Source organism: Sebastes fasciatus, chromosome 2 (genome assembly GCF_043250625.1).
Source record: "Sebastes fasciatus isolate fSebFas1 chromosome 2, fSebFas1.pri, whole genome shotgun sequence".
NCBI lineage: Eukaryota > Metazoa > Chordata > Actinopteri > Perciformes > Sebastidae > Sebastes > Sebastes fasciatus.
Genome location: NC_133796.1, coordinates 3443767 through 3732124, shown reverse-complemented (window position 1 = coordinate 3732124; position 288358 = coordinate 3443767). Strand labels below are relative to the sequence as shown.

Sequence of the window (288358 nt, the reverse complement as noted above, 5' to 3'; positions counted from 1 at the left end):
AGGAGAAGGAGTTTACAACTTTGGAGAGCTGGTGGGTTTTAACACCGTGCTCATCATCATGTTAATCGGTGCTGGTTTACCTGACGCTTGTTGACATCTGCTTTTGTGTCTTTGCAGCTGATGCATCCGGTGCTGGAGTCCCTGAGGAACACAGACAAACAGTGGCTCATTGATACGCTATACGCCTTCAATGGAGGCAATGTGGAGAAATTCCAGGGCTTCAAGTCGGCCTGGGGCCAACAGGTGATTATCATTTATATAACAGCTCAACATTAACAACATTTAAAGATTAAACTGATCAGCATGTGAGGACCAAAAAGATGCTATCCAGAGAGGTCAAGTCTACAGTGTTAATTCATATATTTGACGGTTTAGCTTTAGAATAAAAACCTTTTTGACTGCTGACAGTTTGTTTTTTTGGGGGGATTTTTTGACACAGAGGTCACACAAAGTACATGCTGCTTTTTTTTCAAATCTGTACATGCAGTTTGAAGGTGCAGATGAGTAAAAAACAACTAATGTTGCGTTCACACTAAAAGCGAAGTGAATTTTTGCCTGCTTCACTCGCCGGGATCATTTGTGTTCATCTGTCATCTCTGTCATTTAAAAAACAACAATATACCTAATAATAGCCTAAGAATGAAGCTTATTAATATAGCACTAAAATCAGGATAAATTGAAAAGGCAATAAGTCAGGAATAATGTACAGCGAGCCGATCATTGTTGTGAAAGAATCCCCGACAGGCCCCTGACCTGCTAGCTGTACATTATCCCGCTTATTACACGGCTACTTACTGAAGAAATCAATAATTTGACACAAAAACGGTCCGCCAGAGTCCGACATCAGAGCTGCGCCCATAGCAACAGTCTGTTATACATAGCAACGGTCTGTTATACATGGCAATGGTCTGTTATACAGAAATTAAAGACAGCAGAACGCCGTGATGACCAATCAGTTAATTACACAGCCGTGTAATAATATTGCATATTGTGCTGTTGAGCAAACCATTATCACCACAGGGGAAGTTCCTTCACCGTCACAGGATTGTACATGACCACTGATATTTGTCAACGGTCTGATCTTTTTTTCCCTCTTGTTTCCAGCCGGACCTCGCAGCACACGAAGCTAAACTGATGCAGAAGATCCAGCTGCTCTGCGTGATGGAGGTGAAACTAAACGCCAGCGTCACACCAGCATTGAAAACACATTTTTGACATTTGCGGCATTTATACGTCACACCACTTGATAAAAGATTTCCGCTTAGGATATACACATTTCCTCGCTCTATGCTCCTCCAGAAGCGTCCTCGAGGTGCATTTAAGGGATTGGAATAATTTCACAGTCTCAATGTCACCGAGATGTCAGCAGCTGTTTTATAACGAACCTTATATGACTCTTGTAGCGCCACTTTCCTGTCTGACGGGGGAATAACGGCTTTCTAAAACAGTTTAAGAGCAACACAGATAATTAACACCATCAAACCAAATCTGTAGTTTGTTCAAAAGGAGTCTGACGTTTCCTCACACTTCACGGTGACATCATGTCTGTCACATACGAAGGTTAAAAAACAGGAATATTAAATCACTTGAAATGTGTCCTTTGTCTTCCAGATGACTTTCACTCGTCCTGCGAACCACAGACAGCTCACCTTCACTGAGATCGGCCAGAGCGCCAAAATCCCCGTCAATGAGGTCAGTCGGATGACAAGAACATTTAATCATCACCTCATCAATAAATGTCAATAAGACCTGTCTGACTGATCAGCATGATCGACTTTGATTACCAGACAGTTGTAACGTCTGCACAGAGCAGATCCTCTGTTGTTTTGTCACTAATGAACTGTGGCCGGTGTCCTGCAGGTGGAGCTGCTGGTGATGAAGGCTCTGTCTGTGGGTCTGATCAAAGGGAACATTGATGAGGTGGACCAGAAGGTGCAGATGACCTGGGTGCAGCCCAGAGTGCTGGACCTGCAGCAGGTTAGACCTCATTCTGTTTTATTTATATGTATATATATATATATCAGAGTTTCCAGCGGATCTTTAAATGAACAGTGTGTAGCATTTCAGAGGATCTTTTGGCAGAAATGGAATATAATATTCATAAGTATTTTTTCTTAAGTGTTTAATCACCTGATAATAAGAATTGTTGTGTTTTCGTTAGATTAGAATGAGCCGTTTATATCTACATAGGGAACGGGTCCTCTCTACAGAGTCCACCTTGTTGCTCCTCCATGTTTCTACAGTAGCCCAGAACCGACAAACCAAACACTGCCTCTAGAGAGAGACTTTCATGTTTTTACGTTACCTGAAGGCCACCTTAGTTCTCTGACACGCTTGCGAAACTGCGGTACCGTGAGCCGCAGAGTGTAAAACTGTTGTTTGACTTCCGTTGCTCCTTAAGTAGTGTTATTATGGTAAGGATGGCCTTTGAGCGAGGAGAACGCCGTTACAAGTTTGCACTCGCCAGCTCACATTACCACACCGCTAGATGTCGCCAAATCCTACTCATTATCTTTTTAAAAAGTCTTAAAAGGCATTAAATTCATTAATCTAAAAATAAGGCCTTAATTGGTATTAAAATGTCTTAAATTCATTTTTCCAAAGTATTAAAAATGCTAAGACATGGGAAGTAATATTTTATTTATCTTTTTTTCTGACGTTGCATTGAAAAATCTCAAAATAATTGGTTACATCTCTTTTAAAAATATTTACCAAATGCATCTTGCGTTAACGTCACGCAGATCCGGAGAGCGGAACCAAAAACATTAACATTTTGCTTCCGGTCAGGATGCTCAGAGGATCCACTGGCTAGCCAGCAGACGGTGGAAGTGCAAATACAACTAAAAAATTGGCTATTTAACCAAGATTTTCCAGCATGGCTGAAACCGGTATCAGGCAATGCATACGAGGCTCTGTGTAGTCTATACAAAAAGTTTTTCAAATTCTGCACTCGGTTATTATAAAATTGGTCCTAAATTTAATTTCAAAAATTGCATTAAAAAAAAGTCTTAAATCTCACTTTCCTTATTATAGCCATAGCAACAGATTATATTGGTACTGGAACAGATTTTCATCAGCCGGACCTGAATCCTGTTGATATCGCAGCCGAGGAAAATAAATAAAACAAAAAACTAAAGTTGATTCAACATATTTATAAAGACAATAAAGAGGAAGAACAAGATCTGCAGAAATAAGTATCACTGAATGGGATCAGAAGTGAAAGTTGAGACTGTACCTGCTGTGTTTGACGCTCACCTGTTGTTTACTGTTTCAGATTAAAGGTATGAAGGAGCGTCTGGACATCTGGTGCGGAGACGTTAAGGACATGGCCGTGCTGGTGGAGCAACAAGCCCACGACATCCTCACCTAAAGCTGCCTCCCTCCTCCAGTCCACTGAGGGAAACCTCTTCTCCTCACAACCGTTTCTGTTTTGTATCGTCTTTCTTTCTTTCTATCGGATGTTCATTACCAACCTGTAAAAATACACTGTGGTGTTTTACACATAAACAACTGGTTGTAACATTATTATCCTCACCATAGGGTCTAAAATATTGTTTAAAACTTGAATAAAAATGACCAGAAAAAAGTGATTGTCTTATTTCTTCTTTTATGTGCATCTTGGTTAAAGTCAGTCCGGCTTTGGGTTGTAAATTAAGATTTGTTATTTGTTTAAATTCTAGAAAATTAGTTGTTTTAATGTCTGTTAGGTTAACAATAATATTTGTTCCTCCAAACCACAAAAAAAAATTTAATTGGCAAATCTAAATGCTATTATCACATTATATACATTATATATTAAGTAACTTTTTGTTAGGTGCTGTCAGAGGGGCAAACTGTATGGCAGTGGTGGAAGAAGTATTCAGAGTAATACTACAGTGTAAAAATACTGTTGGATGTAAAAGTACAAAGGGTATTAGCATCAAAATATACTAAAGTAAAAGTACCACTGATTTATAATTATTGATGCATTAATGTGTTCATCACTTTTGCTGCAGCTGATAAAGGTGGAGCTCATTTCAATAACTGTATATACTGCTGGGTAGTTTAATCTACCAGGACGATTCTAAGGTCTTGTGACTGACAGGGACCTTAAAAATATGAGGACGTTAAGTAATTCTTTCAATTAAAAATTATTAACTTATCATTATTAATAGAATATGTTATAAACAATATAATAATAAAAGCTAACTGTTTATTTTTATTTTCTCGTTTTTGACAAAAAGTAAACATGCAGAAAGCCCTCCACCCCCTCTATTTACATAAAATGGTTTGATCCTGCTGCCCCCAAACCAGGCGTGAATGGTACCTGCTGCTAGCAGCACAGTGAGGTGTAGACTAGTCTGTGAGTGGTGGAAATGAACCTGTGTTAGCTTAGTCCGTAGTCAAATAATTAATATTTACACAGAAAATCGATGCAGGCAAACTTTTATCAAGCTGTTTATGCTACATCAGTTGTCCCTGCTGATGCCAGGCCCAGTTACAGCAGCCCCGTCTCCCCATTACCCCCCACCAATGACCCAGCCCTACTCCCAACTGAAGGAGGAGGTGAGCAGCACTGTGTTGAATCACATGTCAGTTACTATAAAATTATATTAAGACAAGAGCTGTCAATAAAATATTCAATTGCAAATTAATTGCATATTTTCTATCTGTCCAAGATGTACCTTAAAGGGAGATTTGTCAAGTATTTAATCCTGCTTTGTGCAAATATATGTATATATTTATTATTGTAAATCAATTAACAACACAAAACAATGATGAATATTGTCCAGAAACCCTCACAGGTACTGCATTTAGCATAAAACAATATGCTCAAATCATAACATGGCAAACTGCAGCCCAACAGGCAACAACAGCTGTCAGTGTGTCAGTGTGCTGACTTGACTATGACTTGCCCCAAACTGCATGTGATTATCATAAAGTGGGCATGTCTGTAAAGGGGAGACTCGTGGGTACCCATAGAACCCATTTACATTCACTGATCTGGAGGTCAGAGGTCAAGGGACCCCTTTGAAAATGGCCATGCCAGTTTTTCCTCGTCAATATATAGCGTTAAGTTTGGAGCGTTATTTAACCTCCTTGGTTGGTACATGGTTAAATGGTACATGGTTAAATGGTACATGGTTAAATGGTACATGGTTAAATGGTACATGGTTGGTACCGATGGATTCTTTAGTTTTTTTAGTTTCATATGACGCCAGTATCTACACTCTAGCTTTAAAACTACATTTAAGGGATAATGTACAGCGAGAGTGTCCAGAGTCCGACATCAGAACTGCGCTCATAGCAACGGTCTGTTATACATTTACATAGCAACGGCCTGTTATACATAGCAACGATTTGCTATCAAGAAATAACAGACTGTAGATCGCCGTGATTGACCAATCAGAATCGAGTATTCAACAAAGCCGTACAATAAAATAATTATAAACGGCTCAAATTACCCCACCCCCGCCATTTTAACAAACTGGTATCATCCAGCAGTTTAGAGCTAACGTCCTGCTAACAGTTCAGCCTCATATTATAACTTCTTAAAGCACAAATTCGTGTGACATTTTTTTCAAACTTGTCTGTAATTGTTCAGACACAAGAATCACGACTTCTGGAAAATAAAAAAAAATCACTTTGAACGGCAAAAATAATGTTTTATGAACCTAAACGTGTTTACCACTCGTCATATGGACCTCTCCATCACAGGGTCAGTAAAATCACATGGCACATTTTGTCAATGGTTGCCTAGAAACAAGGGGTGGCTCATCTTCAACCCCACTCTCCCCTACTGTAGTTATTTAAAGCTCTGAATGATCGGGTTCTGGAGGTGTGGTTAGGGTCCACCTGCGCTTTATTCACATTTTAAAGCTGTAGATTCAATAAGATTTATTTTCTGTCGCTCGACTAATCGATTTATTGACTAACAGTTTCAGCTCTAAAGTATATATTATTAAAAGGAGCATCTCAGGCCCACGAAGAAGACATTGATGTGTTGAAAGTCAATACCATGACAGACCTTCTGGTCATCGTCTCATCTTTAATGAGCTCCTGTGATGGATTTCTTCCAGTATGTTTAAAGCTCCAAATTGGCTGCTGTAAGAAGAAGCTCTTTGTTTCTGAGGATCTGACCCCAAAATATCATGTTTTTACTGTTGAGGTTGTTTTAGTTTAATGAAAACATTTAAGAAGATCTTGGTTTTTGGCCGTCGCCATCTTGGTTATTTGGCCATTGTCATCTTGGTTATTTGGCCATCGTCATCTTGGTTATTTGGCCATTGTCATCTTGGTTATTTGGCCATTGTCATCTTGGTTATTTGGCCATTGCCATCTTGGTTATTTGGCCATCGTCATCTTGGTTATTTGGCTGTCAGAAACGCATTAAGGAAGATTTCTTTTATAATCTTTGTCCTACTTTTATATATAACTTTGCATAAAGTCACATCTTTGCATTACATAAAACAAGATGCTGGAATCAAAGTTTCTGCAGTTGGACTTCTTTCTGTAAACGCTGACACAAAATGCAGCATCACAGCTGCACATCTTGTCTTAGTGGCTGAGAACAGATGGATCACCAGCTGCTCAGGAAACAGTCATCATTTTTTAAATAATTCAGGTTTGTTTGTGTTTCGTGGAACAAAAAGTATTTTTATTCATCAATGAATTTACAGATTTACTTTGAGAGGTCATCAAAAGCACGCGCTTCATTTCTAGACAGTGACCGTTGAGTTTGCTGCTCTTGTGTCATTGACGTTTGCTCCATTTCTGATTGACAGCTGCAGGTACTTTTCAGATTAAGATTTTAAATTAAAAGACGCCTATAAAATACAATGCATTGTTAAAGATTCAATTAGTGGTTCCAAGCCTTTTGCTTTTGTGGCTCCTTATCATGTTTCAGATGTTTATGAGACGTTTCCCCTCTAAATTTCTCACGTGGTTTCATATTATTCACTGTTTTTAGTTGTTGTAGAGGTCAAATTATCCAATGTTTCACAAAAAGATTAAAAAAAATGAAAGAAAACCCCAAAGAAAACTTAATTTCTTCTTCTTCTCTCCCATTAATCATCTCCGGACCCCTCAGATTTAGTAGTTAAAGTATCTCCACCTGGAGCAGCTACAACAGTAACATGCTGCTCTAACATTGATGCATCACTATTAACTATCTAATAATGTCACATATAATAATAATATATCAGTCACATCAGGAGACCTTTTACTGCAGAGCGAGTACTTTCACTTTGATACTTAAAGTAGATTTTACAGCTAATAGGTCTACTTCTGTACTTACTTTTTGTACTTTCTGTATTTTGAATGCACACATTGTGCTTTACTGGTATTTTTACATTTATGTATTCGTACTTTTACTTAAGTAACATATCTGAATACTTCCTCCACCACTGTGTAAATGACAGCACATTTGAGGTTTCATCTCAGGTGAAATCTAACGTTGAGTGTGAGTGTTTAAGCTTCATACTCCTTTCAGTAAAAGAGAAGTCAGTGAGGAGGAACAAAGGTGGTGACGGATGTCGTGCAGACAGCAGCTCATTAATCTGCTCCACAGCTTTCACTGTTATCACATGAACTCTCTGATTCACTTCAAGGTGCAACTGACACGACTGTGATGATTCACATGTGAGAAGTGCTCAAATGTAACTAAGTACATTTACTCAAATACTGCACTTACGTACAATTTTGAGGTCCTTATACTTTACTTGAGTATTTCCTTTTTATGCTACTTTATACTTCTACTCCACTACATCTCAGAGGTAAATATTTTACTTTTTACTCCTCCGCATTTATTATTGACAGCTTTAGTTACTTTACAGATTTAGATGATTAATACAAAATATAAATCCACTAATCAATTATTATTATTATAGATTCAGATAAAACTTCATGGATCACACATTGAACACACATTTATTAATAACAATCTGACAATAAATTAACAAAAACAACAAATCTTTAAAAAAAATAAAAACATTATAAATAAAATAAAAGAGTAAAGAATTAAATTAATAAAATAATATAATATAGAAATATGAAAAAACAATGACTTAAAACAAATAAAATAAAAACATTTTAATTTAATTTAAGTGATTTTTAAATAATTTAAATTGTTTTTTTAATGTTATGATATTTATTCTTGTATTTAAAGTTAAGTAATTTTAAGGTGTTATTATTTATTATTATTTTTGTATCTATTTTTCTTTATGTTTATTACATAATAAATAAATAAAGTAAAAAATAAAAATAGTAAAGAATTAAATAAATGATAAAGTAAAACATAATATAGAAATATTAAAAAATAAAATAATTTAAAACAAATAAATAAATACATTTGAAAATTAAAAAAATATATATATAATTTAAATAATTGTTTTTTATTTTATGATATGTATTCTTGTATTTAATGTATGTAAGTTTTTGTTTGTTTTTATATTTATCTACTTTTTCTCTCTCTATATATATATATATATACAGTACGTGTATGTATATACATTGCAAAAACTAAAATAAAAAATAATAATATAATAATAAAAAGAGTAAAGAATTAAATGAATAAATAATAAAGTAAAAAATAATACAGAAATATTAATAAATACAATTATTTAAAACAAATAAAATAAATGCATTTTAATTTTAGTATCTTTTAAATAATGATTTAAATATATATTTTTTTAATTTATTTATTCTATTATTTAACGTTATTAAGTAAGGTATTATTTATTTTGTGAATGTTTCCTCGTAAAAAGTGTGACACCTGACTTTAATCACCTATTTAAAAGAGGTTGGACTGTGACAATCATTGAGAAAATGTTTGTACTCTTCTGCATTACAAAAAAATAAAGAAACAGCAGATGTAAAAAAAAAAAAAAAAGAGACTATTTTACCAGTTTAACCAGTTTACACTGACACAGCCGGTGTCCGTCGGTCTTTGACACCATTTTCTGGTCACCATACGATCCAGCAGATGGTGTGTTCAATGACAGATAGATTTTCAATACCATCATGCTCCACTTATTGATTAGAAAAATATTTACCATGTGACCGCTGTGACAGTAAAGACGACTGTGTTGGGTGTCAGGTTGTGGTGAAGCTCCTGTATTAACTACACCGGCAGACAGACAGACGGTAGAAATGTATTTGTATGTTTAAAGGTCAGTCTGGGTCTAATAAAGTAAAGTGACAGATCCAGTCCATTGGCTTGCTTACAGTGAAAAAGACTAACAATTAGCTTTGGGAGAGAGTGGCACGGGATCAATGAGCTCACAAACGTCCAGTTATCAGGAAAACAGATTGCTGACTGACCAGATTTCCGTCTGGGAGGAGGAGGAGAGACTGAAATGAGGCTGGATAATTAGGAGAAGCAGGCTGTATCCCCAAAGGGAAAGAGCAGCGAGCTCCGTGCATGCAGCTATTCGCATCATCCCTCCGTCTCTATCTCTTTAAGAGCCCAGAGAAGGAGTGTGTGTTCAGTGTGTGTGAGTGTATGTGGGGGAGGGGTATTGGCTGGGGTGGAACAGTCCTGTAATGAGCAGATTTTAGAGAGAGAGAGGGAGAGAGAGAGGCCGAAAAACAAGAGAGGACAGATGACTTGGTGGAATTGGGATACAACAACAATCCAGATTTTTAGGCGAGCGCTGAAACGGATAGGACAAAGAGAAAAGGAGAGGAATAATTCATCTCTTCTTCTTCACATCCTCATCTCCAGGAGAGGCTCATCTTTACATCACAGCAGAGGAGGCAGAGGAGATATTCACTCTCCGTTATGTCTGTCGAGGTGTGTGTGCGAGGCTGAGGCTGTTTGGATGTGTGTCTCTGAGCCTTGTTTCCAGGCCATGCTATACAGAGCTCCAACTTCTCTCATTTTTTAATGGCGTACCAGAGCAGCAGCATCAGCATCCCCATCTCCTGTCTCCCCTCTCTGTGTGCCGGTGCGGCAGGGATGTGTGGATGCTGTAATGTCTGATTGAGCTGAGCTCGGTCGCTGCTGCTGCCGCCAGCCACCACCGCCGCCGCCGCCGCTCTGTGGGCCTCTGGGACTGCTGGAAAAGCCTAGGCCTCGCTTGTCTGGAGCGCCCCGCTGCACCGGCTGAGGCGACGGGCCGGCGAGCTCCCCGGCTGCGAGGCTGCGTGGAGCAGGAAGGTGGAGGAGGAAGTGGAGGAGGAGGAGGATGAGAAGCACTCTGAGCCTGCATGCCCATGGGAAGCAGCATGCACAGCAGCTGCGTTTGTCACTCCAGACCCGTCGCTGAGGCTTAGACTGCTTCTCCATCGTAAGGCGATGCTCTTCGGGCCACGTCCTGCCGCTTTTATAACCAGGAGCTGGTGTTTTGCATCCTAAACTAACAGGAGAGGGACGGTCGAGGCCCTGCACCTCCATGCTACCAGATTCAAACGAGGCCTCCTCCCTCTTTGCTCCTCCTGAGTGAAACCAGGCCCGTGTTTTTTCTGTTTCTTGACATTCTAAGGATTTGCCTAAACCTGTTTCATGCATGTCCACTGGAGGCAGGTTTGACTTTGATGACGGGGGGTCGTACTGCGGGGGGTGGGAGCAGGGTAAGGCCCATGGACGAGGGGTCTGCACGGGGCCCCAGGGTCAGGGCGAGTATGCGGGCGCCTGGAGCCACGGCTTCGAGGTCCTGGGCGTGTACACGTGGCCCAGCGGGAACAGCTACCAGGGCACCTGGGCGCAGGGCAAGCGGCATGGCATCGGGGTGGAGAGCAAGGGCCGCTGGGAGTACAGAGGGGAGTGGACGCAGGGGTTCAAAGGTCGCTACGGGCAGCTGGAGAGCACGGCGAGCGGCGCCCGGTACGAGGGGACGTGGAGCAACGGGCTGCAGGACGGATACGGCACTGAAACCTACTCTGATGGAGGTAAGGCGGCTGAAACTCATTTTCTTCAAAGGGAAGCTCACATGTCAGAACCACTTTGCCCTCCCCTTCATCTCCTCACAGACACCAGATCAGAGATCAGATTTAGTCCCGCTGGACTTCTCTGAATAAAACATCTCTACTCTCGTTCCACAAACTGATTTTCAGGGCTGCAAGTGGAGCGACATGCTAGCTTAGCCTGCTGCTAAAATCCACTGTAACACATCTCCGATGTAGGCTACATAAATAACATGTAGGTCACATCCACATGCTGGATTACTGAGCAGGCCTACCGGGCCCGTGCCCAGGGGCCTCAGGGTTTAGGGGGCCCATATTTTGTATAATATTTAGTATAATATCTGTGCAGAAGGGTGACAGTGTGGATCTGCTGTAGCAGGAAGGAAGCTTCAGGAAGCTTCATCTCCAGCATGAACTAAATATTCAGTATTATATCAAGTATATAAAGATCAGCTGCAGATTTTCCAACCAAAAGCACCTGAGAGTTTGACTCCACCTGCAGAATGTAATTGAAAGGGACACAAAACGACCACAAAGAGGCACAAAATGACTTCAAAGAGACGCAAAATGACTACAAGGAGATGCAAAATGACTTCAAAGAGACGCAAAATGACTACAAGGAGATGCAAAATGACTACAAAGAGATGCAAAATGACCACAAAGACACAAAATGACTACAAAGAGACAGAAGATGACTACAAAAGAGACGCAAAATGACTACAAAGAGACAAAAAGTGACTTCAAAGAGACGTAAAATAACTTCAAGGAGACACAAAATTACTACAAAGAGACAGAAGATGACTACAAGGAGACACAAAAGGACTGCAAAGAGACGTAAAATAACTACAAGGAGACACAAGATGACTGCAAAGAAACAAAATTACTACAAAGACACGCAAATTGGCAACAAGAGACACAAAACGACAAAACGGAGACGCAAGATGACCACAAAGAAACACAAAACGACTACAAAGAGACTCAAGATGATTAATGAGTAACAACGCAGCAGCGTCTCTTGCAGTCTGGGTGTCTTGCTCCAGTGTAGGAGGGGTTGGGGGCCTTGACATGTCGGTGTCCAGGGGCCCATTGCCTGATAATCCATCCATCCATCCATGTCCATATGAAGACATGAGGAGGTCTGGGGCCGACTGACCGTTCTTTATTATTATTAGATTATTATAAAACTGTGGATGTTGAAAGAGGACGCTTGTTTCTAATATTAGAAATTAAACCAAATCTCATCACTTCTTGTGTTTAGAGACGCAGATTTATAAAAACACACCTTCGCCCCTCTCCCCTCTGCATCACACCCTCTGTCGCCATGGTAACGCGAAGACAGCAGGTCAGCGTGTCACTAGAGACCAGCTCGCGGCTCCTCCGCTCCTCTCTGATTGGCTCTCTGCCTCCGTCAGTCTCATTTGTAAATCTAGGCCGTTTGATAAACCGATGCTGCCCGGCCCCGCACCGCCCGCCTCCCGAGCAAGGCGGCAGCGGGACCCGGATGATGGAAGCCAGGTCAATAAGTGATGCAGGTAGAATGAAAACACGGCGTGTGTGTGTGACTGTGTGTGTGTGTGTCGGTGCTGCATTGAAGGTGGAGGTTGTTTACCGGGAGGTGGAGGCTCCCAGCGTGAGCACCGAGGCTTACATCCTCATACCTGCTGTTTTAACACAAGACTGTAAGATATGAAACAAAGATGGTGAGGAGAGGAAACATAAAAAAAAGACTGCGTCACGCGACAGCTCTGCTCCTCTCTTCCGCTCACGTGGAAGACCGCCGACAGATGAATATAGCACGCACGAGCTGACACATTTTCCACAACCCAATAAATGTGCAGGACGCTGTTTTCCACTCACTCACTGACAGGTCTGTCAACACGGCAGGTGCTTATTAAAAAATAATAATAAAACCATATCAAAGGCCACATGCAGCCTCGTGCACCTGCAGACTCTTGAGTCCGGGTTTGGTTTCAGCACCACGGACAGCTCTGGATCAAGACTGAATCATGCTTTTAGTTCATCAGTTCAGTGTTTAGGAGCCTTAAAAAGCTTTAAAAGGGAAATAAATGCCAGTAAATAACATGATACTCAAAGGAAATAAGAGAAAATACATATTTAGTAAAAAAAAATACAGAGAATTACCTGGAAAAAAATGAATAATTTGAGGCTTCAGTTTGGTTCATGAGTATCCACAGGATTCATTTGTAAACAGCGTGTGCCCCAATTCCAGACTAATTATATACAATTTATATACTCATATGACAGGGAACATCAAGAAGTGATGCAATAGAAAGTAACTAAGTACATTTACTCAAGTACTGTACTTTAGTACAATTTTGAGGTACTTGTAGTTGAGTATTTCCATTTTAAACTACTTTATACTTCTGCTCCACTACATCTCAGACGGAAATTTTCTACTTTTTAGTCCACTACATTTATCCGATATAACTTTAGTTACTTTGCAGAGTTAGAGTATTTATACAAAATATAATTGCTTATTAAATTATGACGTATTATTATAGATTAAGCTAATTGAAAAAGTAATTGAAATTACCATCTTTACCAGCTGCAACATCTAAGTGATGAACACATTAATGCATCAATAATTATGATTCTGAATTCTGCAAAATTAGTACTTTTACTTTTGGTACTGTAAGTATATATTGACGCTAATACTTTTGTACTTGCTTAAAATTTTGAAAGTAAAAGATCTGAGTAGTTTTTCAAACCTCTGCTGGCAGACATCAATAAAACTAGATTTAAGGAAATCAATAAAACTTCACAAAGATAATAATAATGTTTAATCATCAACTTAGTTTCCAACGACAGCATACTCAAAAAACAAGCGTTATTTATTCTGCACACTGACTGTTTTGACTTTACTTAATTTAAAGGTAACACTACATACTACAATCAATGTATAGTATTGAGTACCGGACACAGCTACAGTATGTGACCTAGTTCCTGTCTACATACTAATTGTGTGTAGTTCTGTGTGTAGTGTGTATAGTGTGTATAGTGTGTACACTCAGCATGGATGGATTAACCCAGTGGGGGTCCAATAATATAAAGTGGAAGATTACATAATAATGATATGAATGCATCAATAATTATAATCCAATAGAGATTATTATTCTTATTCATTATTCTGAAATGGACCCTTCTGCATATTTAGTACCATTACTTTTGGTACTTCAAGTATAATTTGATGCTAATACTTTTGTACTTTTACTTAAGTAAAATTTGAAACACAGGACTTTTACTTCACAAGCTCAAGTAACAGCATCCTATATAATTACAGTACTACAGTACACATTGTTTATTATTCATATTTATTGAATTGGGACACAGCGATTGACTCATGTTCTAGATTTTGCGAAAATACAGAGAACAGCATGGAAAAAAGTAAAACCTCCATGTTTCTATGAGGATTTTATTTCAGCACCATGGACAGCTCCAACTCCACATTACGTATTAATACAACACAGTATCTGATAGTAAAAGTACTCCGTTTTCAGGGATAAGAACTCACTTTACTACTCTGAACTAACAGGAAATGATGCAAGACATGATGTCAACCAAAATGCTTATTTAGAAAGCTACTGCTGATAAACTTATCAAACAGAAACCAAAGTTTTTCCAAAGATTTGACTCTTAATTGTTTTCTTCTCACTGCACCTCCTCCCTTACTTGATCGTTTTCTTCTTCTAAACTATTCTGAGTTGTAAGATACTCGTCTGCATCTTGCGTGAAGAACAGCTCGCTATGAAACAAACAATAACACTGTTGTGTCGGTCATTTAGCAGCGTGATGGAGGAAACACCCAAACTTCTGTCATTTCCTAGAAAGTAATCACCGCGTTCAGAGCTGTAATTATGCCATTACGAAGCTGTGAGTGAGTTCCCTCCCACAGAACACAACGACCGTAAACATCAAGTAATGTCACTGACATTTAACCACATGTGCAGCATCATTACAAATCAGCAGGAGACGCCTCTCACCGTGACCTCGGTGCGGCGAAGCGCATGAAATATCTATCACTGAGGAACTACTGTATAGTAGAGAGGCTTCGTCACAATCAATCAGTTTGAGTTTAATTTGAAATGAAGTCGCGTGAGGATTCTTTCTAACAGATAGATATTTGCTTATTCTGATATTAATTTAATTTATAGCAAATAATGTCTGTTTTCTGTGCTGCTGCCATAATGCAAGCAAATGTTTTAGGGCTGCCAATCAATCAAAATATTTAATCAAAATTAATCACATGATTGTCCATAGTATTTAATACTCTTATCAACATGGGAGTGGACAAATATGCTGCTTTATGCAAACGTATATATATATTTATTATTGGAAATCAATTAACAACATAAAACAATGACAGATATTGTCCAGAAACCCTCACAGGTACTGCATTTAGCATAAAACAATATGCTCAAATCATAACATGGCAAACTGCAGCCCAACAGGCAACAACAGCTGTCAGTGTGTCAGTGTGCTGACTTAACTATGACCCGCCCCAAACTGCATGTGATTATCATAAAGTGGGCATGTCTGTAAAGGGGAGACTCGTGGGTACCCATAGAACCCATTTACATTCACACATCTTGAGGTCAGAGGTCAAGGGACCCCTTTGAAAATGGACATGACAGTTTTTCCTCGCCAAAATTGAGTGTAAGATTGGAGCGTTATTTAGCCTCCTTCCCGACGAGCTAGTATGACATGGTTGGTACCAATGGATTCATTATGTTTTCTAGTTTCATATGATGCAAGTATCTTCAGTCTAGCAACCTCCAAAAGATTGTTTCCGTTAATGCGTTAAAGAAATTAGTGGCGTTAAAATGAATTTGCGTTATCGCGTCATTATCTGTTTTCAAACCAGTATAACATTAATATCTTCTATGTGAACTTATAACATATAATGTCTGTTTTCTGGACCGCTGTCATATTTCAGACTCATTTTTAAATGATAAAACAAAACACTCGTAGTGACAAATGCAACGGAGAAATATAAGCCAACTGCAGTTTCCCTCGACGGTGGGTTTTAGCATCTTTTAGCTCATTGTTTTGGTTTTACAGCCCATTTATTGTTTCGGAGGTTAAATAACGCTCCAAACTTACCCTAAACTTTAGCGAAGAAAAACTGTCATGGCCATCTTCAAAGGGCTCCCTTGACCTCTGACCTCCAGTTCTATGGGTACCCACGAGTCTCCCCTTTACAGACATGTCCACTTTATGATAATCACATGCAGTTTGGGGCAAGTCATAGTCAAGTCAGCACACTGACACACTGACAGCTGTTGTTGCCTGTTGGGCTGCAGTTTGACATGTTATGATTTCAGCATATTGTTTTATGCTAAATGCAGTACCTGTGAGGGTTTCTGGACAATATCTGTTATTGTTTTGTGTTGTTAATTGATTTCTAATAATAAATATATACATATATTTGCATTAAAAGCAGCATATTTGTCCACTCCCATGTTGATAAGAGTATTAAATACTTGACAAATCTCCCTTTAAGGTACATTTTGAACAGATAAAAAATTGCACTTTTCAAACGAAAACACCAAAACCTTCTGTAGTTTCAGCTCCTCAGAGGTGGGACTCTGCTGCTTTTCTCTGTTGATATCTTTGTAAACTGAATATTGTTGAGTTTTGGACTGTGGGTCACTATTTTCTGACATTTTAGAGACAATTCATTGAGAAAATAATCGTTAGACGGAGCCCTAGTTTTGATCGATTACTTTTTAACTCTGGTTCAGTCGTATCAGGATCTCCTGAGGCTGACCCCAGGTTGCATGAAGGAAGTATAGACAGCTGTTAAAATAACTTTCATGACAGAAAGCTCTCTCAGCTTCGTCAGCGGGAGCTGCTGCTGCTGCTGTCGAGCGCTCCTGTAAATGAAACTGACGGGTGAACAGGAGGCTGTTGAGTTTCCTGCCCATAAATACGAAGCTGTGGATCTGCTTCACCTCTCGTTCTGAGCCCCTCTGAGGTTTTAAGGAGAGGAGCTGGAGGGTGTAAGATGTTGACCTCTCCTTGAAGCAGACCTGCTTTGTTTTTAAGTTTCTCCGAGGAGCTCTCCTCCTTCCAGGAGGTCTGGTTGTCGATTGACGTTTATGTTTTCGTTGGTGTAGATGGAGAGGAGGAAGATGGGGGAGAGGATGTGAGATGTGGGAAACTCTGTGGTTTAAACTAAGTTGATATTGAAATATCTATTTTTTATAAAGATATCAGATTCACTGAATAAATCCTAGCTCTTGGTCAGTTTTTAGAAAGTGCTTTCCTGCAGTCTAGGAAATGCCAGATATCTGGTGTTATTCTGGGTTTATTTGGTTCTCTTTCACAGCTTTAATGTTGAGCCAACAAGCCTTCGTTTGGCAGTGAATTATTTTACTCCTGGTGTCGAGTAACAACCACAGAAACCTTCACACACACACAAGAAGGATGAATGCAGAAATGGTCTATCTGTTGCCTTTCACAGTACATCTACCTTACACTATGGGAGATTATATATATATATTAACTGTATCAAGACATTGTTGGTGCTTTTACGTTGATTAGTACTTTTTAGTACTTTTTGATCGACCATTTTAGTTCAGACAGAAATATCTCAACAACTATCAGATGGATTGCCATAAGATTTTGTGAAAACAATCCCCAGAAGATGAATCCTGTTGACTGAAATTCACAGTTTTTAGTAAGCTACTACAACTACAACTAGACTGCATGAAATTTGGTTCAGCCATTCAAAACTAGAGAATGTTTTGCAGGTATTTGGTCATAAACCAAAGTATTGGATGAATTAATATTTTGATGATGGCGCTAGATGAAAAGTCAGAGGATCACCAAAGTGATTACAGTTCATCCTGAGGGGAACATGAATGTCTGAACCAAATTTCATGACAATCCTATTAATAGTTGTTGAGATATTTCACTCAATACTACAAATGTCAACCTCATAGTGAAGCTAGAGGAAAAGTCAAAGGATCCCCAAAGTCAATAGGATTCATCCTCTTGGGACCATGAATTTGGTACAAAATTTCATGGCAATCCATCCAATAGTAGTCCAGGAAAAGTAGGAGAAGTCAAAGGATCACTAAATTACGACACATCCTCTGACTTTGGTGGATTTTGAGACATTTTACATAACAAGTAAAACCGTTGATGTGATGTTGGCGCTGGAGAAAAGGTCAGGGAACCAACAAACTCATTAGGATTCATCTTCTGAGAACCATGAATGTTGGTACAAAGTTTTGTCTGTATGAGTTTTGTGACGATCCATTTGGTGGATGTTGAGATATTTTACACAGCAAATTGACTTGTTGTTAATGCTGGAGAAAAGACCAGGGAACCACCAAACTCGTTAGGATTCGTCTTCTGGGGACCATGAATGTCTGCAAAAAGTTTCATGGCAATCCATCCAATAATTGTTGAGATATTTCAGTCTGAGGACATAACTCTGACCGTCACTGTGTCTCTGTTTGTCTCTTAGGGACCTACCAAGGCCAGTGGCTGGGCGGGATGCGTCATGGCTATGGCGTGCGGCAGAGTGTACCGTACGGCATGGCGGCCATCATCCTCTTCCCTCTTCGAACATCCATAAACTCCCTCCGCTCCGAGCACAGCCACGGCCCTGCGGCTGTGCTGGAGGACGGCACTGCCACCACGCCCACGGACGGGGTGGTGGCCGGGCTGGCAGGGAGCCCTGTGGGCCGGGGCGGGTTCGCTCTAACGGCCCCGAGCGAAGCCGAGCGCCAGAGGAAGAGGAAAGGTCGTTTCCGGCAGTCCATCCTGAGCGGCCTGAAGCTGCGGCGCTCCGAGTCCAAAAGCTCGCTGGCCAGTCAGCTCAGCAAGCAGAGCTCCTTCTGCAGCGAGGCCGGTATGAGCACCGTCAGTTCTGCCGCGTCCGACATCCACTCCAACGCCAGCGAAAGCGAACAGGGTGCCCCCGTGGACGCCACCGTCACTGAGATGTACGCTGGAGAGTGGCGGAGCGACCAGAGGGCCGGCTGGGGTACGAGCCGGCGCTCGGACGGCCTGCATTATGAAGGCGAATGGTCGGGGAACAAGAGGCACGGATACGGATGCACTACCTTCCCTGACGGCACCAAGGAGGAAGGGAAGTACAAGCAGAACGCGTTGGTGAGCGGAAAACGCAAGAACCTGATCCCACTTAGGGCCAGTAAGATCAGGGAGAAGGTAGACCGGGCCGTGGAGGCGGCGGAGAAGGCTGCAGACATCTCCAAGCAGAAAGCAGAGATCGCCATGTCAAGGTAACATCTTCACGTCTCAACAGCAGAAGAAGTACTCAGATCCTTTACTGAAGTAAAAGCACTAATACCACATTATGAATATTACAATTGACGGAAAAAATCTCAAAACATATTTCTTCGTAGGGATGCACCGATACCACTTACAAGTACAAGTACTTACATTTGGGTACTCGCCGATAACGAGTACCGATACGAGTACTTCTCTGTGCCAAAAGACCCTCGTTAACAGCCAGCTGGACGGTGTGAGCGAGTACAGGTACATGAGCACAGTATCGGACCCGATACCGGATACTGGTATCGGTATCGGTGCATCCCTATTTCTTAGATGTGATTTTATGAAGGTAAAGCAGAGAGAATATAATGTCCTAAATGAGCTCAAACGATGCAGAACTTCATAAACGTCGATAACACGTCTATACTGTACTGTTTCCTCCCGTCCTGTTCAGGATGAGCCACGCTCGTGGGAAGGCGGAAGCAGCTGAAGGCGTGGCGCAGAAGGCCACGGAAGAGTGTCGACTGGCCCGGATCGCTGCCAAAGAGCTCTCTCCCTCCTTCCACATCTACGGGAACGGTGAGTGGACGACACAACGCACAAGTGTGTCCAGTGTTAATTCACACATGCTGCTCTGAATATCTCCGTTATTTCACTCATATGCTTGCGATGCAGAATTACATTAAGATTTTTGCGCATTTAATGGATTCTAAATTGCCTTATTCTTGTGTCAGCAGACAGATTAATTTATATTATACAGAGATAATTTACCACTGATGTGATTTGATCCATTTCGAGAATTATTTAACAACTGTATAGACTGTATATAAAGATGGCCGACAGGAGAGCTCCCCAAAAGTGAAGCCAAAACATCTCCATCGCCCCCTGGTGGCTGGCTGCAGGATAGGTCATAAATCCCGCCTCCTCCATGTTAGCAGATGGAACATGAGCCAAACTAAAAAGTCCTAAAGATGGTTTCTTTCATTTTAGGTAGTTCTTATCACGCTGATGTTTGTGCAAGTGTTCACTATTGGTTTTGGCGGGTGACCTCGATACCGCGGCTCCACCACCAGATCACTACCGCGCAGACTCTGGTTCCAAATGACTTCAAAATCTCAAGATGGCAGCTCCCGTATCTGGGATATTTTGGCTTCACTTCTGTACATTGGGAGGAAGTGGAGACGTATCGTCCATCTTTATATACACAGTCTACAGCCAACACTAGTGCTGGTGTATTTAGTGTGAAATTACTGGATATTAAAATATGGATTTGCTGATAATATACTGGTAATTTAATATCACCGTAACGATTGGTCAATTAATCGATTAGTTGACCAACAGAAAAATAATTTAGTGATTTAGTTTAGGTTTAGAGTTAGTAGTAGTAATTAGGGCTGCAACTAATGGTTATTTACATTTGTTTGTCAATTAATTGTTTCATTGATAAAAATATCATAAAATTGTTTTTAGCCAAATAACTAGAGCTAAAAAAGATCAACAGGATCTTCATCTGCAACTATTCTGATAATCAATTAATCGTTGAAGTAATTTTTCAAGCCAAAAAGGTCAAATATTTTCTGGTTCCGGCTTTTCAAATGTGAGAATTTGATGCTTTTATTTGTCCTATGTGACAGTGAACTGAATATCTTCTGGGGTTTGAACTGTTGGCAGAATAAAACAAACAATCTGAATACATCTCCTTATAACAGGCATTTTTGATAATGAAAATAATTGTTAGTTTTACCCCCGTTGACCTCTTCAACAGTAGAGTAACTTGTAGGTTACATTAAACCCTTAAATGTAAATCCATTTTCCAATTAAAGTTATTTAAAAAATAACTGAGTTAAATTAAAATTAAAATGTGCTCAATTTGCTGTTTTACACAGCAAACAAGTCCATGAATAATCTAAACTTAAAACTTATTGTTCATCATCAACAGATGTGGCAAAACATCAGTTTAATCATAATGATACTAAAATAATAATAATAATAATAATAATATAATAATAATAATAACAATTATAATAATAATGAGTGTGGTGGATTTTAACCTGTAAAGTTTGAATGTAAAGCTGCATTAACAGATTTTTTTATTATTTCCCACATTTGATTCATTAATATAAAAATATTGATTAGTGCAGCTTTAATTTTATCCACCATTATAGTGGTTAAGCACGTTTACTTTACCGTTCAGCTAAAATATGTGAAAATAAACAATCTAAATGATACAGTATAACTCTTTCCTTTACAGAGGTTATTGCTTTATATTATCACAATAATGTTTGTGTTGAAATATGATTGTCAAACGACACAGTATTATTTTTTCTTTTGGCTTCTTCTTCTTCTCTTTTATTCGGTTTTATTGCCAAATTTCTCTCCACTTTTATGTCGCTTCATTTCCCCTCCAGAGACCCGCGTTGTAACAATTAGTCATGAGTCGTGACTAAATTATGGAAACGATGGACTCGCACTCATTGTCCTCATTTAAAATTGACATAAAAAGTACCTGGATTTATTAAAACATATGTCGGAATATGAGGATTTACAGCCGGCTCAGTGTTTATGTTCATATGTTGATCTCATAATAAACTACAGAGGATTTAAAGCCGCTGAGAATTCAGACTAAATCAAAGTGTATTCACTTAGTTAATCCTCTCTAAGCCAACAGTGACTGAAAGCACCAGATCCAGTTTGAATGCAGCTTTTCTCTCCTTTTGTTACCCGTGCTGCTGCTGAACACACACACACACACACACACACACACAACACACACACAAACAAGGTGGATCGGTGCCAAATCACCTCACTGGTGTTGTTCTCCGACTGTTTTCGTAGGGCTCGAATGTCAGAGGCCCAAGCACCAGGACGCCAAGGACAAAGACCATGAGGTGATCTCCACGGGAACAGACAGTCCGGAGCTGTGCACGCCGGACACCACGCCGCCTGTGATAACACCTGATCTCAGCCCCGTTCTGAGCGTGCCCGCCTCGCCCCCCCACAGCCCGCCCAAGCACGGCCATCGCCCCAGAAATGCTTGCTTCATGCGCCAGAGCGCCGTGGACGATCACGGCGGGGCCGAGATCCAGGTGCTGGTGGAAGGGCGGGGCGTGGATCTGCCGAGGGGCGGGGCAGCTAACAATTGGACCGACGACATGTATCCGGACCGCGGGGGCAGCAGCCGCTCCACCACGCCCTCCCTTCTGGAGGAGCAGGAGGGCCAAATTAACGGCCACGAGCAAGCCCCTCTGTCCAACCACAAACCGCGGGAGAAATCCTCGTCCAATCACAAGTCGCACGCCTCCTCCTACCGAGCGTGGGAGCACTCCCTGTCCAACCAAAAGCCCTCCAAGCAAGCCTCTTCCAATCACAAGTCGAGGGAGTACTCGTCCTCCAATCACAAAACATGGGATCATTCTTCCACCAATCACAAGGCCTGCGAGCACGCCTCTTCCAACTACAAGCCGCAGGTGCACATTTTATCCAATCACAAGGCCTTGGAACATAACATGTCCAATCACAAGACTTCTGAGCATGCTTCTTCCAATCACAAGTCCCAAGATTATATCTCCTCCAATCACAATGCAAAGGACCACGTCTCTTCTAGTTACAACCCTCGAGAGCATGTCTACTCCAACCACCATCCAAAGCAGCACAACCCGTCCAACCACAAGCTTCACGAGCATGCTGTAATCGACCAAAGGCTCGACGGCCTCACCGGGGGCTGGACTGCTGAGAGCACCCTTAGGTGGAGTCCGGCCCACTCGCGCCTCACGGAGCAGGACGAGGAGCGGATGAATGACTATACGGTCGACATGAGGCTTCAGTGTCCGGACGCGCAGACGTCTCCTCGGGGGCTGGGCCCGGAGTCCCCGGCCCCCAAAAACAACAGGCTGCGGTCCCGAGGGCTTCGGCCGGTCAGAGAGGGATCCATGGACTCTGTACAGATGCTGGACAACCTGAATGTGGGGGCAGAGCTGGAGGAGTGGCCGCTGCACAGGGACCTCACCCTCTCCCCACCCCTCAAGTCTCAGCCCATCACTCTGGAGCAGGACGGAGAGCATCTCACCCTCAAATCAAACTCAGTGAGTCAGCACACTTACATACTGTTAGTACAGATCCACAGTTTCCCTTCAATGGCCAAGGGTTAATTATAACTGAATCATCAAAGGAATCATTTTATTTTAATTTATATATTGTTGGATAGGTTAATCTGTAGCACAGTATCTTATTTTATAAACTGATCACATGTTTTATTTGTAAAATCTTAATCTGTAAAGTACAGCTCTCAGAAAATGTAGTGAAGTAAAAACGTATAATATTTCTCTCGGTGGAGTAGAAGTATAAAATAGTATAAAATTGAAATACTCAAGTAAAGTACAAGTACCTCAAAATTGTACTTAAGTACAGTACTTGAGTAATTGTACTTTCCACCACTGGACAGCTGTAAATTAAGTTGAGGTGCAGAACTAAAAGTACATTATCAAAATAACATGTTAGTCTGTAAGGTTATTTGTCAACACAGAAAAAAAAAAATGAATCTATAGCAAGTATTAAGGTAATTATTACAACCAATACTTGATCACGATTGAACTGCCTTTTATTCTAATATGGTTTTAATCAGTTGTAACTGTGCAGTTTTTGTTTGTGTATGAAATTCCATCCTAACATTTACGCTAAAACAGTATGTGAGATATTTTAGTGCGTCTGAAACCTTAGTGTGAAACCAATAGTACACAAATTGCATACTATTTCCGGTGAAATATTACAGTATGCAACACTGGACACTACAGCGGCATAAATATCCCACAATGCAATGTGGCAGTGACGACAACGTTCATAACAGATGTTGACGGACGGCTCTGTAACAACAATAACGCTCCAGTTTAACTGTATAAGTATAAGATTTCACTTTGCTGGGGGTAATATAGTTTTTTAATTAATTCAGACTTTGATTCTCACAAATCATCGTTTGGTCACATGAGGTTGACACGGGTCACCATGGTTACACGTCTACAACTGGCAAGTAGTCTCTCAGGAAATGACATGGTAATGACTGTTCAGTGCGTCCGGAGAGATCCCTTCTGCTGTTTATTCACACAATAGTATGTTGAACAATAGTACACAAATTGAGTATATAGTGCATAGTATGAGAGTTCAGATGTATCATTTGTCTGTTTTCTATTTTCCAGCCTTCAGTTGAGTTTTTCTTTAATCTGTTTCTATTGAGAGAATTTGTGCATTAACTGAATTTCTTCTCCTCTCTGTCTTTCAGGGCTCCAGCTCTATTCTGGTGGTTATGGTCATTTTACTCAATATTGGAGTAGCCATTCTTTTCATTCACTTCTTTATTTAAGCTTATACAGGTATGATCTACTAAGACTTATTGATAACTACGGTATATTATATTATTACGTACTGAGACGGACATTCTGCCTATCGGACTGGAGCCCGCAGCCCGAGCGACGGACACACAGCAGAGCCTTTCTATTGTTGGTCTTTTCACCTCCGTTGAAGCCCGTTTCAGTTTCTACGAAAGCCCGTTTCCTTTTCAGAAAAATGCTTACTTTGAGCTTGCAAACCATAGAAAAAGAAAGTAAGAAAGTAAGTGCAGCTTTAAACTAGCGAGGTGTATATCGGGACACACGTGCATGGGTGTCCATCAGCTATGGACTGGAGATGGCACAGGCAGTTTTGCCCATTTTTCCATCACTTCTATAAGAATATAGCAACCCTTGTTTCCTGGTTATCATGAGAAACATGCTAACCAAGAGCACACACTCCATCCTGATCCCCTTTTGCCTTTTAACCCGCCCCCCCCTCTGTCGGCACCCCCCTCCCCCCCCATCCACCAGTCTCTATTCGCACTATGCGCTACATACAGAACTATGCTGCAAGAGTAGATCCATTTTAAAGGGCTCCGTCATTCTTCTTTTCTTTATTCCACTATGAACACACACAACCATTGCATGAGGCTGTGTGGGGTTTTAAAAAGTGCATTTTCTATCCCTTTAACATCACTGTTCTGTCCTCATTTGTACGCACTCCATCCTGGTTGTCACTTCCTGTCGGCAGAGATTTGGGGAAAAAAAAAAATCAGCCGCCACAATCAAAAATCACCGAATCTGACTGAGATTCATCAGCGACCAACACACACGAGTCTAAACCTCGAGGAACTTCCTGACTTTATTGTTAAGTGAAACACATTCGCACGCAACAAAAAAAAAGAAAAAAGATGAACATACACATTGAACTGCTGACATACTGAGGAGGGTTGCCCCTTTGTACAGCCTTGAGACTGTTATGTTATAACCACTAATTCTACTATATATGTGTATGTGTCATTATTATTCAAGTTTGTTACTTTTTTGCAGTTTGCAAGACAGAGAGAATGCTGAGTGCCTCGTATTTATTCATTTTCCGTCTCAAAACTTTATTTATAAAAAACCCCGACCCAAGATAATAGAGGCGAAGTCCTGCCTCTTCCGTTGGACCACCATGTGACATTATTTCAGAAAAAATATGAACGGTAGTCAACGGAGAGAGATAAATATCTTTTTGATCCCGTTTGAATCGCGCCATGAATCACACATGTGATGTTTGTCAATTTAAAACATAATCCACGTTCACGTCACCAACACTAGCCAGCTGGCTAACTTAGCTATGTTCCACGCACAGATGAACCGTTATCTGATCACAGACATCGTAGCTTCAGAGAGAGAGACGTCACTACCACACTTTTGGGTGGGTCGTCTATCTAATTACGTATTTTCACAGTCTGATACTTCAACAGTTTTACAACAAACTGAGACTTTCCTGACTTGCAAAATTATGTTTTAAATTGACAAACATCATATGTGTGATTCATCGTGCAATTCAAACAGGATCAACAAATGATTTGTCTCTCTCCGTTGACTACCGTTCATATTTTTTCTGACATAAAGTCCCATGGAGTCCACCAGAAGGGGCGAGACTTTGTCTCTCTGTTAAACACCCAGGCTAAGAGGAGACAAATAACCTTCAACATTAAGAAAGGTGACCCCTAACACACACACACACACACACACCTCCCTTTCACCCTGAAATGGCATGCACTGTTTTGTCTCTCTCCCATCCCCCTTTTGGACCAGTCAAAAAGGGAAAAATGGGGTTTCTACGGTGTCATTTCCAGACACTTTTTGGGCCGGATGAGATTTTTTTCAGCATGTTTGTTCAGCCTGCTCAATCTGGTGTCAGTTTGTGAGTTTCTCCCTCTCGTCTCTCTTTTAATCCAGCAAACACAAGGCTACGTGAGACTATGGAGAGCAGTGTGTAAAATAAACGCTAGCTTTTAAAAACTCTCAGTGGATTAACCGAAACGTCCAGAGTTTAAATGAATGATATTTAAAAAGAAACTCTCTGCTACTGTATGTTTTATACTTCGCACCCAGTGGCATCATCATGTTGTGACATCATTGCATGCCCGAGCATGCTCTTTCTTACTCTTTGGTTTATGAGGTTGTTTCGAAGTTAATGTGGAGAAAATAATGAAATGTTTGAAATTAATGAGTTTGGTGTGGTTTATTACTGCCGTCTCGACCGTTCAGTTCAGAGCCATGAAGGTGGTGAAGAACATTACAGAAGAACACATGAATAACAGCAAGGATTTATGGTTATATTAAATTTTATATGAGTTTTGACTTTTAATTTAATTTTCTGGATACACCAAAAACCATGAGTTGTTTTTTTTTATTATCTATAAACAGTTTCTCACTTGATTTTGCAGAAAATGTACTATATCACAATATATGTCATTATCATAATATAACATTACATACACTGTGAGAGAGGATTTTATCTGTATCGCACACAACAAACATCTCTGAAGGCAATATGCAGAATTTTCCAGTGATTAATACCACGGTTATTCAAGATTACAAACAGACCTACAAATACCTTCAATTTAATTTAATTATTATTAGTGCATGATTGTCTATAGTTAATTGCTATTAATCACAAATTAATCGCACATTTTTATCTGTTCAAAATGTACCTTAAAGGGAGATTTGTCAAGTATTTAATACTCTTATCAACATGGGAGTGGACAAATATGCTGCTTTATGCAAATGTATGTATATATTTATTATTGTAAATCAATTAACAACACAAAACTAACCACAATTATTTTTACTATAATACAGCATATTTAGAAAGTTTTCAAAGTCCCACAAATACTCACAAAATTAGCAACATAACTATTTTATTTTAAAATGCAGAAATGATTAAAATCCAGTGATGCTCTGATAAACCTTCTGTGGGACGTTTTACTTAATTTGATAGATGTTTAAAATCCATGTGCTGTGTAAGATTTTTAGTCTAAAATGAGAAGTATAGCATTTTGTGTTTTTAAAGTAAGGCTGTCAATCATTAATATATTTAATTGTGATTAATCGCATATTAATCGCACATTTTTTATCTGTTCAAAATGTACCTTAATGGAAGATTTTTTAGTATTTAATACTCTTATCATCATGGGAGTGGGCAAATATGCTGCTTTATACAAATGTATGTATATATATATTTATTATTGGAAATCAACTAACAACACAAAACAATGACAGATATTGTCCAGAAACCCTCACAGGTACTGCATTTAGCATAAAACAATATGCTCCAATCATAACATGCAAACTGCAGCCCAACAGGCAACAACAGCTGTCAGTGTGTCAGTGTGCTGACTTGACTATGACTTGCCCCAAACTGCATGTGATCATCATAAAGTGGGCATGTCTGTAAAGGGGAGACTCGTGGGTACCCATAGAACCCATTTACATTCACACATCTGGAGGGTCAGAGGTCAAGGGACCCCTTTGAAAATGGACATGACACATTTAACACTACACGAGGTAAGTGAAGGAAGCACGTTCACATTAATCACAACACTGATATTTGATATTCTGATCTTGTTTATATATCTGATATTGTTTACAATACAGCCACAACCCACCTGATTCAACTGTTACCGGGTCATTAAATAGGTGTTATTTGTCACTATAAGCACCATAGATGTGGGTCAATAGGGGCCTACTGCCTTGTAAAAGTGAAAGCATCGTGTTTATTTGATTTGGAAACATCTTATAGTATAAAATCTACTGAGACTTCTTCTTGGTTATATGCAGGGGATTTAATATGAGTTCTGTAACATATGAAATGTCTGATGAAACAAGCCTTACACTTTGTCAAACTATTCTTAATCCATTCAAATAGTATTAACAAACATTTTTTTTTTTAAATCTTGCTACTTTCATTCCACTTACATGTGTGTGACTGTTGAATATATGATAACAAATATTTAAAATACTACATTACAAGTAAAAGTTCTGCTCCTAAATATTATCAGCTAAAGGTTTGTGAAGTATGAAAAGTAGAAATACCTATTATGCAGAAAAATAGGCCCACCCCCCTGTGAGTGAAATATTACTTTATATTACAATATTAGATGATTATTACTGATGCATAAATATGTAATTGGAATTTTAATGTTGTAGCAGGTGCAGCTAATTTTAAGTATTTTGCATACTATTACACAACACACACATAAAAACAATTAATTATATTTCATTTTCTCATATGATTTTAAAATCTGAAAAATAAGTGGTAACTAAAGCTGTCAAATAAATCAAATATATATATATATATATATATTTATCGCTGAAAAATAGTACAGCAGACGAATAAACTACTCAAGTACAAGTACCTCAAAAACCGCACTTCTACGCTTTTATAAAACAACTATTCTAATATAAATTTACATATAATATAATTTACAGTAATATAATATAATATAACATAATATATAAATGTATTCCTCATCATGGGATTATTATGGACATTCTTCCTAACTGCATATTCATCCAAAAGCAATAAAATAAAATTAGATAAACTTTATTAATCACACGCAGGAGAAATGACAGATATGAAATGAGGAAATGTGAATACTGACTTTTAAAATCATAAAAATAAAAACGTGTCAGACAAACATGATAATCATTCCACCCTGAGGTTAAATACCAGGTTACATCAAAGGGAAGTGAAACTTCCCCTTTTTTTGTTTGCTAATTAGGTTGATACCTCAGAGGTCACTCAGTCAAATTGCTGCGCTTTATAATTATAATGAAGAGTTGACCTTTTACTTCAAAGTGTGTGAAGACTTCCACAACAAATACACACAACAGAATACACATTGAGCTGTTGTAACTCCAGAAATATGAGGTTTGTGAGTGCTTTTTTACACTGAGATTATACATTTAAGATATAATAACCTAATAAGTCAATAAAAGGTATTTCAGTAGAACCACTTCAACTTTGGCAGTGATTTTTAGTATTCAGTTTAGTATTCAGAAGTATTCAGATCCTTTACTTAAGTAAAAGTATAACAAATATTTAAAATACTACAGTACACATTATAATATTAGATTATCACTGATGCATTCATGTGTGAGAGGAATTTTAATGCTGTAGCAGGTGCAAGTATTTAGATATACTGTTGGGTAGTTTAATGTACTGAAAAACCATTATTTATTGTTTATTTTCTCATAATAGGTTTATATAATTATAATGAAGAGTTCAGCTTTTACTTCAAGGTGTGTGAAGACTTCCTAATACACTTTAAAAGGAGAATAGCAGTTGCAACTTTGTACTTTTTTGCACTGAGATGATGCATTCAAGATATAATAATGATATAATAAGGCTATAAAAGTTATTTTTGTTGATTCTTTATGGTAATGGTGTGCTTTTATCTGTAAATCTGTGAATAATTATTTAGAAAATTGCAGTAGAACTACTTCACTTCAACCACAACCACTTCGTTGGTTAGTTTAAAGCACTAAAAAACTATTATTTTTTTAGTTTATTTTCTCATTCCAGGTTTATTTAATTAGGATTAGGATTATATATACATGTCATATTTGACTTCAAGGTGTGTGAAGACTTCCTAATATATTTTAAAAGAACATGAGGTTTGTCAGTGTTTTTTTGCAATGAGATGATGCATTCAAGATATAATAGTATATAATAACCTAATTTAGTTGATTTTTTTATGGTAATGGTGTGGTTTTATTTGTAAAACGGTGAATAATTAAACTTCAACCACAACCACTTGTTGGTTAGTTTAATGCACTAAAAAAAATATTATTTTGTCCATTTTCTCATTATAGGTTTATATAATTATAACGAAGAGTTCACCTTTTACTTAAAGGTGTGTGAAGACTTCCCAATAGCAGCTGTAACTCAAAAAATATGAGGTCTGCGAGTACTTTTTTGCACTGAGATGATGCATTCAAGATATAAGATAAGATAAGATAAGATAAGATAAGATAAGATAAGATAAAATGAACCTTTATTAATCCCGGGGGGGAATTCTGGTGTCAAAGCAGCAAAGCGCAGGTATAGAGGTACAGGTGTACAAAAAGATTATAAAACAATAAATAGTAATACAGAATATACATAGTGAATGGACATAGTGAATGGACATAGTGAATGGACATAGTGAATGGACAGTGTGTACCGTCCGTCAATAAAAAAATTTTTGTGTACAATAAATAGATGTAATATGTGCAGTCTATAAAATGGTATATGGGATGTAGTGTAAAGTAAGTTTAAAGTGCATCAGTGGTTAGGAAAGGTGGTTGCAGGTAGTGCAGATAGATGCAGATAGTCTAGACTTATTAAATGAATAATATAATAAACGTATTTTGTTGATTTCTATGATAATGGTGTGGTTTTATGTGTAAATCAGTGACAGAATGACAGTTGAGACTCTTCAGTGTTTACATGTCCTGAAGGAGAGAAACACTGCCCCCTACTGTCCTACTGAAGAAATATATTTGCTAAAATCTTTTCGTGCTTGTATTGTGTTTGTGTGAATGCACTTCAAACTCACTCAGAGAGCAGTTTCTCTCCTCCTCGGCTTGTTGTTTTCAGGTTGAACCACCTCCACTTCCAGCATGGAGCAGCAGCAGCGGCTGTAGCAGCAGCAGCTCCGCGGCGGCAGCAGCTCCACTGCGCGGCGGCGGCGGTTTCCGGTGTCCGTCTCCGTCTCCGTCCGTCTGCAGGAGGATGGCGTCCGGCTTCACCCGCAGCCTCTCCACCGCCGGTTCTCCAAAGAGCTCTGAATGCACCGACGGTTCGTCGACCTCAGGCTGAAGACGGCTGTGCAAAACATCCATAAGCGGCTCCAGTAAGTCATCGTGATTTTAAATGGTGTTTTTGTTTCAGATGTGTTGCAGAGGCTCCGCTGGAGGAGGAGAGATTTCCCCCCGCAGCTCCGGGGAGAGGCCTAGACCCGTCCGGGAGTCCGTTAACCGGGTTATACCGGCCTTCCAGAGAGCCGCAAACGGGCTGTAGCTTCGGCCGCTTTTACCTGGTTGTAGCTACGTTATTATATTATAATAATAGCGCGACAAACAGCGGAATTAATGTGTTTTATACGGTGAAATAGTGGCTGATGATCTGAACGGAAGTCCGGTTGTTTAGTGACGTTAGCTCTGGAGCTAACTGTTAGCTTAGTGGTTAGCTTAGCTGTTAGCTTAGCTTGTTAGCTTAGCCGTTAGCTTCGACAAGCTAACGTCTGTTACATCCTGAAAACCGAAAGAATACCATTACATAACTATGTAGAAATTAACCCTTTATCTCCAGTGAAATAATATAGATGTATAATAAAGACATTAACAACGTTTAAAATACACATTTACTTTACATTTCTAGCTGTTAGCTGTTAGCTTAGCTGTTAGCTTAGCATGCCAGCTTCGGTGAGTTTTTCCCCCGCAGCCCCGGGGAGAGGCCTAGTCCGCTCCGGGGTCCGTTTACCCGGGTTATTGTGGCCTTTCAGAGAGCGTCTGTAGCTTCGGTCGGTAGATACGTTATTATATTATAATAATAGCGCGACAAAACCGTTGAATTAATACGTTTTATAAGGTGTAATAGTGGCTATTGATCTCAACGGAAGTCCGGTTGCTTAGTAACGTTAGCTCTGGAGCTAGCCGTTAGCTTAGCGGTTAGCTTAGCTGTTAGCTTCGACAAGCTAACGTCTGTTACATCCTGAAACTGGAAATAATACCATTAAAATAACAATATAGGAATTAACATTTCTCTCCAGTTAAATATATATAAATATGATAAAGATATTTACATTGTGTATTAACATTTAAGTTACACATTTAACTGCTAAATGCGTGTTTTTCTGCTCTCTGGAGGAGGTGAGCTCCGCGGAGAGGCCTAGTCCGATCCGGGGTCCCGTTTAGCAGCGACGGATCCCGGTCAAAACCCGGTTATTGTGGCCTTTCAAACGGCTGTAGCTTCGGTCGCTTGTGCCTGGTTGTAGCTAAGTTATTAACAACAAACACTGGAATTAATGCGTTTTATAATGTGAAATAGTGGCTGATAATATCAACGGAAGTCCGGTTGCTTAGTAACGTTAGTTAGCTGGAGCTAGCTGTTAGCCGTTAGTTTCGACAAGCTAACGTCTGTTACATCCTGAAACCGTTAAATAACCGTGTAGGAATTAACCTTTATCTCCAGATAAATATATATATACATATAATAAAGATATTTACATCATGTTTAAACGTTTAAAATACACATTTAACTGCTAAATTCGTGCCTGATTTCAGGAAATACACCAAGCCCAGCTTCTGGTGTAGCAGTTTATTCTGAGTGTTGTTAAAGCGGGGTTCCGTTAATAGATGTACATTTCACCGTGTTATGGGTCTAACAGATCATTATACTAACATAGGAATATTAGAGCTATTTCAGGAATACTAGAAGAACAAGTTTTAGGCCTTTCAAGCTAGAAGAGGTGGTTTGTTTCAGTTGTATTCTCATCACAGACTGGATGCAGGATGTTCACCTGCTGTCAATGTAAACATACCTTTTACATCATTTATAATGGCTCATGTTGGCAGCTCATCAGTCCTGCACTTTCATATTAATATCAATATCATGTGCAATACCACTTTTTACATTCTCATGTGCAATATCACTGTTCATTGTGTGCAATATTAATGTGCAATATTACTTATTTTTCAGTTTGTTAGCTTACTTTACCTTTTTTATTTATTTTATCTTATCTTATTTACTCATTTTACCTAATGTATCTTACTTAATGTTATTCTATTGGGCACTTGTGCTAGAAATAGTACTTTTTTATTTTATACACTTGAACTTATTGTAATTTTGTTGTATTTTTGAGCAATCTCTGGCACAAGAATTTCCTTCGGGATTAATAAAGTTCTATCTTATTTTATCTTATATTAACACCCTGCATTGTATGTACTCATTGCAATAAGATTTTATGACTTTAATTTGCTGTGTATGTTTTTCCCTTTAGGTTTACTCGCTTATCTGAAAGGACGTGAACACAGATAAAGCACTTAGCTACTCTCTGGTGCTGGCTATTATTTTTTAAATCCACCCTCTTCAGTCCAGCACTGAACCCCCCCTCATCCAACCGGAGCTGAATCCCTACATGCGAAGTGGAAGGATGACGGAGGCGTGGCAGCAGCAGCAGCAACATGCAGTGGCTCCACCCTCTGTTGTGCACACGCTCCCCCAGGGAGCCGACAACCCTCTGGGCTGCACAGTGTACGGAGTCGTCCTGCAGCCAGATGCATCCCTGCAGCAGCCCCAGCACGGCCAGCAGCTCACGGTTCAAGCCCAGCAGCCCTCCTTGCAGGTAGGGGGCGAGAGAGGGCACAAGTGCGGAGCCTGTGGTCATGACATATCTCACCTGGCCAACCCTCACGAGCACCAGTGCATGGTGAACCAAGACCGGTCCTTCCAGTGTACCCAGTGTATGAAGATCTTCAGCCAGGCGACGGACCTGCTGGAGCATCAGTGTGTGCAGGTGGAGCAGAAGCCGTTTGTGTGCGGTGTGTGTAAGATGGGCTTCTCTCTGCTCACCTCGTTGGCCCAGCATCACAACTCGCACGGCAATGGAAACAACCCGATGAAGTGCTCTATCTGTGAGAAAACATACCGGCCCGGTTCTGGAAACGTCACCCCGACCTCGTCAGCTGCCAACCCCCAGCAGCCCTCCACTGGTGAGACGTCCAGTGGCGGTGCAGCGATCAGTGCCTCGTCTCCACCTGCGTTTGAGGCCTCTTCACCCGACCGGCCATACAAGTGCTCAGTGTGCCATAAGTCCTTCCGGCATTTGTCAGAGCTGACCCGCCACGAGAGAGTACACACTGGTGAAAAGCCATACAAATGTGACACTTGTGATAAAAGCTTCAGCCAGTCTTCACATCTGGCGCACCACCAGCGCACGCACAGCTCCGAGCGGCCGTACAAATGCGCCGTGTGCGAGAAGAGCTTTAAGCACCGCTCTCACCTTGTGCGACACATGTACGCTCATTCGGGCGAGCACCTTTTCAAGTGCAATTTGTGTGAGATGCACTTTAAGGAGTCGTCCGAGCTCTTGCACCATCAGTGCCAGCCGGAAGGGGAGAGACCTTTCCGCTGCGGTTCTTGTGGGAAGAGCTTCAAGCGTCCGTCTGACCTGCGGCAGCACGAACGCACCCACTCAGAGGAGCGACCTTTCCAGTGCGAGGAGTGCCAGATGAGCTTCAAACAGCAGTACGCTCTCGTACGCCACCGCCGCACTCACAAAAACCCAGCTGATCGCCCTTTCAAGTGTAACCTCTGTGACAAGGGGTTCCTCCAGCCATCCCACCTGCTTTACCACCAGCAGGTTCACGGTATGGAAAGTCTCTTTAAGTGTGCGTCCTGCCAGAAGTCTTTCAGCCAATCAGGAGAACTGCTGAGGCACAAATGTGGCGGCGAGGTGGAGAAGCCCTACAAGTGCGACGTGTGTGGCAAGGGTTACAAAAAGAATTCGACGCTGCAGCGCCACCAGAACTCTCACTGTACAGAGAAGCCGCTGAAGTGCTCCCTGTGTGACAAGCGCTTTGTGTCGTCCTCTGAGTTCGTTCAGCACCGCTGCGATCCGACCCGCGAGAAGCCGCTGAAATGTCCCGACTGTGAAAAGCGCTTCAGGTACTCGTCCGAGTTGCAGCGCCACCGCCGAGTTCACACCGGGGAGAAGCCTTTCAAGTGCGCCAGCTGCGACAAGAGCTTCAAGCAACGAGAGCACCTGGCCAAGCACCAGAGCGTGCACTCGCGGGAGACGCAGTTTAAGTGTGTGTGGTGCGGGGAGCGTTTTGTTGACCTCACAGCTCTGCAGGAGCACACAGTCCAGCACACTGCGGAGGGGGAGAGTTTCCCTGAAGCTCAATGCATCCCATGAACTGAACTGCTCTTCAGTCCTGGGTAGCAAACATGACATTTACCCTCAAAGCAACGTGTGCCAGCCTCCGCTCTCCCATTTGTAGTTTATAACATGCACCCATTATGTTTAATGATTTTTAGACTGAATTCATCCTCACCCTTAGTTGAGTAAATGACAAAACACCCTGAGTCAATAGAGGCGACTAGGATCCCTCGTCTTATTTTGGAACACATGGAGAAAAAACTTGAACAGAATGAAAAGAGGCGTAAAATGTGGGAAGATCACGGTTTTGTTTAGTGCTGAGTGTGGGACCTTATTCTGTGGTTGCATGTGATCGTCTGTTTTGTAACTTCTGTTGTTGAGAAAGATGGAAAGAACTTCCAGACAGTTGTCAGATGTGTGTGCTCATGTGTAAGCTCCTCTAAAAATCCATGTGCCTTTTTTACCGATCACTTCACGTTGTGTTTTTGTTAATATCATGTCCAGTTTAGCCGAGAGAACCCTCCCATCCGTATACAGCGGCTGGCTTGTGCAGCAGTATCTTTTCACATACTTAGATCTTAGGTAGTATCATCTGTTTGTGCATGAATATTTATCACACTTTAATATCACTGTTGTATTATAGGTTTGGTTTATTTAGGAAAAACATCCTAAGAAGAAGGAAAAAAAAGTGGATTTGTGAAAATGTATAGCCCGTGTCCTATGAAATCTGTGTTGTTGCATCTTTGTATTAAAACAAATGACATGTAGGTAACTAACCCATACCTATCATGTCATACAAACACTTGACATGTGCAATAGAACATGCACAATGTAATATTTATGACTACTGATTCATGGCATAGTCTACTCTGTTATATTATAGATTGTGTGTATACGCTTATGTAAACATTGAAAACTGTATAGTGCTTATGTTACCTGCTTTTGTATTCACTATGAATGAGCTTGCAGTATTTTGCAAGCGCTTTTAGTTTCAGTTCCAGGAGGATTTATCATAACCCGACAAGACTTCAAAGCATTATATTGCTCACTTGCCACAAACTAGCTGCATTAGTTACTGTGCGATAGATCTAACAAAAAGTAATTATTTTTTATGTTTTTGAAGAATTGGCCTTGTAACATCCTCAACGGGATCCTAGCCTCGCCCTGGTCCGGACCGGACGCTCAGCAGATTAATAATCAGAGTAGCCTCAAAGTTCATATGTTTGGTTTATGTCGGGCATAAAGTAAAAACATTTGTGTACTTTAGTTTACTGTGTGGATTTCTATATTCACAATATTTGCAGTATATTTAAAAAGAAGGTTTTTGGAGTTTAAGAATCATGGGCAAAGGGAAGTACAGCGGGGTGGGACGGGATGGGGGGGGAGCTGTGTGGTTGTGCCATGGTTTTAAGTCCTGGTGAGTCTGCTTCAGAACCTCCTGTTGGAGGTGAACGAGTGTAATGAAGCGTTGGATTCACACATAATGGATATCAATATAGATTCCTGTTCATACTGTATACAGACAATTAAAATAAACCACCCTTATGAAAATAAAGGTGTACATTGTTTTCATCACAACGTAGTCTACTACATGAATTCATGTCTGTTAATTCAAATTAGAGCTGCAACTAAGGATTATTTTAATAATTAGGAATCATTTCAATTAATGTATTTGGGCCCGCAACTAAAATTCTTAATTTCATTTGATGACTGTTTGGCTGAAAGGGGAGTTTTTCTTATCATGGTATATCTAGTATTTGGGCACATGTGAACACTATTTTTGCATTAGACTGTTATATTTTAGGAAAAAAAACAGTAGTCCCCTGTACCCAAATACTAGATATAGTATGATAAGAAAATGGCTCTCAGAAACTACAAGAAGCACAATCAAGTATTTGGTATCTATGAACTCATAACAAGGTGAATATCAAAGATATGTACACATATGCAGTGTAAAAGAAAAAAAAAATTCATATGGAAAATACTTAATAAACACAATGTTAGTGTTTCTTTCTCATCACTTTGTCTGTTAAATGACAGAAATAGTGGCTGTTATTATTTACCAGAGTCCAGGATGACGTCTTCGGATGTCTTATTTTGTCCGACTGACAGTCCGAAACTCCAAAAATGTTCAGTTTACGATCCTGTAAATCAGAAAAACAGCAAGTTTTCTTTGAAAAATTACTAAAACGATTAATTGATAAAATACTTAAGGATTAATCATTTAATTAAAATGCCACTGCTTTGGTTGGTAAGTAAATGTAATATAGTGGTGGAAAGTAACTACACAAAGTAAGTACATTTACTCAAGTACTGTGCAATTTTAAGGTACTTGCATTTTATTTGAATATTTCCACCATGTTCTACTACTTCCTACTCCACTGCATCTCAGAGGTAAATATTTTACTTTTTACTCCACTACATTTATTTAATACCTGTAGTTACAGCTGATTCAGATTAATAATACAACATATAATCAACAAATAAATCATAATGTAATATTATAGGTTCAAATAAAACTTGATCCCCAGGGGGAAATTAATGCATCAATAATATATTATACATTATTATGAAATGGGCCATTCTGCTTTTACTTTTGGTACTTTTAAGTAAATGCTGACGCTAGAGTATCTAAAGACATTAATATTAATATTTTAGCCAAATCATTTTTAAGTGATTAACAGTTATTATTTTCAGGTCACTTTTTTCCCTCTTTATTGAACAAGAAACAAGGCAGGTTGAACACAGTATCAATAAATTATAAATTATTATGTGTCTGAGTAGTATATATATGTATATATATATATATATGTATATATATGTATGTGTATATATATATGTGTATATATATATATGTATATATATATATATGTATGTGTATATATATATAGTAAAACAAAAAATAAGAAAATAAATTTAAATAAATAGTAAATAATGGGAAAAAAATCAATCTAAACTTCAATATAAATTAGTATATAGGGCATTCAAACTAAGTTCTTTTACAGAATTTAAACTCATATTTCAGGGATTTATAATATAGGTGACATTCATTACAAAAAGCGTTAGAAATGGGAGGATTTCATAAATGTGGCTTCGTGTAGATAATATTTTGCCATGAGAATTGTGTTAATCAGCAGATTTTCAGTTCTACAGAAAAAATATTTGCGTCTAAACCATTCTTCCATTTGTTTACTTTAAGTCAAAATTTGAATGCAGGACTTTTATTTGTAATATTTATACTTGTAGTATTTTTTACACTGTGGTATTACTACTTTTACTTAAGTACATGATCTGACTACTTCTTCCACCAGTGGAAACTCAAAAATTAGTCAAATTAATATTGAAATTATAAAGTAATTGGCATAGTTGTTTTATATTTTAATACAGTAATAGTGTATATAAAGACATTTATACAAATATTTTAGCCAAATTATGTTCATATAGGTCACTTTTTTTCTACAAGGCAGGTTGAACACAGTATTAAAATCATTGTATCTGAGTAGTAAAAAAATAAATGAATATATACAGTAAATATAACAAATAAGAAAATATATATATATTTTTATACTTCATTTTTTTCCCATTTTTTCACGGTTGTTTCATATATGCAATTAACAGCTCGTAATTACAAAAGTTTATAAACCAATTTTTAAGTAATGAGCTTAGAGACAAACAAAATAAGTACACAAGAGAAAACAACATCAGCATTAGAAATGAAAATAATAAAAAATAAAATAAAATATTATTTAAAAAATAATTTTAAGTGCATAAATTGTAAATTATGAAAATAAAATATATGTGTATATAATAAATATAAAAGGTCTTCAATATAAATTAAAGGGTATTCAAACAAAAAATATTATCTCTCAAGTTTGTCCTGGCTTGTATATATATATTATATTATTTAATATTTATACATATAAAATAAAACAAGAAATAAGAAAATAAATTTAAGTGCATAATTGTAAATAATGAAAATTAAAAATTTATATATATAGTAAATATAAACGGTCTTCAATATAAATTAAAGGGCATTCAAACTCAGTTCTTTTGCAGATTTTAAACTCATATTTCAGGGATTATTAACAATATAGGCAACATTAATTACAAAAAGCATTAGAAATGGGACGATTTCATAAATTTGGCTTTGTGTATTTAATATTTTGCCATGAGAATTTTGCTAATCAGCAGATTTTCTAGTTTCTTAAATGTATATGCTATTTGAGTTCGACAGAAAAAAATATATTTTTGTTTAAACCATTCTTCCAGTTGCATTGGAAATTAAAATAATAAAAAAATTTAAATAAATAATTATTATAATAAATATTATTAAAAATTATACAATAAATATAAACGGTCTTCAATATATATTAAAGGGCATTCAAACTCAGTTCTTTTGCAGATTTTAAACTAGTATATTTCAGGGATTATTAACAATATAGGCAACATTAATTACAAAAAGCTTTAGAAATGGGAGAATTTCATAAATGTGGCTTTGTATACAGTAGTGGAGATATTTATTTTATATATTTTTTCAAGGTTGTTTTTTATATGCAATTTACAGTTCATAATTACAAAAGTTTATAAACCATTTTTTAGATAATGAGCTTAGAAACAAACAAAATAAGAGAAAACAACATCAGCGTTAGAAATAAAAATAACAATTATACAAATGATAAATAAATAATTATAATAATAATTTAAAAAATATATTATTACAAAAATAATTTTAAGTGCATAAATTGTAAATTATGAAAAAAAAAAAAAAAATATATATAATAAATATAAACGGTCTTCAATATAAATTAAAAGGCATTCAAACTCAGTTCTGTTGTAGAATTTAAACTCATATATTTCAGGGATTATTAACAATATAGGCAACATTAATTACAAAAAGCTTCAGAAATGGGAGAATTTCATAAATGTGGCTTTGTGTATTTAATATTTTGCCATGAGATTTTCTATTTTTGTTCGAACCATTCTTCATGAGTTTGTGATGTACAGTAGTTGGGATATTTCATTTGTGTTATTATCAGGTCACTGAGCCGCTGATTCACATCCGGGTGATGTTTACCGCAGACGGCAGAAGAGCATCCTGGTTCTGCTGCTAACGAACCGCTGCTAGAAGAACCTCCACCAACCATCTGATCACATCAATATCTCATCAATACCGCTCATAGATACTCACATAATCAATAACTTCTCACCTGGAGGCGCTGCAACCGGCTGAACGGAGACCAACGGGCCGCTAACGACGACGAGCTAACGGGGAGCTAACGAGAAGCTAACGGGAAGCTAATGAGAAGCTAACGAGAAGCTAACAGCTACCGTTGATGTCGGGCGGACTTCCTCTGATCTCTGCGACGAGGTTAGCCGGCTAACTTTAGCCTCTATTATTGATTTCACACTTTTACAAAATATCCACACTAATAGACAGTTTAAATCCTATACATATTAACTATATAATAACACACAAATATAGGATCTGAGTGGATCTGTGCGGCTGCGTTTCAACGGTTAAGATTTGTGCTATTTCATGTTATGCTAAGCTAGCTAGCTAGATGGTGTTCTCACTGACGGTGCTGGTAATCACACATCAGTTTATTACAACTACGCGATTAACCAGCTGGATTAGTGTTACCTATGCTCTTATTGAGGTGTAACTAGTAGCTGTGTGGCCGGTGGTAAAGGCCCCGGAGAGCCCGGTGTCGTGACGGTTTAGTTCACACAGTGTTTTAGGGGTTTACAGTTTATTAGAGGGGTTTGTGGGTAACTAGATTTGACAGACAGGGGGACGAAATCAGACATAACACCACCAGAGCCTCCGTGTTAATCCAGTGCTGGTTGATGAGCTCTAAATGTAGTGTTTTTTTTAACTAGGTCTGGTGTAAAGTGGATCATTATTTTTGGTGTTTTTCACAGAGATATAAAATATTATTTTGTTTGAGCTAAAAAATGTTTTACAAACCTGAAACTGGGTTTTAAACAGTCTTCAGAGTCTCCATGTTAATCTAGTCCAGGTTTGAGGAGTCTAAATTCAGTGTGTTTTTAACTAGGTCTGGTGTAGTGTGGTCTGGATAGAGAAAATGCAGTGAGATCAATATTTTGTGTGTTTTGTTTAAGATGTCAAATGTTTTACAAACCTTTTAAACAGTCTTTAGTGTATTTATGTTAATCTAGTCCAGGTTTGACGAGCTCTAAATGTAGTGTTTTTTTAAAACTAAGCCTGGTGCAGTGTGGTCCGGATTGAGAAAATGCAGTGAGATCACAATTTACAGAGATATTACATGTTCTACAAACCTGAAACTAGGTTTTAAACAGTCTTTAGTGTATTTATGTTAATCTAATCCAGGTTTGATGCGTCTAAATTCAGTGTTTTTTTAACTAGGTCTGGTGTAGTGTGGACTGGGTTGAGAAAATGCAGTGAGATCAGTATTTTGTCTGTTTTGTTTGAGATATAAAATGTTTTATAACCTGAAACTGTTTTTTTTTGGTCCAGATTTGACAAGAAAAAGCGTTTCCTTCCACAAGTAGAATACATGTATCACAAATCTGAAACTTGGTATACAGTTCTGCAATAATCTAGTCCAGGTTTGACGAGTCTAAATTCAGTGTTTTTTGAACCAGGTCTGGTGTAGTAGTGTGGTCCAGATGGAGATTTGTGTCTGTTTTGTTTAAGATGTAAACATTTCACAAACCTGAAACTGTTTGTTTTTTTGTCCAGATTTGACAAGAAAAAGCTGTGAAATTGTCCTTTTGTCTCCTTCCACAAGTAGAATAAATGTATCACAAATCTGAAACTTGGTATACATTTCTGCAATAATGTGGTCCAGGTTTGAAGAGTCTATAGTCAGTGTTTTTTTAACTAGGTCTGGTGTAAAGTGGTCCGGAATAGAGAAAATGCAGTTGGATCATTATTTTGTGTGTTTTGTTTGAGATATAAAATGTTTTATAACCTGAAACTGGGTTTTAAACAGTCTTTAGTGTATTTATGTTAATCTAATCCTGGTTTGATGCGTCTAAATTCAGTGTTTTTTTTTAACTAGGTCTGGTGTAGTGTGGTCCGGATAGAGAAAATGCAGTGAGATCAGTATTTTGTGTGTTTTGTTTGAGATATAAAATGTTTTATAACCTGAAACTGGGTTTTAAACAGTCTTCAGAGTCTCCATGTTAATCTAGTCCAGATTTGACTGGTCTAAATTCAGTGTTTTTTTAACTAGGTCTGTTGTTGTGAGGTCCAGATTGAGAAAATGCAGTGAGATCAGTATTTTGTCTGTTTTTCACAGAGATATAAAATGTTTCACAAACCTGAAACTGGGTTTTAATCAGTCTTCAGTGTCTCCATGTTATCCCAGTCAGGGTTGACGAGTCTAAATTCAGTGATTTTAGAACTAGGTCTGGTGTAGTGTGGTCCAGATAGAGAAAATGCGGTGAAATCACTATTTCATCTGTTTTTACAGAGATAATTAAAGTATCACAAACACAAAACTGGGTTTTAAACAGTCTTAAGTGTATTTATGTTAACCTTTTCCAGATTTGACGAGTCTAAATGTAGTGTTTTTTTGACTAGGTCTGGTCTGAAGTGGTCCCGATTGAGAAAATGCAGTTGGATCATTATTTTGTGTGTTTTGTTTGAGATATAAAATGTTTTACAAACCTTTTAAACAGTCTTCAGAGTCTCCATGTTAACCTAGTCCAGGTTTGACGAGTCTAAATACAGTGTTTTTTTAACTAGGTCTGGTCTAAAGTGGTCCCGATTGACGAAATGCAGTTGGATCATTATTTTGTGTGTTTTGTTTGAGATATAAAATGTTTTATCTACCTGAAATTGGGGTTTAAACCGTCTTTAGAGTCTCCATGTTATCCCAGTCCAGGTTTGATGAGTCTAAATACAGTGTTTTTTTAACTAGGTCTGGTGTAGTGCGGTCTGGATTGAGAAAATGCGGTGAAATCACTATTTTGTCTGTTTTGTTTAAGGTATAAAATGTGTTACAAACCTTTTAAACAGTCTTCACAGTCTCCATGTTAATCTAGTCCAGGTTTGACGAGCTGTAATTGAGTGTTTTTTTTAACTAGGTCTGGTGTAGTGTGGTCCAGATAGAGAAAATGCTGTGAGATCACCATTTTGTGGGTTTTGTTTGAGATACAAAATGTTTACAAATCTGAAACTAGGTTTTAGGCAGTCGTCACAGGGTCATGTTAATCCTGTCCAGGTTTGAGGAGTCTAAATTCAGTGTTTTTTTTAACTAGGTCTGGTCTTAAGTGGTCCCGATTGAGAAAATGCAGTGAGATCACAATTTTGTCAGTTTTTCACAGATCTATAAAATGTTTTACAAATCTGAAACTATTTTTTTTTTGTCCAGATTTGACAAGAAACAGCTGTGAAATTGTCCTTTTGTCTCCTCCAAGTAGAATAAATGTATCACAAATATGAAACTCGGTATACAGTTCTGCAATAATCTAGTCCAGATTTGACGTTTCTAAGTACCGTGTGTTTTTTAACTAGGTCTGGTGTAAAGTGGTCCGGAATGAGAAATTGCAGTGAGATCACAATTTTGTCTGTTTTTCACAGATCTATAAAATGTTTTACGGACCTGAAACTGGGTTTTAAACAGTCTTCAGAGTCTCCATGTTATCCCAGTCCAGGTTTGACGAGACTAAATTCAGTGTTTTTTGAGCTAGCTATCTGTTGTGGTCTGGAAGCAGAAAATGCAGTGAAATGTCCTGAAAAGGAGACTTTAAACACTCTGTGGACTCTTAATTGTTAACCGTGTCCAGATTTGACAAGAAGCTGTGTTCTCACAGGGATACAACATTTGACAGGACACTGTTTAACAAAACTGGTTTGTTCTGTGTCGCAACACAAGGTATTTTTCAGAGGGTTTAAATTTTCCATGCTTATGTCCTTTAGGTCTGACAAGTTTAAGTTCAGTGGTTTTTCAGGCTGATCTGGTCTAATGTCGGCCTGATGGATTAAAAAGCAAAAAAAAAGGACAGTGTAGGGTCTCCATGTAAATCTAGTCCAGGTTTAACAAGTCTAATATCAGTAGTTTTTGGTCTCTGATGTAGTGAAATCTCCCTTTTTTCTTGTGTTAATATATCCAAAACTAAGTTTTTTTTAAAAACAGATTTAACGTGTTAGTCTAATGCCCATTTTTACAATATTTTACATTTGACAACAGATAATTATACAAGTACAGCTGCAACAATTAGTTGATTAATTGATAGAAATTGAATCAGCAATTAATCGATTTAATAGTTTGTAATTTTTTTTAAAGCAAAAATGCCAACGTTTCTCCTGTTTCTGCTTCACAAATGTGAGGATTTCGTGCTTTTCTTTCTGTATTTTGGACTGGTGGTGGAATATAACAAGCATTTTGAACACATCATATCGGGCTGAGGAAAATAATATATATTTTCATTATTTTAACATTTTATAGACCAAAGGATTCACGGAGAAAATAATAATTAAATTGATCATTTGTTGCAGCCCTACATACAAGAAATATTATCACTCAAGTTTGACTTATTTCTTTCTTATTTTTTTATTGTTTTATTTTAGATATGTTTCATTTATATTATATTATTTTATATTATATATATATATATATATATATATATATATATATATATATATAATAAAAACAAATAAGAAAATAAATTTAAGTGCATACATTTTAAATTATGAAAATTAAAAAATATATAATAATTAAAAATACGAACGGCTGTCAATATAAATTAAAGGGCATTCAAACTCAGTTCTTTAGCAGAATTTAAACTTATATTTCAAGGATTTACAATACATTTTCATAAATTTGTCTTTGTGTATATAATATTTGCCATGAAAATTGTCAAATAGCTCCCAAATCAGAAGTCAACTTCAGCCTTATTGTTACCTTGCTGTCATTCCTTTGACTCAGCCTCTTCTTCGTCTTTCTGCAGCTGGCGGGTCTTCATTTCATCCTGCCAAACATCCTGCTCAGGGGCTTCACTCACTCGGTCATCGTAGCTCTGTCCGTCTGCACCACTGCTGCGTCAGACCGGCCTGACGCCTGTCATCAGAGGGCGCAAGCTGCCAACGCCGATGCTAAGAACAGCACAGGGGTCTTCGTAGAGCCACGTTCTCTGGAGAGTCGCTGCGCCGCCTTCCAGTATCGAGCCAAGAAGTATTCAGAGGGAGCCGAAGGTCCTCGACACGGAGCCGCGAAGCTAGCGATGCCCGGATCCACGCCGGCCAGCAGCAAGGCTCGGGTGTACACCGATGTCAACACACAGAAGAACAGAGAGTACTGGGACTATGATGCACATGTGCCAAACTGGAGGTACACTTACATGTTTTTATTTTTCTCCAAAAAAGTTCTCAACACAAAATGTTAGACAGAACACAACATAAAAATATCTGTATTAAATTAGGTCACACATCAAGCAGGAAGTTTATCAGAGCATCACATTGTGTATGTATTTAAAATATGATTTTCATTTTGAAAAAAGGCTTTCAAATGACCGAGTATGTATCAGTACAGTAATTCCCCAAGACTACACAAATAGCATTGAGCCATTTATACAGAAATTTGTATTGTAATTAGAATAATGTAGAATAAAAATGACTTGAATATATTTTATAATGTAAATAAAGATAATGAATTACGACTTACACTGATACCAGGCAAAATGATGATTATACCTTATTTATTTTACGATTTTCCGCTCTATTTCAACCGCAAACTTTAGATTTTAACATGACTTGTAGGTTTAATAAGTTAAAATACAGAAATCAACTGTAACGCTGGAGATCATATAGAATTAAGCCATAATTTAAATTACATTATGTTGCAATGAGTCTCAGCAGGTTAAAAAATATTTGTAGACTCGTGTCTGACAGAAAATAAATCGGTGACAATTTTGATTAACCATTAAAGTAATTTATTAAAGAATTATCTGCTGATTTGAGCTCCTCAACTTTGAGGATTTGTTGTTTTTCTGTTTTATATTATCAGACAAAACAAGTAATTTAAAGAGAGATTCGTGCTGTGGGAACCTGTGATTATCTGACATTTTACCAATTAAAGAATTAATAGATTAATTGAGGAACTAATTGAGATTAATAGATGATAAATAATAATTAGTTACAGCATTGTTATGTGTAAAGGCCGTTACACACACCGGGGGCGTGACGAATAGAAGACACGAAAATGCGAAATATTTGCCTGTGAATATTATATGTCTAGGGCTTTTATTGTGAAAGGAGTAGTAAGGTTTGCTGTCCTAGTTCCACTCCGAAAATCAACCTTCTTCGCTTTTTTGACGTGTAATATTCGTGTTCTCTGTGAATTATTCATGACAAAAACAACAGTTCGAAAAAATCTATCGATTTGCAAATAAATCGCACAAAAAGGCGTGTAAAGGCCTTTAGGCATAAAATTCCCAAAGGTAATTTTCTTTAGAGCTGCAACTAATGATTATTTTAATTATTCATTTATGTTTTGATTATTGTTTAGATTAAATTATTAATTGTTTAGTCTATAAAATGTCAGAAGATATAAAAAAATGCCCGTTATGATTTCCCAGAGTCAAAGGTGACGTCTTATAATGTCTTGTTTTGTCCGACACACTTAAAGATATTCAGTTTACAATGATATTAAACATAGAAGAAACAAAGCAAATCCTCATATTGGATGTTTGGTGTTTTTTGCTTCATAAATATGGAAGACCTCAACAGTCACGGAAATAGTAATAAAGCATTTAATTGATTAACAATGAACTATACAATCAATATAGGCATTAATAAATTTACAAATGTATTTATTAATCTATGAATAAATGGATTCAATTACAAGGTTATTAATTATTCAACATTTTAATGGACAGTAAAATAAAAATAATTTACAAATTAAATATTAATCAATCAATGGATAATTTAAAATTAAAAAGGGATTTACAAAAACACCATAAAACAGCCAATGATAATAATTAAAAAATGCATTTCTAAATTAATAAAATTTAAAAATGCATTTTAAAAAGAGAAATAAATAACTGGATTCACAAATTGAATTAAAAAATACTGGTTTTAATCAGGCATTTAAAAGGGCAACTTCTTCTGCCATTTGCATTAGCATTTCCAAGATTAAGTGTATCTGCTATTTTTATTATTTTGTGGTCCTCCATACTTAAATGAGTGATTAATGAATCGACTAATTGTTTTAGCTCTTCTTATTGATGATCTGGAAGAGAAGATAGTTGTTTTGTGGTAGGGGTGGGCGATACATCGAATATAGTCGATGAATCGCGGCTTGTCCCACGCGCGGTTTATAAAATGACTGTATCGCGAACATCTACTACAAATTGTCATGTAATGTTTTTAAGCCATCCGCCGGCATGAGACTCGCTTTGTCATTTCCTTCACTCCCTCTTCTCTCCTCCGGCTCCCTCTCACACAGACACATGTGTTACAGACTCCGTCCCCATCCAGACTCTCTCCTGGGCGAGTGTGTGCAGCGTTTTACCTGCACAGAGAGTTACGAGGCGGCCGCCTCCGTTAAATTCCGCCTCCAGCTCTCGACAAAACTCTGACGGGTGTCTTCATGGAAAACACTATTTTCTAACAAGCATTGCACTTGATGGATTTTTGTCATTACGCCGCTGTGTTGGCGCTGTAACAAACAGCACAGTGAACCAGATACGCCGCTGAGAGGAAGAAACAAGCCGTCTGTTTGGTTTTCGGCCGGATTGCTGCAAAGCGGGAGCAGCAGTGTTACCGCTACTAACGTTTTCACCACCACAGCAAAAAAAAACACTAAAGTAAACAAAACTCCTTTCCCCTCCCGTTTGATGTTTTAATATAGTTTTATATCGCCAGTTGGTGTTTATAAATGCTGTTGCAAGCGGCAGTCTGCGTTTGTGAAAGCTGCTCCATCCTCCTCTTTACATGTGTGCCATGAACAGTTTCATAATGAACAGAAAATACTTTTACACTTCTCTCGCTGCGGGGAGGGGCGGTCCCCTGCTCCGTACAGTACAGTACTTGAGTAGCCTACAGTCCAGAGCACGAGATTAAAATTGTTCCAAAAGAAACCACTAATAAATATAAACAAGAATGTTTTAATGCAGACATACAGTGTGCTGCAGTGACTACAACAATCATCATATTGGTGTGATTGTATGCATCAAAGGGTTAAATTGAGCATTTATGAAGCGCTTAGAGGATATTTGAAAATATTGCGATATATATGGTGTATCGCGATATAGCCTAAAAATATCACAATATTATTTTTAGGCCATAACGCCCAGCCCTATTTTGTGGTCTAATTCCTGCTAAATGTTTTTACTCTTTCTCAGCAATCAAGACAACTATCAGCTGGTGCGTAAACTGGGTCGAGGGAAGTACAGTGAAGTATTTGAGGCCATAAATGTGACCAACAACGAGAAAGTGGTGGTGAAAATCCTCAAGGTGAGCCCTATACTACCTTCTTTATTTGTTCCTTTATTATGCTTTTCTACATTTAAATGTTCTCTAAGAACTGGTTGAACTGGAGATTGTAAACTCTGTCGTTAAAAGTGCAGCGTTGCATTTATTATTGGGGTTTGTTTGCACCGAGATGATCTCAGCAGGTGCTGCTCCCACTCACAGCAGATGACTTCTGTTGGAGAATAATTACAGCCGTCCATCCAAATCGTGTCAGAATATTTCTCCAGTATAAATGTCTTTGTTTGCAGCACTGTTTCATAAATGATAAGTACAGATGGATGGTGTCAAAGACAAGCTGCTGTCATTAATGCTCTGATATCCTCACATCACACTGTGGCGACATCTGCTGGTCAAATGTTGCTGAATGCAAACAGTGATTTAACTGATTCACACAGATCTGTGTGTATAAAACAGAAATGTTTTGTTATTAATTTCACACTTAACACTACTACTACTACTAAATTATTGTTATTAATAATATAATAATAAAAATAAGAAGAAGAATGTCTGAGATGGTTATCTTATTTATTTATTATATTATAAGAGCGGCTTTCGAAAAGTTTCAAAGCATTTTTAAATTACAAATTCGAACCAGGTTGTCACTTTATTAAAATTTATATTAATGCAAAAGAGTTAATTAATCCAACTTTCATGAAATTTATAAAGTTCAGTTTTTGCTGAAATTGTGAGGTGGGAAAAAAAAAGATTTTTGTGTGTTTAGGTATTAAAAGATTAGTTCTCACTGCACTACTTTATTTAATTTATATTGAATGCGCGTCTTGTTTTTCTGTCGCAGCCCGTTAAGAAGAAGAAGATCAAACGGGAAATCAAAATTCTTGAAAACTTGCGCGGAGGAACCAACATCATCCGCCTGGTGGACACGGTCAAAGACCCGGTGGTGAGTTCAGATTCCTGCCGTCACTTTGCTGCATGTCGGCACGCCAGCAGTGGTAATCCAGTCATGCGTGTAACTGTGTGAGTGTGAGTGTGTGTGTGTGTGCGTGTGTGTGATGGTGATCTCCACCTACCTGCTGCTCTCCTCAGTTAAGCCTTGTGTTGTCCTCTCTTTGCAGTCCAGAACACCAGCGCTTGTCTTTGAGTGCATCAATAACACAGATTTTAAGGTACTTAAGTTTGGCCGACATCATACATGCAGCACTACCATTGATATCCATTATTAATAACATGCATAATAACCCTCCAGTTAATGTTGTACGTGTACAGAAGCTGCTTATTAATGATTTGTTTTCTAAACATTTGATAAACTTCATGTTGTTCCACAGGAGCTTTACCAGAAGCTGACAGACTATGATATCCGTTACTACATGTATGAGCTGCTCAAGGTAAAACAAACACATTAACTCATCTTGTGTCAACTTATTTATTTATTTAACCATGGTTATTTATCACTTTTAAAATGATTCAATAAATAAATCTGTGAATGTAAATTTGTGGGGTGATGTTGTTTTAGGAGTTATCTTCAGTAGGGGTGTAAGAAAATATCAAATATCGCGATATCATGTTTTGTGATACTGTATCGATTCTCAAAAACACTGCATGGATTTTTAATTAATAGTAGCACTTCTGGAGTTATTTAAACCCAAACCACGATCTTTTCTTAAAGCTAACGAAGTAGTTCTGTTGCCTAACCCTAACCAAGTCGATCTATTCTTAAACCTAACTAAGTAGTTTTATTTTGAAAAGACTGGAGCGGAAATTGACACGTGCGTCACCTGTTGCTGGACATTCGTAGGAAAACTTGCAAGAAATACATTGTTGAAAGTCGTGTGGAGCGTCACGAAGAAAAGGGGAGATTTGTGTCTATGTACACAAATCAAATAGATTAAATTTCATCACAAACTGCCGTGAGACTGTGTTGGAATAGTTTGCCGTAGAGGAAGAAGCTGCAGTGCAGAACAGAAGACGGTTGTGGACCGGCCTCGGTGTTGAATATGTGTCTCTGTCTCTTGTTGAAGGCTCTGGACTACTGTCACAGTATGGGGATCATGCACCGGGACGTGAAGCCGCACAACGTGATGATCGACCACCAGATGAGAAAGGTACTGATGACTGTCCTTAACTTCATTTTTACACGACATGAATCCCCAAATAGATCCTACAATAAAGATTCTTTGTTTCTACTTATTATTTAGATCATCATAGATATTAAGTCAATCAATAACAGTAAAGTAATATATCATCACACCAGGCTGTGGCTGAAACAATGACATATGAATGTTACATGTTGTTGTATTTTATGGTCATTTTCAAGCTTAATACATCGTGGTAATAAGTGAGCAAGTTTAATACGTATATACGGAGTACTTTGGCAAGGAAATAGTTCACCAACAATGGGTCCATTGACTGTGAACGATTCTGCTGTTCCTCTGAGCTTTATGGAACGTTTTACAATAATAATGATTAAAAAATACCTTCAACAATACTTTAAATACCTGAGGAATCCTGCATTAGCCTGTAGTTTGACCCTGCGTTGTAAACCAGATGAATGAATGTTTCCTCTCTGTGTCACAGCTGCGTCTTATAGATTGGGGTTTGGCAGAATTTTACCATCCCGCTCAGGAATACAACGTCAGGGTGGCCTCCCGCTATTTCAAAGGCCCTGAGCTGCTAGTGGACTATCAGGTACCGGCTGTTACAGCGATATACTCTGACTTTATTTGAGGGGGAAACACAACTATTGGTGTGTGAATTACTCTCTTTTATAATCCCTCCAGATGTATGACTATAGTTTGGACATGTGGAGTCTAGGCTGCATGTTGGCCAGCATGATCTTTTTGAAGGAACCGTTTTTTCATGGCCAGGACAACTACGACCAGGTAACGCATCAGAGTCATATCCCGCATAAAACAAAGCACCTGACAAATTAGAAAGTCACATCTGGGTGAAATCAAGAACCACAGATTGGGACAGAAATATACTTGACATATTATACTTTTATACTTATTGTAACGAATGTATTAAATGTTGTTTTGCAGCTGGTCCGCATTGCTAAAGTTCTCGGCACCGATGAGCTCTTCGGCTACCTGCACAAATATCACATAGAACTGGACACTCGCTTCAAAGACCTGCTGGGACAGTGAGTACCAAACAGTTAATCAGCAGAAACGCATTCAGATGTATACAAAACAACCGTCTCTCTCTTTCTCCGACTGGCGTGCGTTGTTAGCTGTTACATTTTGGACGTTACAACGCTCTTGAGTTATGGAAAATGTTTAGATCACACGAGTCTGAAACAATCCTACGCAGCCACCACAGGAATGTAACTCTACAACTAGTATAATACTAATAATATTATTGTAGCCTGATCTTTATCTGCAACTATGCAAAAACTAATACCGGCTTTAAACCGAATGAATAGACATAAAGATGCCATTGTTATGAATGAAGCTTTGAAACTATTGGGTACAGCCCTACAGCTCCTTTCACATTCTACTCATTTGATCTACTGTCAATATAATGATACTGATTAGTTTAGCCCTAATTCATACTTTAGTTTTTTATAGACTGTATTTTATTGATTTATTTTTGTACAGCTGCTCTGTAAAGACAGACACTGATGCATTCATTAAATATTTTGTAGAAAAAGGTTTACACTTCTCAAAGTGAGAAAGCATTGTTTTTGTAGTTATTCAAATATTGTTGTATTGGCATACGTCGGATTAAATGAGTTAGTCTTACTTCATTAAATCAACTTTCTTTAATGAAGATAACTCGTCAGTGTGTGTCTCCCTTTTGTGTGCGGCGAACGGGAGAGCAAACTGTTTTTTTAACGCAGTGGAAATGTTATGTTTGAAAGGCTAAACGCCAACGAATATGGATTGAAGCAGAATATTACGTTGTAATCCGATATTGTTGTATTAGCATATGTCTCTGAAAAATCCCTCAAAACAATATCCAGTATTACTAAGAGGTTTAACTGAGGGAACATCAACATGAACAATTGACGTTTTAATCCGTCGCAGTAGGAAGAGCTCGGCTCAGGTGTAAATAATCAAATGAATGATGGCTGAATGAATTCCTTTTAGCTGCTTCAGTTTCAGGGTCCTGGTTTTGTTCGTGCTGTTGCGACTTACTGTGACGTTTGAATAGAACAGAGCCTTCGTTAATGTTATTGGTAACACCTGTGTTAATGTTTTGGTAAATAATTTGTTTTGTAAATAATAATAAATAGTATTCGCGAGCAGCTAAAAGACGGTCGTCTCGTATGATTTCAACAAACATGCAGGAATATTCTACTTGTGTCCAACCTGCTTTGACTGTCAGATTGTCGCTATAAACAGAGCTCAGCACCGTCTCCACGCTCGTATAATTCACATTAAATAAAGAGGAACTTCAGTCATATTAAATGTTTGTGTGTGTCCAGGCAAACAAGGAAGCGTTGGGAGCAGTTCATCCAGTCAGAGAACCAGCACCTGGTGAGTCCGGAGGCTCTGGACCTGCTGGACAAGCTGCTGCGCTACGACCACCAGCAGAGGCTGACGGCGGCCGAGGCCATGCAGCACCCATACTTCTGTTAGTACACACACCTACACACACACATACACACACCTACACACACCTACACACACCTACACACCGTCTGCCTGCCTGGCTGTCAGAGCCACTGCTAACAATGAGGAGTAACTTATTAAATAGAGGGCAGGTTAGTGTTGCGCTGGAACCAGCGGGTCGCGTGGTTTGGGTGACGAATTGATAAAGCAACATTCCGAGTAAAAGTGTTGGCCCCCCCAAGTCTGTATTTTTCCGAGTTTTTTTAATCCGCCAGCTGATAAAAAACGTTACGCACAGAAACCTTGCATACTGAGTCCGATGCGTTTTATTGTTATATTCGTTCCAAAAATTCTCAATACGAGACAAAACTGAATTAAATACGTGGGTGCGAAGGACAGCGCTAGTCCCAAACACGGCCTATGTATGAATGACATTAGTAAGAAGCTATCTTCTTTATCTATCAACTTTGTTTTGTTATTAATTTGCACGTTAATATTTTTTGGTACTGTTGTTTTTGGTGTATTTAACGTGAATATTACGCAGCGAAAAAGCCTCACTTTTTCAGAACGAGGCAGATTTTTCGGAGCTTTCGCACTGCGATTAAAGGCATCAACCAATCACGTTGTTCAGAGCGGGTTGAGTTACGTCTGTATTTCTGAAACAACAACACGGAGGCTCCGAAGTCCAAACCAAGACGGCAAACTTTATTGATTCTTTCAACGTCAACAAAGGAAGCCAGACCCACTCCTTTTGTTCTTACCTTTCACAATAAAAGACCCTAGACATATAATATTCGCAGGCAAGTATTTTGCATTTTCGTGTTGTTTATTCGTCACCCCCCCGGTGTGTAAAGGACCTTAATACCAACTTTACGACTAGTTAGGTAGTCCCTATTATTACCAATACATTTATCTTCATATTTTTTTGTACGTTTTCTTCTTATTTTTATGGACGGTGCATGAAATTTATAAAAACAAAGTATAAAGACTTATTTTAACTGAAGTTAACTTCAGACACCAGGACAAAGACACACCTGTATATATGCTTCATTTACCTGAGAACTGACCTGAAGTAAAAGTGAGTATTTGTCCCTCAGATGCTGTGGTGAAGGAACAGGCAAACGCCAATACAGACGGCACAAAGGCCATAAGCAGCTCCAATGCAACATGATAACCAGAGAGCAGGTAATGCACACAGCATACATACCTATACATACCTAGCTAAAGCTAATGCAGTCTAATACAACAGTCGTGCAGTAAATCAGTTTAAACTGTTTGAGAGGTGTCAATTCGATTTGAATTGTGTTCTACTGACTGACAGATGTTTCTATTATTTCTGTCAACGAGGGTAGCCAAACAGAAACACCTGTTAACGTAATCCGCGCCTAACATTTCTACAGTCCTGTAATCCATCAGATGATCATTGTTTGACCTCTGATTGGTCTGTTTTTTTTGTTCCCCTTTCGTCCAATCAGGAAGAATCTTTGTTACCTCAACTTGTGACCTTTTCGTGGCAGAAACTTCTGCCTCCACATCAACAGCCATACTGGATGCAAGATGTCAATTTTGCAGCATACACAAACACGCACGGATTAAACTTCTCCCAACAAAACCCGGGGGGGGGGGGGGGATCTGCGCTGCTTGGTCCGAGTCACAGATAATCTGTTCAGAACCCCCCCCCCCCCCCCCCCAACCCAACCCAACCCAACCCAACCCAACCCAACCCAACCCAACCCAACCCACACCCTCCTCTTCCTCTTCCTCCTCCTCCTCCTGCCTCCCAACACCCCCGCCCCCCCCCCCCCCTCAACCTGTTTTTAAAATGAGCAAAGTGACTGTTGTTGGATCAGTATCAAGCCGGTGTTGTGCTGTAAAGACGTTTGTCCGTCATTACGATGCTGTGGTGACCTGAGATCCAGTTTTAGCACTGAGTGGCATGGAGGCTCTTTTCTGCTACGGATAGAACAAAAGCTATATTGAAAGAGAATAAACCATTTTTATTTAAAGACGCACGTGTCGGATTTTTATTGACTCTAAACTGTTGAAATTCTGCCTTTTGTTGTTGTTGTTGTTGTTGTTGTTGGCCGTCCCGACAGTCCAGATAGCGGCGGTTAAGTACTACACTTAAATACAAATCTGAGGTACTTGTACTTGAGTCTTCTATTCATACCACTTTCTACTTCTACTCAACTACATTAATCTGACAGCTTTATGTACTTTACTAACTGTGTTTTAATGTGTTTTGAACACAAAACACATTAAAAGTTTGTTTTTTATGAATTCAACAACAATTTATAGTACATTACACCTACAGCTGAAATTGTCAACTTTTTTAGATTTTAATAATCGTTTAGTCATTGTTCATGTAAAAACATTTAATGATTTGCTGCTTTTTCTTTTAATAATGTTAACATTAATATATTAGTAATAATGTTGAGGTTTGGACTGTTGGTTGGACTAAACAAACACGGTGAAGGTGTCACTTTGGGCTCTGGCTCATTGTTTTCACTATTTTTACAAACCAAACAATCAATAAATTAATGGAGAAAATAATCAGATTAATGGTGCAGTGGTTAGCACTGGCGCCTCACAGCTAGAGGGTTGCAGGTTCGAATCCGGCTTGGGACCCTTCTGTGTGGAGTTTGCATGTTCTCCCCGTGTTAGCGTGGGTTTTCTCCGGGTACTCCGGTTTCCTCCCACAGTCCAAAGACATGCAGGTTAGGTTAATTGTGGACTCTAAAATTGCCCGTAGGTGTGAATGTGAGCGTGAATGGTTGTATGTCTCTATGTGTCAGCCCTGCGATGAACTGGCGACCTGGCCAGGGTGTACTCTGCCTTCGCCCAATGTCGGCTGGGATCGGCTCCAGCCCCCCCGCGACCCCTAACGGGATAAGCGGTTGCAGATGGATGGATGGATCCATAATGAAAATAATCTTTAGTTAATAAATCAAAAGTTGAGCTCCAGCTCAACCAACGACACATTAATGCATGAGTAATAATAATCTAATGAGCTCACAAGGTCCTGGAAGACGATTTTTTTCTTAACATTTCCGCTTTAAAATGTCTAAAAACGATTAACTTATGTTCTATATTTTGTTGAGTTGTGTACTTATCATCTCAAATGTTTCCAACAAAGCTCAAACCCAGAGAAATCTGTAATTTTAATCAAGTAACAAGGGCATTCATTTATTGATATTTCAGCATCGATCCAGCTCACAGAGCGGAGTGCTCCAGGGATGTATGTTTGTAGGCCAACCAGGAAGTTAGCGTCGCCCCGGTTCCCTCCACAAAAAGCCAATAGGATTTTGGATTATTGCAGAAAATAAGCTCTGTGGCAAACACACGTTTATGATACTTAATCTTCACAAATAAAGACCACTTTTATGATGTTTGAAGAGTGAATAAAATCGCCAATGGTGGTTGTTTAACAACGAAGACAACAACTCCCATAATCCCACGCTGCTTCTCAACGTCATCAAAGTCCGTCTTGTTATTGTTTTGATTGAGAGACCCGTAGCAGCAGAACATCCCCATTCTGAGCGTTTTAAGTTTGTCAGCAGTGTTTGTGTGGGTGCTTCATGAAAACAGACCAGAGAGCTCATTACGTGTGTACTTTTTAATAAATAAACTGGAACTTCAAGTTGATTTCCAGAACATAAAACACTTGTGCAACATCCGTGCGTTACAAACAGGTGCATTCGTTTAGGCGAATCCAGGCCGAAAGGTTTGGTGAAGTCAGCAGACGACCACCTGCTCAAATTTAAAAACGTACATCTGCTTACCAAATGGCTGAAATTGTAAACACAGCAGAATTAATTTCATATTAATCTTCAAATCCAACGTATTTAAAATGCATCACAGAATTCACATTTTGGTCAAGTGTTGTTTCTTTGTTAAGTTTAAAAACTGGAACTACTGATGATGTTCAGCCCAACATCCTGGTTTTAGTTCTGCTCACAGACGGCTTGGCCCAAAATGAACGCCCCGACTGACATCCCAAGTTTTAAGTGTCAAACACAGTAAAAAGCAGCCTACAGACACACGGCTAGCTACAGCAGATGAGCTGTTCACCCATCGAAGGCACGCCCACAACACCCCGCTTCCCACTCAGCCAGCGACCACTGGCTGCTTCTCAAGAAGACCAACAGTCAATTAAAAATGCCACTTTGTCTACGTTTAAAGGAACAGTTCTACATTTTTGGAACTTTGCTTTGTTGCACAGAGTTAGATGAGAAGACTGATACCACTCTCTAAATATCTATGAAGCTGCAGCCGCTTAGCTGAGCTTAGTTTAAAGACTGGAAATGGAACAGCTAGCTCTAAAATGCTAAAATAAAAAAATGCTTTACGTTAGCTTTACGTTCTCGCACAAGGCAACGAGAACATGTTGCTAATAGTTTAGCTTCTGTTAACCGCGACTGCTGCTATGGTTAGCGAAAGGCTAAACTTTTAGCATAATTTTCTCTGTCTAATAATTTAGCCTATTAGCAACATTATCTTTCCATCTCTCTAATAGTTTAGCCTGTTAACATTTTCTCTCCATCTCTCTAATAGTTTAGCCTGTTAACATTTTCTATCCGTCTCTCTAATAGTTTAGCCTGTTAACATCTTCTCTCCATCTCGCTAATAGTTTAGCCTGTTAACAACACTTTCTCTCCATCTCTCTAATAGTTTAGCCTGTTAACATTTTTTCTGCATCTCTCTAATAGTTTAGCCTGTTAACAAAAAAATTTCTGCATCTATCTAATAGTTTAGCCTGTTAACAAAAAAATTCTGCATCTATCTAATAGTTTAGCCCGTTAACATTTTTTCTGCATCTCTCTAATAGTTTAGCCTGTTAACATTTTCTCTCCAACTCTCTAATAGTTTAGCCTGTTAACATTTTCTCTCCATCTCTCTAATAGTTTAGCCTGTTAACATTTTTTCTGCATCTCTCTAATAGTTTAGCCTGTTATCATTTTCTCTCCGTCCCTATAATAGTTTAGCCTGTTAGCAACATTTTCTCTCCAACTCTCTAATAGTTTAGCCTGTTAACAACATTTTCTCTCCATCTCTCTAATAGTTTAGCCTGTTAACAAAATTTTTTCTCCATCTCTCTAATAGTTTAGCCTGTTAGCATCATTTTCTCTCCGTCCCTATAATAGTTTAGCCTGTTAACATTTTCTCTCCGTCTCTCTAATAGTTTAGCCTGTTAACAACATCTTCTCTGCATCTCTCTAATAGTTTAGCCTGTTAACATTTTCTCTCCATCTCTCTAATAGTTTAGCCTGTTAACAACATCTTCTCTTCGTCTCTCTAATAGTTTAGCCTGTTAACAACATTTTCTCTCCATCTCTTTAATAGTTTAGTCTATTATCATCATTTTCTCTCCATCAGTTTAGCCTATCAACAACAGTTTCTCTTCGTCTCTCTAATAGTTTAGCCTGTTAGCATAATTTTCTCTCTGTCCCTATAATTGTTTAGCCTGTTAGCATAATTTTAGTCAGAATGATTTTATAGATATATTGAATAACAAATTCTGACTAGTTACAACATAATTACGACTAGTCAAAATGCCTTTGTTGATATCTATAATGTTATAGATATTAGAAAGTCAAGCGTAGCTAATTGCTAAGCTACAGCTACATATTGAACAGATAGACATGAGGATGTCAATCTTCTCATCTAGCAAGAATAATGTCCTTTAACGTAGAAAGTTTGTCTTCTGCAGAAGGGGGGAGCTCGGGGACGGGGTCACATCACAGTAGCATATTGATATGAAAAGACCACCAAGGACACGGTTAAGACAGTACCAACGCAGCTGATTATCTTCTTAATAACACTGATATTTAAAAAGAAAAAACACCCCGGGGAATGTTTGAAAACTTGACCGAGTCCACTGGCACTTGATATCTTAAAGATTCACGGTCTCAGCTACAACTTCCCCGGGGTTTTTGAAATGACGTGTCCTTGGTGTCCTTTTTTTTAAAATGCAAACAATCTAAGGCATAAAAACAACATTGTCTAAAATAAAAAAGATATAAAGCTAATACCAGAGACATTCAGTTTGTTCTCTCAAAGTAAAAAAAAACTTAAATAATTGCATAAATAAAGCATGTTTAAATCTGTATGCCACACGTTACCAGTGTCTTGTACAGATGCAGTGATTATGTATGAGTCTACATAGATAATGTTGGTTACATCGTAGAGTTGCATTATTGAGGTAACTTCATAGTAGGAGTAAAGGCGAGGAGGGGACATGCATTGGACAAAACGTGATAATGTAGATAGAGGTGTTAGTTTGTACGTCCCTTTTTGCTCGTATCATTCAAGTTTTAAAAAAAGAAATCGCTCAAATAAAGCATCGATAATACTGGATGGTTTTAAGTGATATTAAACGCACCACATGTTACAGTCTGTGTACCTCCACTTCTTCTTCTTGAGTTTAGGTGGTGCAGGGAGGGACGGGACGGGACGGGGGACGGGGGGGTTAGGGCAGCAGGTGTTGCAGCGATGAATCATCAAGGTCGTTGACGGCGACGATGTGATCCAGGTGTTGCAGGTAACGCTCCTGGTCTCGCATGAAGTGCGGGATTCTGGTCCGTGGGAGGACCGCCAGATGTCGCAGCCTCTCCACGTCTTCGAAAGACACCTGAAGAGGTGAAAAAGAAAGTTCATCAGTGGAGAGGAAACACCAGACAGAAGTTTACCATCTACCTGTGCAGAGGTGGAATGTAAATACTGGGGCTGTCAAAGTTAACACAATGATAACACGTTAACGCAAATTTGTTTTAACGCCACTAATTTCTTTAACGCAACTTGGCTCAGTTTTAAAGATACAGGCATTATATGAAACTAGAAAACCGGTACCAACCATGTCATGCAAGCTTGTTGTGAAGGAGGTTAAATAACGCTCAAAACATACACTAAATTTTAGCGAGGAAAAACTGTCATGTCCATTTTCAAAGGGGTCCCTTGACCTCTGACCTCCAGATCAGTGAATGTAAATGGGTTCTATGGGTACCCACGAGTCTCCCCTTTACAGACATGCCCACTTTATGATAATCACATGCAGTTTGGGGCAAGTCATAGTCAAGTCAGCACACTGACACACTGACAGCTGTTGTTGCCTGTTGAGCTGCAGTTTGCCATGTTATGATTTGAGCATATTGTTTTATGCTAAATGCAGTACCTGTGAGGGTTTCTGGATCAATATCTGTCATTGTTTTGTGTTGTTAATTGATTTCCAATAATAAATATATACATACATTTGAATAAAGCAGCATATTTGTCCACTCCCATGTTGATAAGAGTATTAAATACTTGACAAATCTCCCTTTAAGATACATTTTGAACACATACAAAATGTGCAATTAATTTGCGATTAACTATTTTCAACTATTGACAGCCTTACTTTAAAACACAAAATGTTATACTTGTATATAATGTATATACTAAAATCTTACACAGTACATTAATTTTAAACATCTATCAAATTAGGCAAAATGCCCACAGAAGGTTTATCAGAGCATCACTGGATTTTAATAATTTTTGCATTTTAAAATAAAATAATTATGTTGCTAATTTTGTGAGTATTTGTGGGACTTTAAAAACTTTCTAAATATGCTGTATTATAGTAAAAATAATGAGTCTGTATCATCTTATTCAAGACATCTTAGATATTTCAATCACAGTTTAATCATCTCAGCTGTTTTTGACATTAATCAAAAGGTAAGAAAATAGATTTGTTTTCTCTCCTATGATTGAAATAAATCAAAAATATTAACATACATTTAAATATTTCCCTCCTAAATTGTTTTATTAAAAACCGTCTACATCTCTGAGTTTTCAGAGTCGACAGATCAGGAGGTTTTCGTGCCGTCAGAACCAGAATCAGGATTTTCTTTCTGTACCTAAAGCGTCCTGCAGAGGGCAGACGCTGCACATGACCTCACTGAGCTCAGGCTCCTGGATCTACTTCCTTTTTTATCTGCATTTCGTTCATAATACTAAATATATACTAATAAAGCATTAAAGAAACGGGTTGTAGAAATGTTTCATCATCTTATTTTGTTATATTTCTCTATACATCTATCAATATCTTATATGTTTGATTATTCCCAGAAATTCTTGTTGCATTGTTAAAATGATTGTATCTTGTTATATTTAATGTTTTGGATTTTATTTACTTTTATTATTGTTTTTACTGTAAAGCACTTTGTAACTTTGTCTTAAATAAAGTTATTATTTTCATTATTATTTCATGTAACCTGTGAAACAACTCTGGGTTTTAAAAGGTGGTGTAGAAATAAAGTTTACTTCCTTACCTGTTAACAGTATTTATTTATTTTGTATTGGTAATAAACATTGTTATTATTTGAAGGTATTGACACTGACCTTGCCCAAAGAAGTCAACATCTTGAAGTCGATATTCCTTCGGTGTCGGAGGATTCGGAGGATCCCGTCCAGATAAACCTGATCTTTACTGAAGCAACCTGAGAAACACACCAATTACACCAATACACACAATTTAGTGTATTAATAACATTAATAATATCACCATTTAAACACCATTTCTTATTTGTATTTATCAGATGAACATTGATTTGGAAATACGGAGACCAATTTCATAATAATGTATCATAAAAGTCCATTTTATGTCAGAAAAGTTGTATTATATTGGAACAGGGCTGTTACAGGTGTACCTAATAAAATGGCCACTGAGTATGTAGGGGTTCATGTATATTTCCGTGTGTGTTCACCTGGCTGCGAGGTGTCCGTCTGTCCCCTCTTGGCTCTCAGGCAGTACTCCCAGCGGACGTCGGGGTCCTGGACGAAGCGAGCGATGTGGCTGAAGAGCCGGCTGAAGCTCATGCTGGTGGCGTGGTACACCGTGTAGTACAGCAGGGCCGCGCGCCACAGGTAGGGCTGTTTCCGTAGCAACACGCTGTGCAGGCTGGCCAGGCCCTCCTCCGTGGGATTGGCCGGCTTGAGGCCGTACTGCTTCCTGCCCTCGGTGGTGGACCACGGCTGCAGGTTGTTGTTCACCCCTCGCAGGTAATGTGTACCTGAGGAGACAATTAATAACAACTAGAGTCATTTCATTTATTCATTTTCCTTCTGTTTTATCTGATCATTATTATATATCTATGTTCATTCTTTTTTTTATTACACTACTGTTTTTGTCGGTTTGCTTTGTGAGTCAGACAGTAGATTCTCTATATATATATATATTCTCTCTATATATATATATATATATATACACATACATATATATATATATTTAGAAATCAAAATTAAATCTTATGAAAAAAAGAAAAAGATTTCCCTTAAATGTCAGCAGGAAAAACAGCCCCAAAGGTACAAACTTCCCTCTCGGGTGTCTTCGTCTTTAGTTTTTATAGAGTAAGAACACACAAAGGAGGATCTGAGGAAACGAGCCGTCCCACCCTCAGAGGTCAGGTGCCTTCGGCTGCACAGCCGGGTCGCGAGTCAATAAACTGTGGTATCGTATGAGGAGTCGTATGATGAGTCTTTGAGGTGATGTCATGTTCAAGCAACGAGGGTGCACAATTACCACAAAGACCTTTATCCATCTTATTGTTCGGCTTTCTTTACAATGAGCATTAAACAACCGCAGACGCTCAGCCTGGCTTACTTATATATTCCACACAATACATCCGTGGAGTTTTTATTTTAAATAAATATTAACTCAAGTTGAATCACATCACTGTAAAATCCTGTTTGAGTTCTGACGGCCGGATCTGTTTAATTCCCTTTTATTGTTAAAATACAGCTGAGTTTATCTGGTTATTTGTTCTCTCTGTTCTCAGCTAGATAAACATCGCTCTGTAACGTCGCTGAGAGTGTTTCTGTAGTTCAACACGGCCGAAAGAGAGAACAGAGGAAGACTCATCACAACTAGCTGGTTTGAACCAGTGATTCACTAAATCATTATCAAATCACTGAATCAGGTTGCACCGTTAAAACTCAAGAAATGTCTCAGCTGGTGAAGACGTCAGTAAATCTGTTGCTAGGTAACTAGGACTGACCCCCTCTGTCGTTCTGGTCTTTAGTCGACTAAGATTTCTTTAAGCTTTGTTTATACTCGGTTCATTGTTGACTCTAGATGTGTCATAGGTGTGCATGTGGGTGTGAATGGTTGTCTGTCTCTATGTGTCAGCCGTGGTAGTAAGTAAGTAAAGCTTTATTTATATAGCACCTTTTAAAACACACTGTTACAAAGTGCTTCACACACAAATGAAACACCGTGACGACCTGCCCAGGTGTACCCCGCCTTCACCCAATGTCAGCTGGGATCGGCTCCGACCTTTTTTATTTAGCTTTTACTAAACAATCTCTAATATTCTTACATAGACTGCAGCACAAAACCTCTTCTTTCCCCAGTGGGTTGCCTGTTGCTCTCCAAGTATTTAATGTCATGTGACTGTCCCTGTGGTCATGTGACTGTGATTGTCCCTGTGGTCATGTGACTGCCCTGTGGTCATGTGACTGTCCCTGGTCCCTGTGGTCTTGTGACTGTCCCTGTGGTCATGTGACTGTCCGTGTGGTCATGTGACTGCCCTGTGGTCATGTGACTGTCCCTGTGGTCTCTCAATGAACAGCTGTCCAGATGTCTGTACAGGCCAACCTGCTCGGACAGTCTTCCCTCGAAAGCATCCATGTTGAAATGAAAAGCACAGCGCACGCAGTCGGCGCAGAAATGTAATTTAAAATGTAAAGATTTACGTCATTATTAAACAACATTTATCAAGTTTTAGGTCAGATGTGTCGATCGTACAACGAGGTGAACATGTTTAGCAATAGTAACTCATTTCTATGTAAGAACGAGTTTGTGAGGCACAACCAGTTTTAAACTTTAGCTTGATAAGCTGATGACCTAAATGATTCAGATCTAATAAAACGCTCCTGGAATCAGTGTGTGAGCTGCAGCGTATACCGATCTCATGTCGCAGCATCCCCTCCAGCCAGTGCTGTCGAGCTCCGGCCAGGTTGATGGTCAGAGTGGGACGGCAGCTCTCCACCACCATCACCGCCTGAGACAGCAGCTCGTCAGACAGACGCACCACCACCTGGAGACACAGACGCACCATCATCATCACCATCACCATCATCATCCACAACATCTCCTTCATCCTCTTGTGTGCTGGTTGACGTTTTGCCAAGTCATACTTTGTTCAGTCAGTGTTTTTAGTCTACTTTGAAACTTGTTCTTTGCTTGGCTGTGTTTGTGTGCACAAACTGTACTGCGGGAAGGTTAGTATGTGACCTCTGCAGACGCCTGTGCCTGCGGCGGCGGGGCGGGGCAGGAGGAAGGTAAACAGTGAACAAAATCAACTACCTCTCAAAGTTAATTTGAAAGTCAAGTGCTGTTTGAAGTGCTGAATTACGACATTCATATTGATGATTGAAGAGGCAACTGCCAATTTTAAAACAAATGTATTTACTTACTAGTAGAGGTGTTCCTAATGACTAATTTCTCTGATGTTTAAACGGAGGTTTCAACTGTCAACTAGTCTAAAAGTAAGAAAACACTCAGAATTGAGCACAATTTAATCTACAAAGTTAAACAACCGAAAAAATATTAAGTATAAGAGCCATTTGAAATTGTTAATCACAATTTTCAATAACCAAAACATGTTTTAAATGCTGCTGAAATCAATATGTCCCCAGTGTCCACTCCGGTTGCCCGGTTAGTAATGCGCCTCACGACCTGGTGCTGTTTGATGAAACGCCAGCAGGGACTGTGATCTAATGGTACGTGTCCACAGGCTCCGTCATTTCCACGCTTCCCATTCTTGTCTATGTAAGCAGCCGTGCATCAATGCATTCTGGTAGTGTGGCCGCTCCTCATTTGCATAAAGTTGAGGTCTATGCTACTTTACGTAAATCATGGGCGTCCGGCGCGATTCACCGCCTCTGGAAACTCCTGAGAAACTTTTAAACAAGTTCAGATCAGAGCGGAGAGGAGCAGAGAGGAGCGGCGGCTCTCCACAGGAACAGCTGAGGCAGCATGTCCATATATCATTTAAATGTGTACATTAATAAAATAATAAGTTTAACCGACTAGTATTTCGGTTGCAGACACTCTTTGTTGTTTTGAAGTCTGCATCAGACATTTTGACATGTCACAACAGGATAATCACAGGTGTAAATAATAAAATGACTTCATTGAGCTGCTTCAGTTTCAGGGTCCTGGTATGCGGCTCACTGGACACTAGAACGGAGCCATCGCTAATGTCATTAGTAACACCTGCGCTTTTCCTGCAAAAACACGTCATATTGTCTGCTGTGGTTTTACAGTCGCTTCATATGGAGGACGGAACCTACCAAAATAAAAAATAAATCAATAAATCAATAAATGACTCGATAAATAAATAAATATGTCATTAAATGTAGCAAAATAATATAAAAAATAAATATAGCCGTTAATTATTTGATAAAATATGACATAAATTGATATTTCTGTTTTAATTTGCTTTTTTATTTATTTATCTTTGTATTTATTCCCTTATTAACTATTTAATTTATTTTCTCCTTTTATTTATTTATGTAGTTATTTTCTATATATCTATTTATTTTTGCATTTATTTTAGTTTTTTTTATTATTTTATATTTATTTTTAAATGTATGTATTTATTTATGTATTTATTTATTTCTGCACGATTTTCCATTTGCATTTCACCTCTTATTTATTTCCCCAAAGTTATTTATTTCTGTATTCTTTTCTTTATACATTTCATAAATAAATAAGGGGTGATATGCAAAGGGGAAGTTGTGCAAAAATAAATAAATGCATGAATACATAAATAAACACATACATTTAAAAGTAAATATAAATGCAAAAATAAATAAGTAAAAAATAAATGCAAAAATAAATAAATACAAATAAATAAATTTAAAAATAAATACATAAATAAATAAAAGAAAAAATTAAACAGAAGAATAAATAAATAAGGGAATTAATACAAAGATAAATAAAGAAGCAAATTAAAACAGAAATATCAATTTATGTCACATTTTATCAATTAATTAATGGCTACATTTATTTCTAATATTATATTTGCAACATTTAATGACATATATTTATTTATTGATTGATTATTTTTTTTTATCTTAACAGGTTCCGGCTGGTTCCTAGCTTCACAGGTGTGTTGCCTCCGTATGTGCTGCGTGTCACTCACCTCTCCAACGCAGCCTTCTTTCTGCAGATATTTGCGTACGGCAGCCCAGACTTGACTTTTAGGGAGGACGCTGCCGCCCGTCACCTCCTCAAAGTTCTCATAGGAGCTAAACTTCCTCAGGACGCACTCCATGATTCCAACCGCCTGCAGTTAGACAGAAAACTCATCATCATCATCATCATCATCATCATCATCATCATCGTGTGAACTCACAGGTGATTGGTAGATGTTTGGTAGCGTACCTGTTCGAGGAAGAGGCCCGAGCCCTCTCGGTACTTCTCCAACACGCTCCTCGGCTCCGGCTGTGCGTACTCAAACTGAGGCTCGTACTTGTAGTCGGACTGGAAGAAGGTCTGCTTCTCCTGCTCCAGGTTCAGAGGCCTGAGGGCGACCAGCAGACAGGGCCTGGAGCCTGTCGGCAGCGACCTGTCGCCCACCCCCTTAGCTATGTGTGGCAGGGAGGTGGCAGGACGCAGTTGCCCCTTGGTGGCCCGGAACCCCAGGGGGTAATTGACGGAGCAGGTGCTCTCGCTGCGGCGCATCCAGCCGCCTGCGCCCAGGCTTGGGCTGGTCAGGCTGCGAGTCGGGGGCGAGGGGGCGGCCGAACCGCTGCGCCAAGGAGGCTGCACGATCCGCCTGTCCGCCATCTGCTCCTGAGACCCTCGCAGGCGCTGGGGCGTTATCTCCAGGCTGAGAGGGCGGCGGAGCGGCGGTCTAGGCGTGCCCAAGCCTTTTGATGACGATGATGATGATGGCCTCCTCTGCGCTACCTGGCTGCTGTTCGTCTGGGCCGGAAGTCCATTGAGGGACACCTTCTCCTTCTTGGCAACATTACACCTTTTGGCCGGCGATCTGGACATCGCTGCGGTTTTGGGTGCTCGGACATCCGGCTCCAACAGGTCCCTGCTGCTCCCAACGCTTTCACCCTTAACCTGATCCATGAAGACTCCACCCGAGTCCAACACCATCACCACGGCCGCTACGCCTCGACCTTCCCTCCAGCCCCACCGCTGTGGACAGGACAGACAGACTCATGTATAAACTGCTGCTCATTGTTGTTGGTGGCGTGTTTGTGTGAAAGAGGAGTGTTTGGTTTGTCCGTTCTGGGCTACTGTAGAAACATGGCGGTGCAACATGGCGGACTCCGTGAAGAGGACCCACTCCCAAGGCCTATGGAAAGGAGACTGGGTCACGGGCGGACACGGGTCTTGGGGTACGGGGTATAACACATGTTTCGGTGAGTGTGTTGTACCCCCAAAGACATGACGTGTTGACGTGTGACCCGGCCTCCTCTCCCTAGGCCTTACCCGCTCCCTATGGAGATATGAAGGGCTCATTCTAAGCTAACGGAAACACTCAATCCAGCGCTGTCCGCTGTTGGGCACATTTTCTGGAGCATGGTGGAATTAGCATGGTAGCTAGCTAACTAGCCAGTCGCTAAATGAGTAAAATTTAACAACGGAACATTCAGCGTCATCCACACGCTCTGGTCACAGCGTAGGATTCATCCTCACGCTCTGGTCACAGCGTAGGATTCATCCTCACGCTCTGGTCACAGCGTAGGATTCATCCTCACGCTCTGGTCACAGCGTAGGATTCATCCTCACGCTCTGGTCACAGCGTAGGATTCATCCACACGCTCTGGTCACAGCGTAGGATTCATCCACACGCTCTGGTCACAGCGTAGGATTCATCCACACGCTCTGGTCACAGCGTAGGATTCATCCACACACTCTGGTCACAGCGTAGGATTCATCCACACGCTCTGGTCACAGCGTAGGATTCATCCACACGCTCTGGTCACAGCGTAGGATTCATCCACACGCTCTGGTCACAGCGTAGGATTCATCCACACGCTCTGGTCACAGCGTAGGATTCATCCACACGCTCTGGTCACAGCGTAGGATTCATCCTCATGCTCTGGTCACAGCGTAGGATTCATCCACACACTCTGGTCACAGCGTAGGATTCATCCTCACGCTCTGGTCACAGCGTAGGATTCATCCACACGCTCTGGTCACAGCGTAGGAAAGCACAGTGCTATCGCCAGATGACTGACAACTTTGTTCACCTCATTTTCTGTGTTGCATGACAGCATGGAGGAATTAGCGAGCTAAGTAGCCAGCCGTCCGACCAGCCAACGGCTGTAAAGATAAATTGAGGGCGTATAAATCTCTGGATTTCTATAGTTAACTATCCTTCAGTAAAGTCAGTCAGAAAGAGAGTCGTACAATATCGCTGAAGTGTTTCAGAGATGGAGAGAAAGGGTTGCTAATAGTTTATCCTTCTGTTAACGGCAGCCAACGGCTGAAAACTAGGATCAACATCGGCCGGTCCTTCCATTTATAAAGGGAGGTTTATTCGGTTTTTGATTCTTACAGAGTTCCTTTAATGTTGATCATTTTGCTCTCAAAGTGCACCAGATTGATGCATTTAACTTTAAAATGTAGCTAACAAAAGGGTAGCGTGAATACTCCTGTATCTTTTTCATATTGCAATATATATATATATATAGCAGAAAAAAATAGTTTTGTCCAACATCGTGCCGCCCTAATTCGGACATTAGCAGGTATTTAGCATGGAAGTGAAAACAGTGCTCGGTTTATTATCATTTATGTTATTTGATAAATAATCGTGATTATCATTTCGGCCATAATTGTGCAGCCCTACAATATTTACCTCTGAGATGTACCAGAGGACAAGTATTAAGTTACATAAGATGGTGAAGTAAATTACAAGTACCTCATCTAGTACTCGAGTTCATATTGTACTTAGTTACTTTCCACCAGTGGTTCTACTTCTACTTCCTGTTGCTGGTGGCTGTGACAGAGGAGGATCATGTTGGTGATGTCAGTCACTGCTGCTGCTTTAATTAGATTACAGCAGAGAAAATGAATGGCAGCAGGTCAGTGACACGTCAGGAGACTCAGATTAACAGACAGGAACAGACAGGAACATGTCAGTAGACAGTCAGTCAGTGTTTATGTCAGGAGACTCAGATTAACAGACAGGAACAGACAGGAACATGTCAGTAGACAGTCAGTCAGTGTTTATGTCAGGAGACTCAGATTAACAGACAGGAACAGACAGGAACATGTCAGTAGACAGTCAGTCAGTGTTTATGTCAGGAGACTCAGATTAACAGACAATAGACAGTAACAGACAGTAACATGAGGTCTGTAGTGGAGCTCCAGAGGAACAAAGGTCTCATTAAGTGATCAGCCTTCATCATTACCTACTGAGAGCACATGTAATAAAGAACCATGACTCAACAGTTTGATGTTTAACTAAATAAGTAAACAACGGAAACACTGATTCATCTCTTTAACTCACTAACTACAAACTACAGACACAAACTCACCGAGCAGCAGAGTCCCGGGGCTTCTTAACGACTTCAGTTCATTCGCTCAAACTCTCCGTGACCGGGAGCGGGGACCGGAGGAAGCGGAGTGTCCTCCCCGCTGGATGATGCTGCTGAGCGGATAACGGTTCAGAGTAACGGGCCCTGAGGCTGGAGGCTCCGGCCGGCCAGGAAGCGGCGGTTGTGTTGGAAGATATGACGCGTTACGTCGGGAACGCCACGCGTTACGTTACCCTTTGCGTCATTACGTAATGCCCGGAAACATGGACAGGAGCCCGTGAGGACCATTTATGCACAAAGATGCAGCGCCTAAATCAAGACACAGGTTATTTACAGAATACTATATATACATGTCTGTATATAGATATTTATCTATATACAGACATTTAATACAGTAGACTGTATATAGATATCTATCTATATACAGTCTACTGTATATAGCCTAATTTATCATTTATAATAATTTAAATATATAATATATATGGACTATTAAAGATTTGTTTATAAAATTAACTATAAATACAATCAAAATAAAATGTTTAATTTATTTAATAATAATGATAGTGGAAAAATACAATATCCGCAATTCTAAATAAACAAATATAAAAACCAGTGGTAGAAGAAGTATCTTTTCTTTTGTACTGTGTAAAAATGCCCTGTTACAAGTAAAAGTCCTGCATTCAAAATTTTACTTAAAAGTACAAAATCAACAGCATCAAAATGTACTTAAAATACCAAAAGTACTCATTATGCAGAATGGCTCATGTCAGAATAATATATATTATATTACTGGATTATAATTTTTCATTAATGTATTCATCACTTAAATATTGCAGCTGGTAAGAGTGGAGCTGATTTTAATTACTTTTTATACTGCTGGGTAGCTTATGATAATACAGCGTACATTATTTGTGTATTATATTTTATATTAATACTCTAAATCTTCATAACTAAAGTTATCAAATACATTTAGTGTGAGTAAAAATGTACAATATTTGTAGTGGTGTAGAAGTAGAAACATTCGAATGTAAATACTGAAGTAAAGTACTTCAAACTTGTCCTTAAGTACAGCACTTGAGTAATTGTACTTAGTCCACTAAGTACAATTAGTAGTTACATTACATTACCCCACTGTTTTAAACTCTTAAATTGATTACTCGTTAATGAAATTAAAGAGTACATTGACAAAATCTCCTCTCCTCCAAACAATATGAAAGGCGGCGACCGCCTATAGGTGGCGCCCGTCCGCCAATAGGTTGCGACCGCCTATAGGTGGCCTATACCTTAAGCCGGCCCTGCATATAGGCCTAAAGAAATTTGAAAGTGATTTCAGTCTTCGGGGACAAAAGACCTTGTTTTGTGCATTAATGTCTTCTAAACTTCTGAGTTAGACGAGTTAAAAGGATATCATCCAGAGCAGGGCTCAGCAACCTTTACTATCTAAAGAGCCATTTTAGGCAAAAAAAAAAAAAAAAAAAGAAATCTGTCTGGAGCTGCAAAACATGTGAGCATTGTGATGAAGGAAACACAGCTTATAGTCTAAGTATATAGTATATAAGTCTAATGCAGTGAGGGCCAAAGAGACAATGTACTACGGAGTATTAGGGCCACATTGAGGGAAAAAACATCTGAGATTTACAGAATAAAGTCGTTATATTACGAGAAAAAAGTCATAATTTTAAGAGAAAAAAAGTCGTAATATTACGAGAATAAAGTCATAACTTAACAAGAAAAAAAGAAAATAACACGTAAAATTACTACTTAATAATATTATGACTTTATTCTCATAATACTACGACTTTTTCTCTCTTAAACCTTTGACTTTATTTTCATAATATTATGACTTTATTCTCGAAATCTCAGATTTTTTTTTTTTCCCTCAATGTGGCCCTAATACTCCGTTCTACCGTCGTACCATAGACCTACAACAATGATAAATAAAAATGAAAATGTAAACAAAAAAGTTATTCATTTCCATTTTTATAAATCCCCAGGGAGCCACTGGAGAGGAGCTGAAGAGCCGCATGTGGCTCCGAAGCCGCAGGTTACGGACCCCTGATCCAGAGTTACAGTCTTCTTGGTACATAATTCCTGCTTTTTCCTCAGCAAGCAAACACAACACACCATGAAAGTGCAAAATAAAAAGACCGGATTTGTTTCACTCAGATCGCAGAAGCCACGTACGAACTTAATTTGAAATTTCTATTTTGTCTCACTGGATCTGTCAACAAACACCAACCATTCATGGGTGTCAGTATTGTGTTAAGATACACACTGCCGGCCTCCACCCATCGTTGTCATCACGTCAGATCTGCAAACACACACAACCTGGTTAAACACACAACAGCACACAAACCTGCTGGACTTCATCTCTGCTCTGATTTGTTTTTAGTAAAATACAATAATCCTTTATGTGTACCGCAGCAGAGAAATTTGCATCGAATTAAGAAATGGATTAAGTAATGGATGCAGACAGTGGTTCTCTAAGTGAGCGTCCCTGGCGCTCTGCAAGGGAGTCTGTGAAAAGATTTCAGATTCATTCATTTAAATTACACTTTTAGTTCCATTTTTTTTTTTTCTTACAAAAATGACTTCAACGAATATTTAAATTTTTAAATCTAAAATAGTTCATAGATTATGTTTTAATCTGACAAATTCAGAATAATTTTAAAAGGAACAGTGTGTAATAATTAGGGGGATCTATTGGCAGAAATGTAATATAATATATGTAATATAATATTAATAACTATGGGTGAGGACGAGGACCTCTGGAATAGGCCGCCAGAAGAGCTGAGGACATCACAATCTATAAATACCTTTAAAAGAAATCTTAAAACATATCTTTTTAGTTTAGCAATCTCTTAATCTTTAATCTATTAAAAACATTTATATATTTTAAGCTTTTTATCTACCCTCTCCTAATGTGTTATGTTCATTGTATTGTTGTATTTTCATTGTATTCTTGTGTTTTTATTGTATTGTTGTATTTATTATATTGTTGTATTTTTTTACCATTGTATTGTTGTATTTTATTGTATTTTCATTATATTGTTGTATTTTCATTATTGTTGTATTTTATTGTATTGTCATTGTATTGTTTTATTTGTATTGTATTGTTGTATTTTATTGTATTGTATTGTATTGTTTTAATTTATTGTATTGTTGTATTTTATTATATTGTTGTATTGTCATTGCATTGCTGTGTTTTCATGACCTGCTCCATCATTCTGAACAAAAGGCAGGGAGGGGAACCAAGTACAAAACAACAAATAGAAACAAACAACAAAAACCAAACAGAGGACCAAAACCAAAAATCACATACCAGGGAAAACACGAGGAACACCAGGATTAGAGCAGGAGGAAACAAGGAACACGGAGGACAAGGTAGACGGGGCTGGAGAGACAAACGAACCGACAAGGACAGATGGGAAACACACAGGCTTAAATACCATACATGACTACACACAGGTGAAACAAATCAGGGCGGGGCAGACAATCAACAAAAGGCGGGAAAACAAACAAAGGAGGGAAGTAAAACCAGACAAGACACAGGAGGCGTGAATTACCAAATTAAAACAGGAAACACCGGAATAATCTAAAAATACACCAAATCCAAAATCACAAAAGTAAATAATAAGAGGCTGGCACAGCCAGAACATGACATAGCCTCCCCCTCAAGGGACGGATCCCAGACGTTCCACAAACAGAACCGGGTGGGCGGAGGGGGGTCCGGAGGAGGGACTCCAGGAACAGTGGGCACCGATTATCTCAGGCGGACGGCCCGAGGGTAAAACCGGGACAGAGTCAGGGAACTCGGGCGGACGGCCTGAGGGCAGGGCAGAGACGGAAAACTCCGGTGGATGACCCGGGGGCAGAACCGGGACAGAGTCTGGGAACTCGGGCGGACGGCCCGGGGGCAGGGCAGAGTCAGATCCGGGAAACTCAGGCGGACGGCCCGGGGGCATGGCAGAGACAGAGCCGGGAAACTCCGGTGGATGACCCGGGGGCAGAACCGGGACAGAGTCTGGGAACTCAGGCGGACGACCCGGGGACAGAACCGGGACAGAGTCTGGGAACTCGGGTGGACGGCCTGGAGGCAGGGCAGAGTCCGAGCCGAGAAACTCCGGCAGATGACCCGGGGGCAAGGCAGTCAGAGCCGGGAAACTCGGGGTCTTGGAACTGTGGCCCAGCAGTCACAGGAACAAGGTTTTTGGGCTGAAACCCAGGCGAAACAGGAGGTGACGGTTGCGGCCCAACCGGCGAACCGGACGGAGCAGGAGGTGACGGTTGCGGCCCAACCGGAACAGCAGGTGGCGGTTGCGGCCCAACCGGAACAGGGCACTTGGAACAGGAGTCGGCCGGGCCCCCGACAGGGCACTTGGAACAGGAGTCGGCCGGGCCCCCGACAGGGCACTTGGAACAGGAGTCGGCCGGGCCCCCGACAGGGCACTTGGAACAGGAGTCGGCCGGGCCCCCGACAGGGCACTTGGAACAGGAGTCGGCCGGGCCCCCGACAGGGCACTTGGAACAGGAGTCGGCCGGACCCCCGACAGGGCACTTGGAACAGAAGTCGGCCGGACCCCCGACAGGGCACTTGGAACAGAAGTCGGCCGGACCCCCGACAGGGCACTTGGAACAGAAGTCGGCCGGGCCCCCGACAGGGCACTTGGAACAGGAGTCGGCCGGACCCCCGACAGGGCACTTGGAACAGAAGTCGGCCGGACCCCCGACAGGGCACTTGGAGCAGAGGCCGGCCGGACCCCCGACAGGACGCTTGGAACAGAGGTCGGCCGGACCTCCGACAGGACACTTGGAGCAGAGGCCGGCCGGACCCCCGACAGGACGCTTGGAACAGAGGTCGGCCGGACCTCCGACAGGACACTTGGAGCAGAGGTCGGCCAGACCCCCGACAGGACGCTTGGAGCAGGGGTCGGCCGGACCCCCGACAGGACGCTTGGAGCAGAGGTCGACCGGACCGCCGACAGGACACCTGGAGCAGGGGTCAGCCGGACCTCCGACACAGAAGCAGGCCCGAATTTGGATGGAACACTGAGCAACTTAGGAGAACGCCGCCTCTGAGACCCACGCTTCCTTCTGGGAGATCCAACCCCTAGCATGACATCTGGCTCGAAGCTAGTGTCCTGGATGCCAGCATGGCGAGGAGCAGACTGGAAACCCAGTGGGCCTCCCAGGGCAAGGCGGGTTCCCAAGAACAGATCCGGGGCTGATGCTAGCCTAGAGCTAGCTGACTGCTGGGGCATGGGCCGAAAGCTCAGGAAGCCAACGCCAACAGCCTGGAGTGGAGAATGGTGACCCGTAGGCAGGGAGACCTGATGGGTGTGCATGAACTGGTCCAGTCTCTTTGTTACAATGTCCAAGTGGGGCACAAAATGGCTCACCCATGGCTTCTCCTTAAAATATAGCCTCTGCACAGCAAGCTGTTCCAAGATGGGACTCCAGGCATCAGAATCAGCAGAAAAGAGTCTTTCCACAGTCCTTTCAAAATTACCAACCTTCAAAAAAAACATTTGCAGCTCTGCTGGGTCCATTTTACTGGTCGGTTCGTTCTGTCGTAAGAAGAGTTTTCAGAGGGAACCCAAACGCAGAGTGACAGGCAGGACAGGTAGTTTTGAAAATAAAGCGAGCTTTAATAGAGCTGAACAAATCCAAAACACAAAAGGCAGGGAGGGGAACCAAGTACAAAACAACAAATAGAAACAAACAACAAAAACCAAACAGAGGACCAAAACCAAAAATCACATACCAGGGAAAACACGAGGAACACCAGGATTAGAGCAGGAGGAAACAAGGAACACGGAGGACAAGGTAGACGGGGCTGGAGAGACAAACGAACCGACAAGGACAGAGGGGAAACACACAGGCTTAAATACCATACATGACTACACACAGGTGAAACAAATCAGGGCGGGGCAGACAATCAACAAAAGGCGGGAAAACAAACAAAGGAGGGAAGTAAAACCAGACAAGACACAGGAGGAGTGAATTACCAAATTAAAACAGGAAACACCGGAATAATCTAAAAATACACCAAATCCAAAATCACAAAAGTAAATAATAAGAGGCTGGCACAGCCAGAACATGACAGATACTTTCGTTCTTTTACTTCAGTAAAATGAATAGAAGACATTTACATGTATATTTACTTTCCACCTGGATTTGTTTTTACTGATATGTAAATGTTCATATTTGCATAGAAAGTCAGCACACAGGTTCTGTTTAAGACCTATTCCCTTCAAGCACAATACCTGTCTTGTCCCTGTGTGAGCACTTTGATGGTCACTCAGTGGCTCCTTGTAACCAGGTTAGTCAATGATTTCAGATCCGCAGCGAGCATGACCACGTCAGCTGATATGATCGTGAGAGTGAGAACACTTGTTGATAAAAACATGACTGAGTTCTTAACTTAAACCAACACACCTGCCCGCCTGCACCAGTTTGACTTTGTACCTGGAGGCTGGATGGATGGGGGTTGGTGTTGGCTCTCTGTTTAGGTTCATATATCTCATAACAGCTGCTTTCTGGTGTTAGTGTGCCAGGCAGGTTGAACCAGAAGTACTCCGACACTACTGTAGTGAGTCTCTTTGTCACGTTATTGGACAGGCTGGTGGTTTAAGAGGCTTCCTATTGGATGGACAAGTGTGGGGCTATTGAGCAGATAATTTATAGATAGATCATAAAGGCTAATTTGGGATAATAAAATAGGCTTCACTTCCTCCTTTCCTTCCCTGTAGAGACAACTGTGTTTTTTAGGCTGCGTTCGGATTCGAAAGTAGCTTTAGAAGGGTTTACACCAAACGTTCCCAGGACTTTTAGTTCCCGGAACTAATCTTCAAGGATCTAAAAGGTTCCTTCAGCTCACTGTTGTCTGCGTTTCCACCGCGGTCTAAAGCATGGATGTATAAAGAGAACTGGATGCAGCTGTTGGAGGCGGAGCCCCGTTCATTGCAACGGTCTGCTTTACATAGAAACGGTCTGCTTTACATAGCAACGGTCTGCTTTACATAGCAACGGTCTGTTATACATAGCAACGGTCTGTTATACATAGCAACGGTCTTCTATACATAGCAATGGTCTGCCATACATAGCAACGGTCTGCTATAAATAGCAACGGTCTGTTATAAAGAAATTACAGACCGCAGAACGCCGTGATTAACCAATCAGAATCAAGTATTTATTTTGTGTAATAACAAAAAATAAAATTATTGCTTCTGTGACAAATTTCCAGAGTTGTAAAATCATAACACAATACGATTTGGCGTGTGATGAACCTTCAAATTCAAAGATCTGTTACTCAAACCCGACTATTTCATGTCTCACCGGCACCTGAAACAAACACTCCGACCAACACGAGTCTTTTGCATTTTTTGAATACCAGCGGGTTTCTGTCTGAGCACCTAAACAAGCCCTCAAGGTGTGAAAAACAAAATGGGTATGAACACAGCCTGAGGCCGCTTGTAAAGTCAGTCAGTTTTGGCTTGACAGTAGTACATGAGACAGGTAATCTGAAATAGATCATGTGCCTCTGTGTCCTCCGGTGCTCCTAACGGCATCTGCAAGATTTCACAGACTGGAGGAAACAACCAATCAGAGCTGATCTGAAGTCTGCCGTCTCTGAGCAGCTGTCAATCACTCACAAACTCCGATCAAATGGTCAAACGGAGGCAGCGCTGATCAAATATGAATAACTATTCTGTTACTGTAATGCCTATTTCTCTCCTCAGATGTTGTCAGAAACATCTTGTAGTGTGCCACGCCCGAGAAGTTATCTGATACGATACTTCCTCATTTCACAACAAAAACCTAGATAAGGAGGCAGCTGGCTGGAGGGAGATGCCTGAAAGTTTACTGAGGCTACTATTGGCTGTACTGTTTGTCATTTTCAGTAAATATCGCAGTATCAAACATGTGTTTTCTGTTTAAAACACACAAAAGTTAGAAGAGAGCAAGTACTACTCACCCATCAAGTGGTTACGTCTCCAGTCGGATCTGGAGCTCACAGCTGATTGGTACATGGTTTGTTTACAGTGCATATTTAACAGAGTGTTGGAGAGAGATGTTATTAGACTGTAAGTAAATAAAAAGACTACAAGGTCAATATTATTCATCATTATAATAAATTATTAGTTCTGCGTTATTATAAATAAAGTATAAGATCCTTTTCTAGAGGCAGTAATTGTTCACTTTACCAGATAAAACTGCGAGAAAGGGGAAGTAGGCAGAACGTTTTTGGCATCATTGAGCAAAAATCTCATAATATTATTATATTGTAATTCAAGTGTTCTGGAAGTAAACTAGACTTCTGCACCTCCTCATGGCTCTGTTTTCAGAATAGAGAATCGGTTCTCGTTAAGAATGAGTTCTTAGTTGTCCGATTCCTTGGCATCTCATGCCTCCGTGACTATCGTTTCCTCTTATTGATACTTTCCAACAGTTCCACATGCACAATGACGCATACTCACGCTGTATCATGTTTCAGTTTGTTTGGGACCGGAGCCAACGTGACGCTACTAAACCTGAGGGGAAGCACTCTATTTTTTCCCTGATAAAGCGACACTGTGAACAACAAATCTGTGTTGAAATCAGCGGGAGGGAGTTAGTAACGTTAGCTGTTAGCAGCCGTTAGCAGCACAGTCCTGACTGGATAAATACCGGAGATACCAACGTTAACGGAGGTGCCATTGAGTTATTATTATGAGACGTTCAAAGTCGGCTCAGGAAAAATGACTATTTGGGAAAGGTAAATTACAACGATATCATGATGTGTTCAAATGTAATCTTGTAAAATTAAGTTTTTTGGTGAGAAACTTGAATAAATCCAGTTGTTTGAAGGAGATGTTTTCACAGCAATATAAAATAGATATTTGAGAGAGAATTATGACCTGTTGAACTTCCCAACACTAGCTCTAAGCAGCTTACCAATATTTCTTCTAATCAAAGTAAAGATTTAAATATTCATAATAATTTGTATTGTGTGTTTTTATGCAAATAACCACTATAGATGACATTAACAAAGTACAGCACAGCACGGTACTGTGTACCGCACCATCCCTCCCCCTTAAATAGCGCTCCCCAGAAGCTACGGTGTAATTCGAACACTATAATTTTTTTAATGTAAAATATATCAAACATTGAATGACATCAGATCTAAAATGTTATTCCTTCATTTAGCGCAGAGATTTAAAATGTGGCAGAAAAAAAACAACTTGCCTACCACAGTGGCAGGAAGTGAATAAAGTTTATTTCAGACCGTGCTGCCGGGTCACAAACTTTCTCATTTTACAGCTAAACCGTGCACTACAAGATGTTTCTGAGAACATTTGATGAGAGAAGTAGGCAGAATATTGATTCATATTTGATCAGCGCTGCCTAGTTTGACCGCGTGGTCGGAGTTGGCGAGTGATTGACAGCTGCTCAGAGACGGCAGACTCCAGCTCGGCTCTGACTGCTTGTTTTCCTCTGGTCTGGGAAATCTTGCAGTTGTCATTAGGAGCACCGGAGGACAGCGGAGGCACATGATTTTTTTCAGATTACCTGTCTCATGCACCACTGTCAGGATATAGTGACCATTTTATAAAAATATGTTTTTTTTAAATCATATTTGCTCCAAACAATCTGAATACTTCCTCACCTCTAATTATGAACAAACATACGCAGCAAATATTTCACCACTCAAACAAAATAACAAAAGGTAAGTAATCCTGTAAAGCACCTCGTTATAAAAACAACCAAATCATAAATATTTCACACGTCACACCCTCCTCCTTCACACACACACACACACACACACACACACACACACACACACACACACACACACACACAAACACACACACACACACACACACACATACACGCACACAACCAGGTGTGAGCTCAGAGGAGCTGTTCCTGAAGCCTCTGGAGGGACTTTACATCAGCTCTGAGGGAAAAAAAAAAAACACTGGTGAAGTCAAAGGGGTGGAGCAAACAAAGGTGTGGCTACCTGCAGGTAGAAAAAAAAAATAGGGGACACAGTTCCATGGTTACTTATTGAGAAACCCTGTGGCTGGCTGCCAAGGAGCTCAGTGTTTCACAGAGATGGCAGTGGATAAGCAGGCGTTTTGACATATGATTTGAATGTTGGTGGCTGATACAGTTTTATCTCACAGGTAGGAGTCAACTGAACGCCTCAAAGTGGAGTCATGAATTTTTCAGTGTAACGTTTCTTCTGTTATCTAAAAGGAAGACAGCCCTCATCTATAGACGGTCGAGAGTCAACATGCTGCAGGGAGGTTTTGCTGAGTGACACAACGGTAGGTGAGCTTTTTTAAAATATCATCTGTTCTCATGAAGCGGTTCGTGTCTGACGAGGAAGCAGAGAAGAAGAGGAAGAAAAAGGAGGTTAATGATTAGTTAGGAGTTTTTATCATGAAAATGTGTAAAGCTGTAAAACTATTCTTAAGAGTGATGGTTTAAACAGTGTTATAACTAGTAATTTATCAAATATTTAAATATTGTTCATTTGAAAGTAAAAACACTGATAATACATTTACTCCTAGTACTCATATCTTTTACTTAAGTAAAGGTATCAATACTGTAGCAGTAGAACAAGTACTCATATCTTTTACTTAAGTAAGGGTATCAATACCGCAGCAGTAGAACGAGTACTCATATCTTTTACTGAAGTAAACGTATCAATACCGCAGCAGTAGAACAAGTACTCATATCTTTTACTGAAGTAAATGTAACAATACCGCAGCAGTAGAACGAGTACTCATATCTTTTACTGAAGTAAACGTATCAATACCGCAGCAGTAGAACAAGTACTCATATCTTTTACTGAAGTAAATGTAACAATACTGTAGCAGTAGAACAAATACTCAGATTTTTACTGAAGTAAATGTAACAATACTACATCAGTAGAACAAGTACTCAGATATTTACTGAAGTAAAAGTAACAATACTGCAGCAGTAGAACAAGTACTCAGATCTTTACTGAAGTAAAAGTAGCAATACTGCAGTGTAAAAATACTCCCTTTTTTACAAGTAAAAAACAAGTTGACAAGTTTAAAAGTTTCATACTTAAGTAAAAGTACCAAAGTATTAGCATCATAATATACTTAAAGGTACCAAAAGTAAAAGTACTCATTGTTGCAGAATGGACAATTTCAGAATCATACATTACCGGATTATAATTACTCATGACTTTAATGTTGCAGCTGGTAAAGGTGGTTTAATTACTTTGTGTACTACTGGGTAGTATAATAATATATTATTATTTATTAGTTGGTTTATATTAAGTATTCATAATCTGAATCTTTAAAGTAACTAAAGCTGTCAGATAAATGTGGTGGAGTAAATATTTTCCTCAGAAATGTAGTAGAAAAAGCATAAAATGGAAATAGTACTCAAGTAGACTACTTTAGTAAATGTACTACATGTCTGTCTCACTGTGCGATCTGTGCTGTCAGCCAGGGGCCGGAGATGGAGCCAGAAAGCAGGAGATGCTGTAGTTGGTCACGACGCCAGGGTTTCCTCCTCATCCTGGTGTTGGCAGCAGTTTTGTTTTTCTACACCACCGACAAAACGGCGATAACGTTGAACTGGAGCCCAATAAAATGGTGGATTCCATTTAAAAGTCTGAGACAAAATGTCATCTCTGGTTTCAACACCAGCACACCTGCACTTCCTCATACTGAGAATATCATGACAACCAATATGACTGATCTGACTGGACAGACAACAAATGGTTCTGCGGCGCTGACTCAACAGATACAGGCACCAACTGACCCGGCAAAACCGCCTCCTTATAAATCTCCGGGCCCGTACTTTGTGGAGTACCCCAACGAGTACCACTTCATTATAAACGAGCAAAACAAATGTGAGCAGCAGAAGCCTTTCCTGGTTCTGATGGTTCCTGTGGCGCCCAGCAACAGGGCGCATCGCGACGTCGTCCGCAGCACCTGGGGAGGCGAGAGTCAGGTTCTGGGCAAAGTGGTGCAGCTGTTCTTCCTGCTGGGGCGGCACGCCGGAGAAAGAGCGCAGCAGCTCCACGAGCAGCTGATGGAGGAGAGCCGAGAGCATCGGGACCTGATCCAGAGCGACTTCCTGGACTGCTACAAGAACCTGACCATCAAGACCATGGTGATGCTGGAGTGGCTGGACTCCCACTGCTCCAACGCCGCTTATGCCATGAAGATTGACTCGGACATGTTTCTGAATGTGCCCAAACTCATCGAGATGTTGTCAACGGCTCCAAAGACAAACTACATGACCGGAGAAGTGGCGAGAGGAGCTGCAGTCCGGAGAGATAAACCATCCAAGTGGTTTGTACCTGTGGAGGTTTACTCTCGGGCCTATTACCCAGTTTACACTTTGGGTCTGGGCTACGTCTTGTCTCTCGACCTCCCTAAAAAGCTTGTGGAGGCATCCAGACATGTTAAAGCTTTTTACATTGAAGACGTGTATTTGGGGATGTGCATGCAGCACTTGGGCATCCCTTACACCCAAGGCGGGGGTTTTTTCCACGTGTTTCCTGTGTCATACAGTCGCTGTGCGTACGCCAGGCTAATAGCCACCACTAGATTTGAAAACACTGATGGAGTGGAGGTTTGGAAAGACTTTAAAAGACCGGGTCCACAATGTCCATAAACAGGATTTATTCTATTTTTACCTCCACCAAGGCCGAAGGCCAAGGAAGGAGGTTATGTTTTCACCGGCGTTGGTTTGTTGGTTTGTTGGTTTGTTGGTTTGTTGGTTTGTTGATTTGTTTGTTTGTCCGTTAGCAGGATTACTCCAAAAGTCTGTGATGGATTTGAATGAAATGTTTTGGAGGGGTGGGGTGTGGCACAATGAACAATCCATTAGATTTTGGTGGCGATCCGGATCATGATCCGGCTTCGGGAATTTTTTGTAATAACTCCGCTCAGCCTGTGCACTAGCACCAAAAGGCTTTAAGACATGCGCAGTGTAACTGATGACATGTTCATGACGCGTCACCCTGCCTCTTTCCTTCTGCCAGCTTTCCTCATCAAACACGGTGACGTTACAGTTTACTTCGACCAAGGCACAATGTGGGTCGTTGCGGGCTTACTACGTTGTAAAAGTGAAAGTGAAACTTAAAGCAACATGTCTAACATGTAAAACTGAATGAAACGTACAAACAAAAAGGCTCCTTTAGGTTTAGGCAACAAAAACAGTCAGATTTAGGTAATAAAACTACAACTACTTTAGGTTTGAGCAATAAAACTACAACTTCTTTGGGTTTAGGCAATAAAACTACAACGTCTTTAGGTTTAGGCAATAAAACAACAACTTCTTTAGGTTTAAGCAACAAAAACAGTTAGGTTTAGGCAACAAAACTACAACTTCTTCAGGTTTTTATACGTGCACATATGAAGGAAACAGACAGCCGTTGGCTGAACAGCGATATTACAGAGAAAGGCTTTGGAAGATGTTTGAAATTTTCACCACTGTTTACATAACAAGGGATTAAGTAAAGGGGTAACAGTAAAAGTAGTAACCACAGAGGTAATAATGGCCAAGGTGGATGAAGCTGTTTGCTTAAAAGAAATGAAACCTCAAGTGTGTTAGTAGTCCTAGTCAGAGGTCTGGTATGTACTGCCACCACTAATACGTCACAACCTTGAACAAATACTGTGGCACTGTCCCATCCATTTATCCCAAAACAGGTTTTATTTTACCCTTCAGCTGTTTTTTTAGCACTGGCAACTGAAAAAAAAGCTCCTCTTTCTTCTGCACAAAACGTGTTGAGACACGTCACAACATTCAGTGCCCTGCCCCGGGGGAGATATTTAGTCCTGATGTTATCTGAGACCATTGGGCTGCAGCAGCTGCAGACTGCATGAGGAAGTCTGAGGAGGTCAAAACTGCAGCTACATCTGCAGTATAAACAACAGCTTTTGGTTTGTGACCTTGCTGCTGCACACAGTAGTGCCACATTTGATTTATTCCAGGGTCTAAACCAGGGTGTAAACATTTAAAGGGGATATCCATAGTCAGTGTATTACCTACAGTAGATGGAGTTTATATTTAGAATAATTTAACTGCTTTACCTCGCCGTCAGGCAGCCCTTTCTGACGGGGAACTGAAGCCGTTATCTATGCTCTCTTCAAAGCCACCAGACTCCACTGACAAAAACAGTAATTTTACCTTTCTACCGCTAATGTGTGACTTTGGTGTTTTAATGGGTTAGTTTGGATTCACCAGAGTCACACAATAACACAAACTAACCGATCAAGGCAGCGGTAGACCCATGGATGTATTAAGAGAACTGGATACAGAGTTGGAGGCGGGGCCCCGTTCATTCCTATGAGAGCTGCTCAGTGGCGCGTGAAGCCAAAATGGCTCGACTTCCGAGTGGAAAAGTACCCGGATCTTCCGGCGATCTTCCGCATCCATCGGGCACATGGAACGTGCACAGTAGCGTCCGCTCGGTCACATAGTTCGGTCATGGACTAAAAGTCTTTTTGGGCCCAATGGCATCCCGTGACGGATATGGAAGTTGTAGTACCGCCGTTTGGCCACTACGAGAATTGGGATCAACGACTGGCGCTCTTTTTGGGGCTTGGGTAGACCAGCAACTCCCGTGTTCTACGAGGTAAAATTACTGTTTTTGTCAAAGGAGTCTGGTGGCTTTGAAGAGTACATAGATAACGGCTTCAGTTCCCCGTCAAAAAAAGCTGTCTGACGGCGAGGTAAAGTAGTGAAAATATTCTAAACATAGCGTACACAAGAAGGTGTGTAATTTAAGTACGGAAGTTATGTGACATAAATCAACATTGACTTCTGGTTTCACACGGGACACGGACAGCGGTCTTGTCCTCCTACGTGGCGTTTGCCGCGCTCTATACTTCCCGGTTCACAATTACGTGGATTACATACGAATTGATTCCGACCATCACGAAAGAAAATGAGAAATTTGTGTCTATGTACACAAATCAATACATTACATTTCGTGACTATCTATGACCTGCTGTGTGACTCAGCTGGTCTAAAACACGTTTTGTTGCTGCCTCCGTCCGCAGCACTACATCGCTTTGCTCCCGGACTGGTACTCCTCACATAATCCCCACTTTTACGTTACATGAGTTGTTTACAATATCCAGTAATAACTCAATAATTTATTACTTTTGTTTATTTGTATTTATGACGCTTTATAATAAGGATAGAAAACACATGGTTAAATAATGAGTGTTGTGCAGTAGTGTAAAGAATTACATTTGAAACCCAGTAATCACCCGGTAGCACGCAGTCACTGACACTTTTGTTGTCGTCTTGTTTGCTGATAAAATCTGTTTGTGGGCTGAGTGGACAAACTGGTCCGTCTCTGAGGGAAGTTGACTAATCAGGGCAGGATGACCAGACGTGTGTCAACACTTTATATAGTTGTGAAGTGAGAAAGAAAAACAGAACTGTGAATCTCACTAGTTGTAGAGATTGCTTCTGCTTCTGCTGGATTCCAGCTAATTTGGTGCCGGGGTGAGTTGCCGTAAAGTGGGACACCTAAGATCCGGTAGGTGTAGGTCTTCCTCAAACAAATAAAAGTCAATAAAACATAGATATTTTATGTCTTTCTAATACGCCTAAATGCTTCAAAAATATTATAGTCTTTATTCTTTCTTTCTTTATTATTATTTATAGTCTTATTGTTTGTTTGATGTTTGATTCTCCATGTTACATCCACACATAAGCCTCGGTTTTGTAAAATAGAATAAAAAATAATAAATAAATAAATGAATAAATAAATACAATTATGAATAGAAACAAATACATCTAACATCCACACACAAGCCTTGGTTTTGTAAAATAGAATAAAAAATAATAAATAAATGAATAAATCAATAAATACCTCGGTTTTGTAACAGCAATAACACTGTAAGTGGTAAAATTATTGAACGTGGGAATGCAATTTTTCAAAATGGGCACCAAATAGGCGCTAAATATTCCTAAAATGTTGCAGAAAAAAAAGGACTTTATGAGTCTTGATGGTTTTTAAGGTGTGTTCAAGCTGATCAGATCATTTCTCTTTTCATTAGGAGAAAAACCGACAAAGATATCGCTGGTTCCATTTCTGGGTCACCAGTAGCCTCTAATCACACTTAAAGGCCGGGTTGACGATGTTCTCCAGTCTCCACTATCTGTTCTATTGGTTGAAATGGTCTTTACACCCCGACAGCGATCCATTACTGATGAGCTCTGAAAAAGGACCGGAAAAGAGCCGTCATCTGTAGCTGCTGTAATCCTGTAAAAACCTCTACCAATCACTGCCTCGCGGTCCGCTTGGAAAGAACCAATCAGATGCCAACATCGTCCACCCTATCTTTAAAGCGATACTGAACTTTGGTAGAACTTTCTAACTAACTAGTCATGATATTCGCCAGCTGAAGGGAAGAACTGTCATCAATCGCTCCGGTGAGCAGTTTGTTCTCTCTCTCCATTCACTCCCGTTGCTTAGCGATACAGGTCGCTAAAGTAGCTTTGACACATAACCCGTTTGGTTCGGAGGGAAAAAACTCTGTCTGTGATCTTCTGACATCTGATCTAATCAGTTTGAACACACCTTGGAAATCATCAAGAGTCATAAAATCAGTTTTCTGCAATATTTAGGAATATTTTGCTTGTATTTGGCGGGCATTTTGCCAAATTGTCAGCGCCCCGATATCTATATCTTTTCATAACATATTAACCTACATGTGTGCCAAATGTGTTGCTTTTATCACAAACTGCACAATTGTTACAAATATTTCAGCTTAAGTTGCTCCACAAAAAAGTGGATCTGGTTTTATTTGAACTTTAAAACCTTTGAAAAGAATGAAAATATTGCAACCCAAAAATCTTGTATATTTTAGCTATGAAGTAAATCTGCCTCTGCTCGGTCACACTTCTCTCTATTGGTGACATTTCTGGGAAGATTTTATGTAGCTTTACTTTAGAGTAATGTTACCTGTAGATGACATTCAAAGAACAGATATGAACGTAATTCAGGATCTTGTCCCAGATGTCCTCGGTGGGACATCTTTATCCCAACAGAGTGTCTTTTAACAGACTTTTCAGTGTCCCACATTTTGGACATGACTGTCCCACATTAGGAAATCAAGATTTGTCTTGGCAGTAGAGTACTTATATATCTACCATTGCTTTTATGAGTGTGACATCTGCATTTTCATTTTTTTGGTTTGATAAGGACACTACCATCACTTTTTTCAGACCGAGTACAAGTACAAGTACTTACATTTGGGTACTCGTAGATACCGAGTACCGATAGGAGTACTTCTCTGTGCCAAAAGACCCTCGTTAACAGCCAACTGGAGGGTGTGAGCGACACACGGCAGGCCGGGGAGTCCCGCATACGAGGCGGTGTGCCGCGACCGGCTCTAGGTCGGCTTGGAAAAGGCTCGGGGCGAAGGTGCTTCCGTGGGCCGTGGCCAAAGTGTCACCGGGGCGGACTGTCCTTAGTGCGCCCCAACCGCGTCATCATGCCCCCAGGGCGGGGCTCAGCCCACGTAAAAAGGCGCCAGGGGTCTGTGGCGATGTCTGCAACCCAACCGACCCGTCTTGAAACACGGACCAAGGAGTCTAACGCATGCGCGAGTCAGAGGGTGCAAGCAAAACCCTGTGGTGCAATGAAAGTGAGGGTCGGGCGCACCACCGGCCCGTCTCGCCCGCACCGTCGGGGAGGTGGAGCGTGAGCGTGTGCGATAGGACCTGAAAGATGCTGACGAGAGGTTAACGTCACGTTGCCGTAAAGTGGTATCGGTGCCGTTGTATTGGAGCCGTTTTGCGAGTACGAGTACATGAGCACAGTATCGGACCCTAGTTTGGTTTTAATGTTTGGTTTTAATGTTTTGGCTTCATATCACAATATATTCCAGAAATCTGAAATGCATAAAAAATGTCCCACATGAGGCTAATTCACCCTTTAAAGAGTATGACAGATATTAACATTTCATAAAGGTTGAATTCATGTCACTACTCGTGCATTAGTTATGCTTTAACTAAAACGTGTGTTTTGAACCCTTATTATATAGTTTCTATAATTTTTGCGGTTTATAATAAGTTTGTGTTTTTACTATATTTATCACTAGTCTTCATGTCTCTGCTCATTCTCCGGTGGTTTAACGACTTTATCCGTCTTTTTAAGCACTTTATAACGCTGGTAAGGAAGGCGCTGTATAAATGAAGTATATATTTTATTCCTATGATGAAGACATGTCATCTAACACGCCATCCACCACACAGTGTTTCTATATCATACAAACATGTTTAAAACTGATATAAATCTCTGCTGACCACATGGTAATATCTCCTGTGTGACTTCAGTTCTAATCACTACAACAACAAAGAAATCAGTTTATTATGTGTATGAATGAATGAATGTGGATTTGCTTGACTTTCTGTACAGGTTATTACACTCAGGTGAAATGTGACAAATGTAACAGAGAATAAACCCTCAGGGCTGTAAGGCGAATGTGCAGCTTCATGCATATGGAGGACGGAAACCTGCCAAAATAAAAAATAAATGAATAAATAAATAAATGACCTGATAAATGTGTCATTAAATGTAGCAAAAATAGTATTAAAAAATATATGTAGCCATTAAGTAGTTGATAAAATGTGACATAAATTGATATTTTCTGTTTTAATTTGCCCTTTTATTTATTTAGTCATGCACCTTGACCCTATGATGACACACATTGAGTGACAGCCCCCTCATTTGCATAATGAGACAGAATTACATAAAGAAATGTAAAAAGAAAAGAATACAGAAATAAATAAGTTTGGGGAAATAAATAAAAGATTAAATGCAAAGGGAGAATCATGCATGCATAAATAAATAAATAAATTTAATACATTTAGTTAATTTAAAAATAAATATAAAATAAATCAAAAGTTCCTCAAACAAATAAAAGTCAATAAAACTAGTCTACTGAAATTTAATGTATTTCTAATATGCCTTAATACTTCAAAACTATTATAGTCTTTATTTATTATTCTTTATTTATTTATTATTATTTATTGTCTTATTATTTGTTTGATGTAGTTCGATTATCCATGTAACATCCACACATAAGCCTAGGTTTTGTAAAATAAAATAAATAATAATAAATAAATACATATATTTAAAAAGAATATAAAATAAATAAATAAATACAAATGCAAAAATACCAAGAAAATGAATGAAAAAAATAAATGCAAAAATAAATAAATACATTTAATTATTAATAGAAACAAATACATAAATAAAAGGGAAAATTAAACAGAGGAGTAACTAAATAAGGGAATTAATACAAAGATAAATAAATAAAGAAGCAAATTAAAACAGACAATTTATGTCACATTTTTTCAATTAATTAATGGCTATGGTTATTTTTAATGTAATTTTGCCACATTTAATGACCTAATTATTTATTTATCAAATCAGTTATTCATTTACTTTTTGATTTTGACAGGTTCAGTCCTCCATACATGCAGAGGGAGATTTAGTGAACCCATATTTTTTTTGCTTCCTGTTGTCATGCAGAGACACTAAGTGGACATTTAGGACACTGCAACTGAACAATGTGACCAAACCATTGTTTGTTATTCATGTATGTGGAATAAATGGTTCAGAAAATGTATCTTTGTTTGTTTATTTATTAGCAATGATGTGTTCATTGAGCTATTATTATTGGTAAAGATAAGGCTTAAGTTGACTAATATGGGCCAGTACCTAAAAGTTTTTTTTTCAATTTCAACTTTTTTTTTTATTTGAAAGAGCCTCAAAACGTTGCTCCTAAACATTTTGCTTTATTTGTAAGCGTACTTATAATTGATCATTTATTGTGCTAATTCATAATATAATCTACCATGGAGTATTAGGGCCACTTTGAGGAAAAATAAATAAATCTGAGATTTAGAGAATAAAGTCAGAAGTTTACAGGAAAAAAACCTGGGGGAAATTACCTCTTTTGTGGAGGAAGAAAATTGCTTTTTATCTTGTAAAGTTATGTGTTTATTCTCGGAATATTACGACTTTTTCCTCATAAAGTTATGACTATTCTCATAATATTATGACTTTATTCTCGTAATATTTCAAAAATAAATTCTGAAAATAGTATGAATTTATTCTCATAATATTATGATTTTTTTTCTTGATAAGTTATGACTTTATCCTCATAATATTACGACTTTTTTTCGTAAACTTATGGCTTTATTCTCGTAATATTATGATTTTTTTTCGTAAAGTTATGACATTTGACTTTATTCAAATTAAGCCTTTTCCTCACCTCATCAAATCTATGTATAACGCTTTAGACTTGTAAACATGAGTGAGTGGTACCAGACCGTAGATTAACGGAATATATGTTATAACCTTAATCCATGACTGCATTTAATTTAGGAATTGCTTAAAAATAATATTTCTTAACATAAGGAAAATCTGCCATGGTGGCAGGTGACCTAAAATTTGTACCTGCCACAGCCAATATTCAGCCTGCATTTGGCAGATGGCAGGAGCTAATTTCATTCCCTGGACATTTTGTGTCTCTTTGTAGACCTTTTTGTCCATTTGTGACTTCACAATAAGAAATGTTAGCAGTGAGGTCAAACACAGGACTTTCTGTGTTTTTTTCCGGCAATTATCCGTCCGTTACTTTAATTAATATATTAATATATATGCTTGTGCTGTTTGAGAAAACTAATAACAAAATTAGTGTATATTAGCACATGTCAACAACAACTCAAAGTGCTTTACATGAGATATGTATATGTAAAGACACGCAAAACGACGACAAAGAGACTCAAAAACTACTACAAAGAGACACAAAACGACTACATAGAGACGCAAAACGACGACAAAGAGATGCAAAATGACGACAAAGAGATGCAAAAACGACTACAAAGAGACGCAAAACGACAACAAAGAGATGCAAAAACGACTACATAGAGACGCAAAACGACGATAAAGAGATGCAAAAACAACTACAAAGAGACGCAAAACAACTACAAAGAGACGCAAAAAGAACACAGAGACGCAAAACGACTACAAAGAGATACAAAACGACTACAAAGAGACGCACAACAACGACAAAGACACGCAAAACGACGACAAAGAGACTCAAAAACGACGACAAAGAGACTCAAAACGACTAGAAAGAGGCGCAAAAACTACGACAAAGAGACACAAAACAACGACAGAGATACAGGACGACGACAAAGACCCGCAAAGTGACGACAAAGAGACACAAAACAACGACAGAGAGATGCAAAAATGACGACAAACAGATGGTTTCTGGTTTCTGATGGCTTCTTGATTTCTCGCCTCAGTATTGTAGCTGTGAGCTTTGATTAACGCTCAGCTATTTGAGTGCAAACTGTGTCATAGTAATTGTGCAAGTTACTTTTACTACTTTCTGTACAGTTTAAAATGCAAGGCAGTTTATGGCACGGAGTGCAGGGCAGTGTGTAGAAAACAAAACCTTGTTACTGTGGAAGTACTGATCCGTCTCAGAGCTTTTCAGATTGTTCATCTCTTCACCGCCTGAAGCAACGGAGTCAATAAGTAGCTAAATATGCTGGTGTAGGTTATCTGAGGCCACTTCTTCAGGTCGTCCTCCATCTCTCCGTAGTAGAAGGCAGAGCTATGATCACATTATCCCGTCTGAGCTGTAATAGGTGGTGTTCACACATGTTTTATAATCTCTCTAAGAGAGAGGATTAGCGTAGCGTTACCATGGAAAACACCGGTTGTGGTTCAGTGACACGACGCGCCATAAATTGCGCCCATAATTCACGCAAGGCATCATGGGAGCTATAGGAATGAGGTGGATATGTGCCAGCATCTAATCTCATCATTTGAATTCTATATAGTGTTTGGGGCTCATGTCGTAGCCCACAGGGGACACCGATCCTGCAATGATTTATATATGTAAGAAGTTACAAACGGTACCTTTTAAGAATTTGATTAAGTGTAAGTAAGAGAAAATACAAGATCTATTAATAATAACTTTCTGGAGATTATCTATCTATGACTACAAATTATAGATCACATTCATTTCTGATTGTATTTTTACATGAAAGATAATGAAATTATAAGTGTAATTTATAGATGCAAATGAGGAGATACAAAAAGTACAAATGACTCAAAGAAAACCTTTTATTTGTTTTGGTAAATGGTAAAGTTCAAATGAAAGAGAACATGGACAGAGTTGAATAAACATTTCAGATGAGACGAAGCAGCAGCACATGTTGTCAATGAGGCTCGTTTGTGCTTTCATAATGCATAAAACTCAACTACTTCACAGGACCAATGAAGGGTATTACTCAACATTTGACCGGCTCATCCTCTCCTGAGTTTGTGTCTCAGGATCAACGGGTTACAAATACATCATACAATGTGCAATAATAATAATAATAAATCTAAACTAGTAGATTAATAGTCACATTTTGACCTCCAGGGGCGTCTTACACCCTTTATCCAGTAGAGGCCGACAGCTTTAAAACAACTCAAATCACCGGCCTCTTCACAGCGATCAAATCTACATTTGATAACAATATAAAAAAAAACACACTGTATAAATAAAAAATATATTTTCTATAAAAGTCATGTTTAAAATCCTCTCATTTAGCTAATAAGGTTTTACTTCACATGAAACACACAGCACATAACTTCAATGAGGAGTTTGATGCTTTACAGTGTTTTAAAAGTCATAAATCAAAGTGTGCTTTTAAAGTGTGCATGTGCCTAATAATAATAATATATTTGTTTAAAGGAATAGCTTGTCATTTTGAGAAATGTGAGTAAGATGAGACTGACAGTTAGCTTAGCTTAGCATAAAGAATGGAAACAGGTGGAAACAGCTAGCCTGGTTTCGGTTTAAGGTTTTTGAAATGGGGTTATGTGCCAGAACTAATGCCAATTAAAGGTACAGTGTATAGGATTTATACTGTAACTGGTTACTGGTTAAAAAAATGCGCTTGGGAACACTTCCGCGTAGCAACGGTGCCGCTCTCGCTTCAGAATGTTTTTGGCATCATGGTTGGTTTTTCCTCCGGTCTGTGATATCTGGCAGATGCCGTTAGGAGCACCGGAGGACACAGAAGAACATGATTTTTTTTTTTCAGATTACCAGGTAATTTTTTCAGATTACCTGTTTTTTTCAGATTACCTGTCTATTGTCACGATATAGTGACCATTTTATAAAAATAATTTTTTTTTTAATCATATTTGCTCCGTTTCTACCCGCTGCTGCTTTAAATGCGCCTGTCATGCGTCCACATTGACAACAATGGATTTGAGCGTGCAAAAGATGCAGCATGTGTATCATCTCAGGACCCCTCAGATTTATCTGGTGACCCTTTGGAGGGCCCGACCCCTAGGTTGGGAACCACTGGACTAAAGTAACTGTATAGTTAAAAGTAGCTCCACCTGAAGCAGCTTCAACAGCAACATGCTGCTCTAACAGGGATGGGACATCGCAGACGTTCCTCTCCCACAAGCATAAAACTGGAATAAATAACTCTAACTAATGACATCTTTATAAATTAATTGAACCCTAAGCTACGAGATGGATTGATAAAGAATCAGCACCGATGTGATTACGATAGTTTCTTTGATCCCTAAGCGTACTTGGGCACAACACAAGTGCAGGCCACGGGGACGTTGATAACATCCTTCTTGGCCTTGTATTTGTTTGGGTCTCGTTTGCACGGAGTCTTCCTCATGACCATCAGCGAAGCAAACACAGGCACCGAGTTGTAGTCCATGACTTCACGCTGGTTGATGATGCAGCCGAGATGAAGACACTTGGCGAAGGGGATCTCATAAGGAGACCTGTCGACTTCTCTGTCGAAGCTGATAGGAGACGAGACAAAAGACAAAAGAACAGACGTCAACAATCTGAATGATTTCTGTTCGTATTCGTTCTCTGTTGTGAATTGTGGAGAGTTTATTATTCGTATTTCAAGTCAAATTACCTCGATGTGATTGTAAAACACTTACAGTACTTTTCCTCAACTAAAACATCTGAGTACTTCTTCCATCACTGCAGTATTGTTACTTTTACTTCAGTTAAGATCTGAATACTTCTTCCACCACTGCAGTATAGTAACCTTTACTTAAGTAAAACCTCTGAGTACTTCTTCACTGCAGTATTGTTACTCTTACTCAAGTAAAACATTTGAGTGCTTCTTCCACCACTGCAGTATTGTTACTTTTACTTCAGTAAAGATCAGAGTACTCCTTCAACCGCTGCAGTATTGTTACTTTTACATCAGTAAACATGTGAGTACTTCTTCCACCACTGCAGTAATGTTACTCTTACTTCAAGGGAGTACTTCTTCCACTACTGCAGTATTAGTACTTTTACTCAAGTAAAACATCTGATTACTTCTTCACTGCAGTATTGTTACTTTTACTTCAGTAAAGATCAGAGTACTCCTTCCACCACTGCAGTATTATTACTTTTACATCAGTAAAGATTAGAGTACTTCTACCACCACTGCAGTATTGTTACTTCTACTTCAGTAAAGATCAGAGTACTCCTTCAACCACTGCAGTATTATTACTTCTACTTCAGTAAAGATCAGAGTACTCCTTCAACCACTGCAGTATTATTACTTTTACTTCAGTAAAGATCAGAGTACTCCTTCAACCACTGCAGTATTATTACTTTTACTTCAGTAAAGATCATAGTACTTCTTCATCCACTGCAGTATTGTTACTTCTACTTCAGTAAAGATCAGAGTACTTCATGGTATCAGCAGTAGTATGTTGGTACTCACGTGTAGTTCCATGGAGACAGGGAACGGTTGTTCAGCTCTCTGTTCGTCCTTGTGTCTTGCAGGACCTTAAAGAACCTCTGTTTATCCGAGTAGCTCCTCTGGAACCGGTTCAGACTGATGTTAACCAGTTGCCCACTGACACAGCCGGAGGAGCTGCCAGCAGCAGCTGAGAGGAGGTGATCGGTGAAGATCAGCAGAGAGATCTAGAAACATTTAGAGATAAAAACACATTCAAACCGCTGGAGACGTTTACAACTCCAAAACTGAGTCTGTGCGTAAAAGCTTGGTCCCTCTGGATCACTGACTCACCATCTGCAGGCTGACTAATCTGCTCATCTTGAACCTGGAGGTGTTTGACTGTGGCTGGCTGCTCCATTGATCCCAGTTTATATACACACAGTATCTGTGTCTAAAGGCTGCTTGTTTGACAAGGAAAGACCTTTAAATCTGAGTTTTTCCCTTTAAGTGATTCACTACCTCCAGAGACAGAAAAAGAGAAATATCAGCATCATGACTCAGACCTGGGCGGTGTAAGACATTTTCAAATCAATTGACTCTAGTTTTAAGCTCTGTGTATATAGCGACTCCCAGTCAGCTGGCTCACTGCCTGAAACATTACGACAAGCTACCATATCACTAATTCTGCAAAAAGGCAAAAATCAACAGGAATGTGGGGGACGAGACAGGGGTGTTCTCTGTCCCCCCTTCTTTTTGCGATTAGGATTGAGCTGTTGGCTACAGCTTTGCGTAGCAATAAGGATATTAAAGGTATTACAAGGGCAGGGTTGGAACATAACGTCTCGCTATACGCAGACGATATGCTACTCTATCTGTCTGACCCACCCTCCTCTCTTCCTGTAGCTTTTAATTTCTTAATTGAATTTGGCAAAGTTTCTGGCTATAAAGTAAATACACAAAAAAGTGAATTGATGCCCATAAATTTGGCAGCAAGAGACTCCCTGTTTATTCGTACAGTGCCGTTTAAAGTGTGGACGGACAAAATGAAATATCTTGGTGTGTGGGTCACATACAATTTTAAAGACCTCTTCTCAGTAAATTTCCCTCCTTTCCTGTCCTCTCTAAAGGAGGATATTAATCGTTGGGATCTGCTACCCTTATCTCTGGCAGGTAGAATTAACGCTATAAAGATGAACTTATTGCCCAAACTTCTTTATATGTTTCAGTCTATACCAGTCTTCTTAACTAAACATTTTTAATTTCCCTGGATAGAAAGCTTTCTTCTGTTTGATGTATGTGTGTGTAGGTATGTATGTATATATGTATGTGTATATGTATATATATATGTATGTGTGTACATATGTATGTGTATGTACAGGTGCAGCTCAAAAAATTTGAATATTGCGAAAAAGTTCAATATTCTACGTCAGTTATTTAAGAAAGTGAAAATTGTATATATTCTAGACTCATTACACATAAACTAAAAATTTTCAAGCATTTTTTCATTTTAATTTTGATAATTACAGCCTACAGCTCAAAAAAGAAAGAAAAAGGTATCTCGTAATGTTAGAATATTTCATAAGATCAACCAAAAAAAGGATTTACAATAAAGAAAAGTCCAACTTCTGAAAAGTATGTGTATTTATTCACTCAATACTTGGTATTGAGTGAATAATACCAAGACCCAGAGCCAGAGCATCTTACACAAGCGTGACGACACACAGTTCTTCTTTAGTATCTCCTCCCATTCTCAAGAGAAGGATAAAGAGAGATATAAAAGTCCTGCAGCCTGTTTTTAGAAACACAGAACAAGCTTAGTCACTTACAGATTTACAGGCTCTCTCATGTTCATAACTTATTTAACTACATTACGTCAGTGTACAATACTGCTATTAGTCACACCACCGTGCAATTGTTGTTGTGTTGTCTAATTTTATTCTATTCTTTTACTTTTCATTTCTGTCCTTGTGCTGCTGCAACGACCTAATTCCCTAATCACGGTGGCGCTAGATGTAAACATGAAGTTCAAGTTTCTTTATTCGTCATATGCACAACACTTACGGTACGTGTCCACGGCCTCTGTTCTTTCCACGCTGTGTAAGCATGCTGTGCATTATTTTCTGGTATAGCGTGGCGGGCCAATTCGAGAGACAGGACGTCACGTTGTATACTTTTCTGTATACTTTTCTGTATACTTGCTGCTCCTCATTTGCATACAGTTGAGGTCTAGGCTACGTTATGAAAATCAGGGACGTCTACCGCGACTCGCCACCTCTGGAAACTACTGAGAAACATTTAAACTAACCGTCGTCGATCCAAAATAAAGACAGATTCAGCAACTGCATCAGTATGTGTCAAGTAGACTTAGACTTTTCTGTATACTTGTCAGTATGCGTCAAGTATACTTAGACTTTTCTGTATACTTGTCAGTATGCGTCAAGTATACTTAGACTTTTCTGTATACTTGTCATTATGCACCAAGTATACTTAGACTTTTCTGTATACTTGTCAGTATGCGTCAAGTATACTTAGACTTTTCTGTATACTTGTCAGTATGCGTCAAGTATACTTAGACTTTTCAGTATACTTGTCATTATGCATCAAGTATACTTTTCTGTATACTTAGACTTTTCTGTATACTTAGACTTTTCTGTATACTTGTCAGTATGAGCCAAGTATAGTTAGACTTTTCTGTATACTTGTCAGTATGAGCCAAGTATAGTTAGACTTTTCTGTATACTTGTCAGTATGAGCCAAGTATACTTTTGTTAAGTATATCGCTGATAAGTACATAAAAAGTAAACTGAAAGTATATGCTCTTATTTTAAGTTTAAAAGAAGTATACTAATAGTACACTTGAATAAACTTCTTTTTGGTAAGGATTTTCTTCAGCCATTGTTAAAAAACAACAGTACTTGTTAGCCAGCATTAACTAACGTGTTCAGAGAATTTTTCTGCTTTCACATAACGCTCCGCTCACAAAATACGTCACGCTGTTTACTAACAGAAATATATTCTCTATATTGCCCTAAACAGAGACATGCTGCTAACATGGCTAATACAAAAAAAACCCACTCACAGGTAGATTTCAGACCCGTCTTACAGCACCTTCGCATGAAGCCAGACAGATAAATGCTGGGTAGTGGCTGGGATTCCCCACAGTTACATCACCATCTTGTACTGCTGTTACAGCTCAGAAATTAAACTATAGCACATTGTAGGGCTGGACTGGGACCAAAAATTAGCCCTGGCATTTTGAGGAAACACCACCAACGCTTTTGTCCACAGGGACTGCCAAAATCAACACAAAACGAAAGTTTCTTGTAGTAGCTTATATACAGATATATATACGGTATATATATACATATATACCGTATATATACCGTATATATACCGTATATATACTGTGACGGTTAGACAGCTTGGAAACAGGTGATAAAATGTGCGGAGATGTACAACAATGAGTAAAAGTAGTATAAAAGTAATACAAATATAATTTTCTTCATATACATTTATATAATCTAGCAAAGAATAAATTATAATTTAACTGGTTATCATGCTTTCCATGATAATGTTAGTATACAAAAACCAAATTGCTGCATAAAATAATCTTTTTGATAAATTATATTTTGTGTAAAAAAAATGTATTTCTATCTTTACGACACAGAGCTCTGTCTTTTACTGCATTTTATTTGATTGATGATCAGTTTAAGCGTCTTTTTAGGGGAATTATTTGTAAATGAAAACATGTAAATGATTGTTTTTTATCAATGCTGAGGAGTTGAGGGGTAAGAGGACACAGTTTAGTGTAAATGAATGACTGAAACTCCATTATCCATTATCCATCTGCAACCGCTTATCCCGTTATCCTGTAAAAGTAAAAACAAATCTTAACCCCAACACTTCCTGGACGGTGATCCGGGTCACATAGCAGACATTCCTCCAGGTGGCAGAAACAATCCATCATGTCAGTGGGGTGATGCATCGTCACGGCGATCTCCTCCTCCTCACTATAAATGAGTGCCGCCTATATTTAGACTGCCAGGATGAGCTCAGTGACTCAACATGTCACCACCTGATGCAACTCAGGTGAAACACGCAGCTGTAACTAAGTCCATTTACTCAAGTGCTGTACTTTAATACACATTTCTGACAGCTTTAGTTCTCTAGATGTGTTTGTGATGAACTGAAGGATGAAGTGTTTCCTTTATGTGTTGAGGAAATCCTTCTGAAGCTAAATAAACTCTTAAAATGCAACATACACATTAATGCAGCAGTAAAATATTAATCCAGAAACAAGTTCATTTTTTATAAAACGTTCACTATATCCTGACAGTAGTACATGAGACAGGTAAACTGAAAGAAATCATGTTCCTCTGTGTCCTCCGGTGTCCTCCGCTGCTCCTAACGACATCTGCAATGATAAATGGCTCGACTTCCGTCTGGAAAAGTACCTGGCTCTTGGCGGAGTAGCGTCCGCTCTCGGTCACGGGGTCCTAACGTCACGCCGTCATCACGGCTTTAGCGCTCCAGCCTCGGTCTGGGTCTCATTCACATGAACGGAGGAAGGGAAATAACTCTGGATTCAGCTGTTAGTGCGTTTTACAACTTTAAAAACGTATTTTTTTTAAATAGGGGCTATTATAGTGTTCATATTGGGAAGTTGATTCACCTCAAAAATAAATTATCCGCTGAGTTACAGACGTCTCTTTCCCAATGTGTCTTTGGGAAAAAGTCTTTTTGGGCCCAATGGCATCACGTGACGGACAAGGAAGTTGCAGTACGGCCGTTTGGCCACTACAAAAGTCGGGATCGACGACCGGCGCACTTCCTTTGGGCTTGGGAAATACCAAGCACCGCCCACCAGCCGGAGCACAGCCAATAGGAACGCTCTCTCTCAATGAAATGACCTGTGATTTGTTAAAGTCTCCCGTCACGGGCTAGATGTTCTAAAGCCTGAAAACAGAGTCATCAGGAGGAGCAGAAGTCTAGTTTTCTCTCATAAACACTTGAATTACAATATGCTGAAAGGTTATTATGGAATTTTTCCCCACTTTTCCCACTAACCTTCACTTAAACATCCACTTTATTATTTTTTTTTCCAGAGAAAAAAGACCTCAGAAGTCGTGTACACAATATGCTTGGCGTTCAAGTGGTTAAGTTGTGAGAACAACGCTGCCGTACAGATGGTTTTAAGAATAAACAGTGTGTGTGAGTTGGTGTTTATATTCCCCGAGTTTAAAATATCTGTTGTCAAAAGACTTTCAGATCAGCTATCGGAAAATACAGCAGAAATAGTGCCAACCATTATTGCATTACAGCGGGTTGAAGAGGTGAGACCTGACAGAGTGGTGATGTGCACAGATTCAAAAGCTGTTCTGGAAAGCAAACAGTCAACAAACGCTGTTAGGGAAGATCTACTCATTATTAGGAGTATTAGGGCCACACTGAGGGAAAAAATAAATCTTAATATTATGAAAATAAAGTCATAGGTTTTCAAGAAAAAAGGTCGTAGTATTATGAGAATAAAGTGATAATATTATAAAGTAGTAATTTTACGTGTTATTTTCTTTTTTTCTCGTAAAGTTATGACTTTATTCTCATAATAATGTGAATTTTTTCACATTATGACTTTATTCTCATAATATCATGACTTTATTCTTGTAACATTACTACTTTTTTCTCGTAAATCTAAGACTTTATTCTAGTAATATTACGACTTTTTTCTCGTAATATGATTTTTTTTCTCGCAAAGTTATGACTTTATTCTTGTAATATCACAACTTTTTTTCTCGCAAAGTTATGACTTTATTCTCGAAATATTACGACTTTTTTTCTCGCAAAGTTATGACTTTATTCTCGAAATATTACGACTTTTTTTCTCGCAAAGTTATGACTTTATTCTCGAAATATTACGACTTTTTTTCTCGCAAAGTTATGACTTTATTCTCGAAATATTACGACTTTTTTTCTCGCAAAGTTATGACTTTATTCTCGAAATATTACGACTTTTTTTCTCGCAAAGTTATGACTTTATTCTCGAAATATTACGACTTTTTTTCTCGCAAAGTTATGACTTTATTCTAGAAATATTACGACTTTTTTTCTCGCAAAGTTTTGACTTTATTCTCGAAATATTACGACTTTTTTTCTCGTAATATTATGACTTTATTCTATAAATCTCAGATGTGTTTCCCCTCAATGTGGCCCTAATACTCCGTAGTACATTGTCTCTTTGGCCCTCACTGCATTAGACTTATATACTATATACCTAGACTATAAACTGTGTTACCTTTATCACAATGATCAAATGTTTTGCAGCTCCAGACAGATTTTCTTTTTTTTTTGCCTAAAATGACTCTTTTGATAGTAAAGGTTGCCAACCCCACTGATAAACTAAAAGTTCATTCCAAAGGGAAATACCAGTTCCACTTGGGAAAGGAGAGGGGAAAGGAGATTAGGAGGAAAGGAGTGGAGATCCTGTATGGCAGAAACCACGTGAGGGAGAGCAGAAAGGAAGGGGATACTTCCGAATACAAACATCGGTCATAATAAAGAAACATAAATAGACAGCAGAAGGGAGGAAAATCACCATAACAAGACTCTGACTGGACACCTGGGCTTTAATAGGGAAAAGGAAATGAGTCAGAGAGAGAGACGGGATTGAGATTTACCTAATTTTACGTCATCTTATCTTAATAAAAAGTAATAAAATGTAAAGGATTATCTTGTGTTATTTGATCTTATTAATAATAATAATAATAACGGGGTGGTGTTTACCGTGTTCTCGAGAAGAGTTTTCATATAAACTCTTCTCAAGAACACCGTAAACTCATTTCCTCATTTGAAGGCACCATAATTACGTGTAAGTTCGAGTTTGTTTATGCTTGTCTTGGTGTTTCTTTTTTTCCAGACCTTTTTTTTGTTGCACAGAAACAAAAACTGGAGAACACCGGAGCTTCCGTATGTTAGTCACCTCGTTAACATTTCTCAGCTTTAGCTCTTATCCGTGCAGTTCAGCTGCAGATCAAGAAGTAATCACGAGTAAACAATGAAACATAACCTTTAATATAAAATATGGAAATGACAACAGATGCAGTCATACATTATTGACACCGTGACTCACAGAGTCCAGACCTATTGGATGAATCCTGACATGTTCCTGTTTTTTTACGGTGAACTGTGGTTTAGTTAACCACACCTTTGAATTCTCCATCACTGAGACGCTTCAAGTAAAGGTCATTTATTACACAGCTTTTTCATTTCAACCCATCAAACATTACAACTGTTTTCATTGAGGTTTTATATTGACTCCTCTACATCTCAGAGCTAAATATTGTACTTTTTAATTTACTACATTAAAGGGGTGGGGAAAAGAATCGATTCACCTACGTATCGCGATGCCAGAATCGATATATATGTTCATTTGAGTCTATGTGGAGGTAGAAGGAAGTTACCGCTTTTATTGTTATAGTCTGAGTAACGTGACGTCATATTTGTTCCGTATTCGTCAACCAAAACAAACCACAGCGAGCCGAAACGTTAAAGTAGAAAACGGCGAAAATTAGTCCACGTGGATACGACCTGCAGCCTCACATGTTAAATCCAGCGTGGTAAACACTACACATCCAGTAAAGGATGGAAACACTTTGGGTTTCACACATTGACAGGAAAAGCAGAGCTAGACATCACGGCTAAAGCTGCATGCTAACATCAAAAAAGGCCAAAATATGTCCAAAAAATAAGTCAGAACAAAGGCCGAAAAAAGTCAGAAATGTCCAAAAATATCCCAAAAAAGGGCCGTAATATGTCTGAAAAAGGCCAAAAAAGGCCCAAATCTGATCAAACAGAAGGCCGATATACGTCTGAATAAAAGTCTGAAAAATGTCTGAAATATGTCAGAAAAAAAGTCAGAAACAGTTAGCAGGAAACGTTATCGTATTGCGGTAACGTGGCGCTAGTCGGCCGTCGCTCTCCTCTCCGTGGTCGAATGGGCCGACGCTACGACTGTAGAGCACCCAGATACTGACATTTATGTTAAATGCATTCAAACAGCCTTGAAGCTTGAAGTATGCATTATTATAATCTGCTTAGAGCTAGTGTAAGGAAGTTAAACACGTCATCATTTCTTCTCTTTTTTATATTGCTGTGAAAACATCTCCTTCAATCAACTGGATTTATTCAAGTTTCTCTCCAAAAACTACATTTTACAAGATTACATTTGAGCACACCATTATAGCGTCATAATTTACTTTTGTCTAATTTTTACTGAGCACAGATTGAATGCACCATAATGTAACCCAATGGAACATCCGCTAACGCTAGTTGTTTTGGCGCCTTACGGCTTGTCCAGACTGCCTGCGTGAAAAGCGCGTGGCGGCTGCGTAACCTGTTGTTTTTATGTCGGCGTCCGTGTTAACAGGTTAGAGCAGCCACACTGCCGGCTATTTTTTCAGCTGCGTCTCCTCTAGAGATTCCAGGTGTCGCCTATTTTTAACGCAAGCCGCGCGGTTCACAGCAACAACAGACAGTGAAAGTGATCTTTTGACAGCATATTGAAATCATACCAGCAACATTACTACGCTTTCGATGTCTTTATCTGTAGAATATGTTTCGGATATCAAAAAAAGTAAAGATTTATTTTTAAATCAACACTTCCTGCTTTCTTTTCAAAATAAAAACCCTCAAGCGTTTATTTCCTGTGGACAGAATTCCTTAATTTGTTAACACGAGGCTTTTATTCTGAAATAATAGTGCAGGACAGTGTTGTAGAACATGCAGTGACTTGGAGAGCTCCATGAATGAATATAGTACGGGGTTTTAATGGTGGATTATTACTATTATTCACAAATTATCACACGTTTCTTAACCTTTCTCTGTCTAAAATAAATTAAAATGATATTTATAATGAAATTAAATAGCCATTATGAAAGGCAAACTCTATGTAGAAAGAAAGGGCTGACCGCAGCAGACACGCAGCAGAAACGCAGCTGGCGTGAATCACGCAGCCATTCAGCGAGGCGGCTGCCACGCGCTCCTCACGTTCCCTGTGTGGATAAAGCTTTATTTATATAAGAGAAGTTTGCTTTCAGTGATTTCTGACAGAAAGCCCCTTCTAACAGGTTTAAGAAAAAAAAACTACTTGGTTAGGTTTAGGAAAAGATCGTGGTTTGTGTTAAAATAATCCCGTCTTCCGTGTGCGGACTGCGCTGCCTACCGGCTGCTAACAGCTAACAGCTAACATTAACTAGCTGCCGATTTCAACACAGATTTGTAGTTCACAACGTAGCTTCACGCTATCGGAGCGCTCGTAAAAAGTCACTCGGAGCAGCAACGGCACAAACTGGACCGTTGGTAAATTCGGAGCGCTGTTGGAGCGTAACGTTATCGTTCAGTTATTCAGAGTGCCTCTCTCTCGTACTCTGATCACTCCAACAAAAGCATTAATGCCGATCTCCCGATCCCATATTTTTTACAGAATATCAGGGCATCCCTAATAAAGATCACGTTTATTTTTTCACTTGCCCGATTGGACAAGTGCATGAGGCATTCCACTTGTCCGGAGTTTACTTGCCACGGGCAAGCGTTAAAGCCCTGCTTAACGCCATTCGATAGATACCATAGAGAGCCTATACATGTATAGGGAGGAGAGCACTATATACAATTTATATTGTTAGATAACTTCCCTTATCTAAGCGACCCTTTTCAACTCTAATGCAGATGTTATTCGTGCACTAGGTGACAGAGATCCAGAATAAAACACACCAACTGTGACAGCGGCTCAGTTTTCACTTTGAATAAGAGTTTATGAGGGAAACAATGACGTTGGAGTGAAATAATGAGATCCAGGAACACGGCGGGATCAGACTTTCTGCTGCGTACTCTCAGCGTGTCTCTCTCTCTGAAAAGGCTCGCTGAAAAACAAAACTGTCACAACCGAGGTGCATGAACCGGAAACAGGCAGGAAGGACGCACATGTTCAGCCTCAGGAAAACAGCTTCATCTGCACATAATTAATCCTGAGTGAGTGCAGGCGACGACAGGAAACAATCAGGTGACTAATGAGATTAGATAAAACTTTATTGATCTCTGGAAGGGAAATGCAGTTGAAAATAAATACACATAGATAATGTACTTTTTAGCCCACTACATTTATTTGATTTTAGTTACTAAATACTTTGCGGCATCACCGTGAAGGGGATTCTTTCACAACAATAACCTGCTGGCTGTACATTATCCCGCTTATTACACGGCTACTTACTGAAGAAATCAATAATTTGACACAAAAACGGCCCTCCAGAGTCCGACATCAGAGCTGCGCCCATAGCAATGGTCTGCTATACATAGCAACGGTCTGCTATACATAGCAACGGTCTTTTACACATAGCAACGGTTTTTTACACATAGCAACGGTCTGTTATACATGGCAACGGTCTTTTACACATAGCAACGGTCTGCTATACATAGCAACGGTCTTTTACACATAGCAACGGTCTGTTATACATAGCAACGGTCTTTTACACATAGCAACGGTCTGTTATACATAGCAACGGTCTTTTACACATAGCAACGGTCTGTTATACATGATAGCATGTCAGCTGCTGCTGTTTGAACACACGTTTTAATTTATTTATTATAAAGTAAATATAAGCTATGTTAAAAATGTACCTGCAGAGCTTCAATCAATTAAACACACACATGCTGCATATTATGTTATTATTATATATGCAAATTTTCTGCCTCACGTTTCAGAAAGCCTGAAACAGAAAAAAATTATGAAGCGATTAAGACGTTATGATAGAGTGAAAAGAATAAATCAGCAAATGTATTAAAAATAATATTAAAAATAATGTAATGTATTTATTTTAAATAATATTTTTGCTATATTTAATGACATTCATTTATTTATCTAGTCATTTATTTATTTAATTTTTATTTTGGCAGGCTCCCTGCACAGTCCACTAGGTGACACTGTGACATTGAGGTTGTTGCTAGTTGAGAGGCACATTATCTTAGAGGAACATAAACAGTTCATGCTGCAGTAATGCAGAGAAATGCTGTAACCTTGTCATCAAGAAGCCTCCCGTGAGTTACTACAATAAGTTTATAAAATAAAATGCCTTGTTAAAGATCAAATCTGTGGCTACTTGTCACATTTCAGATGTCTGTCTGACTTGTTATCAGTTCCACAAAGAGTGAATTACCCTCTAAACCTCAATATTTCACATAAAAGCAAAGAAAAGGAATCAATCTGAGTCTTTTCTCTCTTATTGTCACGACAGCCTCCTCACTTGTTTTTATTTCACTCCTCCAGCTCTAAGCATTCCACAGGAACTCTCCAGACTTGTCATTCTCCATCCATCCACCAGATGGACTCAGACTCTTACATCCACCTGATCACCTGTTCCTCATTCTCCATTTAGCCCTCTTTACCTTTTAGCCTCTTCGACCTGAACCTGAGTCCTTCAGGTCCGTACCTACCTACCTGCCCCATTAACGCAATCAGTCTTTCGTGGTTTTAAAGCTAGATTGAAGACACTGATATCATATGAAACTAGAAAACCTAAGGAATCCATCAGTACCAACCATGTCATACTAGCTTGTCGTGAAGGAGGTTAAATAACGCTCCAAAGTTCCGCTAAATTTTGACGAGGAAAAACTGTCATGGCCATTTTCAAAGGGGTCCCTTGACCTCTGACCTCCAGATGTGTGAATGTAAATGGGTTCTCTGGGTACCCACGAGTCTCCCCTTTACAGACATGCCCACTTTATGATAATCACATGCAGTTTGGGGCAAGTCATAGTCAAGTCAGCACACTGACACACTGACAGCTGTTGTTGCCTGTTGGGCTGCAGTTTGACATGTTATGATTGGAGCATATTGTTTTATGCTAAATGCAGTACCTGTGAGGGTTTCTGGACAATATCTGTCATTGTTTTGTGTTGTTAATTGATTTACAATAATAAATATATACATACATTTACATAAAGCAGCATATTTGTCAACTCCCATGTTGATAAGAGTATTAAATACTTGACAAATCTCCCTTTAAGGTACATTTAGAACAGATAAAAAATGTGTGATTAATCGTTTAATTAATAAACGACTGTATCGTAACACCTGTATCATGATACGTATTGTATTACCAGATTCTTGCTAATACACAGCCCTAGTATTTTTACATTAGTGCATTGGTACTTTTACTTAGTAAAGGAACTAGATACTTCTTCCGCTACTGCCTGTATAAATACAGTTGCCTCACTTGGTCTGTTGATGCACACAGTTACATACAGTAGTGACCTCGGACCTGTAGGCAGAGCATCTGAAGCAATTCCCTTCAGGCAGGTAATCTGAGCATGTCTCTGGTCTGAGGCTCAGTCAAGCGATCAGCAGGTGACAGAAAGTGTTCAGGTAACATTCCTGTCACATTCCGGTCTGTCGTGTCTGAAACGCTGCAGGCGTGTCTGATCCACCGCCGGATATCAGACTGAGAGCACGTCAGCTGCAGTTTGGACACATACTGTATTTTAATTTATTTCTTATTGAAAGTAAATATAAGCTGTGTTCAAAATGTACCTGCAGGGCTTTAATCAATTAAACCCACACATGCTGCATATTTAGAAACCTAAATGCACTTCAGATTCTCTGCCTCACGTTTCAGACAGCCTGAAACAGAAAACACGTTATGATAGAGTGAAAAGAATAAATCAGCAAATGTAGCAAAAATAATATTAAAAATAAATGTAAACATAAATGAATTGATAAAATGTGACATAAATCGATTTTTTTAATTTGCTACTTTATTAATTTATCTTTGCATTAATCCCCTTTTATTTAGTCTTCTGTTTAATTTCCTTTTTTATTTATTTATGTGTTTAATTTTATGATTTTTTACATTTATTTATTTATTTTTGCATTTATTATTTATTTATTTTTGCATTTATTATTTATTTATTTTTGCTTCCATTTTTTACTTATTCATTTATTTTTTTATTTTTTTATTATTTATTTTTATAGTATAAAATAAATAAAAAAAATGAATGCAAAAAATACATAAATAAATAATACATTTAAAAATTGATAAATATATATTAATATAACAATATTAAGCAGAAGTACAAAGATAAATAATAATAATAATTAATTAAACTGCTTTTAATCGCTCTTTTATGCTTAAATATTTATGAGTAAAAGTGGAGTTTCTCCTCCTCAAAATATTACCATTATTGTATTATATTATATTTTATTATATTATTTGTATTAACACCCTTATTTATTTACTCCTCTGTTTAATTTTTCTTTTTATTTAGTAATTCATTTATTTTTATGAATTTTTACATTTATTATTTTTGCATTTGTTATTTATTTTTTAAATTATTTATTTATTTATTTTTGCTTTCTTTTTTACTTATTCATTTATTTTTTATTTATTTTTATTTCTTTTCATAGTATAAAAAATAAATAAATAAAGTATAATGCGAAAAATAAATAATTAAATTCAAAAACTGATAAAAAAATAATACATAAATCAATAAAAGGGAATATTAAACAGAGGTGCAAATATAAATAATAATAATTAATTAAACTGCTTTTAATCACTCTTTGATGTTTAAATATTTGTGAGTAAAAGTGGAGTTTACATTATATTATATTATATTATATTATTTGTATTAATTCCCTGATTTATTAACTCTTCTGTTTAATTTTCCCTTTTATATATTTGTGTATTTATATTATATAAAGTATATAATATAATAATATGTATTATATTATATAATTATGACCACTGTAAAGTGTGTCAAAGGTCTTCCCTCCTACTCTGCCAGCTTTTGTCGCCCAGTCAGTCATAACAGGCTGTTGGGTGACATGAAACACGGGGACGAGACCGAGCAGCTCAGGCTTTACTAAACCGACGCCTTCCTCCACTTCTCCTCTTCTAACGAGGTGAAATTAAGTCGGATTAAAGAGTTTATTAAGCCACATGACCTCGCCGGATAATCCCTTGAAAGTGACCAAAACATTCTCTTCCAGGCCAAATGAAACCAATCTTATCACTAGTGAGTCCACACACACACACACACACACACACACACACACACACACACACACTCCTCCCTTTCAAAACACTCCACTAAACCGGTCCTACAGTTTGACAGCAGACATTTTTTTCTCTCTTAGTCTCCTGTGTGGAGTCAGTCGTGACTCTTGAGACACATTTTGCTTCATCTGATATCGAAACATGTTTCTCACGCAAAGAAAGCCCCAGGGTCTATAAGAGCCGCCAGGAACCAGCAGACACACACAGGAACCAGGTCTACGGTGCAGACGGATCCAGCAGACACACACAGCAACACAGCATGGGTAAGAGAAGACTGGTTCTCTGCTGCTGCTCTCACACTCATCTCTCTCTCTCTCTCTCTCTGGACAAACCAAACTCTGGGCAAATTTTGTGCATTTTTTATTTATTTTTATGTGTCAATGTAGGAATACATATTTTTTTTAATTAATAATTTGGTACACTGTCTCATAATAATAATAATAATAATAATAATAATAAATTCAGATTTACTGTTTTCACTTCCTATAAATCTAGAAATTCTCTCTGGACAAACCAAACTCTGGGCATTTGTGCATTTTTTATTTATTTCTATGTGTCAATGTAGGAATACATAATTTTTTTAAATCTATAATTTGGCATACTGTCTCATGATAATAACAATAATAATAATAATAGTGTTGCACTTGTTTCTGATTCTCTCTGGACAAACCAAACTCTGGGCAAATGTTGCACTATTTTTGGAGCCTTGTAAATTGGTAAACAAATAGCACAAATTTAGATTTTGTAGATGCTTATCTACAAGAAAGATGTGTCATTGTATATAATATTATGAATATATAATATGGCACACTGTAATATCTAATAATAATGACAATAGTGTTGCACTTGTTTCTGATTCACTTCCTTTAAATCTAGAAATTCTCTCAGACAAACCAAACTCTGGGCAAATTTTGCTGCGTTTTGGAGTCTTGTAATTTCACATTGTTGGCAAATAAATAGTATAAATTTTTATTTCGTAGATCAAAGTTTGACTGTTTTTATTTTTTTATAATATGGCACACTGTAATATCTCATAATAATAATAATAATAATAATAGTGTTGCACTCAAATTTACTGTTTTCACATCCTATAAATCTATAAATTCTCTCGGACAAACCAAACTCTGGGCAAATTTTGCACTATTTTTGGAGCCTTGTAAATTGGTAAACAAATAGCACAAATTTAGATTTTGTAGATGTTTAATGTGTCATTGTAAGAATATTTAACGTTTATGTATATATAATATGGCACACTGTAATATCTCATAATAATAATAATAATTTTGTATATCTAAGTTTGACTGTTTTTAATTTTTTTACAATGTGTCAGTGTAGAAATACATAACTTTTTTAAAATCTATAATATGGCACACTGTCTCATAATAATATTAATATTATTATTAATAATAATAATAATAATAATAATAATAATAATAATAATAATAATGTGTTGCACCTTTTCTGATTTACTATTTTCACTTCCTATAAATCTAGAAATTCTCTCTGGACAAACCAAACTCAGTTCACATAGTTAATAAACAATTACAAATACAAGCACAAATCCGGAGCCAAGCACCTTGGTTTGATCATTAGTGTGAAGACAATTAATCATTTCAAAATTAAGGGCTAAATTTATATATATTTTTTTAATTCTATAATATTATATACTAGATAGAAATGTGTTTCTCTGCTGCTTTCTCTGCATTCAACTCACTGTGGACACCAAACTCTGGGCAGATTTTGCTCCGTTTTAGGAGTCTTGTAAGTTCACATCTTTGGTTAACAAATAGCACAGATTTTGTAGATCTTAGTATCTTTATTTTTTTTAATGGCACACTGTAATATCTGTAGATTAGATTAGATTTTTTGAATATGTATGAGTATAGTGATATAATATATAACAATAATCTGCAGCTGACGCCCAGCGAGTGGCCTCGTCAGACACGTTTCACGGCTCTGTATCATTTGATATTGAGCTCTGCGTCAGGTGGAGCATCCACACAGTAACACTATTGTTCCCGCTGCTCTATTATTGTCCTTCATGGTAAAAAAGATCACAGCGTTGATTATCTTCCGGTGACGCCGGCTGTCTGGAAGCTTATTTGGAGACATCACAGCTTGTTTTCTCCCTTTAAAAGATGACATGTTGTTACTGTTATGATGTAATAATAAACAGATTTAACAGAACAGAAGTTAATTTCAGGCTTTATTTCTCCCTAATGACTTTCTAATAAAGGAACTCTTTATAAGTAACAAATGTCTTTACGAGTGGTTAGTAAATTATTTAATGACACGTGTAGATTAATCATAAACTTTTCACAGGATTCAGGTCAGTTAAGTCAAGTACATTTTATTTATGGAGCCCAATATCACAAATCACAAGTTTGCCTCAAAGAGCTTTACAACCTGACACCCTCTGACCTTTGACCCTTGATTCAGATCATGAAAAACAGCAGAGAAGGGATCCCTCTCCAACAACAGACAGACGTGCAATAGATTACGTGTGTTTTCATAATGAAAACATACAGTATATTAATAAAATGGATCCATATCTGCAGCTAAATATAATTCATTAACAATTTAAGCTTCAAAGTTCACTTTATTGTCTCCATATAAATACTCACACACTACTGTGTACTTTTTATTTTATTAACATTTACAACGGTAGATTTTTTGTGTATTTTTGTAAAAACACTTCAACACATTTGATTAAACTTGAAACTGGAGAATTTATCATTTATTAGAGATTTTCAGCTCCTTACACTTTATTAATGACTTACTAAAGGCCCAGACGCATCAACCAGACGTCACAGAACTAGTAGTGACGAAGGCCGACCGTTGAGTGCCCTCACATCGCCTCACGTCGCCTCACGTCGCCTCACGTCGCCTACGAACGTAAATCGCAGGTTAGCGGTTTTGGAAAGCGTAAGTAAACAGCACGGACAATAACAAACCTCCGCTACTTTACATTACAAAAATGTTCACACCACTCTCACTCACCACTTAGCTTCATTCCAGATGTTCATGTCGCTGTGAAAATATCTGTAATGATCAGATGACAAATGAGAAGAGCCATCTGTGTGTGTCCTCTTGACTTAACTCGTTGGTTTGCTTTCCACACGTCCGTTTCTCTTTTCGTGCACTGATTCGTTTAAGCTGAACAGTCAATCAGAGTGATTTCTCTCACCGACGGGCAGCGCCGGCGATTCAACATGCTGAATCGGCCGAAAAACCTCCGAAAGACTAGAGCCGATGATGCGAGACACACTGTAAAAACTAGACCGACAGACGCTCACAGACGGCCCCAAACTGTCCAACGGCAGACCGTTGGCTTGGTGTGTCAGGGCCTTAAAGTACAAGTTGAGGTGTAGTAATATTATTTTGTACATTTTAAGGGGTTTTACACTTTAAAATCATCTTTCCATTAAGGCGAAAGTTGTAAGGTTTCAGATTGTTTTCCATTAAAATGTACATAATTTAACTGAAAACACGCAGATGATCCATTAAAAGCCTTAATAAGGCAGATTTATTGTATAATATACTGTAATAAGCATCTTTTAATATATTGTAAACCATTTATTTATCCATTAATTAACCTAAAAACCTGGGGTGAACCCCAACAAATGTGAAGAAACCCCTTGAATTTGCACATTAAATTAAAAATGAAGGTTCTTTTAGTACAAATGAAGGTGTAACTGCTAACATTAATAAAGCTGTTACTTTGGACTGTTAATAAAAGATGATTTATTAGAAAATGGTATCGTAAATGTTGTCTTTTAATATATATCTTACTGTGCGTGTGCGTGTGTGTGTGTGTGTGTGTGTGTCAGCTCAGAAGACGGCCCTGATCGTGTACGCCCACCAGAGTCCGGGTTCGTTCAACGCGGCGGTGCGTGACGTGGCGACGGAGGAGCTGGTGGCGCAGGGCTACAAGGTCCTCGTGTCCGACCTGTACGCCATGAACTTCAGAGCCAACTGCACGCAGGACGACATCATCGGTGACCTCACTATGATCCACTACAGGGTTAAAGCTTAAAGTTTATTTCCTGTTGCAGTGTATGTGAATGACATCAGCTCACAGGAAGTAAACATGAACCCAAACTGTTGCCTAGCAACGCAATTCCGTTGAAATGCACTAAAACGGAGCGTTTCAGACAGAGCGTGAATACAGGTATATTCAGACAGACAGTACGAGGAAAATAACGTGTTGTTTGAACATTAAAGCATGTCAACATGTTCTAGTAGAAACCCAAATTACAAGTATGAACCTGGAGATGAGCATGATATGGGACCTTTAAACCTGCTTAGTACAAGTACAAAAATCTCACTTTTTACAAATATGGGACCTTTAAGTTCTGACAGAGCGTGTTGTGTTCAGGTGAATTGAAGAATCCAGAGCTTTTCCAGTACGGAGAGGAGACGATGCACGCCTGGATGGAGGAACGCCTCAGTGAAGACATCGTAGCCGAGCAGCGCAAAGTAGAGGAGGCCGAGTTCATCATCTTCCAGGTCAGAGGTCACTCACATCGCTGTAGTTTCTCCTTTGTGTCGAGACTTTGAGCAAAACAATATCAGATTGGCGGTTATCCAGACATTAACAACCTCAGTGAACTTGGCTTCCAACAACCAATCAGATGTGTTTCTTACTTTTTATCGAAGGATTAGGGTGAAAATAATTTTCTTATTGTTGTCAAATCCCATTAAAATACCAAAAAAACAACATTGAATGTATTAACTAACAAGTACTTTATCAGAGCCTGATATCTCTTCTTCCACTGAGCTCTTTGTCATCCACCGTCCTGCTGCCCCAAATACTCACTATCAATCAATCAATCAATCAATCAATCAATCAATCAATCAATCAATCAATCAATCAATCAATCAATCAATCAAACTTTATTTATATAGCACCTTTTCAAACAATAATTCAAAGTGCTGGAAAGACGATTGACAAAAATATAGTGTTAATAATGGATTTAGAGACTAATGCACACCGAAACAACCAATATAAAAGTTAATTGAATAAGAAAGCAATAAAAGATAGGTACTTAACAGAATTAAAGATATATAATATAGAGTACCTGGGAGGGTTCCTGGACAATATCTGTCATTGTTTTGTGTTGTTAATTGATTTACAATAATAAATATATACATACATTTGCATAAAGCAGCATGTTTGCACACTCCCATGTTGATAAGAGTATTAAATACTTGACAAGTCTCCCTTTAAGGTACATTTTGAACAGATAAAAAATTTGATTAATTTTGAGATTAATCATGATTAACTATGGACAATCATGCGATTAATTAAGATTAAATGTTTTAATCGATTGCCCTAGTATTTTTTATTTGAAGTTCAGCCTAAAAGATTTTTGATGCTATTTATTTATTTATTTATTTATTTATTTATTTATTTATTTATTTATTTATTTATTTATTTATTTATTTATTTATTTATTTATGTATTAATTAATTAATTAATTAATTTATTTATTTATTTATTTATTTTACAATGCCTTCTTCTAATTATACTCTTCTAAATTGATGAAAATTTGCATTGCTAGACCAACTCAGACTTTTTGTCTTTACAAATGATTACATTCAAATAAATAAAATGAATTGGTTTGAGGGTTAGAATTAAAAACACAGATTCAATTTGAGTGTATGATGCAAAGAAAGAAAGAAATTGAGAGAAAATAAAACAATAAAGTATAAAAAGTATAAAAAATGTTCTGTGTCTCCTCCCAGTTTCCGTTGTACTGGTTCAGTGTGCCGGCCATCATGAAGGGCTGGATGGACCGAGTGCTCACACAAGGCTTCGCTTTCTCCCTGGAGAAGATGTACAATAACGGTGTGTTCAAGGTCAGTCTCTCTCAGCTGGACAACACAGCTCTTTAGGATTATAATTCAATAAAGTTAGCATGATGATAAAGCAAAAGGAATCCTTAACGTCAGGTCTATTTATCCTGATTTTAACATATTGAAAATATGAAAAACTCTGGTGATGTTTTCTTTTATGAAGGAAATACAGTAAATATGATTCAGACATGAATATATTGATTCAATTGATTTTAATTAAGTTTATTAATTAAACATAGACATTCCCATTTTATTTAGCATTCTTCATACATTTCAGTCATTTATTTAATTATTCATCTATTTGTGATTTTGGCAGGTTTTGTCCTCCATATATTATCACTCATTATCTGTTTATACAGCAGACTCCACTTTGATGTTGAATAAAAAGAGTATTTCTTTGTGTCCTTGAAGGATAAGAAAGCGATGTTGTCTTTCACTACTGGAGCAACACAGACGATGTTCCAGCCGGATGGCATCAATGGAGACATCAACATCGCGCTGTGGCCTCTACAGGTGAGCCACACAGACTCATATACTCCTATACTATACTCATATATATATATACATACATACATACATACATATGTATGTATGTATGTATGTATGTATGTATATATATATATACTGTATATAGGATATAGGATTATCCTGGTGCTCAGGTTCCTCCCACAAAATATATATTAAAATAAATAAAAAATAAATAAAATAAAACTTAATTAAAAATCAAATAAACAGTCAAATAAAATTTCAATATGTCTGCCTCTCTGAATAAACGTATACAGTTTAAATACAACGTTATGACATTAGGGTGGCTATAAAGTAGAAGTAATGGTATCTGTTTAATTTGTGATTTCAACAACACTGAAGCTGATCAATAAAATGATCAATGTTACGTAATAAAAGATGCTCCAAACAGTATTTTAGATGCTGGTTAACAACATGTGCCGGTTCTGTAATGATCAATGATATTTTGCAGTAAAAACCATGTTACTTTCATGACTGACTGGCTCATGATTATTTTTAATATTTGCATTATTTACCGGTAATTATTAAGCTGTCACTTCATTATTATTATTAACAGACAGTTGTAAACTACTCAAAGTACTAAGTAGTGATTTTGGGCCATACAAATAAAATTGACTTGACTTGTTTGTGAATGGTTGTTAACTCGTCTCTCTCTCATGTATTCGTCTCTTGTTTCTTTCAGAACGGCACGCTGCACTTCTGTGGATTTCAGGTTCTTGCTCCTCAGATCTTCTGGAGTCCGGCTCACTGTCCCGCCGCCGTGCGAACCATGATGCTAGACGGGTGGCGAGCCCGAGTAAAAGAACTGTTAGCAGAAAAGTCTTTGACCTTTGCCCCCTGTGAGCTCTTTGACCTCAGCTTTAAGGGGGGGTTCATGCTTTGGCCCAAAGTGAGGGAGGAGCGAGAGTCGCAGCCGTACGGCATCACCACTGGACACCATCTGGGGAAACCGCTGCCGCCGGACAACCAGATCAGAGCTCAGCCCACCGACGACAGTAAACCAGACTGCACGAACTAGAACTTCTCTGTTAGTATCAATATATGGGATTTTATAAATGCTTCATGTTTACTGAAGCTGAAATAAACAATTTAAATAACAATGACTTGAATTTATTTCTACTTAGATGCAAAAAAATATCTTTTAATTTGCATACACACTGACGACTGAAGGCTAAACTATATTAGTACCAGTTGTCGAAAGTATAAGTATGTGCAAGTGCTTAAGTACAATTTTGAGCTACTTGTACTCGTAATTGTACTCAAGTTGAGTATGTTTGGCTGATAATGCTTACACCTTAAATTGTACTATAAAAGGACCTTCATTTTCCATTTAAAGTGCAGATTCAGGGGGTTGCTCCACAAGATTCCGGGTTTTGATTTTTCATCTCCTCCATTTAAGTTTTTTTTTTTTTTTGCAGATATGTCAAAGGTCATCTTATCAAATGTAGAACATAACTCAGTGTCACTTCAGCGACATGAAATAAAAACAGGAAAAGGACCACCTTTTCTTCTCCACCCCACCCCATGTTGGTCTTGGTCACACGAAATTATTATTATTATTATTATTATTATTATTATTATTATTATTATAAAACAATTTAAGAAAATAATAATAAAATAAAATAAAATAAATAAAATAAAATATTTTTTATTATTTTATTTTTATATTATTTTATTTATGTTTGTGTTTTTTTAATTTTTAACAAAAGTAACAATTTGGAAAAGTAACCTAGGGCTCTTGGATTTTTTTCCCAAATGTTCTGATATTTTATAAACATTTTTTAATTGAATGATCAGAAAAATAACCAACAGATTAATCGATAATTAAAATAACCGTTAGACGCAGCCTGCTACTGTAGATAATATGGTTATGTTTATGTTGCTGCACTGTGGGTGGGACCAAATATAACTAACAGGGTAACTCAGTTAAAAGTTTGCCATGTAAAAGACACAGATACAAGTGAATGTTAACATTAAACATTAAAACGTATTAGTTCTTGATAGAGGAAATGAATGTATTTGATTTTAATTATTTAAGTGTCAAAAAGTCGGAGCGTCTAATTGTCTCTCCTGTCTGTCACCCCCTCCTGTGTGCGTCGGAATGGAACAGCCCGGTGTGACGTCACCGTTGGGGCAGCAGGCTGATATTGAAGAGCAGATTGTTGATTGTTGTAATAATAATAATAATAACAATAATAATAATAATAATTATTATTATTACTATTATTATAAAACAAATTAAGAAAATAATTTTAAAAAATAGAAAATAAAATAAAATGTTTTTTATTATTTTATTTTAATATTATTTTATTTATCTTTTTGTTTTTTTGTTTCTTGTTAAACAAAACTAACAATTTGGAGAAGTAACCTAGGGCTCTTGGATTTTTTTTCCAAATTTTCTTATATTTTATAAACATTTTTTAATTGAATAATCACAAAATTGCATTAATTTGTAATCTATTAATCGACAATTAAAATAACCATTAGACGCAGCCTGCTACTGTAGATATATGGTTATGTTTATGTTTCTGCACTGTGGGTGGGACCAAATTCAACTAACAGGGTAACTCTGTTAAAAGGTCGCCATGTAAAAGACACAGATACAATGTGAATGTTGATATTAAAGAATAAAACATTATAGTTATCTAGAGAAGAAATTAATGTATTTAATTTTAATTATTTAAGTGTACAAAAAGTCGGAGCGTCTAATTGTCTCTCCTGTCTGCCTCCCCTCCCCTCCCCTCGGAATGGACCAGCCCGGGTGTGACGTCACCGCTGGGCAGCAGCAGCTCTGCTAGAGAAGAAGAGCAGCAGATTGTTGTTTGTTGTTTTGCTTCTGAAGAGTTGAGATCTGAGCTGTTCTCTCGTCTCCTTCCTCCACTTTAACACTCACTATTTAAAGGTTACAGTTACAGGAATATATTCAGAAAGATCTTATACATCGTGTTGGTTATAATCTTCATCTGCATCGAGCTGAAAAAGAGCCTCAGGAAACCATGAAATGGATGTTCAAAGAGGATCACTCCCTGGGTAAGAGCAGAGGAGGAGGAGAGGAGAGAGGGGGTTTAATGATGGATAACAAACAACATGTACACGCAGTTACATTTATTAAAGTGTAAGCATGTATTTAAGAGGTGGATGAGATAAATGAGTGTTTAATAGTTTAGTAAATCCCTTTAGAATAAGGTTAATTACACACTGTGGCCTGTTCCTGCAGGCTGCTGTTGAGAGAGGAGGCTCTGAGCTAGCCTGTGGTTGAGTTAGATGCTAGATAATTACTAGTCTGTTTTATACAGATACATATTATAGTTTCATTTCATTACACTTGTTGTAAACTGGAGGCCTGATAGTTGTCACCAAAGTTGTTTTGGTGAGGACAGGTGCAGGCCTGCAGAGCTGGTTTACATCCAGCTTTTAGCCTTTTAAATTATTCATCCAGATTTCTGTCAATAAATCGACTAATTGTTTATAAAAGAAAGAAAGAAAATGTCCCTGTCATGTTATCAGAGACTCAAGTTATTCCTTAAAACAGCTTACTATGATAAAACATAAGAAAGCAAATCTGAATCTGAAACAGTCATGTTGTAAAACAGAGAAGGACAGCACTAAATGTTTGACATTTTACTTTGATAAATTACTTGAATAATTATTTAATTAATGGGATTTTTAGCTATTATTTTTCTGTCATCCAACTAATCTTTAAGTTGAAGTATAAAGTGAAACTAAGTATTATTTTTTTAATCAAAAACTGGAGGCCTGATAGTTGTCACTAAAGTTGTTCTGGGAGGACAGGTGCAGGCCTGCAGAGCTGGTTTACATCCAACTATTAGCCTTTTAAATTATTCATCCAGATTTCTGTCAATAAATTGACAAATTGTTTACAAAAAAGAAAGAAAGAAAATGTCCCTCATGTTATTCCTTAAAACAGCTTACTATGATAAAACAGCAGGAAGCCAACAACTCATTTATACATGTATTAATCTGAAACCAAAACATATCTGGTATTTTTTTTACTGTCATGTTGTAAAACAGAGAAAGGCATCAATTTCTCACAGTAAATGTTTAACATTTCACTTTTATAAATTACTTAAATAATTATTTGATTAATGGAATTGCTGGCTACTATTTTTCTGTTATTCAACTAATTGTTTAAGTTGAACTATAAAGTGAAACTCAGTATTATTTTTTTATTAAAACTGGAGGCCTGATAGTTGTCACTAAAGTTGTTTTGGGAGGACAGGTGCAGGTCTGCAGAGCTGGTTTACATCCAACTATTAGCCTTTTAAATAATTCATCCAGATTTCTGTCAATAAATCGACTAAATGTTTACACAAAAAAGAAAGAAAATGTCCCTCACATGTTATCAGAGGCTAAAGTTATTCCTTAAAACAGCTTACTATATCAAAAGGATACTAAAATGAATTATGATAAAACATCAGAAAGCAAACAACTCATTTGTACCTTTTATTAATCTGAAACCAAAACATAGCTGGTATTTTAATTCCTTAAACTTCATGATCTGAATGAACTTCCTGTTGACAGGCTAGCTGGTGGTACCAAAGTGTTTATCAGACTTTAAAAAGAGGCTTTAATACTCAGTTTATATGTTAATTAATGAGCACAGTTTACATGTTGTTGGTGAGAAATAACATGGGATTTAAATTGTCTCTGTTTTAAATGTTAAATGTGTAAAACTAATGAGAATATGGCAGTTGGCTTCTTTCCAACACAGTGTTATTGTTGGTGTCAGTCTTGAGACTACATTACCCATAAACCCCTCTGCTTCCTGTGAAAAAGAGGATGTTCCTTATCAAGTACAAGATCTTTAGTTATCATACGCACAACATTTACAAAGAAGCTTCGTCCAACGATGCTCATTAAATGTGTGTAAAAAGAAAAATTAGATCACACAAGTAAAAACAACAGAAAGTCTTAATATAAGAAAGTCCAAGATAAAATAAGGGATAAAATATAACATAAATAAAGTAATAAACATTAAACAGTAGTTGCAAATTAACTAATTGAATCTAAGCAGCAATGTAGTAAATGTATCTGCATAATGGTAAGTATAAACATATTTATACAGTAAACAGCTGTAAAACAGTAAGTAAAAGATAAAGTGACAACAGATATCCAGTTTCATACTGAACACTAACTGTATAAAGTTTTGTCCTCCTACAAGACTACAACCAATGATTATTTTCACTATCGAATAATCTGTTGATTATTTTTTAATTAATTGTTTAGCAATAAAAAGACAACAAATAGTGAAAAATCAGAGGCAGATTTATTGCCAAGTTTTCTCATAAAAGGAATTTCTATTGTTGTTTTTGGTGGATAACACTAAACAGAGTAAAAGCAAGTACTGAAAAAGTCAAGAAATAAAAATAAAATAGAAACATTTACAATAAAAATATGAAAAAATATTAAATTGCTCATCATACATACATACACTTTCCCCCATTTTCCCCAATTAAAGTAGCTTTAAGCAATGGAAATAATAACATTGAAAGTAATCGTTAGTTGCAGCCCGAGAAGAAAGAAACTAAATACAAACTTTTTTTATTTTATGTTTTATGTTTTTGTTGTGATGTATTTTAGGATGCCTACAAAAGATGAAAAATAACCTTTTGGTTAATTATGGCATTTTTTATACCATGTGTATTTATTAATTTGTACAGTCCCCTCTCAAATAGACTAAACTAAATGTTGATATAATTATTATTTGGTAGTGATTCACTCACTTTTGAGCAAATTTTGCTGTAAAAATAATCATTAATAATAGGTTTCAGCAGGAATGGTGTTATAGAGGCTGTCAGTACAATAATTACACAAAGAGCTAATGTGTTGATGATTTATTGATGATGCACTTTCACCGTTTAAGTGTCTGGATTGATTGATTGATTGATTAGGTTTTGTGGTCTCAGTGTGTCTTTGATCCACAGCAGCTGCCTGTAAATGTCTCACCTGAGCTGTTAAATATTGATCTCTGTCCATCACTGGTTTGTCTCTCGTGTCTGAACAGAAGAGGACGTTTTACCTTCGAAACGTGTGTTTCTGTCATCGTGTAAAAGATTAAAATAATTAACATTAATGTTTCTGTTTGTCCTCCAGAACATCGATGCATAGAGTCAGCCAAAATCCGCAACAAGTACCCTGACAGGGTCCCGGTGAGTGAACCCTCTCCAGCTGATTCAGTCCTCTTCGTGATGTGTGTTGTGTTACTGATCTGTAATCAATACCTCCGTGTGTGTGTTTGTTTCGTCAGGTGATTGTGGAGAAAGTGTCGGGATCACAGATAGTGGACATCGACAAGAGGAAGTACCTGGTCCCCTCCGACATCACAGTGGCTCAGTTCATGTGGATCATCAGGAAACGCATCCAGCTGCCCTCAGAGAAGGCCATCTTCCTGTTCGTGGACAAGACGGTGCCTCAGTCCAGGTCAGGGCCGGGACGCTGGGGGGGGGGTTTAGTCCTTTTAAGAGGTTCCTAATACCCGGGTCGAGTACCGGTACCGGGCCTCAGAATGTTTGCTTCATGGGAACAAATAAATGACAGGATTCAGAATAATAATTATATGATTTCATAGGTAATTATTGCAGTAATAACCTTGACATGGTGTAGTTAATTCCCTCTCACATCCACAACAACAATAACATTATTAATTAAAGTACGTAATTGTCATTTTTTAACTCGTATAATTTGTGTTTTGAGAGTATAAATAGAAAGAGATCAGAAAATTAATTGGTAACTATTTTTGATAATTGATGAATTGTTGAAGTTTTGGTGAAGTTTTTTCAGCAAAAATACAGGTTTATTTACTGCTTTTAAGCTGAATATCTTTGGGTTTTGTACTGTGAATACACCTCATTGGGGTGTGAGAAGTTATGGCGGCATTTTTCACTAATTTCTGGTATTTTCTAAGATTAAAATAAAAAAATAAATAATCAGCAGATTAACCGATAATAATCATTAGTTGCAGCCCTAGTGAAGATTATAACGCACGGCAATTACATCATCAATTTATAAAACTACTTGGTTTATTTGATTTAATCATGAGGTTTTCTCTCTAAACAGTGACACCAAGTTTGTCTAAAAGTTCAGCATCTTTCTCTGGTTGTCAACATTTTAATTTGGTCTGTATTGCAAATATTCCGACAACTTTAATTTTAAAGTTAATAAGAAAAAAAAGTACAACTATCTGGTATGTTTATGAAATGCATGCAGTTAATATCCATTTAAATATAAACAGAAACACAATTCTTCTACGATCTGAATTTTTAAGAGTAACAGCAGTCACACATAACGCAATATTAACATTCCCGTTCACTTTCTTTCTATGCAAGCAAAATAAATTAAAAATATATAAATGCATTTTAAAATTAATTAAAATAAATACGTAAAAAAATAAATAAAAGGGAGAATTAAACAGGGGAGTAAATTATTAGAAGATAATTAATACGAAATACTAATTTATGTCATATTTGAATTAATTGCTACATTTATGTTTAATATTATTTTTGCTATATGTAATGACTTATTTATTTATTGAGTTATTTATTCATTTATTTTTGGCGGGTTCTGTCCTCCATAGAGTTCAACTTCGAACTTTCAGGCCAATATCGCCTCAACATCCATCACAACTTCACAGAGCTCAAAGTGGCGTCTTATTTTGTCCAAAACCCAAATATGTTTTAATTAGTATGATATGTGAGAAAGAAAAGCTGTGAATCATCACATTTCAGAAGCTTCAACCAGTAAATATTTGGCATTTTTGATGAGAAAACGACTCAATTAGCAATTAATTGATTTATCAAAATAGTTGCAGATACATTTCCTTCAAATGGACTGATCGTTGCAGCTCTAGAATGATTTCAGGTGAAACAGCAGGACTGAGGAGGTTCACTGGTTCACAGATGATTCATTCAGTCATAAAAGGTAGTTGAGATAAAACTGGAGTCAAATCACATTTATGACTTTTATCAACAGGAACTCTGTTTAATTCAGACGCCGTCACAGTCTGGATAAAGTGACTCTTTTTAATTTCCTGTGGGGCTTCTTATCTCAGTTATTTCATTTTCATGGTTGAGTGTCTTTATAAGGTACATTTAAGAAAAGATGATTAAATAAACTGATCAAAGAAGCTGAAGTTGGAAGAAGCAAAGCAGGTAGAGGGATTATTTCTTTGAGTACACCTGGAAAACATTAACACCGTGAGTTAATGTGTGATTAGGACTGGGTGTTCAGGCTGATTCAACAATTACCACATCCAGAGTGAGCTGTTGTTACACCCATCATCACTCCTCTCTGACCAGCCGATCATGACTCAGCACTTTCACTCTGTACTTTTAACCCGTCACACAGAGAGAAATATATACGGCCTCTGGGACCAACAAGCAGAGCTTTTACACTTCTACACTTGTTTCTTGCTGTAGAGAACCACATCTGGTGACATAATAATCCAGTTACAGTTTCACATTAAACTATCCGAGCTTTTAATCTTTTACAGTTTAAACCTCACTAACCTGTCTGTTGTTTCAAACTGATGTTGTGCAGCCAAACAAACAGGGAATGCTATCAACACCTGCCACCTGCCAAATACCGGGTAAATGTTGGCTGTTGCATGTAGAAATTTCAGGTAACCTGCTACCATGGCAGATAGATTATCCTTATATAAAGAAATATTATTCTTAAAAAGTTAAAAATAGTCAGGGGTTAAGGTTTCATGATATTTTCTATATTCCAACTGTCTAACTCCACTGACTCAGTGTAAAATAAATAATAAAAAAATAAATGTTCGGTGACCTGCCGGAGTGGGAGGTGAGAAAAATACTAAGGCTGTCAATCAATTAGAATATATATATTTAATCGTGATTAAAACATTTTTTATCTGTTCAAAATGTACCTTAAAGGGAGACTTGTCGAGTATTTAATACTCTTATCAACATGGGAATGCAAATGTATGTATATATTTATTATTGGAAATCAATTAACAACACAAAACAATGACAAATATTGGATTATATATATATACAATTTTGCAGCTGCAACATTACAGTGATGAACACGTTAATGCATCAATAGTTCGGATCCAATAATGTAATATATATTATTTTGAAAAGGATCATTGTGCAAAATTTGTACTTTTACTTCTGTTACTTTAAGTATATTTTGATGCTAATTAGGGCTGTCAGTCGATTAAGATAGTTAAATGTGCGATTAATCGCACATTTTTTACCTGTTCAAAATGAACCTTAAAGGGAGATTTGTCAAGTATTTAATCCTCTTATCAACATGGGAGTTGACAAATATGCTGCTTTATGCTAATGTATGTATATATTTATTATTGTAAATCAATTAACAACACAAAACAATGACAGATATTGTCCAGAAACCCTCACAGGTACTGCATTTAGCATAAAACAATATGCTCAAATCATAACATGGCAAACTGCAGCCCAACAGGCAACAACAGCTGTCAGTGTGTCAGTGTGCTGACTTGACTATGACTTGCCCCAAACTGCATGTGATTATCATAAAGTGGGCATGTCTGTAAAGGGGAGACTCGTGGGTCTAGCCTCCTTCTTGACATGCAAGTATAACATGGTTGGTACCGATGGATTCTTAAAGTATTTTCACTTTAGCTTTAAAACTGAAAACGCTACAACCTAAAAATCGCAATTTGCGTTAATGCGTCATCGCGTTAACTTTGACAGACCTAGAAGGAACATGTGACACTGTGAGGCTCATTTATGTGTTTTAATGGAGCTCTGTGGCTCAGAGGAAGAAGAGATATCAGGTTGTGATACACACAATACTAGTCATTGATCAGCTGTCCTCCTGATCAATAATGACCCTGTGTGTCTTCTTCCTGTTTCAGCATCACGATGGGGCAGCTGTACGAGAAAGAGAAGGACGAAGACGGCTTTTTATACGTGGCGTACAGCGGCGAGAACACCTTTGGTTTTTAAAAAGCGGAAGCCACCATCGTGACCGGCCTTACCTGCGCGACGCCCCCTCTTCCCCCCCACATCTAATCACAGCCCTCACGCGGCCCCTGGAGAGACCGCGGGGAAACCCCAGAGAGATTCAGAGACATGAATGTAACAGGACGACGAACCGACTGCTCAGCTGACTGGATGAACATAAAGGAGTGCACCGGTGTGTTTGTTCTGGCCCATGTTGCACCACTTCTTAAGATTCATAGATTCAGTTGTGTATAGTGTGTTTCATTGCAATTATTATTGTTTGATGTTGTTGTGATTTGAGTGTTTTTAGGAGGAACTTTTTGATTTTTTTTTTTTTTTTCACATTTTAAATGATATGCGTGAATGGGTTTTTGCTTTTAGTTATGCTTTCCTCTTTGAAGACGATATTTAAAAAGAACATTTAATTTAATTATTTGAAATTAAATTAGGATGACCTAACCAATAAAAACATTAAAATTAAACCTTGTTGAGGTTTTTTTATCTCAAAATGTCAGCACTATAATCATGAGCTTCAACGTGTGTAACTTATTTTATAAAAAACATTTAACTGGGAACGGCTAATTTGATGCGAATGTCTAAAAATACATTATAATGTCCACATACTTTTGTCTACAATAGGGGATACAGGGATACATGAACAGTATATACTGTATGTATATTTACAGTTTCTACGGTCACTTTTGACTCTCCCAAATAAAAATAAAAAAATCAATCTCTATGAATTTTAACCATCAGAGTATGTAATACATATAAACAGGTACACAAAATTACTTATAGTATAATTTCTAAGACTTTATTCTGTAACATGTTTATTTTTTCTGTTTTCCATCACTTGTCCTTATTCTAAATGTCCTTACCGCAATATTACAATAACGTTCATTTATAGATTTTGCTTTTATTAATTTCTATTGATATAATTTATTTTTTTAAATACACTATATGTGTTAATTCCATCTAAATACAACTGTTTTGAAAAATCAATCAATCAGATACATATATACATGTTCCCACTCAAATAAAGCCATAACCCATCATTGTCTGTATGGACACCTCATGCCTGTGTTGTAGTACCATAATGCCTCCACTAGATGGAGACGGCGTGTTTTCACATGGAAGGCCAGTAGAGTTAAATCAAAGAGTATGAAAGCAAAGAGATGAAGCTGCTGCCACTTTAAACGGAAAACGCTTATTATATTTATAATATTGTAGTGTTCAACACAGGCTATTTCAGTAGAATATGACAACAGAAGAGAAATGATTTAGTTTTATTGTTGTACGGCACTTTTTAGGCGGACGTTTAACTGTCGTCCATTAGTTACTTTCATTCAAAATGGCGGTAGTGTAGCTTTGCTGCTGGCCACCGATGTTGAAATGGAACGAACACTTGACTTTACCTTCTTGGTAATATACGATCTTTGGTTAGATTACAGCCGCGGGGGCCGTGTGCAAAATACCCGCGCAAATGAATACAAACGGCTGGAATCCACTCACAACCGCCATTAGAGCAGCCGTTATCAGCCGTTAGTAGCAGTTAGTAGCAGTTAGTAGCCGTTATCAGCCGTTAGTAACCGCTAAAAGCCGTTAGCAGCTTTAATATGACCTCAAACACTACTTTTAATCACATAACAACAAAGGTAAGACAAATGAATAAACAGATAAAGTGAAGTTTAGTTCTCATCTTGGCTGCTGGTTCAGTGAGTTTACATCGTTTGTGTGGGTAACATTAGCATGAAGTAATGTTAGCGAGCATCGTTAGCTGTTTTTGCTGTGTGCTCATTTAGTTAGTCGGGGTCTTTCCCATTAGTGCTTTTATACGGCTTGACTCCTCGACTCGCGTCTTAGTCCCGCCCACGGGAGATGCGAGCGGAGGAGGCGAGGAAACGACTCGAGGAGAGAGGAAACGAGTAAATATGTTTTTAGAGACATGAGACGTCGTTTCCTTTTAAGCGTCACGTGGAGCGACGTCCGATTCTGATGACAGCAGCAGCTGATCACATCTGGATCAGCTGTCAGGCGGCTTCAACAGCTGTTTATGTCTGAACTGATCTAATACTAATAAAGAAACAGAGTTATCAGAGCAGCAGTGTTTCCTCTCTGTAGCCTGTTACCCGTTTAACACATGAATAACAGCTGCAGTCTGTATTATACTGAGGACTGAGTCCTGCTTAGAGGACCAGGAACCATCTCTACTGTGGACTGAGTCCTGCTTAGAGAACCAGGAACCATCTCTACTGTGGACTGAGTCCTGCTTAGAGGACCAGGAACCATCTCTACTGTGGACTGAGTCCTGCTTAGAGGACCAGGAACCATCTCTACTGTGGACTGAGTCCTGCTTAGAGGACCAGGAACCATCTCTACTGTGGACTGAGTCCTGCTTAGAGGACCAGGAACCATCTCTACTGTGGACTGAGTCCTGCTTAGAGGACCAGGAACCATCTCTACTGTGGACTGAGTCCTGCTTAGAGAACCAGGAACCATCTCTACTGGATCAATATCTTTATATTATGTATTCATTATTAGCGTCTGTATTTATTTATATTCTGACAGTAGAAGTTATGTATTAGTCTGAATGTTTGAGGGAAAAGTGAAATGGTATAACTCATATCAAACCCGACGCTCAGGAATTATCAGCCTCATGTGACTGAATGGAAATGAGGATAAATGATGCAAAAGGTGTAAAAGAGAGACCCTCCTTCTCTCTCTGACTTTAACTGTATCTTTAATAAAAGTTAACGGGGGAAATAACATGATCAAAAGAAAACTCTTTATAATAAATGAAGAAAGTTATAAATGTGTATGTCAGGTTTTATAAACCCCTCTAAGTGTCAGACTCCTTCAGTGACGGTGTGTGAAGCAGAGCTCCTGCAGGTCCTTCTGCTGCTGTTCACACTTCACCATCAACATGATCCGTCTGCTGTTCACACCTACAGTTAACACCGATTATAACTAGACGGTGAATCAGAAGACAACTAAAATATAAATCTGTTAATCTGTGATCTGTCTTCACTCCGGTATGAAACTCTAGTGATGTTGATGTATCTGATCAGTCTGATCGGCGCAGCGTCCAATCAATAACTGATATCCAATAAGGGGGCGTGTCGGTCGGTGATAAACTTCCGTGCAGGAAACACTGGAGGATGCACTGGTGTATCCTCAGTCATAGCTCCTCCAGCAAGCCTCCTCGCTCCTCGATCCTCGCTCCTCGATCCTCGATCCTCGATCCTCGATCCTCGATCCTCGATCCTCGATCCTCGCTCCTCGATCCTCGATCCTCGATCCTCGATCCTCGCTCCTCGCTCCTCGATCCTCGCTCCTCGATGCGCATTTTATGAATTGGGACGTCCTTCAAGATGGAGGACTGAGATCGATTTCCGGGTCACAGCCGGGGGATCGAGGAGCGAGGAGGCGAGGAGGCGAAAAATGCTGAAATGAGATGGACCTTCGGTGTTGGAATTGTGTTTGGTTTAGTCCAGGGGTCAGAGGTCAGGGGTCAGCAACCTGCGTCTCTTTAGCTCCTCTCCAGTGGCTCCCTGTGGATTTTTAAAAATGGAAATGAATAACTGTTCTTTGTTTACATTTTCATTTTTATTTATCATTGTTGTAGGTCTATGGTACGACGGTACGACGGAGTATTAGGGCCACATTGAGGGAAAAAAATAATCTGAGATGTAGAGAATAAAGTTGTAATATTACGAGAAAAAAATTCGTAGTATTATGAAAATAAAGTCATACGACTTTTTTTCTCGTAAAGTTATGACTTTATTCTCATAATATTACGACTTCTTTGCTCGTAATGTTATGACTTGTCAACTTCCTTGCATTAATGATATGATATGATTGTCCATAGTTAATCGTGATTAATTACACATTTTGTTATTCTGTTCAAAATGTATCTTAACCCCTTACCATCCGCCCTGTTTTAGAGGGGTAGGGAGCTACAGGGGGTCTTTAGAGGGAGATAGCAGGTCAACAGTAGATGTCACATAGAAGAGATCATCATCTGAAAGCTGGAACCTGAAGATTCATTTGAGATGCAGCTCAGCACTGTGTGTCAAGCTATACTAGTCATAAATAATAAATTGTGAAAGTGTATAAGAGCATAGAACACGATGATATACTTTTGTAAAGGTCATTCCCATGCTCTATTATGACTCATAAGTTGTTGCAGCAATTTTGGGTTTTTTTCCACAGATTTGGTGCTAAGTTTAACCATTTGTTATCACTGGAGAATTGATAAAAATGATCAATAATCCTTCCAAAATAACACTATTATTCTATAATTGACAATTCTGCATAATGAATGAATACTTTTGGTACTTAAAGTATATTTTGATGCTGATACATTTGTACTTTTATTGGAGTAAGATTTTGAATGCAAGACTTTTACTTGTAACAGAGTATTTCTACCCTGTAGTTTTGCTACTTTGGTAACACTTATAACCATCATTTATAAATGGTAAATGATAGTTAATTAAACTTAGTTAATAGTTATTTTACTGTTAGCAAACAATGAAATAATAATTAATAATGTACATACCTAACTACATACCTACCTACCTACCTACATAGATGCATGATTTCCAGGCTACTTAAAGCTACTTTAATATGGGAAAGTGTATGGTAAATGGTTAATTTATAACAAATAATTACAAAGTAAACGTAATACCAATAACGTCACAGTAAAATTGTCTAGCTCAGTAGTTTTCTTTTCCTACTTTCACTTCCTCGTCTGTCCTCGTCAGTCTTTCTACGAACACGTTGCATACTTAGTATTAAACAAGCAGAACCTCGATGGTTTATAATTCAGAGGAAGAAGAAAGGAAGTTAGCTTTTGCTTTCAACCACACTTTCATCGTCATCCTCATAATTGCGTCAGATTTCTTTGACATTACTACTTTAACATCTCTAACAGATGTTTAAGCAATAAGTGTTGATGTGTTGACATCAACTTCTTCTGGATAAATCTTAGTCATTCAAATGTTCCCTTTTTATTTTAAAGATGTTCTCTTCATATTTCTCTACTATTTCCTAATTAGACTCCCCAGGTTGTACAATAAAAGTCCTGCATTCAAAATTCTGCTTAAAAGTACACAAGTATTACCAGCTAAATGTTCTTAAAGTATCAAAAGTAAAAGTACTCATTATGCAAAATTGTCCCTTTCAAAAATTATAACCTGAACGTTTTTTAGCCATGTTGCATGCTATCAGCGTGGCTCTATGGGATAGCAATGTTGGTCCAGACTGAAATAACTTGACCACTATTACATGGATTCCCATATAATTCACTACAGATATTCAAGTTACTTTGAGGTTGAATCATACTGACATTAGTGATCCTCAGACTTTTCCTCTAGCGACACCACATCAACTATTTGATGAATTGCCGTGAAACTTGGTTCACACATTCATGTTCCCCTCAACCTTTGGTAATCTTCTGACTCTTCACCTAGTGCCATCATCAGGTCAACATTTTAATGTGTCCAGTACTTTGGTTTATCACCAAATTCCTGCAAAAATAATGACATTCCCATCAGCCTCCGCTGGACTTTTTGCTGCAATTCCAATCTCATGAGAAGGCGTATAAATGGCATGACATCACAAGGATATTCTGTGCGTCATGAGAACGCATATTAGTGTAAGGCAGGCTTCTTGCTGCCTTAACTATAAACTTACTTGTCACTTAATTAAACTACTGTAGGGCTGTGGGTAAAGCAAGAGCAAGGGGAGAGCTTGGTCTGTGCAACAGGATCCACTTTAATATCTCAACTCAAGCGTAGGACAATTGAACACCAATAACTTAAATGTCACTTCTTACATCATATCACTCCGCCAATCTTAATCATCACTCACCTTACAAGCACGTAAGGTGCGCCAAATTATATAGTTCCATAAAATAACTTAAAGAGCAGAATATAAAATGTATGCTGTATAAAATAAATCTTTACAAAAATAAATCTAATCTTACATTAGTCTTTTGGCGTGTCATTTTTACGCCATGCAACTACGGTAACGGCTGCAGTTAGGTTTAGGCAACAAAACGCTTAGTTTAGGAAAAACATCATAGTTTGGTTTAATATAAGAACGTAAACTAAGAAAAATACATACGTAAAGAACGTAACAGAAATATCGAAACACATCACAAATGTCACTAATGTCACTTCAAAATAACTCAACGACACTTTGAGACTTGAACACTAGGGCTGGGAAAAAATTTGATTCAGCTATGTATCACGATTTGTTTTTTACGATTTTGAAATCGATTTTTTAATGCCAGAATCGATATATTTACTTTGAAATTTGAGTTTATGCAGAGGTAGAAGGAAGTTAGTGCTATCTGTTCCGTGTCCGTCAATAAAAACAAACAGCAGCCGGCCGCCACAAGCCGAAACAAGACAGTAGAAAATGTTGGAGGGTCAGCGTGGATACGACCTGCACCCTCACATGTTAAATCCAGCGTGGTAAACACTAAAAATCCAGTAAAGGATGGAAACACTTTGGGTTTCACACATTGCAGGAAAAGCAGAGCTAGACATCACGGCTAAAGCTGCATGCTAACTCTTTCATGGACAGGAAACGTTATCGTATCGCGGTAACGTTGCGGTCGAGCCGGCCGTCGCTCTCATCTCCGTGGTCAAATGGGCCGACGCTACGACTGTAGAGCACCCAGATACTGACATTTATGTTCTCTGCATTCAAACGGCCCCGATGGAGCTGACCATGGATGGATAAAGAGAACGGAGCTGACGGGAGAGCTAGAGACGGACTTGGAGAAGTTAGAGGAAGTAGACACGTGGGACTGCGTCCGGTTTTCAAAATAAGGTGTTATTTGTATTTACAAAATACATCTATGGAAATAAGATTGATTGGATTATATTCACCAGACGTATAAAACATTACATGTCCCTTATAAATTAAAAAGAAAATACTTCTAATCTGTGAGGGAAATGTCTTCATTCTTTGATTTTTGGGTTGCTGGATAATAAATAATGTCTGACGATGACTGATATATTTGACTTCAGGACAAGTCTGACTACATACATGCTGAAAATCAAACATTTTTTCTGTATTAATTTAGATATTTTCCCAAGTAAAAGTCCCTAGAAGTGTATGGTTCAACTTTTTCTCCATGGTCTAGTGGTAAAAAAGTTAACAAAAATCACAATAAATCGCAATATCGAATGGAAATACATATCGAATCGGCACCCAAGTATCGTGATAGTATCGAATCGGGAGATAGGTGAATCGTCCCAGCCCTAATATTTAGTGCTAATTACAAAAGTGACTCACAGAAGTGAGCATTAGGGATGCTTCTTCTACTATCAGTGTTAAATCGAGCATGCATTAACACATCTAATAATGTTAAAGATTACAGGAATAAGGAAAGAGGGCTGAATTCAGAAAAAGAGAGTGATGTAGTTTCACTTCACTTTGTTTCCTCATTAAATGTTTTTTATCTTATAGCCAGAATAATGAAGTACAAACATGTTTATTGTGAATGACTTCTTCTGTGTGAAAACCGTCAGTTTGTTCTCAGAAACGCTGAATCGTCTGTTTCTGGTGGAAACAGATGAAGTGAAAATGTCAACCAAATGTCAACTCACAACGTTACACTACCGATGTGACTACTACTACTATTTATGCTGCTAATATTACTAGTAATGCTACAACCATTACTACTGGTTTTAATCTCAATGTGACTTCCTAGTTAATTAAAGGTTATGATGATGTACAAATATGGCTACTCAGTGGTAGAAGAAGTCAAATCAGTTACTGAAGTAAAAGCAGCAATATCAAAGTATGAAAATATTCCATTATAAGTAAAAATCCTGCATTCAAAATGTCACTAAGTAAAGTACAGAAGTATTAACAACAACATGTATCAAAGTAAAGCATCAAAAGTTAAAGTACTCATGGTGCAGAGTGGCTACTGTCAGTGTTATATTACTGGGTAATTATTATTGAGGCATTAACATGTATATATGCAATACTTTTAATATTGTAGTTCGTGTTAATTTGTATGGAGGAAATCAAAAACAAATGAATAAATAAATAAATGACTCGATAAATGAATAAATATGTCATTAAATGTAGCAAAAATAACATTAAAAATAAATGTAGCCATTAATTAATTGATCAAATGTGACATAAATTCATATTTCTGTTTTCATTTTGTATTAATTCCCTTATTTATTTACTCTTCTGTTTAATTTTCCCTTTTATTTATTTATGTATTTATTTTTATTAATTTTTAAATGTATTTATTTATTTTTGCATTTATTATTTATTTATTAATGGATGTTTGCATTTATTTATTTATGCACGACTTTGCGTTTCACCACATATTTATTTCCCTAAACTTATTTATTTCTGTATTCTTTTCTTTATACATTTCTTTACACATTTCTGCCTAAATGGCTACGTTTATTTTCGATATTAATTTTGCTACATTTAATGACATTATATTTATTAATTTATCGAGTCATTTATTTATTAATTTGTGTATTTTTGGCAGGTTCTGTCCTCCATATACATGTGCTACTACCTCTAAAACTAACAGGTACAATTACTACTACTACTATTACTTCTTCTCTAGTCAACTAAATCAATTAAACAGAGCATTGCTAAATACAAAAACTTGAATCTGAGGTTCTGATTTTGTAGTGTGTAGTATACTCAACACAGTACACTGAGTACACACTGAAAAATACTTGATTTTTTTGAGTGTGCACACTATTGTCCCAGAATGCAATGCACAAAATGATCAGAGAGATCTGAGATAATAAAAAAAGTATTCATATTTGGAAAAACATTTGTGTTTTTTATGCATCCGCGCCCGTGACAGCTGTAGCCGGAGGCGTTATGTTTTCAGGTTGTCCGTACGTATGTCCTGATATCTCAGGAACACCTGGAGGGAATTTCGTTAAATTTGACACAAATATCCACTTGGACTCAAGGATGAACATAGGTCAAAGTTTGGAGAAGTTAGGGGAGGAATAATCTCACAGAAATCTGACTCAGTTATGAGGAAGAAGAAGAAAATGCGGTTCAACGCAAAAACTAACTTCCTTTCTTCTTCCTCTGAATTTTAAATGAGGGAGTTTCTGCCTCTGAAGTATGCAGCGTGTTCGTAGAAAGACTGATGAAGAGAGACGAGGAAGTGAAAGTAGGAAAAGAAAACTGCCGAGGCTCGTGGTGTGTTTGTGTGTGTGTGTGCACAGAAATACATGAAATGACCACAACCTCTTGACAGCACATTACTACTTGTGATGGTGTTAAAATGACGTAACGCCATCACGGCTGGTGTGTGTTTGAGAGAGAGACAGAGAGACGAGAAGAGAAGGTGGATTATTGCACACAATGATTCTGATTAACCTGATCTGAACGCTGCTTTTTCACTTTTTGACCTGCGATATTTTCTTGTAAGCTCACCTGAACCCGCCTTACCCTCAAAGACGGGATACTTGAGAAGACGCCATTGGCATTAACGTGACGGTTGATTGAGTCAAGTGATTCACATGTTTTGTTATTTATTTTTTGGCATAGGTTTATATTATAAACAATTAAATATTTTTTGGGGATAAGACCTGGGATTGAAAACATGCTCCTCCTTAAAATAACCATGTTTATTTTCATTGAATAAAAGTGCATTTATTTTTCTAGTAAAACGACACATCAACCATCATAGTGGCATGTCTTGATAAACCTTACAGTGAAGGTGTCAATAAATAAGAATCATTCGACATAATTTATTATTTTTTAATTACAAAAGTTCAGATCAGTCAGGAATAGGCTGGTTTTAAATATTAACAGCTATTTACAGACTGGTGTCTAAAACACACAAGAAGACTCACTGCATGTTTACAACCAGGCAGGCAAACTCGTTAAAATAGGCAATAATTACACAATCAGTTTATATGATGGAGTAGTGGCATTAAAATCTGCCAGATTCTAGTTCTCTTATTTATTTACTCTTCTGTTTAATTTTCCCTTTTATTTATTTATGTATTTATTTTTGTTAAATTTTAAATGTATTTATTTATTCTTGCATTTATCTGTATTTTTTAGTTATTTATTTTTGCATTTATTTATTTAATATTTATTTTTAAATGTATTTATTTATTTATTTCGGCACAATTTTCCCTTGTTTATTTTCCCAAACTTATTTATTTCTGTATTCTTTTCTTTATACATTCAGATTTCTTTTTACATTTATTCATGCATTTCTGCCTGAATGGCTACATTTATTTTTAATATTATTTTTTGCTACATTTAATGACATATTTATTCATTTATCGATTCTCCTTTACAAATAATTCACTACATGTTTACAATCAGGCAATCAAACACTTTGCATTTATTATTTATTTATTTATTGTTGCATTTATTTATTTATTTTTTTGCATTTATTCATTTATTTATTTCTGCACGATTTTCCCTTTGCATTGCATCCCTTATTTATTTCCCCAAACTTATTTATTTACAGTATGTATTCTTTTCTTTATACATTTCTTTACAAATTACGAACAGTGTATATGATGGAATAGTGGCATGAAAATGTGCCAGATTCTAGTTCTTTATGAAGTTCAGAGCCGTTCGATCTCTGAGTATCATTTCCTCAAAGTACTTCAATTCAGCAGTCATTTCAGTGCTTACTAAACAGTGCTTATTTTGCTGATTTTATTCTAAATAAAGAAAAATGTTAAGTTTGTAATGTGGAATATAGAAGACATACTTTTGGACTAATTAAGACAGACTGTGACTTATATTATATTCTGTGGTTGCAGCTAAAAATCCTTTCTTTAGTGTTGGTAGTTATATCCTGAGTAATCTCAAAAGAAAGCTATAGTGGAAAACCCCCACATTATATTCTGTGTAAGGCCTTTTTGCAGAACTGTTTTACATATTATTATTATTATTATTATTATTATTATTACCTTCATGTTTTCTCTGTAGTGCAGAAAATAGCCGACGAGGCAAGTGCCAGAGAAAAGAGAAGAAGAGGAAACAACCGTCTGTTTTCTGAGAACACAACGCACTATGAATCAGAGGAAAGCGTTCCGAGTATGGAGGCATGAGCTGTATAAAAAGGGAGGACGGAGCAGGTTTCTAACACAGATCAAACCTGGAAGATTAAAGGCTTTTCATCCAAACAGAAGCTCCTCTGTCTCTGAACCATGAAGACTGCGGTGACTCTCGTACTTCTGATCTGCTTCCTGCATGACAGCTGCACCGGTCAGTAACTCTGCTTGATTTCACTCTAAACCGTCACTCTAAACTGTATTCAGTATTATAAATGAATAATATCATAACTGTATTCAGTATTATAAATGTGTGTCTGTGTTCACAGGTCCGGTGGCACAATCAGCAGTAAACTCTAAATGCTGTCCAGGCCACACACGGAAACGTATTCCTCAGGCATGTGTGAGACACGTTGGGATGACTGGGAGGAACTGTGCATCCAGAGCAATTGTGTAAGTATTCACATGTGTTCATGTTACTCACATCTATCCCTGTTATGTGTACTGTTACTGCATGTTGCCTGCAATTTTGTAGTTTTCTCGTAGCAATATTACAAGGTTCAAAGGTCAGGAATGTGTGTTAAATGAAATCTAACTACTTTATATTATGGGGTTATTTAATCTCTAACAATGCTAAATATTTGATGAGGTTTCGTATGTTTTGTATATAAATATGTAGGCAATATATTGATTATGACTGGAACGATACACCTATCTCCCGATTCGACATGTATTGCGATTCCATATTACGATTTATTGCAATTTTTTAAAACTTTTTTAACAGTAGCGTTGGGAAATAGTTTAATCATACACATAGGGACTTTTACTTTGGAAAATATCTAAATGAATCCAGTAAAAATGTTTGATTTTCAGCCTGTACTGTATGTAGTCAGAGATGTCCTGAAAAATATGTTTAATTTTTTCCGTATCGCCGAGTCCTAGTACAACGTATATACATCACATTAATGTGAAAGAGTTTAAATTACAATATTTCCCTTCAGTGAAACACGACGTTGCTGAAAATGGAAGTACTCAATTAAAGTACCTCAAAATGCAGTTAAATATTTAGAAAAATGTAAAACCTTTAAAAAACCTTTGTAAAACCACATAATTTACTTATGTAAAAGGAGCAATATCACAATATACAAATACTCTGATAAAGTACACTTTATCAGCATAGTATTAGCAGCAACATGGCAGTTTCTCCACAAGAGGGAGCTGTTGAGTTATGTTAAGATTGTCCATAGTTAATTGCAATTAATTAATTAATTAGTTTTTTACCTGTTCATGTACCTTAAAGGGAGATTAGTCAAGTATTTAATACTCTTATCAACATGGGATTGGACAAATATGTTGCTTTATGCAAATATATGTATATATGTATTATTGTAAATCAACTAACAACACAAAACTGACAGATATTGTCCAGAAACCCTCACAGGTACTGCATTTAGCATAAAACAATATGCTCAAATCAAAGTCCAACAGGCAACATTATTTAATATGCACTCAGTTGCCAGTTTATTAGGTACACCTAGCTAAAACTAATGTAGTCTAGTACAACAGTCCTGCAGTAAATCCTCCTTCATGAAGGTTTTAATGTTCAGTTTGTGTTGATTCAATTGTACGATGATGTAGTTTGTGGTGCTGCTGTTTCTATTATTTTGTCCACCCCATTTATATCAATGAAGGAAGGCTAAATAACAGAAACACCTCTCTATAAAACACCACCATACTATAAAAGTATTGAGTATAACACTGTAAATACAAGTACATGACCTGAATACTTATTTTACCGCTGCTGGTTTTCAGCTGCTTTGCATCAATGAAACTGTGTCAGTGTGTTTCTAACAATGTACAATATGTGTGTTTCTTACAGATTCACAACCGTGTGTAACCTGGCTCATTGTATTGATCCAGATTGGGACTGGGCCAAGGATCAGTTGAAGAAATTCAACGAGTCATCGGGTCCGCCTTTCAATACCAAACCGTGTACTAGAAGAAACTGAGGTTTTAAAAATGTGAGAAAGCTGTTCCTTTAAATACATGTTCTCTACGTACACGCCTGTCACCGACCTTCAACTGATTAATTAATCATGATTATACAGAAGATTACCTGCAGATTAAAACTGCTGCCTTTAACTGACATTGTTGGAAAGTTTAATATTAAATTTAGTTTAAAACACATCTTAAAAATGTCTTCTAATATATCAAACACAGCAGCAGAGTGTCCTCTGAGTGGTGCCACTGCACATGAATGAAATCTGTATGCATGTATGTCTTGATACTTGTGTCCTAGTTATTGGAGAATATTTAAAATGTATTTTTTTATTATTGTTACAAAAGGTCCAGCCGCTTTCTGAATAAAAGCTTTATTTTTGTATTTATTGTTCTGCTCTCTTTATTTTATTTTGGAGGCCACGAGTCAAAAGAACAAACTGAGCGAGACACCGAGTGACCTTCAGTCTGCTCACTAACGCTCTTTAATATTTATACTAAATAAGAATATATATATAGTTTAAAAGGGAAAAGACCACTGCAGCTTCTGTGTGAATACACCAATGATGGAAAGTAATATTTACTCAAGTACTGTATAAGTACAATTTTGAGGTACTTTACTTGAGTGTTTTGGTTTTCTGCTATTTTATACTTCTACTCTACATTTCAGAGGTAAATATAGTACTTTTTACTTCAGTACATTTATTCAATACCTTTAGTTACCAGCTATTTTGCAGATTCAGATTAATAAAACTAAATATAATACATTATAATGTATTATTATAGATTAAACTACCCAGCAGTATTAAGTAATTGCTGCAACATTAAAGTGATATAATAATATAATGTACATTATTCTGAATATTCTGCATTATGAGTACTCTTGGTACTTTAAGTATATTTTGATGCTAATACTTTCATTCTTTTACTTAAGCAAGTACAATTTTGCGGTACTTCATTTGAGTATTTTTCGTTTTCTGCTACTGTACCTCTACTCCACTATACTTCAGAGAGTAATTGTACTTTTTACTTCACTACATTTATTCAAGAGTTAGTTACTTTTACAACATTAAGATGAACTACAACATTAAAGTAGTGCATCAAACATGTTAATGCATCAATAATAATGATCCAGTAATATAATATTAGCCACTCTGCAGTACTTTTACTTTTGATACTTTAAAGGGACTGTTTGTAAGAATCAGAAATGTCTTGTTAACAGCGACACCTGTGGCCGTTAAGTCAACTAAAGTCAGCGTCCTGTTGCTCGCACTTGTGCTCGCTCTACATAGACATGAAGGAGCATCGCTCAACACAGTGAGGAGACACACGTCAGCTAAAAGCACAATATCACTCTATATCTCAGCTGCTTGGCAGTAATGTTAACTGACCAGACGAAGGTCTCTCCATGAATCACTGCTGATCCTAGTGTTGGCTTTTCCTGCCTCAGCCTCCCGACCGCGGCCGGAGGGAACAGGGGAGAAACCGGAGTTTTGGTCGGAGACGATAACGTTTCTCTCTGCGGAGCTCCGTCACTTCACAAGACACGGGAAACCTCTGTTGGTCTGGAGGAGCTGCAGCAGTTATTTCTGCACAAACGTCCTCTGAACATTCACTAGATATTCTCAGAGCTACTAACTGTTCTGCAGTGAGCGCGCATGAACGTGAGGTGAAGCGAGCTGTGAGTGAAGGCAAGCAGGCAGAGGAGCGGTCTGAACAGCGTAGCCACACGCGAGCGAGCATGGGTCACCGACCCAGTAGATTTATACGTGTAAAAAGTTACAAACAGTCCCTTTAAGTACATTTATGCTAATACTTTTTTACTTTTACTTAAGTGAAATGTTGAATGCAGGACTTTTTCTTGTAACAGAGTATTTCTACACTGTGGTACTGCTGTTTTTACTCCATTAAAAGATCTGAGTACTTCTTCCACCGCTGGAATACAGACGCTGTGGTTTGGTTGCAAATGTGTGAATAGAAATTTCCATAATTCTGTAAACATTGTATTTAAATATACTGTGAGGGTTTCTGGACAATATCTGTTATTGTTTTGTGTTGTTAATCGATTTACAATAATAAATATATACATGCATTTGCATAAAGCAGCATATTTGTCCACTCCCATGTTGATAAGAGTATTAAATACTTGACAAATCTCCCTTTAAGGTGCATTTTGAACAGATAAAAAATGTGTGAGAAATGTGTGATTAATCAGATTAACTGTGGACAATCATGCGATTTATGACGATTCAATATTTTATCGATTGACAGCCTGAATAATAATAATTTTTTTGTTATTTATATTTTGCATTTTAATCTGAATCTGTAAAGTAACTAAAGCTTTAGTGGAGTAAAAAGTACAATATTTCCCTCTGAGATGTTGTGAAGTAGAAGTATAAAGTTGCAGGAAATGGAAATACTCAAGTGAAGTACAAGTACCTCAAAATTGTACTTAAGTCTAGTACTTGAATAAATGTTTAAATATCACATGGTGACATCTGGTGACAGTAAACGGTACATTTTAAACAAAATGATGTGCTGAATTAATTCTCTTTACGATGTAGAGGCTGTTGTTTACAATATGTGATTTGATGCTACTCATTGATGAGTTTATGAAGGACACATTACAATGTAGTTTCCTTCCTGCGTCTGCGTCCTCCTCTGTGAGGACAGCAGGTTGCAGGAAGAAGAAGAAGAAGAAGAAGAGGTGGTGTCGGACCACAACAAGTGACTGCTGGTGACTTTTCAAAGCCTCCATTGTTTGTGGTCTGAGTGGAAGTAAACGGTGCCAGGAAACAGTGTTGGAAGAAGTTGTGTGTGGAGACAGAAAGTGGCTCTTCAAAAACACTCCATCTGTCTCCGCAAACACCAACAACAGATGTCAGTGTGAGGACGAGAGTTTCTAACGCATCAGTGGAAAAACTGATAAATGTTCAGTTTGGCATTCATTAAAATAATAATTCTGTGAGAAAGAAAAATGTTGTCTTTAATTGTCAAAGAGCAGACTAATAACTGATGACAGAATAAAAATACTATAATATCCCATAAGCTGAAACTGTTTGAAGTCCAAACATGAAAGCCATTTTGACTGTTAAAGCAGAAGTTATATGTCAAAATACATCCTCACATGTATGCATTAAATGTACTTTGTGGAGTTTTTTAGTAGCGCTATGGAGTGGTATTTTTAAGAGTGGGTCCATGTATGACATGTTTCACTCTTTCATTTATCTACAGGTGGCGGTAAAGTGCCAAGAAATGCAGCAAAGCTGGTGAAGAAGAAGACTGAAGGCTAAGAAAAATCAGCATTGCAAATGTTTTATGAGGAAGGAAACAGGTTTGTTGGACCTCAAGGATGCACACACTGGTGAGTAACACTGAATAGAAACACAACTTTTGTATCCAGTAAACAAGTATTGTGTTTTCTGTGAAGCTAAGAAACCACATTACCCGTAACACCATCTAACCCAGCACCTCTTTATCTGCAGTCTCATTAGTTATCTTTCTTCCTGTGAGGCTCTTTAATAGTTAAACTAATGCTCTAAAGTCACAGTTTCCTTTGTCGAGAACAACTTTCATGCAGCGTGAACAAACCAGTCATCCTCTAAGGCAGTTAAAAATAAAAGCAAAAGAGTTTATTGTAATTTCAAAAGTGCCTGGAAGTGAGACAAACAGCGAGACAAGACGAGCTACAAGATGTAGGCATTAATCTGTACATTAAAGGGCCTTTAAATACACGTCTAGCAGCATACTGTACGTTATTAAATCACTTTTATTACCTTCCCGGCAGCAAACTGATTCCCTCTTGAAAACTCAGCTCACAGAGACGTGACACTTGTGCTGTTTAATCTATCACAGTGAAGATTTTGTGCATTTATGGAGACTTCCAACATCCAAAATGTGAGAGTCGGTGACGTGAGAGCATCACATTCATGAGACGTGGGATTGAAATATAATGAAGTCATGAACAGGATCAAGTGAATTGTGTTGTCTGTGCTTGTGTTAGTAGTTTCTCTCTGTTGTTGGCTGGACAGAGGGACAGCTCTACACGAATGTTTCCTCGTTGGCCGTTGTTCTTTCAAAATGAAAAGACGAGAACAGCCCTTTATGCAAACGAGCCCAGGCTCACAAAACGTGGACCAAGCTGTGAAACCAGGCGATCTGGTTCTAAAATGAAACCAGATTCAGCAGCGGCACAGCAATTTCTCTCTTAAAATGTTTTCAGAAGTAGATTTTGGTGGATTGTTTAGACGGATTAACAGAAAGTTTACGAGCAGGCGAGATAAGATAATGAAAGAGAAGAAGAAGAAAAAGAAGAACAAGAAGAACTGGATTTCTGTTTGAAACGCTGAGCAGAAAACCAGGGACCAATCAGGTGCGTTCCACGATTGGCTACGTCACCGCTTGAACGGCCAGCTGAGTGGAGCAGTGTCCCCTAGTGTCCTCGCCAGACCTGGTGGACATGTACGGTTGGATTTAACATTACACACATGGCCACTGACTATTAGTGGAACAATTTAGCCACAAATTCACAGACTGACCAACACGGTCCAGACATATACTCAGGTTTGACCGAGTCTTGTTGCCTTTCTGATTACGTTTTTTGTATTTATCAACCTTCATGGTTTACCAGATTCCTAATTTAATCCTTAAACTACATCAAAATGTAAAAAAAAAAAATCTAATTAATCTTTTTTCCTTTAAAGATGCAGTCGGCAACTTTGAGCAAATATGATAAAAAGATATTTTTATAAAACTGTCAGTATATCCTGACAGAAATCTGGTTCCTCTGCATCCTTTTATGCCTCCTAATGGCATTTGCAAGATTTCACCGCGCCCGAAGGAAAACACCCAACCAGAGCCGAGCTGTCTTTAACGCAACTGTCAATTACTGCTCATGAAACTCGTGAACTTGGCTCAAACGGTCAGACTAAGCAGCGCTGATCAAATATGAGTTGAAAACAGTCGAGTCAAAACCAAGCACCGCCCAACGACCGGGTCCGGAGGATGACCGACTTCTGGCGTCATTTGACTGGTGTAATATCTGTTGGCGGGTACGAATAATAGTTCACTATAGGGAAGTTCACCGGCTGGGTTTCAACATTTATTATTAATTTTTTCCCCCGTTAAAGGGGTTTGTTTGGAGAGATTTTCCTTATCAGGAGCGAGGGTGGAAAAGGACAGAGGGTGTCGTATAAGGTGCAGATTGTTAAGGCTCTGACACATCAAGCCAGCTGTCGGCCATCGGACAGTTTGGGGCCGTCAGTGAGCGTCTGTAGATCTAGCTTTTTGATTCTAGTCTGCCCGTGTCGGAAGTTTTTTGGCAGATTCAGCATGTTGAATCGGCGGCACCGCCCGTCGGTGAGAGAAATCACTCTGATTGGCTGTTCAGCTTAAACGAATCAGTGCACGAAAAGAGAAACGGACGAGAGGAAAGCAAGCCAACGAGTTAAGTCAAGAGGAAAAACACAGAAGGCTCTTCTCATTTGTTATCTTCATCTCATCTGATCATTCCAACACACGGATATTTTCACAGCGACATGAACATCTGGAATGAAGCTAAGTGGTGAGTGAGTGGTGTGAAAATGGTCATCAGGCGCCACTTTGTTTCATGTACGTATCATAACGGCTTGTATATCCTCCGTCCTCGGTCTTCCTGTTTCCCTTTTTGAATGATGAATACAGACTACCGCCGCCTGCTGGTGTGGAGAGTTATTTCCTCTCATGCAGATGCAGAACATACGTGCTAATTGGACGTCGGCTGTCGTCTTTGCGGTGTGTTCAAGTGCAACTTTTTGGCCAAGACAAAGGCGAAGTGAGACGGCTCGACTGTCGGCATTCGTCGCCGCTAGTTCGTCGGGTTGGTGTGTCCTGGCCTTAAAGCCCCCTGAGGTTAATCTGTGATATTGGGCTATATGAATAGAATTGACTTGACTTGTTACCTGTTGCTTTGCCTCGTCTGTGGTTTGAGGATTCCTGACGTTACTCCGTGTTGAGTACTTGTTGCTGTGTGTCATCACCACAACTGGACCAACGAAAGAGAGACGGCTAACGCTAGCTAGAACCCCAGTTTGAATGAAACACAAACGTAACGGCACGAAACTCCAAACGTCGGATGTTTTAAAGGGAAACGTGTCTGAGATTGCTAACAGCTGACAGCTAACGCTATGTGAAAAAGCCTTGTAACAACATCTGGAGGCTATACAGCATGATGTGTCTCCTAGCAACACTGGGAAACGACCCTATATTATATTACTCTATATATACTATATCTTCTTGAAAATGGAAAAGATGTGCACAATAGTCGCTGTAAGATTATAGTTTCTATTTTCTTACACAAAAAGCGAGGATAATTCAGATTTCAGTTCTACTTTAAGTAGGCTAAAGGTTTAGTAAGGGATGTATTTGCTGACATGAAAACAAGCTCAATATAACCTGATAAGTACTAGATAGTTTGTTGGAAGCTTAATGTATTAAAGCACGAACAGACGAGAACTCAAAGTGTAATATAGTATCTATAATATAACAGTCCTTTAGAGTCTAAATGTGCTTATATAGGATAGAGTATGTGGTCAAGTGTCACTATTTTAACACGTGATTATTGACTGAGTGTCTGACGGCTCTCTTCCTGCTCCGTTAGAAAGCTGTCGATGGAATAGCGGTTTGATGACTCTTGTTTGATATCAGCCCGTCGTTATCTTCCTTCGACACAGACGTGAACTCATTTGGTGACAGATCGACTTTGGACCAACTCTCCTCCGACTCGGCGGCTATTTCCTCGCCTCGCTCCTCCTTCCACAGCCGCTCGTACTCCTGCTTCAGCTCCTGGTACGAGCGGGAGAAGGTGTGGAAGATGGAGGTGGCGGGGAACGCCATGATGAGGATGCCGCTCAGGATGCTGGTGAGCGCGACTACCTGTCCGGGGATGCTGCGCGGCACCATGTCGCCGTATCCCACCGTGGTCATAGAGATGATGGCCCACCAGTAGGAGGCTGGGATGCTGCTGAAGCTGTGGTGGGGGTGCGTGGCGGCAAACGGCGCCAGCTCGCTCTCCGCTAGATGGACCAGAGGTGAGAAGAGGGTCACGGCCACGCAGACGAACAACAGCAGCAGGCCGAACTCCCTCATGCTGCGCTGCATGGTCAGCCCTAACGTCTGCAGGCCCAGAGAGTGGCGAGCCAGCCGCATCACATACAGGATCCGCAGGGCCCGCAGCAGGCGCAGGATCAGACTCAGTTTGTCCAGGTAGCCTCTGCCGGCGCCCATGATGACTTCCTCCCGCGACTCATCTCTGACGTCGACGACCAGGGACACGTAGAACGGCAGGATGGCGATGACGTCGATGATGTTGAGGGGGCCACGAGCGAAGGCCAGCTTGCTCTGAGCGTTGACGAATCGCAGCACAAACTCCAGAGTGAACCACGCCACACAGATGGACTCCACCACGAACATGCTGCGACACTTCTGGGAGCACTCGCCCTGCAGACACAGAGACGGACTGTGAGGAGAAGACACTGGGCAACTGTAAAAGGGTCACGCCGCCAATTTCACACACACGGATCAGGTTACTCGTCGTGGTTAGCACAACGCAGCCGGTGAACACTCGTCTTCTGTGGCTGTGGAGAGGTCTGAGAAAATAACCTGAGGCCTCTAATTAAGTTGGCGTGGCACTGAGGCAGAGGAGCTTGATGTAAGAGGCCATTGGGTTGCATTATGGGAAATGTAGGACCCAGAGGGACTACAGTAAAACTCAGAATATCTCAGCCACCACCCATGTTCTTTTTATTTGAATTGCCATTAAGCACCGAATGGTAGAAATTCAGGATCAAATTTATATGAAACCCAGAAAATGTATTAGATTATTAAATTTGAAAAATAATAAAAAATAATTTAAAGTGGATAAATTGAAGGTTATGGAGTAAAGTATTCATATGTAGTCAAACTAAAGTGACAACCTTTCTACATAAGGGACAATCAATTTAATTTTTAAAAAGATAATCGATGTTTTGCTGCGCCAATTTGAACCATTCTTTTTAAACCTGTCTCTTTACTAAATCATTTAAATGTAAAGCTAAATTACTGCTCTCTCGTGTTTTTCATTTAAACGTGCTGCATTTTTGTAGACCAACCAGGGAGTTAGCATCATCCTGGTTCCTTCAACAAAAAGCCAACGGGATTTTTGAAGCGTGAATGCAATCGCCAGAAGTAAAAAGCTAACGTTAGGCTATAAACAAACTACACCACAGTCACATGACTTCACGTCACCACCACTGAGCTAAAGGTGGACTAGTGTTTGGCGTAATGATGTTTAGAAGTCTCGTTCAGCCACGTGTTAGCATTTTAGCACTTCCTGTTCCCTCGTCTGGACATCAATGTGTTTTTATTTAGATGCCTGAAATAAGTTCTATGGTTAACACAAGCTGAAGAGATTTTAACATCTTGTTCTACGATATAAAATACACCAATAAATACCCCACGTGTGAAATTTAAGGCCTTTCAGTGTGTTCCAATCCGCGTACTTCTGTACTTACACTTACTATTTTGAGTGCATAAGTGCGTTCACACTGGGAAGTACGAAAAAATGCAGTGCACTCAAAGTACCCGGATGTTGTACTCAAAACAGTCAGATCGTTGAGTGTGGAACGCTGGACACTTTCCACACTCAATTGTCGTCATCTTGGCTACGTAGCGGAAGGTACGGAGCCACGACCACTATTCAAACATACGTAGATAACAGAATAAAACACAACAGTACGTAAACATACCGGTGCATTTTCAGCCAACAGGAGGACACATCGTAGGCGACGACATTAGAAACCTAATTTCCACTCTGCTTTAATTTTTTTCTTCAACAAAGCAGGCAGATATGTTGGCGGTAGTTGACGGGTAAAACCTGAAGGAGGCAGCAGCGCAACACAAAGGATGCCAGCTGCCGTAAAACCCCGAAGAAGAAAAGATATTTTGGCGGGTAGCGAGCCGCCATCAAATGTTGCGATCGTCATTTCCAGTCAGTGCGCCACAGAGTATTCGATTTGAGACGACCCTACCCCGTTGAAATTTACGCACTACTCAAGTGAGTACAGAGTGCACAAAGTGCACTACATTGAAGTGTACTTCTGGAAGTACGTATATTGGAACACACTCTGTGTCTTAAAAAAGGCAGTTGCTAAAAAGTGGCTAAATGAGACGTCTAGTCATCTTGCGACTCGTCCTCCTTTACAGCCTCGTTGTGTTTATACTCACGCTCATGTGACCGTGGTGTTTATAGCCTAACGTTAGCTTTATACTTCTGCCGATTACATTCACACTTCAAAACTCATAAAAGTGGTGTTCATTTGTGGAGATTATCTTGCTGAACAAAAGGTGTTAGTATCATAAACGTCTGTTTGCCACAGAGCTGATTTTCTGCAATAATCCAAAACCCAATGGAGCAATCCCGTTGGCTTTACGTCCTGGTTGGCCTACAAAAAATGCACTCTATTTCAGCTATCGAACTAAAAACCCATTAAAAAAAACATTGATTTCTAGACGAGGGAACTGGAACTGGAAGAGATGTAGGACTCATTCCTGAACCACTCTATTATGCCGTATAACTGCGCCTTTGAGAACAACATATTTTGGTTGCAGCACATATTTTCACAGCAAATCAATGAACCTTTTTGTCAGAAGACAACAAATACACAGATGAAGAAAGCATTAAATTTAACAAACAAAGATGCGATAGACAAATAACTTTCACATGTAGCGTATTATTAATTGTCACACCTGCTCAATTTTTCACAACATCATTTCAATGTTGTGTGTCTCTGCAAAGTAAAAAGCACTTAAATTGATTTTATACACAAGCTTATACGACATTCCTTCGACACTGGATGTTAAAAAAGTAAGTCTGTTGTAATATCGATTATCAGACATTTAAGTGGTAAAAAAAATCAATTTCCATTTCAGGGTGGCTTTGAAAGCCGACTGAATGACAGCAGCAAAACAAGACCTTCTAATGAGGAACATTTGTCAGAAATACTAAAATTATAACGTTGTAAAACACGTTTCTAGCTGCACATAATGAGCCTCGTTATGTTTACTGACAAGAAAAGGCTGGGAGGGGGGGGTCTGGCTTCATCGAGCTTTTAAATCAATACTTCTAATCTAGAGTTCTGTACGCTGTGTCACCAGAGGAATACAACTCCTAGAAATAAAGTGAATTATTTGTGAAGGAAGTAATATTCAAGAAATGAGGGTGAACTTGATCTGAACTTTCTGCCTGCCAACATGTTGACAGCTTACTACATCATTTACTGTATATACTTTATCTGGCTATTAGCTTCTAAAGCTAATGTCTCGACATCCAGGCAGCTAAAGAAACGCTGGTGGAACATAATAATTACATTTACTCAACCGTAGAACACAATATTGCACTTGGCTTGCTGATGGTTTACTTGGGTAATTGCATTTTGAAGGATATTTAACTTTCACTTGAATATTGACCGTTCGCTAACCTCAACCCCCAAACACAGATTAATCATAGCCTAGCATTAGCAACTGTCTCTAGGTACAGCAGACTTTGTCGTGTCTTTTTTAGCACCTTTCCAACACCAAATAATCAGTAAGTTAGAATCTATGGCCCCGACCACGGCTCTGAAATATCAGTACGTTAGAATCTATGGCCCCGACCACGGCTCTGATATATCAATAAGTTAGAATCTTTGGCCCCGACCACGGCTCTGAAATATCAGTAAGTTAGAATCTATGGCCCCGACCACGACTCTGAAATATCAGTAAGTTAGAATCTATGGCCCCGACCACGGCTCTGAAATATCAGTAAGTTAGAATCTATGGCCCCGACCACGGCTCTGAAATATCAGTAAGTTAGAATCTATGGCCCCGACCACGGCTCTGAAATATCAGTAAGTTAGAATCTATGGCCCCGACCACGGCTCTGAAATATCAGTAAGTTAGAATCTATGGCCCCGACCACGGCTCTGAAATATCAGTAAGTTAGAATCTATGGCCCCGACCACGGCTCTGAAATATCAGTAAGTTAGAATCTATGGCCCCGACCACGACTCTGAAATATCAGTAAGTTAGAATCTATGGCCCCGACCACGGCTCTGAAATATCAGTAAGTTAGAATCTATGGCCCCGACCACGACTCTGAAATATCAGTAAGTTAGAATCTATGGCCCCGACCACGGCTCTGATATATCAATAAGTTAGAATCTATGGCCCCGACCACGGCTCTGAAATATCAGTAAGTTAGAATCTATGGCCCCGACCACGGCTCTGATATATCAATAAGTTAGAATCTATGGCCCCGACCACGGCTCTGATATATCAATAAGTTAGAATCTATGGCCCCGACCACGACTCTGAAATATCAGTAAGTTAGAATCTATGGCCCCGACCACGGCTCTGATATATCATAAGTTAAAATCTATTCTCTGTACTTTGCCAAACTCTGGCTATTCATCCTCAAATCCTAATATTGTTTAACAATAAAACATAAATCTAACTTTTGCGTTGTTAGTAACTCATTAACATTGTTATGTTAAAAATAAATAACAGTGTGATCTCAGATTATCTTGTAAAATGTTGTATAATACTAAGGCCAACTCGCTACCCCAAAATACAAGAACAGTATGCTGCTCTTTATATCCTCATTATTTCATTACGTAGCACTGAACTAGCATCATGTAGTCAAATGCATATTTAACATTTTACGAGTCATCAGGGACATTAAGTCATTAGCTACTAACAGCTGATGAAATCTGATAGCGACAGTTTCAATGAAAAGCTGCAAGAACCTATTGTTTTATAAATTACTTCAAATTTTAGTACATTTTCTTTGACAAGCCAACATTGAGCTCATTTTTATCGGCATTATTTGCCTGTCAAACTGAGTAAAAGCAAGTTAAACCAGGTGGCCAACACACAACTAAAGATGTCAGTCAGACTCCAAACTAAAAACAAAACTGGTTTCCAGAAATTAAAAGGAATCTTGGCTTTGTTTTAGAAACACAACTCCAGATGTTTGTTTCAGTCCAACTCTCATCAATTACAAAAGATATGAAAAACCACTTTATGAGTCTCATCTTCTGAACGGAACACACAAAAGTCTTGATTAGAGTGATTGACTGAACATCCATCAGGGAGAAATCAATCCACCGTCTCTGGCTTTGAAACATAATCACATGGCCTAATTCAGGCACTTTACACTGACAGCTAGTTATACAATCAATTCTTCAGCCTGTCTGCTTCTGTTGACTCAGACAAGAGCAGAAATCTATGATTTAACAGTCACATTGGCAAAAGCAATTCCAACTCCTCATCCCACACTTAAAGGCATACTATGTATTAACTGTCACTGTTTGAAAACAACGTTAAAGTTGGTGCACGACCCCTGACTGCAGATCGTGTCTAGAAGGTAACCCCCGAGTTGGGAAACTCTTGCTAGATGGTTAAGGTTAGGCATCGACCTTGAATAGTTGAAGTTAGGCATTGACCTTGAATAGTTTAGGTTAGACATTGACCTTGAATAGTTGAAGTTAGGCATTGAGCTTGAAAAGTTGAAGTTAGGCATTGACCTTGAATAGTTGAAGTTAAGCATTGACCTCTAATAGTTAAGGTTAGGCATTGACCTCTAATAGTTAAGGTTAGACATTGACCTTGAATAGTTGAAGTTAGGCATTGAGCTTGAAAGGTTGAAGTTAGGCATTGACCTTGAATAGTTGAAGTTAGGCATTGATCTTGAAAAGTTGAAGTTAGGCATTGACCTTGAATAGTTAAGGTTAGGCAATGACCTCTAATAGTTAAGGTTAGGCATTGACCTCTAATAGTTGAAGTTGGGCATTGATCTTGAATAGTTGAAGTTAAGCATTGATCTTGAATAGTTAAGGTTAGACATTGATCTTGAATAGTTGAAGTTAGGCATTGACCTCTAATAGTTAAGGAAAGGCATTGATCTTGAATAGTTGAAGTTAGGCATTGACCTCTAATAGTTAAGGTTAGGTATTGACCTCTAATAGTTACGGTTAGGCATTGATCTTGAATAGTTGAAGTTAGGCATTGACCTTGAATAGTTGAAGTTAGGCATTGAGCTTGAAAAGTTGAAGTTAGGCATTGACCTTGAATAGTTGAAGTTAGGCATTGATCTTGAAAAGTTGAAGTTAGGCATTGACCTTGAATAGTTAAGGTTAGGCAATGACCTCTAATAGTTAAGGTTAGGCATTGACCTCTAATAGTTGAAGTTGGGCATTGATCTTGAATAGTTGAAGTTAAGCATTGATCTTGAATAGTTAAGGTTAGACATTGATCTTGAATAGTTGAAGTTAGGCATTGACCTCTAATAGTTAAGGAAAGGCATTGATCTTGAATAGTTGAAGTTAGGCATTGACCTCTAATAGTTAAGGAAAGGCATTGATCTTGAATAGTTGAAGTTAGGCATTGACCTCTAATAGTTACGGTTAGGCATTGATCTTGAATAGTTGAAGTTAGGCATTGACCTCTAATAGTTAAGGTTAGGCATTGACCTCTAATAGTTAAGGTTAGGCATTGATCTTGAATAGTTGAAGTTAGGCATTGATCTTGAATAGTTGAAGTTAGGCATTGATCTTGAATAGTTGAAGTTAGGAATTTATCTTGAATAGTTAAGGTTAGGCATTGATCTTGAATAGTTGAAGTTAGGCATTGACCTCTAATAGTTAAGGTTAGGCATTGATCTTGAATAGTTGAAGTTAGGTATTGACCTCTAATAGTTAAGGAAAGGCATTGATCTTGAATAGTTGAAGTTAGGCATTGACCTCTAATAGTTAAGGTTAGGCATTGACCTCTAATAGTTAAAGTTAGGCATTGATCTTGAATAGTTGAAGTTAGGCATTGATCTTGAATAGTTGAAGTTAGGCATTGATCTTGAATAGTTGAAGTTAGGAATTTATCTTGAATAGTTAAGGTTAGGCATTGATCTTGAATAGTTGAAGTTAGGCATTGATCTTGACTAGTTGAAATTAGGCATTGATCTTGAATAGTTGAAGTTAGGCATTGATCTTGAATAGTTGAAGTTAGGCATTGATCTTGAATAGTTGAAGTTAGGAATTTATCTTGAATAGTTAAGGTTAGGCATTGATCTTGAATAGTTGAAGTTAGGCATTGACCTCTAATAGTTAAGGTTAGGCATTGATCTTGAATAGTTGAAGTTAGGCATTGACCTCTAATAGTTAAGGTTAGGTATTGACCTCTAATAGTTAAGGTTGGGCATTGATCTTGAATAGTTGAAGTTAGGCATTGACCTCTAATAGTTAAGGTTAGGCATTGACCTCTAATAGTTAAGGTTAGGCATTGATCTTGAATAGTTGAAGTTAGGCATTGATCTTGAATAGTTGAAGTTAGGCATTGACCTCTAATAGTTAAGGAAAGGCATTGATCTTGAATAGTTGAAGTTAGGCATTGACCTCTAATAGTTAAGGTTAGGTATTGACCTCTAATAGTTAAGGTTGGGCATTGATCTTGAATAGTTGAAGTTAGGCATTGACCTCTAATAGTTAAGGTTAGGCATTGACCTCTAATAGTTAAGGTTAGGCATTGATCTTGAATAGTTGAAGTTAGGCATTGATCTTGAATAGTTGAAGTTAGGCATTGATCTTGAATAGTTGAAGTTAGGCATTGATCTTGAATAGTTGAAGTTAGGAATTTATCTTGAATAGTTAAGGTTAGGCATTGATCTTGAATAGTTGAAGTTAGGCATTGATCTTGACTAGTTGAAGTTAGGAATTGATCTTGAATAGTTGAAGTTAGGCATTGATCTTGAATAGTTGAAGTTAGGAGTTGATCTTGAATAGTTAAGGTTAGGCATTGACCTTGAATAGTTGAAGTTAGGCATTGATCTTAACTAGTTGAAGTTAGGCATTGATCTTGAATAGTTGAAGTTAGGCATTGATCTTGAATAGTTGAAGTTAGGCATTGATCTTGAATAGTTGAAGTTAGGAATTGATCTTGAATAGTTAAGGTTAGACATTGATCTTGACTAGTTGAAGTTAGGCATTGATCTTGAATAGTTAAAGTTAGGCATTGACCTTGAATAATTGAAGTTAGGCATTGATCTTGAATAGTTGAAGTTAGGAATTGATCTTGAATAGTTACGGTTAGGCATTGATCTTGAATAGTTGAAGTTAGGCATTGACCTCTAATAGTTAAGGTTAGGCATTGACCTCTAATAGTTAAAGTTAGGCATTGATCTTGAATAGTTGAAGTTAGGCATTGATCTTGAATAGTTGAAGTTAGGCATTGATCTTGAATAGTTGAAGTTAGGAATTTATCTTGAATAGTTAAGGTTAGGCATTGATCTTGAATAGTTGAAGTTAGGCATTGATCTTGACTAGTTGAAATTAGGCATTGATCTTGAATAGTTGAAGTTAGGCATTGATCTTGAATAGTTGAAGTTAGGCATTGATCTTGAATAGTTGAAGTTAGGAATTTATCTTGAATAGTTAAGGTTAGGCATTGATCTTGAATAGTTGAAGTTAGGCATTGACCTCTAATAGTTAAGGTTAGGCATTGATCTTGAATAGTTGAAGTTAGGTATTGACCTCTAATAGTTAAGGAAAGGCATTGATCTTGAATAGTTGAAGTTAGGCATTGACCTCTAATAGTTAAGGTTAGGTATTGACCTCTAATAGTTAAGGTTAGGCATTGATCTTGAATAGTTGAAGTTAGGCATTGACCTCTAATAGTTAAGGTTAGGCATTGATCTTGAATAGTTGAAGTTAGGAATTTATCTTGAATAGTTAAGGTTAGGCATTGATCTTGAATAGTTGAAGTTAGGCATTGATCTTGACTAGTTGAAGTTAGGAATTGATCTTGAATAGTTGAAGTTAGGCATTGATCTTGAATAGTTGAAGTTAGGAGTTGATCTTGAATAGTTAAGGTTAGGCATTGACCTTGAATAGTTGAAGTTAGGCATTGATCTTAACTAGTTGAAGTTAGGCATTGATCTTGAATAGTTGAAGTTAGGCATTGATCTTGAATAGTTGAAGTTAGGAATTGATCTTGAATAGTTAAGGTTAGACATTGATCTTGACTAGTTGAAGTTAGGCATTGATCTTGAATAGTTAAAGTTAGGCATTGACCTTGAATAATTGAAGTTAGGCATTGACCTCTAATAGTTAAGGTTAGGCATTGATCTTGAATATTTGAAGTTAGGAATTGATCTTGAATAGTTGAAGTTAGGAATTGATCTTGAATAGTTGAAGTTAAGCATTGATCTTGAATAGTTGAAGTTAGGCATTGATCTTGAATAGTTGAAGTTAGGAATTGATCTTGAATAGTTACGGTTAGGCATTGATCTTGAATAGTTGAAGTTAGGCATTGATCTTGAATAGTTGAAGTTAATCAATGATCTTGAATAGTTGAAGTTGGGCATTGATCTTGAATAGTTAAGTTTAGCTTTGTTCTTGGTGTGAATGCACCATAACAGGATGTTGTGTGGCTGTCAGCTTTTCGTCGGCTTCATACGCACCCTGGTCTCTTCATCTCTGAGGTCTGGCATGGTGCTGATGCACAGGCTGATGACGGTGACCATCACCATGACCACCGAGAGGCAGGCAAATATCTTCCCCATCAGCCCCGACTGAGGGTTTTCCACCACTTCACGCAGCATCCAGGTCATTTTGTGATAGCCCTTTTTTGTCTCTGTGGTGGTTTGCTTCATCATCACCCTCTTCTGCCTCCACTCCTCTTCTTTGCGCTCGCGCTCGGCCACCTCCTCCACACGGGTGATCATGCGGCGACGGCAACAACGCTCCATATGGCCCGGGTCCACGCCCCAGTAATCAAGCTCATCATGCAGCGACACAGCGCACAGTTCCCGAAGCAGACGCAGTTTCCCTGCGGCCAGGAAGTTGAGGATGACCCTGAAGGCTGTCGGGTTTCGGTCGAAGAAGTACTCCTGGCATGTCTCGTCATAGTCGTCGCAGAGTCGTGCGATCTCCTCAGGGGTGGTGCAGAAGCGCAGACGACCCAGTCGACTCTGGGGGAACTGCTCCAAAGTGCTCCAGGGGAAGGTGTAGCGGTTGCCCCCGACGTTGATGAGAACCTGCAGGGTGTGGTCGACCACGTATGAAGCCTTGCGGTCACGAAGCAGCTGGGCGCGCTGGAAGTAGACGCCCTTGATGGTCTCAGTCTCCGGGATCTCGGTGAAGAAGCGGTCGAGGCTGCTGTCGTCGCTGCTGATGGAGTAGGTGCTGAAGTCGTGGTTGGCATTGCTGATGATGGGCATGCTGGCTTCAGGATGTGTGACGGGATGGAAGAGGTGCTTGTATGTCCGGTTGACGGGAGGTTAGGAGGAAGCTGTAATAACAAAACAAATTAATAAAAAGTCAGTCTTTTGTACATCAAGTCCTTATGAAACTATTTTTCTATTAATGCAAACTTTTTTGTCTCAGTTTAAAGCCTCTTTACAAAACCAACATTTCATATGGAGTCCCACAAGGCTCTGTCCTGGGTCCCCTTCTTTACATTACGTTACCAGTAGAGGTCATCATTCATTGAGTTTAGTTGCTATGCAGATGACACTCAACTCTATATAGCTGTTGATCCTGATGACCTGATCCAACCTTCAATTTATGTTTAATCCAAAATGTCCACGAGCTAATTCAGGACAAAACAAAAGTCCTTGTTGTCGACCAAAAGAGCAACAGTTTACTGCACATATTTGTGATTAAAAAATGTATAATACAAAGGGTAATAACTGAACTTTTTTACAGTTTGATGTGACGTTTTACAGACGCCTCTTTTATAATAGAGGTCTATGGGGAAACAGCTTATCCAGATCCGTTAATACACAACAGAGTCTCACAGCAGTTGGTGAAACAGTCACAAAATGTAATCTATTTGATTTGTGTACATGGACACAAATTACCCTTTTTTTTCATGACGTTCAGCACGACTTTCAAAAAACATATTTTTAGTGCGTTTCCTATGAATGTCCAACAACAATTTCCGCTCCAGTCTTTTCAAAATAAAACTACTCATTTAGGTTTAGGCAGAGATCGACTTAGTTACATTTAGGAAAAGATCGCGGTTTAAGTTTAAATAACACTGGAAGTGGCGTAACTTACAGTATAAGTACCCAAGTTACTTGACAAAAACTACTTAGTTTGATGTTTTAAGTACATTTTTACAATACTTTTGTACTTCTATTTTAGTAAAAGTATGAATACAGGACTTCAACCAATGAGTGAAACAGCAACACAGTCTCGCGGCAGTTCGTTCAATATTCACGAAATGTAATCTTTTTGATTCGTGTACATAGACACGAGTTTCCCTTTTTTTTGTGACGCTCAACACGATTTTCAACAACGTATTTTTCGTGCATTTTCCAACGAATGTTCAGCAACATGTGACACACGTGTCAATTTCTGTCTTTTCAAAATAAAACTACTTAGTTAGGTTTAGGAAAAGATTGTGGTTTGGGTTAAAATATCTCCTTAAGTGCCATAACTTAAGTACAGAAGTTATGTGACAAATCAGTTTTGACTTCTGACTTCACACGGGACACGAACAGCTCCAGTCTCCTGGGTGTAAGTCCGGTGTTTTGTGATCCACCCATCCACCCCGACCTCCTCCCTACACGGCATTTGCTGCTCTTTATACTTCCCGGTTCACAAATAGGTTCATTACAATTGATTTCGTGCTGACCATCATGAAAAAAAATTTAAATTCATGTCTATGTACAGGAATCAATACATTAAATTTTGCGACTGGGCTGTAATACATCCATACTCTGTTGATTGACTTATTTATTAATTGACTAATCATTTAAGAAATAATAGATTAAGCCACATTACGTCCATTGTGCAATTGCATTGTGCACGTGCATTGTGCAATAATGTAAAAAAAAAAGATCTTAGCACCCCACTTTTAGTCCTGACACCCTTCTGAGTTGACTTCACACCAATTCACGCCTCGATTCACGCGACTCGGTCGACTCTGCTGAGTGACCTTAAAACTGTCAGCGGCTCAGGTGTGACGTCGTGGTGTGAACGAGCCAGAGAGGTTAAAATGTCTCTGAGATCGACCAGTCGGCGAAAACTGAAGAAGCTCCTTTTAACTACAACTTCTATTTCGACCTGACGTCCTGAAACTAGTTTTTAATGGTAACAGATATCTGCTTAACAAGGACCACCGTGGGCATAAGTCCTGTGATGTTCTTTTAAATGTGCCGGTACATTAGTCTAATAACCATGTAAGTATCTTGTCAAATAAACAAAGCAAGCGGCTCCACTGAGAGGTTCAGGACGTCTTTTGTTCCTGCAGCAGACACCGTGTCCTTTCACTATTTATTCACTATTTATTCATTCACATGATGCACTCAGCTCTCACTGACCTCTTATCGTTGTTGGAACTATCTGCTTCCCTTCAGTGAACTGCGTGATGCTATCTTGGGTAGTTGACGTATTTTGTTGTGTCTACGTCTTTGTTTTGTTTTTGTTTTTGTGCACGGTGATAAACCAGTTTCCCCTTTGGGGATTAATAAAGTTCATCTCATCCTAACAAAAACATGCAAAACACACTGTGAGCTTAAAGGGCAGATTAATTTACATAAAAAACACATTTTCTCACTGACCTCTGCTGGTATCTCTCCACACGGATAGTTTTTATTTGACCTTCCTGTCAGCACAGGTTTTATTGGGACTACTTTCTACCAAAGACATTTATTTATTTACATTTAAAGCTAAAAAAAATTTTAGATTCTGAAAAATTGCCACCTATAATGTGGTGATGAATTGACATCAAACCAGCGTGTACAAATAGTTAAAATAAGTGCAATTCAGATCATCGATACTATACAGTATTAAACATGCCCAGAAAGAGATGATGCTGTTGAATATCAATGCTGTGAACACACAAAATAAAGGGGCAGAAATCTCAGAGAAGGATATCTGAGAACATGGACAAATAAAAATAAATAATCTACTGGCTGTTTTTTGCTGAAATTACCCATTAATTCAAAAATCTGGACTGGATGCATGCACATATGCTCTATTTTACTGCTTGTATGTTTCTACTTTTAGTGTTTTTTTAAGAAAACTTTGGAATTAAATAATAATAAAAGTGCACTATTTGAACATTTTGCTATTTTTCATTTCACTGCAACGCCACCATGTGGTGTTTACTGTCATCAATCTACATTTTGGAGAGGGAAAAACTGTCATGTCCATTTTCAAAGAGGTCCCTTGACCTCTGACCTCCAGATCAGTGAATGTAAATGGGTTCTATGGGTACCCACGAGTCTCCCCTTTACAGACATGCCCACTTTATGATAATCACATGCAGTTTGGGTCAAGTCATAGTCAAGTCAGCACACTGACACACTGACAGCTGTTGTTGCCTGTTGGGCTGCAGTTTGCCATGTTATGATTGGAGCATATTGTTTTATGCTAAATGCAGTACCTGTGAGGGTTTCTGGACAATATCTGTCATTGTTTTGTGTTGTTCATTGATTTACAATAATAAATATATACATACATTTGCATAAAGCAGCATATTTGTCCACTCCCATGATGATAAGAGGATTAAATACTTGACTAATCTCCCTTTAAGGTACATTTTGAACAGATAAAAAATGTGTGATTAACTATTTTAATCGATTGACAGCACTAATATTATATCATTACATTATTATTACTCATGCATTAATGTAAAAGCAGGATTTTACTGTTGTAGCTGGTCGAGCTGGAGCTCATTTTGAACTATTAGCTAATGATTATTTTCATTAAGGGTAAATCATGCTGATTATTTTCTCCTTTAATCGATTGATTGGTTTGCAAAAATCCCAATAACCCAGGGCCAAAAGTGACACCTTCACCATGTTTGTTTAGTCCAAACATTCCTCATTATTAATAATACATTAACATTATTAACAGGAAAAAAAGCAGTAAATCTTCATATTTATGAAGCTGGAACCATTAGTTGTTCCAGTAATATTAATCAGGATGAGATCTAATAGAGAAACTATCAGCACAGGAGAATAAAGTCTTTACCTCTTAATTAGAAACAGAAATTAGAGCAGCAGCTAATTAAAGAGAAAACTAATTTAATTAACGGCTTGTTGAAGTTAAATTATATTTTATTCTGATGATAGGAGGCTTTATTGTGTCCTAATGGCAGTAGAAGTGATAATAAAACAGTATAATAATATAGTAACTCACCTTCCAGGTCGCAGGTTTGCCTCCTCAGCTCTCCGTTATTAGTCCCGAACATGTTCTCATCTGTTGCTGTGATGAAGACTCCTCATCATTAAGACATCATTATAATGTCTGTTATTATTATAATAATAATAATAAGCTGCAGCTCTCAGTGTTCTAACAGTTGATGGATCCTGTGTGAAGTTGTGAAGTCTGTCTGAGCAGCATCACCGGTCTGAACACGTCGCAGCTCTCCGGACTGGTCTCTCGGTGTTCGGATCGCTCCTCTCCGGTTCGAGGACAGAATGAACGAGATGATCTAACAGAGAAACCTGCTGCTGGATCCTCTTCATCATCTGAGTCTGACAGCAAGAAACTCCTCCTCCTCCTCCTCTTCGTCCTCTTCGTCCTCCTCCTCCTCCTCTTCCTCTTCTTCCTCCTCCCTCCTCTTCCTCCTCTTCCTCTTCTTCCTCCTCCCTCCTCTTCCTCCCTCTTCCTCCTTCTCCTCCTCCTCCTCCTCTTCCTCCCTCCTCCTTCTCCTCCTCCTCCTCCTCTTCCTCCCTCCTCCTCTTCCTTCCTCCTCCTCCTCTTCCTCTTCCTCCTCCTCCCTCCTCTTCTTCCTCCTCCTCTTCCTCCTCTTCCTCCCTCCTCTTCCCTCTTCCTCCTCTTCCTCCTTCCTCCTCCTCCTCTTCCTCTTCCTCTTCCTCCTCCTTCTTCCTCCTCCCTCCTCTTCCTCCTCCTCCTCTCCCTCCTCTTCCTCCCTCCTCCTCTTCCTTCCTCCTCCTGCTCTTCCTCCTCTTCCTCCCTCCTCCTCCTCCTCTTCCTCCTCTTCCTCCCTCCACCTCTTCCTTCCTCCTCCTCCTCCTCTTCCTCCCTCCTCCTCCTCTTCCTCCTTCCTCTTCCTCCATCCTCCTCCTCTTCCTCCTCTTCCTTCCTCCTCTTCCTCCTCCTCTTCCTCTTCCTCCTCGTCTTCCTCGTCCTCCTCTTCCTCCCTCCTCCTCCTCTTCCTCCCTCCTCCTCATCCTCTTCCTCCTCCTTCCTCCCATCTCCATCTCTCTTCTTCTACACTGTAAAAAATGACGTTACGGTAATTCAACTGGTGGATTCAGTACTCTGATATTTCTATATGTAATAGTTGGAGTCTGTATATTCAAAGGATCAGTCTGTAACATTTTGGGGGATCTAGGGCAGAAATAATAATATAATGGTTAAAGCTGCAGTAGGCAGTATATTTTTTTGGCATCATTGGGCTAAAAGTCCCATAATAACCTTTCATCATATTGTAATTCAAGTGTTCTGAGAGAAAACTAGACTTCTGCTCTCCTCATGGCTCTGTTTACAGGCTTTAGAACATCTAGCCCGTGACGGGAGACTTTGACCAATCACAGGTCATTTCAGAGAGAGAGAGAGTGTTCCTATTGGCTGTGCTCCGGCTGGTGGGCGGTGCTTGGTATTTCCTCAACTGATTTCCAACATGGCTGCGGCGTCACAAACGTTCTCATTTTACAGCTAAACCGTGCACTACAAGATGATTCTGAAAACATGTGAGGAGAGAAATAGGCATTAACGTAACAGAATATTGATTCATATTTGATCAGCGCTGCCTAGTTTCATCGTTTGGTCGGAGTTCAGAGTGATTAACAGCCGGCTCTCATAGACGGCAGCTGGACAGCAGACCTCAGATCAGCTCTTACTGCTTGTTTTCCTCCAGTCTGTGAAATCTTGCAGATGCCGTTAGGAGCACCGGAGGACACAGAGGAACATGATTTTTTTCAGGTTACCTGTTTCTACTGTCACGATATAGCGCCCGTTTTATAAAAATAACTTTTATTTAATCATATTTGGTCCAATCTCACCTACTGATGCTTTAAGGTTAGGATAGGTCGTTGGGCAAGACTTTCAACCAGGAGACTGCTGTTGGTGTCCTGTTAACGTTGACTTATTTTGTCACATCAGTCGTCACCTGAATCGCTAGTCACAGAAGTCGAGTCACTGAAGTTAACATCAACCACAACCGTTTCCTAAATCTAACTAAGTGGTTGTGTTGCCTAAACTTCCTGTGAAAACAGAAGTTTATTTTGAAAGGACACTATGCATGTAACGAGCGTATATTGACACGCCGTCCCTGATCCGTCCAAAAGTATCGTAAGAGGGGAACCACGTGCGTCGGTCTCTGATGCCTCCACTAACCAAGCGGCGGTATTTGAAGAGTTGGGAGTGAGAATGTGATCTAAAATCCTAATCTCCAAAGTAACAATTATAGCTGTCAAATAAATATATTGGAGGTAAAAAGTACAATATTTTCCTCTGAATTATAGTAAAATAGAGGAGTATAAAATGGAAATACTACCTCAAAACTATATTTATTATAAGTACAGTGTTTGAGTAAATGTACTTAGTTATATTCGACAGCTGGTGAGATGTAATGTGTGTAATATAAATTAAAATAGACGGTAGACGTGGTCTATACGTGAGTCTGTATTTTATAACAGAGGAAACTTTATTATGGTGAACATGTCAGTTGTATCTCAGCTGTCGTCGTCTTGTCTTCTTATTAAATAGAAAGCAGAGACAACGAGCCGTCCAGGTTTTCACAAACCAAACAGAGATGTTGTATCGTCCTGAAGGTCTCTGGAGATCTGTGTTCAGCTCGCCATCGATAAACTTCTGTTCACTTCACCTTCAGATTAAAAGAGAAACAGATTAGAGAGGAATTGTTGCCGTAAAAGCCTTCAGATGATGTTGTGGTGGATGGATGTGGAGACTCTTCACCTCCTTTTTCCTACTAATAGAGTCAACATTGGTTTCTTAGACACATTCAGGCAAAAACATGTGTTTTCATGCACTGGTTGGAGATTTTGAGTTACTTTGCTTCCATAACATGTTTTCTATCAGACTAGAGAAAAGAAAACATCCTAAATACACATTCAGGTGTTTATTTGACTACAGTGGTGTGAGCAGAGGGCTACTCAGTTGGTTGCAATCTGCAACCAGACCACTAGATATCACTGAATCCTACAGACTGTACCTTTAATAACATCAACAAGAAATCTCTAGCAAAAAGAAAAGATGCTCTTTACCAGATCTGTAATACATCAATAGAATAAACAAAGAGTTGTTTTTTTACAGTGCAGCTGCTTGTCTACTCCATCAGGACTCTTCAGTATAAACTGGACTCGGCTGTAAAGCCTTTGTTTAAATGCAGCTAAAGCCTGATTGACAAAGTTTGTACAGGCAGACGTCCAAACACACAGAGAGGATTAATAAAACAGGACAGAAGATAAAACACAGAGCCTCACACACACACACACACACGCACACAGTGTTATGTCACTCATGATTTGCATTGCCGCTTTACAAGAAGCAGGTGGTTGTGTTTGGTGCAGATCTAATAACCAATACGTGAGCCGCTGTGACGGTGACATCCTCGCTCTGATGAATGTGACCTCTGGTAAATAAACGTCTGGTGGCTTTCTTCTTCTGAGGGTTTTATTTCCTGTTTTATATTCCGTACCGCGGAGAGAGAGAGAGAGTGGATTACACACAACTTTACTATGTGTTTGTGTCTGTTGTGTCTTGTTTGACTAATCGGGGTCACGTTGCCGTGGTAACTGATTGGGGCCTCAAGAGGAGAGCCTCGAGACTTCGCTCTTCAGAATCAGATGATTTTTTAGATTACAGTTGGTTTGTTTTTTAAACTTCAGAGAAAAACCTCTTTGTCCTTTTTCCATGTATCGACCTCACAAAGTCTCTTATGAGCTTCAAAAATATGGTCCTGCATTCAAAGTAAAAGTACATAAGTATTATCAGCAAAATGTACTTTAAGTATCAAAAGCAAAAGTACTTATTCTGCAGATTATTTTATTATAAATTAACACTGATGCATCACTGTTAGATCAGCATGTTACTGTTGTAGCTGCTCTAACATGTGGAGCTTGTTTTAACTACTTTATATACATTTTTAGTTTAGTCCAGTGGTTCCCAACGTAGGGATCGGGGCCCACCAAAGGGTCTCTAGATAAATCTGAGGGGTCGTGAGATGAGAGAGGAGAAGAAACTGAGTTCTGATACACAAATTTTATGCGTTCACCTACTGACGTGCATTTGAACGCCGATGTGTTCACTTACTGGCGAACATACTGACGTGCCTTCAGTGTTAATTTCGTTAACGAAAACTATGACTAAATATGTTCGTCAACGACCTTTTTTTCCATAACTAAGATGAGACGATGACGAGATGGCACCGACGCCGTTAACACTAACTGGCAAACATATCGAAGTGCATTTTAAACTGTGATGCGTTCCCTTACTTACATGCATTTCAACGCCGATGCGTTCACTTACTGACATGCATTTCAACGCCGATGCGTTCACTTACTGACGTGCATTTCAACGCCGATGCGTTCACTTACTGACGTGCATTTCAACGGCGATGCGTTCACTTACTGACGTGCATTTCAACGGCGATGCGTTCACTTACTGACGTGCATTTCAACGCCGATGCGTTCACTTACTGACATGCATTTCAACGCCGATGCGTTCACTTACTGACGTGCATTTCAACGCCGATGCGTTCACTTACTGACTGAAGTGCCTTCAGTAACAATTTCGTTAATGAAAACTATGACTAAATATGTTTGTCAACAACCTTTTTTTCCATAACTAAGACGGGACGATGACGAGACGGCACCGACGCCATTAAACACTAACTGTGGTGATGTCAACATGCAATGTTGTTGACGATAAAAGACGAGACTAAAATTTAGTTTAGGACTCAGAGTAACTTACTTAAGTTAAAGTAAACAATGACAACAACAGGGAGAAAGAAACCAGGTGGTATTTTGGCTCGGTTAGATTGACTGAATCTGATGACTAAAACAGTTTTAATTGACTTGTTTAGTCAACTAAAACTTGTCTAAACAAAACAGGATGAGGTTGAGTGAATATGATAAAAACTAATAAGGACAGTTGACACAAGACTAAATATAAATGAATAAATAAAAGTAGCTGTCAAAATGAACACTCTGCCCCCTTTGAGTTTAGAGGAGGAAGATGAACAAAGAGTTCTTCATCATGTTGAACTCTTTAACCCCGCAAACCAGCACAACGAGAGCGATGTTGTAATAAGACGATCTCTGACCTCCAGGGCTGATGAATATCAGGGATTACATGATAATCCACAAGCAGGAGGGACGCGGAGGGAAACCAGAGAGCATGCTGGGACTCCACGAGGCTGCAGGATCATGCTTGGAGTATATTAAGTAGTATTTATAATAGTATATTGGGATTGTATAGAAGTCTATAAGAAAATGAGCCTACTTCTCTCTTGATTTATTACCTCAGTAAACATTATAAACATGAGTTTATGGTCTCAATCGCTAGTTTCAAGTCTTCTTCAATACAGCATGATGTTCATTTAGTAAATTATGGTCCCATTTAGAGTCACATAGACCATAAAGCAGGGGATGCTTTAGGGCGGGGCTACCTTGTGATTGACAGATCGCCAACACGACGTTGTCCGGTCTAGGAGTTGTCCGTGTTTTTGTCTTACAACTTTAACTCTTTCACAGCGTGGTTTCACTTCATCAAAGTTAATCGGAACATTTTGGTCGCCTAAAAATGTCTTATTCAGCATTCGGTTGTACTTAGCTCCACCCTCTCGTAAATACCAAGATGGAGACGGACGAAAACGAAAATGGCGACAAACGACAACCAAGATTGTGACGGCCAAATACCAAGATAGCGACGGACAAAAACCAAGATGGAGACGGACAAAAACCAAGATAGTAACAGACGAAAAACGAAATGGCGACGAACGAATACCAAGATGACGACAGAAAAAAAACAAGGTGGCGACGGACGAAAACCAAGATGGTGACAGCCAAAATGCCGAACTCAAGGCTTCACGTCCTCTTCTTATAAACAGTCTTTGGCTCCAGGTGACACCTTTACATACAAATATTCACGTGATTCATCGTTAATATGAAAATACTAATTAAAGCCGCTTTAAACCAGATATCTGAATGTTCTTTTTAGATATGAAGTAATTGATATAAACTTTCCTTTTGTGTGGTGGAGTTATATAATTAATAAATCATACTCTCAGAGTCTAAGAAAACACATTGTCCTTGTTTGTCAGCATCTTATTTACATTTTGAACTATTGTTCTCACTCCACAGAGTTTGCGGGCGGCCGGCTGATGAAGATTACAGCCGCAGCCTTTCATTTCATTTTGTTTGGAAACCTTAAGCCTCTTTTTGCAACTTAATTTCCTGACGGTGCCGCGGGGTTAACACGGTTCACTGGAATCTCTCCCTCAGAAGAAATTAAACCAAACTCCTGGGGAATTGCTCTGCTCTCTCAATTTGCTCCGGATCACCAGGGGACCGGTGCAGCGGGGCAACTGATAAGTCGCCCTTGATTCAGCACAAACACTCGTTAATTAACCTCCAGCCCAGAATCAGGTCCCCGCCAAAACTTTCAGGATGAACTGTATTTCATTAGCATGGCATGTTGATGCGGGCGCCATTAAGAATTCAGGCTTTGTTTGAGCCGGTCCGGTCCGTCTCCAGTTTCTACATAATGAAAAGAAGAAAGACAGGAAGTCCGTGGAGCGTATAGATTGAGAGGAAACCCTCAGAAAGGAATCAGATTATATAGGCCAAGTGTCCTTTTACAGTTATTGACTATCTGCCCTCTGAGCCGCCCGACTTGGCTTACAAGCTGCCTGACGGATCCGAGATAGACGGCGTCTTAAAGCAAGTGCATCCTGCCGTAAACAACGCCACAGGCTGCTTGTTAAATGTCTTTTAAAGTTCACACAGATTACGAGAAGAAACAAACTGTTTTCTCATTTATGTCTTGTCCTTTCTCTTCCTGCAGGTCGTTTTGTTTTTAATTGTCAAGGTTTTGAAAGTAACTATTGCTCAAGTACAGTTTGAGGTACCTGTTTACTTCAGTATTTCCATTACTGCACTACATTTCAGAGAGATATATTGTACTTTCTACCTCACAGTGGTCTGACGGCTGTAGTTACCGTCCAATGAATATTTTATGTGATCTCATGGGAAGGGGTTAGGGATACGGGGCGGCGGTGGCTCGGGGGGTTCACCGTAGAGCGGGTCAACCTTTAGTCCCCGCCTCCTACTATCCTCATGTCGAAGTGTCCTTGAACATTTTTGTCCGTCACCATTTTGGTTTTTGGCCGTCACCATCTTGGTTTTTGTCTGTCGCCATCTTGGTTTTTGTCCGTCGCCATCTTGGTTTATAGCCGTTGCCATCTTGGTTTTTGGCCGTCACCATCTTGGTTTTTGGCCGTCACCATCTTGGTTTTTGTCCGTCGCCATCTTGGTTTATAGCCGTTGCCATCTTGGTTTTTGGCCGTCACCATCTTGGTTTTTAGCCGTCGCCATCTTGGTTTTTGGCCGTCACCATCTTGGTTGTTAGCCGTCGCCATCTTGGTTTTTGTCTGTCGCCATCTTGGTTTTTGGCCGTCGCCATCTTGGTTTTGGCAGTCGCCATCTTGGTTTATAGCCGTTGCCATCTTGGTTTTTGGCCGTCACCATCTTGGTTTTTGGCTGTTGCCATCTTGGTTTTTAGCCGTCGCCATCTTGGTTTTTGGCTGTCGCCATCTTGGTTTTTGGCCGTCGCCATCTTGGTTTTGGCAGTCGCCATCTTGGTTTATAGCCGTTGCCATCTTGGTTTTTGGCCGTCACCACCTTGGTTTTTGGCTGTTGCCATCTTGGTTTTTGGCCGTCACCATCTTGGTTTTTAGCCGTCGCCATCTTGGTTTTTGGCCGTCACCATCTTGGTTTTTGTCTGTCGCCATCTTGGTTTTTGGCCGTCACCATCTTGGTTTTTGGCTGTTGCCATCTTGGTTTTTAGCCGTCGCCATCTTGGTTTTTGGCCGTCACCATCTTGGTTGTTAGCTGTCGCCATCTTGGTTTTTGTCTGTCGCCATCTTGGTTTTTGGCCGTCGCCATCTTGGTTTTGGCCGTCACCATCTTGGTTTTTGGCTGTTGCCATCTTGGTTTTTGGCCGTCACCATCTTGGTTTTTAGCCGTCGCCATCTTGGTTTTTGGCCGTCACCATCTTGGTTTTTAGCCGTCGCCATCTTGGTTTTTGTCTGTCGCCATCTTGGTTTTTGGCAGTCGCCATTTTGGTTTATAGCCGTTGCCATCTTGGTTTTTGGCAGTCGCCATTTTGGTTTATAGCCGTTGCCATCTTGGTTTTTGGCCGTCACCATCTTGGTTTTTAGCCGTCGCCATCTTGGTTTTTGGCCGTCACCATCTTGGTTGTTAGCCGTCGCCATCTTGGTTTTTGTCTGTCGCCATCTTGGTTTTTGGCCGTCGCCATCTTGGTTTTGGCCGTTGCCATCTTAATTTTTGGCCGTCGCCATCTTGGCTTTTGGCCGTCACCATTTTGTTTTTTTGCCGTCGCCATCTTGGCTTTTGGCCGTCACCATTTTGGTTTTTCGCCGTCGCCATCTGTCTTTTGCAACCAAAAGTGACACGAGAGGGTGGAGCTAAGAACAACCGAATGCTAAATAAGACATTTGTAGGCGAGCAAAATGTTATAATTAACTTTGATGAACTGTAAACACACTGTGAAAGAGTTAAAGTTGTAAGACGAAAACACGGACAACTCCCAGACCGGGCAACGCCGTGGTAGCGACCTGTCAATCACAAGGTAGCCCCGCCCTAAAGCATCCCCTGCTTTATGGTCTATTTGACTCGGACCATCATTTACTAAATGAACATCATGCTGTATTGAAGAAGACTTGAAACTAGCGACTGAAACCATAAACTCATGATTAGAATGTTTACTGAGGTAATAAATCAAGTGAGAAGTAGACTCATTTTCTAATAGTCTAACATCCTGACGTCAAACGCCTTCCACTCCTCCGCTGTGTTCGTATTATAGATTCAGTCCATGAAAACAGAGGAGCAGCCTCGTTCGAACCATTAGATGTGCTTTACTGGACAACACTGTTATCTTTGGGGAAGAGATGCATGATGGGATAAAAGTCATCTTCTGGGACAGCAGTGATTTGAAATTTCCCCGAGCTGTCAGAGATTAATGGAGCCGAGTCTCCAGAACCAGGACACACTGTTTTAAAGGAATAATGCAGCTCTCTTTTAGAGTTAATACATGAACTCTGTCAATATACTGTTTACTTTTCATCAGTCATAGCTGTGGAGTTGGCGCTGGCGTCCTGTTTTCTACCTGAACAAGTCAACAGAGAGTGAAACCATCCGCCAACATGGAAAACAAACAGATCAACAAACCAAACAGCATCATGTCTTTGTGTCTATTTCTGGTTTTTGCCACAACATATTTCCAGTTTCTCTTAGTCATCTTTGTCTCTATTTTCATGACTTGATCTGGTGTAAAGTTGAAGTGAAGTTTTTTTCTAAGAAATCATCATATAGATCCTCATGATTATGAAAATGTATTAATATTTCTGCCATGATGGCATTAGTTCCATCTTATGCTACTTTCTACTTCTACTCAAATATTGTACTTTTTACTCCACTACATTTATTCAATTACTTTAGTTACATTGCAAAATCAGATTAAAGGTCCAGTGTGTAGGTTTTTGGCGCCATCTAGCGGCAAGGTTGCAGATTGCAACTGACTCAGACTTCAGGAGAACTACGGTGGCAGACGCGAAAATGTGAAAGTCTCTCTCTGGAGCCAATGTTTGGTTTGTCTGTTCTGAGCTGAGTAGAAACATGGCAAGCACTTCTGTTGTGTAAACTGCTCAGAAACCCCCTTATTGTCAGTCTAGCTAGGAAAGCCATCCATCCTCTGAATGCTGTAGGTCTGTAGTCTGATCCATCCATCCTCTGAATGCTCTAGGTCTGTAGTTTGATCCATCCATCCTCTGAATGCTCTAGGTCTGTAGTTTGATCCATCCATCCTCTGAATGCTCTAGGTCTCTAGTTTGATCCATCCATCCTCTGAATGCTAGGTCTGTAGTCTGATCCATACATCCTCTGAATGCTCTAGGTCTCTAGTCTGATCCATCCATCCTCTGAATGCTCTAGGTCTCTAGTTTGATCCATCCATCCTCTGAATGCTCTAGGTCTCTAGTCTGATCCATCCATCCTCTGAATGCTCTAGGTCTCTAATTTGATCCATCCATCCTCTGAATGCTCTAGGTCTGTAGTTTGATCCATCCATCCTCTGAATGCTCTAGGTCTGTAGTTTGATCCATCCATCCTCTGAATGCTCTAGGTCTGTAGTTTGATCCATCCATCCTCTGAATGCTCTAGGTCTCTAGTCTGATCCATCCATCCTCTGAATGCTCTAGGTCTGTAGTTTGATCCATCCATCCTCTGAATGCTCTAGGTCTCTAGTCTGATCCATCCATCCTCTGAATGCTCTAGGTCTCTAGTTTGATCCATCCATCCTCTGAATGCTCTAGGTCTCTAGTTTGTGGCTATAAAGTTTCATGAGGCTGTGATTATCCTAGAGGTCAACACAGGTCGTTTTATACAGTGAGGTCAAGTTTCAAAAAATGGTCTCTCACTACAATGAAATGTCTCCTATGGGGACTAACCCACAGAACCTATTTTCATTCACATATCTTGAGGTTAGAGGTCAAGAGACCGCTTTGAAAATGGTCATGACAGTTTTTTGTTTTTTAGTTAGATGCCTTATTGAGACGGCAAAATTTACGTCATCACGCCGACCGTTAGCCTAACGTTACCTTTTTACTAGATTACATTCACGCTTCAAAGATCATAGAAGTGGTGTTCATTTGTGGAGATTATCTTGCTGAACAAAACGTGTAAGTATCATAAATATTTGTTTGCCACAAAGTTTATTTTCTGCAATAATCCAAAACCCAATGGAAAAAAAAACCCATTGTGTTTTTGTCGATGGAAACAGGACGACGCTAACTTCCTGGTTGGCCTACAAGAATACGTCATCCCTGCAGCACTCGGTGGATTCTTTAGGTTTTCTGGTCTCACATGATATCTGTCGCTTCACTGTAGCTCTAAAACTGAACCTTTTACAGCCTCTGATGGACATAAACGTCTATCATACTTTTGTACTTTACTTTTGCTCGTACCAGTATTTCTATGCCGTGGTATTACTGCTTTTACTTCAGTAAAAGATCTGCGTACTTCTTCCAGCACTAAATGAAGTAAAGTTGCCTCATTGACTTCCTTCTTTAAAACCCATCATCATGAGTCTGAATCAGCTGCTATTGATGAGCTTTCAGATGTTTATCGATACTCACAAACCACGAGGGGCAACGAATCCAAACACAATATTTCCTCTTCTTTTGAATCCATTTAAGCTGCTTGTTTAGTATTTAGCCTTTATTCCCCTGACTGGAAAAATCGATGGAGGAAATTGTAGAGCAGAGAAGAAGAAGAAGAAGAAGAAGAAGGAGCTGCTGATTGGAAAACACAAGGAAAAGGTCAAGTAGGAGGAAGAGATGGAGAGAGAGAGAGAGAGAGAGAGAGAGCAGCTCTGCTGAAATCAAATCATTCCCTCGAGTTCAACAAATGAGCTGTCGGACTGTGTGACTGTGTGTGTGCTGTCAACATTGTCTTCGATGGTTCTTGCCTCGGGCTCACAGTTTGTTTATGCAGAAATAACAGCTGGCACTTAGCCTCCACACTGTATTATCCATGCACACACATGCACACAAACATGCACACACACATGCACACAAACAATGGAAATGTAACTCGCTGCAGGAATGAAACTGGACCCCGTCGTCTCTCATGTTGGTGTAACGTGACGTTAACTGAACTGAACGTGTTACAAAGCAGCTCGTTCACACATTAAAATACATGAAATAATTAGTATTAGAGTGATTATTCCTAATTATAATGTCAAAGATCCATTACTGCTGCTACGGATATCATTTATTACCACCATTGGAAATAGAAATATTCACAATAAATCATTATTATTCATTATGTTCTTTTGGCAGACAAAGACAAAACTTATTATCTTCATTTTCCCTCCCTTATTCTCTCCATCGCTGTCATTATTCATATTGAACCCTGCAAAACAAAAACATAAAGCAAACCTGATGAACAACAAAAATGAAATATAATATCCAGCGTAACAGAAAAATAAAACATATCTTATCTGTTTCCAACACAAAAAGAGGCATTTAAAATAAAGATTTAAAGGGCTTTAAAAACTGATACCATTTCATGAAAAGGATTATTCAGACGTGACATTTCCTCTAAACGTCGAGGATCCTCTGAAGATACAGATAAATCTTTCCTTTCATAATGTGAGCTGTGAAATGTCTGACTATCTTCTGACAGATTTTCATGATGCATATTAAACAGCACAACAGTGATGATCTCTGCTTCTCACCCACTTACTCCCTCTTGTGTTCTGTTGCTATTCCTGTAGAGCAGCGCTGAGTCAAAACAACAAAAAAAAGAAGAAGAAGTCCTGCAGGAATCAAACAGAAAACGCTGTTTTTTACATGAAACTGCACAAACTGTGCTGATGATACAGCTGACAGCAGCCTGGAGACACCTGCAGTCATATCAGTGGTGGAGGAAATATTCAGATGTACTAAATACCACACTGGGAAAATACTCTCCTGCAAGGAAAAGTCCTGCATTGAAAATGTTACTTCAGTAAAAGTATACAAGTATAATCAGGGAAATGTATTTAAAACATTAACCTTCTTATTGTCTTATGTCTCATAAGTTGTTGCAGCATTTTTAGGTTGTTACACAGATTTGGTGCTAAATTTAACCATCTTTTACTGCTGGAAAATTGAAAAAAAATGAACAACAATCCCTTCAAAATACCACATTAAGACACCAAGACCTTGAGGAACACCATAGAAAAAGCCATGCTGTGATTTGGGGTCAAAAACTTTTGACATTTCTGCAAGAGTTGCATGTTTTGGTGATTGGATGGCGAGCACTTCTGTTGTGTAAACTGTTCAGAAACCCCCTTATTGTCAATCTAACTAGGAAAGCCATCCATCCTCTGAATGCTCTAGGTCTGTAGTTTGATCCATCCATCCTCTGAATGCTCTTGGTCTCTAGTTTGATCCATCCATCCTCTGAATGCTCTAGGTCTCTAGTTTGATCCATCCATCCTCTGAATGCTCTAGATCTCTAGTTTGATCCATCCATCCTCTGAATGCTCTAGGTCTCTAGTTTGATCCATCCATCCTCTGAATGCTCTAGGTCTCTAGTTTGATCCATCCATCCTCTGAATGCTCTAGGTCTGTAGTTTGATCCATCCATCCTCTGAATGCTCTAGGTCTCTAGTTTGATCCATCCATCCTCTGAATGCTCTAGATCTCTAGTTTGAGGCTGTAAAGTTTCATGAGGCTGTGATCATCCTAGAGGTCACCTCAGGTAATTTTATACAGTGAGGTCAATTTAAAAAAATGGTCTCACTGCAATGAAATGTCTCCTATGGGGACTGACATCATCATACATGAATACAGTTGAGCTCATTGAATTCACAAGAGTCTCAGCTTTACAGTGATACCCAATTTACGTAATTCAAAGACTGTTTAGGGACCCCAGTATGCAGAAATATTCAAACACAGGTACTGCATTTAGCATAAAACAATATGCTCCAATCATAACATGGCAAACTGCAGCCCAACAGGCAACAACAGCTGTCAGTGTGTCAGTGTGCTGACTTGACTATGACTTGCCCCAAACTGCATGTGATTATCATAAAGTGGGCATGTCTGTAAAGGGGAGACTTGTGGGTACCCATAGAACCCATTTACATTCACATATTTGTAGGTCAGAGCCTCCTTCCTGACAATATACTATGACCTGGTTATGGTTGCCAGTGGATTCTTTACGTTTTCTAGTTTTATTTGATATCTGTAGCTTCTCTCTAGCTCTAAAACTGAACCTGCTAGAGCCTCTGAAAGACGTTGGGGAACTCAAATATTGAGTAAATGTACTTAGTTACATCCCACCACTGTAATACTGACATAATACTTTTATATCACTCAACAGCTTCAGGCCCATTATCCTGTTTCATCCACTCAGCTCCCACATGCAGCACTTTGTTCTCCTCTGAGATCACGAACCAGCTCACAAAATAACTTTACACCACCGACAGAACCCTAAAAAACACAACCACAGTATGTTACTCATATCACTATATAATAATACCACTATATTGTTATTGTGGTATTTTATTGTTTTGTGAATCATACAGCAAATACACAAATTAAACTTGTGATAAATTATGTTAATTTTTTTTTTTTTTGGGAGTGATAATAGATTATAAATTATGCTGGAAACCACATATAGATGATATTGAGGATTTTCTAAATAAAGCCTCATTATTTACCTCATACTGGTCCGTTATAGCTCCAAACATAACTTACTGTGTGCAGACTAAATATATATAAAACTCATTTTCATACCGCAAAATAAACACATAAGAATTGTAAACAAAAATGGCTCAACATGACCCAACATACTCATTGTTTATTAGATTAAAGACTCTAAAACAACTCTAAAAAATAAATAAAAGAAATTATGAGTTGTTTTATTTCAGTTAAAAGAATGAATTTATGGAGCAGCCGTGGTGAGGAACTGAAAACATGTAGATAACTTAGGAGTATAATAGTATTCTCTTCCGTTTCTATAATTCATAGCATTGTATTATTACTGTGTATGTATAATACTGATAGTGTATGTAACACTCTATATTTTATATATTACTATATTGTACTTATCATTCATACCTCATATATATATATTTACTTACTGGTGCTACCTGTATTATATATAATTCTCACATCATGGCTGCCTGATAATAATTCCATAGATTTATTAAATAAAGTGTTGAATGCAGGAGTTTTACTCGTAGTGGAGTATTTTCACAGTGTGGTATTATTACTTTTACTAAAGTAAATGATCGGAATACTTCCACCACTACTGTTTAATAATAAATAAAAATGTATAAAACATAAAACCTGCCTTTTTATATTTACCTATTAATTAATTAATTAATTAATTATTCATTCATCCATTCATTTATTTACTTATTTATTTATTTAAACAGGGCAACATTTATTCATTTATTTATCTACTTAAACAGGGCAACATTTATTTATTTATTTATTTATTCATTCATTCATTTAATTATTTATTTATTTATTGAATTATTTATTTATTTACTTATTTATTTATTTATTTAAACGGCAACATTTATTTATTTATTTATTTGTTTATTTATTTAAACAGGGCAACATTTATTTATTTATATATTTATTTATTTATGTTTTAACACTTCTTTATTGCAAGAGTGCCAATACAAACAAAACATATACAAAGAAATGAGTCATTAATACAGACAAACAATGTCAGAGCCAGGGGAACTCTTTTGAATAAAAACATTAAACAAAAAGCAAAAATAAATTGTTTTCGCAGCTTTGGGTTAAAAATAGTTTTAATATACTGTTTGGTTTCATTTTCAAATCTTATAAATAAAGGTTTAGAGGGGCTAAATTTGTATTTATGAATATGAAATTTTGCTAATATTATGATTATATTTATTATATGTAATTCTTTAAATGTTGTACTATTGTTATTGTAGAAAACAAACATTATGCCAGTACAACAAAAAATCAGAGTCGCTATTATCAGAAACATAAGACACAAGCTGCCTTTATAATACACCCCACCCATCTATGGTAATGACGTCACATGAACGGGATCCCAACATCTCGCGATACTTGTGGGAGCTATAAAAGCCTCGACGGGCCGGTACTCGGTCTTTCTCTCTTTCTCCCGTTAGCCGGTGAAGGTGCAACAGTAATCGGTCGTCCCGAGCCCGGGTTCATCCGACACCCTCACCAACCTACACAGCTGAACTGAGCTCTACAACTACTGCAGCAACATGCCGCCCAAATTCGACCCCAACGAGATTAAAGTTGGTATGTTTTCAGAGTCCACTGGGTAAATAAAGCTGAGGTTGTTCACAGCTTGAACAGCCGAGATGCCTCCGTGTCTGCCGGCCTCTGAACGGCCTGGCAGCGGCCTGAGAGGAGTAGAGAACACGGTAAAGAAACGGCACGAAACGCCACGAAGAGAGGGGGAAATCTGTCTGAGTTAATGACTGCATGCTTAACTGTGTTTATCAGGTGGAACGTGAATGATTTGTGAAGGTTTGATTGATTGTAATACTGGTGTCTGGAGGCGGACTAGTAGTGATCCACGTGGAGAACCAGCTAGCTAGGTGAGCTAATGTTAGCCTCGTGGATGTGAAGAGATCAGTGTGTTGTCTTGAAATTCTGCTGTTTAGGTTGTAATCCGTTTAGTTATTGATAGTTAAATATATATAAACTAATTTAATTTTACCTCTATTGATTTAATTATTGCAATAATCCTTTTTATCGATTATCCAAGTAATTATTATTGATTCCCATGGATTAACAGTCACTTATATAAACTTTATAGTCTTATCAAATTACATTGTATTTTGACTGCTTTGTGACATGAGTCCTACAGTCCTGAATGATTGATCCAATGATTTAACTAAATCAAAAAAAATGTAATGTTAATAGACCTGTTGGTTTTCAGTCCTGCTCATGGAGACCACGTGCTGCATTTTCCATCACTACCTGCTCTAAACATATCTGAACACTTTTTATGGTTTATTAGTATTTTTGTACATAACATATCATAAATTAATGAATTCTAATTCATATGTATTTTCCCCCCTTTTTTTGCATGCATTTGTCAGCGATGTGTCAATATTGTGGTATTGCTTTCAGCCATGTTGCTCAGTCCTGACTAGTGTATTCACCAGCTCTTGATGGGCTGAAAACATCTGATTTTAGTGAACTAGGAGTAGGGACACTGTGCTCTGGATGTCCAGGAGCAGGACTGAGGACCAGTTAACTGTAAATGTTTTTAATATTGATGGGTGTTAAGATATTACCTTTTAGTTTAAGATGAGACCATTGTGAAATTAAGCTTCAGAAACTGTCTCCTGAATCTAAAGGTTTTGATTTATCATCTTTAAACCTCCTTTAAAACTAAACAATCTTAGTTTGTTCCTCATGAACACAAGAGGATTTTGTCTGAAGGATCAAACCAAAACTGCACACATAAAATAAATCATCTATCTGATAGAGCCTCAACATGATTGAGCTCAATTACCTTGGTGTCAATGGGTTGAATGACAATTAGCATAATTGTTCAGCTAAATATAGCTCGTAACAAACATGGCCAACAGTTTTAAAGCAGCTGAATGATCTGAACACAAACGGCAGGTACATTGGTCTAAAATATGCTCAATTTAAAGTATCAAAGTTTATTTATGGGATTAATTCATAGTTTAATATCACATTTCTGTAGCAATGATGGAGGTGTTTGGAGTTAAATTCCTTTTTATTCACTGTTGGTGTCCCCTTCCTGAGGTTACAGTATGTTATGTTCCACTTAACATACTCCACTCCTGGAATAATTCATAATCCAGATCTGTTGATGTAAAGGAATCTTTCAGGACAAAATGTGGAGACTACAGGAGATACTATGTAAATTACTTCACTGCTCATTGTGAAGCTGTCTTTATATGAAACCTGTCTCTAATCTGTTGACAGTGGGTGTTGTGTGAAGAAACTGCATCAAATGAAGCATTTTAATCAAGTTGTACTGAAGTGTCCTCGTCTTTTCTCTTGCAGTGTACATGAGATGCACAGGAGGAGAAGTCGGCGCCACCTCAGCCCTGGCCCCCAAAATCGGACCTCTGGGTTTGGTGAGTGGGAAATGAAATAATACAAACTTAACCACCAGCCTCCCGCCACTATGCCTGTCTGTCAGAGTGACTGAGTATAATCCAGTGGAGGCTCAGATCGACCCAGCTTTAGGAAACAGGTCTGCCCGAAACTAATGGACAACTCTGTGCCGTAAAGACTGGAACACAAACTGAGGCTCCCATGTGCTGTTATCCTGGACAATATTTATGGTTTAATCAAACTAAACATATAACATGTAAATTTGAGTAAAGCCATTTAGCTCTTGGCTTTTTGTTTCATCTGCTGTTCCTTTGTTTTCTCATCAGTCTCCCAAGAAAGTTGGTGATGACATTGCCAAGGCCACCGGTGACTGGAAGGGCCTGAGGATCACCGTGAAGCTGACCATCCAGAACAGACAGGCAGCGGTATGTCACTTTGACCATGCAACTTGTGATTTTTAGGTTGTAGCATGCTCAGTTTTAAAGCTACAGTGAAGATACTGACATATGAAACTAAAAAAACAAAAGAATCCATCGGTACCAACCATGACATACTAGCTTGTTGCAAAGGACATTTAAGTCAGTTTGCCATGTTATGAATTGAGCATATTTCTTTATGCTAAATGCAGTACCTGTGAGGGTTTCTGGACAATATCTGTCATTGTTTTGTGTTAATTAATTCCCAATAATAAATATATATATATATATATATATATATATATATATATACATACATTTGCATAAATCAGCATATTTGCCCACTCCCATGTTAAGAGGATTAAATACTTGACAGATCTCCTTTTAAGAACAGATAAAAACTGTACGATTAATCACGATTACAGTTTAATTGATTGACAGCCCTAGTCCAAACATCTGCAACATGAACCTTATTAACTCCGTCTATACTTGAGCTTTGTTGAGGCAGGAAGACGACTTGTTGTGATAATGACTTTCCCGTTTTGTGTTATTTTTAGGTCGAGGTTGTTCCCTCTGCGTCTGCTCTGATCATCAAGGCTCTGAAGGAGCCTCCTCGTGACAGGAAGAAGGTCAAGAACAGTAAGTGACTGGCCTTCTGGAGAAACAAATTAAAACACAATGATAAGGTTGAATGAAGTGGATTGATTGCATTTTAACCCCCTCTTTTTTCTTTTTTTTTTCTAGTCAAGCACAGTGGAAGTGTGACCTTCGATGAGATTGTGACCGTTGCTCGTACCATGAGAGCTCGCTCCATCGCCAGAGAGCTCTCTGGTAAGAATATGAGATTAAATATCACAGAAATCCTCCTTTCTACATGTTTGCTACTTTATTAGCTTTTCATAGCTATCACACATTCCTTTTAATAGGCAGATATGCTTAAATTCAACTATTAATAGTTGCTGTTCAGCCTCCCGCCACTATGCCTGTCTGTCAGAGTGACTGAGTATAATCCAGTGGAGGCTCAGATCAACCCAGCTTTAGGAAACAGGTCTGCCCAAAACTAGTGGGCAACTCTGTGCCGTAAAGTCTGAAACAAATCCTCATTAACCAAATTAATAAACAGATTTTATCCCACATCAGTTTAAACTATTTCATCTAGGTTTTGTCAAAGTTATCTTAACTTTGTTGACATTAATCTGCAATAGCTGTTGACAATCTGTTTTATTTCCTCCCTCAGGAACCATCAAAGAGATCCTGGGAACCGCTCAGTCCGTCGGCTGCACCATCGATGGTCGTCCTCCCCATGATGTCATCGATGACATCAACAGCGGCAAAGTCGAGTGTCCAACCGAGTAAATGAACGATGCAAATAAAATGTTCACAAACTGAACTCCTTGTGTTAAACCTTTTTTAATATCCTTGTTTACACTCCATACAGCATAGCAGTTTCAGCCTTGTTGTTCCAGTTGGTTTTGTGATGGGCGATGTCTCAATGTGGCGCACTGATAACTGGCTGCAGGTCTTTAAACACGTGATGTTATCTATGAAGACACTCACAGCTAACCGGCAGTTAAACATGATTATATTTCACAGCCATACAAAAGGGTCTGTACAATAAAAGCTTGATTATTATTAAAGCACAATTAATAAAATGGAAAAGTTTGTGAAACTGCCACATTAGAATTTGCATCACTTGATATTTAGATTTGTAATTTTTTTTTAATGAACACTCAAATGCCTTCAGTGGCATGACTATTCATAAAGAGTAATGCCAAGACATGATGAATCCTGACATTAATTCACAATATTTTAAACATTGAGGGAAAAGAATAAATGTACAGTACTTTTAGTTTATATAATAGCAGAATCAGGTTTATTTCGCCAAGTATATACATAAAAGAACTGGGTGTTATGCAGCTCTGTACTTGCACACAATAGAAACGACAGATTAAAGAATACAATAAAAATCAAATGTCTATATTCTAGTCGTGTTTGGAACCTGTAATCAATATTAGTGCAAAGAAATAAATACTGGATGGATATATGGACTATATGATTATGTACATGTGAAGATGTCTATATACTGAATGTGCAGTGAGTAGGATTTATATTTACAGACAGGTAATGTGACATGTATTTATTACTGAAAATGTGCATTAAAGACAACTATAATTAATGTACATTAAAGACTAAATTATAATCTAGAAAATGCATAAAAACTCTAAATTATGATGTATAAATGTGCATTAAAGACTAAATTATAATCTAAAAATGTGCATGAAAGACTGTAAATTATAATCTATAAGAGCAGCTGCGGATATTTGGTGTGAGGGTTATGGACAGTCTATGACTGTGTTTATCAGAGAAACGGCCTGAGGGAAGAAACTGTTCTTGTGTCTGGTTGTTTTGGGTAATATGTAGTTTTGTTATAAATGAAACTACCCAACAGTTTATACAAGTACAGCTTAAACAATTAATTAGTTGAGTGACAGAAAATGAATTGGCTACTATTGGTGTGAACACATTACACAGTTCCAGCTCCATAAATGGAAAGATTTGCTGCTTTTCCTTTTATTAATGTTAATGTATTGTATTAGTAATAATGTTGAGGTTTAGACTGTTGGTTGGACTACTTTTTTTTTTTTTTTTTTTTTACAAATGCTGTAAAAACAAGCTTTTTAAAAAAAAAAAAGATTTAACATTTTTTTATAAAACAATCGATTAATGGAGAAAATAATCAGCAGATTAATTCATAATGAAAATAATCATTAGTTAATAGTTCAAAATGAGCTCCAGTTGAACCAACTACAACAATAAAATGCTGCTTTTACATTAATGCATCAGTAATAATAATCTCATGATAGAGTATATAATAGTATAACAGTCACAGGGGACATTTTAATACTTTTTTTAAGGACATTTCCTGATTATACTTTTAACATGAACATTTTTTTTAATTAGTACTTTTACTTGTAACAGAGTATTTTCTCAGTGTGGTATTAATTTGTACTTGTACTTAAGTAAAGTATCTGAATACTTCCTCCACCACTGACACATAAACCTGTAAATATAACAAAGTTAGTGTTATTTTATTACTATTTTTCTATTTATTTTATGTAGTTATTTTTTTAATTAGTACTTTTACCTGTAATAGATTATTTCTCATTGTGGTATTAATTTGTACTTTTAATGTAGTAAAGTATCTGAATACTTCCTCCACCACTGACACATAAATTTGTAAATATAACGATGTAAGAGTTATTTTATTTCTATTTCTTCCTGCAGCTGTCAGACTCCACAACCAGCACTGCTCCCAGTAGACCACTTAAACACCAAAAAACTGACAATAACCTGATATTTTCAGGTAGAATTTCATTCATTCTCAGTGTGCAATATCATTTTCCACTTGTGCAATTTAGTTAATAGTCTGTTTATTGTCAATACTATATATACTGCTCCTATTTTTTTATACTTCCTTCTATGGTTCATTTGTTACACTTTGTTTAGCTCTTTTTTTACTGTGTTAGCTGATGCATCTTGTTTTTTGCACTATCCCCTTTGCTGCTGTACACTGCACATTTCCCCACTGAGGGACTAATAAAGGATTATCTTATTTTATTTGTTTATGTTATGCAGTTATTTTCTGTGTTTACGTAATGACGTCACACGTCGCGTTACGTCAGAGGTCGTAGTTGAGAGACAGCCGGAGGAGGGCTCGTGCTGGACGGTTCGCGGGAAACGTCCCAAAACAAATCAGAAACTTCAGACTCAGTTAGAATTCATCAATCAGTCCAACTAATCGATGTGATTGATAGGAGCAACTTCTTCTAACGCGGGTACTTTAACAACTTAATACTACTGTGGAGCTGAACCTGGTACTAACGTTAGCTTTAGTTAGCTGCAGGCTAACACAACAGTTAGCTCATCTGTTAGCATCATCCGGGTTAGCACAGACACGAGAGGTAACGGTTAGTGACGTCACAGCTACACGGCCGGCTGAAGGACTCGGGATCGCTCGGGACCCGGGCAGAGACATGGCGGAAAGACCCGAAGACCTGAACCTGCCCAACGCGGTGATCACCCGCATCATCAAGGAGGCGGTGAGTCTAGAGACACTATAACAAGTACTAGGAGACTTTACTGGAGTAAAAGTAGTAGTACTACAGTGTAGAAGTACTCTGAGCCTTTATTGAAGTAAAAGTAGTAATACTACAGTGTAGAAATACTCTGTTACAAGTAAAAGTCCTCCATTCATTATCTTATTTAAGTTAAAGTATAAAGATATTTCACTAAGTGTACCTAAAGTATCAAAAGTACTAGTCAAATGTCCCCTGTGACTAGTAGTGAAATAAATACTCAGATATTTTACTTACGTAAAAGTAATAATACCACAGTGTAGAAATACTCTGTTACAAGTAAAAGTCTTCCATTCATTGTCTTACTTGTACAAACGTATTTCATAATATGTACTTAAAGTATCAAAAGTAACATTATAAATAGGTTAATTATAATAAATAGGTTTAATTTGGTTAATAATTTATTTCTGTCTTAGCCAAATTAAACCTATTTATTTAATTTGGCTAATGTCTGTATTGTTATTAGTTTTTTTTATTCTCTCATTTGTATTATTCTTAATGGTCTGTTTTTTAATTTTACTTATATATTTTAGCATCTACTGTCTTTGTATTGTCTAACCTGCCTTTGTTTGAATGTGTTGCGTTTGATTTATTTGCAAACGGTTTGAGCTACATCTCTTGTATGAAAGGTCCTGTATAAATAAAGTTATTATAATTCTTTTTGCATGAAGATGTTATCGTCCCTGAGTGAATAAACCTTTTTTTCTCAGCCTGTCTGTGTTTTTTTCTGATAAAATTAATTTATATCCTGCAGCTTTGATTTAACTCCTCCGCACCGTTTGTTTTGCCAACAGCTCCCAGATGGGGTGAACGTGTCTAAAGAAGCCAGGAGAGCCATATCCCAAGCTGCCAGCGTGTTTGTGTTGTATGCAACGTCCTGGTAAGAATAAAAAAAAACACTCACAGAAATCTAACAGTCGAGTATTGATTCACAAAATTCACACATTTCAAACACGGCGCGTCTGAGTCAACTTCTAACTTCTCCAGAGTGCTTCAACTATCAAGTTTATGACCTGATTATTATTTATGAAATGTTCCCTTATACTCTGGAGGACGGAACCTGCCAAAATAACAGAGTGACAACTCCTCATTTGCATAACGAGGCAGAAATGTATAAAGAAAAGATCACAGAAATAAATAAGTTTGTGGAAAAAAATCAGGGGTAAAATGCAAAGGGAATAAATATATACATGCATAAATACATTTGAAAATGGATATAAAATAAATGCAAAAATAAATGTAAAATAAATAATAAAAATCATGCAAAAATAATAAAAATAAATAAATAAAAGGGGAAATCAAACAGAAGAATACAGAAATAAATAAGTTTGGGGACATAAATAAGTGGTGAAATACAAAGGGAAAATTGTGCAGAAATAACTAAATAAATGCAAAATATATATATAAATTAAAAATGAATGGAAAAATTAAGAAATAGAAGATAAATACAAAAATGTATACAACAATTTATTTTTAATAAGAATAAATACATACATATATAAAAGGGAAAATTAAACAGAAAAGTAAATAAATAAGGGAATTAATGCAAAGATAAAATAAATAAAGATGCAAATTAAAACAGATATACATTTTTGTCACATTTTATCAATTAATTAATAGCTAAATTTATTTTTTATATTATTTCTTCTACAGTTAATGACAAGTATTTATCAAGTCGTTTATTAATTTTTTTATTTTGGCAGGTTTCGTCCTCCATATTATACCACTATTTCAATAAAAAAAAAATTTTTTTCTGTTTATCTTTTCACAGTGCGAACAACTTTGCCATGAAAGCCAAACGGAAAACTCTGAACGCAGGAGACGTTTTGGCTGCGATGGAGGAGATGGAGTTTGAGAGATTCCTGGAGCCGCTCAGAGAAGCTCTGGAAGGTCAGTTCAACAGTTTTAAAGACGTATGTTACTAAAATAAAAGTGTTAAACTGTCACTGACTTTCACTTGAATTTCATTAACTACGCAGATGTTTCCACGCCTTTCGGTCAAACACGTCATTATATAATTTTACACGTCAGTCCCGAGTCACTTTTACGGGTGCAGCTCGTATCCACGCTGACCCTCCAACGTTTTCTACTTTCTCGTTTCGGCTCGCTGCGGTTTGTTTTGGTTGATGGATACGGAACGGATATGACGTCAGGTTACTCAGACTACAACAATAAAAGCGGTAACTTCCTTCTACCTCCACATAGACTCAAATGAAGCAAATATATAGATTCTGGCATTCAAAATATTTTTTTCCCCACCCCTAATATTTGGCAATATTTTGGATTTAAACCCGATGCAATAAGGGAACCATAACGTTAATGAGGCAATCGCCGTACTGAGGACGAGCGGTCACAGTCGGTGTGTGCGGCGCCAGGTGGAAACCGGAGAAGTCAGACACACTACTATTCAACGTAAAAGACTAAAGTAAGCGCTCTGCAGATATTGAGCGTCATCTTTTCTTGTAAAATGTCTGGTGTAGTGTGTAACACCGGTGTTGTCACAAGTTTACTAACTGGTGGGGAAATTTCCTCACTGTGACATCCCTAGTCTAGTTCAGTTTCCGTCCCAATTGCGACCTCAGAACGCTGTGGATTTACAGTCTGAGCTAAAACAGTCTGTGCTGCTGTTACACATCTGTAATTCTAAACGTGTAGAACAAAACACAGTATTGATGATGATGATGGAGAGTTAATTAATGTTTGTGTTCCTCTACAGTGTACAAGAAGGGCCAGAAAGGAAAGAAGGAGGTGTCTGAGCAGAAACGTAAAGACAAAGAGAAGAAGACCGACTCTGAGAACGATAAGAGCCGAGAGGAGGAAGAGGAGGAGGAAGAGCGCATGGAGGAGGAACCTGAAGCTGAGAACGACGCCGAGGAGGAGGAGGTGGAGAACTGACGAAGCGCCGACGACACAAACGATTAAAATGCACTCACCATCGCTGACCTGGACTGCGATGCGTTTAAGTGACGCTCCGTCATCACAGAGCCACCGTGAATCAACACATCCGGGTTCAGAGCGCAGCAGCAGGATGGGCTCAGAGAGGTGGTGGGGGTTACGTTCATAACGTGTGCAGCTGCTGTCTTCAGCTCAATGACGCCACAAGACAAACTACGTCACGCTCTTCCTGATCTTCAGTCCATTTTGTATTTTTAATCTTTTTTTTGTATATACCTGCGTCACCTTTTGATACGAACTTACAGTAGTTAGTGTGTGTTGACAGGAAGTCAAATACAAAGACACTGAATATTCTGGCTCGACTAAATCCACTTTAATAAATCAATCAGTTTACCAGCGGAGGGAGAGAGAACATAGACGGTAGTTTGACGTGTGTTCAGTTATCAATAGGTTTGTTTTCATAGTCACACCGTTACAGTGAAACCTTCAAATGAATAAATATAAACACAAAAAAACTTTTTATTTAAACTAAAGAAGCCACAGTTCTCAAATGTTGACCAAAATCAAATGGACCTTGTTCACACCTGGTATTAACATGGGTCGACCGCTCTAAGTACGTCAGTTCACACCCGGCATCAGGATGCGTCTCAGGGACTCCTCGTGATCGGATCTCACTTCCCTGCTCTATGTACACATAAACGAGTACATCATTTCCATTAGCAGAGACCAAAAAGCAGGATGCAGCGATGCACTTCCTGTGCCTCGTCTGCTGGAAATTAATAGAAGAAGAAGAAATCAAAACAATACAGACGCACTTGTAATATTTCTTGGTGGGCTTTCAAAATGTTCAGACGCCGTGGACAAAGCCAGCTTACGCCGAATTCACACCAGAGCAGCGACAAAGTGCAGCGTGTGGCGAGCTGCCGTGCAATGTCTATGAAAAGATGCGGCGATGTGCGGCCAAAGTGCAGCCAGTGAGTACCTGCAGCCAATCAGTAAACAGATCCTGAGACATGTTGAATTTCTTCACGAATGAACACACCTCCCGGCCTCAGAAAAATGGAATCATTGCAGCGAGCCGCACTTCGCCGCCGTGGGAATTTGGCATTACGCAAATTGAGCACGAACTGGAGAAAAAGGAGGAACAAAAGGAGAGCCACGGCGTTCATGGCGTATTCTCCCGTTACGTCCTGGTCGGGGACGCGTCAGCGTTTACACTACAAAGGATACGTGGTCAAATGCCTCCCATCAGACCACCTCGGATCACAATGCGTCTTGGTGGTCGTTTACACTCGTGTTTAGTGCCGTCTACTTGTGATCCGATCACCCAGGATGCATGTTAATGCCAGTAAACGGGGTTATACCGTCTAATTAAATGTAGATTTAAATCAGGAACTTCTTGATCAAAGAATAAAGAATAAAAACCTGAAATTTGATTCTAGCTTTTGGGACTAAATCCAGCACTAGTTTTGAATTTAGCATCACAGTTTGGTTTGTTGTATTGTTCTGTAACGAGGTGTTTTTTTCTGTGTACTTACACATACTATCTGACTAAATACTAGAAGCAGATACCAGCGTATACCAGCGTGTACCAGCTAAATGTGATAAATACTGTGTTCACCATGAAGACAGTGACGTCTGTACTGACCTGTTGGACTACAGGACGTCAGTAGTGTCTCTTTAGGTCCTTTTTGTTCCTGATCTGCTGAGTTTTTGAACCGTTTATACTTTTGTAGAGTTGTATATGACTGGCTGAGAATTTCAATAAATATTTTGTATAAAAATCAGAACTGCATCGATTCATGAGTGACCTTAAAGACCCTTCACACCCACTAGTTGTTCTGGCTGATCTCCCTCCTTCAACAGCGACTTGACCCTAACAGGCGGCACATTTTCACTACAGCTGCTCACTAATTAATTTAGATCTGAGGAACAACCTTTAACATATTAAAAGTATTAATTTAAAGCAGATAAATCATCAGTTTGCTGAGTTTAGTAATAAATCTGACTTATTAAAGTTATGAAACCGACTCAGATTTAACAAAAAATAATTGACTGTGTACAAATCATACATTTTAGTGTTTGAATGACAAATTACCATTTTTATAAACAAATATTTTATTGAGTTTTCTTTTTTTATATATGCATCATTTACTCATTCCCGTGCCCCATCCCATCTGTTCACATACAAAAGTATATTTTTCTATATAGCTGCCTCTATTTTTTTATATATTATCAAAAGGTTTATCCTGTCATATTTCATTATTTCTTCTGGGTTGTAATATGAAAGTAGTTCTCTCCACCATTATTTTAATGAAGGTGGGTGCTTAGATTTGCTATTAACTCATATTTTCTATTTTTGCTGACGTAATTATTAATAGTATTAATTTATTTTCATCGTTATTAAACTCTTGAGCGTTTGCTTTTAGTCGGAATGCAACATAGAGTTGTGTATTTTGTCTGTTTGGGTTTCCGTTACAGACTTAATTTAATCACAAAGACTTTGAACTATTAAACTTGTTGCTTCTTGAAATCTTTTAAATTTTTTATATTTATTTATTAATTAATTAATTAATTTATTTAAAAAGGATCCCCATTAGCTGATACCAATGGCACTAGCTAGTCTTCCTGGGGACCAAAATCAAGCACATTACATTTATCACATACATACTATATACGACGCTAATAACATTCAAATGTTCCAAACATACTGCACGTAAATTTCACATTCATTCACATCATCCACAAACCATTTAGCCTGAAGGACCATCATCAGGGAAAAGAACAAAAACATACATGACACACATTTAAAGTTGTAAGCTTTTGTCAGTCTTGTATCTTCCCGCCAGCTTTAAAACTGAGCTCGCTGCAACACAAAAATCACAAGTTGCGTTAAAGAAATTAGTGTCTTTAAAATGAAATCAAATATTTTTCAAATTAAATGAATCTTTTATTTGTGTTTTTGACCATAAAATGAAAATCAAAATAGCTTGTTGGGTAATATTATTTTCACAATATTTTCAGCCTAATTTTAATTTACCCTAACGCTATTTCCCAGCCCAATTTAGTCAAAAGTAGCCCAATCTGGCAACACTGCTGGAGACTACATTAGCTGCTGCTAGCATAACACACCTGAATCTCTGACTGAACTGTTGAGTTGCATTATGGGTAATGTAGGCACCAGGTTTTGACAAGTAAAAAGTGTGGAATAAAACAAACAATCTTTTCTATGTTAGGTTTGGTCATCAAACTAAAAGTAAAGAAACCTTTGTGTTCTAGCAGCTGTTTGAGGAAATCCCTGAGCGTTATTTAAAAAAATATAAACTATATATTTGTGAGACGACGTTACCTGAAGTGATGATATTCCTCACCGGCCTCGTCACACATTATTATTTGCAGTGTACAGATGAATATTAAAAAGCCTGACTGACTGGGCAGACTTCCAGCTCCGCTCACACCTTCATCACTAACAGAGAAAGGTCAGGGGTGTTTAGGTGGTCGTCATGGTAACTGGCTTCCTCACACATGCAGGAGGTGATGCTGCCGCCCACCCACGCGTTGTAGAGCTCTCTGTAGAGGACGCCATGCAAAGAAAGGCGGATCTCTACGCCCACCGAGTTCAAGCTTTCTGGAGCTGATTTCTGGGCAGCGCTCCAGGATACTAAAGTTTCCTCCGCTTAGTTATCAGTGTTGTTGTTAGAACAATCGCTGTCGTTGTGTTCACCTGACGCGTGGTCCACAGGTCGATGTGAAACCGACGCCCCCCCACCCCACCCACTATTGCACTAATTTCTATTCGCTCATCAGGTGATGAAGAGATTCAGGTGTGTTATGCTAGTAGCAGCTCTTTTTGTTTCGTTTTTAAACTGGACCTTTGAATCTTGTATACTATATAGGCCTACATTTCCGCTAATAAAATATGTCATAAAAAAAATAAATTCATAAACAACTTGTGTACCTTTAACCAACTTAATGTTTCCAGCTACTCAGATACATTTACCACCATGGTATTGGTAACAAGTATGATAAAGTTGTTGATCAGTGTTCACCGTTACTTATTTACCTCTCAATTTAGGACAATGGTTTAAAACTTAAAGGGCCCATATTGTAAAAGTGAGATTTTCATGTCTTTTATATTATAAAGCAGGTTTAAGTGCTTTATAAATACTGTTAAACTATCAAATCGCTCAATATACGGAGAAATACACACAGCCCCTATTCAGAAATTGTCCCTTTGAAACAAGCCGTTAGGATTTCTGTCAATTTGTGATGTCACAAATATACAATACTTAGATCCTTGACACAATTTTAAACATAAACATTCTAAATGTGTCACAGTTTATTTCCTGTTGCAGTGTATGTAAATAACATCAGCTGACAGGAAGTAAACATAGACCAAAACTGTTGCCTAGCAACGCAATTCCATTGCAATTCCGTTGAAATGCACTAAAACAGAGTGTTTCAGACAGAGGGTAAATATAGGTATATTCAGGCGGATAGAATGAGGAAAATAAAGTTGTTGTTTTTTACATTACAGCGTGTAAACATGTTTCTAGTAGAAACACAAAATACAAGTAAGAACCTGAAAATGAGCTGATATGGGACCTTTAAACTGTGATAATTCAAAAAGTTGAATACAAGTTTAATAGTTCAAAGTTTTGTGACCCATTTAAAGTTTAAATAAAGTCTGTAACTTAAACACAAACAGACTAAATGCCCAACTCTATGTTGCATTCCGAAAAATTGATAAAAGTGGTCTCCTCCTACTCCTGAGGAAAATATCTTAATATGAAAACACTGACAGGGAACATTGTACTGCACAATCACTACTTTTACCTCAAGTACATTTTGATGATAATACTTACAGAATTTTACTTAAGTGAGGTTTTGAACGCAGGCCTTTTACTTGTAGTGGAAAAATATGTATATATAAAAATGATATAAATAAAGCAAGTGATGAATAAAGTAAGAAATAAAACGTCTATATACAAGTCAAGTGTTCTGTAAGTTGTACGCTATACAAATGGTGCAAAGAAATAAATACTGAATAGATATATATTGGACATGGGTAATTATGTACAGTACAGTTAATATACTTGGGTTCTTTCTAGTTCAAGTTCAAGACCTTTATTTGTCCCCGAGGGGCAATTGGTTTTGCCGCAGTAGCAAACAACAACAACATCAACATCTCATCACAATAAGACAATATACACATACTGTACATTCCCACATACTAAAACACTGAAAAAAGGTGAAACCTTGAAGTACAAAAATGTTAAAAGACTTACAATATTACCATATAAGATAATGACAAGAACAGAAGAACAGGCTTCGGTTGATGTGCTGATACCACTTCTACTTTACAGAGTTGAGCAGTGAAATGGCCGAGGTTATGAAAGAGAATTTATATCGGATAGTTTTGACTAATGGTTGTCTGAGGCAGGAACCAGAGGGCAGAAACTTAAATTCTGAATGCAGCGCATGGGTACTGTCTGAAATGATGGATTCTGCTTTCTTTATCAGCTGTTTGTTGGACAGTTCAGACATTTCTGCTGAGTGCCGATGATTTTGCTGCTGATTTTTATCACCCCTGTTAATGAGTTTTTCTGTTTGTGGTTAAGGGATGCATACCAGCAAATAAAAGCAAAAGTGTAAACTGACTCAATAAAAGATTTATGAAACAGTGTCATCGGGGATTTCTCAACCTGAAACTTGGCTAGCTTCCTCAAACAAAAGAGACGCTGCTGGCTTTTCTCACACAGCATATCTGTGTTCCTCTCAAAGGTCAACTTATTGTCAATTATGATGAACCAAATACTCGTAAAATTCAACAATCTCAACATCTTGTTCATTTATTGTAGTGTTTGCAGGAGTTTGTTGTTGACGTCTGAAATCAATGCAATTCTGTTTCATGTATTTAATGTTATGAAACTCCAAAACAAATTGCTATTAACAGTTGATTTGCCAGTAAAGAATAATAAGAAAAGTTCGATAAAGAACTAAAGTGGTGCTTTATTTTTATGTGTGACCTATAAAATGCTGAACTTACAGTCGTACAGAAACACACTGCAGGAAGTATTTTTCTTAGTTTTATATTTATTGTTTCTATCAGAGGAACATATGATTCATGCAAACTGAACAAAACACAAAACATTGCAACATAATTAGGCTTTAATAGATGTTCAAAGCATCATTCAATGTCAATATTAAACACAGTAAAAAGAAAGAAGGAAAAATGTAAAGGCTGCTCCAAATTTGTCGCAGATTTTATGGATCAAATTATTTAATGTTTTCAGGTTTTTTATTTAACAAACCCAAACAATTTGGTGTTTTATTATGAAAAACATGTTCAGACACCAGCGGACACATGTGACAAAAAAAGCTTAAATGTTTTAAATTATAATTAAAAATAAATTCTATACGTTCCATAAATAATTTATTTACTCATTTTGTTTGGACCAACAAGGTTTAATATCTGTAGTTTTATGTTTGTTCTTTAAAAAATGATTTTGTTTTTATTTATATTTTGTCATAACTTCATAACTTTGCTTCGATCTGAAGCGATGTGGGGACTTTTTGTTGCATGTACCGATTGTAGAATTACTTGATTACTTCTTGTTGTATGTGAGTACTTTCCTCTGCTACTGTGTCCAGTCTGTTGTTTTCCTTTTCTCTGAAACTTGAACCTTTAACCTTTAACCTCACTATTCACCCTGATGAGAAAGACACAGATTTACCAGCAGATCTGCTGGTAATTTTATTGTAACTTTAATGGAAATGGTCAAATAATGAAATATAAATCTTTATGAAATCAGTCACGTACTATATGTATATGTATATGTATATTATTGTGCAGCAGGTGTCAGGTGGGCGTAGTACTATTATATATATGATGTTATTGTTCTCTATGGAAACATCAGAAACAGAACAAGATGAGCTAAGTCATTATCTTCTTTCTTATCTGTCATTTCTGCAAACTGCATGTTCAATTTAAATAGTCAAAGGTCTATAATGCATGTATAATGTTAGTTTATTTTAATATTTATTACATGATGATATCACAAATGTCACACAATGATAGAATCAGTGGTGGAAAGTACCTGAGTACATTTACTCAAGTACTGTACTTGTACTTAACTTTAGTATTTCCATTTTATGTTAATTTATACTTCTATTTCACTACATTTTCAATGCATATATTGTATTTTCACTCCATTACATTTATTTCAAAACGTTAGTTACATTCCAGAAACAATATATATATATATGTTTATATTTATATTTTTATTTTAAATATATGTCAACTAAGAAATTATTATGTATTAATATAGGCTAAGCTACTCAGCAGTATATAAAGTAATTAAAATCAGCTAATATAATACATATTTTGATGTTTTTGTACTTTTACTTAAGTTCAATTTTGAATCCAGGATTTTTTAAGGATTGTTTTCACTGTAGTATTACTAGGTAATAATAATTACATATTATTGTTGTTATTATTAATGTTGTTATTATTGTTGTTCTGCATCATGAGTACTTTTACTTTTGGTACTTTAAGTATATTTTTATGCTAATACTTTTGTACTTTTAAAGTTTGAATGCATGAGTTTTTGTATTTTTTTTACACTGTAGTATTGCTAAGTTATAATAACGAAAATAATATAAAACAATGATAATATTAATAATAGTTATTATTATTATAATAATACTTATTATTATTATGGTGACTACTAACTGAAACAATAATAATATAATATGGCGCAAGAATTAATCATAATTTTTAATTTATTTGTATTAATATTGTGGGTAATATTCCCTTTAATAACAAACCAACTCATTAAGTGAATGCCAGATAATAAATCAGTGATGTGGAACAATTAACAAACAACGTTCCATCCGGCTGGAACCTCGTTCTGGTTCTGCAGAGAACTGAGGAACATCCTCTTTAACAGGTGAAGAGTGAAGAGGAGGGACCGACTCAACAACAAAGCATCAACAAGGAAGAAGTCTTTGGTTCTAAGTTCCCTGGTTCTGCTGAGGTTCTGTGAGGAACCTCTCAGTGTTCTGCCCACTAACCGCTGGGTTCTCTGGTTCTGTAGGAAGCGTAAAGAGGTTTGTTTATGCAGCACTACTTTTTGTGTACATCCGACAAGTCCTGGCACAAACTAAGATATTCGACATCTTTTTTTAAAAACAAAGCAACTAAAAGTCGGCACCAGTTCAACGTGTAAAGTTTCCGCCGGTAAACCGGAGAAGTTGTTCCTCATTCCGGTCCCACCGGAGGACGAGCGGCTGCGTTATCCCGTCTGTCGGATCTACTTTCTCTCGGATGGATCCGCTCATGTGGAGCTCATGGCGGTGCTGCGGCCCTTCTCTCTCTCCGCCATCTTGAATTTTAATGTTAGTTTCTAAAAAAAATAAAATAATAAATGTGTTTCCTGAGATAAATGTTGTGGTTTGGTGTTTCGAGGAGTCGCTGTGGATCAGTCAGCAGGAGTATTAGCTGGTGGATGTGTGGTAGTGCAGCTCCGTGGTGAGTATATTCAGTGTTTGTCCTGATTGTGATGAAGACTGAGACTCCAGACATTAAACCGAACAACGAGACAACTAACAGCTAACATCTACCACCGATCCGGATCGATACCAGCGGAACCGAGCCGCTGATCACTCTGCCGGCTCCGGTCCCTGCAGCAGAGCGGCTTTGCCCGGGTAACGGAGCAATAACCAACTTTTAATTCGCTTACAAATGATAGATTTAGCCTGGTGAGCTAACAGGCTAACGGCTAACACATCAAACTACCCATGCTAACAGTGTTAGCATGCTGATGCTAACTCTGTTAGCATGCTGATGCTAACAGTGTTAGCATGCTGATGCTAACTCTGTTAGCATGCTGATGCTAACTCTATTAGCCTGCTGATGCTAACTCTGTTAGCCTGTTGATGCTAACTCTGTTAGCCTGCTGATGCTAACTCTGTTAGCCTGCTGATGCTAACTCTGTTAGCCTGCTGATGCTAACTCTGTTAGCCTGCTGATGCTAACTCTGTTAGCTGCTAGCCTGCTGTGGCTGTAGATTTAGCCTGGTGAGCTAACTAGCTAACGGCTAACCCATCATACTACCGATGCTAACAGCTAACAGTTAGCTGTTAGCCTGCTGTGGTCCTATGCTAACACTGTTAGCCTGCTGAGGTCCTATGCTAACACTGTTAGCACTGTTGTTAGCACTGCTGTGGTCCTATGCTAACACTGTTAGCCTGCTGAGGTCCTATGCTAACTGCTCTAGTCCTATGCTAACATTGTTAGCCTGCTGTGGTCCTATGCTAACGTTGTTAGCACTGCTGAGGTCCTATGCTAACACTGTTAGCTGTTAGCACTCCTCTAGTCCTATGCTAACACTGCTAGCCTGCTCTAGTCCTATGCTAACACTGTTAGCTGTTAGCCTGCTGAGGTCCTATGCTAACACTGTTAGCTGTTAGCACTCCTCTAGTCCTATGCTAACACTGTTAGCCTGCTCTAGTCCTATGCTAACACTGCTAGCCTGCTCTAGTCCTATGCTAACACTGTTAGCTGTTAGCCTGCTGTGGTCCTATGCTAACACTGTTAGCTGTTAGCACTCCTGAGGTCCTATGCTAACTGTAGCTGTGGTCCTGCTGTGGTTTAGCAGGTAACGTAGCGGGGCATGTGAGCAGCTAACTCCCCGCTGCGGTGGTTACATATGTAACTCATGTTAATCTCATTAGTGTGAGATAACGGGACCGGTTGTTGTTATTATGTGACTGTGTTGTTGACTGTTAGCTGTTAGCTGTTAGCTGCTAGCTGAGCTCAGTTAGCCTCCTGAAGTTAGTTTGCTGCTAGCTAACACAAACTAACAAGTGTTATAATCCACACATGTGTATATATATATATATATATATATATGTGTATATATTGCACTCTGAATAGAGATAGTAGGTAAACGTTGGTTGTTCTGGGTTCATTGGTTGGATGTTTACTTCATGGAGCATGTGTGGAGCATTGAGGTGTGATGTGGTTAAATGTCTCCACCCTGCTGTTCTGATCGGCTCTTTGTGTTGGAGGTCTGGTGGAAGTATGGGGATCATGTTTTTAAGGGTTGGTGGGTGGTGTTAACTCGCTGTGGCATGTTGCCGGTGTTTGCTGCAAGCTAATCAGCTAACCAGCTAACAAACACCACCAGCAGCAGCACCACCAGCAGCACCAGCAGCAGCCCGGCCGAGTATCCCTCCTCGGCGTCGCCTTGCTGTGGTTAGCTTCATGCTAACAGGAGTGGGTGGAGGTGGAGAACAAGGCAGAGCTGTATTGATAACTCTGATACAGTCTCTCTGTGTGTGTGTGTGTGTGTGTGTGTGTGTGTGTGTGTGTGTGTGTGTGTGTGTGTGTGTGTGTGTGTGTGTGTGTGTGTGTGTGTGTGTGTGTGTGAAGCTAACGTCCAGAGCTCCAGAGATACAAATGCGAAGCTTTTTTTTTTTTAATGCATCCATTAGTACAACTGAGATGATGCTGCCTGCGACGCAAGTATCTGGACACCACCGTTACTCATGTGACAGAAGTATACATATTGTATTGCATGATGTGATTATAATATGTGATCGTGACTGATATGATCCATAAATTAACAAAGAGATAGTTTATGTGCATGTGTGATGAACCAAAGACGTTGCTGTTGCACTTGACAGTAAGCCAGTGTGTTGTTTGGGGTTACCACTAAGAGGCGCTGCAGGATCACTTTTAACTTTAACACTGTTGTTCTGTGTGTGTTTTTAAACCCTAGTGGTGGAAGAAGTACTCTCAACTTTTACTTGAGTAAAAGTAGTAATACCACATTGTAAAAAAACCCTGTTACAAGTATAAAAAACATTGCATTGCAAGCATTGTTTTTGCATTCAAAAACTTAAAGTAAGTAAGTAAAAGTACAAAAGCATTAGCATCAATAGATAGATCGATAGATCGATAGATGTACTTTATTGATCCCAAGTTGGGAAATTATTGTGTTACAGCAGCAGGTTATCCAGGCAATGTACAGTAATGGTACAAAACAATTTACATGTCAACACAAAAGAAATCTATCCAAGAATCCAAATATAAGAATACTGGAATAAACTATGAATATACTCGACTAGTACAGCTGGCATGAAAAATCTAAATTAGATTTAAATTAAAATCTAGATTAAAAACATAGAATAACCCTCTATATACATTAGCAAGTGTACAGTAACATAATATATACATTAGGAATGTGTGCAAGATACTTAAAGTCTGCAAGTTACAGTGTTTTGTTCTTCAATAAACGAATTGAGGTAATAAATAAATGTGCAAGTGTAGCTGTGCAAAATCCAACATGTGCAAGATTATTACAGGACTAAAACAGTAAAGTATCAAAAGTAAAAGTACTCGCTTTGCAGGATGACCCATTTCAGAATCACATATATTTTATTACTGGATTATCTCTTTATTAATGTGTTCATCAATGAATGTTGCAGTTGGTAAAGGTGGAGTTAATTTTAATTATTATTTATATTGCTGGGTGGCTTAGTCTATAATAGTGTATTACTTTTTATTATTATTATTATTATTATTATATTTATTTTTATAAATAATACTGATTTTATATTTTTATTTTATTAACTTTATTAGTTGATTTATATTTTGCATCAATAATATAAATCTGCAAAGTAACTAAAGCTTTAAAATAAATGTAGCGGAGTAAAAAAAGTACAATATTTCCCTCTAAAATGTAGTGGAGTAGAAGTATTAAGAAAATGGAAATACTAAAGTAAAGTTCAAGTACGACAAAATAGTTTTTAAGTAAATGTACTTAGTTCACCACTGGATGAATTGCTGGTCATATTATGCACTTCAGCAGCTGCCAGTAGTAGGTTTTAATGGTTTTACTGGGTGATCGCTGTGACTGACTGGGACCTCTGGTAGACTTCAACACTTTGTCCAAGTTGTTTGGCGTTGTTGTTGATTTTGTTGTTGATTTTGTTGTTTTTGTTGTTGTTTTTTTTAGTACAGAATCAGGTGTATTGCCAAGTAGTCTTACACATACAAGATGTTTTGGTGTATAACAATAAACTTAGTAAGAGAAAATAAAAAATAAAAGAAACAACTGCAACAGTCAAGATAAATAAATATAATAGAATAAGATGTGAAAAAATATTATAAAAAATATATACAATACATCTGTTTTTCAAATGAAAGAGCTGTACACTTGGTCAGGGTAATCTGTGTTGGTAATGTTGTAGTTAAAAACAGGTGCTCTTCAAGGATGGAGCAAGAAGTCAAATAACAATAAAAAACACTGATTGCCTAGCTTACATTGAAAGGAAGTCCTTGGTATAGGATGGCAGTCTGGAAAACATCCGAGGCACTCTGATTGTCAATTAAAAATCCTTTATTGAGACATGAATAACATCAACGTCAGTGTGTGTGTGTGTGAGAGAGCACACATTCACATTTCGTGCAGAATGTGTAAAATGTTGGTCAGGGAATGTGCAAAAGTTCACAGTATAAAGAAAGTATAGAGAATATGTTCAATGTACACAGATAACAGTCCAGAAGATGTGCGTCATTATCATCGCTATTATGACAGATGTGGAGACTTTATGAACTGACTTCATGAATTGAAGCTTGTTTGGACAGTCTTGCAAACTGGTCGGAGACATATTGTATTGACTTATTGTAGTGTCCTCAAGGCATTTTGGTGCAGTGTATTTAATTGCAATTATTCGCATTATAGTTTATCGTGATTGATCGCACATTTATCTGTTCAAAATGTACCTTAAAATGTACCTTTTCCTCGCCAAAACTTAGCGTAAGTTTGGAGCATTATTTAGCCTCCTTCATGACAAGCTAGTATGACATGGTTGGTACCGATGGACTGAGCCCACTACAACCTAAAAATCACAAGTTGCATTAATTCGTTAAAGAAATGAGTTGCTTTAAAACAAATTTGCGTTATTATCGCGTTGACTTTGACGGACCTACATGTAAAGCTGCTCCACTTATGATCACAACCAAAATGCAATTTAATAAGTGTAAACAGAGCAAATAATTATGAAGGTATTCCTAATTAATTGAGAAGTTTACTTTCTTGTCCCCTGATACGTTATGAATACATCTCATTTGATGCATGTACGTTTTTTTCTTGGCAGTCTTTGAGCTGGCAACACATCCACCTGCCCTTTTCCATCTCATTTTTTTTTTTTGTATTTCTTCGGTCTGTGTAAACTAATTAGATTTCTTGGCATCTAGTAATGTTTGTTGTTATTCTGCTCTGCCTCCAGGTTTCAAACTCTAGACCCCAGTCTTCCCCACTCGAGAGTGTTTCTTCATCTCGTAGACTAAATGCAACTGGACCAGGGGGCTTGTGGGCATGAAGTGGCTGGGCGAATCCAAGAACATGGTATTGAATGGCAGACGACACGGAAACAAGTTGACCAGCGAACAACCTGTGAGCCAGACTCGCTCTCAGCACTCACAGCGGGCGTCCTTGCGCCACAACAGAAACAGAAACAGAAGATGTAGCCGCAGTGAGTTTAACTAGTTTATGTTCACAGATGTATAGATTCTTCATCAGTCACACACACACTAAAACCTGTCTGTGTTTACAGGGTTTAGTGCAGCCAGTCTGGAAGCAGAGAAACGCTATGTGCCCTCCTCAGGAATGACGGCCAAGGAGTTGTGTGAGAATGATGACCTGACCACGGGCCTCATCCTGGATCAATATCTGGGCTTTCAAACTCACAAAATGAACACCAGGTCAGCAGATTTATCACCATGGAATTAATGGTCCTGCAGCCTTTTCAGTCATATAAAAGCATTCTTATTGATGTGGACAGATGTATTGTATTTCTGATTTTCCTATATATATACATATATATATATATATATATTCCCTTTCCCCTATGTGTCCCCGCAGATTTCGACCAATTAAGGGAAGACAAGAGGAGCTGAAGGAGATCATCGAGCGCTTCAAGAAACACGACAACTTGGAGAAAGCTTTCAGAGCTTTGACAACCGGAGACTGGTCCCGAAATCTTTTTGTCCACAAGACGAAAGCTCAAGAAAAACTCTTCAAGCAACATGTAAAAAAAACAAAAACATTATCTAAGATCTTCCCTTGTTTTTCTGCCAGCATCACAAACAATCCGATGACTAACTTGTTATGTTTTGCACAGGTTTTTGTGTATCTGCGGATGTTTGCCACAGACAGCGGGTTTGAGATTCTCCCTTGTAATCGCTATTCATCGGAGCAAAATGGAGCTAAAATTGTGGCAACAAAGGAATGGTGAGGACACGCTGCCACCTGTTATCTCTGATTATAACAGCACCACTAGTCAACACGCTACTCCCATTAGCCCCCACTTAATAGTTGCATTTAACTGTTCTATACTGTGTGTATTAGTGGGTTGATGCATGAATATTAACTGCATTAGCCTGCACTAGGGGTGTAACGGTTCGGTACAGCGGGATAAGGATCCGTTTTCATTTATGTTGAACAGAAAGTAGTGCAGGTGTCAAAGACGGAGACAATCCTCCTGCTTGGGACTGAGGTTGCATTTTGTCCTCTGGCAACTTTGATAAACTATTTTCATTATAAAAATAAGGAACATTTCAAATACTTCCGTATTACACTGTAGGAACGCTGAACAAACACTTTCTCCAAAAGGCAACAGGTCACAACAGGCTATAAAACTGAAAAGCATCTCTTTTGCTGTGACGCTGAAAATACTAATTACGGGTTGTGTAGTGTTTCCTCGTCTCGTTGATCGGAACATCTGGGTGACACTGTCGAATGTGCGTTAGCATGTTGGATGTGTTTCTATTCACAGACGCTTCACCGGTGGAGCAACGCCGACACAATTAATGAATAAATAATAAATCTCTGTTAACGTTGTAGCTTACCGGGAACTCAAAGAACGTATATTGCCAAGAAGTGAAAGTCAATTGTTCGTTCCATTGCAACATCAGCGCCCAGCAGCAGAGCTACGCCTCCGCCATTTTGGACTGAGAGCGACTCCAGCGACGCCAGTAAAATGTCTTCCTAAAAAGTGCCGTACAAAAATAAAACAATATTATTTCTCTTCTATTGTCATATTCTAACAAAATGTTCTAAATATAATAAGCGTTTTCAGTCCAAAATGGCGGTTGCTGTAAAAAAAAACACCGGAGCTCCTATACTCTTTGGGGAACCTGCAGACGGGTCTTCCAGCTCCGGCGTTTTCCCTCGTCATAGTGTGACTGACTCACAGCAATTAGCGTGTTGTGCTAATGGTGCTAACGGCTTAAAGTTTCCGCGCAGAACTCGTGCTTGTGAACTCTGGTTCTGCATTACTTGCCTCAATGTACATACGGTGTATTCTATGTGCGGCTGTGTGCACCACACCGTGACCCCCGTACCTTGACGGGTCGTTACAAATACATGAACCGCTACAGCGCTAGCCTACACGTATATAGTCTGTTCAGGAAACACGGCAGCTTTACGACTGTATGAATAAGAAGCACTTTGACCCGAGGTAAAGCAGCCTGCTTTGCAGTGAGTAACAAACCTCTCTACCCTGTGTTATTTTACAGGAAACGGAATGATAAGATCGAGTACCTGGTTGGATGCATCGCTGAGCTTTCAGAGAGCGAGGAAAACATGCTGCTCCGGCACGGCGAGAATGACTTCAGCGTCATGTACTCAACCCGCAAGAACTGTGCGCAGCTCTGGCTGGGACCAGCTGCATTCATCAATCACGGTATTAGTCCTTATAGTTTTAGTGATCAGTGCTGGACTGATAATCTGGCATACCGGGTATTTAGCTGGTGGGCTGAGGAACTTTGGGGCCGACATTGTGCAGCAACAGGTGGAACTTGAAGGAGGAGAGGTGGCTGTCATGGCTGCTGCCAGGTAGAGGAGCAGACATGTGACAGGGAAGCTGAGGAGGGACAGAGTGAGCATGAGGAGAGTGTAGTTGGAGCGGTAAGCATGGAGGAGCTTCATGATGACGATTGGATGACAGTCCAGCTCTGCTAGTGATCGGGTGTCATTAGTACTGTAACAACAAGATGAGGTGTCTGAATCAGATGAATTATACTAATTTGATGTCTTTCTTCCTTTTTCAGATTGTCGACCAAACTGCAAGGTGGGTCCTTTAAAAGGTCTCTTAAAGGGATAGTTTGGGTGTTTTGAAGTGTGGTTGTATATAGGGATGCACCGATACCAGTATCGGGTCCGATACTGTGCTCATGTACTCGTACTCGCAAAACGGCTCCGATGCAACAACAACAAAACACCAAACCCCACTTCAAAAAAACTATCCCTTTTAAGAAAACTTGGATGATCAGTTTCTGTTGAATGTGGAATCTCTGTAAATAACCACCTTTCTATTGTTTCTGTTTAGTTTGTATCGACAGGACGGGACACGGCCTGTGTGAAGGTGCTGAGGGACATTGAACCAGGAGAGGAAATCTCATGTTACTACGGAGACGGGTTTTTTGGGGAAAACAATGAATTTTGTGAATGCTATACATGTGAACGGTAGGTGTAACAACAAACACACTCTACAGACTGTGTGGAAGGGGTTAGATGTACAGTATGAGTTTATATATGTGACATTAATTAAGACGACGGTGTCATAGTTTGGCTAATTAGTACGAATTCTATTAAAATATGATACATGAGGTGTGTGAGCAAATACATGAAAATATGAACTTTACACTAGAGTTGTATGCTACACCAATACTAGAAATGTATCACGATGTACTGCAGTTAAAAACGGTACGATACCCTGTTTTATTAGTACCGATACTTTAAGAATGATTGTTTTAATACGAGCTGTGAGTTGCGTCGATTTGCGACCGCGAGGCGGTGTGTGTGTTTAGCACTCTGCTTTAGAGGACGCCATCAGGATTGTGATCCCACGGGAGCAGGAAGTTCTAACTTTGTAGTGATGACCAGGAGGATGGAGTCAACAAGTGAAGATTAAAACAGGTCCTGAATCTCTCACCAGCTGCACAGTCCCGCTCTGAGCTGGTGTCTCTATCAGCAGAACAAGGAAATAACAGCGCGGCTCAAATTACCGATCAAATGTACCGATAGCATTAGATTCACCATCTTTTCTTAATCTGTCCAAGCATCTCCTGTAATTCGGCAAACACACAATCCACCAAAGAGCACGTGTTAAAGTATTATTTTACCGTGTGTCTCTGTAACATGAAATGGATGGAGAGGAAGGCAGTCCGGTGAGAGTGACTCTTCTCTCTCTTCACACCACTTCCACACAACACAGCTCTTTCTACAGTTGCTTTGGTGTCTTCCTGATTTTATCAGCTTTTCTCTCATCAACTTCTCAGAACTTCATCTGAATTTATTATCGTTTTGTGGGTTTTTGTATAGGAAGCCTCTCGCCGTCTACCGTGCTGCAGTACCACTCTCCGCCTTAACTGTTACTAATGCACCGGCGGGGGCGCTGTTTCACAACAAAAAAAGCCTGATTAATAACTGTTACTGTTTAATGATCAGATTCAAAAATACTTTATTGATCCCTGGCAGGAAATTAAGGTTGTTCCATTTGTCAAATATAAAGTTAACTATCAAATAAATCCCAAACGTAAGTATAGGGGACATCAGATTATTGCAATACCCTTTTTTCTTTTTTAATTAATAAAGAAATTATTTGTTCCATGTGCTGTCATCTATTATTCCATTACTTTTCTTGATGTTTTATATTTTTGCCGTGATATCGTTTCAGTATCAGTGTCGACATATTTAGGCAGGATATCATATCGAAGTCAGAATTTTGGTATCGTGACAACACTACTTTACACAGTATTATTCACTCAGAAGTAACGCTAAATTATTGCAATTTCTTCACTCAACTTTTCAGGGATGTTTTATCTATTCTTTTATTTCGTTGTTGTTGTGCAGACGGGGCACGGGTGCTTTCAAATCCAAAGCTGGGCTGCCAGTGGAAGTGCCGGTGATCAACAGCAAGTACGGGTTGCGGGAGACGGACAAGCGTCTCAACAGGCTGAAGAAGCTGGGGGAAGGAAACCGGAGCTCAGATAGTCACTCTGTAGGCTCCCACACCGACGGTGACTCTCAGGAAATGCCAAAAACACATCAATGTAAGAGTCCCCTAAATATTTTACACCGTGAGCAACTATTCTATCATTCTCAGGGAAGTTATATTACTAATGTTGAAGCACCGAGTCAAAAATATCACATTTTATTTTGTAAATATCACCCAGCCAACATGTGTAGGCGGGTTTCTGAAAATGTCATAAATATGTAATGTGCAACTATTTCTTTCCCACCAGCTGCCAGAAAACGAACATCATCTTCTGGCCTGAAGTATAAAAACAGGACTCAATCCAGACAGACTTTGTCAAGAGCCCTTACTACCTCATGTTCAAAACAAGGTCGTGTAAACAATAACAGGGTACCAAAGAGACTAAAATCCCAATCCAAGCCTTCACTAAGTAAAGTCCAGTTGCGGAGTCGCAGGAGGGGTGCAGAGCCCAAGGCGTTGGCCAAAGGAGAGACTTGCCAGCTGGGTCTCAGGGACTCAAAGGTGTCGCTCTGTAAAGGCGTCACCGTGAAGAAGGAGAAGGATGGACAGGAGCTGGTGCAGCAGGCGTTTGGCCAGCGGGGCTGCCTCACCCGTCACGCTGCCAAGGAAAACGGCAATCTACCACACGTGCAAGGCAGCGAGGGCAGCCAGTGTTCCACGTACAGGACTCGCAGGTCCACAAGGACCCTTGTAAAAGCCCAGGAAACAACAGCAGCCGGCGTTAAGCTGGAGCCCAGCGCTATGGACGGCTTGAGCCCAGTCCCTGGTGGAGTGGTCATTAAGACGGAACCCGCCGACATGGAGGAGTACCTCCGCCACGGCGTCGGACTGGAGCAGCCGGCTTTAGACGCCGGCTATTCCAGAAGAAGCTCGTGCAGCAGGCGGAAACGGCCGACACGGCTCAGGACCGAGCGGACGATTAAATGCGAGGACTCGTACGGCGAGCCGTTCATGCCGGTGGCTGCTGGCCACGCTGCCAACTTCTCAGACTGTGGTAACGTGCTGCTGAGCTTCGCCGACCGGCACAGGGACTACAACGGGGTTTCCAATGGCAGCAAGTCCCTCCGCAGGGAAAAGAGTAAGAGTAGCTGCCGGTCACAGGACAAGGGGAAGAAGAAGCGTCAGATCACGCGATACGACGCTCAGCTGATCCTGGAGAACAATACGGGCATCCCCAAACTGACGCTCCGCCGGCGGAGGGACAGCAGCAGTAGCAAGACCAATGACGCCAACGACCCCATTGGCTCCTCCAACCTTTCTGCCTCTACGGTCAACTCGGCCTCTTCCAGCAAAATCAGCATCAAGTTCAGCAAGGACCACGACAAGGACAAAGGCAGCTCGTACATCGCCAAACTGAATAACGGCTATGCTCCCGTGGTCCACAGCAACTCTACCAAGCTGAAGATCCAGCTGAAGAGAGAGGACGACACACGCAGAATATCCCAGACAAAGGCGGACCAGATGTCCTATAATGGGGACATGGGCCAGAGTCTGGAGGCCAGGAATGGTGGACATCGGACCCAAAAGGTGCTGGCGGAGCCGTCGTCTGACGAGGACGACGACGACGACGAGGACGAGGACGAGGACGATGAGGAGGAGGAGGAGGAGGATGACGACGATGACTACTTTGACAATGAGTTCGATGACGATTTCATTCCTCTTCCTCCAGCAAAGCGCCTCCGACTCATTGTGGGCAAAGACTCCATAGACATCGATATCTCCTCCAGGAGGAGAGAGGATCAGTCTCTGAGGCTCAATGCATAAGCTGTGTGGAGCTCATCACTCCCACCTCCACCTGTAAATAAAGATGACTCGCTAATCAACTGTTGTGTTGATGTAAAAGAAGTACAGTAATTTAAAAACAAAAAGAATTGCTGAAAAATTAAGAATGAACGTTACTAAAAGGTGTTGACCTAAAACAAATCTGTTCTTCACTTATGTTCTTATAAAAACAAATTAAGTTTACTCACTTAGTCCATTTCTCTGGCACTTAATCTGCACACTATGCTAACTGTAAACTGCAGGAATTTGCCAATTTATCTCTTCATAGTTTCTGAATAATCTGACTGGATATTAAGTGAAAAACGAGAATTTGTTTTAAGTTCAACTCTTCCTTTAAGTGAATGCACTTGTTATATTCATAATGGACATGGATATTGTAGAAAGTGTACAGTATGGTGACTATCCCCTCTGTCTCATAGGCAGGTTTTTATTGAACTTTTGATTTCTGTCTCATAGTTTGTAACTTTTGTGTGGCGAAAACCCGCGCTGAACGCACAGCGTGGTGTGGTTGGTCCAGAGGCATTATAAAAGATCAGTCAGTCGGTTCATTTGGATTCAGGGTGCCATGTTGTCATTATCCCAGTTAGTTCTCCTGCTAAACAACCACTTGAATCTCATTCATTACCAACATTATTTACTGTGTAAGTTAAATCATGTGTCTCTCTGTAGAGTTCAATCATGTTAAACCTTCATGACTCAACATAGAAAGAGCAGACAGTTTTATGTATTATATGTTATGTATTTAAAGGGGCTCTATGGAAGAATCACAAACAGCTTGTTAACAGTGACACCTGCGGCCGTTAAGTCAACGACAGTCAGCAACATCGTTAGCAACATTAGCAGCTAAAACAACAATATCTCTTTAGATTTAAAGCTTGGCAGTGATGTTAGCTTACCTAACAAACGTCCCTTCATGAATCAAAGGCCCGGTTGATGTTGAGCCTAGTTTTCGCCCCGACGTGGGTAACATTCCATAACGTTTTGCAAGATGGCTTCACTTTTGTGCTTCTGTGGAGTTTATGTTGGAGTCTGAAGGCGTTTTCATATTAGGTACGATTGCTCCGTACCGTGCCCGAGTACGATTGTCTCTCCACATTCCCCCCCCGCTCAGCTTTCACATTAGTAAAGTTGTTCCATACCCGAGTACACTTGCGTCATCATCCACATGTATTTTTATATGTTGAAATCAGCTGTTTTAGCGGCGGAGCATCGTAAAACACTTCATAGAAACTTGAGAGAAACAAAATAAAACTCAACGAAACCGTCGTCGTTACTCTTCCCAACTGTCACCAACTCTGGTTGGCCAAAAAAACCTCTTATTTCACCGAGTTTGATGTGAAAATATGCCGACTACACTGTTAACCTCTGCTGAGCAGCTCTCGTTCTAAGGAGGCAGACCATTAAATCAGCTAAATAAAATAACAAACATCGCTCAACCCCATCGCATACTATTGTCTATATTTTTCAGGAACCTCTCGCCGGCCTTCCTGCTTTATCATCCACGGCCGTGCAGTTCAGAGGATTAGATCGGCACATGCTGTGCGCAGATTTCGGAGGAGACCGGTGGCGTTGAAAAAATCCTGTCCTTTCAAAACTACTCGCTGACTGCTAACGTTACTCACGATAACTACCAGTCCACTTCCGTGTTTTGATACAGTTGGCTTCCACACCTGATGCGAGTACACATGAACCGTTCTCCAGACCACCTTTTCACTCGAGTACGGATCGACGAACCGTGCCGGAGTACGATTCGGAGCGTTTGGCTGGTCGTTTTTTTGGCATTAGCGGACTTCATTTCTAACTGAACATTAGCTCTGGTTGCACGCTGTTAGCCCTGTAAGTGGAGCTGAAAATAAAGGCACTTGTGAGCGCATATCACATCACATCCGATGCCGCATTTCTAATATTAAAAGCAGTCTACAGGCTGATGGAGGAAACCCAGAAAGTTGCTGAAGGTCTCGTTTTTGAGGTTACAACCTGTTCACACATTGGCAATAAAAAACTGTTTATACGTGTAAAAACTTCCATACAGCCCCTTTAACATGCACCAAAAGTTAATGTGCTGCAGACCACTGACACAATAATCTTTTAAGTTTTCATACTGAAACGTAACAATATGCATGTGTGGAACTACAGTGTGTGTTTAGTTTGCCTGCAGTCGTCACACATTTTAATGGAGTTGCACAATGTTTGTTTGTTTTTTCTCTCCAGAGCGCTGTAAATAAATTACGTTAATTAAGCTGCAGAGTTCCAAGAAATAAAAGCACACAAAGGTTTTTATAATCAGTCCAGAACAATAAGTGTTGGAGCTGCTGTATAATGGTAACATGGCACAACGTGGTAGTTCAACGTTAAATCAAACCAAATCCATACATTAAAAACTACCTAAATCTGTAATCATGAAAGTAATGTACAGAAAGACTCACGTCCCTCAGCTCAACATTCTTTTTCCACTTTTTATTTACCTAATCAGATTTTTTTTGTAACATCGACACTAGAGTTTGGGGAGTAAACATCACATTGTCTGAAACTAGCGTAGAGTCGTGTATTATTTTCTCTATGGTGCTACTTTTATTTCCTCACCATCTTTGTTTGTCCTGTGTAACTCTTTAACTGGTGGATGGTGGCAGCATTAACGTCAACAGGCCCAAGAATTCTGTAGAAATACATGTTTTTTTTACATCAGTAATACACATTTTATGAGTTGTGTCTGTAGCTTATTTAAGTTGTTTTATTTACAGGTGCTTGTTTTTTTTAGTTTGCAAAAAAAATCACATAGAAAAACTGTCTATCCAACAGCATTAGGTGCCTTAACAAAGAGCTTTCCGACACATTTAGACCAAATTTCTAACTAATCAATGAAGAGTGACGATGCTGAGCCATCTGCTGCCCCGTGAAAAACACTTCAACACAAGTCAGTCCTTCTGTATATTATTTAATTTTTGTTTTGTGTGGATTATAAATGAACTGTCCAATAGAATCAAGGGATCAACTGAGATTGAATGTTAACCCCACTTCTCCTTGTGTTTAAAATATGTACTGTTCATATCACCAGCAGCTAATCACCGTTCTCAACCTGGCTCAGTCTGTCCTTCCCCCGTCGTCGGACGTCTCCCATCCTACACTGTAAACTGTTCCAGGTGTACCGTCTGTGTGGTCTTTGTCCAATAGACAGCTGTCAAGATTTCCAATTGATTCAAAAAGTTAAAAAGAAAAAAAAAAAAAAGAGCAAAACAAATGTGAATAGTTTGCGGACATTTTAGCGTGTTGCGTGGGTAGTGGGAAAAACGTAAAGAGAATTAAAAATGGACAGTGCATATATTGTCCGATATGTAAATCATGTGAACACATCTTGTACTTATTTAACAGTTTTGAATACTTGAAAACTATATAAAGTTTCTTTGTGACTCTTGTTTCCTGAGAATGTTTGGAGGTCGGCTGGATGTTGACGTTCAACATTCATATTAGAGTCTGTCACAGATGTGGCTGGTTCTATTCTATATTTTTATTATTGTCAACAAATCCAATGAAAAGACCAAAACCAAAAACGCTCGTATCTTGAACGGAGCCAGCAAATTGCAAAATCTGATCTGAAATCTGCAACAACTCTCACAAGACTCACTGTCAGACGACCTATCCTAACCTTAACTATTCAAGGTCAGTGTCTAACCTTAAAGATGAAGTAAGCGAGATTGGAGCAAATATGATTTTAAAAAGTTATTTTTATAAAACGGTCGCTATATGGTGACAGTAGAACATGAAACGGGTAACCTGAAAAACATCATGTTCCTCTGTGTCCTCCGGTGCTCCTAACGGCATCTGCAAGATTTCACAGACCGGAGGAAAACAAGCAGTAAGAGCTGATCTGAGGTCTGCTGTCCAGCTGCCGTCTATGAGAGCCGGCTGTCAGTCACTCTGAACTCCGACCAAACGGTCAAACTAGGCAGCGCTGATCAAATATGAATCAATATTCTGTTACGTTAATGTCTATTTCTCTCCTCAGATGTTTTCAGAATCATCTTGTAGTGCACGCTTTAGCTGTAAAATGAGAACGTTTGTGACGCCGCCGCCATTGTGAAATCTGGTGAAGGAACGCCAAGTTCTGGTTTTAATCTGGCGAGAGTTTCCACAGTTTGCTGGTTCCCTTCCAGCCACTACCACCATGTTGGTCTGTCTCGATACGTTCTGACTTCCTGTCTGTAGCTCTCTGCTCCTCTTTATCTCCAACAGATAGGGCTGTCAATCGATTAAAATATTTAATCACGATTAATCACATGATTGTCCTTAGTTAAACGTGATTAATCACACATTTTCATCCGTTCAAAATGTACCTTAAAGGGAGATTTTTCAAGTATTTAATACTTTTTATCAACATGGGAGTGGGTAAATATTCTTTCTTTATGCAAATGTATGTATATATTTATTAATGTAAATCAATTAACAACACAAAACAATGACAAATATTGTCCGGGAACCCTCACAGGTACTTGTTTCATATGATACCAGTATATACACTCTAGCTTTAAAACTGAGCCTGCTACAACCTCAATATCTCAAGTTACGTTAAAGAAATTAGTGGCAATTAAACAAATTTGCGTTAACGATAATTTCTCTTTGCAACATCTGACATCACAAAGATGTATAATAAATAAGCTTGAACACATCAGACTTTACGTTTTAAGGGATAATGTTCAGCGAACAGGTCTTTGTGAAATAAACCCCGACAGGGTTAAGACACTTCACCAGTAGCAACCACAGAGAAAGACAGACTTTCTAGCTTAACTATCTAGTTTCTAAGTAACTGGAAACAAAACTTTATTTGTTCTACTCCAAATAGAACATAAACCCTTTAATATAATAACGACTCATTGAAATCGGTTGAGAAACGTAGACGTTATAGTGCTTTTTATCCAGAAAATGGGCAGCTCCTCCGGTCACTAGTAGAGGGTTACAGGCCATCTTGCCCGGTCCAATATGGCGCCCACGTTGACGTATCGTCGTAACGGGCTGAAGCGTACAATGCGGCGTCTATGTTTATATGTCTATGGTTAACTCAGGGGTCAGCAACCTTTACTATCAAAAGAGACATTTTAGGCAAAAAATAAAAATAAAAAATCTGCCGCAAAACATTTGAGCATTGTGATGAAGGTAACACAGTTTATAGTCTGAGTACATAGTATATCAGAATAATGTCATAAAAAGTCATAATATTACGAGAATAAAGTCATAACCTTCCGAGAAAAAAAGAAAATAAAACGTAAAATTACTACTTTATAATATTATGACTTTATTCTCATAATATTACGACTTTTTTTCTCAATCTTAGGCTGTATTTTGAATTGTTTATATATTTGTATTTATTATTTTACTATTATTTTCTGAATTTAAAATCACCAGATTGCACCTTTATTTATGAACAATAATTTATTATTTTAATAATATTTTTTATTATTAATTTCACAATCTTAGGCTATACTTAGAATTATTTATATATTTAAATTTATTATTTTACTATTATTTTCTGTATTTAAATATCACCAGATTGCACCTTTATTTATGAACAATAATTATTATGTTAATAATATTTTTTATTATTAATTTCACAATCTTAGGCTGTATCTAGACTATTGTTTATTTATTGTTTTACTATTATTTTCTGAATTTAAATATCACCAGCTTGCTCCTATGACGTCATTGGCTGTCAGCCAATCATGAGCGTCCTCCCAGATCAGTAGCCAATCAGATTGCAGGGATCTCTATTTGAAAGCTGCTCGTCTCCTCGTTGTTTACCTGCAGAAGTCAGAACTCCTCCTCGGTGTTACCGGATCAAACCTGCTGCTGAAGATAAACCACCTCGTTGTTTCTTTAAGTCTCAGTTTGACCTCGTTGCTGTTCAACATGTCGTCTGTTGAAGTTCGTGCTGTGGTGAGTTAACTGAAGTCATGGCTCTGTTTTACTGCTGCTAGCTTCGATAGCTTCTGATCCCTGCTGGGCTTTCTGTGACTCTGAACACCAGACTGTATTCCTGAGTTGTGTTTCCTCTCCTGTCTGCTCTCAGCTGCCGGCCGCAGAGAACCAGGTGAAGATGAAGATGAAGATGAGTAAAAGCTCAGCAGGTCAGAGGAGAGCTGCTCTCGGAGAGATCACCAACTTTCCTGCAGCAGCAGTCACAAAGGTAACATGATGATGATGATGATGAACACAAAGGTAACATGATGATGATGATGATGATGAGGAACAACACCAGTTATTGGTTCAATAACTCTGATCACCATGTTGTCTTACACCTCCTTTATCTGGATTATGGGTTGGTTCACCTGTAATCAGATACTAACCACAAACACACCTGGACACAAGTGGCCAGAAGTATGTGGACACCTCCTGTCAGCAAAGCCTGGATCATGAGGAAAGCTTCCCAGAGGACTGGAGGCTGCTGTAGCTGCAGATTAATGCCTGTTTTAGGAATCACATGTGTAATGTTTAAATGTTAACATGTAGTGTTCACTTAAGGAAGATGCATGAGATTAATTTAGCTGACACTTTTAACCAAAGCAACTTACAGTTGGTGCATTCAACCATGTGGATACAACCCAAAAAATGCAAAAATCAAGCAACTAATGCAAATGTGCTGAACCACTAAATTTAATTTATATAGCGTTTTTCTAGGCTTCTGACCACTCGTGTCAGAATTCACACACACATTCATACACTGATGGCCTGAGGTGCCAACCTGCCCATCAGGATCTAATCTAAATACTCATTCACACACCGACGGTTCAGCCTTCAGGAGCAGTTTGGGGTTAAGTGTCTTGCTCAAGGACACACACCGAGGAGCGAAGCGCCGACATTTTGATTGGTGGACGTCCTGCTCTAACTCTGAGCCACAGCTGCCCCACATTTTGAAACAATACCCCCTTTTTTGTTTAGTTAAAGGGCCAATATGTAATATATTTACTGTAATAAATCATATAATGACCTTGACATGTCATCAGAGATTAAGGAAACCTGCTAAATTAAAATACGGGCTTCTCCGACAGCAACGCTACAGCCAGTATGTTCTCATTTTGAAATTTTCGGTCCGGAACATCTGTTTTTGTTTCGGTCGGTGTGATCCCGTCCGCTGACCATTTCAACCCCCATCCATGTTGCCACATATGAAACAAACTGGCACACAAACAGCCTTCTGCAGCCGTGGAAGCAAGGTAACAAACTGGATCAACAGAGATAACGTTAACGTTAGATTCTACCTGATCTGAAAAGCCTCATCACGTCTCTCTGTGGTCCGTATGCAGCTAGTTATCAAGGCAGCGAGTATTTGAGACACAGCAGATGACTACTGCTGCTGACCAGAGGCTAACGCTGTGAATCTAACACATGCTATACTGTCAGTCACCATTTGGACTGCAGTACTCATTTTAAAACACTAGCTGTCAGTGCTACATATTGCTCCTTTAAGTAACTCAGTTTGATCTCCCTAACTTGACTTTAAAAAGTAAAAAAACAGTTAAACATGTTTAATTTCTTCAGATCTAACCTGCCTTACAGCCCAAAACTTTCAAGTACCCATTTCTGAATAAAACTGTATTGACTTGTTTCCTCAGAGGACGGGACCAACCAAAGCATCTGGTGCCCAGAAAGCTAAACCTGTCCTGAAGGTGCAGCCGGTAGTCCAGGAGGTGCAGCCGGTAGTCCAGGTCCCGGCTCCTGCAGATCCTCTCCCTCCAGTTCCAGAGGAGTCTGCTGACGTGTCCATGAAGGAGGAGAAGGAACTGTGCCATGCTTTCTCTGAGGTGCTGCTCACCGTGCAGGACGTCGACGAGCAGGACTCTGACCTGCCGCAGCTCTGCTCCGACTACGTCAAAGATATCTATAATTATCTCCACGACCTGGAGGTAACTTATCCCCTTCAGCAGCCAGACTCTCTGCTCTCACCCCGCATCGTGTTGTTACATCACCGTCTGTCTTCACAGGTGCAGCAGGCCGTACGAGCCAACTACATGCAGGGTTATGAAATCACTGAACGCATGCGAGCTCTTCTGGTGGACTGGCTGGTCCAGGTCCACTCCAGGTTCCAGCTGCTGCAGGAGACTCTGTACCTCACGGTCGCCGTCCTGGATCGTTTTCTCCAGGTAACAACCGTCTAAACGCTCTTTTCTCTTTGTGTTTCTGTGAGCTGTGTAACAACGTTTCCCCCGCTGTGTGCTGCAGGTCCAGCCGGTCTCTCGCAGGAAGCTTCAGCTGGTCGGTGTGACGGCCATGCTGGTGGCCTGTAAATACGAGGAGATGTTCGCTCCAGTGGTCGGAGACTTTGCCTACATCACAGACGACGCCTTCACAAAGGCTCAGATTCTGGAGATGGAGCAGCTGGTTCTGAGGACCCTCAACTTCGAGCTGGGACGTCCTCTTCCGTTACACTTCCTCAGACGGGCCTCCAAGGTGGCCAGTGTGAGTTCACGGTTTTCAGTTTGACCTGGTTAAGATAAGATATTCCTTTATTAGTCCCGCAGTGTACAGCAGCAAAGAGGATAGTGCAAAAAACAAGATGCATCAGCTAACACTGTAAAAAAAGAGCTAAACAAAGTGAAACATTTAAATAGAAGGAAGTATAAAAATAGGAGCAGTATATACAGTATTGACAAACAGACTATTAAAAAAATTGCACAAGTGGAAAACTTATTTTGCACAGTGAGAATGAAATTCTACCTAAAAATATTGCACAGTATGAATTACACTTGAGCATTAATGATATGTCAACAGTCAGTATACAGTATAGTGCAGTTATTTTCAGTTTTTGGTGTGCAAGTGGTCTACTGGGAGCAGTGCTGGTTGTAGCGTCTGACAGCTGCAGGCAGGAAGGACATGTATAGATAGGAAGGACATAAATGGCTGCAGGTTTTCTTCTTTTGCAATATTTAAAACAGATAAGCCAACATTTCCATACATCACATTTCCATATGTTGACTTCAGCTGCTGTGAACAGACTGTGAGTTCCTCTTTACTATTTGGCTGTTTGTTGAATACCAACAGAGCAAGAGCAGCAAGGTTTGAGTGGCAGAATTTGTTTTTATGACCAAAATGATTAATTCATTTATTAAATGAAGAAAATTACATCCTTATTTGCCAGGTCTGGACAGATTGTGTACAAATTAGTGATGTCAAACGATTGAAATATGTAATCGCATGATTGTCCAAGGTTAATCAAACATTTTTATCTGTACAAAATGTACCTTAAAGGGAGATTTGTAAAGTATTTTACTTTATGCAAATATATATATATATATATATATATATATATATATCATTGGAAATAAATTGACACAAAACAATGACAGATATTGATCCAGAAACCCTCACAGGTACTGCATTTAGCATAAAACAATATGCTCAAATCATAACATGGCAAACTGCAGCCCAACAGGCAACAACAGCTGTCAGTGTGTCAGTGTGCTGACTTGACTATGACTTGCCCCAAACTGCATGTGATTATCATAAAGTGGGCATGTCTGTAAAGGGGAGACTCGTAGGTACCCATAGAACCCATTTACATTCACACATCTGGAGGTCAGAGGTCAAGGGACCCCTCTGAAAAATGTTTTTCCTCGCCAAAATTTAGCGCAAGTTTGGAGTGTTATTTAGCCTCCTTCACCACAAGCTAGCATGACATGGTTGGTACCAATGGATTCTTTAGGTTTCCTATATGCCAGTATCTTCACTCTAGCTTTAAAAACTTTAGCTTTTGAGCATGCTACAACCTAAATATTGCACGTTGCGTTAAACCGTAATTTGTGTTAACTTTGGCAGCCTTGGTACAAAAGTATATTAGATGGGTTTGAATGCTGTTTTTTTTTTTAATGGAAAAAGGGTTTCAAGTGTTCATCAGCATTCTCAGTGGGCTGAATGTTGTTTGTGTCTCAGTCTGATGTAGAGCGACACACGCTGGCCAAGTATCTGATGGAGTTGACCCTCCTGGACTACGACATGGTGCACTACCGGCCCTCTGAGATCGCTGCTGCGTCGCTGTGTCTCTCCCAGCTGCTGCTGGCCGAGCTGCCGTGGGTGAGTTTTTAATGGAATCAACTAAAGAAACATCCGGTTCAATGTGTTATTCTCCTCTTTGCTGCTCTTTAACTGGTCTGTCTGGTCCCAGTCTCCCACACAGCAGCACTACTCCACTTACGACGCGGCCCACCTGAAGCCGATCATGCAGCACGTCGCCAAAAACGTTGTGATGGTGAACGAAGGGAAGACAAAGTTCCAGGTGAGTTGAAGGACAGAAAGCACGATAACTTCTGATTTAGCGTTAAATGAAACTAAATGTTGTTCTTCTGCAGGCCGTCAGGAACAAGTACTCGAGCAGCAAGCTGATGAAGATCAGCCTCCTTCCTCAGCTGAAGTCGTCCACCATCAAGACCATGGCGGCTGCTCTGCTCAGCCATCCTTGAGGAGAACTTTATATTTTATCAGTGGACATTTCACCTGCACTTTATTTCAGATTGATCCCAATCTGTGGAGAAACTTCACTAGTTTTTTTTAATAAAATGTTTTTATAATTTTACGTACAAGTTCAGAGATATGGGCCACTGATTTCTTTTTAATCATGGCAAATCTTTTTGTGGTACGTCAGATTTGACTCCAGCGCACCTTGGATTGTTTTCAACCGAACTTTCTGAACACTAAACTCTTTTCCCACTTGGGACTGAACACTTGATTTTATTTAAATGTGGATTGTTGTATAGGGACGCACCGATCTGACTGTTCTACAGAAAGCTGGGTTTTGGGGTATCGGCCGGTACCGATCCGATACTGGTGTTTAATTTATAATCTGTGTGGAAGTAACTGGAATCATTCTGTCATGGGTTAGGCAACATCAGGCTTGACTTGATTATTATTGATTATGAATTGCTTTCATAACTTTGTAAATCAAAATGTAACAAATAAATGCATATAGATATACATTTACTGAATTGTTTAAAATACTTGTGCAACAGGAATTTAAATGTACCCCTTTTGAGACCTGCAATCCAGACTAATTTTATGGTCTTTCAGAGGATCTAGCAGCTTCAGTTTTAGGGTAAGAGTGAAGTTTTGGAGAGGAAAAACTGTCACAGCCATTTTCAAGGGTTTGTTTCTGCATACTGGGGTCCATAAACAATCTTGAATTACATAAATTGGGTATCACTGTAAAGCTGAGACTCTTGTGGATCCATTGAGACCAACTGTATTCATGTGTGATGATGTTAGTCCCCATAGTAGACATTTCATTGTAGTGAGACAATGAAACCAGCCTCATGAAACTTTACAGCCACAAACAAGCATTTTTTTGGGTTGGAACCATTTGGTGCTAAAATTTACCTCTTTTTTTTTTCCCACTCAAATTGATAGAAATGATCACTAATCCCTCCGAAATACCACATTAAGACACCAAGACCTTGAGGAACACCATAGAAAAAGACATGCTGGGATTTGAGATCAAAAACTTTTGACATTTGGAGATTTCTGAAAGAATTGCGTTTTTCAGCGATTGGACAGCGAGCACCTCTGTTGTGTAAACTGCTCAGAAACCCTTATTGTCAATCTAGCTAGGAAAGCCATCCATCCTCTGAATGCTCTAGGTCTCTAGTCTGATCCATCCATCCTCTGAATGCTCTAGGTCTCTAGTCTGATCCATCCATCCTCTGAATGCTCTAGGTCTCTAGTTTGATCCATCCATCCTCTGAATGCTCTAGGTCTCTAGTTTGATCCATCCATCCTCTGAATGCTCTAGGTCTCTAGTTTGATCCATCCATCCTCTGAATGCTCTAGGTCTCTAGTTTGATCCATCCATCCTCTGAATGCTCTAGGTCTCTAGTCTGATCCATCCATTCTCTGAATGCTCTATGTCTCTAGTTTGATCCATCCATCCTCTGAATGCTCTAGGTCTCTAGTTTGATCCATCCTCTGAATGCTCTAGGTCTCTAGTTTGATCCATCCATCCTCTGAATGCTCTAGGTCACTAGTTTGATCCATCCATCCTCTGAATGCTCTAGGTCTCTAGTTTGATCCACCCATCCTCTGAATGCTCTAGGTCTCTAGTCTGATCCATCCATCCTCTGAATGCTCTAGGTCTCTAGTTTGATCCATCCATCCTCAGAATGCTCTAGGTCTCTAGTTTGATCCATCCATCCTCTGAATGCTCTAGGTCTCTAGTCTGATCCATCCATCCTCTGAATGCTCTAGGTCTAGTCTGATCCATCCATCCTCTGAATGCTCTAGGTCTCTAGTTTGATCCATCTATCCTCTGAATGCTCTAGGTCTAGTCTGATCCATCCATCCTCTGAATGCTCTAGGTCTCTAGTTTGATCCATCCATCCTCTGAATGCTCTAGGTCTCTAGTTTGATCCATCCATCCTCTGAATGCTCTAGGTCTCTAGTCTGATCCATCCATCCTCTGAATGCTCTAGGTCTCTAGTCTGATCCATCCATCCTCTGAATGCTCTAGGTCTCTAGTCTGATCCATCCATCCTCTGAATGCTCTAGGACTCTAGTTTGATCCATCCATCCTCTGAATGCTCTAGGTCTCTAATTTGATCCATCCATCCTCTGAATGCTCTAGGTCTCTAGTCTGAGCCATCCATCCTCTGAATGCTCTAGGTCTCTAGTTTGATCCATCCATCCTCTGAATGCTCTAGGTCTCTAGTCTGATCCATCCATCCTCTGAATGCTCTAGGTCTCTAGTTTGTGGCTGTAAAGTTTCATGAGGCTGTGATTATCCTAGAGGTCACCACAGGTCATTTTATACAGTGAGGTCAAGTTTTTAAAAAAATGGTCTCACTACAATGAAATGTCTCCTATGGGGACTAACATCATCTCACATGAATACAGTTGGGCTCATTGGATCCACAAGAGTCTCAGCTTTACAGTGATACCCAATTTATGTAATTCAAGACTGTTAAGGGACCCCATTAGCATTATTTAACTCCTTCATGACAAGCTAGTCTGACATGGTTGGTACCGATGGATTCATCAGGTTTTCTAGTTTCATATGTCGGTAGTTTCACTTTAGAAGCTTTTAAACTGAGCCTGAACTGAGGATCTGAGTACTTCTGTCAGTAGAGTTCCCTCTTTAATAAGTACAGCTGAAGGATGTGAGTACTTGACCGTGACATGTGACGTCTGTTTCTGAGTCAGTAGAAGAAGAAATAAATGAGGTCAGTGTGAGAGGTCGTGACCCCGGTGAGAGAACGAGTCTGAGGTCACAGTGTCGTTAATCCACAAGCGTCACTCCTCCTCGTCTCTTATGAAACTATCTCAAGTCCAGAGAGAGAAACGGTCTCTTCTGTCCGTCCCTTTGTCTTCGCCTGCAGCAGCAGCAGCAGCAGCGTTACACACAGATCACACACACTGACAGTCAGCTGTGTTCATGCAGAATAAAACCATTTATACCATCATGTTCCCTCACTGAGCTGGACCGACTGTATGTGCTGCTGCTGTGTGGAGGAGCATTGTACTCGTCAGACTGACCCTGACTTCACCACCACCCTCTTCCTCCTCCTCCTCCTCCTCCTCCTCCTCCTCCTCCTCCTCCTCCTCCTCCTCCTCACACACTGAATAGTGAATATTTCCTCTATTTATATTTAGAAAAAAAATCTTGTATTTCTTCTGCAAATATGAAGGTTTTACTGTTAAAGACTTGGTGGATATTTAATTGGCTGATTTCGGTATTTTTTTAAACTTAATATATTAAAATTGTAGACCAATAAATAAATAAAAGATTATTTCTTCCTGGCAGTGTGGAACTTGAAACATCATTTAAATGTTAGGAAATGTAAGTAATAAATGCAATTTGTGTGTGTGTTTTTTTTTTCTTTAATTAAATAAAGACTAAATGGAATATATGTCAGTAAAAAGGTTTATGTTTATGTCAGTAAAAAGGAAAGGTTTATGAATAAATAATAGTAGGCTAATAAATTTCAGTTAAGAGTATATAATAAAACAACCTACTCTATAAATTATAATGAATACTGTATTCATGTCATTAATGTATGTTAAAAATGTAAGTCAGTCGATGAAATAATGATAATACGCCTAATAGTGATAACTATAATATAATAATAAAAATAACAATAATAATGTTAATAATAACAATGCTGATACTATTACTGCTACTACTAAAAATAATAATTGTAATATTTAAAAAATAATAATATTAAATAATAACAATATAATGATAATAATATTATAATGCTGCTACTACTACTGCTGCAACTAAAAATAGTATATTTAATATTTAAAAAAATAATAATAGATAATAATAATGAAATAAAATAGATAATAATAATAATAATGCTACTACTGCTGCCACTAACAATAATAATTTTAATATTTTAAAAATAATAAAATGAAATATTAATAAAATAAAAATAATAATGATAATGATATTAATAATGCTGATACTACTACTGCTACAACTAAAAAAAGTAATTTTAATATTTAAAAAATAATAATAAAATAAAATAATAATGATAATAAAAATAATAATGCTGATACTACCACTGCTACCACTAAGAATAATGATTTTAATATCTAAAAATTAATAAAATTAAATAATAATAAAATAAAAATAACAATAATAATGATAATGATATTAATAATGCTGATACTACTACTGCTACAACATAAAATAGTAATTTTTATATTGAAAAAATAACAATAATAAATGATAATAATAATAATAATATAATACAAATAAATAAATTGTTATAAAATAACAATGATAATAATAATAATATTGATAATAATAATGCTGATACTACTACTACTACTACTACTAATAACATATTGAAAATAATAATGATAATAATAATAATAATAATAATGCTGATTCTACTAATGTGACCACTAAAAATAATAATTTTAATATTTAAAAAATAATAAAATTAAATAGTAATAATAAAAATAATGATAATAATATGAATAATGCTGATACTACTACTGCTTCTACTAAAATTGTAATTTTAATATTTAAAAAAATAATAAAATAAATAATAATGATAATAAAATAAAAAAAATAATGATGATGATAAAAATGCTGATACTACTACTGCCAAAAATAGTAATTTAAATCTTTATTATTATTAATAATGATAATAATAATAATTTTTTGGTGGATTATCTCCACTACATCCACTGTTATTTGGTTATTTGTCTACATAATAACCAGTTGTGTTGCAGCACAAGGAGCAGGCTGTATTTTAATCCTAATGTTGTTGATGCTCTACAGGGATTTAGGGGTTAAAGGAGGAGCATTATTATTTCACTGGTTAGTTAGTTCTCATATCTGCCACATGGTGGAGAGACTCTGTGGAGGAGACACTCTGCTGCTGCTGCTGCTGCTGATCCAGTCCTCCAGTCAGTCTGCAGACCACAGACACCAGAGACACCAGAGACCAGAGACTGCTGCTGCTGCTTTGTTGTGTCACTCAGTCACCCAGCACAGTGCACTCAGGACCTCCACAAGACCAGGACCAGCTCAGGACCAGGACCCTTACTGCTCTCTACTTCTCTCCACAGTTTAGCAACAACAATGTGAGTTAAACTCTTGTTTCTGTGTTTCTGTGTCTCTGTGTCCGGAAGCTGCTTCACTTTAATGGTGTTTTAGTGTGAACACGAGGCGCGTGGAGCTGTTCGTGTGATCAGCTTCAGATCGATCACCAGGTCCTCCATCGATCTGTAGTTTGAAGGAAATCGGCTCCAGTTTGAATCAGTTTAATGACTCTAAAAGAGGAGAACAGAGCTGATGATGTGGCGCCTCTGTGGATGATTTATGTCTGTTTGACACAATGAGGAGCTCCACTATCAGACCACTTGTTACTCTGAGAGACGCTGATATAACAAGTTTAAAGTTTAAATTATAGGCTTTTATAATACTCAATCAAGTACTTTTTAGTAGCCGAATTTCTCATGAATAACTCAAAGTTTGACTGAACTTGTCTAACTTATTTAAAGCTTTGTTAGACAAACATTACTGGTGAGTTTTGGTTAAAACTGCTGTTTTTTGCATGTAGTTTGGTGCAAACAGAAACTGAAGTTGATGAACTCTTTAGGACTTTGACCCAAACTGGATTTTGTACCTTCACACAGAGCTGTTTGACAGATATCAGCTATTACAAGCTGATTCAATCACTAATCCAATACTTTAAGGCATTATCTAATCATTTCGTGCCCTAAAGTTTAAAGGATTTATCAGTTTTATGTGTTTTTTGTGGTGTAAAAGCATCTGAAACAGCATTTCCCAACCCCCCCCCCCCTTTTTTTTTGCTTGTGACCTCTTTAACAATACTTTTATTGAATTTTACATATAAACATATATACATATATACACATACAGACAGACTAACAATATTAATAATTCAATTATACAATGAAATGTTTAGTCAGAATTTCAAAGAAAGAGAGACATGACATTTCATGTATTTCACTTATCTAACAAAGAAAACAAAGAAAAGAAAATATAAGACAAAATGAATAAATAACTCAAAGAAGAAGAAGAAGAAAAACAATTTCAACCTCTTAAAACAAACCCAGTATCTGCTTGTTCCTGGTTGCATGTGTCTCCTGGTTGCTACCAGCTCAACCACTGTATAATCTTTTTCTTTATTTTAATTTCAGAGGCCCCAAAGAGGTAAAATGATCCCATATTTAACTTGAGGGGGAGAAAAAAAGGCAAAGAGTATAAAAGGAAAAGTCTGAAAAACATAATTCTGTGTAGCAGAAATGTGGGAACCGCTGATTGAAACCATCAGTCAAACTCTGTAAACTTTATTAAATAACTCTGGGATGCAGAAGTGGAGTTAAAGAGCGAGAAACATGTTTAAACAATCAAATGAAAAACGGAAGAACGTGCAGAGAAAGTTAAAGTTGACTTCAGGACTTTCAGGCTGTTTTTGAGGTTTTAACTGAAGTAAAACTACAACTAACAATTATATTCATTATTGTTATGGTTAGATCTATAATGTCATAAAGTGACACATCTTCAAATGTCTTATTTAATTTCATATTTTGTCCAAATCAACAGTCCAAAGCCCAAACACAACATGAGACCATGAAAAGTCATAAAGTTATGACTTTATTTCGTAATATTACGACTTGTTTTTCTTGTTAAGAGAGAAGAAGAGAAGAAAGAAAGGTACTTTATTGATCCCTGAGGGGAAATTAAATTTTTGCACTCTGTTGTATTTACATAGTACACACAGACCTGAAATACACACACATGCACAAACAGGATCTATATACATGCATTAATGGAGAGATGGAGAGATGTCAGCGAGGGGTCAGCCCCTGACAGGCGCCCTGAGCAGATGGGGGTTTGATGCCTTGCTCAAGGGCACCTCGGCAGTGCCCAAGAGGCAAATTGGCATCTCTCCAGCGACCAGTTCCCACTCAGTACTTGGTCCATGCGGGGTCTTGAACCGGCAACACCATAAATCATAATATTGAATCGCAATACATATTGAATCGACACCCAGGTATAGTGCAACAACGAGCTCTTCCTCTGCAGGGTTAATGGACCGGTTCTGTGTCACAGATGTGAATGTGGGTCAGTGGTGTGCATGGTGGCACGATCAGGTCAGTCAATACTTCAGGTTTCTCCCCCCTCGTCCGTCCGTCGGTGGGTCTGTTCCTCAACATGTGAGGCTGTAAATCAGTTGAGCTGCAGGTGGAGCTTCGCTGCAGCAGCGAGGCCTTAATTATCTTTCCATACATCAGGAACAGTAACGTGTGTCTTGTTGAAGGGATTCTGCTGCTGCAGTTTGGCAGCTGTTAGTCAGACAGGAATGTTTTCAGAGTCACCTTCAGGAACCAGTTCATCTGCATTCAGAGATCTCTAACGGCGTGACTTTAACCCAACACCACACGCCTGTTTTTAAAACGTAGGAGAACACGGTTCTGCTGCTGCATGTGGTCTGAAGTGTGTCCTCAGCAGAGAGAGAGAGAGAGAGAGAGAGAGAGAGAGAGAGAGAGACTCTCCCACAGAGACGGTCCATAACCTGTTTACCCTGTTTTTAGTGGAATTACCCTGAAGGGTAATTACGGGTTTAATAAGGTTTGAGCCACTCGAGCTGCTCCAATTCTCCTCCACTAGAAAACAACATGGAGGAGTTGGAGGTTGCTGTCAGATGAGAAAGTGAAACATAAAAAGTTGGTGATATTATACATTTTCCCAAACCAACAGTGAGTGTATCTACTAACCCAGAGGTCAGCAGCCTTTACTATCTAAAGAGACATTTTAGGCAAAACAAAAAAATCTGTCTGGAGCCGCAAAACATTTGATCATTGTGATGAAGGTAACAGTTTATAGTCTAAGTATATAGTATATAAGTACAATGCATCCATCCATCCATCTGCAACCGCTTATCCCGTTAGGGGTCGCGGGGGGGCTGGAGCCGATCCCAGCCGACATTGGGCGAAGGCAGGGTACACCCTGGACAGGTCGCCAGTCCATCGCAGGGCTGACACATAGAGACAGACAACCATTCACGCTCACACTCACACCTACGGGCAATTTAGAGTCCACAATTAACCTAACCTGCATGTCTTTGGACTGTGGGAGGAAACCGGAGTACCTGGAGAAAACCCACGCTAACACGGGGAGAACATGCAAACTCCACACAGAAGGGTCCCAAGCCGGATTCAAACCTGCAACCCTCTAGCTGTGAGGCGCCAGTGCTAACCACTGCACCACCGTGCAGCCCTGCAGCCCAATGCAGTGAGGGCTTAAGTGCAAATGTACTACGGAGTATTAGGGCCACATTGAGGGAAAAAACATCTGAGATTTACAGAATAAAGTCAGAATATTACGAGAATAAAGTCGTAATATTACGAGAATAAATAACTTTATGAGAAAAAAAGAAAATAACACGTAAAATTACTACTTTATAATGATTACAACTTTTTTCTCGAACCCTCAGATTATTATTTTTTTCCTCAATGTGTCTCTAATACTCCGTCGTACCATAGACCTACAACAATGGTAAATGAAAATGTAAACAAAGAACAGTTATTCATTTCCATTTTTAATAATCCACAGGGAGCCTCTGGAGAGGAGCTAAGGAGCCACATGTGGCTCCGGAGCTGCAGGTTGCTGACCCCCTGCTCTAACCAGTATTATGTGTATCACAGCCTGATATCTCTTCTTCCATTAAAACACATCACTGAGCATCACTGTGTCACTGGGTGACATCTTCCTTCATCACTATGAACACACTGTAGTTTATTCTGACTCAATCCCACAGACACCGTCCTGCAGACACTAACACTCACTATAGAGCACCACATGTGGATTAATCTGCCACTGAAAATAGTCCCCAACAGATGCACCATTTCCTCCTGTTGGTTTGATTAAAACCTACAGTGAGCAGCTGTTTTAGGAAATCACTGAGACTATTTTAAAAATGAAACTATATATTTGTGTTTGTAAAGATTTACATCTTCAGTAGGAACCAATGGGCCTGGAACTGAGAGCCACAGACAGGAAGTCAGACAGTATCGAGAGGCGGACTAACACGTTGATAGTTATGGGTCGTATCTAGAAGGTAACCCACAGGATGCGACTCTCTCATGTGATGGCTAAGGTCAGGTGTTGACTACAGCTGTCACAGTGAACGAACTTCCCCTGTTGGTGATGATAATTGGCTCAACAGTGTGATATATACAATATTATTGCAACTTTTTTTTTTGCAAATTACTTAATTTATCCTTTAGTGCTGCATAAATAAGCTTTATTGTTAGGCTATTATTAGGTATATTGTTGCTTTTTAAATGACAAAGATGACAGTTTTAAAACTTGTTTATTGTTAAAGGTCCCATATCGCGCTCATTTTCAGGTTCATACTTGTATTTTGTGTTTCTATTAGAATATGTTTACATGCTGTAATGTTAAAAAAACACATTATTTACCTCATATTGTCTGTCTGAATATGCCTGTATTTACCCTCTGTCTGAAACGCTCCGTTTCAGCGCATTTCAACGGAATTGCGTTGCTAGGCAACAGCCTGGGTCCATGTTTACTTCCTGTCAGCTGATGCCATTCACATACACTGCAACTGGAAATAAACTGGGACACATTAAGAATGTTTATGTTTAAAACCGTGAAATGGTCTAAATATTGTACATTTGTGACATCACAAATGGACAGAAATCCTAACGGCTTGTTTCAAACGCACAATTTCTGAATACGGGCTGTGTGTGTTTCTCCGTATATTGAGCGTTTTGATAGTTTAACAGTATTTATACAGCACTTAAACCTGCTTTAAAATATAAAAGACATGAAAATCTCACTTTTTATAATATGGGACCTTTAAATGCAGAACACAAAAGGGCAATGAGGCATTTGTCTACTGGTTGCTTTGATATGGAATATCATCAAATGACATTTTGACTTTATACATAGTATTTCCTCCTCATCTTGCGATTTGATCACAAAGTAGCAATACCACAATGTAAAAATACTCCATTATAATAATGCCAAAGTACATTATTACTAGTATTAGTACAGTATTATTGCCTAAATGGAGCCTACTTTAAATATAAAACTTATTTAGAAAACTGTCCCCTGTGAGTGTTGGTAAAGTAAAACAGACGTAGTCAAACAGCTCCGTCCAGTCAGGAGATGTTTTAGTGGTCGCACTGATGAGTTTAAGTGCAAGAGGAAAAAGGAGACTCAATCAGATGTTGTAGAAACAAAGCAGAGATCTCTTGACGTGCTTCAGGTTGTGGGAGTGAGTTTGACTCTAAACAGCGTTTATAGAGATTTGAGCGACTCCCTTTTCCCACACACACCCCCCGACCTCCCCCTGCTGCAGCGTCGTCATGGAAACCAGCCTGCTCCTTTCAGTTGACTGGGAACAGAGACGATGACTGGGACGCCCAAACTGGTTTCACCACCGAGCGGTCAAACGTTGAGTTAATTATGGTGGCGAGTTTAACTCACTTACGAGTTCAGGCTCAACCTCACTTTGTTTTGGTGACGCCCCCCTTTTATTCTTACTGTGTATCTGCCATCATCATCCTCACCCTTCATCATTCTCATCCTCTGTCATTCTCACCCTTCATCCTCACCCTCCATCATCCTCACCCTGCATCATTCTCATCTTGTCGGTGTCCCATGCGCGCTCGCGTGTGTCTACGCTGTTCAGACTCAGACTCCAAACCAAACTACACAGAAGCACCAAAACCTCTTGGTTGTATCTAGTGAAGCCCGTCTGTTAAACAGTGTTGGCCGCGGTCGGAGGACGCGGGGGAGACCGTAGCTTTGGTTTCCAGGACTGGAGTCTCTGCTGTACTCTGCTCCTCTGCTCCACTGCCTGCCTTCACTCACACACCGCGCTCCTTCTCGGTCTTTCGCTCCACTTTCACGTGCATGCTGCTCACTCCACACTGCAGAAGAGTTAGTTTAGCTCTGAGAATATCTAGTGAATGTACAGTGGAAGTTTGTACAGAAATAACTGCTGCAGCTCCTCCAGACCAACAGAGGTTTCCCGTGTCTTGTGAAGTGACGGATCTCCGCAGCGAGAAACGTTAACGTCTCCCCTGTTCCCTCCGGCCGCGGTCGGGAGGCTGAAGCAGGAAAAGCCAACACTAGGATCAGCATTGATTCATGGAGAGACCTTCGTCTGGTCAGCTAACATTACTGCCAAGCAGCTGAAATATAGAGTGATATCGTGCTTTTAGCTGACGTGTGTCTCCTCCCTGTGTTGAGAGATGCTCCTTCATGTCTATGTAGAGCGAGCACAAGCGCCAGCAACAGGACGCTGACTTTTTGTTGACTTAACGGCCACAGGTGTCGCTGTTAACAAGACATTTCTGATTCTTACAAACAGTCCCTTTAAACATAGAGCTGCAACGATTTATCAACTATTTTGTTAATTGATTAAATAATTTTTCATGCAAAAATTCTGTTTATATAGCCTCCATTATGGAGATTTCCTGTTTTATATCATATTAAACTGAATATATTTGGGTTTTGGACAAAACAAGACTTTTAAAGACATCACTTTGGACTTTAGAAACTGGGACGTACATTTATCACTATTTTCTGATGTTTTATAATGCGATCGTAAACTGAATACTTTTGGGTTTTGGACTGTTGATCAGGAAAAACAAGCAATTTAAATACGTGTACCAGGAAATTGTGACGGCATCTTCCACTATTTTTGGACGTTTTTACAGATCAAATGATAAATCAAGAAAATAGCTGGTAAATGAATCAATAATGTTATTATCTCTCACTTATTTGAAGCCAAATATGAGCAGAATAAGCTTCAAATTGAGCATTTTGTCATTTAAAGTTAAATTTATGGATGTTTATGGATATGTATTTATTTTATGGTGCATAATATACTCACACGTTTTTGTCAGTTTGAGTTACGTTCGAGGTGTGTATCGTCTTTACATCGTCTAACAGTCGTCTCCGGTGTCTCTGAAAACAGTCTAAAGTGTCACGGTGAGAAAAAGGGCGTCTGCTGTTTTTATTGTGGCGAGGAAACGTAAAGCCGGAGCAGCTTCACCGTGTGTCGAGTTTCTCCTTTTGTTACCGGAGAGAAAACTGTCTGAAAGCCGCCATTGTTTTGGAGTCCAGTCAGAGAGAGAGACTGGGAGGAGAGTTTTATTAGTGAACGAGGGTTTTAGTGGCGTTGAGAGGAAGAGGAGGAGGCGTTTAGACATTTAGAACATTTCCTGTGAACTACGATTGCAACGATTAGATAACTGATTAATCATTTTAGACATTTTTTAAGGAAGAAATCCAAACATTCACTTCTCAGATGTGATTATTTACTCTTTTTCTTTTGTCATATCTCATTGTAAACTGAATATTTTTGGGGTTTGGATGTGTTTTTGTGATCCAACAGTCCAAACATCACTATTCATCAAGATTCTTTACTTGATTAATCAATTCATCGTTTGGTCTATAAAATGTCAGAAAACAGCAAAAATGATTCTCAAAGCCCAAAGATTATCTATTTAAACTGCTTGTTTTGTTCTCTGGCGTTGGGACATTATAGCCGGCACCTTTTACATTTTAAAGAGAAATCAATTAATCAGAAAAATAAGATTAATTGATTATTAATAATCTGAGAACACAACAGTATAAAGCAGCTACATGACTGTTATAAGACACAGCATGTAAATACACTTCAAAGACGCTCTAATTAATATTTTTATAGGAACAATTTATTAAATTATTATTATAATTATTAATATTAAATTATTTTAAGCAAATTTTTCTGGTTTTCTGGCTCGAAACTTTAATGTAATAACGCAAAATTAGTTTTAACGCCACTAATTTCTTTAGCGCATTAATGCAACATGTGATTTTTATGTTGCAGCGGCTCGGTTTTAAAGCTAGAGTGAAGATACTGGTAGCATATAAAACTTAAAAACCTGATGAATCCATCGGTACCAACCATGTCATACTAGCTTTACATGAAGGAGGTTAAATAACGCTGCAAAATTGCACTAAGTTTTAGCGAGGAAAAACTGTCATGGTCATTTTCAAAGGGGTCCCTTGACCTCTGACCTCCAGATGTGTGAATGTAAATGGGTTCTATGGGTACCCACGAGTCTCCCCTTTACAGACATGCCCACTTTATGATAATCACATGCAGTTTGGGGCAAGTCATAGTCAAGTCAGCACACTGACACACTGACAGCTGTTGTTGCCTGTTGGGCTGCAGTTTGCCATGTTATGATTTGAGCATATTGTTTTATGCTAAATGCAGTACCTGTGAGGGTTTCTGGATCAATATCTGTCATTGATTTGTGTTGTTCATTGATTTACAATAATAAATATATACATACATTTGCATAAAGCTGCATATTTGTCCACTCCCATATTGATAAGAGGATTAAATACTTGACAAATCTCCCTTAAAGGTTCATTTTGAACAGATAAAAAATGGTGTGATCAATCGTGATTAACTATTTTAATCGATTGACAGCCCTAGTTCAAAGATTAAACCAACAAGACACAATATGATAATCAGTGAGCTTTAGAGATTGATGTATTTTTGATCTTTGGACGGAGTAAGGCTAGCAGTTCCCCCCTACTTCCAGTCATTATGCTAAGCTAAGCTAATTGCCTCCCGGCTCTATAGCTCCATACTTAACCCACCGACATGAGAGTGACATCGATCTGCTTATCTAACTCTCAGGAACAAAGTAAAATAAATACATTTCCCAAAATGTGTGACTCTTCCTTTAACAGAGAAAAGACCAGCGTGACCAACGTTTGGCTTTAAACGATAAACACGAGTGTCGGATAAGGAGAGCTTTGTTCGTCTCTGCTCTCCTAATATGAGATTTAAATTTCAGACCACAAATAGATTCTGCTGAATAGAACAGCGAGGGAAGAGTGACAACAAAAGGGTTTATTGTTGTTGTGGTTGTTGTTGTTGTGTGTAAATGACGTGGACGAGATGTTTGACTGACGCCTTCGGTACCGTCTCTGTCAGAAGAAAAACGTGTCATTAATGAGGAGAAACGGCCTCGTGTTCAGTCCAAACTGTCAAATTAACATCAAAATGAGCTGAAAATGTTCTCACTATAACAACAATATGCAGAAGATCAGCCCCCTCACACATTCAGATGGGCTGAAACAAAAGATTGTTTTCATTATCCATTAATCTGGTAGTTATTTTCTCTATTTTATTGATTTTTTTTGTCTTTTAAACGTGAAAAGTGACAGCTTTAATTTCCCAAAGCCCAGCAGGATGTATTCAAACGGTCCAAACTCCATAAATATTCAGTTTACAATCAGATACAACGAAGAAAAGCAGCAAATCATCACATTTGAGAATGTTTACCAGGCAAATATGTGGAATTTGTTCTTGAAAAATGACCAAAAAATGTATTAATCATCCGTAGTTTAGTCTCTGAAATGCCAAAAAGTAGTGAAAAATGTTCGTTGCAATTCCTCAGAATCTAAAGTGACAAAACAACATGCCTGTTTTATCTAAAACCAAAAGATGGTTCATCTCAGCCTCACTGGTCTCACACCCAGCGTGTCAAATACCGACGCTTGGTCAGAGGTCCGCAGCGTCTTGATACTGACGCACAGCGGCGCCCTTTAGAGTCTATATGAGACGCACCGGGCTTTCAACTAACTCCAGTGTAAACCCATCCGCGTCATTATCAGACGCTCAGAGCAACGGACGTAGTATAAAGGGCGAGGAAGTTGGGTGATGTGATGGGAGGGAGGGGCGGTGGACGGGTCAAACAATCATAAGACTTTAATTCAGGGCGGCGGCGTTCATGTGTGTCTATTGGCAAGAATCTGGCGATAGGATACATATCATGATTCAATATATTGCGTTAAATATTGAGTTCATCTTGACTATTAATTAAAAATCAATACAATGTTTTTGAGAATCGATACAGTATCACAAAACATAATATCGCGATATTTGATTTTTCCAATATTTTATTACACCCCTAATTTTATGTCCGTAGCTTAGATTACGTGATAAGCATACTTATTATAAGCCACACTCTGATGTTTTTTCTAACCCTAACTGAGTAGTTTTGTTGCCTAAACCTAACCGCCACCGTTTCACAACATTAACCACGTGTTACATCGTTAACGACGATGAATACTTGATTGCGATTGGTTAATCACGGCGTTCTGCGGTCTTTAATTTCTTTATAAAAGACCGTTGCTATGTATAACAGACCGTTGCTATGTATAACAGACCGTTGCTATGTGTATAACAGACCGTTGCTATGTGTATAACAGACCGTTGCTATGGGCGCAGCTCTGATGTCGGGCTCTGGAGGACCGTTTTTGTGTCAAATTATTGATTTCTTCAGTAAGTAGCCGTGTAATAAGCGGGATAATGTACAGCTAGCGGGTCATTGTTGTGAAATAAACCCCTTCAGGGCGATGAGAGGTCGTCTGGGATTCTTTCACAACAACGACCTGCTAGCTGTTCATTATCCCTTACATGTTAGAAATAACAGCAGCAAACATTTGAGAAGCTGGAAACAGCACGTTTGGTATTTTTGCTTGAAAATTCAATTCAGTCAGTTAATTGATTAATTGAATCGTTGCAGTTTTATATTTCAGTGTCATATCGTCAGCTCTGACATTAACATCGGTGTCATCAATATGTAGAATTTATGATTATCTAACTTGCTGAAACAATTAATGAACAGAAAATGAATCCACAACTTTTTTCATTATCAATTAATCATTTAAGTCCCTTTTTTTTTTTAAGCAAAAATGCAGAAGATTCAGTTTCCAACTTCTCAGATGTGAATATTTGTCGGTTTTATTTATCCGATATGACAGTACTTTTAGATTTTGGACAGAAAAAACATGCAATTTAAATATGAAAACTTGGATTAAAAAAAAATAATATTTATAATGAAAATAATCTGTTAAAATCTCTTTTTCGAGGCAAACATGTAGCAGATTAGTCTTTTAGTTGAGCATTTGTTGTCAGTAGTTGTCTTGTTTTTTTTGTCAGCAAACAGTAAAGTTGCCGTGACGTTAGCGGCTGACTGCCGTGGATTATAAAGACGGCGTAAACAAAAAGATGTGGAGATGTTTGCCAGGAGGAGAGTTTAGGAGGGATTATCTCCGACACTATGGAAGCTGCAGAAGCATCGGAGCGTAACACCAAGCGGAAGCAGCTGATATGAAAACACAGAAGAACAAATGAAACAGAAAGTTGCTTCATGTATACTTCTGACGGATTAACTCACAGCTTCACATCTGCAGCTCAAACAGAGAATCAAACAGGAGGAGCTCAAAACAAACATATTTCAGATGCAACTCATCAGTTCGACTAGACGGACGACTCACCAACAGAAACCTGCTGAGACTGATGACACATAATGAAACTCACTGTAACTAAACAGGCTGTTCTCATACATGTTCGTAATAAACCTACCAGGGCTGTCAGTCAATTAAAATAATTAATTGTGATTAATCACACCTTTTTTATCTGTTCTAAATGCACCTTAAAGGGAGATTTGTCAAGTATTTAATCCTCTTATCAACATGGGAGTGGACAAATATGCTGCTTTATGTAAATGTATGTATATATTTATTATTGTAAATCAATTAACAACACAAAACAATGACAGATATTGATCCAGAAACCCTCACAGGTACTGCATTTAGCATAAAACAATATGCTCACATCATAACATGGCAAACTGCAGCCCAACAGGCAACAACAGCTGTCAGTGTGTCAGTGTGCTGACTTGACTATGACTTGCCCCAAACTGCATGTGATTATCATAAAGTGGGCATGTCTGTAAAGGGGAGACTCGTGGGTACCCAGAGAACCCATTTACATTCACTGATCTGGAGGTCAGAGGTCAAGGGACCCCTTTGAAAATGGACATGCTAGTTTTTCCTTGCTAAAATTTAGCGCAAGTTTGGAGCGTCATTTAACCTCCTTCTTGACAAGCTAGTATGACATGGTTGGTACCGATAGATTCATTAGGTTTTCTAGTTTCATATGATGCCCTTATCTTCACTCTAACTTTAAAACTGAGCCCGCTACAACCTCTAGAATATTGATTGCGTTAAAGAAATTGGTGGCGTTAAAACGAATATGTGTTAACGTGTTATTATCTCGTTAACTTTGACAGCCCTAACTATAATATAATAAACATTATTCTGACTTGGATAAACTGAAATGGAAAAGAAAAACTGCATTTAAAGTGAGACACTGTATTGAACTTGTACTACAGAAAGAGAAACCTGCTCTTCTCTTTAGTTTACTGTGTTGAGGCGTCGTTCAGAGCTGAGAGTTGTTGTGCCTGGTACAACCAGAGGCTTCAGGAGGACGAACATTAAAATGAACAGACGGAGGAGTGTTTGTTTGTTTGTTTGTTTATTACAACTCAGAATGAAACCAAAAGAGAAATGAAAAGGCAGCTGTATGATATGAAGGCTGTTTAGTCCCATTCAGAGTCAAATAGACCATAAAGCAGGGGATGCTTTAGGGCGGGGCTACCTTGTGATTGACAGGTCGTTACCACGGCGTTGTCCGGTCTGGGAGTGTTCTCATCTTACAGCCTTAACCCTTTCACAGTGTGTTTTCACTTCATCAGAGTTAATTGTAACATTGTTGGTCGCCTAAAAACGTCTTATCAGCGTTCGGTTGTACTTAGCTCCACCCAGCGGCGCAAGAATAAGTTTTGAAGTGGGGGGGGGGCAAACATCTATGGATGACTTTATACAGAGTTTCACACAGGAAACTTGAGGCTTCTAAACCTCAGTGCACAAACCAAAGGGTGACTCTATGGAGGACGGAACCTGCCAAAATAAAAAATAAATCAATAAATGAATTGCTCGATAAATAAATAGATGTCATTAAATGTAGCAAAAATAATATTAAAAATAAATGTCGCCATTAATTAATTGATAAAATGTGACATATATTGATATTTCTGTTTTAATGTTTGTATTAATTCTTCTGTTTAATTTTCCCTTATTTATTTATGTATTTATTTTTTATTAATTTTTCAAAATGTATTTATTTATTTTTACATTTATTTAATTCAATTATTTTTTTATTTTTTTTTAATGTATTATTTATGCATTTATTTATTTATTTCTGCACGATTTTCCCTTTGCATTTGACCCTTTATTTATTTCCCCAAACGTATTTATTTCTGTATTCTTTTAATTGTAAATTTCTTTACACATTTTCTTTTTTACAAAGAATGTAGAAATATATTATTTTGGGGAAATAAATAAGTGGTGAAATGCAAAGGGGAAATTGTAAATAAATGAATAAATAGATAAATGGATAAATAAATAAATATATCGTAAATAAATGCATGAATAAATAAATAAATAAAAATGAATACAAAAATAATGAAAATAAATGCATAAATAAATAAAAGGGAAAATTAAGCAGAAGAGTAAATAAATAAATAAATAAGGGAATTAATACAAAGATAAATATATAGAGGAGCAAATTAAATTTCAATTTATGTCACATTTTATCAATTAATTAATGGTTTTATAATATTTTTAATATTATTTTTTCACATGTAATGACATATTTATTTATTTAATAAGTAATTTATTTATTTATTCATTTATTTTTGGCAGGTTCCGTCCTCCATAGACATCATGGACTACGTCCACTTCTTAAATACAGTCTATGGTTGAAAAGCCCCTCAGTGTGACTGTGGTCTTTTAGCTTTGAGAGATTAAGATTCAGAAAGGAGAGAGACTCTCAGTAAAAAAGAACTCAGTCTCTTGTGTTGAAGTATTTTCTGGTCATTGTGAGCCAACAGTGTGTCTGTATGTGTGTGTCTGTGTGTGTCTGTGTGTGTGTGTGTGTTGGTGAATTGTTGGCTGCATCAACCCACCGAGTGGTCAATGGTGACCTCTGTGCTGTAACTGGGACTCGTTCCCTCTCCGACCACTGGGACGGGTCAGACTGGACAGACAACCCCGTTTCAGCGTCTGTGTGAACTGGGTCAGAACTCGTGACGGCGCAGATCGAACCTGCGGCGCTTCTGTTTGATGCCATAATAATTTTAATAACATTTGTCTCATCACGACAGTCGCCGCCTTCATAATGTGCTGCAGAGCGCGTTGAAAGATCTCTGCAGGGAATCATTAGGAAAGCATGATTTCTGTTTGACTTGTTGCACATTTTTTGCTCAGTTGTGAGTGTGAGTGCTGTGAATAGTATCCCTCCCTATGGTTTCATTTAAAAGACATTTATAAAATTTGCCGTATTCAACAACTTTTGGGCTGATAGATTAATTGAAACATGGTGTGCATTCCTGAAACAGACGATGTTTCTGTTCAAACAGCAGCTGCAGCACAAAGTGGCTCCGTGGCATTTCTAAATTTAACTAAGTCTTTGGTTCAGGAACTTTTTTTTTATTCCAACCAGAAGTGCTTAAATAAGTCGTGTTCACAAGTCTTAAAGCACCAGTGATTTAAAGTAAGGCTGATATGTTTTATTTCTCTTAGGCTACTGTCAGTAAATCCAATAAAAAGACCAAAAACAACAATGACAGCAGGCTGATCCAGGGGTCAGCAACCTTTACTATCTAAAGAGTCATTTTAGGCAAAGAAAATAATAATAAATCTGTCTGGAGCCGCAAAACATGTGATCATTGTGATGAAGGTAACACAGTTTATAGTCTAAGTATATAGTATGTAAGTCTAATGCAGTGAGGACCAAAGAGACAATGTACTACGGAGTATTAGGGCCACATGGAGGGAAAAAACATCTGAGATTTACAGAATAAAGTCATATCGCGAGAATAAAGTCATAACTTAACGAGAAAAAAAGAAAATAACACGTAAAATTACTACTTTATAATATTATGACTTTATTCTAGAAATCTCAGCTTTATTTTTTTTCCCTCAATGTGTCCCTAATACTCCGTCGTACCGTCGTGCCATAGGATAATTGGCGCCAGCTACCGCTTCTCTCGATGGACCAACTCGTAACATTCACATACGGGTTGTGGATAGAAACAAGCTTTCATTTGCATTTTCTTTTGTCGGTTTGCGATACATTTGGATGGGTTGTTGTTAGTTTTGTTTAGCTTTTTTATAGGATTAGTTGACAATAAGAAAAATAGAATATTGCCATCCTCATCCTCTACTTTTTCATTCATGCATCTTTTTTGTTTTAGTCCTTTTTCTGTAGTGAAATCTTTACCCAGCAATTTCCCCCTCTAAGTTTGAGGTTTTAAAAACAGTTGTAATTCAGTGTAATTTGGGGTCTTCTAACGCAGCGTCTCTCCTTTCAGACTCTCACTGTGCATCAGGGCCGACCTGGTCTTTGTTAAAGCTTCAGCCTGCTCTGTTTAGAGTCTATAATACCTTCCATCTGGCTTCGCTGCGCCCGTTTGCCAAAATGTCTTTTTCCCATTGCATATTCTCTTCCCTCTGTCATCCCTGCAGGACCCCCCCCACCACACACACACACACACACACACACACACACACACACACACTCACTCTCTAAACTGGCACAGAGGCAGCCATGTAACAGTAACCCATTTACAGTGATGGGAATGTGGGTCGGATCCACGGGCACTGTGCTCACGCTACAGGGCTTCACTGCCAGGAGGAAACATCGAGTCAGGCCGACATATTTCACCCAGATTTCCATAGATTTATTGGACAGTAAGAGGCCATTACTGTACAGAGGGAGGGAGGAGGAGAGGAGGAGAGGAGAGGAGGATACAGGAAGGTGAAGAGAAGGTGGAAAAACCAGAGAGAGAGAGAGATGCTGCGTTCATGTCAGGCTGGATGTTCTGTAAATATGAGCCACCACACAGACACCGCTTGGCATTAAATTACTATTTTTCTTAGTTTATCATTAATATTATTACATTTTAATGCCACTTATGTCTTCAGTTTTAAAGCTAGAGTGAAGATACTGGCATCATATGAAACTAGAAAACCTAATGAATCCATCGGTACCAACCATGTCCAGAAGGAGGTTAAATAACGCTCCAAACTTACGCTACATTTTGGCGAAGAAAACCTGTCCATTTTCAAAGGGGTCCCTTGACCTCTGACCTCCAGATCAGTGAATGTAAATGGGTTCTCTGGGTACCCACGAGTCTCCCCTTTACAGACATGCCCACTTTATGATAATCACATGCAGTTTGGGGCAAGTCATAGTCAAGTCAGCACACTGACACACTGACAGCTGTTGTTGCCTGTTGGGCTGCAGTTTGCCATGTTATGATTGGAGCATATTGTTTTATGCTAAATGCAGTACCTGTGAGGGTTTCTGGATCAATATCTGTCATTGATTTGTGTTGTTAATTGATTTACAATAATAAATATATACATACATTTACATAAAGCAGCATATTTGTCCACTCCCATGTTGATAAGAGGATTAAATACTTGATAAAACTCCCTTTAAGGTACATTTTGAACTGATAAAAAATGATTAATTTGCAATTAATCGTGATTAAATATGGACAATCATGCGATTAATTACAATTTAATATATTTCGATTGACAGCTGATGTTATATTACAAAATTCTGTTGGTGAAATGAATGATACAGAGTAAACAGGGTTCAACATTAACCATGGCTCGTCGGCCCGTGGCCACCAAACATCCCCTTTAGGTGGTCCACCAAGTCTTATCCGGTCTCTCTTGAAATGAGATCACAGTGTCCGTGTCTTAGCTGAATTTTACATGAGCGCGCGTCAGCGTCAAAATCAGTTTGATTGTTTTCTGTCGGAGTGTCCAAACCTTGTGCAGCATATGACTGAACGTTTGTCGGACGCCCTGTTTCTATTTATTCTCGTCGCTCGCTTTGAAAGCGCCGCAACGGACGAGGCTGATTTGTGAAGTTGAAATGAGGACATTAATGCTTTCTAGTCAGATAGATAACTATAATAACTAAAATATAATACATAATTAAAGCTACTAATGCCAATCAAATCAAATCAAAGCAAATATTTAAATAAAAATACAATCATTTATTTTATTTATTTCGTTTGATCACTTGAATTGTGTGTTTTTATGCGAAAAATCTAGACTGTATGTTTTGTAGTGTGTGAAACTGTGAGAGAACAAAGACGTTTTCTATCTAAATAAATAATTACATATTCTCATTCTGTTAATGTCACAGTTCAGGAAGGCTGGGTTAAGTTGTGTTAAATTATTTAATACATTGTTTTTACATGTTTACATTTGGGCCACCCAATTTACAGGCTTGGTGGCCCGTGAGCTTAAAAATATTAGCGTCTATCTCTGATAAATAATAATTTATAAACTAAGGAAATTAGTCATTTTACCTTTTTGTACTACGTGTATTTATCTACAGTGTTTATTGAATTTTTTCGAAATATTTCTACAAAAGGTGACAAGAACGCTCACACCGAGGCCGTCTAACAACACTCAGCTTCTGAGTACACAATCACAAATAAAAGGAAAATATAATAACTACATTATAAAAGCAGATAATTAAGACCTCAGCAGATATTTCTACATATTTCTTCTTCTTGGACAAAAGCTCCATAAATGATCTCCAGTGTTTTCCCTCCGTTATAAATGTAAGAAACGGTTCAGTATACCGTCAGAGTTAGAGGCTCAGAGTCGACAGAAGACAATCGTTTCCTTACATTGTGTTATTTAGGTTTTATTCTGTTGAAGAGATTACGAGGAGAGAAGATGTCTTAAATATTTCGCTTCTAATCTGCAGATATTAATAAATACTTGGACATCTTGAATCTTTAAGAGATAAAATAATGTAATGACCACATAAATCTGTAATGGTTGAATGGAACGACGTTCATCTGCCCTGATTGTAAAGCTCATATATTACTGTTATTACGGTAATAATGTAATAATGTTGATATATTGATTTAAAGATCTGGAGCTGAGTAACAGATCGAGTCGGTCAATGAGGACGAGAGCAGGTCACAGAGGTTATATGACCTCCGTCCTCCCTCACAGATTGAGGTTGTGATTGTAGCCCGTACTGGTTTTGTGGGTGTAATCCTTTGAGCCCCCCCCCCCCCCCCGGTCCCCGATCATGATCAGGCCAGCTTATCCTCGGAGGTCTGTGCTTCTGTAGCATCTGTCACCGCTTGTTCATGTCACGCTCATCCACAAAGCAAATCTGGAGACACAATCCTGCTGGATACACAATCCTTCAATGTAAATGACATTATTATATTATATATATATATATAACTAATATTGTTGTTGTCTGATGTTTACAGATCCAGCATCATGGGGAAAGGCTGCCTGACAGCGACCAAGTACTTCCTGTTCCTCTTCAACCTCATCTTCTTTGTAAGTATTTTATCTTCACTAATTATTATTAATAATAATAATGATAATAATAAATGTGCTATTAAAGGACAAATGCACCTTTTTAAAGCATTGTAAACGAGCTGTTCTCAATGCACATCTTGTTTGTTTTATTTATTTCAAATCACACTGACATTTGTAATAATGAAAATTACTAACCGCACGTTTCAGCTGAAGCTTTAATCATATAAATATAGTTGCAACTGAAGCTGAAACGTACGGTTAACTCGTAGGCTAATAGCGAACACTGCAGTAGCTAACGTCAGACGTCAGACGCTAATTTTCTTTTCCTAGGATGGCAAAGTCATGACCCGCCCTACTCTGCCTCTGATAGGTACTCGTTGCCTCAGTTGGTTAGGTTTAGGCATGAGGAGTGAGATTGGTTTAACCTTGCAGGACAGCTGGATTCTCGTGATGTCACAAGAATCATGGGATCACCTATCACACGGAAATCCATCTTGTCAGGCTTCAAGTAATGAGTTTGTGTCCGGCCAGCCAGACAACGGACCAATCGGCGTCCTGTGAGGAGCTACTTGCAGCTACCGGCGTGGTTTAGGTGTGTGTGAGGCGACTGTTGGTTCTAAACAACAATGTCGGCTCCTGAGGAGGTTAGCGTATCTGCAATAGAATCAGTACTATCAGAACTGGAGAGTATTTCTTTCTTTGAAGAGTAGGGTGGGTCATGCATTCGCCTTCGCATAACATTCAGAGAGCGCACATTGGAACAGTCCAGTGAGTTTCCTCGCCATTGGAACAGTCCTTTGGCAGGATTCGATGACATAGTATCCTTTAAATTCAGCCGTTGAAGGATCCTTTCTCGACACTGAGAAACAACTACAGTCTTTAGATGTGAGAGTCTTTTAAAAGTCTTTCAGAGTCTGCTAGCGGACAGTAGGGATTACTTTCTGCAGTTCTGTGTGGACAGCTTGAGAAGACGAGATGTCAATCATTCATTCTTCTTCTCTTTCTGCGTCTCTGAGTTTTAACTACAGTACAGATGACGTGTCTGTGGCCTCGTTACCACGGTAACACTTTATCGTTTCCTCTCTTCTTCTGAAATCTGTGATCTGAGGTTAAGATCTTCTCAGCAGCACGTAAACACTGCGTGTGTGTGTGTGTGTGTGTGTGTGTGTATTCCCACACTTCCTTCCCTCCACCAACCGAGCGTTCAGTATTCTACGTTTGGTTCGAACTTACAGAAATGTATTATCATTAAGTTACATTTCCTCATTTCTGTAATTTTTTTAAATTTGATTGACAAAAATAATCAAACACTCACATTGCGTCCCAAATATGAAGCACTAAACAGGAAATACAGTGTTTATTCCACGTTTGTTATATTATTCAATAAAAACAGATCTCCACAACAGGATGTGGACATATTTGGTCAAAAACAGCCACAGTGAGATGTCATAGCTGAAGGTCTGCAGTTGGTAAACATTAATGACGTTGGTTCATCTGGAGCATCCTGCAGAAGTCTGATTAAAAGAAGCTCAAACTGGGATTCACCAGTACCAGTAAATCACACCAGTATGAAACCAAACAGTGAGCTGAATGTGTTGTAGCGTCTCCTGAACTTCATCTGTTACAGTATGTTGATATGTTCTCTCATATGTGTGTGTGTGTGTTTGTCCTGCAGCTGTGCGGCGCCGTCATCATGGGCTTCGGTCTGTGGCTCCTGCTGGACAATCAGAGCTTCATCGTCGTCCTCAGTGAGTTCCTGTTTCTGATTTAACGTTGTTTTTTCCTCCTGATGATGGTTGATAGTTTCCACGCAGCGTGAATTAATCCTTCTCATGTTTACCTCTGATGACCTAATTCTTTTTATTTTCATGTTTTTCTTCTAATTAGGACTCCAGTGAAGTCCGTTTTCTGTCTCTGTTGTTTCGACTAATGATGAGATAAAAACTAAACTAATGGCCAATAGTGTTTCACATTAATCCACTTGTAGAGCGCATGTAGGCCACAACACATGAAGTCATGATTAAGAGGCTGAAAACAGGCCAAGCTCTGTCTGCAGGCTCACAGTGTGTGTTTGTGTCTTTAAATGTTGTGTGTTTGAGTGTGAGACAAAGAGAGAAAGCAGAAGAAGAAACAGGCGGCAGACGTTCAACACCTCAAAGATTTTATTATTTGTTCGTCTGAGCTGTTAAAATGTGATGAACTATGAACACATCCTGGTTGTAGGCTGCCGCCGGTACTGTGCTGCACCAGTAAACACCGTGATGTATGCAATGGATTTCACTGTTTAAGCACTTTTGCCAAGACATGTGTCCAACAGATCCTGTAGAAGCGGTTATTTTTGGAGCCTTGTTTCCGTTCAACTGTCAAACAAATGTTAAGCAAACTTTTGAAATGTTGCAAAAAATAAATGCGAATTAGACGCTTTTCCATCGACCGGTTTAGAGCGAGTAAAGTCTGTTTTTAACAGCTGCTCCAACAACAATCAGAGACTTGAGAGCAAAACAGAAAGTAAAAGTCATAAAATGTCTTCTCCATGAAAACCAGTTTTACTGGTCTAAAGTTAATCTATATCTATCTTTGTTATCGAGTTTCGATCACATTATGAGCGGAGTGATCTGGTTACACCGGGCTGATGGTGCCGCTCTGCTGGCTCCGTCTCCTTCATTGAAATAGTGTAAATCCCTGCATCTTGACCTGCTGTTTAAAACACTTGAGACTTTCAGCAAAACACTTAAAGGGACTGTTTGTGAGAATCAGAAATGTCTTGTTAACAGCGACACCTGTGGCCGTTAAGTCAACTAAAGTCAGCGTCCTGTTGCTCGCGCTTGTGCTCGCTCTACATAGACATGAACGAGCATCGCTCAAAACAGTGAGGCGACACACGTCAGCTAAAAGCACAATATCACTCGATATCAGCTGCTTGGCAGTAATGTTAGCTGACCAGACGAAGGTCTCTCCATGAATCACTGCTGATCCTAGTGTTGGCTTTTCCCGCCTCAGCCTCCCGATTGTGGCCGGAGGGAACAGGGGAGACACCAGAATTTTTGTCGGAGACGATAACGTTTCTCTCTGCGGAGCCCCGTCACTTCACAAGACACGGGAAACCTCTGTTGGTCTGGAGGAGCTGCAGCAGTTATTTCTGCACAAACGTCCTCTGTACATTCACTAGATATTCTCAGAGCTAAACTAACTCTTCTGCAGTGTGGAGTGAGCAGCATGCACGTGAGAGGTGGATCGAATTAGTGAGAACGAGCGCGGTGTGTGAGTGAAGGCAGGCAGAGGAGCAGAGTACAGCAGAGACTGGTTTTGGTGTTTCCGTGTAGTTTGTCTTGGAGTCTGAGTCTGAACAGCGTAGCCACACGCGAGCGCGCATGGGACACCGACCTGCAATGATTTATACGTGTAAGAAGTTACAAACAGTCCCTTTTTAAAAATGGCTTTGAATTTTGTCCTCAAATCATCTTGAAGCAACGCGTTGTTGGCCGACCAGAGAGAAAACTGTTTTTAAAAAGTCTCTTTTGAAACTTGTAACTGAATCTCTGGTTTTAGTTTCACTCCTACTTTCCTGTTCATACTTTCAGATATCAGATATTATTTTTACTCTAAATGATCAGTTTGAACTCACTGCTGATGCAAACTGAACATTTCCTTCTGCTGCTTCACATTAAAAGCTTCTCAACGATGAACCAGCAGGAGGCTTTTATTGTGAAGCTACTTGGGCTGTCCTCATCCAAAGATATTTTTCGTTGACTAATTGATTAGTTGATTTAATCGACACATCATCACCACTTTAAATCTTATGTTTACCAGAGATGTGCTCAGAAGTTTCTTAGAAATAAGTCATTCATCATGAAGAAACGCATAAAAAAAGTACTAATCAACTAAAGAAATCTTAGTCGACTCAGACCAAAACGGACGATTAGTCGACGAATCAACTAAGATTCAATAAAAACAGATCTACACAACAAGATGTGGACATATTTGGTCATCAGATCAGTTTTAAATATTGTAGGGAAGAATAGTTGAAGCAAATAAGTTTCAGGTTTTTATTAAATGATGCATTTCTTCTGATTACGGTATAAAAGAGGAAGCAAAGTGAATCCTGCTGGGGTTAGTTTGCGCCTCCACACAGACGGAAGCGCTGCGTTCATGTGTCATAACCAGTTTCAGACTCGAGATCTGAGACTGAATAACATCATTCACTCAGACGACCTTCATCTGTTGGAGACCGATCAACCCAAATATCTCCTGCTTCTGTCTTCAGCTCTGGCAACTAAATCAGTCTCTAACAGGCTGCTGCTGCTGCTGGTGTTTTTAATGTAATCATTATTAACTGGCCGATCTGGTTTCTAAAGCCTTGAGCTGCATCCCGACTCTGATAAGTCTGATAATAACATCATCTTGTTGATCAGTCGCAGCGACCCCGCTGAAGGCCAGAGGCCAACATGTGGTGGTGTTGAGGTCTGTGTGTGTTCACTGGTGTGTTGAGACTCTTCAGTTAAACACAAGTGTCCAACAGATTTCTGTACGTCTGTGTTTAAAAAAAGAAAATTCCTTTCAGCCACAAATCTCTCTCTCTCTCTCTCTCTCTCTCTCTGTCTCTGGGTGTCTTTACGTCGTCATCCTCCGTCTCATCATGGCTTCGTTTACTCTCCTGTTACTGACACAATGTTCAGAGAAACTCTTATAGGATAGCGCTGGACAATATGACGATATATATCATCAAAACGATATAAAAATGTCCATCACATATATTTTTCTATATCGTTTCTATCGTGATGTAGGCTAGGCCTGTATTTATTTATTTTTTCTGTATAATTTCACTTAAAATGTTCATTTTGCAAGTCTCAAAATACGCTGCTTTTCATTTTTCAAGTATTTAATTCACACAGGAGTATACAGAAATAGGCTTTACATTGTGCTTATTTTATATAGACTATTTATTTATTTATTTATTCATTTATTCATTCATCCATTCATTTACTATTTTATTAATATATTGAATTACCAGAAAGCATGCTATATGGATATATATATATATTTATATCGAGATATATAAAATGACCTGTATCGTGATAGAAGCCCAGGGCTAGTGGTGGAGGAAGTATTCAGATCCTTTATTGAAGTAAAAGTACTAAAACCACGCTGTTAATGTACTCTGTTAAAAGTAAATAGTCCCGTCTGGAGGCCTTGAAGAAGATACTGATGAACCTGCACGATTGTTTGTCTGATTCCTCGAGGAATCCGATCCCGTGTTGGTATCGATGTATTCTGAACTCCAGGCTAACGGTTTCCCCCCGCTTCCAGTCTTTATGCTAAGCTAGGCTAACAACGCACACTGACTCCAGCTTTGTACTTAACGACGATTTCCCCCAAAATGTTGAACTATTCCTTTAACTCTGTCTGAAGTATAGTAACTATAGTAACAGTACGAGTTTATCAGCGAGGGAAGAAGAAGAAGAAAGAGACGAGCAGCGAGACAGAACGGCTCAGAGACGACTGAAGAAGTGTTGATGCAGAAATATAGAGACAGACATTGAGACAGTGTAATAGAGAGACTGTGTGTGTGTGTGTGTGTGTGTGTGTGCTGTCAGACCAGCCAGCGTCACTGAGGACATTTGTCCGTGGTCCGTGGCGTCTCTGCAGGTGTCCTCCCCTCAGACACTGGGCTCTTTCTGCTCCGTCCAGCATCAGCATGCATCACATCAGCCCAGTGCGCTCACCGCCTTACTCATCACCACACACACACACACAAACACACACACTACATCACCGGTCTGTCCGAGCGGCGAGGACGGCGGGCGGGCGGGCGGGCGGATAGCGTGAGTCCAGGGGTTTTAATGGAGGACGTGGATGTGGTCATACGACACATTAAAGTACAGTGGACAGTTTAGCTTTGTGTCCTCTCATCAATGAGACGTATTGATGCTCAGCGGGACGTCGTCACTGATGACCACGGCGAGGTCGGAGGCTGCTGCTGGAACCTGATTGGACAAAGACGCGAGCTGAGTCAGAAGTCAGAACGTCATTTCTGCCGTCTGATATCATCCCGTATTATGGGATGGATCTGGTTCATTACAACTCAGACGGGTTGTAAACAAAACCTCCACGTTGAGGAGGGAGACCTCGGGGACACTTTGACTGAGACATCCCATAATCTGTAACGAAGTACATTTATTTAAGTACAATTTTGAGGTACTTGTACTTTATTTATGCTACTACAGTCTCAATACACACATTTGATGACTTTAGACTCGACAAAATAAAAAAGTCTTGCAACTGGACTTTGACTTTAACACCAACGCAAAGAGTGAAGATACTGGTATCATATGAAACTAAAAACCCTGATGAATCCATCGGTACCAACCATGTCATACTGGCTCGTCATGAAGGAGGTTAAATAACGCTCCAAACTTATGCTACATTTTGGTGAGGAAAAACTGTCATTGCCATTTTCAAAGGGGTCCCTTGACCTCTGACCTCCAGATGTGTGAATGTGAAATCTCTGAAGTCCAATTAAATGATGATTTTTAACAGGAGATCTGATTCTGAAAGTGGCTCTGCTTCAGTTTGGTGAGGATTAATATAAACTGGGGTCAAGAGCTGTACAGGTAGAGTCTCTGCAGGTCGACCCTGAAAACGTGCACACTATCTGAGAGCAGGTTTTCATTTCCTGTCCCCCCCTCCTCCTCCGTAGCCTCATTTTCCATCACAAACTCTCCTCTCGTTTCTCTTTGTCTTGGTTTGGAGCAGCGTGCCCTGGTTCACTGATCCCTCGGGGGTATCCCATGAGTCCTTGAGGCCATGAAGACTCAGCGAGGAGAGGAGAGGAGAGGAGAGGAGAGGAGATGGGGGGGTCCGGTCTTTATAACCGTGGTCGACATCACCACGCTGCAGTTTGTCTCTAATCGTTCACCACAGCCGGATCAGATCCTGAGATTCCGTCTTTTTTCTGTCTCTTGAACCAAAAGAAACTCTCCGTTTCTCTCTCCGTTCTTGATGAGTCATCATTTTCCCTGAATCCCAACCTGAGCTCTGAGGGCTTATTTTTAGCTTCCTGCGTTACGTTGGACGCTGATCACTCGCCATAAGTGGAGCGCTGCTGCTGCTGCTGCTGCAGCCGCACTGCTGCTTCTCATTTCATTCATTTTGTGATGATCACACGTGTTGCTGCATCGGCGTCTGGTTTCAGTTTCCATCAGTTTGTTGAGTTCAGAGACGAAAGAAATTCTCTCAAAATACATGTCGGTGAAACATAAAACTGTTTCAGATTTTGTGTTGTTTGTTGTAGAGTTCTGTGTGACGGAAAAAAATGCATTTTATAGACGACAGAGTGAGGTGACATTATGTTAAACCTCAGAAGTATTTAGTTATGAGGGGTGGTAGCAGCTGATGAGTCCAGGTCCAGTCTACTGACTGTGAGTGTGTGACGCTCTGAGAGGGAGGAGTTGTAAAGCTCGATGGCCGCGGGCAGGAATGACTTCCTGTGGTGCATCTCGCTGGAATGAGACTCCTGTGTTTGAGCAGCACAGCATGAAGTGGGTGGGAGACATTGTCCAAGATGATACGTAGGTTGGACAGCATCCTAGAGTGAAGAGACTGGCATCATATGAAACTAGAAAACCTGATGAATCCATCGGTACCAACCATGTCACACTAGCCTGTCATGAAGAAGGTTAAATAACGCTCCAAACTTACGCTACATTTTGGCGAGGAAAAACTGTCATGGCCATTTTCAAAGGGGTCCCTTGACCTCTGACCTCCAGATCAGTGAATGTAAATGGGTTCTATGGGTACCCACGAGTCTCCCCTTTACAGACATGCCCACTTTATGATAATCACATGCAGTTTGGGGCAAGTCATTGTGAGGTCAGCACACTGACACACTGACAGCTGTTGTTGCCTGTTGGGCTGCAGTTTGCCATGTTATGATGTGAGCATATTGTTTTATGCTAAATGCAGTACCTGTGAGGGTTTCTGGATCAATATATGTTATTGTTTTGTGTTGTTTATTGATTTACAATGATAAATATATACATACATTTACATAAAGCAGCATATTTGTCCACTCCCATGTTGATAAGAGTATTAAATACTTGACAAATCTCCCTTTAAGGTTCATTTTGAACAGATAAAAAATGTGTGATTAACTATTTTAATCAATTGACAGCCCTAATATAATATATTCTTAAAGTTGTGATAACATGTGTTTCCTGATCTGTCCTCTTCAGGTAACTCCACGGCTGTAAAGGTGGCGTGCTACATCCTGATTGGCGTCGGAGCTTTCTCCATGCTCATGGCCTTCCTCGGCTGCTTGGGGGCCATTTATGAGATCCGCTGTCTGCTCGGCCTGGTGAGTGACCGTCTGTCTGTATGGATGTGTATACAGTATGTGTATGTACGGCCTGATCATTTAAACATGATGATGAATAATGCAGCCGCGCTACGACGAGTGGAGGATTTACTGTGGACGTTAAATATCTGGACAAACGTCTCCTAAAGGACCAACAGCAGCTCTCTGCTTCATCACATGAAGCCTTAAATACTCCAGTGGACTCTGAAGGAGACAAAAGCCATTCGTGCACAGCACTAACTTGTTACTTGTATGCTACATTATGTTTTCATGTTTTAGAAAGGTAAACTGTATATAGTGTGCACAGAAAGGTTAAAGTCTGCTGGGTAAAAAGAGATCATTCACCAGGAAGTCGGTGTTTTCTAAGTTGTGGTTACAAACTGCTGCACAGCAGAACACCAGAAACAGAAGAGATGAGTGTAGAAAAGTGAAACGGAGAACTCATTTACATTCGATCTGATGGTTCTGCTGGGTGTCAAACTCATTTAGGCCACGTACAGTCCAGTTTGATGTCCAGTGGGCCGGACCAGTAAAACCATTGCATAGTAACCTATAGATAACAACACCTCAACATTTTCCCTTCCGGTTAGTGTAAAGAAGTACATCCTGAAAACATCCACAATTAATGGAAAAATCCCCTCCAAATAGGAATAGAAGTGCATTTTATTGCAAAATTGGAATTAATGATTCATTCTGACTTACAAAAGGCATAAATTTAACTTAATATCAAAAATGTTTTCTTCCTTTAACAAATGTGTGAGTGACTGAGGGCTGTCAGAAGACATAGTCTGCTTGTCTAGGAGTCTGAATCAGAGTTAAATTGATACCTTTGGTTTGTTTTCTATTTAGTCTGGTTCAGTTTCACAGTGCTCAAATTAAAGTGGACCAAAAAAAAAAATAACGAGCAAAGGGGCGTAAACGAAGGAGCCAATTTGTCTTTTTCATCTCGAGAGCTGCCACTTCTATGCAGGGAATCGCGGACTTTGATATATTGCTGTTGAAGTGTTTTCACTTTGAATGAATCCTCCAGTTTATTACTTTATAAACGTCACTATTTTTTGCAGACTTTATTTAACATATTCTGTTTGTTCTTTTCGGCCCAGATGTCAAGCAAACATCAGTCAGTTCTCTCCCTCTCATTACCATTAACCGTCGTTTACCGGTGTCCATCTGCGTGCGAGAGGTGGAGCGGTTGTTTTGTTCCCATTGAGATCAAAGATCTCTTTTACAAGGAGACCTGGCCAAGATAGTAGCAACACAGTTATAGTAAAAGTGACAGATAACACATAAATTAACATTATAAAACTTGCTCATAAAAAACACTTTCACACAGACGAGCTGGACTGCAGCGGTTTAACTTTAAACTCATTCAAGGTCACTACGTTTTGAAGTTGAAGATCAGATTGTAAATTATTCCTTAGCAGTAGCACTAAAAGCTTTCCTTCCCAATTCAGTTCGTACTTTGGGAACAACAAATTGCAAAATGTTCATAGAACGAAGATTATGACTTCCACTTCCATCCAATTAAAACTGACTAAATGTTGGCTTGTGAAAGCGCCCTGAACGGTCTGAGCTCTGGGAGCGATGGTGATGGTCTGGATCAGGACTGTAGGTCACTCATTAATGTATAAATACACAGACAGACTAGAGGAGCACTCAGAGAGCACAGACCTCCACCAATAAATGAAAAAATGTGTGTATCCGTCCTGTGATCTGGATCTGCTCCGACATTTAATGGCTTCTTCCTTGACCCCATGTTACATTCTTCCACCACGTCTTATCTCTCTACTTTAGACAGATAAGGCTGGTGTTATTACCTCCGCCAAGGAGGTTAGGTTTTAGTTTCAGTTTGTTTATTGGTTTGTTTGTTTGTTTGTCAGCAAGATTACAGAAAAACTACCGGCCCGATTTTCATGAAGCTTGGTGGAAGGGTGCAGGATGGGCCGAGGAAGAACCCAAAATCAGCCTGTAGTTTTCTCCGTAATCTTGCTGATAAACAGACGAGCTGGTCTCTGTGGTTTTTATCAAACAAACAGGAGGAAATAGTGCATTTGTTTGGGACTATTTTCAGCAATACGTGTTAGTAGGTACATGTATTTTTTATTTATTTATTTATTAATAAATATTTTTTAACATGCCAATCAGAAATATGGCACAAATATTAACAACATTGTCTTCTTTGGCAGTTAGAATAATAATTGTTGGTTTGATTAATTAATTCTAACAATAATACTGATAAGGAAATAGTGTAGCAGGGAAAAGAAATAATAGCAAGAATAATGAAAGTAGGCAACAACACTTAAAAAAGGGAGGAATTAAATTGATTAAACGAGGAGAAGAGTAAATATAAATAAATAAATTAAACAAATAAATAAATAAAGTAAATAGATAAATAAATAAATAGATAAACAAATAGATAAATAAATAAATAGATAAATAAATAAAGTAAATAGATAAATAAATAAATAGATAAACAAATAGATAAATAAATAAATAAATAGATAGATAAATAAATAAATTAAACAAATAAATAAATCAAGTAAATAGATAAATAAATAAATAAATAGATAAACAAATAGATAAATAGATAAATAAATAAATAATTAAATGGATAGATAAATAAATAAATAGTTGAATAAATAAATAAACAAATAAATAAATAGATAAACAAATAGATAAATAAATAAATAATTAAATGGATAGATAAATAAATAAATAAATAGTTGAATAAATAAATAAACAAATAAATAAATAGATAAATAAATAAATAATTAAATGGATAGATAAATAAATAAATAAATAGTTGAATAAATAGATAAACAAATAAATAAATAAACAGATAAATAAATAATTGAATGAATAAATAAATAAATAAAGTACAAGAAACACAAAAACAAAACATAAATACATAAAATAATTAAATAAGAATAAAAGAAGGGGGTGATACCTCCCGAATGTTAATTATGGGGTTTAAAGTTAGGATCCTAATAGTAGATCCAGTTATTGTTGGTTTGTTGACAATAAGATCCTTTTTCCTGATCTTACTGATCTTACTGGTTTTACTGGGATGCTGCTGCGTCTCCACTCAGCTCAACATGTTCTAACATTTTAACACAGCTCCAGATGTTTTTAGCTCTGATGATTTCAACATCTGTCTCCTCAGTACTTCACCTGCCTCCTGCTGATCCTCCTCGCTCAGGTGGCCGCCGGCGCTCTCATCTACTTCCAGAAGGACGTGGTGAGTGATGTCACTTCCTCCTCATTACCAGAGAGCATCATGGGAGTGTTATTCTGTTCTGTGTTGTTTAGTTCGTCTCACCTGGAAGGCGAATGTTAACTGATGATTCTCACTAAAGGAATGTGTTGCAGCACACCTCCGTCCTCTGTCTTCTGACGGGGTCGTGTTCACGCCCTCGATGTGTCATAACAAGCTCAACTATGTGCTGCAACATAGAAACAACATGTGCTATGAATAGAAACTAATTCTACTCCTCCAACAAAGTGTCCCACTGTATCCGAGAGCTCAGAGTCTGATGATGAGGCGACATATGGTCGATGTGACACCAGCAAATTAAAGCCGACGGCGTTCAGCGCTGTGTCGCCCTCTGCTGTTTTAATCTGAGACGGTTTATAGAGAAACAGGAAGAGCAGCAGAAAGAGAGTAGAGTTACTCTGAAGGAGCTTTTTAGGAGCTTTTCCTTTTTCTTTTAACTCTTTTAAATGGCAGCTTAAAAGTTTCTCACATAAAAACACAAATAACAGACTTAAACATGAAACATTTCACACACGAGAGACGACAGACGTAAACCAAACGGCAAGTTCAGTCAACCACAGAATTTTCATTCCTTTCATTTTATCTTTTATAAACTTTAAACCAAATTAATGTCAAAGTAAAATGTTTATAATAAGTATTATATAACACTCTGTCCTGTTGGAAACTGTCCAAAGGAGGAGCCGTTCAACCAGACATGTTGATCAGAGATTGTTTCAGTTACTAACAACAAGAACTGCATTCTTGTCCGTCTACTTTCATTTATCTGCCTCTCAAAGTTTTAATTATGTTTTTATTGACACTTAGCAACAAACATACTTCCATAAAATAAGTTACAGATCCTGTACACATAAATCACCCGTCTATGTCTGTCTAAAGTGCCGTATTTTAATCAATCAACATTTATTTGTGTAGCCCTTTACAAACAACCAAAAGGTACCCAAAGTGTTTTACATTAACATCAAGAAATAACAGGAATAAAAACACAACATATAGATAGATAGATAGATAGTAACTTTATTAAGCCCGAGGGAAATTCAAGTTTCCAGCATCACAGTTCCATAGTGCAAAACATGTTAGTAAAAAGGCAGTAAAAAAAGTTAGTTGTACAAAGTACAAAAAATTATACCAGATATAAAAATACAAGATGAAGAAGAAAACTGTTAAAACTGAATATAGTGCAGGGTGACAGCTGTGATACACGACTATTATATTATTATTATTATTATTATTATTATTATTGTTTTTATTACATTTTATTATATGATAAAATCATAAAAAGGTACATTAAAAAGCATAAGGAAAATGTCACAGCGCTACTAGGTATTAAAAGCCAATCTAAATAAAAAAGTCTTGAGCTTATATTTAAAGAGTACTAGGTCAGTGATATAGTGCGTATGTATCAGGGGGAACTTGTTCCAGAGTTTAGGAGCAGCGATCACCCCACAGCTTACACCTCGACCTCGGGACTTCTACAAAAAGTTGACCAGATGACCGCAGAGCCCCGTTGTGATAAAATGCAAAGAGAAGGAAAAAGTCCTCCAGCAACACGTGTCGTAAACAGAACAACTTCAACGTGTTGCAGCTCGTTGCCTCACCAGTTTCTCTCATAACCAACAAATAACAGGAGCAACTATTTAGTGGGTAACACTTTATAATAACCATCATTTATAAACGGTAAATTAATAGTTAATTAAACTTTGTTGATAGAAATGTTACCGTTAATAAACAATTAAATGATAATTAATAATGATTACTAATTATTAGTAATGCTATGTAATGTTATTTTATCATTATTATGTCTATGTTAAGCATCCTTGGGTTTCTTGAAATAAATCTTATTATTATCATTAGTTTGTGTTATATGAACTAATTAGTTTATAAATGATTTATTGTATAAGAGATAAGATAAGGCTGATAAGAGACGATAACAATTACATTCTGATTACATTAATAAACTATTTATTATCAGTTTATTGTTGCACACGTTATAACATTTTATTCACTATATTAAGTATTGTAAGTATTATAAGTATTAAGTACTGTTAACTGTAACGGAATAGCAACGAAATTGCGTTGCTAGGCAACAGTTTGGGTCCATGTTTACTTCCTGTCAGCTGATGTTATATACATACACTGCAACAGGAAATAAACTGGGACACATTAAGAATGTTTGTGTTTGAAAACCGTGTAATGATCTATATAATTGTATATTTGTGACATCACAAATGGACAGAAATCCTGACGGGTTGTTTCAAAAGCACAATTTCTGAATACGGGCTGTGTGTATTTCTCTGTACATTGAGCGCTTCGATACTTTCACGGTATTTATAAAGCACTTAAACCTGCTTTATAATATGAAAGACATGAAAATGTCACTTTTTACAATATCGGACCTTTAACTAAGTTGAATTAACTGTCCATTTACCATTTATAAATGATGGTTGTTATAAAGTGTTATCATTTATTGAACTCTTTACAGCCTCTTCCTCCTTTAAAGAGAATGAGACACAAACAAACTCTGATGCATTTGTCTCTTTTGTATCTATAACAACAACAACAACAACACATGATGACGAGTTACAACCGATCATGATGTGACTGGTCGAGAGATCGACTGATCGGTTCATGTACCAGTGAGCTGTGTTCTGTCGGCCTCTGACTGAGTAACTGAGTTATATTTACTTTAAGTACATAGTTACTGTACAGCAGCAGCAGCTCACTGTTCAGGTCAAACACAGCCTCAGATATTTATATGGACGCTCCAGTAATTAACTCCAATGCAAAACATCTGTGTTTCTCCGACTTTAATACTGCGTTCACATCACATGAGTTACCGTAATCACCAGTTTCCAGCTCCTAAGTAGCGTTTATGTCCACACGCAGGTTGTAATTACAACCGGAAAAAAACTCTAAAAGCTTCGACGATAAAACGGAAGTCTCTCAAAATGTAAACAAGTAAACAAACGGACGCGTCACGTACACAAAGACTCAAGTTGAAGTTACATTTAACCCAACTTTAAGTGATGTTTTGTAAATGCAAACTCATTAACATGTAAATCTCTCCAATAGTTGATGTGAATACAACATTACACTGTTACACACTGTAGTCTTAAAGACCTGCAGCTAATGATTAGTTTCATTATTGATTAATGTGTGGATTATTTTCTCGGAATATATAAAAAAACAAAATAAGCAATAAAAAAACTGAATAAAATCAATTAAGATAGAAAAAAAACATAAAAAAAATTAGAAAAAATTAAATAAAATACATTAAATTAAATAAAATTAAATTGGAATAGACCAGAAATACAGTTACAGGGCAGTGATAAGTTGTAAATTGCCGCAAATGCAACAAAGGAAATAAAAATGCAGTAAATAAACCATCACTTAAAGGAACAGTGTGTAGGATTTGACGGCATCTAGTGGTGAGGTTGCAGATTGCAACCAACTGAAACTTCTGTGTGCCGAGCGATTCGGAGAACTACGGTGGCCGACGCAAAAACGTGAAAGTCTCTCTCTAGAGCCAGAGTTTGGTTTGTACGTTCTGGGCGCACTGAGGACAGTCCGCCCCGGTCGACAGTTGCACAGGGAGTAAGGGGCCCCGTCCCTCCCCGGCGGGGAGAGAGGGCGCAGCGAGCCCTTTGTCCACGGTGTGGCGGGGTCCGGGCGGGGAGCGCTGTAAAGCTGCGGCATCGCCTGATATGCGAGACTCTCCAGCCTGCCGTGTGTCGCTCACACCCTCCAGCTGGCTGTTAACGAGGGTCAATTGGCACAGAGAAGTACTCGTATCGTTACTCGTATCGTTACTCGTATCGTTACTCGTATCGTTACTCGTATCGTTACTCGTATCGTTACTCGTATCGTTACACGGTATCGGCGAGTACCCAAATGTAAGTACCTGTACTCGGTCTGAATAAAGTAGTATCGGTGCATCCCCAATCACTTCTGTCACTTTCAAACAAAACCTAAAAAAGAATCTTAAAAAAAGAAAAAGATTACCGCCGATTGACTGATAATCGTTGAATTTCTAATCAATCAACAAATCGTTTCAGCTCTGTAGTCTTATGATATGTATGGACTACAAACATGGAGGATACGGGAGCAATTTTACAAGACTTTTACATTTGCAGTAAATAAAAAAAACAATGAAAAACGTTAATTTCTTTCCAACCAAATCAGTTCTTTTACCTCAACATTCAACAATGTAGCACAAACTGTAAACTAAGTGAGATGTTTTGACTTCATCACCTGGACTGTAGTGTGATTGGCGAGGCTTAGTGAAAGGATTTATGGGTAATATGACTTGACGCCAGCTGGACAGTGACTCGTATAACAACTCACACTTACAGGCTTAAAGTTTCATCTACAAACATGAAATAATGATGTGCACTTTCATGATTTGCTGAAGCAAAAGAGAGAAAACCTCAGAGTTGGAGCAGCAGTTTGTCCTCGCTGATCCTGATGCATAAATCATCTGAACAGACAGAAACGCTACAGAGAGGAGGAATCCAGACAGACTTCTGTTTATTGTATCTGAACATTTGTTGGACTTCTATTCAGCCGCCGTGCTTCTCTGCCAAATAGTGGTTCAAGGAAAAGACCTCTATTTGGGGGAAAAAAAGCAGCGTATATATATCTTCTCTTTTCCCGTCTGTGTTCACTGGAGACCTTCAATGTCTCAACATTCTTGGAGAAAAGATTTAGCAACAATTACTCTCCGGCTTCCTGCGTCTGGTCGGATCAGTTCAGCCGTTAAACGGCGCTGCCGTGTGTTCGCCTCCTGATTGTGATGTTTCTGGGTTTCGTACAAATCTGATTTCACAGATCTGAAAGCCAAATTCTTCACCGCAAGAATTCACAGCTCATGTTTGACAAACCAAAAACATGTAAAAAGAATTGTGATTATTGAGGAATGTAAGTGAAACACGGCTCTGAGTTTAAAGCTTTTAATAATGTTCAATATCCAGAAGAGTCCCTGTTTGCTAAAAAGACTTAAACTTAAAGGAATAGTTCAACATTTTGAATTATTGCATAGAGCTGCATCAATTAGTCGACTAATCGTTGCAGCTCAAAATAAAAGCTGTTTGTTTAATATGTTTTCCCATGATGAACCTGCTGAGAGTTAGACGAGAAGATTGATACCTCTCTACCAATCTTCTCGTCTTACTCTCTTTGTCAAGTCAAACTGAAGGTTGCAGGAAATTAAGCTTTATAAAAATTAATAAATAGCAATTAATATAAATAGAAAAATAGAAAATAAATAAATCAGAAAGAAAAAATTGAAAATAAATAAATCAGAAAGTAATTTGTGAATTAATAAGTCCACTAGAAAAACTGAGTGCTGAGGGAGTAAACGGGAGGGGACTAATTAATCTAATTACGCCCGGAGTTTAGAAAAGCAATACTCTCAGTTCCACAGTAAAAAAAGCGAATAATGGTACAATAATTGGGCTGCAACTAACGATTATTTTCATTATTGATTAATCTACAGATTATTTTCTACATTAATTGATTAATCATTTGGTCAAAATGTCAGAAAATAGTGAAAAATGTCCATCCTGTTTTCTCAAAGTCCAAAGACTAATTTAGTCTGCATCTATTTTGATAATCGATTTATCAATAAAGTCATTTTTCAAACAAAAATGACAGAAAAGGCTGTTTTCAGCCTCTCAAATACAGACATTTGTATCAGTTTTATATCACTTTAAACTGAATATCTTTTGGGTTTTTGACACAGCAGGACATTTAAAGACATCACCTTGGACTTTGAGAAACATTTTTCTCTATTTTCTGACATTTTAACCAAACAATTAATCCATTAATGTAGAAAATAATCTGCAGATTAATCGATAATGATAAATAATTGTTAGTTGCAGCCCAATTATTGTATGAGCTTTCTTGCAGATTGGTAGACGAGAAGATTGACACCACTCTCATGTATAAGTGTGGTATCAATCTTCTCGTCTAACTCTCGGCATGTTCATCGTGGGTAAACATATTAAACAAACATTTTGTTGATCAAACACCGGGCAGGTTTCCATCTCGTTTTGTTCCCCTGAATTTGGACAATAGAGTGTCTTTGAACAGCTGTTTTTATCTAGACATGATTAATTTTACAACTAATTTTTGCTCATTTTGTTTATATACATTAATAAACTCTGCAGTCCTGCAGCTACAGGATAAATAGTTTGGTTTTATTCCGTCATAAAATCCAAATATTCACAAGAAAGAAAAAGAAAGAACCAAAGCAAAAGACACACATTCTCTCCAACATGGATCATAAACATGAAGAAACACTAAATACTAAATCAAACTATAAACAGCAGATAAAACGCCGTCTCACTTCAGCAGCTTTTCTGTATTTTGCATCACAAGACGTATATTTTATTAACATCATAGCTGGTTTCTTTCAGTTAAACGGGGAGATGTCCAAGATCGTCACCAAGGTGCTGGACGGTTACCCCGGCAACAACTCGACCACGGAGCAGGCCTGGGACTTCATCCAGAAGAACGTGAGTTAAAAAACTGATCTGATCTGGGGTCAGCTAAGTGATAGATTTATGCATGAAAATAAATAACAAAACATCAAAATTCTTTTTGCAATCGGTAAAGTAACTTAGTGCCACACACTCCTGTAGCAAGAATATCAAAGGCAAACAGAGGGAAGGAAATAAGTCCAGAACAAAAATAGGTAGTAAAAAAATAAAATAAAACCGTCTGCATTTTAACAGCAAAGCCCAAACATCAGCTCTCGGTTATCTTTTAACACTGACCACGGACTGCAGAATGCAAGTAACATGAAAAAGGCCACTTAAAGGTCCCATATTGAAAAAAGTGAGATTTTCATGTCTTTTATATTATAAAGCAGGTTTAAGTGCTTTATAAATACTGTTAAACTATCAAAACACTCAATATACGGAGAAATACACACAGCCCATATTCAAAAATTGTGTTTGAAACAAGCCGTTAGGATTTCTGTCCATTTGTGATGTCACAAATATACAATATATTGACCATAGATATAAAACTGTTTTATATTTAGACCATAACACGGCTTTAAACATAAACATTCTAAATGTGTCCCAGTTTATTTCCTGTTGCAGTGTATGTGAATAACATCAGCTGACAGGAAGTAAACATGGACCCAAGCTGTTGCCTAGCAACGCAATTCCGTTGCAATTCCGTTGAAATGCACTAAAACGGAGCGTTTCAGACAGAGGGTGAATACAGGTATATTCAGACAGGTAGTATGAGGAACATAATGGGTTTTATGAAGATTAAAGCATGTAAACATGTCCTAGTAGAAACATAAAATACAAGTATGAACCTGAAAATGAACACAATATGGGACCTTTAAAGGGTAAGTTCACATTTTTTCCATTTTATAGGAAAGTGTTCAAATTCTACACATACGTCGTTACAAATATATTAGCACTTATTAACACTTGAAGAATGTAGGGGAAATATACATGTAACACAGGAGTTGTGCAAAAATCTTAATTTGTAAAGTAACCAAAGCTGTCAGATAAATGTAACGGAGTAAAAGTAGAAAGTTGCATGAGGAGTAGTAAAAGTACCCTAAATTTAACTATACTTAATAGTACTTGAGGGTCATTCTCCCTGTCTGTCCGTCTGTCTGTAGATGGAGTGCTGCGGCTGGACGGGCCGTCTGGACTGGAACAGTAACCAGGTGATCGTCAACAGCTCCCAGCTGCTGTTTCCCTGCTCCTGCCAGAACATCTCACTCGCCACCGGAAACTTCTCCGACAGCGGCTTCTGCGAGGCTCAGACGCCCGACTGGCCCGTTTACGACACGGTAAACAGAGTTTTACTGTTATTACATTGACCTGTTTAAAGTCACCTGGCTGAGTTCCTCATTCATTCATTCATTCATTCATTCATTCGCTCCTCTCTCTCTATGCTGTTCTGGATGGATCTTTAGGGTTGTTCTTCCAGCGTGGAGAGCTGGCTCCTCACCAACATCGGGGTCGTCCTGGGGATCTGCCTCGGAGTCGCTCTGATTGAGGTACGCCTTCATTCATTAACATCTCCGGTTTTAACTTACACACTTAGTGTTTAGGCTGCTGTGAACGCTGCCAAGCAAACTCTGGTGCAGACCAAATAACCAGACCAAGACTGCCTCATTATCAGGAGTCTTGGTCCGGATCGTTACGTGTTGGCAGCAATCGGCCAATCAGAGCTCATTCTGCTTCTGCCTCTCGAGCTCTGCTGCCGATTCAACATGCTTAATTGGGCGAAAAACCTCTGACATGGGCAGACTAGAGCTGACGATGCAGGACACACCGCAAAAACTAGACAGAAGTGCTCGCCTTCACTCAGACAGTGCGCGCGTTCTCGCGTACTCGCTTCACCTCTAGACGTGAACGCGCGCTCACTCCACACTGCAGAAGAGTTAGTTTAGCTCTGAGAATATCTAGTGGACGTTTGTGCAGAAATAACTGCTGCAGCTCCTCCAGACCAACAGAGGTTTCCCGTGTCTTGTGAAGTGACGGGGCTCCGCAGAGAGAAACCTTGTCGTCTCGTTACCGACCGGGTGCCGGTGTCTCCCTGTTCTCTCCAGCTGCGGACGGAGGGAGACGAGTTTCTCGCTGCGGAGCCCCGCTGCTGAAGCCTGTGCTGAGGCAGGAAAAGCCAACACTAGGATCAGCAGTGATTCATGGAGAGACCTTCGTCTGGTCAGCTAACATTACTGCCAAGCAGCTGAAATATAGAGTGATATTGTGCTTTTAGCTGACGTGTGTCGCCTCACTGTTTTGAGTGATGCTCGTTCATGTCTCTATAGAGCGAGCACAAGCGCGAGCCCGACACTGACTTTCGTTGACTTAACGGACACAGGTGTCGCTGTTAACAAGACATTCTGAAAGTTACAAATTGTCAATTTAAAACATATAAAATTTATTGAATATATAAAATGTTTTTAAGATATAAAATGTATTAAAGATATAAAATGTATTGTATGAAATGTATTGATGTATCTGTGTTTTTGTTTTGCAGCTGCTGGGGATGATCTTCTCCATCTGCCTGTGCAGAAACATTCACACAGAAGATTACACCAAAGTGCCGAAGTACTAACGAGGCTCGGCGGAGGAAGATGAACTGAACAGAGAGAAAGAGAGGAAACAGTAAAATAATGCATTGTTTTTATTTCATCCTGTATTTGGTGAAACATTTTGTCCAAATGTAAAATAATGTGTTTGCTTTTTATTTTGTTAGATTCTTTTTGAGGCACTTCTTTTCTTTTCTTTTTAGTTTTCATCAGTCCAGTTTTTTCTTTGGAGCACTTTAGAGACGTTTCGGATCAGAGAGCGACGCTGGAAATGTTTTTCTTCTATTAAATTCAGATTAGACGGAGAGAGAGAGAGAGTTTGTAAAGTAAGAAATGACGGATGAGGTCGCCCGTACGTCTTCTCGGATTACAGCGTCGCTGGTTTCTCTGTAAATTATCGCTTCGTGGTTTCAGTTTTCCCTAAAAAAATCTGAAGAGAAATCGTGTTTATCGTCGGTGACGACAGAATTTAAAGCTAACGTTGATTTGGACAACTGGAAAATCCACCTCATGTGTGTGGTGAGTTTTGTTTTTTATATATATATACACCAGCGTTTTGAGTTATTGTGACATGTTTTTAGTACTTTGTATATAATTTTAGTCTTTATTTGTGTGAATCCAAAAAAGTCTGCCGGTGTTGTTTTCTTTGTTTAGCAGCTGGTTTTTAAAGTCGGTTGTTTTCTTTTTCATATTTTCTTAATTTTTCTGATAATAATAGAAATAATTAGATACTAAAGCGGTACATTTATGATACTTGTTTCTTTAAAGTGTCGCTCCCAGTTTACAATTGTCTTTTATGACAAGCAAAAACAACTTTTCTTTTTTTTTAAAGTAGCTTTAAGTTCATATTTTACCCACTTTAATCTAAAAAAAAAAGTTTGAGAAAGAAGATAAAAGTTTATTTTAACCACTTTAGAATTAAAATATGAGGAAAAGGGGGAACATTATTTTGGAGTAGAGGGAATATTTTCCATCTTGGAAATTTGTTTATACAGAAAAAATCATTTGAAATTCATTTTATGTACGATTTTTAACTCTCAAGCCAAGATGTTGTGTTGTTTTTATAATGTACAAATCCTCCTTGTTGTGTTCTCTTTATGTACAGTCTGTATGAAAAACATGACATTAATCTTTATAATAGTTTCTAAGAACAGGAAGGGAACGCATGTTTGTAACTAGATGGACTTCTAGCTGGATTAGTAAGCGTGAACTCACAACATTCATTCTTTCATTTTGCCAATAAACTGATTACAGTAGTTTGTTGTTGTTTGTTTTTAATCCACTTCCTGTTGTGTTAAAGGTTCTCTATATGATATCCAGCGCATTAATATACAATCAACTACTATTACAATCAATTACAATCCACTATCAACCCCTCTCCAGTGGCTCCATGTGGATTTATAAAAATGGAAATCAATAACTGTTTTTGGTTACATTTTCATTTTCATTTATCATTGTTGTAGGATTATGGTACGACGGTTTATTAAGGCCACATTGAGGGAAAAAAAATTTGAGATTTCGAAAAGAAAGTCATAATATTATAAAGTAGTAATTTTACGTGTTATTTTCTTTATTCTCAGAATAATACGACTTTTTTTTCTCGTTAAGTTATGACTTTATTTTCATAACATTACGACTTTTTTTCTCAAAGTTTTTTTTTAATATATTATGCATATTATATATATTATATTATATATATAATATTATATATATGTATATTATATAATATATGTAATATTATATATATATATACACATATATATATGTGTATATGTATATTGTATATGTATATACATATTATATATATATATTTATAATATATGTATATAATATAATAACTTTACGAGAAAAAAAAAGTAAATAAAATATATATATATATATATATATATGTATAATATAACTTTACGAGAAAAAAAAAGTAAATAAAATATATATATATATATGAATATATATATATATATATATATATATATATATATATGAATATATATATATATATATAATATTATATATATATATATATGAATATTATATATATATATATGTGAAACTAAAACTCACTCTGTGTGTCCTTGTTAAGTATTCTTTGGTTTTGTCAGTGGTGGAAAAAGTCTAGATCCTTTTACTTAAAGGTCCTTAGAGATTTGCGCAATTAATAAATAACAATGAATACTTCATAATATCAGTTTAATATTACATTTTTAAACCATCACGGGTGAGAAAACATTGTTTTTTAAATATTTCCACTGACAACTGCTGATGAAGATCATGTGATGTGATCAAAAGCTCCAGAACAGTTACTAAATAAATGCACATGAATGAGAGAACCAAGAATCCTGAGCTGAACTCATCCTGCAGTTCCTGATCAAACCACCAGAGGGCGACAACGCTCTGCACAAAAACTACATCAGGAACAGAAAGAAATAGAGATGTGATGTCTATATATGAGTTAGTAATCTGTAATGTTTATTTATATATACATATGCATAATAATAATGCTTCTACAAGTTACGAGAAAGGGAAGATGGATGCTGTGAAAACAATGTTTTTATCTGCACAATGTAGTTAATTTAAATGTTGGCAGGTCAGATATTCTCAAAACATTCTTCACTAAAATGTCTTTAAAAAAGATTAAAATTAGGATTCATCGTACAAGAAGTGTAAATCTTCTTCTCAGGTTTAACCTAGATGATGATTTCTTACATATTTACACTTTTGAATCTTTTTATAAACAGATAATTCCTCCTCACAACCTCTCGTTACGGATTATTTATGAGATGTGAGCAGTTTAATGAAAGGAGAGGGACGTTTATATCTTATTTTGTTTCATTTTAATCAATATTAAAGCCGTGTTGAGGAACAAACTCTCCAGTATTTCACAAAAAAGCTAAAAAAAATTGATTAAAATCTGAAAATGTGTAGCTGTAATGTTTTGGGGGTTTTGAATTAGTGACTACTGGTTCATATAACTGATCCTGACTGAAGGAGTCAGGAGTGTGTGTGTCTGTGTGTCCGTTCAGATGACTGTATCACACATATTCTCACACTTGTATATAGCGGTGACATTTTGCCTGCCGGCCGTCCTCATGTTGGACCCCCTTCACACACACTGACACACAGCAGAGGGACACGCCCACGTCCGTCCAACATTCAACTGCTGCCTGAAGCCAAGTGTTCAGAGATCACTGCCAAATCTCCACATGTAGTATCACACACACGCACACACACACACACACACACACACACACACACACACACACACACACACACACACACACACACACATATATTCATCTGAATAATCTGAATCAAAGGTATCAAATAAATGTAGTGAAGTAAACAAGATTTCCCTCTGAGATGTTGTGGAATATAAAGAAGCATAAAAAGGTAAATACACAAGTGAAGTAGAAGTACATCAACATTGTAATTAAAGGAATACCTCACCCTTAAAATGACCATCTGTAGATCAGTTACCCCCCCTGTGTTACATTGAATTCTTGAAGAATAAATAAATATAAATATGTGGTGACGTAGTTTAAAGACGCGCGACGAAGCGGCGGTATGTGACGAGTTCGGATGAGAATGTGTTGGTATAATCCAAGTCTCATTTATCCAGTCGTATGTTCACTACTTCCCAAACACATGCATCGTCACTAAAACCTCACTATTTAAAATACTTCCTGCACTACGTCTCATGCACGTACTCGCAGCGCACATGCACGAGTAGTTCAACCTATCCTCATACGTATGATATTTTTTTCGAAAAGATATTCCACATTTTTCGTGCGTTTTCCTACAAATGTCCAACAACACGAGTCAATTTCCACTCCAGTCTTTTCAAAACAAAACTACTTAGTTAGGTTTAGGAAAAGATGGTGGTTTGGGTTAAAATAACTCCGGAAGTGGCGTTACTTAAGAACGGAAGTTACGTGACAATAAATCAATCAATCAAATAATGACTTCTGGTTTCACACGGGACACTGTCGGAAAAAAGTCATAGTATAATATGTCGAAAAAAAGTCATAGCAAAGTATGTTGATAAAATAAAAAAGTCAAAGTATAGTATGTCTAAAAAATTAAAATGGTAATAGTATAGTATGTCGGAAAAAAGTCATGTTTTTAAGGGTGAAGTATTCCTTTAAATACAATACTTTAGTAAATGTATTAGTTGCATTCCTCTACTGTACTCTGTTGTATCGGTACTTTTACTTCAGTAAAAAGTGTGAGTACTTGGATGGTCAACAGCTGGTTCATGTCCAGCGTTCAGTGGATATTTATTACTGGTTAATAAGATCAGATAATGGTTAGTAGAAACATTACACCTGCTGTAATGTGAAGGTGTTCGTAGCAGGTTGATTGATTATTGATCAGATGTTCCAGATGTTCGCTGTTACATGTGACAACAGCTCCGGAAACGACTAAATAAAGTTAGACGACACACGATCACTCCAGACGTCCTTCAACACAGACGTGAGAAACAACAGCTGACAGGAAACAGCCAAGACACACACACACACACACACACACACACACACACACACACACACACACACACACACACACAGAGTCCAGACCAGTGAGGTCACCGTCAGCCATGTCAAGCATAATGTAATTTCACCTCACAATGAGGGGCGTTGAACGGTGTTGAGAGGAAGTCGTTACATGATGTGAGTCTGTGTGAGGTCGTCGTTGTTTCTGTCAACGCGTCCTGATGAATCTCTGCTGGTCAGACACGACGAAGAACTCAAACTTCATCTCATTCACATCGTTTCCTTTCAGCTGTCTGGAGTTACTTTCTCACGTCGTACTTTGAATACAGTGTTGTCTTTATTAGTGGTGGAATGTAACGACATGTACTTTTTACTCCACTACATTCATCTGACAGCTTTAGTTCTCCAGATGTGTTGATGTTGAGTGTTTGTGATGAACTGAAGGATGAAGAGTTTCTTTATGTGTTGAGAAAATCCTTCTGAAGCTAAATAAACTCTTTAAAAAAGCCTCTTAGATCAGCTGGAAAATGCATCGTCACAAAGCTGAAAACATTAGAGAGACGTGTTTCTCACAGGACAGCGACGCTACGAACATATGATGATCTTATAGACCATGATGCATTGCTGTAGATTAAACTCACCAACAGGATATAAAGGAGTTAAAATGCAACATACACATTAATGCAGCAGTGATAGTAATCCAGAAACATCAGATAGAAAAGCCAACGTGACGCCATCGTCTCTCAAATCGCGCCGCCACACTACCAGAATGCATTGCAGGGCTGTTTACATAGACAATGAATGGGAAGCGTGGAAAGGACGGAGCCTGTGGACAAGTACCATTACTTTTGGACGGACTAGGGACGTGTTAATATACACTTGTTACATGCATAGTGTCCTTTAAAATAAACTTTAAGTTGAAGTTAGGTTTAGGCAACACAACCACGAGGTTAGAAAACAGTCGTGGATGATGTTAACTTCACTGACTAGCAACTCACGGGACAGGACTGACGATACCGACGAGTCACGTGACTAAAGACTGATGTGACAAAATAAGTCAGTAGTAATACCACATCACTGCTCCGACCGTCGAATAATGCTGCGGGTGGGTTTACGTTGCAGTTTTTTGAAAGCCTGGTTCATCACATACTGTTGCTAAAGGATGTGCCGGTTTCCAGTGCCAAGGGGCTCTAGCGAGAGCCTTTCGCGTTATTTACGTTACTTGAAGGCCACCGTAGTTCTCTGGTAAGGATGACCTCTAAGCGAGGAGAACGGCGTTACCACGGTTTTGCACTCGGCAGTTCACGTTACCGCCGTCTTGGAAAGGGAGGAGTAAGCGGAGAGGAACTCAGTTGGTTGCAATCTGCAACCACACCTCTAGATGTCTCCAAATCCTACACAATGTACCTTTCATTACTTTAAGTACATGTTGCTGATAATACTTTTTTCTTAAGTAAGGTTTTGCATGCAGGACTTTTATTTGTAGTGGAGTATTTTCACAGTGTGGTATTAGTACTCTGAATACTTCTTCCACCACTGGTCTTGGTGATCATTTAAATGTCCTCCTTGCAGCTGAAACAGTCAAAGCCTCCAACTGTTAACGAGTCTACATGTCCTCAGCTCTATGAAGCTGAACTTAGCTGCTACTTTGAGCTAAATGCTAACATGACGACCAACATAAATGATGGCTAAATTTATAAAAAGTAAGTTATAGAAGCATCCTTTCATATCTGCAGCTCCGGCTGCTGCATGCAGGTTGTGTTTTAATGGATCACTCGTTGAAATGCAGCGTGAGTCGCTCTGTGAGTCCGTTGGGCTTTCAGCTCGACTCTCTGCTGAAGCTGGTTCCTCCTGCATGGACAGGAGGAGGCGATGTAGCATGGAGGACCTCACCTGGAGCTACCGACATCACTGTAAAATGTCCCAACGGCAGGCAGCGTGTTTGTTATTCTGTATGTGCTGAGACCCTGGAGTCTTCCTCCTCCTCCTCGTCCTCCTCCTCTGCAGCTTCACAACAAGAGGATTCATTCTGCATGTAGAGTGAAGGTTTGGCTTTCTGGGTTTTCTTTCTTTACAGTAATATGTGGAGTGAAACGTTGCAATGAGCTCATTTTGTCATTAAAGTGTATATATGTGTATAATGTGTTTAAAGTGTGTTTTTGTTTTTCCATCTCGTTAAGCTTCACTTCCCTCCATCAGTTGAAACATCAACACTGACAGAGAAGAAGAAGAAGAAGAAGAAGAAGAAGGTTGTGTATAGAGGGTTATCCACAAATTGCGAAATCTGATTTGAAATCTGCAAAAAACTCTCGCTAGACTCGCTGCCTGACGACCTATCCTAACCTTAACTATTCCAGATCAATGAGGAGAAGAAGAAGAGTATTGGTGATATCCTAAACATTTGTTTCTGATCATATTGTGTCTTTCTTCTGTTGCATCACCTGAGTGGGCGCTGAGTGCTGAGTGGGAGAGAAGCACCAGAGATGGATTCAGTTCAGTGATATGAAGTAACTCACGCTCTCTCTCATTAACATCAACGTTCTCTTCAGGGACGTCCTCCACCGAAGAAACTCTTAGTCGACTAATCGATTACTGGATTTAATCGACACATCTGTAAAACGGAGTTTCTCCACAAAGAATCACACAAAAGCACCACTTTAAATCTGGTGACTCATTCAGCGTTCAATTGTACTCAGCTCCGTCCTCTCGTGTCACTTCTGGTTGAAAAACCAAGATGGCGATGGACAAATACCAAGATGGCGATGGACAAAAACCAAGATGGCGATGGACAAATACCCAAGATGGCGATGGACAAATACCAAGATGGCGATGGACAAATACCCAAGATGGCGATGGACAAATACCCAAGATGGCGATGGACAAATACCCAAGATGGCGATGGACAAAAACCAAGATGGCGATGGACAAAAACCAAGATGGCGATGGACAAATACCCAAGATGGCGATGGACAAATACCAAGATGGCGATGGACAAAAACCAAGATGGCGATGGACAAAAACCAAGATGGCGATGGACAAATACCCAAGATGGCGATGGACAAATACCAAGATGGCGATGGACAAATACCCAAGATGGCGATGGACAAATACCCAAGATGGCGATGGACAAATACCCAAGATGGCGATGGACAAAAACCAAGATGGCGATGGACAAAAACCAAGATGGCGATGGACAAATACCAAGATGGCGATGGACAAAAACCAAGATGGCGATGGACAAATACCCAAGATGGCGATGGACAAATACCAAGATGGCGATGGACAAAAACCAAGATGGCGATGGACAAATACCAAGATGGCGATGGACAAAAACCAAGATGGCGATGGACAAATACCAAGATGGCGATGGACAAATACCCAAGATGGCGATGGACAAAAACCAAGATGGCGATGGACAAATACCAAGATGGCGATGGACAAAAACCAAGATGGCGATGGACAAAATGCCAAACTCAAGGCTTCAAAACGGCAGTCCACAAACCAATGGATGATGTCACGTGACTACGTCCACTTCTTACAGTCTACGCAGTCGACTGCGACCAAAAGGAGCGATTAGTCGACTCATCGTCTCCGAGCCGGCGGCGTTAGTTTCTAGTTTGTTAAAGAAAAGCTCCTTTTTATTCCACATCATCAAACTGAATGTTTCACTCACAACAGAGACACTAATCTACCCCCCGCCTGCTCCTCCGTGGGCGACCTTCCTTCTTTCCAGAGTCCTTCACACTCGCAGCTCCTCCTGTCAGGGTTCATACATCAGACGCCTGCGGCGGGCCTCGCTGCGCCCGTCACATGTGACAGGGGAACACGCTGAGGTAATGGACGGCGACGGAGCTCGACTCAACTCACAACTCTCCGGTCCACGTCTCCTCTGACCAACGAGACACAGCGAGAATCTCAATTTAAGCGGCGGTGGACGGCTGATTGGAGACAGACAAGCTGTCACGCCAGATGGCAGCTGATGTTTTGGGGTCGGAGGGAGAAGAAGAAGTATTTGTATGCAGAGTGTGTTTTTTGTTTGACTTCTGAGGAAAGGCTGAAATGTTTTATCTCATCTGTGGTCTGACATTTCTGTTTGTCTGCACCATGTGTCTCTCGGTATTAACCAGACTGTTTTCATGACCTTAACGCAGGAAGACAAACACACACACTTCGTCACATATACAGTCTCTGGAGATCTGGAGTTTAAAGAGGACCTATTATGCTTTTGTGCTGTTTCCCCTTTTCCTTAAATGTGTCTTTTTGTGCATGTAAAAGGTCTGTTAAGTTCCAAAGTCCAAAGTCCACGCCGAAGGGAGTTAAAGTGTCAGTAGTCAGTATGTTTTTGGCATCATTGGGCAAAAGTCCCATAATAACCTTTCAGCATATTGTAATTCAAGTGTTCTGAGAGAAAACTAGACTTCTACTCCTCATGGCTCTGTTTTCAGGCTTTAGAACATCTAGCCCGTGACGGGAGACTTTGACCAATCACAGGTCATTTCAGAGAGAGAGCGTTCCTATTGGCTGTGCTCCAGTCATGTGACCGTAACTTGGTGTTCCTTCAACAGATTTCACAATTACAGCGGCGTCACAAACGTTCTCATTTTACAGCTAAACTGTGCTACAAGATGATTCTGAAAACATCTGAGGAGAGAAATAGGCATTAACGTAACAGAATATTGATTCACATTTGATCAGCGCTGCCTAGTTTGACCGTTTGGTCGGAGTTTGCGAGTGATTGACAGCCGGCTCTCATAGACGGCAGCTGGACAGCAGACCTCAGATCAGCTCTTATTGCTTGTTTTCTTCCGGTCTGTGAAATCTTGCAGATGCCGTTAGGAGCACCGGAGGACACAGAGGAACATGATGTTTTTCAGGTTACCTGTTTCATGTTCTACTGTCACCATATAGCTACTGTTTTATATATAAAAATAACTTCTTTTTTTATCATATTTGCTCCAATCTCGCATACTTCAGCTTTAATCTGTGTTTCCAGGGTCTAAATTAAGTACCGGGAACATTTTTCGGAAACCTTTTACCCTCCAAAAAAGGCCCTGGTAAAGATTTAGCGTTATGTGAACATTAAAGCATGTACACATGTTCTAGTAGAAACCCAAAATACAAGTATGCACCTAAAATAAGCCTAATAGATCTTCTCTAAGTATTTTGTAAATCTGAAGTTTCCGTAAAAGAAGCCGCTGCAGCTTTTGTACTTCCAGAGAAAGCATGATGAGCAGGAGATAAATCCCAGAGATGTGTTATGGTTTCCCCACTGTGCCTGGCTCTCTCACCCACTGTGAGAGAGGGAAGTCTGCTGCATTATTTAAAAATCAGCCTCCAGTCCGTCTGAGCCTCTGAACCGCTGCAGGTCGAGCAGAAAACAAAACTGTTAATCTGTGACGAGGAGAGAAGGTGCCTCAGAAGTAGAAATGTGGGCCACACACGATGAGGAAGGTGGTGAAGTTTCACTCGTCTTCATCGCCGGAGCTCCCCGGTGTCCACATGTTCCTCCAGATGTTGTTCTTCTGTCAGCGGAGGGCACAGAGGTGTTCAAACCTCTCTGCAGTTCCACTCAGCTGTTTCCTAAAAAAACTCCTTCACACAGAAACACCCGGCTGGGTTGTTGAAATATGATGTTCAGAAAGAGCCAATCATGTTTACTGCACAAAGTAAAGGAAGAAAAAATAATCTTTATACACTTTATTTGTGCAGCACCTTTCAAATATCTGCAGATCAAAGTGCAAAAATAATGTTTAAACAAATAAGGACGGAACCTGCCAAAATAAATAAATAAATAAATATATAAATAAATATATAAATAAATATATAAATAAATGACTCAATAAATATGTCATTAAATGTAGCAAAAATAATATTAAAAAGGAATTTAGTGATTAATTAATTAATTGATAAAATGTGACATGAATGGATATTTCTGTATTAATTTGCTTCTTTATTTATCTTTGTATAAATTATATTATTTATTTACTCTTCTGTTTAATTTTCTTATTTTTTTTTTAAATTTTTGAAATGTATATATTTATTTTTGCATCTATTTTTCATTTATTAATTTATTTATGCATTTATTTTCATTCATTTATTTTTGCATAATTTTTTTATTTATTTAATATTTATTTTGAATTGTATTTATTTATTTATGCATGATTTTCTTTGCATTTCACCCCTTATTTATTTCCTCAAACTTATTTATTTCTGTTTTCTTTTCTTTGCACAAAATACATTTATTGAATCATTTATTTATTCATATTTTTTTTTATTTTAGCAGGTTCCGTCCTCCATAAAAAGGTGGTAAACAACATTAAAATACAATAAAAGAAGGTAGATTTATAGTAATTTTATAATAGAAAATAAGATTAAATTAAATACGAAATAAAATTGCAGTGAGATTCTAATAAAAGCCAGTATACAGACTTCAAGCAAGAATAAAAAAGGACCTTATAAATTACAAAAATCAATTCTAAAAGAGGCAGGAAGCTGATTTAAAGATGCTAAAATAGTTGTGTAATATATTCACTTTTACTTGTTTTTTGTTAAAACTCTGCTGCATTTTGTGCAAGCTGTAGTCTGTCAGTTAAAAGAGAGTAGAGAGAACATAAATCAATCTCTTTGCATCATTAAGAGAGAAATATATTTTGACTTTTGCAGCATTTTTCAGGATGTTTTGTGGATTAAGCTGCAAAAAGGGATCCAAAATAAACTGTGTGGAGCATCTAATGACCAACCAGGAGCAGGTCACCTTGCCCAGAGGCATCACGGCTGCACTGGCCCATCAACCACATCTGCAGCCGTCAATTAGAGCGAAGCCAGAAACACAGAGTGGCGAGGAGGGAGGACTCCATGTGTCATCCTCTTTATCTCTGCCCTCATTTCAGATTCTTCACTTGTTTCCATGCAGCCGAGAGTGATGGCTTCCCACGTTTAGCTGCTGCAGATTAGCATATACTTCTCTGAGCTGAGAGCAGATTCAACAACAGGACACGAGCAGCACAAACTGAGTCTTTAGAGGTCACTGTAGTTTTAATATTTCACTCTGTAGTTTTAATGTTCCACTTTGTAGTTTTAATATGTCACTTTGTAGCTTTAATATTCCACTTTGTAGTTTTAATGTTTCACTTTGTAGTTTTAATATGTCACTTTGTAGTTTTAATGTTTCACTTTGTAGTTTTAATATTCCACTTTGTAGTTTTAATGTTTCACTTTGTAGTTTTAATATTCCACTTTGAAGTTTTAATGTTTAGAGTTAGTAAACTTGTGTTTGGTGGATTATTTCTCTATTGTTACAATGCTAATTGTCATTGTATTTTACAGGGTTGGAACGCCTGTTTATTTACCTCCACAATGATGTCCAACTTGTAAGGATCATGTATTTGTGGATGAGCAGCACAGCGGATTATGAGCAGCACAGCGGATTATGTGGGTAGCGCCCAAGAATAATTTGCCAAAATGCTCTGCCAATGGTAAACAGTGTATTCTCCTGTTAGTATTGACTCTTGTTTTGAGTTGTTTGGTGGATTGGATGATTTAAATCTCTATCGGTAACATTAGCAACATAAACAGGCTTTCCAACAATGTAAAATACAATGCCAATTAGCATTGTAATAACAGAGAAATAATCCACCAAACACAAGTTTCCGAACTTTGTTTTCCCCAGTTTATTACATTAATAATAAATAATAAACAGAAATGACAGGTCACACATTTTTGGTGTGACACCTGTTCCGGATATATATAAAAAAATAAAAATAAAAAGGAAGAAAAATTTTGGAAAATTACAAAAAAAAAAAATTCCGGATGTAGTTTTATTCTGAAGTGCTGCACCGGAAGCTAGTGTGTAGTTCACTGTCTAGCTTCCCGGTGGTTTAAATGAGACCGTGAACGTTCCCAGCAGCTCACAGTGAACACACCGTCTAACGGCTACCGTCTACCGGCTACCGGCTCTTTACCGGCTCTCTTCAGCTGCTGGAGGCGGTAATGTTGGTTTTAAGAGTTTGTTGGATTTATTAGTTTGTCCGGAGAAAATCAGCTTCACTTCTACAACCGATAAAGAGACGTTTTAGGAGAAAGCTCATCTTTTAACGGTAAGTTAACAGCGGTTTATATATTTAACGTTACTCAGGTTCACTCCTCAGGTTCACTCCTCAGGTTCACTCCTCAGGTTCACTCCTCAGGTTCACTCCTCAGGTTCACTACTCAGGTTCACTCCTCAGGTTCACTCCTCAGGTTCACTACTCAGGTTCACTACTCAGGTTCACTACTCAGGTTCACTAACTACTACTACTACTACTACTGCTGGAGGTCTGATATTAACCTCTAGGTCAGGGGTCAGGGGTCAGAGGTCAGCAACCTGCAGCTTTTCAGCTCCTCTTATAATTATAAATATTATAAAAAAATTAATGGAAATGAATAATAAATGTTTACGTTTTAATTTTTATTTATCATTGTTGTAGTCTATGGTACGAGTATTAGGGCCACATTGAGGAAAAAAGATAAACTGAGATTTAGAGAATAAAGTCATAATATTAAGAGAATAAAGTCATAATATTAAGAGAATAAAGTCATAATATTAGGAGAATAAAGTCATAATATTACATGAATAAAGTTGTAGTATTATGAGAATAAAGTCATAATATTACATGAATAAAGTTGTAGTATTATGAGAATAAAGTCATAATATTACATGAATAAAGTCATAATATTAGGAGAATAAAGTCATAATATTACATGAATAAAGTTGTAGTATTATGAGAATAAAGTCATAATATTACATGAATAAAGTCATAATATTAGGAGAATAAAGTCATAATATTACATGAATAAAGTTGTAGTATTATGAGAATAAAGTCATAATATTACATGAATAAAGTCATAATATTAGGAGAATAAAGTCATAATATTACATGAATAAAGTTGTAGTATTATGAGAATAAAGTCATAATATTACATGAATAAAGTCATAATATGAGAATAAAGTCATAATATTACATGAATAAAGTCATAATATTAGGAGAATAAAGTCATAATATTACATGAATAAAGTTGTAGTATTATGAGAATAAAGTCATAATATTACATGAATAAAGTCATAATATTAGGAGAATAAAGTCATAATATTACATGAATAAAGTTGTAGTATTATGAGAATAAAGTCATAATATTACATGAATAAAGTCATAATATGAGAATAAAGTCATAATATTACATGAATAAAGTCATAATATGAGAATAAAGTCATAATATTACATGAATAAAGTTGTAGTATTATGAGAATAAAGTCATAATATTACATGAATAAAGTCATAATATTATGAGAATAAAGTCATAATATTATGAGAATAAAGTCATAATATTATGAGAATAAAGTTGTAGTATTATGAGAGTAAAGTCAAAATGTTACGAGAATAAAGTCATAATGTTACGAGAAGAAAGTCATAATGTTACGAGAAGAAAGTCATAATGTTACGAGAATAAAGTCATAATATTACATGAATAAAGTCATAATATTATGAGAATAAAGTTGTAGTATTATGAGAGTAAAGTCAAAATGTTACGAGAATAAAGTCATAATGTTACGAGAAGAAAGTCATAATATTACATGAATAAAGTCATAATATTATGAGAATAAAATCATAATATTACGAAAAAAATTCGTAATAATACGAAAATAAAGTCGTAATATTACGAGAATAAAGTCATAGGTTTACGAGAATAAAGTCATAATATTACGAGAAAAATGTCATTATATTATAAAGTAGTAATTTTACGTGTAATTTTCTTTTTTTCTCGTAAAGTTATGACTTTATTCTCATAATATTATGACTTTATTCTGTAAATCTCAGATGTTTTTCCCTCAATGTGGCCCTAATACTCCGTAGAACATTTGCTCTCTTTGGCCCTCACTGCATTAGACTTATATAATATAAACTTAGACTATAAACTGTTACCTTCATCACAATGATCAAATGTTTTACGGCTCCAGACAGATTTTTGCCTAAAATATCTCTTTAGATAGTAAAGGTTGCTGACTCCTGGATGGTCTAACTGCTATCTTAATTATGTAAAACAACTCTGAATTAAGGAGTTTAAACAGCTGTTTGCTACATTCACCAACTGGTTAATATTTAATCACAGTTCAGTGTTGATTTGTGAGCGTTAAAACTTAACAGTTGGTTTAAAACAGTGATAGAAAACAATAAAATACAACTTTACTAGTGTGAACGAGGCTAATTTACATGGAATAGATTACACAAACTGCTTTATGAGAACTGAAGCATATTTTATTAAAGAAAAGTTTACACCTTTCGGGGTGTTAAAGTGTCTAAAGATGAATAACATAAAGTTGTAAATTTAAAATAACACTGAAACCACAGTTAAGTGTTTATTTTAGCATTGAGACTATATTTAATTTAACTGTGTTATCTGTGAATATTTTAGTTTTATGTTTATTAATCAAATTATATTTTTAATCATATAAACAATAGAACCTGACTGATAAATCAGCCTGACCCATATTATTTGCCGATATTAACTTGTGACATAAATATATCTATATATGTATCGACATGTCAGTGACAATTGAAGTATAAAAATGCAAAGTATACTGTATGTTTGAGGTCCATTAAATAAGAGATAAGCTTATATATACAACACATATTTTTGTCACAATAAACAAAATGAAGGGAAGCCTCATAAAAGTGTTTGTTTACATTATGAAGGGCTGCAACTAATTGGATTATTACTGGATTATTTTCATTATCAAATGCTGATTATTTTACCAATTAATTTATTAGTTGTTTGCTTTAAGTTACGCAACTGTGATCTTTTCCTAAACCTAACTGAGTAGTTTTGTTGCCTAAGCCTAACCAAGTCAATCTATTCCTAAGCTTAACTAAGTCGTTTTATTTTGAAAAGACTGGAGCGGAAATTGACTCATGCGTCACATGTTGCTGGACATTCGTAGGAAAAAGCACGATAAATACGTTGTTGAAAGTCGTGTTGAGCGTCACGAAAAAAAGGGAAATTTGTGTCTATGTACACGAATCTAATAGATTAAATGTTGTAACTAACTGAGTTGATGGGCTGCAAATATCGTGTTGGATGGAATATCAAAATTATTCTGAAATGTATAAACATAGAGAATGCAGTAGTATCAGCAAACATAAACAAATATAACTAGAAAACTAAATATTACTGCAAAGTCCCATGGAGAAAGTCCCAGTAAACCCCCACAGACAGTTGGAATATTATAGTATTAAGAGCAGTTTATGTGACTTTTTAATGTTTCCCGTCTGTATTTGTGCAGAAAACCACCTCTGTTGACAATCCACCAGCCAGCTTTATTTTTAGAGCAAAATAAAAAACCTCCAAACGAGGGTTGATTAACTGGCATGGCGACCGGTCCAGTCGCCAAACGAGCATTTGGCTGGTGGTCGTTGGTACTTTCACACGTCGTGAGTCTTCGCATCACACACACTGACCCGTTCCATCATTTACAGTTTATACTCAGAGCTTCAGCTGCCAGACTCTTTTTTTTAATATATTTTCTGTGTGAAATTTTCTCTGCGTTGTGTATAAGAGAGTTTGGCACATTAATGTGCACCATCTGCATGAAATATAATGTTCCGAACAGGATCATGTTCATCAGCGGTGCCAAAAAGAGACGCGTTACATGTCTTATATGTTCACATAATGAGGCAAATGTTAGTAAAAGCCTTGCTGGCGTTTCATTGTTGGGTCTGTTGTGTTGTTTGCTGCATGCTTTAGGGCTGACACTGAGATTATTCTTTATCATTGCACAATCTGTTGTTAGTTTTATTAATAATTAATGAAGTCTCTAAAATGTCAGAAAATATTTAAAAAATGTCCATTGTGAGACCATGTGATGTCTGCAACGATCCAAAACTCAAATATATCAGATTTAAAATGATGTAAAACTGCAAAAAATGCTTTACAATAACATTTTGGTCTGTCTGTCAGTTGGTCCACCACTTTGGTCTCGATATTTCAACAACTATTTGATGAATTCCCACAAAATTTTGTACAAAAATAGCTGGTTCCCATAATGATCTTCAGCTAAAACATGACAACTATTGAACAAATGAACATGAAGTTTGGTTCAGACATTCATGTTCCCCAGAGGATGAATCCTGCTGACTTTGGTGATGCTCTGACTTTTCCTCTAGCGCCACCATGAGGTTGATATTTGAGGTTTTTAGTAAAATATCTCCACAACTATCAGATGGATTGCCGTGAAATTTAGTTCACACATTCATGCTCCCCTCAGGATGAATTTTAATAACGTTGGTGATCCATTTATGACCAAATACCTGCAAACACTGATGACTTTTCCATCAGCCTCAGCTGGACTTTGTCTCATTGGGGTTTCACTGAGCGTTTTCGGGTCCGTTTTGTTGTTTGGTGTATGCTTTAGGGCTGAAACTTGCGATTATTTTTTATCAGCGTTTTGTCTCTAAAAAAAAACATAACCTCCTTCCCAGGCCTTCGACCTTGGCGGAGGTAATAATGAATACAGACTACCGCCACCTGCTGGTGTGAAGAGTTATTTCCTCTCACGCAGGCGCAGAACGTACGTGCTAACTGACCGTCGGCTGTAGGCTTTGTGGTGTGTTCAAGTGCAACATCTCGGCCAAAACAAAGGCGACATAAGGTGACATGAGGCGACGCAACGGTCGGCCTTCGTCGGGTTGGTGTGTCTGGGCCTTTAGTGTTGTTGCTTGATAAGTGATTAATTGATCAAAATTGTTGCTGATTAATTTTCAGTCAATCGACTAATCAACTATTGGTTCCAGACCTCTCTCCGTGTCCTGACTCTACAAGCTGTCAAATAACGGCAGAAATAATCTTTAATAAAACATCGACATGGCGTTAAAGTCCTCTCAGATGCAGTTCAGCCACAAGACAAGTTGTCCTTCTTGTTGTTGCCTCTCTCGTTGCTATCGCTCTCACCACCTCCACATCCTCAGAGCTCAGGTCGTGTCTTCGGAGGACGCCGATGGGCGTTGTGGCGAGGGGGAACCACAGGTCCATCTGTCCCTTCCCTTCATGTGCAGCGCTGAGGCACTTAGTCTATTTGTGGATCACAGCATGGCCGCTGTGGTCTGACAAAAGGACTGACGAGGCTCAGGGGGAGCGATCCTCCAGGACGGGCTGTTACTTTACTTCCCATCATGCCTACAGAGGAGCGTCTCGGGGGGGAAACTGAGGGAGGAGCTGCTGGTTGGACGGAGGTCGAGCTCTGACGAATAAAGACCTGCAGTACTGAGACGTCTGAGGAAAACATCAGGCTGACGGTTTATTCTGTATTTAGTCAAAGCAGGAATAATTAATGATTATAGGGCTGTAAATAATGATTCTTTTCTACATCACTTAATCTACCGGTTGTTTTCTCAATTCATCGTGACTTGTTTAGTCTGTAAAATGTCAGAAAATAGTGAAAAATGACCAACAGTCTGAAATACAAAGATATTCAGTTGATATAAAACAGAGAAAAGCTGCAAATTCTGACATTGAAGAAACTGTATTGATTAATTGATTAATCGTTTCAGCTCTATTTGATCGGCAGAAAATTCGTCAGACTAAACGACTATTTGGAAAATGTCACCCTGGACTCAAGGAAATCTCTAGGGAGGTGTTTTTTTACTTTTTTTATTAGCATTTTATACCTCAAACAATTCATTTATTAGTCCAACAAAATCATTAACAAATAATTGGTCCACAGACATTTAATCGGGAGCTGATAATTGATTAGTTGTTTAACTAATTTTTCCAGGAAAAAACAAATTTGCTGCGTTTATTATGTCATGAATTGAATATTCTGTAGGATTTTTGGAGAGTTGATCGGACAAAACAACTCAAGGAGGCACCGATTTACCGGCCGAACATCGGTATCGGCTGATATTAGCCTTGTTGACTGCCAGCGGCTTATCGGCAAATAAGATTGACATTCGCCGACGGCGGTGGCCGATGTTTATCTGTTGTGTTGCATCAATTTTGCGCCGGCTGAATGTTGTGTTGGTTATATATATATATATATATAACAGTAACCAGCTGCTGATTCAGAGAAGAAGCCCGCTGTCATGACATGACGACGGGCGCCGTGCGCTGTACAAATAAAAGTGAAAGAACACTCGCTTTTACATTTAATTACATTTAATTCATGTTTTACAAAACTAATAGTATTGTTGAGCTGTGTATTGAAGCATTCTTCTCATTGAGTAGGTAGTTGTGGTGTAAAGCAGCTAAAAAAGCTTTTGAACCAGTTTTTTATTTAAAAAAAAAAAAAAAGAATATTTTTCTTGTGAAAATCGAAGTTTGTTTCATAAATTTGTATGTTTGAATTTGTGCTCATTCACAGACAGCGTAATGAAATGCTGAATGAAACAGTTCAGTTATTTTTTTATAATGAAGAGTTTTGTTTCCCAGTGCAAAAGGGGAATAAATAACAGCAAAAACTACATAAACAAAAACATCAGTATCGGCGTAATGGTTATTTTAACCATCGGTATCGGCCCAGAATTTTTCAATAATAATAATAATAAATAGTCGGTCCACAGAAAGTTGATCAGGAGCTGATAATTAATGAATTGCATCAATAATCTTTCAAGCAAAACTGTAGTTTACTTTTTTTTTATCATCATGAATTTAATATCTTTTGGGGATTTTGGACAAAACAAGCAGTTATGATCTGCATTTTTCATTATTCTCTGGCAGTTAAAGATTAAACGATAATGAATTAATCAATCAATTGGAAAATAATCAACAGATTTAAAGAAAAGAGTTGCAGCCCTACTTGTTTTTGTCCAGAAGAAGCTGAGAAACCAACTTAAATTTGATCTATTTGATCGTCTAAACCAGTTCTTTCTGCGTATGTATGATCCTTTTTAAACTTAAATGTGGACATGAGTTGTGAGCAGCTCAACCAAAGTGTGATATTAACTTATCGGCTTTGTGTTGTTTGAAGGATTGTGTAGAAGAAGAGGTAAAGTATAAGAAAAACTACATAAAAATAAGATAAAAGTTTTTTTTTTTCTTTAACCATGTGTTGACCCGTCAGATTTCTGCTAATGAGATATTAGTGCTAATGAGTGAATCTGGTAGAAAGGAAGAAGGAAGAGGGTCGTTTCCCTGATTAGTTGATTAAGTTAGGAGCCTTCAACACGACCTTTTCTCCTCAGACACGCTGCAGACACATAAAGCTCTTTCAAAAGGTTTCTAGTTTTAACGAGATTAAATTCAGTCAAAGTGAATTAAAAAGCAGATGGTCAGAGCGACCTCGACCCCGACCCCCAAACTCCGCTCCGTCGCACCACGAGGGGCTTTTACAGCTTGTCGGTTTCCTGGTGGTCTTTTCTCTAAAACTCAGTTTGAGTTTCTGTGTTAGTCCACTAAACAAAACATTCCCTGTTTAACTGAAGCTGTGTGTGAGATATAGTTAAGATATTTAAGATGAAAAAGAGCTTCACAATAAATAAGCAATGGAAGATATAAATAAATATAAATACAAAGCGGAGATATGATATTTGAATAAACATGAAATAAAGATAAGTGAGAATATAAATAAAGAGAGACGAGACAAATCAGCACCAGCTGGAGCATCAATAAAATGCCTTGGAGAGAAAAAAACAACTTTTAATATGAGATTTAAATATTCAACAGCTTTATGAGAAAAGTTGGCAAACGTTTAATCGACATAAACTTTATAAAACCAAGAGACGTTTGTCCTCTGAAGACCTGAAGGGGTCAAACATTTAATTGTTAAATGGTGGGTCAAAGTTTCTTCATGCTAAAAAAGTGGTAAAAAATATTTAATTTGAATTTCCTGAATCTGATTGTGATCGTGATATAATCACTGAGGGGTCTAATCCTACGTGCTGACATTTGAGGATTCAGTTAATATTAGGGCTGTCAATCGATTGAAATATTTCATCGCGAATAATCGCAGGATTGTCCAGAGTTAATTGCGATAAATCGCAAATTAATCACACATTTTTTATCTGTTCAAAATGTACCTTTGAAGGGAAATTTGTAAAGTATTTAAGCGTTATTTAACCTCCTTCACAACAAGCTAGTATGACATGGTTGGTACCAATAGATTCATTAGGTTTACTAGTTTCATATGATACCAATATCTTCTCTCTAGATTTAAAACTGAGCCCGGTATGGATTGAGTTAATGCGTTTAAGAAATTAGTGGCGTTAAAACAAATTTGCGTTATTATCACGTTAAACGTTGACGGTCCTAGTTAAAATTCATTCCTGATTTTTTTTTGTATAATTATTGTTTGTGTAGTTACTTATAGAATAAAAACTGTCATTAGTGTTGCAGGTATTTGGTCATGAACCAAAGTATTGTAAAATTTTGTATTTTGACCCAATGAGAGGTCAAAAGATGAAAAGTTATACAATTATTCACTTTCCTGCCGAGAGTAAGATGAGAAGATTGATATCCCTCTTATGTCTAGAAATAGACATTAACATAACATAATATTGATTCATATTTGATCAGCGCTGCCTAGTTTGACCGTTTGGTCAGAGTTCAGAGTGATTGACAGCCGGCTCTCATAGACGGCAGCTGGACAGCAGATCAGCTCTTACTGCTTGTTTTTCTCCGGTCTGTGAAATCTTGCAAGTCAAGGCAGCTTCATTTGTATAACACATTTCAGCAACAGGGCAATTCAAAGTGCTTTACAAACATTCAAGAACATCGCGACAAAGTGCAAAAGAACATTAAGAAATAATTAAAACAGTCGTAAAAAATAAAAACGTTAAAGATTATAAAATAAAAACAAGCTAGAATGCAGATGCCGTTAGGAGCACCGTAGGACACCGGAGGAACATGATTTTTCAGGTTACCTGTTTCATGTTCTACTGTCACGCTATAGCGACCGTTTTATAAAAATAACTTTTTAATCACAGTTGCTCCATTCTCGCCTAGTTCAGCTTTAATGCTGTTGATGGTTTGACTTGTGGTTTGTGTTGTATTTTCATCATGTAGAGTTAGTTGGGGTTCATGCAGCAGAACTTTGGACTTCATAGTGATTCAGCAGCTTCTTGACTTCCGTTCACACAGCGAGGAAACGACAGAAAAGCTGTTGTAGCTGATGGAATATTTTGTGATTGTAAATAGACTTGACATGTTTACGGACGTTCAGCTGTGAAGTCACTCCTGTGTTTAGAAAGGCTGAGCTTGAACTAATTAAACCAGAGAATTTGCAACCTCACCATAATATCCAACAACAGTACATCAGACTTGGCGTGCAGCGCGGTCGCTCTCAGTGCTCTCTGCCACCACCGAATGCTTTGGTAGTTCAGTCACTGCGGTTTATTAAATACAGAAGAAGCGGTGCAGCTGTAACACGGTGGCTAAATCACCAGAGCGCTTTGGCGCCGAGCCACTCGTGCTGTAGGCACGCTTTAACACGTGGAGGCCAATAAGTCTGAATATGAGAGAAACCAGCAGTTTATTCTCCCAAACCTGAACCAGATGGCCTCGGCTGTGATGAAGCTGACGTTTCTTTTACACTGCGAGGCAATTACAGCTGCGTGTGTGGTCCTGATCTGGTTCTGGTTCATCTGAGAGTCAGATCAGGTAGCTCTAGTCACATTGAATCCTCTTAATAAACAGGAGTTAATAGAAGTTGAGGATGACGATGTGCAGGGCGCTCAGCTGTCTGAGGAGACCGGACGCCTCTCCTCTCCGCCTCTGCATCCACCTCTCGGGGTTCGGGTGTAATTGGATCTCTGGAGGATTACGTGTCTACCGCTGTGTGCTCGACGTTTCTTACTTTCATCTTTTTTAAAGGTTTGGTTTGTCCCCGAACCGGCTGACAGCTCAGCTCTCTCAAATGGCACCGAGGTGCTGAAGTGTTGGCAGCGATTTGGAATAATTTTCTCTTTTCATCTCACTTCCATCAGGGTGAAGCTGTTCTTTAGGTTTTAAAGCAATCAGATAACGACTTTTAGTTTGAGACCAGCTCTTGGCGGAGTGCTGGAGTTTGATTTTCAGAGTCTATTGTGTCGGTGGGTGTCAGTTTTCACCCTCATTTTATATATTTTTGGAGTCAGTCCCTTAGACAAACTTTTAGTCCCTTGTTTTACTGAGATGTGCAACTATAAATCTGTTGATGCCAGGGTCTGACATTAGCACCCACCTCCCACCAAATGCGGGTAAATTGTCGGCACTGGCGGGTAAAATCGTCAGGCCATCCGCCACTTTGGCAGGCAGGGAAAACGCTAGTGATGGGAACAGAGAACAGTATCCCATTAAGAACGGGTTCTTAGTTGTCCGATTCTTTGGCATCTCATGCGTCCGTGTCTATCGATTCCTCTGATGGTACGTGTCCACCGGGGTGTTTTTATCGCGAGGGCACGCGCCACTTCCCAGCATTGGACGCGTGGTGGTCTGCCGCTAGACACAACACAATCGACACCTGATTGGACGAACGCTTCCCCTCCGTGGGCTTCTGCTCCCAGCTTTCAAACCGGAAACAATATGGAGGCTCGTTTGGAAACTTTCTTCTCTTATTTCACAAAAATAGTTCACTGAAATGTGTTTCTGAAAACATTTGAGGTGAGAAATAATCCATGGAGTTGCTGAATCTGTCTTTATTTTCGTCAATTTTAAAAGATTCTCTGGAGTTTCGAGAGGCGGCGAGTCGCGTCAGACGCCCGTGATTTTACATAAAGTAGACTAGACCTCAACTTTATGCAAATAAAGAACGGCCGTCGCGACGCTCCGTCTCTCGAATCGCGCCGCCATAATACCAATGCTTTCCAACAGTTCCGCATGCACAATGACGCATACGTACATTGTATCATGTTTCAGTTTGTTTTGGACCGTAGACACGGCGGAGAGAGAAAAACGCTCAACAGCATGACGCTACTAAACCTGAGGGGATGCATCCTATTTTTTCCCTGATAAAGCGACACTGTGAACAACAAACCTGTGTTGAAATCAGCAGGAGGAGAGTTAGTAACGTTAGCTGTTCGCAGCAGGTGGGCAGCACAATCTAGAGCTACTAACGTTAACGGAGGTGCCATTGAGTTATTATTATGAGGCGTTCAAGCTCTGCTCAGTAAAAATTACAATTGGGCGTAAAGGTAAATTACAACTTTATTATGATGTGTTCAAATGTAATCTCGTAAAATTATTTTTTTTGGCGAGAAACTTGAATAAATCCAGTTGTTTTCACAGCAATATAAAATAGATAATAGAGAGGGGATTATGACCTGTTTAACTTCCTGACAACTTGCCAAGATTTTTTTAATAATTATAATCATTTGAATTGTGTGTTTTTATGCAAATAAACACTATAGAGGACAATAACAAAGTACAGTACTGTGTACAGTACCCTCCCTCCCCCAAAAAATAGGGCTCCCCTAGAAGCTACGGTGTAATTTGAACACTATAATTTACCGTGTATATAATGTTTTTTTATGTAAAATATATCGAACATTGAATGACATCAAATCTAAAATGTTATTCCTTCATTTAGCGCAGAGATTTAAAAAGTTGCAGGTAAAATTTCTCAGTGTTCGGAAGTGAATAAAGTGAATTTCCGACCCTGCTTGATGCTCACTTTAAAGACGCAGCAGCAGGCGTCTGTGCCTGAACTTTGAGTTCAGGTGCGTTTGACGGAGCTCGAATCTGCATTTCAAACTGATCAATGATTAAACACTTCAGAGATTAAAAAGAAAAACAGTTTCAGTTCAGCTCTCCTAAAAAACTGCTCAGCTGGTGCAGGATTAGTCACCATCTCACCTCATCTGCACATGAATGTGATTTAGTTTTTGTTTTTTTCGTGCTGAGGAAATGAAGTAAGGAGCGGGGAGAAGGGCTGGTTGCTGTGTGGGCAGCGGCGGCTGTCAACAGATTTGGAAGGTCCTCCACATCCGTGAGTCATGTGCCTTCTGTTTGACGGGCGGCATCGTCTGCACTGAAACCTGTAGCTGTACGCAGGAGTACAAAACAATGTCCTGCTCCTACAGTATTACATTATTCAACACAAATATAGTGTATTATTATTTCAGCAAGGTCATTACTTAACATCCACAGAGGGATCCCTCCCACGTTGCTCTTCCAGAAGTTTCCCCACGTTTCTTTTTTATGAGATTTTTTTGTGGAGTTTTTCGTCTTTCAAATTAAAGCTTCAGTAGGCAGTATATTTTTGGCATCATTGGATCCCATAATAACCTTTCAGCATATTGTAATTCAAGTTTTCTGAGAGATAACTAGACTTCTGCTCCTCCTCATGGCTCTGTTTTCAGGTTGACGAGTCTCCCCTTTACAGACATGCCCACTTTATGATAATCACATGCAGTTTGGGTCAAGTCATAGTCAAGTCAGCACACTGACACACTGACAGCTGTTGTTGCCTGTTGGGCTGCAGTTTGCCATGTTATGATGTGAGCATATTGTTTTATGCTAAATGCAGTACCTGTGAGGGTTTCTGGATCAATATCTGTCATTGTTTTGTGTTGCTAATTGATTACTTATAATAAATATATACATACATTTACATAAAGCAGCATATTTGTCCACTCCCATGTTGATAAGAGGATTAAATACTTGACAAATGTCCCTTTAAGGTTAATTTTGAACAGGTAAACACTGAGTAAATGTTAAGTGTGATGAATCATAACTACTACTACTACTTGTAATAAATATTTATGTTACAGAGAAATAAATATAGAGAAGTTATAATCACATTTTAATAAAACACAGAGCCCGTCTCTGCATCCTAAAGCTGCATGTTTGGTTGTTTTTGTTAGTTTGCTCCAGAATGATCTGGAACCAACGGTCTGGTCATCAGCTCTCTCTCTCAGATCAATACGTGGTGGCCCACAGGGGACGGTAGTCACTTTCAGTTTTAAACAAAAGCTTTGTCAGCAGCAGAGATCCAGACAAAGAGCAGCTAAGTACCGGAGGCACTTTTAATTTGGCTGCAGTGTTGTTGTCTGTCTGGTGTTAAAACTTTACAGCTTCACCGGTTAGTCATCGGTCTCTCTTCATGTTTACTTTCTGCTTCAACGTGACTAATAGCTCTGCAGTTTTTAATCACGTATTGAAAACAAAAAAACATGAATCATGCAACACAAAGTCACTGTGCATTATTGCATCACGATGAATCACTCTCATTACTGAAGTTTTTCTTTTTGTTGGACGTTTTCCCACCCCGGCCTGATGTACTGTAGGTAGCGTACAGTACAGTAGCATCGCAGCAACAACATCCATCATCATTACACTCCTGCTGCCATGTGGTGGTTGCTATAGCAACAGCCAGACATTAGGTCGACTACGAGGGTCATCGTGTGAACTCATCTGTGGAGAGCTTTGAACTGCTTCTGAATTATGGCTTAAGGAATATGTTAATACATGTGAGACTTGAAACTGCATCTCCTCAACGCTGTCACATCTTAGCGTGGAGTATCATGTGACACGCTAGAGTCATAATAATAATAAACAGAAATCATACAGAATGCAGTATTTTCTTTCCCTTAATTGAGATTAAAAAGGATATTTATCTTTAATTCAACAGTGGCTAGTGGATTTGTGAGGCGCAGTGATGATTTGAGCTAAATGCTGATGTTTAGCATGTCTAAGCTGCGTCCCAAACGGGATACTTTTTACTTTTAGTACGTACTGTTGCATGCAGTATGAATGCAATTGGAGCATACTACTTTGTCAAAACATTGCACCTTGAACTTTGATCCTCTTGTTCGTATATCTGCTGTATGTGATATCTGTCAATGAGCTGGTAATTAGCACAAAACTATTAGACAAATTGAAACTTTGACCTGATGATGGCGCTAAATGAAAAGTCAGTGGATCACCAAAGTTATAATAATTCATCCTGAGAGGGACATGAATGTCTGAACCACATTTCACAGAAATAGGATAACGCCTGTATTGAATTTGGTACATAGAGATATTAAACAATAAAATATTAATGTATAAAACTAAAATAAGAATAGAAATAGAATCTTAAACAGAACAATTAACAATTAAAGGTACGGTAAAAGTGACACTGGAGGGATGTGATTAGTAGCAGCAAAGTCAGCAAGGTATAGTGTACTGTATGTTTACAATGTACACCAGAATAATATAAATATATATTATTATATATAATATAAAGTAATGATAGTAGTTGTCTTAATTGTATTTTTTATAATTAATTATTAATTGTATTAATATAGAAATATAGTATATAATGTACTAAAACAGTGTAACATATTAACATAATATAGTATAATATTTTATGGGATATAATATATCATATAAAGTGAAATGTAATATAGTATAGAATAATAATATTATAATAATCTAGTATATAATATTTATAGTATAATATATAACAACATATTTAAATCAGTCCATCAGATAGATATTACACTAAAAACCACAAATATAAACCTCATGATGGCGCTAGAGAGAAAAAAGAATAAGAACGAGAAACTAAATATTACACATCAGTCATTTAATACGTGGTCAAAGAGTCACACTTTGATTATTCTGAGTTTTAATGTGTTTTTGCGTTTTGATTTCTTCATGAGCGTATAAATACTGTACAACACAACCACCTACAGTAACTCCTCTGTTTTCTCTCTACAGCTGATGTAAAGCAGTTCAAGGTCAAAGGTCAAAGACTGCCGTCCTCTCACCTGCACTTGGACCCAAGAGCCATTAAACAGGTACATATGGTACGATGCCTCCTGCTGCTTCTCACTCCCACTGTCCTTTAACTCTTCATCTCATGTTGGTTCAGCTTCATCTCTGAGGTTGTATTTCCTTTAATCACCCAGGAGCTCGTGCTTTCATCCTTCTGTCTGTTAGTTAGAGGGGAAAGCTTTAGTGGACCGTTGTAGACATTTATGGATGACAAGTTCTTGATTGTTTAATGGAAGTTGGGTTATTTTGTTCTGTTAATCAGTAACGAGTGAAGTATCATCCCACCGACCGCTGATCAGTTTCAGTCGACAAAGAAGCGGCAGGAACCGTTAACTTAACATCTCTTCACCATGTTTGAATAAGTATTCAGATTTAGGAGTCATTATTTCTGCAGCTTCTTCAAATCTCATACACGATTGTCGCCATTTTTATTATACTCCCGCGACAACGTATTCGGGGGTATATAGCGCTCCGCGTGTCCGTCCTTCCGTCCTTCCGTCCTTCCGTCCGTTCGCGTCACACTTTCGTTTCCGTAGCAGAACTCGAGAACTATTTAACTTAGGAACTTCAAATTTGGTCTGATGGTTGACAGTTTGGTCTAGTTGTGCCTTTTAGAAGTCCAGGGTGCTCAACATTTTTTACATTTTGGTAAAAGAAATTAGATTTTTTTCGACTTCAATTTCGTTTCCGGAGTAGAACTCAAACTCTTGTCTTCTACTGACTTCATTCTGAGGAAGATGAGCTAATAACAAGCTAGATTGTGCTCAATAGATTAATTCCATTAGTTCCAAAAGGGAAAAACCTTTGGCCCTACTTTAGTAGGGGTCAGGCAGTGAGCGGGGGGGAGATGTGAGCCATGCTCACTTTTGATTGTTCCATCATTATTTTTCATGGATGTAACAAGGTAGCTTTAGGAAGAGCTGCTTGGTCGAGTGTGTTTACAACCCCGAACAGCCATCAGTGAGCACAACAAATCACTGCACACAGATCAGAGCTGTGGGAAGTGATTTAGAGGTCTGGAACCAGGATATCTGTCTGTACACTGATTTTTGTTTTATGCCTTCGTGCCGGCGTCAGACATGGCCATTATGTTTCTTCAAATTTGGAACAAACGTCCACTTGGACTGGAGGATGATTAGAATTTGGTGGTCAAAGGTCACTGTGACCTCACAAAACACATTCTGGCCATAACTCAAGAATTCATATTCTAATTATGACAATTTCTGCAACTTGACTGGACTTGTTAGTCAGTGTTAGTGTTTATTTATGCAGTTTTACTAGAAGAGCAGTCTGTGATTGACTGCTGCAGTCTGGAATGTGTTTTATCTCCTCGCTGCGTGGACCGAACCAGCTGGTGGTGAAACATGCAGCACACACATGTGGTCATGACCACGTAATTATACGCACACACGTGAAAGCGTTTCAGTGTGTGACTGCAGCAGATGGCGAGCTCGACTGTTCAGTCCTCAGCCCTCTTTACATTTAAAAGATTGTTTCACTGTGTTTATTTCCCCTCGTCATTAAAACGCTCATCAGATGTTTGAACCGCATATTTATCACAGATTTTCCTTCTGTCTTTATTTCAATTAAATAAATGAATAGTATTCACAGTAAGTGAATCAGACAGTTTAACAGTGGTGGAAGACAGATCTTTAGTGATGTTAAAGGGACTATTTGTAACTTTCAGAATGTCTTGTTAACAGCGACACCTGTGGCCGTTAAGTCAGCGAAAGTCAGCGTCGGGCTCGCGCTTGCTCGCTCTACATAGACATGAACGAGCATCGCTCAAAACAATGAGGCGACACACGTCAGCTAAAAGCACAATATCACTCTATATTTCAGCTGCTTGGCAGTAATGTTAGCTGACCAGACGAAGGTCTCTCCATGAATCACTGCTGATCCTAGTGTTGGCTTTTCCTGCTTCAGCTGAAGAGAAACATTATTGTCTCCCGACTGCGCCTGCAGGGAGACACTGACACCCGGTCGGAGACGACAACGTTCCTCTTTGCGGAGCCCCGTCACTTCACAAGACACGGGAAACCTCTGTTGGTCTGGAGGAGCTGCAGCAGTTATTTCTGCACAAACGTCCACATTCACGAGATATTCTCAGAGCTAAACTAACTCTTCTGCAGTGTGTAGTGAGCAGCATGCACGTCTAGAGGTGGAGTGAGACAGTGAGAACGCGCGCGGTGTGTGAGTGAAGGCAAGCAGGCAGAGGAGCAGAGATTCCGGTCACGCGAGCGCGCATATGCGAGCGTGCATATGGGAAACCGACCCGGTAGATTTATACGTGCAAGAAGTTACAAACAGACCCTTTAAGTAAAAGCACTTGCTGGGGG

The 288358-nt window shown here is 38.6% G+C and overlaps 16 protein-coding genes, 1 long non-coding RNA gene and 2 other non-coding genes across 31 annotated transcripts in view; 15 read left to right on the top strand and 4 right to left on the bottom strand.

The window, feature by feature from the left end:
* The window catches only part of psmd13 (proteasome 26S subunit, non-ATPase 13), a 12455-nt gene extending 8987 nt beyond the window's left edge, over positions 1-3468 (top strand). The window contains exons 9-14 of the mRNA XM_074658519.1: positions 1-31; positions 118-243; positions 1105-1167; positions 1612-1692; positions 1861-1977; positions 3275-3468. The exon at positions 1-31 is cut by the window's left edge and continues 49 nt beyond it. Of these exons, the coding sequence (XP_074514620.1) occupies positions 1-31; positions 118-243; positions 1105-1167; positions 1612-1692; positions 1861-1977; positions 3275-3370 (514 nt within the window). The 3' untranslated portion in view covers positions 3371-3468. The remainder of the gene's footprint in view (positions 32-117; positions 244-1104; positions 1168-1611; positions 1693-1860; positions 1978-3274) is intronic.
* Positions 3469-9481: 6013 nt separating this feature from the next.
* On the top strand, positions 9482-26694 carry jph3a (junctophilin 3a). The gene is made up of 5 exons (XM_074658657.1): positions 9482-10869; positions 18380-19160; positions 19607-19731; positions 21988-23234; positions 24425-26694. The coding sequence occupies exons 1-5, from the start codon at positions 10488-10490 to the stop codon at positions 24503-24505; spliced, it is 2616 nt and encodes an 871-aa protein (XP_074514758.1). The 5' UTR covers positions 9482-10487; the 3' UTR covers positions 24506-26694.
* Positions 26047-79971, bottom strand: LOC141782433 (uncharacterized). The gene is made up of 2 exons (XR_012597115.1): positions 79751-79971; positions 26047-26216 (listed from the first exon to the last, which is right to left on the bottom strand). It is a non-coding gene; the product is annotated as an uncharacterized LOC141782433 (long non-coding RNA).
* znf319a (zinc finger protein 319a) lies at positions 31240-36947 on the top strand. 2 transcript variants are annotated; one of them, XM_074658496.1, is made up of 2 exons: positions 31240-31366; positions 33515-36947. In XM_074658496.1, exon 2 carries the CDS (start codon positions 33653-33655, stop codon positions 35429-35431), a length of 1779 nt encoding a protein of 592 aa, XP_074514597.1. In that variant the 5' UTR covers positions 31240-31366; positions 33515-33652; the 3' UTR covers positions 35432-36947. The 2 variants fall into 2 exon arrangements, with proteins under 2 accessions (XP_074514597.1, XP_074514605.1); XM_074658504.1 differs by lacking the exon at positions 31240-31366 and adding an exon at positions 31433-33045.
* Positions 40433-55379, top strand: csnk2a2a (casein kinase 2, alpha prime polypeptide a). The gene is made up of 13 exons (XM_074658776.1): positions 40433-40763; positions 45338-45717; positions 48731-48842; positions 49657-49758; positions 49934-49984; positions 50144-50203; positions 50837-50920; positions 51393-51503; positions 51596-51697; positions 51857-51957; positions 53245-53393; positions 54469-54556; positions 54847-55379. The coding sequence occupies exons 2-12, from the start codon at positions 45611-45613 to the stop codon at positions 54540-54542; spliced, it is 1053 nt and encodes a 350-aa protein (XP_074514877.1). The 5' UTR covers positions 40433-40763; positions 45338-45610; the 3' UTR covers positions 54543-54556; positions 54847-55379.
* On the bottom strand, positions 56977-70158 carry kiaa0895l. 5 transcript variants are annotated; one of them, XM_074658683.1, is made up of 8 exons: positions 69917-70158; positions 66798-67565; positions 66556-66699; positions 64311-64443; positions 62113-62418; positions 61748-61845; positions 57864-60002; positions 56977-57619 (listed from the first exon to the last, which is right to left on the bottom strand). In XM_074658683.1, exons 2-7 carry the CDS (start codon positions 67521-67523, stop codon positions 59841-59843), a joined length of 1569 nt encoding a protein of 522 aa, XP_074514784.1. In that variant the 5' UTR covers positions 67524-67565; positions 69917-70158; the 3' UTR covers positions 56977-57619; positions 57864-59840. The 5 variants fall into 5 exon arrangements, with proteins under 5 accessions (XP_074514784.1, XP_074514793.1, XP_074514802.1 ...); XM_074658692.1 differs by having other exon boundaries at positions 57978-60002; XM_074658701.1 differs by having other exon boundaries at positions 58369-60002.
* Positions 79946-84663, top strand: LOC141782411 (beta-1,3-galactosyltransferase 1). 2 transcript variants are annotated; one of them, XM_074658751.1, is made up of 2 exons: positions 79946-80085; positions 80159-83592. In XM_074658751.1, the coding sequence occupies exon 2, from the start codon at positions 81401-81403 to the stop codon at positions 82565-82567; it is 1167 nt and encodes a 388-aa protein (XP_074514852.1). In that variant the 5' UTR covers positions 79946-80085; positions 80159-81400; the 3' UTR covers positions 82568-83592. The 2 variants fall into 2 exon arrangements, with proteins under 2 accessions (XP_074514852.1, XP_074514862.1); XM_074658761.1 differs by having other exon boundaries at positions 79986-80229; positions 81388-84663.
* A 7395-nt stretch (positions 84664-92058) lies between these two features.
* LOC141782305 (interleukin-17C-like) lies at positions 92059-95381 on the bottom strand. Its single transcript, XM_074658486.1, has 3 exons — positions 95009-95381; positions 94700-94902; positions 92059-93770 (listed from the first exon to the last, which is right to left on the bottom strand). The coding sequence occupies exons 1-3, from the start codon at positions 95033-95035 to the stop codon at positions 93536-93538; spliced, it is 465 nt and encodes a 154-aa protein (XP_074514587.1). The 5' UTR covers positions 95036-95381; the 3' UTR covers positions 92059-93535.
* Positions 95382-108886: 13505 nt separating this feature from the next.
* nqo1 (NAD(P)H dehydrogenase, quinone 1) lies at positions 108887-116237 on the top strand. Its single transcript, XM_074658645.1, has 6 exons — positions 108887-109019; positions 112587-112754; positions 113135-113265; positions 114505-114618; positions 115027-115128; positions 115823-116237. The coding sequence occupies exons 1-6, from the start codon at positions 109016-109018 to the stop codon at positions 116156-116158; spliced, it is 855 nt and encodes a 284-aa protein (XP_074514746.1). The 5' UTR covers positions 108887-109015; the 3' UTR covers positions 116159-116237.
* A 1681-nt stretch (positions 116238-117918) lies between these two features.
* On the top strand, positions 117919-125590 carry LOC141782300 (gamma-aminobutyric acid receptor-associated protein-like 2). Its single transcript, XM_074658473.1, has 4 exons — positions 117919-118170; positions 121255-121310; positions 121409-121581; positions 125021-125590. The coding sequence occupies exons 1-4, from the start codon at positions 118137-118139 to the stop codon at positions 125109-125111; spliced, it is 354 nt and encodes a 117-aa protein (XP_074514574.1). The 5' UTR covers positions 117919-118136; the 3' UTR covers positions 125112-125590.
* An 18648-nt stretch (positions 125591-144238) lies between these two features.
* kcng4b (potassium voltage-gated channel, subfamily G, member 4b) lies at positions 144239-159677 on the bottom strand. The gene is made up of 3 exons (XM_074658460.1): positions 159343-159677; positions 154650-155479; positions 144239-145621 (listed from the first exon to the last, which is right to left on the bottom strand). The coding sequence occupies exons 2-3, from the start codon at positions 155406-155408 to the stop codon at positions 144779-144781; spliced, it is 1602 nt and encodes a 533-aa protein (XP_074514561.1). The 5' UTR covers positions 155409-155479; positions 159343-159677; the 3' UTR covers positions 144239-144778.
* Positions 159678-175070: 15393 nt separating this feature from the next.
* Positions 175071-178852, top strand: rpl12 (ribosomal protein L12). Of its 2 annotated transcripts, none has more exons than XM_074658146.1 (6): positions 175071-175365; positions 176993-177066; positions 177373-177471; positions 178020-178101; positions 178207-178293; positions 178700-178852. In XM_074658146.1, exons 2-6 carry the CDS (start codon positions 176998-177000, stop codon positions 178816-178818), a joined length of 456 nt encoding a protein of 151 aa, XP_074514247.1. In that variant the 5' UTR covers positions 175071-175365; positions 176993-176997; the 3' UTR covers positions 178819-178852. The 2 variants fall into 2 exon arrangements, with proteins under 2 accessions (XP_074514247.1, XP_074514239.1); XM_074658138.1 differs by having other exon boundaries at positions 175072-175240.
* On the top strand, positions 177108-177235 carry LOC141762242 (small nucleolar RNA SNORA65). Its single transcript, XR_012592764.1, has one exon. It is a non-coding gene; the product is annotated as a small nucleolar RNA SNORA65 (small nucleolar RNA).
* On the top strand, positions 178433-178560 carry LOC141762237 (small nucleolar RNA SNORA65). Its single transcript, XR_012592760.1, has one exon. It is a non-coding gene; the product is annotated as a small nucleolar RNA SNORA65 (small nucleolar RNA).
* A 2281-nt stretch (positions 178853-181133) lies between the features above and the next one.
* Positions 181134-186277, top strand: pole3 (polymerase (DNA directed), epsilon 3 (p17 subunit)). The gene is made up of 4 exons (XM_074658096.1): positions 181134-181562; positions 182393-182478; positions 183370-183488; positions 184315-186277. The coding sequence occupies exons 1-4, from the start codon at positions 181497-181499 to the stop codon at positions 184491-184493; spliced, it is 450 nt and encodes a 149-aa protein (XP_074514197.1). The 5' UTR covers positions 181134-181496; the 3' UTR covers positions 184494-186277.
* Positions 186278-192411: 6134 nt separating this feature from the next.
* On the top strand, positions 192412-207763 carry kmt5b (lysine methyltransferase 5B). 4 transcript variants are annotated; one of them, XM_074658119.1, is made up of 10 exons: positions 192412-192605; positions 197796-198041; positions 198123-198270; positions 198431-198596; positions 198690-198799; positions 200086-200252; positions 200620-200639; positions 200898-201034; positions 202424-202623; positions 202816-207763. In XM_074658119.1, the coding sequence occupies exons 2-10, from the start codon at positions 197885-197887 to the stop codon at positions 204330-204332; spliced, it is 2622 nt and encodes an 873-aa protein (XP_074514220.1). In that variant the 5' UTR covers positions 192412-192605; positions 197796-197884; the 3' UTR covers positions 204333-207763. The 4 variants fall into 4 exon arrangements, with proteins under 4 accessions (XP_074514220.1, XP_074514226.1, XP_074514208.1 ...); XM_074658125.1 differs by lacking the exon at positions 192412-192605 and adding an exon at positions 192653-192893; XM_074658107.1 differs by lacking the exon at positions 192412-192605 and adding an exon at positions 192653-193026.
* Positions 207764-210248: 2485 nt separating this feature from the next.
* Positions 210249-214905, top strand: LOC141761674 (G2/mitotic-specific cyclin-B2-like). The gene is made up of 8 exons (XM_074625212.1): positions 210249-210275; positions 210409-210525; positions 211952-212242; positions 212321-212479; positions 212559-212795; positions 214266-214406; positions 214498-214608; positions 214682-214905. Exons 1-8 carry the CDS (start codon positions 210249-210251, stop codon positions 214790-214792), a joined length of 1194 nt encoding a protein of 397 aa, XP_074481313.1. The 3' UTR covers positions 214793-214905.
* A 4774-nt stretch (positions 214906-219679) lies between these two features.
* On the top strand, positions 219680-260084 carry LOC141782060 (CD82 antigen-like). The gene is made up of 9 exons (XM_074658080.1): positions 219680-219914; positions 238080-238152; positions 239810-239882; positions 246366-246487; positions 249651-249725; positions 256175-256273; positions 257404-257577; positions 257704-257787; positions 258777-260084. Exons 2-9 carry the CDS (start codon positions 238090-238092, stop codon positions 258852-258854), a joined length of 768 nt encoding a protein of 255 aa, XP_074514181.1. The 5' UTR covers positions 219680-219914; positions 238080-238089; the 3' UTR covers positions 258855-260084.
* An 11111-nt stretch (positions 260085-271195) lies between these two features.
* The window catches only part of LOC141782258 (tetraspanin-18B-like), a 38919-nt gene continuing 21756 nt past the window's right edge, over positions 271196-288358 (top strand). The window contains exons 1-2 of one of the 3 annotated variants that reach the window (XM_074658388.1): positions 271196-271414; positions 285963-286051. In XM_074658388.1, coding sequence (XP_074514489.1) covers positions 286049-286051 — 3 coding nt within the window. In that variant the 5' untranslated portion in view covers positions 271196-271414; positions 285963-286048. Of the gene's footprint in view, positions 271415-285831; positions 286052-288358 lie in introns of those variants that run through there. The other 2 variants (XM_074658406.1, XM_074658397.1) reach the window with 2 other exon arrangements.

Bases quoted from the DNA above. Each gene is read 5' to 3' on its own strand.
- jph3a (XM_074658657.1), top strand. From the start codon at position 10,488: ATGTCCACTGGAGGCAGGTTTGACTTTGATGACGGGGGGTCGTACTGC. The intron at 10,870-18,379 runs GTAAGGCGGCTG...TTTGTCTCTTAG, and splicing joins TGAAACCTACTCTGATGGAG to GGACCTACCAAGGCCAGTGG. The intron at 23,235-24,424 runs GTGAGTCAGCAC...TCTGTCTTTCAG, and splicing joins TCACCCTCAAATCAAACTCA to GGCTCCAGCTCTATTCTGGT.
- znf319a (XM_074658496.1), top strand. From the start codon at position 33,653: ATGCGAAGTGGAAGGATGACGGAGGCGTGGCAGCAGCAGCAGCAACAT.
- csnk2a2a (XM_074658776.1), top strand. From the start codon at position 45,611: ATGCCCGGATCCACGCCGGCCAGCAGCAAGGCTCGGGTGTACACCGAT. The intron at 49,985-50,143 runs GTACTTAAGTTT...GTTGTTCCACAG, and splicing joins TCAATAACACAGATTTTAAG to GAGCTTTACCAGAAGCTGAC. The intron at 51,698-51,856 runs GTAACGCATCAG...GTTGTTTTGCAG, and splicing joins GCCAGGACAACTACGACCAG to CTGGTCCGCATTGCTAAAGT.
- kiaa0895l (XM_074658683.1), bottom strand. From the start codon at position 67,523: ATGGTGTTGGACTCGGGTGGAGTCTTCATGGATCAGGTTAAGGGTGAA. The intron at 64,444-66,555 runs GTGAGTGACACG...CTGTGTCTCCAG, and splicing joins AAGAAGGCTGCGTTGGAGAG to GTGGTGGTGCGTCTGTCTGA. The intron at 62,419-64,310 runs GTATACGCTGCA...TTGTCTCCTCAG, and splicing joins GATGCTGCGACATGAGATCG to GTACACATTACCTGCGAGGG.
- LOC141782411 (XM_074658761.1), top strand. From the start codon at position 81,401: ATGGAGCCAGAAAGCAGGAGATGCTGTAGTTGGTCACGACGCCAGGGT.
- LOC141782305 (XM_074658486.1), bottom strand. From the start codon at position 95,035: ATGAGCAGATTAGTCAGCCTGCAGATG. The intron at 94,903-95,008 runs GTGAGTCAGTGA...AAATGTTTCTAG, and splicing joins GATTAGTCAGCCTGCAGATG to ATCTCTCTGCTGATCTTCAC. The intron at 93,771-94,699 runs GTGAGTACCAAC...GTCTCCTATCAG, and splicing joins CTGTCTCCATGGAACTACAC to CTTCGACAGAGAAGTCGACA.
- nqo1 (XM_074658645.1), top strand. The intron at 112,755-113,134 runs GTGACCTCACTA...TGTTGTGTTCAG, and splicing joins CACGCAGGACGACATCATCG to GTGAATTGAAGAATCCAGAG. The intron at 114,619-115,026 runs GTCAGTCTCTCT...GTGTCCTTGAAG, and splicing joins ACAATAACGGTGTGTTCAAG to GATAAGAAAGCGATGTTGTC.
- LOC141782300 (XM_074658473.1), top strand. From the start codon at position 118,137: ATGAAATGGATGTTCAAAGAGGATCACTCCCTGG. The intron at 118,171-121,254 runs GTAAGAGCAGAG...TTTGTCCTCCAG, and splicing joins CAAAGAGGATCACTCCCTGG to AACATCGATGCATAGAGTCA. The intron at 121,311-121,408 runs GTGAGTGAACCC...TTGTTTCGTCAG, and splicing joins AGTACCCTGACAGGGTCCCG to GTGATTGTGGAGAAAGTGTC.
- kcng4b (XM_074658460.1), bottom strand. From the start codon at position 155,408: ATGCCCATCATCAGCAATGCCAACCACGACTTCAGCACCTACTCCATC. The intron at 145,622-154,649 runs GTGCGTATGAAG...CTGTGTCTGCAG, and splicing joins TCAGAGATGAAGAGACCAGG to GGCGAGTGCTCCCAGAAGTG.
- rpl12 (XM_074658138.1), top strand. From the start codon at position 175,204: ATGCCGCCCAAATTCGACCCCAACGAGATTAAAGTTG. The intron at 175,241-176,992 runs GTATGTTTTCAG...TTTCTCTTGCAG, and splicing joins CCCCAACGAGATTAAAGTTG to TGTACATGAGATGCACAGGA. The intron at 177,067-177,372 runs GTGAGTGGGAAA...TTTTCTCATCAG, and splicing joins AAATCGGACCTCTGGGTTTG to TCTCCCAAGAAAGTTGGTGA.
- pole3 (XM_074658096.1), top strand. From the start codon at position 181,497: ATGGCGGAAAGACCCGAAGACCTGAACCTGCCCAACGCGGTGATCACC. The intron at 181,563-182,392 runs GTGAGTCTAGAG...TTTTGCCAACAG, and splicing joins CCCGCATCATCAAGGAGGCG to CTCCCAGATGGGGTGAACGT. The intron at 183,489-184,314 runs GTCAGTTCAACA...GTTCCTCTACAG, and splicing joins GCTCAGAGAAGCTCTGGAAG to TGTACAAGAAGGGCCAGAAA.
- kmt5b (XM_074658119.1), top strand. From the start codon at position 197,885: ATGAAGTGGCTGGGCGAATCCAAGAACATGGTATTGAATGGCAGACGA. The intron at 198,042-198,122 runs GTGAGTTTAACT...CTGTGTTTACAG, and splicing joins AAACAGAAGATGTAGCCGCA to GGTTTAGTGCAGCCAGTCTG. The intron at 198,597-198,689 runs GTAAAAAAAACA...TGTTTTGCACAG, and splicing joins AAAAACTCTTCAAGCAACAT to GTTTTTGTGTATCTGCGGAT.
- LOC141761674 (XM_074625212.1), top strand. From the start codon at position 210,249: ATGTCGTCTGTTGAAGTTCGTGCTGTG. The intron at 210,276-210,408 runs GTGAGTTAACTG...GTCTGCTCTCAG, and splicing joins CTGTTGAAGTTCGTGCTGTG to CTGCCGGCCGCAGAGAACCA. The intron at 210,526-211,951 runs GTAACATGATGA...TTGTTTCCTCAG, and splicing joins CTGCAGCAGCAGTCACAAAG to AGGACGGGACCAACCAAAGC.
- LOC141782060 (XM_074658080.1), top strand. From the start codon at position 238,090: ATGGGGAAAGGCTGCCTGACAGCGACCAAGTACTTCCTGTTCCTCTTC. The intron at 246,488-249,650 runs GTGAGTGACCGT...CTGTCTCCTCAG, and splicing joins TCCGCTGTCTGCTCGGCCTG to TACTTCACCTGCCTCCTGCT. The intron at 256,274-257,403 runs GTGAGTTAAAAA...GTCTGTCTGTAG, and splicing joins GGGACTTCATCCAGAAGAAC to ATGGAGTGCTGCGGCTGGAC.